The following is a 205,535-nucleotide window of genomic DNA, read 5'->3' on the forward strand; positions in this document are numbered from 1 at the left end:
TCCCACTCCTGGTGCAAAAATGGCTTTGGCTTGGTTTGGTGAGCATACATCTTCCACTTGATTATATTCAAGAGGTTTGCAATTTGGTAAAATTAAAGAAACTCATCATTTTTAAGTGTTTTTTTCTTGAGCTGTGTATATACATATGTTACTTTATTTCAGTAATTCAGTGCAAAATGTGAAACTCATATATTACACACAGAGTGATCTATTTTAAGCATTTATTTATTGTATTGTTGTTTTGTTTTATTTCTTATAAGATTGTGGCTTACCCAAAAATCAGTGTCTCAGATAATTTGGATATTACATAAGACCAATTGGTAGTTTTGGCAGTGTGGGCAGTGTGCCAAGTCCTGCTGGAAAATGAAATCTGCATCTCCATTAAAGTTGTCAGCAGCAGAAGGAAGCATGAAGTGCTGAAAGATTTTGTGGGAAAACAAAACTGCACTGACTTTAGACTTGATAATAAAACACAGTGGATCAACACCAGCAGATGACATGTCTCTCCCAACCATCACTGATTTTGTGTTTCTTCTCCAGACTCTGGTCCCTTGATTTACAAATTAAATGCAAAATTTGCTAATAGTAACTTTTCAATGATATTCTATTTTTTAGATGCACTAGTATATGTTCTTTTTGAATATAGATTAATACTAAACTCAACCAAACTATGGGGGAAAACATATGGGATTTTTTAGTAAACAAAAACCTGTTAAACAAACCAGAAAATGGTATATATTTAGATTCTTGCTTAGATTAGACAGCTTTTCACCTCTTGACTGGATTTTCTCAGTCAGTTTTATGAGGAAGAGTCACCTGGAATTCAGGCTTTCAGTTAACAGCTGTGCTGAACTCGTCAAGAGTTCTTGTCTCTTAATAAAGTGTTTGAGAGCATCAGTTGTAAAGTTGTGAAGTTGGTATACAGTGAATAGCTGAGTAATGTTCTAATCCAGATTATAAAAAGAACTACTCAACTAAATAAATAAATTGAAAAAATGACAGAAGGTCAGTCAATCTGAATTTTTTCAAGAACTGAAGTATCCTCAAATTCAACCGCAAAGACCATCAAAAATGTTGTGATGAAACTGTCTCTCATCTATATATTTATTTATTAATAAAACAGTAGCAACACTATAATAACTACAGACATTTGTTACAGTGTATAATATGTAATTTCAGTATATAAAATAAAATGTTATAGGCCAATGTGTTGGTAAACCAGAAAATGGAATAAATAAAAGGATGAAATAAAAAATAAATGGCAAAAAGGTCAAAAATAAAACAGGGAATAAAATAAATGAAAGGACAAAATAAATGAAATAAATAAATAAGTAAAAGATAAAGTTAGCAAAAATAATTACAGGCTATCTGAAGGAGGTTAGAAAATAAAAGTTTTAAATAATTTAGTTTTATAGTTTGGTGCTCTGTAGCTAAAAGCAGATTTTCCTGGTTTTTAAAAAATTTCGGTAAGTCTGATGTTAGCATACAAAGGTGAATGTTATTCAACCTTAATTATGCTGCACTCCTGTTCTAAAGTTGTTCACCCGAATTGGTTACGTTCATGTGCTTTGTGTAGAATATAAAAAGTTGTTTGTTGATGGCTAAAACTGTGTTAATATTAGAATTAACATACAAAGTAAACATTAATGTTTGCTATTTTACCATTTTTTACATATTCAGGGATGTTGGAAAGCGTTTATGTCACAACACAGTCAGTTTTTGTTAAATTGAAAATTTTGATGTGAATTGAGGATCTCCCCTTCAGAGGATGTTTACGTGGTGCTTCCTGGAGGGAAACTTGTTTTTTCCAATAATACCGACACCACATAAATGCAGCATTAGTTGTTAGCCAGTGATCATTTGTTATGATTGTTAGTGTAGTTAGATGTGCTGAACTCTAGTTAGTAGATATTTGTTGTCAGTCTTGGTATTGGTCAGTACTCTCATTATATTTACAGCATGTTCAAAAGTAAAATCTACTCTGCTTCTGGTCCTTTAGGCTGCACTGTAAACTCAATGAAGGCAGTGTGAGACGTTGAGGCAGTAGGCTTCACTTCTACTGGTCTCAGCAGTGCAGTAGTGGTTTTGACTGTTTTTGACAGTAAGTGCTAAAATCCTGCAGATTTTCTTGTTGACCTTCATCTGTGACGGTATTTGATGAATTTCGGTAAATAAGGCATGTAGCATGGTGAGTTAATTAGCCTCATTACTGAGAACAGGATCATACGGAGAGGTCATGTGCTCCATTAGAGAGTCCGTCAACAGCCCATTAAGAAAACCCACAGAAACACCAGCAGCGGAAGACTTCGTCCTGTTTTAATATTTCAATATTTCGTACCATTAGGGAGTTTGATATACTAAATAATCAAAAATATGTGGACCCTTTTTCTAATGAATGCAATATTCGGTTACTGGTCCATGCTGAGAAAAAAAACACTGCCAATAGGATAGAATAGGACTCTCCATAGCATGTTGATGAGTACATCATCAACCTATTTTGGTCCCGTGTCCAATGTCAGAATTTTGAAGTGATATAAAGCCCCAGTATTGAGCTCTGGAGCTCTGGAATGATGGAGCTCCATTCAATACATTTGCATGGGATGAGTGTGAGAGTTGGCAGTAATGATGTGGATGAGGTGAGGTGGTAATTGTTAAACATACTGAGCACTGGTGGACAAAAGGGTGGGCAGGGGGGGCAGTTGCTTACCTTGGTGCCCCCATGGTTGAACACAACTTCACCATAACCATCGACTCACTCTCAATCTACCTTACAAAGGTTGCTAGGAACCTGGGTGTTATGATTGAGCAGGAGAATCTCTTGCTATCTTTAAGAAACTCCTGAAGACAGAGCTCTTCAAAGAGCACTTACTCTCCTAACACCTCTAACTAACTACCTTCTACTACCAGATCAGGAGAATCTCTCACTATCTTTATTAAACTCCTGAAGACTGAGCTCTTCAAAGAGCACTTACTCTCCTAACACCTCTAACTAACTACCTTCTACTTCCAGATAAGAAGAATCTCTCACTATCTTTAATAAACTCCTGAAGACAGAACTCTTCAAAGAGCACTTACTCTCCTAACACCTCTAACTAACTACCTTCTACTACCAGATAAGGAGAATCTCTCACTATCTTTATTAAACTCCTGAAGACAGAGCTCTTCAAAGAGCTCTTATTCTCCTAACACCTCTAACTAACTACCTTCCACTACCAGATCAGGAGCGTCTTTCACTATCTTTAATAAACTCCTGAAGACTGAGCTCTTCAAAGAGCTCTTACTCTCCTAACACCTCTAACTAACTAACTACTTCTAACCTTATTTCCTTCTCTAACCCACTATTTCCCATTGGCCTCCTTTAGACCCTGTCGAAAAAGTGTTTTTGCCTTGAACTCCTCTATTGCTAAATGTATGTACATCATTATTTGTAAGTCACTTTGGATAAAAGCGTCTGCTTAATGCTATCTCATGGAATGGAATGGAATGGAATTTAATGTTCTCTAGAGTGCCAATATGTAGACCTCTATTTACTGTAAAAAGCTTCTTGTGGGGAGTACTGAGTGATTGCGTGCCAACTAGCATGCCCCTGTTTGCAAGAAATTAGCTAAATTAAAAGATAATGTGTCTCTAGATCAAGAAATATTGATGTCTTAATCTGTGCCCTTCTTCTCTTCCAGTCGAAAAGGGTCCCGAGAAGAATACCCATTGGTCTTCCCACCTGAACCTTACTGAAAAGTTTTGGTGGCTGAATGCATTTAAATCATCACAGCAATGCTATACTCTACATCCAACATCTAATAGAAAGTCTTCTCTGAACTGTAGAGACAGTCACTCCAACAAAAGCTGGATAAACTCTTTTTAATATTCTTGATTTTAGAAGATACAATGATTGAACAGGTGTCCCATCACTTTTGCTGAGCTGTAGCTTCATCCCTCCAGAAACCCTGTGAGTACATGAGTTTAGGGTCATCCCCATGAATGCCTCTTGAATTGGGGCTAAAAACCACGTAATTATCACTATAATCTGATCTGCTATATGGGGAAATTTGGGTTTTGGCTAAAGTATCACTTTAATAAGACTTGAGGAAGGGGTGGGTGGAGGGGTTATCCCAGATATGTGTGGAAATAAAGATAAAAGAGGGGAAATGTGAACTTTAAGTGGGTCGGTGCCAGTTTGAGGTGTTGGTGTGAATCATTATTTGAATATGAATCATTAAGTAATACATTAATGTAAATGACAGAAATGACTCAGTGTTGGTGTCATTGTTTTGTACATATCTATCTATCTATCTATCTATCTATCTATCTATCTATCTATCTATCTATCTATCTATCTATCTATCTATCTACCTACCTACCTATCTACCTACCTGCTTACATATCTATCTATCTATCTATCTATCTATCTATCTATCTATCTATCTATCTATCTATCTATCTATCTATCTATCTATCTATCTATCTACCTACCTACCTGCTTACATATCTATCTATCTATCTATCTATCTATCTATCTATCTATCTATCTATCTATCTATCTATCTATCTATCTATCTATCTACCTACCTACCTACCTGCTTACATATCTATCTATCTATCTATCTATCTATCTATCTATCTATCTATCTATCTATCTATCTATCTATCTATCTATCTATCTATCTATCTACCTACCTACCTACCTGCTTACATATCTATCTATCTATCTATCTATCTATCTATCTATCTATCTATCTATCTATCTATCTATCTATCTATCTATCTATCTATCTATCTATCTATCTATCTACCTACCTGCTTACATATCTATCTATCTATCTATCTATCTATCTATCTATCTATCTATCTATCTATCTATCTATCTATCTATCTATCTACCTACCTGCTTACATATCTATCTATCTATCTATCTATCTATCTATCTATCTATCTATCTATCTATCTATCTATCTATCTATCTATCTATCTATCTACCCATTGCCTATTTTTCATCTGCATCTCTATAAAAGTTATCAGCAGAGGGAAGCATGAAATGCTGTAAGATTTCGTGGGAAAACAAAACTGCACTGACTTGATAATAAAACACAGTGGATCAACACCAGCAGATGACATGTCTCTCCAAACCATCACTGATCATCAGTAAATCTACATTTCATTTGTAAATCAAGGGAGCAGAGTCTGGAGGAAGAGTGGAGAGACACACAGTCCAAACTGCTTGAGGTCTAGTGTGAAGTTTCCACCAATCAGTGATGGTTTGGAGAGACATGTCTGCTATCTGCTGGCGTTGATCCACTGTGTTTTATTATCAAGTCCAATGTCAGTGCAGTGTTTCACATTTTAAACTGAATTACTGAAATTAAGTTACTTTTCAATGATATTCCAAACATTTTAAATGCATCTAAGCAGGGCTGTTGGGTATGAAAGGGTTAATAATCAGCATCATCAGAGCAGCAGATGAGCCGCAGTGTTCCTCTCTGTATATAAAAGCTCTCAGTTTAAAGGCAGTTTCGCGCTGAAGGCCACACTGAGCTCCGCAGTGAACAGCCTGCCTTTATGTGGTCAAAGTCATGTCAGCACTTTCCTCCAAAGGCTGTTAATCTCCACACAATGTCTGACTGCCGGCCAAAACCAACACCAGCCCGGCTTCATGATGTTCTCCTCCATCATAATCAACACTGCACTTTATTACCAATAAACCAGCAGATCTGCTTCTGCTGCAGAGCTCTCTCACAGAGCACGTCCGCCCATTTGAATAAGTTCCCTAAATAATAATAATAATAATGCTGTTTGAAAGTTTGAAGATATAATTTATTTATAATAATTTAGGCAATTCAATTGTTCGTTTAGATTCTAAAACACTTTAAGCACCTTTAAGAAATTAACCTTTGACATCATCCTTGACATCACAAACATTTTCAGCGTTTACTTGATGCTCTTTTCCAGAGCAACTTACAAGGTCATTCCTATTACAGAGGTGTTGTGGGTCAAAAGTAGAGTTAGGAGTCTTGCCCAAGGACACTTATTGGTGTAGCTCAGCATCCAGTCACCCAGAACGGGAATTGAACCTCAGCTTCCCACATGATTTGGTAGCTCACAGGCAGGTAGCGGTGTTATCCACTGTGGCAGAAACTGAAAACACCTGCCGGTGCTTGTTTTAAATAATTAATAATATTAATTTCACCATTTATTTTATAAATATTGTCCTATTTCTGCAATCTGTATGTGAGCAAAGCTTGATTTAGAGTGTGTCTTTGTGTCTTTGCTATCATAACAACGGGAAAAGTACACCTGGTGCGACTCAAAACGCGCAAAAGGCAGGTACCAATTCTCTTAATTGGTCAAATGAATGGGAAAGAGCCAGGTGAGGTTGTGCGCTGAGTTTGGCGGATTGGTATTTTGAAGACACGTTCACACTGTGAAGATGAGCAAGCAGGTCATTTATGAGAACAGCAATGTTATTTTATTGTGTATTCTGTTTATTGTTGATGCCTAAATCTGTGTTGCCAAGATAGCAATGAACATCTGACGGTTGACTGTTGACAGGAAATGGGGGGGTAGAAGAACAGTAAGACTGATTACTTCTAAAATACAAAAATATGTACTGCCTTGAAAATAGATAATCTCACTTGCTTAGATTTAGATTTTTGCAGTAAATAAATACATAATTCCTGATATTTTATCTTTTTTATTAACAAATATACTGTGAAGTATTATAGAGAATTGTCTTATGATATATAAGAGTATCACAGAACCTAGTTTAAGTTTAAAACTGTAGTGATCTGTAGTGGGCATGTTTCTTACTGTCTTCTTTTCTAATTGTTTATTTGTTTGTGTAAACAGGTTGATTGTGAAATCACGAGTCTCTAGGAAAGGCAGTAAAAGAACGTGAGAAGAGAGTAATCTGTTGAAATCATTAACATTTGTTCTGCTCTGACATTTGGTTAAAGAACAATATATCACTCCCATTGCTGAACAATCACACAAAGAGCTCCTTGTCCATTAACCTTTCAATTTCAACTGGCATTTCAGCCAACGCTCAAACGCACTACCTTCTCCAGCGATCACATGACCAGAAAGAGAGAGAGAATGAATATAAACTGAAGAAAGCTTAAATAAAGATTTCATCATCTTACACAAGTGTGGGTGTTCTCTATGTATGTATGTATGTATGTATGTATCTATCTATCTATCTATCTATCTATCTATCTATCTATCTATCTATCTATCTATCTGTGTACCTACCTACCTACCTCAAACCAACTTATACAGTTGGTATAAATTTTCCCTATATCTGGGTTGCCAGATTTGCAATTGCAAATCCCTTAAATTGGGGTATATAGAAAACGCAGTTGTGAGTGGAAATGATTCATTTCTGTTGCGATGAGCTTTTTCTGAGTTTACCCAGTATTTTGAGCATATTTGAGTAAATGTTGGTTCTGGTGTTGAACATCTGGCAACCTAAGAAAAAATTTAAAAATTGATAAAATGCAATCAAATGGAAATCTTCACAGCAATGTTTCAACATCTAACAACTTCAGGGTTGTTAGATTAGCTATTTTTTTAATTTAGACAAAAAACATTCAGGACTAAAAGTTCAGGTTTTTGGGAATGCAGTCAAGTGTGTAAATTATGGATTTATGTGTCTTGTCTCAAAAAGTGTTGAAACTTTGATTTCATAATGAAGAAAAATGATCTCATGAGTAAATATTAATTCTGGTGTTGAATATTAGGCAACCTAAGAATAGAAATGTACAGAGACAGTGAGCACTTGGTCACATGGTTAAAGGGGTTCCACTAAAGTTGAGAATCTGTCTCAAACTCGTCTCAAAAAGATTAGAAACCAATTATTTAAACATAGACTAAATGTGGATTATGTATTATGTATATCTGGCAACCTAAGAATGAAATCTTAATAAATACATTGGTAGTCAGCACCTAACCTTATGGTCACTGTGTTCTTTGAGCATAAATAGTTAAAGTATCATCCAACATCAGCACCTCATAAGGCTGAATACCACCAAAGGCAAATCCTCACAGCAATGTTCCAACATCCTACAACTGCAGGGTTGCCAGATATGGAATTTCCAGTTAGGGAATTTCAGTATGCAGTCATAGGTGAAAATGATGATTTTGTGAAACGTTGATTTGAAAATAATATCATCCAACATCAGCACCTCACCTCACTGATGCTCTCACACTCATCAGGCTGAATGCCATCAAAAGCAAATCCTCACAGCAATGTTCCAACATCTAGTATATAAAGCCTCAGTAGGAGAGTGGAGGCTGTTACTGCAGCTGTAAAGCAGAGCTTCAGCTAGAAGAACCATAACTCCAGTATAATAACAGGCCTGCACAGAACCCTCCCCCACTGCAGTCTGCATTATGTACATTCAAACATCCCCCTCACACACACACACACACACACACATATATATATATATATATATATATATATATATATATATATATATATATATGCACACACCCTTCCCCATTAACATACACACCATCCCCCCATACACTTACATACTCCAAATGATATATGCTGCAAGCACCAGCCCATATCACACACACACACACACACACACACACACACACACAGTCAGACTGTCTGCAGAGCTTCTACACTTACATATAGAACAGTATGCACAGACATACACCAACCAGCCATAACAATAGAACCTTACATTGTGCAAAACATCTCCAACCCAATAAACCAACGACTCCACAAGACCTCTGAACTGTGTTCCAATGCAGCAATTCTCAACTGGTGCGTCGGGACCCAACATTTTGGGCGAGTCATGGACAGCTTGTAAAAAATAAATACGTTAAAAATATATATTATAAATATTTAATGCTTATCTGATTTTTTTTAACTAATCTTTTATATTGGGGAAAAAAGAGAGAGAGAGTTTCTTACTAATGAACTCTGAATGTAGAGATGTGCCGAGAAGTGAAAAATCTTAATTAATTAAAATCATATTTATTTTGTGCAGTTTTGATATTTAATTTTATTGTACTTTTATACATGTAACTGTCATGTTCTTCTTAAATTATTGCTCTTATGTATGTTTAAATGGGTTTTTAACAGCTATTTTTTATTTCAAATAAATTAGTTTGGTTTGTAGTCTATAAAAGTGGGTCGTGTATTAACCTCTTAAGAACTGGAAAAAAAAATATTAAAATAAAAGAAAGACCTCCTTTAGAGAAAAAAGGCCTGAATTTTGCTTGGTGTTTATTTGTAATTCCTCCTAGCCATTTGGGATTAATAGAATCTAAAATACATAAAAACTAAACTTGGTCTTTGTATAGTAAGTAATTTTTGCAAACAAAAAAAAACATGTGCTCCTATGGGGGCAAAAAAAAAAAATGGAATTTTTACCTGGCCCGTGATTCTGTCCGGACTGGCTATAAAAACTTTTGGCTGGGATTCCTGTCATCTGGTTTTAATCAACTGAGTGTAATGTTGTCATGTGACCAGTATATGATAAGGGCAATGTCATTCCTTCAAATATTAAATTTTAATTTTTTTGCATTATTTGAGTTTTTAAAGCTCTGCATCTTTTTCATTATTTTGCATAAATATTAGAAAAAAAACAATGTTCTTTTTCCTGGAGCTATATATATATAGTATGTGTGTGTGTGTGTGTGTGTGTGTGTGTGTGTGTGTGTGTGTGTGTGTGTGTGTGTGTGTGTGTGTGTGTGTGTGTGTGTGTGTGTTGTTCCGTTGAGCAGAGTAATGGGAACAGAATAAAGTGAAGATTCACCAATTTTACACAACATTCATCTTACTGTACCTTCATTATATTCTACTCCTCTCTCTACCTCTCTCTCTATACATCTTTCTGTCTCCATATTTCCCTCTTTCTCTCTCTTCTCTCTCTTTCACTCTACCTCTTACTCTATTCTCTCTACGTCTCTCGCTGTTCTCTCTCTTCATCTTTCTCTCTACCTCTCACTCTGTTCTCTCTTTCCCTCTGTCTACCTCTCGCTCTCTATATTTATATATTCTGTATTGCTCTACTCTCTCTCTCTCTTTCTTTCTCTCTCTCTGTCTCTCTTACTCTATTCTCTCTGTATTTCTCCCTCGGTCTCCCTCTTGCTCTCACTCTCTCACCTTACCTCTCTCTCTTTACCTTTCTCTCTCACTCTATTCTCTCTCTTTTTCTCACTCTTGCTCTCACCCTCTCACCTTACCTCTCTCTCTCTCTTTACCTTTCTCTATCTCTTTCTCTCTATACATCTCTCTACGCTGTTCTCTCTCTACATGTTTCTCTCTACCTCTCACTCTGTTCTCTCTTTCCCTCTGTTTTCCTCTCTCTCTCTATATTTATATATTCTGTATTGCTCTCGTCTCTCTCTCACTCTATTCTCTCTCTATTTCTCCCTCGGTCTCCCTCTTGCTCTTACTCTCTCTTACCTTACCTCTCTCTCTCTTTACCTTTCTCTCTCTTTCTCTCTATACATCTCTCTGTCTCTAGCTGCCTCTCTCGCTCTACCTCTTTCTCTGTATACCTCTCACTCTTTCATTTTACATCTCTCTCTTAATCTCTCTCTATATACACATTCCTCTGTCTTTACCTTTTCCTCTTTTTCTCTCTCTTACACTACCTCTCTCTTTGTCTACCTCTCTCTTGCTCTCTTACTTTAGCTTTCTCACTTTATCTCTTTCTTTCTACATTTCTCTCTCAAAAACCCCTCCACCCACCTACACACACACACACACACACACACTGGTGTATATATGGTGGTGTGTGTGTGTGTGTTTCTGGCTGAATGTTGAGTGGTATACATTGAATGCATTTGCACTTTTATTGCTCGGAGGCTTTGCTGCATTCCCAATCATATTCCCACCCATCCTTTTCCACAGCTCCCACAGCTCCCACAGCTGCTTAAACCTTAACATGCACTGCCCATCTTTTACCATTATATCATATACTGTATATGTGCATCTATAACATATTATAGTACAGTGAAACTAATTGTCAAATCTTAGATAGAAAACCCCTAGAGAACATTATTAGAATTCTTGGCAACGTTTCAAAAAGGTTCCTTCAAGGTTAGCCTGTAACATTACAGAAATGTTGCTCCAGGAATGTTCTGAAAATGTGAGACATAGTCATGGTTTGCATTATAATTCTTGGTCTTCCATTTCTGGGGAGGTCCTGATGAGAGCCAGTTTCATCATTACGGTAATGATGGTCTTTGTGACTGCACTTGAGGATTCTTTCCAAGTTCTTGAAATTAACTGATAAACTGATCTTCATTTCCTTTACTTAGTTGATTAGTTGTTGCTTCTCATAATCTGGATTAGAACATTACTCAAATATTCACTATTCACTGTCTACCTGTAACTCTACCTCTTCACTACTTTACTTTAACTGATGCTCTCAAACCCTTTATTAAGAGGCAAAAAATTCAAGTAATTAACTCTTGATGAGTTCAGCACAGCTGTTAACTGAAAGCCTGAATTCCAGGTGACTCTACTTCATAAAGCTGTGCAAAGCTCTTATCTAAGGAAGAGGTGCTACTTTAAAGAATCTAAAATATAAAACATATTATGGTTTTCATATTCTGGTTCTTTTTTGTTTACAAAATAAGGTACCACTTTAAAATAAGACTACCTTTATAAAGGGTTTATAAATGGTTTACAATTAGTTTATTAATGGTTACTAATTGGGTTATAAATGCCTTAAAAAACATTATCAATCAGTTGTAACACATACATATGTAGAAAGGGCAACAATGACCTGTTGTTTGCCAGATAGTGAATCCACAGCCATCTATACTGTTGCCCTTTCTACGTATGTGTTATAACTGATTATTAATGATTTTTAATGCATTTACAACCTAATTAGTAAAAATAACCATTAATAAACTAATTGTAAACCATTTATAAACCCTTTATAAAGGTAGTCTTATTTTAAAGTGGTACCCAAAATAATTACATATATTTTTCTTTATAGTTTGGATGATTTTAGTATTAATTATGAAAAAAAAAACACTGAACAACTCTTTGACCAATACTTTACATATATATAATGAGTGTAACATAAATGAACTGACAGGCTGGTTTGCTGGCTGGTGTGTGTGTGTGTGTGTGTGTTTGTGGAGCTCTCTGGCTCCTCCTCCTGCTTCTAATTTGTATATCCGTCTCTGTGTAAATAGTGAAATTATTTTGAATCTATCAGATCAGATTGAGTTTTGATAGTGAATCGGGAGCTTGCTGTCGCGTGCTGTTGCGTGCTTTCGCGCTGTGGGTCAGAGACGATGCCCAGAGCTGAACCAATGTGACAGCTCTTCTATTTCACCCTGCTGACCACAGCTCCCACCACTGTATTTATTCTGTTTTTATAAACACCATAATTCACTAAATATAACCCTAAAACAATAAAGGTGCAATGGTTACAAATCCACTCCTGCATCACCATGACCTTTATCACCAACGACAAGCTCTACAATACAGAGTTACTATATTCACTAATACCACTCACAACTTTACTACTGTACACAACACAAGCCTTATGTTCACCATGACCTTTATCACCAACAACAAGCTCTACAATAGAGAGTTACTATATTCACTAATACCACTCACAACTTTACTCTACACAACACAAGCCTTATGTTCACCATGACCTTTATCACCAACAAGCTCTACAATACAGTTACTATATTCACTAATACCACTCACAACTTTACTACTGTACACAACACAAGCCTTATTATGTTCACCATGACCTTTATCACCAACAAGCTCTACAATACAGAGTTACTATATTCACTAATACCACTCACAACTTTACTACTGTACACAACACAAGCCTTATGTTCACCATGACCTTTATCACCAACAACAAGCTCTACAATACAGAGTTACTATATTCACTAATACCACTCACAACTTTACTCTACACAACACAAGCCTTATGTTCACCATGACCTTTATCACCAACAAAATAACACCCAAAACTCTATAGTGCTTGGTAGCCTCAAAACAAGAAATGGCAACATTACAAAGTTGTAAACACTTTACCAACCCAACGTTTTTTGATTTATGGTTTTAATAATGTCTTTATTTTTTTATTATGGAGGGTTATAGAGGAGTCGTACAACATAAAAATAAACTCTTGATGCAGTGTGTGTGTGTGTGTGTGTGTGTGTGTGTGTGTGTGTGTGTGCGTGTGTGCGTTATAGAAAAGTACAATAGGGTCAAATCAGTTTGAGAGTGGAATGAAATCCAAAACAAACTGCTGATGAAGCTCTTTCAAACTCTTCTCACACACACACACACACACACACACACCCACACAGGGTCACCACAACAATGCACACACTACACACAAAGACACAAAATGAGCACACCACACACACACACACACACACACACACAGTGCACGCTCGAGCGCACTAACACAATGACACAATGAGATTGATTCAGCCTTTTAAAGTGGCACATCGTCATTAAATTAAATAACGTCACAGGAACTGATGGAGAAGAGATCCTGTCTGGCATCCCATCACTCCGCCTTATACACCACACACACACACACACACTAACACACACACACACATCCTTCTGCAGCACAACCACAAACTCCTAACAGCATTAATCCTGACCTCACTCACTGTAATCTCACTGAGAATGACTCCAGATACTGCTCTTCTGGGTTACTGTAAAGGAGAAATACACTAAAATAGGCAAAAGAGACACTTCTGAAATCAAGGGTATTAAAAAATGTTTGTCTGACTGGTATCACTGGATCAGTGGATAAGACACAGCAGTGCTGCTGGAGTTCTTAAACAGGTAGGGCCCTATTTTAGCGTTCTAGTCAACCGTGCAATGTGCAGCTTGATTTAGTGAGTCAGTTTAATCAGTGTGTCATAACACATAACGACGGAAAAAGTACACCTTGTGCAGCTCGAAACAAGAAAAAAGCATGTACTAATTCTTTTAATTAATCATGGGTGCATGTTGGGAAAACGTGAAACGTGAAATAAACCTATTTCTGACTTCGGTGGATTGCTATTTTAATGGCGCAGTGCTTCTGAGCTTCTCAGCGGAAGAATTTGACCTGTTTGTTCACACTGTAAAGGTGCAAAAGCAGGTCATTTGCGGAAACTGCACTGTTATTTTTTTTTTCTGTATTCTGTTTAGTATTCTATTTAGATAGATAGATAGATAGATAGATATATAGATAGATAGATAGATAGATAGATAGATAGATAGATAGATAGATAGATAGATAGATAGATAGATAGATAGATAGATAGATAGATAGATAGATAGATAGATAGTGCAAGAGACAGTACAAATGGGCAATAAACAGTTATATGTATAATAATAGTTTATTGTTGATGTAAAAGTTGGGTTTGTGCTCAGCTTCATGCCAAGATAGCAATGAACGTTTGACGGTTGACTGTTGTCAGACTCTAACATCATCAATGCATGAAATAAATCTTGTGATCATTGCAGAAGCTTATCGAAACAACGTCACAGCGAATCAAAGCTGAAGACAGTCGAAATATTGTGTTTGCTTGACCTTTTTTTTGTGGCGACTGTTTTTTTGGCCAGGCAGTGTACAGTATTATAGAACCACAAAGTGTCCTATATGATCAGTGAAGCCTAAAACATGGATAATGAATGTAGAAACAAGGAGGTGGTCATATTGTATGAGTATCCACTTTATGTGTTTACTCCGCTTTAATACTTCCGTCCTAATGAACTGTGTGTGTGTTTTCTTTCTTTCATTAGTGATGAAACTACTAACATTACAGAATCATGTCTCCAAAAAAGTGGGCCATCCAATATTCATCCCCTTATTTATCAATATTTATCTGTTTCATGCGTCTTTGTGAGGGAGGAAGGGCTGTGAATGGCTGGGCTGTTGTTCTTTCCCCTCTAAAGCCTCATCTCTCTCTGACATTTAGATGTGACCTGGATACTAATAGACAGCGGGGGGAAAAAAAACTGTTTACCCAGGATGCAACTGGAAAACAAGCGTGTTTAAGGGAGATGAATGGGCTGATGTTTGTTTTATGCGCGGAGAGCGAGTGTAAACAGAGAACGTGGCGCGTTATTAAACCAGAGAACTCGCTTATTTCCTTCCCAACAACATCTCATAAACTATTCTGACAGACTAATAAACTATATAAAGCTGCGGAGGGGGGTGGGGAGGGGGTGGTGTTGTGGTGCGGGCTGGCGGAGGGGGGAGGGAGATGGGGAAATGGGGTGGGGGGGGGCTCTGGCTTTGAATCTTACAGCCGAACAAAAGAGAAAAACATCAATCACAGGGATTATTATTTCAGTTTCCATGGCAACACCCTTCCGAACTCAATATCTGCACGTCTGCGCTGCTTATTATCATGCTTTTTGATTGTATATCATTGAAACTATGGTGATTACACTCTCAGGATGGGGAGGAATAAAAAAAAATATGCCCGGTTGCCGCGGCAACGCTCTACAACCTTCGTAATCATTTCACCTACTCAATCCGGGCCCTAATGATGTGGTCGGACTGGAGGATGCTCCTGCAAAAGCCGTTACCTCCAAGCGCTCCTTTCTTTCCTTCTCCAGCACCGAGATCTGAGATCTTCTCCTTTCTGCTCGACTCAGGACTTACAGGACTAATCCCAGGCCCTGAATCTACCATATAACCCTGTTCCTCTGTTTTTTATGTTTCTCAAAGTGCTCCTCATTCTCCAGCATTGAGATCAACATAATTCTGCTCAATATACCACTTTAATAACACACCTTCGCTTAATAACACTACTCTGGTTCAGCTTCCCATAGGTCCCATTCACACCTGACATTTACACGCATCCTGGGTGATCTGATCTCAAACGATGCCGAAACTCACAACCGTTTAAACCTGACATCTGACTTGCGGTGAGCACTTTTGATCAGACTTAACCCTTGTGTGTTGTTCATATTTTTGTTACTCGTTTACTTTGTTACTTTGTATTTAATTCAGCAAAATTAAGCAATTTTACATTAAAATGCTTTACACATGCTCGCTTCACCTAAATTGCAAGCAATATAAACAGCTTACATGGTTAATATTTGCACTTTACCTTTCTTATGTTACATTTCTTTCAAAAAGTGCTACTCTTTTTTATTAGTTTTTTAATAAAATGTAAAAGAAAATGAATTAAACTCAAGATATGAGTAGAAAATTTGTTTAGTTTCAAATTTACAAATGAAGCAATGTTTATTAGCCCTTGGCCAAACATACTGTATGTAATATAAATGTGTGTGTGTGGGGGGGTTGTACAGTGTGTGTTTATCGAAAATGTGTTTTGATGTTTTTCACAAAAAATGAGTCAATGCCAATGAGTTTGAGTTAGAAAAAATATATGTCTGTTAGAGGCAGAGCTGGAGGCAGGGCTAGTTACAATAAGGGTGTTTTCACACCAGCACTATTTGGTCCGGTTAAAGCGAACTCTGGTCTGTCTGTAACTTTAGTGCGGTTCAATTGAGCAGGTGTGAAAACAGTAATCGCACTCAGGTTCGGTTAAAAAAAAAAAGGGACAAGACCGGCTATAGGAGGTGGTCTCGGTCCGGTCCCAAACAAACTCTGGAGTGGTTCACTTGTGGTAAAAACCGACACAGCTATTAAATATAGTCCATTTATTTAAGCTAAACTGCTTATATGGAGCAGTTTAAACCGATATATTAGCCAGATAATGCTAATTAACACAGCTATGAACAACAAAAGCTGTGTTCATGCACGCGTGGTCTGTGATGCATTCACTACTCTCAGCCATGTGACTCCATTTACTACACGTACATCTGCGCTGCTGCACGTCTAAACACTGTGTTTGAAAGCGCAGTGTTTTAGCGTTCAGTGTTAAAGCACAGATATTCGTGCTGAAACACAGAATCTTCTCGCTTGATTTACTTTTTTTCATATATTTATATGTACTCCCACGCCAGATAGCTCTGACCAATCAGAGGACACAGGCTGCTCGAATGGTTTATTGCTGCGCATTTTGCTGCGTTTAGGTTTATTCCTGTGTGAAACCAAACCTAAAAAAAGAGAAAAAACACTCCAAATAATGAAACTCATCACCTGATTCGGACCAGAGAAACGAACTACAGGTGTGAAAACGCCCTAAGAGTCTCCGGTTCAATTCCAGATGAAGCAGCTAACTAGCCTTTTATCAGCTTCATCCATTAGCTTGCTACTGTAGCGTGCTCAGCTTCAGTAAACAATTAAGGAATTACGTAGTAAACAGTAAAAAAAAGTGATTAATCTAAATCTGATGAACTGAGATGGTGATTTGAGGTGATTTAATTGGGATGAGCTGGAGCTTCTTTCACAGCGTGAAGGAAAAGCAGCAGCTATTGTTCAGCACCTCCAGGAACTCCTTCCTTTAAGAAGCTGAGAAAACTATTCCAGGTGACTCTCCCTCATTAAGACACTGAGATTAAAATACCAAGAGTGCAAGAGTGTGCAGATCTGTCCTCAAAGATAAACTTGGTGGCAGCTTAGCCCCACCCACTCAGCCTACAGCAGTTAAGCCCCAACCATTTTTCAGCCTACAGCAGTTTAGCCCCGCCCATTATTCAGTCTACAGCAGTTTGGCCACACCTACTAAACAACCTACAGCAGTTTACGTCTGCTCATTTAGTCTACATCAGTTTAGCTCCACCCATTATTCAGCCTACAGCAGTTTAACTTTATCCATTATTCAGCCTACAGCAGTTCGGCTCCACCTATTCAGCCTACAGCAGTTCGGCTCCACCTTTTATTCAGTCTTCAGCAGTTTAGCTCCAATCATTCAGCCTACAGCAGTTTAGCTCCAATCATTCAGCCTACAGCAGTTTAGCTCCACCTATACAGCCTACAGCAGTTTGTCTCCACCCATTATTCAGCTTACAGCAATCTAACTCTACTCATTCAGTTTACAGCAGTTTAGCCTCACCCATTTTTCAGTCTACAGCATTTCGGCCCAATTCATTCAGCCTACAGCAGTTTAGCTCCACCCATTCAGCCTACAGCAGTTTAGCCCCACCCATTTATACTATACCATTTTACCTAGTGTTTCTGTCTTACTAACATGATTTACATGTATAAACTGTATAATGAGATTACCTCCATATTACATCTCATTTAAATAGCAATCTCAGCTGAAACACTCCTTATAACTTTAGTCTGAATGGGCGAGGCTAAACTGCTGTGGTTTGTTTAATGCCCTGGTCTTCATTAAAGTGATAATTATAAAATGGTCTGTTTATGTAGCTTTTTTTCAGATATGGTTTTAAAAATATAACAGTGTTATATACAGTAGCCAGTCCATTCTGAGGGCTAGGGATGGAAAATGATGCTGTCCAGGTGAATTATGGGTGTTTTCAGTAGATAAATTCAGACCATCCTCAGAAAGAAACTTCAGGACCAAACAGAATACAGTAAATATAGTGCACAGGTCCTTCAGGACTGTAAGGACTGTAGATGGTTTTCAGTGCTGCTTACCGACAGCTTCACTCATCACTTTATCATTTTCACAAAGAGACTGTAAGAGCCTCTCTATCTCTCTCTCTCTCTGTCTTTCTCTCTCTCGCCCACTTCATGTTCTAAAGGGCTGATGAAGGAGAGTGTACAGTATGGAGGCTGGAGGTGCTCCACACTTAATTAGGCATACATTCACAACTGTGTGTGTGTCTATACATCAATTATTCACTCTCTCACTCTCTCAAGAAAGAGGAGAAAAAAATAAAGAAATGAGAAGAGAAGCAAAGGAACAAGAAAAAAAGAGAAGAAAAGATGAGAATAAATTAGAAGACAAGAAAGAAAAGGTAAAGACAGGAGAAGAAATGAGAAGCTATGAGAAGTGAAGAGAGTCGAAGAGAAGGGAAATGAAAAATGACACAAGAAGATAAGAGAGAGTAAAAAAAAGTAAAGTGACAAGACGAGATGAGAGGAGAAAATAAGAGACAAGAAATTACAAGATAAGAAGGGTGTAGAAGAGAAGAGAAGAGAAGAGAAGAGAAGACAAAAGTAAAAATTAGAAAAGAAAAAACAAAGAGATGAGAAGTAGAGAGAAGAGAAAAAGAGGAGATATTAGAAGAAAAACGTTTCTAAAAAGTTAGAAATGAGAAATAAAGTTAGAAATGAGAAATAAAGATTAGAAGGGAAGAGAAGAGAAGTGAAGAGAAGAAGAAAAAGAATGGAAAAATAGATACAAAGAAGATAATTGAGGAGAAGAGACGAGAACAAAAGGGAACAGAGAAAAAAACGAAAAAGATTAGATAAGAAAAGAAAAAAATAAAGATGATAAATAGAGAGAAGAGCAAAAATATAGGACAGTAGAATAGAAAAGAAATACAGATAGAAAAGAGAAATAAAGATAAGAAAAGGGAAGAGAAGACAAGAGAAATAAACAGACTAGAAGAGATAAGAAGAGAAAATGGAGAGACAGGTTCTGGAAGCTCTCAGTGTGCTGGATGGAGCAGTGTTTGGACAGGGTGGATAAAGCTGTGGTTTTGAAGGAGACTGAGAGCAGGCTCTGTCAGATCTGATGAGGTTCTGAAACAGAGAAACTGACGTTCTTCTGCACTATTCTGAACCAAAGGGCCAAAATTTGTTCTGACCAAAAGAGGAGGTCTCGGTCAGGAAGATGAGTCAAGCTATCTTTACCCAATTAATTGATAGAAGAAGAAAAAGTAGTGTTGTGTCAAAATCTGACTCCCATTGGAGTGGTGGTGTGTCACCCAGCAGCAGTATGAATACAGTAGATTACATGGGTGATTCTGTATCTACTGTAACTGTAGATTAACACTTATTTACAATCAAAACTGATAGGAATCGGTTACACTCATTCTGCTGCAGGACATTTCTGCACTCAAAGGGAGTGAGATTCTGGCAGGGAGGCAGAATTCAGTACAACACCTAGAAAGTCATCTCTCCACATAGACAGCATCCTACAAACCAATCAGTGTGAAAAATAAGGCGATTGTAAGAAGGACAGGATGTTGTAAAGTTGTATAGTGCTAACCAGACTAAATGAACCAATCACAACTAAATGACTAAATGAACAAAACAACATGCTAATCAAAATGAAACATCCCTTTCAGACAGCTTCCTCTTACAGCGTCCACAGTTAATCCTGTTGGATGTGGTTGGTCCTTCTTGGTGGTATGCTGACATTATCCTGGATACCGTGGTTCTTAATGCATCACAAAGACTTGCTGTCTTGGTCACAGATACTCCAGCAAGACGTGCACCAACAATTTATCCTTTTTGAACTCTGGTATGTCTCCCATAATGTTGTGTGCATTGCAATATTTAGAGCAGAACTGTGCTCTTACCCTGCTAATTGAACCTTCACACTCTGCTCTTACTGGTGCAATAATGTGCAATTAATGAAGATTGACCACCAGGCTGCTCCAATTTAGCCGTGAAACCTCCCACACTAAAATGACAGCTGTTTCAGTTTCATTGTCCAACCCCTGTACATACCTGTCTTCCTGTTACTCTGTTCCTTGTGGGCGGGGCTTTAGGCTGAAATGGGTGGGGCTTGTATGTTATGAGCTCTGCTCCTTTATTATATCACAGCACATTAACCAGCCCTGCATTAGAATGGTATTGTTTAGTGTTGAGTGTACTGCTATAATAAAGAAAGGATGCATGAAATGAATGTATACGGAGAAATAGGAACGAGGGATGACTCCAGTGAGCTGATGTGAGTGTAATATGTTTAGAATGGGACGAGAGCGTGGCCGGTGTAATCGATAACACATGAATGAAGCTTCCCTCAAATCTGAAATGGCAATCTTCCACACGCTCCCTTCAAACGGCACCGCAAAATTGGATTCTGAGATATTCACAAATGGTCGGTTCATTACTCCGACAGGATTTATTCTGGCAACGTATTTCAGCTCTCATTTGATTACACTCTTGATGGGTACGATATGTGTGTGTGTGTGTGTGTGTGTGTAACCATCAAATGGCTTTCCGGTGCCTACATATTTTTTTCTGTAAACAGTAAAAGTTATTTTCAACTTGTGAACTGTCAGAGTTGCCACAGGATGTGTGTGTGTGTGTGTGTGTGTGTGTGTTCAGAGGCCTTGTTAGGGCCTGGCAGTGTTTCTCTTCTTTTATTTGGCTCTGAATCACTTAACGCTTTGATACCATCTGTAGCTTTTTCTCCTCCATCAACACTGACGATTAAATCTGCTGCTACTGAAACCATAACTGACTACTTCCATAAACACAGCTACACCACTACTACATCTACTGATACTGACCACACCCTAATACTACACCTACTGACACCTACTACTGGCCACTTTATTAGAAACACCTACTATAGTACCTTCTTATGGCCACTTTATTAGAAACACCTACTATAGTACCTTATTCTGGCCACTTTATTAGAAACACCTACCACAGTACTTTGTTCTGGATACTTTATTAGAAACACCTTCTATAGTACCTTCTTATGGCCAGTTTATTAGAAACACCTAATACAGTACCTTGTTCTGGCCACTTTATTAGAACCACCCACAACAGTACCTTGTTCTGGCCAGTTTATTAGAAACACCTACTACAGTACATTGTTCTGGCCACGTTATCAAAAACATCTGCTATACTACCTTCTTATGGACACTTTATTGAAACCTATGGTTCCACTCTCTGGCCACTTTAATAGAAACACCTACTACTATACTCTGTGTTTCAGTACCTTCTTCATTCAACGCATTATTAGGAACCCATAATCTATGCTTTTTTCATTTGCCACTTCATTAAGAACACTTAAAAACCATTGTGCTCCTTCATACCTTGTGCTACACAAGCTAGAAGGGGTGTTTCTGATAAACTGGCCTGAATAAAGTTGATGTGCAGTTAATATGTTTTGATGAAACTTTCTGTTTACTGCGTGTGTGATTTTTCTGCATGTTTTTGTGTATAAGGTAAATGACAGATATTAATACATATTCATCAGCGCTGTCAGGCCTTGCAGTCTGTGATTTTGGGCTGTGATTCATCCTCCAGAAACACACTGTAGCTTTTCATTTTCTTTCATTTCTGATTCCCATCACTCAGACTGATAGGCTGAGAAAGCAATCTGCCTCTAATGGTAATAAATGACTATTCTGTCAGTTTGAAACTCGCCAAATCAACTGAGATGGGCTGAAATCAATCACACGCCACGCTGCTAATACAGGTGACCTTTCAGTGTCTCTCTCATTCAGAAACTGCTTATGCTCTAACACAGACATCCAGCACTGCAGCTGAGCTGTCTGAACCCAGTATACCCAGTACAGACAGCTTTCTGTCCCACTAACACCAGCTCTGTCCATATCTGCACCCTGTGTTCCATATGTGCACATTAACCTACCAGCAGCAATGTTACAAACTAATAGACAGATATATAGATAGATAGCGTTTGTCTCAGACTGTCTTCATTGAGTTTACACTACAGTGCAGCTTAAATGACCTGAAGCACAGTAAATTTTCCCCTGGATTCCCAGTTTGTCCAGTTAGTGTAATGTCCCAACAGTAAACATCCAGTTCATGTGTTTTTAATTACCGTTGCATCAAATTACAGCGTAACACTGAGATGAACCACAGTTACTGCGCTCCAGTTTAACCCCTGAGCTGCTGCAAGAGAGTCAACACGCATTAATAACCATTAAAATAATTAAAAAAAACATGTTTTAAAGGTTTTAAAAATTTTGCTAGAAAGCATTTATTATTTGCTGTTTTTATTATAAAATGTTTTTATTTATTTTATTTATTTTAATTTGTTTATTATTACCTTTTCTTTTTTATTTTAATGTTTTATATTTTTATTCTTTTATTCTTAGTTCATTATTATTCATTTTATCACTCACAATCTTTTTCTTTATTTTATATTTTAAAAATTCTTTACTTTTTATGCATCAATTTGTTTTTTATGGTCTTTTAGAATTTTAACATATATATTTTATTCATACATATTAAATGTTGATTTAAAATGAGTATTTCTTTTATTTATTTATTTATTTATTTTTTGCTATTTTATTCCTTTTTATTTTAAATTTCTTATTAAATGGTTTAAATATCTTTGATTCTGTAAATATTCCCAAGTAAAAATAAAGGTTGATTGATTGATTGATTGATTGATTGATTGATTGGCCCTGCCCATCTTGGCTTGAGACCGCCCACTGCCGAGCCATTGAGAGAAAGAGATAAGTGTAAGAGAATGAGAGTTAGTTATGAGATTTAATCCATTAAAAATGTAAATTAATATCAAGAAGTTGGAGCCAAAATTTGGTAAAATAATTAATTTGCGTTTAAAAAAAAGTTCCAGATTGTATTAGTGCATTAACATTGACATTGAATACAAATTTGTGACTAAATAAGTTTGTTTCTATCAATGTTTTATTACTCTATAGCCGTGACCTTCATGTCTGTAATGAGGGTATGTAAATTTCCCTCCACAGCAGTAGATAGATGATTTTTAGCAGATAGATTATTCAGATCTCTCTGCTCTGATGAGTCACCTTCAGCTGTCAGCTTTAATTCGGCCTAAAGCGCACTAAAGCTTATTACAAACACACACTGGCGTTCACAATTACAGCCCAGCATGAGCGTAATGTTTCTGTCCACTGCAATAACATCATCATCATCCACCAAGCTACTGAAAACCAGCACGAGCCGGACGCCCGCTCACCCCTCATCCCCGCAGCGGATACGCATTACACACAGTTTAACCTGCAGACCTGCAGAACATCACCCACACACCCTTTAACACATCATACAAGTGTCATCATTAAAACACACCACCTCCTAGATGTACTTATATATTAAAATTATAAATATGAATCATTTTTATTTCTTATTTTCCAAAATAATATTCAATGTTTCTTACTTTTACTTTGACCTTTATTTGATTGCAGACAGTAATGAAGTACTTTGTTATCTTATTTAACCCTTGTGTGGTGTTCATATTTTTGTTATTCGTTTACTTTGTTACTTGTATTTAATTCAGCAAAATTAAGCAATTTTACATTAAAATGCTTTACACATGCTCGCTTCACCTAAATTGCAAGCAATATAAACAGCTTACATGGTTAATATTTGCCCTTTACCTTTCTTGTGTTACATTTCTTTCAAAAAGTGCTTCTCTTTTTTTATTCGTTTTGTAATAAAATGTAAAAGAAAATGAATTAAACTCAAGATATGAGTAGAAAATTTGTTTAGTTTCAAATTTACAAATGAAGCAATGTTTATTAGCCCTTGGCCAAACATACTGTATGTAATATAAATGTGTAGGGGGGGGGGGGGTGGGGGGTGTACAGTGTGTGTTTATCGAAAATGTGTTTTGATATATGTTTTTCACAAAAAATGAGCCAATGCCAATGAGTTTGAGTTAGAAAAAATATTTTTTTAGTATCATTTGATGAAAAATTAAAACGGGTCCCACAGACCCGAACACCACACAAGGGTTAAGTATAAATGTTGGTTATCTATTCTTTACTGGAGTAATTCTTTTTGACTTTTGACTTCTATTCCTTACATTTTCACACAATTATCTGAACTTTCTACTCCTTAAATTTTAAAAAATAGCCTCGTTACTCCTATTTTCATTAAAAAAAAAAACCTTATCCAGATAAATCTCTCTATCCAGATAGAGTGAATCTGATTGTGATTGGATGGAGAGAACTATAAACATATACAATTCCTACAACCTATTGGTTTAAACTGTGATCCATCACACCTGCACATGTCAGCGCCATCTACCCACCCATAGAGAGAGCCAGGCAAATCGTGCTCTCTCAGGGCTTCGGCAGCCGATGGCAAGCTACATGAACAGGATTCGAACCAGCAATTTCCTGATTATAGTGGCAGCGCTTAGCCTGCTGGACCACTCAGAGCACTGTTAATACAGGTTATATATATATACTCAAAAATGTGTTTTTATTTATTTGCATTTTTCATACTGTCCCAATGTATGATTTGTGTTGTAGATAGATAGAGAGACAGAGAGACAGAGAGAGAGAGAGATAATTGCAAACATGCGCATGTTCATACAAGTGCACCTCCCCCATGAATGTGATTATGTTGAAATGACAAACAAGAGCATTTTTTTTTCATTATGTTTCAAAATAATAAAGAGCAGGAGAAGAGAGAGAAAGAGAGAGAGAGAGAGAGAGAGAGAGAGAGAGAGAGGGACTGTAGAGGGAGGAGATTTCTTTCCCCTTATAAAAGCAGAGTAAACAGAGAGTGAATGATGTCTTTGAGAGAAAAGGAAACCATGCTTTTGGCTCACATCCCAGAATCACAGAGAGAGAGAGAGAGAGAGAGAGAGAGAGAGAGAGAGAGAGGGCGAGAGAGCAGCAGAATGAAGTCATATATTAATCTTCAGTAATTGCAGGATATGGTGAGGTATACGAGACAGCATTTGGACATCATTTGAGCTGAACCCAACACAGTTTATATAGACCACCAATTTTGGTTTGGCGGAAAACTCTGCCATTAGAAATGCAGCAGGAATGTGGAACAGCAGGAGGAGGAGGAGAGCAGGAGGACCAAGAGGACCAAATTGACCGGACCAGATTTGGCCACAGAGTTTGATGCCCCTTTACAGTGTCTGCAGCTGTGTGTTCTTTCCAAAATGATGTTATATAGTTTGCCAAAATCAAGGTAAAATTGCGTTGTTGTGTTCGCTGTGTAATGTACTGTCCCTCCTATCACTACTAGGGGTGACTGACTGTTGTACGCAGTGCCGGAGCTCTGCACGCGCAGATCACATCCTGTATATAGAGCACCAAGAATCAGGCTCTTTAAAAATCACCAGAGCTTAGATCTTAGATCTGGCTCAAAATATCCAGCCCTAACAGGCCCGAGCCCGAGCCGCCCCATACACTGTCATTTTGAGCCCAAGCTCAAATTAACCCTGATATATTTTTTTTCAGTAAGTCAAGCGTTAAAACTGAGCTTTTAAAAAAACATTTCGGGCTGTTTGAATGAGCGAAATATGTTTAGAATGATGTTAATTAACATTGCAACACTGAAGAAGACCTGTTACTTATGATCCACAATCCTAAACATCAGTAAATTAGGCTACAAGAACAAGAATTTTCTCTACTCATTTTCTCCCCAATTTAGCACAGCCTAATTCCCAACCCATTCATTAGGACTCCCCCTAGAACTATCACTAGTGATGCCCCAACACATCAGGAGGGCGAAGACTAACACATGCTTCCTCTGATACATGTGAAGTCAGCTCCGCTTCTTTTCGAGCTGCTGCTGATGCAGCATTGCCGAGCAGCATCACAGCGCGCTCGGGGGAAAGCGCAGCGACTCGGTTCTGATACATCAGCTCACAGACGCCCTGTGCTGTGGACATTACCCTAGGAGTGATGTGGGGAGAGAGCGCCATCTACCCACCTGGAGGGAGCAGGTCCAATTGTGCTTCCTGTGAGCGCCGGCAGCTTGATGGCTTGATGGTAAAGCTGCATGAGCGAGGGTTCGAACCGACGACCTCCCGCTCATAGTGGGAGCGCTTTAGATCGCTGGACCACTCTGCGCCACATTTCTCTACTCTAATATAATTTAACATGGTTTAAGAACAGAAAATAAATTCTAAACAAACACATTTTTTATATTGAGTTTATAGTCTATGTACAAAAACAGACAAAAAAAACAGTAATAAGGCTGCACTGCACTTGTGCAACGTCTATTAAAAGATGGTTTGATTTGTTACTTTGCTATATTGTGATTATCATGCTATAGCTTTATATAAAATTCAAATCTTATTAAGAAACAGACGGCCAGATTAATAATCTCTCATCAAGAGGTACACTACCCAAAAGCATCTTCTATTAGCCTTTTAACAGAGGAGCATGTGAAGAAACTTTACCTCTCTTGTGGAAAAGCTGGTAACACTTTAAAATAAGGCTCCTTTATAAAGGGTTTATAAATAGTGTACAAAGGAGTTTATTAATGTTATTAATTAGGTTATAAACCATTAATAATTAGTATTATAACAATACTTTAATAGAAAGAGCAACAGTGGCCTGCTGTGTACCAAATAGTGATTCCACATTCATTTATACTGTTAAACCTCAGACCTTTTTATATGCTTATCTTACTTTCTCTTTTCCATCAGTCAGCATTAAGATATCTGTTAATAACTTTATTAATTTAACTATAATAATAATAACATATTAAATGATTAAACTGACTTTCTATATTATTGTATTAGATATGTTAAAAATATATATATTTTTTATTTATTTTCACTGTTAAATGTCAAATAAAAAATATAAAGTAAATCTTTAACACGCTACAAATTACAGTACAGTATATTTAAATATATTTTTATACTTAAAGAAGTATACCAGAAGTGTGCTACTTACAAAAGACAGGAACAAGAAGCATATTTGTACTCAAATGTAAATATATTTAAAATCAGTTCTTAGCACATTTCTAATATACCTCGTGTATAATAGTAATACATTTGTAATACTCATTAAATGTATTATCATTTTACTGTAATCATATTTAAAATACAATAAGGTTACATACATGAAGTAGTATGTTTAAATGCTGCTTTAAAATAGAATATTTAAAATAGTTCCATTTTAGTACAGTTAAATACACTTAACACAATTTAAGTAAGACTATTGTACTATTTTTATACAATTAAAGTATATTAAGTACAAAAAAGTTGTTTCATTTTAGCACTCTTTAAATGCACTGATTAATAATGTGGCTACAAGAAAACACTTTAATGCACTGAAGCATAATAATGCTCAGTATACTTTAATCTACTTTTTTCACTAGGGTTTAATAATGTTTTTAAAAATAAACTCCCTTATGAACTATTTATAAACCCTTTATAAAGGAGCCTTATTTTAAAGTGGTAGCGGCAAAACATAGTGCTTAATCCTAGTGCTTACAGACCTGTAATCATTTCCATGATATATCTGAGATATAACTGTATGTTAAGTTTTGCAGCCGTCTTTTCAAGAATCATATACAGACGTTAAAGAGAGAGAGAGAGAGCGAGAGAAAGAGAGAGAAAGAGAGAGAGAGAGAGAGAGAGAGAAAGAGAGAGAGAGAGAGAGAGAGAAAGAGAGAGAGAGAGACTCATTAGCTGTAAGTGTTGTTAATAATAGATGAGTATGATTCTCTTTTCCTTTTCGGAGAGAAGCAGAAATATTCAGAATGTTTCATCACAGCCACGCCCCATTAATAAAACATCCCCCTCTCCACACACACACACACACACACACACACACACACACACACACACACACACACACACGCATTCATTCTTATTCCTTTCCTCCCCCACACTCACACACACCAAAACTCTCTTTACTGCCACAATGTGCTCTAATGAACAGGACTGACAGCTAGAGAGAGAGAGAGAGAGAGAGAGAGAGAGAGAGAGAGAGAGAGAGAGAGAGAAAGAGAGAGAGAGCAAGAATGAGGTGTGAACACACCTGCAGGGTGGAGGGGGAGCTTACACTAGCTGATCAAAGAACTCACCCAGTGCATTATGGGTACAATCACTGTGGCCTATGGAATAGTGTTTCTATTAAAGTGGCAAGTAAGTGAAAGCACAAGTTAGACAGTAGATGTTTCCAATAAAGTGGCCAGTGAGTAAAAGCACAAGGTACTGTAGTAGGTGTTTCTAATAAAGTGGCCAGTGAGTAAAAGCGCAAGGTACTGTAGTAGAAGGTGTTTCTAATAAAGTGGCCAGTAAGTAGAAACACAAGGTACTGTAGTAGATGTTTCTAATAAAGTGGCCAGTGAGTGAAAGCACAAGGTACTGTAGTAGGTGTTTCTAATAAAGTGGCCACAGTGAGTAAAAGCACAAGGTACTGTAGTAGGTGTTTCTAATAAAGTGGCCAGTAAGTAGAAGCACAAGGTACTGTAGTTGGTGTTTCTAATAAAGTGGCCAGTGAGTAAAAGCATAATGTACTGTAGTCGGTGTTTCTAATAAAGTGGCCAGTGAGTAAAAGCATAATGTACTGTAGTCGGTGTTTCTAATAAAGTGGCCAGTGAGTAAAAGCACAAGGTACTGTAGTAAGTGTTCCTAATAAAGTGGCAGTGAGTGGAAGCACAAGGTACTGTAGTAGGTGTTTCTAATAAAGTGGCCAGTCATTTGAAGCAACATTAGTAGGTGTTGTTGGAGTCAGTACCATCTGCAGCCGCTTTATTAGAAACATCAAATTCAAAAGTCAAATAAACTATAATATTGTATTATATGTTTGCATTTATAAACTCAGTTCCATTCTGATGTTCTGGGCTGTAGATGCTGTGCTGAGGGTTTTTTATTGGGTATAAATGATTATTTTGGATGATTTGACCTTTTACTTTGCTTCTTGTGGTAGACTGGATAAATAAATTCAGAAGCGACGGCGTCTTTGATTTATTTGTTCTAAATGTCATTATTCATCTGCAATGCAAAGCACAGCTTTAACTGAGTAATGAGGATTTAAAGTATGACATTTTACTCAACTGGGTCATTATGAATATGAAGAAATTATTTATAGCGAGATTTGGATTTTATTACTTATTTGGATTTTATAGTTGAATGAGGACACTGTTGTTATTTTGTCCAATTAAATATGCCATGCAGGCATCTTTATTTTAATTAATGTGAATAGACAGAATATTGGTGTTTACACTTCAGTCTGATACCATTAACCACTCCCCCTTACTAGCACTAGCACTGTACGTGCATAAGCCCCTCCCCTGCACACTGTGTTTACCCTTAAAGGGGCACTAACCCCCCAACATTTTCATGACTTCACCCTCAGCTCAATATGAAAAAGGCTAAAAAAAATGTGAAGGGGTATTTTGGGAGAGGTACTGGGTGATGTATGGGTTTAGAGGCAGGGCAGGAGGGAGAGAGAGCTGATTGGCTGAGCTGCAGCCGCAGCAGTATAAGTTCATGTCTGATAGCCGTGAGACGCAGATGGTTGGATGTCAGGGATCAGGGGGGTGTTTTTTTTTATTGACTGATCTGCATATTGTGTACCAAAGTACACTGAAACATCATCCTCGTCTATAGCACAGCTGAACCTGAGAGGGCGCTGCAGAGGCAGAAAAAAACAAGCGCTACTGGTATGTTTCATTACTTCAAAGAAACACATTTCAGCTATTAATGGAAAAAATATATATGCTTTAGGGTTTAGTGGCTCTTTAAATACATTTATAAAACTCCCATACATTTACTTTACTTGGACAATATAAACTCCTCCCCCTGCCTACTCCTTTCCACTCACTTTAGTCTGATGTTAGCTCTTCCCTCTGTCCACTCAGTAAACACCTGATCAGTGATGTCAGTAACGCGTTACTCTAATCTGACCCTTTTTTTCAGTAACGAGTAATCTAACGCGTTACTATTTCCAATCCAGTAATCAGATTAAAGTTACTTATTTAAGTCACTGTGCGTTACTCTCTCTCTCTCTCTCCACCTCATCTCCTCCACACACACACACACACACACACCGCTCCCTTACCCATTCCCCCTCCGCTCTTCCCCAATCACAGGCGTCTCGCTTTCTCCCCTCTCTCTCTCTCTCTCTCTCTCTCTCTCGCGCTCGGCGTGTCTTTAGTTTCCGCCCGTTTTCGTTTTTCGCCAGCGGTCTGCCACAAATTTGATTGGCAGAGGAGAGCATTTAAAGATTTTACACCACACGTGATTGGAAGTTCACTGTGGCGCAGAGCGCACATACCGTAAAGACAAGAAAAGTTCCGGTGCTTTAAATGAACACTGTCAGAATTAAATCCTTCTCAGTAGTTGGGTCCGGTATGGGTCCGTATTGGACAATGTCTGGGTCCGGACCCGGACCGCAGTCTGCAAATATGTGATCCCTGGTCTAGACCATATACACGGTTCTGTTTTATAAAACCACTCCTTGCTGCCCTGCAGAGAACAACAGGTTCAATGTTCAGTTTTACTGTGTTAAATATGTCAAAAAAGTGGTGGTGTCAAGAAAGACTTTCTTTATTTTATATATTTTTTTATAAAAACAAGTATTTATGTTTAGTAAAATCAAGAAAGAGCATATTTTATTTTTTATAAAAATATATTTATGTTAAGTTAATTTTTTTATTTTTATAAAAAAAAACTTATTTTTTTAGGAAATAGTTCAACTTAATAGAGATAAATTGTTGCTGTTAAAAATGCATTTTCCAATAAAGGGAATAATGGCAAAACTGGTTATAATGTTTATGTTAAGGCGGCGGGAGGTGGTGTCTGCAGCTGCTGAAAGTAACTAATAAAAAGTAACTTGTAAAGTAACTTAGTTACTTTTAAAATCAAGTAATCCATAAAGTAACTAAGTTACTTTTTAAAGGAGTAAACATTAATCAGTAATCGGATTACTTTTTCAAAGTAACTTTACCATCACTGCACCTGATACACCATGGCAACTTCTTGGCATGGCAACACCTTAGCAACCAACTTCTTTCCATAGCAAGATCTAGCAACAGTTAATTAACAGTCCAAAAGTATCTTAGCAACCAAGACTGTAACATGGCAACTGCACAGATACACACTTTATCGTAAAACATATCGGGGCACAACCGCCCCTATAAACACTCTAAGAGTGAAAACAATCCATGTTTTCTGTGAATCAGCCGAAAGAGATTGGAGTTATATGCTTTTATGAGCTGTTTGGATGCTCATCCCTTATTGTGACGTCACAATAAGTAAGGCTGCATAGAACCACCCTGGCACCACCCTTCTTCCATCAATCCAGATAAGAGCCTCATTTACTAGATCAAATGGGAAAAAAAAACATTTAAATCTGCTGGTTGAGAACCTCAGACAGTACACAGTTGGATTGGCCAGCAGACTTCTTCTGACGGAGGGATCTATATCTACTGTCTGTGGCAAGTCAGCAGATGAGGGACATATATTGGCTTTCAAATAATGAGTTAAGCATGTTAAGCATGAACTAGCTTGTTCATGTTTTGTCATTTAGCACAAGCTAACACTAGCATACGTAACGTAAACATAGGGTGTACAGAAGCATGAATTGGCCTTCAGCAACCAACAGCAGCAATACAACAACACCTTTGCAACCACCTAATAAACAAGTGGAAACTGTTTTGGTTGCTCAACCCCTCCTTCAGGAATTGTGCTTTTCTAGTTTCATATAAAAGTATTTCAACATGTATTTATATGTATTTTTGCTGGTGTATAAAAGCTGAGAGAGGGCTGGAGCTAATTGTGTTCCACTGAACGCTCTGACATTGACTCTGACTTTGGACTTTATTTAATTTATTTGGAAAAAATTCCTCATTACTTTTGTTCTCTGTGTGTTTTGACCTCCGGCTGTGTTTGGTCAGGCATTACTGGACCCACATTATCATTTCAGCTAAAATAACATTTCTCTAATACAGACAGCAAATAAACTCTCTCTCTCTCTCTCTCTCTCTCTCTCTCTGTATGAACTGATTGACTCAGCAGTGAATCGGGTGAGTCAGCACTGCGGAGAGGGTGCAGTTTGGGATGAAGCTTTGTGAATGTCAGTAAAGCTGTAAAGGACTTTATGTTAGAGTGTTTAGCGAAGTCTGTATATTCTGCAAAGTCACATCACTGAGGCAAACAAAGAAATAATTACAAAATAAAAGAAACACTGCATCAGCTAAAAAAAAGTAGAGTTATATATATTACCCAATCAAAAGACTTTAAATAAGCTCTGAACAAGAAAAACTCTGATCACTTATACTGAAGGTCAGAATAAAGTAAATGTAGAATGTGTTTCTAATAAAGTGGCCAGTGAGTAGAAGCACAAGGTACTGTAGTAGGTGTTTCTAATAAAGTGGCCAGTGAGTGGAAGCACAAGGTACTGTAGTAGGTGTTTCTAATAAAGTGGCCAGTGAGTGGAAGCACAAGGTACTGTAGTAGGTGTTTCTAATAAAGTGGCCAGTGAGTGGAAGCACAAGGTACTGTAGTAGGTGTTTCTAATAAAGTGGCCAGTGAGTGGAAGCACAAGGTACTGTAGTAGGTGTTTCTAATAAATTGGCCAGTGAGTGGAAGCACAAGGTACTGTTGTAGGTGTTTCTAATAAAGTGGCCAGTGAGTAAAAGCACAAGGTACTGTAGTAGGTGTTTCTAATAAATTGGCCAGTGAGTGGAAGCACAAGGTACTGTAGTAGGTGTTTCTAATAAAGTGGCCAGTGAGTAAAAACACAAGGTGCTGTAGTAGGTGTTTCTAATAAATTGGCCAGTGAGTGGAAGCACAAGGTACTGTAGTAGGTGTTTCTAATAAATTGGCCAGTGAGTGGAAGCACAAGGTACTGTAGTAGGTGTTTCTAATAAAGTGGCCAGTGAGTAAAAGCACAAGGTGCTGTAGTAGGTGTTTCTAATAAATTGGCCAGTGAGTGGAAGCACAAGGTACTGTAGTAGGTGTTTCTAATAAAGTGGCCAGAGGGTGCAAGCGCAATGTACTGTAATAGATGTTTAGAAGCTGTACTTTAGTTTGGCTAGCTCTCACTTTGAGTTGTAGATGAAACTACCTACTACCTATGTTTAGAAGCTGTACAAATCCCAGCTCACCCCAAATCACCATCTCAGTTGATCAGGTTTAGATCAGGGGATTGTGGAGAACAAACTATTTTTTATTTTGTTATTCTATATATGTCCCTTAATTGTTTTCATACCTTTAATATTAATCTACAATGTAGAAAACACATTAAATAAAAAAATAAAGAAAAAAAATTAAACGAGAAGGAACTGTATCTGTGTGTGTGCTGAGTTCAGGTGTGTGTTTGTGTTGGTGGAGTGACAGCAGGTGGATATTAGTGTGCTGGTTGTGATAAGAGGGAGCGGTGTGATATGATCAGTGTAGGCTTCAATCTCTCCGCCTCTTTATTACCTCCACCTGAGCCCCAACCGTAGCATCCGCACACTCGTCGCCGAGCCAGAAAACATGCTGCATTCACAATCAGCACCAGACTTCACTACACAAACATGTTTTTAGGCTCAAAGAGAGAGTTGCATGATGTGTTCAACCTTCAGAGTCTTTTCCGGCTGCAGCAGAACATCTTCTAGTGTTTTCATAGCACTAGTGTCATCAACTAATGTACCATATTTGAACATATATTTTTCCAATTTTCCATAAAATTGTGTGTTTTTTATTGTAAGCAAATCTGATGACTGAGGGGTTTGATATGAGGATCACATCTTGGTGGTGTAGTAGAGCACAATTTAGATACAAATTAACCAGACTAAAGCACAGCTTCTAAACATGGTGGAGGTAGTTTCATCTAAAATTCACAGTAAGAGCTAGCCAGAATAAAAAAGTACAGCTTCTAAACATGGTGGAGGTAGTTTGTCCACAACTCACAGTGAGAGCTAGTGTTCCCGTAACAATCATCAACATTTTTTACAGAATAGACACTTATTTTTCCACTTTAAAATAAGACTACCTTTATAAAGGGTTTATAACTGTTTTAAAATTGGTTTATTAATGGTTAATAATTAGGTTGTAAATGCCTTCAAAATCATTAATAATCAGTTATAACACATTCGTAGAAAGGGCAACAATGACCTGTTGTTTGCCAAATAGTGAACCCATAGACATCTATATTGTTGCCCATTCTAATTATGTGCTGTAACTGATTATTAATGATTTTTGAGGCATTTACAACCTAATTAGTAACCATTAATAAACTAATTGTAAACCATTAATAAACCCTTAATAAAGGTAGTCTTATTTTAAAGTGGTACCAAATTGTGCTTTTATATTAAATGAGGCTGATGAATGAGGTGTGTGTAGAATTCCCAGAATTCAGTGTTTCTGAAAGCTATTGTTGGATGATGGTTCTTGATGAAGTGCATCTCTGAAATTGGGGATCACACATGTTCAGCTTAGGCTTGTGCTCTTACCATTTACACACTGATGTGAATCGTTAGTAAACGTTTACTCCAGGGGTGTCCAAACTACGGCCCGCGGGCCATTTGCGGCTCGTTTCCTTTTTTGGAGCGGCCCACGAGGTATTTTAGAAATAGAATGAAAGTTGGCCCGCTGTTAAACAGGTTTTTATAATGTGAGATTCAAACTTTGAAAGCTAGGTGTCAGAAACAGGCCAAAGAGTCTAAAAGTGGAGAGAGTGCGCATTTCTAGCGCAAAAAAACGGGGTAAAGAGTCCAAAAGCGGAGAGGGTGTGCATTTCTAGTGCAGAAAAACGGGGTAAAAGAGTCTAAAAGCGGAGAGAGTGCGCATTTCTAGTGCAGAAAAACAGGGTAAAAGAGTCTAAAAGCGGAGAGAGTGCGCATTTCTAGCGCAGAAAAAAGGGGTAAAAGAGTCTAAAAGCGGAGAGAGTGCGCATTTCTAGCGCAGAAAAACGGGGTAAAAGAGTCTAAAAGCGGAGAGAGTGCGCATTTCTAGCGCAGAAAAACGGGGCAAAAGAGTCTAAAAGCGGAGAGAGTGCGCATTTCTAGCCCTGAAAAACCGGGCCAAAGAGTCTAAAAGTAGCAGTAATTAAGGAGTTTAATATTAAGAGACATCATGAAATGAAACATCAATTTGAAAAATCCTAGTTTACACAACACTGTCAAAGATGAAGATAGTAAGTCAAGTAAAATGGTGTGTAAATGAAATAATCAGGAAAAAGTATATATCAAATATATTTCTTCTATATTTACTCCCTCTCATTTTTGAGAGAATAAATTTTGTATAATAAAAATTCAGTGCTGTGCAGATAAAACAGAAGCTTCTGCATGTTCACCATGTTCACCAGTTCTAACTCTGTGTTCTTCTCAAGCGTCTCTCCAAATCTGGGTCACTTAATGCAGAGTTACTGCAATCAGCTTTCATTAGGCCTCATCATCTTCCTGTAAACCGCTCAAGCACTCCAAAAGGAACATCATAGTCCGATTGAGTTCCGCCTGCTAAAAGCCCATAAACACACACTCCACACACACTACACACACACTCCACACACTCTCCACACACACACACACATACAAATGTGTTTTCATGCTCTCTCCGACTCCAATGTGCCAAATCCTATTTCTTTCTCAAATATTTATCTTCGCTGGTGGAATGGAGGAGTTGTGTTGAATGAAAATGACACAGCCGCAGATTTGCGCCAACAGCATCATGTAACCCAACACTGGATTCCTCACACAGGCATTTGTAGAGTAGGAGAGAACGGAGAACACACAGTATTTGGCAGCGTTCCTGATGATCGAGCGCTGTTAGATGTACAGGATTTAAAGATGATTATTTATTATAGAGCACTGAGGCTCAACTACAACTCAGGTGTGACTGATTACTAATCAATACAGTGATGAGAAGCCACCTCAAACATACATACATACCCTACATACAGTTCATACAGGTCCATGAAATCAGACATAACATTATAAATATTGAGAAAAAGTTGAGAAAACTCAACATTTCAAGGCAACTGCACTAGATTTTTGAGTTTTGAGGCCAACTGAAACTTTAAATGTTTAAAGAAAACCATCAACAGTTGTGCCAACTAGAAATCTATGGTTTACAGATAATTAAAGTGCTGCTTGCTATCTTTTAGGTGTAACCTCTCTAGACCCTGCGTCCTCATATGAGGACATTACATTTCTGCTTCTTTGCACCATGATACTTCATTTTTTTTTTGCCACTTACACGTACCACTTAGTGGTCACATGACAACATTAACAAACAAAATTTGTGATCCAATAATTAGTGCTAAAGGTGATGTCACGCCTTCCACGCTACGCTCCACCTGCAATCTCCAGTCTCCAGACTACACCAGGGTTCGAATTACGGGGGGTTTTGTATGGGTCAGATCACCCCAATTAAGACTTCAACCCCCCCTAAAGGGGTAAAAACAATAATTTGGGGGGGTCAAAACATTTAAATATATTTCTTACATATAATGTTAAATACTACAAAAACAATGCAGTATCTTTGCCTGGAAGAATATAGTGATACGATTTCAAGCACCCCTGGATCAAGTGGATCAAACCATTGCATGTTAATAAGCATTTCTCTGGTTTACCTGCCTGCTGGCTCCTTATTGGTCAGGTGTGTCTAAGTTAAGTTACACAAGCTGCTCAAGCTACTTAGACATTACGTGTAAGTAGCGCTATCTACTTAGCTTTCTTAAATATGCACTTTAAACACACATTTCCTTACATAAATTACTCACATGAATTTAATGTCCCACCTTAATGCTGCTAATTTACTAGGGGTGTCACGATTTCGATATTTCATCGGAATCGATCAAAATTATGTCATGGTCTCAAGCATCAAAGTGGTTGTTGTATACAACCCATACATTTGTAGAAAAATCCCTCTGTATGAAACACAGTACTAAACCTCAAGTTTAAATTTCTCCCTGCTATAAAACGTCCAGTCATTAACTGATAGGCTCAGGTCAGGAGGTCTGTGTGAGAAATGTTCTGCAGAGAGCTTCAGGTCCTCCACTCTAAATGCACTTAATGCACGTTCTAGACATAAAGACAATACTGCACACACACCTCTGAGGGTCTGCACAGTGCCCCTTTCTCTGGATAAAGTAAACACTGGCGGACGCTGAGTGTGTTTGCATGTTCTGGCAGTAACACACACCCTCCTCCAGTCTGCAGAATCAGCGAAAGTTTTCGGGACGAGAGCATTGTGTATATTTTGGTTGGTGAGAGCTGTGAGTTCGGGCACTTTCACACCTCCTGTAAGAGCAGCTTCACTCCGGCTCCTCTTTCAGCTGCGTAACGACAGTGGACTGGGCGAGAATGTAAGCACAGCTGCCCTTTATAAAACTAAACCCCTAAACCCCTAAACCTCAGATCACACCACCCTGACCCACAAACACCACAAACACCAAGGTGTGCTAATGCTCACTTCCAACAACAGGCTGTAAAAATGACTAAAACCTATTTACTAAAGGGCTAAAACTGCTGGATTTAAGGGGTGGCAAAGGGGGGCAACTGCTCCCCTAGTGCCCCTATGATAGAAAATGCATTGTAAGGTGCAAAGATGTAAAAAGTATTAAGACATTACTTAGATATGAGTATAGATACTATAGTTTAAAACACTTCTCTAGAAGCTGAAGCAGACATCCCAAGTTGCACACACACCAAAGAATAACTAAACTTTACTTTTATATTAATTCATTTTACTTTTTTTTATTTAAATTTAGAGTATTCAGAGTTTAAATGAGTTTTATCTTTTTTCTCTGCTTTCCTTTTTTTTTTTTTTTTGAAAAAAAGCCTTTATTTGACAAAAATTGACAGTTACAATATCACAAAAAATTGCACAACATCAAAAACATTTTATATCATATTACAATAATTATTAATATTGCCTCCGCCATGATCTGCTTTCTCTCACTCACTGAACAAATCCCATCTGGGAGGGGGGAAAAACACTGCCCACCCACACTAAAAACTGGCTGTCTCACAGACTCTTTGCAGACAAACAGGCCAATCAGAACCCTCTCTGTTTTCTCTCTCTCCTTCCCACACTCGTTCTGAATTCCGGGAGATTATATGTGACTCGCGGGCATCAGGGAGCCGCTACCGAAATGCGGGAGACTCCCACAGCTTCAGGGAGACTTGGTTTGTCTGCTGAAGTATCAACTCAAGCTTTTTACTCTTTAAGTAAAAGTATAAAAGTAATAAAAGGGGAAAAAATAAAGCCATTAAGGATGAAAGCTTAGGATCCTATAGAGCACTACTCCCTTAGCAAAAAACACATTTTTCTAAAAGCTATAATGATGATAATGTTATGTTAAAATGTTAATGTTGTGAATGTATTTTAGTAGAATGTAAATATATGAAAGTTAAAGCTTTATTTGGACTGGAGTTTGTCTGGAGTTCTCTTGAGTCTCTGCACGGATCATCTTCATACTAGACTACATACGTCTGCTATGCTCTTGCTGGAGTGTGTGTGTGTGTGGGGGGGGGGATGTGTGACGTGTGCAGGTGTGATGGATCACAGTATAAACCAATATGGAGTCGGAATGGTATATGATTATACTTCTCTACATCCAATCACAATCAGATTCACTCTATCTGGATGGAGAGATTTATCTGGAGAGTGGTTTTAATGAACGATGAGAAGCCGGAATAAAAACAAGCTGAAATTAAATAAGAGTAACGAGTAACTTTTTTTTAATGTAAGGAGTAAAAAGTTCAGATAATTATGTGAAAATATAAGAAGTAGAAGTAAAAAGTCTAAAGTGAAGTATAATTAACTAGCATTTCTACAACACGCCCTATTGGCTGCCCTTCTCAAAAATGAGGGTCACGAGTAAAGGTAGATTGACTGATTGACTGATTGACTAATAAATTGATTTATCAAATGCTAGGAGTTCTCTGGTTGCATTACTGTAACCCACAGTATGGATGAGGTATAAGGGACACTGAACAGACTGTAACAGATGAATGGATTATTATGAATATCAGAGCTGTGCTGTAGAATGAGTTCGTTTTTCTCCTGTTCTGCATTTCATCATCATCACTCGTTCCACATTCAGCTGCTGAATAGGACATTGTCCCCCTCCTCTCAGTAACTGGCCATTTTCTGCATCCCTGCCCTCGCACAATCACGTATCACCACCAATCAGATCACATAATGCTCTGCTGCCTGCCAGGAATGGTGACCACAGCCTACTGACCACTGATGTATGTATGTATGTATGGATGGATGGATGGATGGATGGATGGATGGATGGATGGATGGATAGATAGATAGATAGATAGATAGATAGATAGATAGATAGATAGATAGATAGATAGATAGATAGATAGATAGATAGATAGATAGATAGATCTGTAAGTTGTAGATGAAACTGCCTCCACCATGTTTAAAAGCTGTCAGGGAAATCCAGGCAGGGAGGAGTGGAGGCGGACGTGATCGCAGGTAAGAAGAAATGAATATTTATTGAATAAATAACAAACATAAACAAACAACAAGGAACAAAGAAACAAACCAAAACAAACGAGAGATAATGAAAAACAAACAGACTGGGAGGCTAACAAAACAAACTAGGAAAACAACAAGGAACTAAACTAGATACACAGATAATAACAAAACAGGACTAGGGAAATAAACAAGGAAATAAACTAGATAAACAAGGAACTAGAAATAAACAAAGAGATAAACAGAGCGCAATAATACTAGGGAAATATACAAGAGAAACGTGGAAAGACTAACGACAGGTGAAGGTGCAAAGACCGACAAGAACAAAGTGACACAATGGGACTATATATACACAACACGGGAAGTGGAAACACCTGGGGCTGGGGGCGGAGCTACAAATTGACACAGGTGGAGAAGTACTAAGACAGAACACAGGGGCACAGGTCACATGGGGAACACACAGGCACGAGGACAGACAGGAAACAGGGCAAGGACATGACAAAAGCTGCACTTTAGCCTAGGTAGCTCTCGCTGTGAGTTGTTAGTGAAACTACCTCCACCATGTTTGGAGGCTGTAGTTTACCCTGACTAGCTCTCAGTGTGAGTTTATATTCTGCTTTAAAACAGAGCTCTGGTACAGAATATATACATATATATATATATATATATATATACATATATATACATGTATATATATATACATATATATATATATGTATATATATATACATGTATATATATATATATATATATATATATATACATGTATATATATATACATATATATATGTATATATATATATATGTATATATATATTAGGTTATATAGGCTTCAGACTAATGTTACACTCATTTTCTTTTTTCTTGTTCTCTCTCTCTCTCTCTCTCTTTCTCTCTTTCTGTCTTTCAAATACTAAAGAGTCTATAAAGAGTAAAAGCTCCAAACCATCAGCATTAAATTCTTTCTTTTTCTTTCTTTCTTTCTTTCTCTCTCTCATCCATACTGCACATATCTCCTCATCGGCATAAAGATATGGCTGTTATAGCAACCCTTAGCTGATTGGCTAGAACAGAAAGCTATTTTTAGACTGGCTTAATGGAACAATAGTCTCTCTCTCTCTCTCTCTCTCTTTCTCTCTCACTCTCATTTCAGTTCCTTTCAAATAAGCTCACATACAAAAATTGTATTAACAGTATAGTTTTAAAGCTGTTCCTTTAACTCCATTTAGCCATAACATTAAAACCTATCTAATGTACCTTATATAATGTGTAGATCTGAGGTATCTGATCTCAATACTTACATTACAACAGATCCTTTAATTGCTGTATATTGTAAGAGGGACGAGACCATTGGACCCTTGTTGCCAGTTGATCACTACATATCGGGAACTTCCCACAAGGCTTCCCTGATGTTCTTAAGATGTTCTGATCCAGTCATTGTCTAGAACATCACAGTTTGGTTCTAGACAAAGTGTTTCAGATTCGTACACTTGTCCTTTTTTCCTGCTTCAACACTGCTTTAACTTTAAGAGCTGACTGTTTACTCGCTGCCTAATGTATATGTATATATCACCCTGTTTCAGGAGCCCCTGGAACCAGATCATCAGTATCATTCAGTGATTTTAATGTTATGGCTACTGCGCTTTGTTGTGCTTACTAAATATATTTAACAGTACCTAAATGTGGTTTTAAACAATTAGTTTTTTACAGTTTTATCTTTTGTTTTCACCAAGTGGTTAAAGTGTATTATTTAAGTGAATATTGTTGAGTGGTTTGGAATTTATATCATTATCATTTATATATATATTTTTTTCTGATCGAGCTTGGATTATTTGAGATATTGGGAAAAAAATAACATACCATTGTTTTTGCACACACCACACTAACACAATATTCCAAAAGTACAATGCTTATCCTCATGCCGCTGTTGATCAATGTGTGCGATGCTATTAGACATTAGATTATCACAGGACGCCATTAGGAACCTCTACAACTCCATGCTGTGACGTCTGGTATGTTGTGTTACATATACGCTTCATACTACTTTTGTATGTGTAGCTCAATAATTATTAGCCATATCAGTCCAATTTTTAATAATTTACTGAATTTGGTAACTTTTATCTTCCTTCTGAATAACATTCAGTGTAACTTTATACAGTGGTATCAAAAAGTTTGTGCACCCCTGATCATTTTCATGATTTTCCTTTATAAATCATTGGTTGTTCAGATCAGACATTTCAGTTAAATATATCATATATAGCAGAAGAGCACAGTGATATTTGAGAAGTGAAATGAAGTTTATATTGACTGTAAGGTTGTGTGATGTTTATAGAAGCACACAAAAGCTCTTGAAATGCTGAAGAAAGGAGATGAGCTGGTCTGTGAGGGAGTCATGTTGCTGTCTTGTGAATATTATACTGTGTGTGTGTAAATCTGGGTCAGAATAATAGAAATGTCAGAATAGATGGAGCTGCTTTACTGATGTTCTCCTCCTGACCACGACAGGCCCACGCGGATCTGTCCATTATCTGGCCTTCAGCCAGCTGAGCTCAGCCTGCAGAGCTCAGCCTGCAGGACTGTCAGTGTGATCAGAGCTCCCCCACCTGGTCATTTACCCTAACTACACAGCCATCCTGTTCTCTCTTTTCATTTACATTCTCTATCTATCTATCTATCTATCTATCTATCTATCTATCTATCTATCTATCTATCTATCTATCTATCTATCTATCTATCTATCTATCTATCTATCTATCTATCTATCTATCTATCTATCTAATATATATATAATCTAATATACAGGTGATCATGTGGGAGCTGACTGTGCCTTGGGAGACCCATGAGAGAAAGCTGTCCTGTAGCTGGGCAAAAGCCTGTAGATGGGCAAAGAAAAAGCCTGTTATCAATTAATTAATCAATCAATCAATCACTCAATCAATCAACCTTTATTTACACTCGGTAGGACATTGAGGGTAACCCTCATTTTCAGAGCATTTACAAAATTAAAGGGACTGAAAAAACAAGTTTAAATTATAAAAACAAGCAAACAATATGAAATCTAATTAAGAAGAAATAAAATAATTCAGAATAAAAGGATATGCAGACAGGCTAAAATGTACAGCAATAAAGCAAAGAGATAAATAATTAGAATAATAAAATATAAACAAAATTAAAGAAATAGAGTACTAAAATATCACCACAGTTATAAATAAGTAAATAGTGGAACTAATAATAATAATAATAATAATAATAATAATAATAATAATAATAATAATAATAATAATAATAATAACAATAATACAGTTAAAAAAGTAAAAAAAGCAGTAATAAAATAAATAAAAAGATGTAAATGGGCAGAAGCCAGTCGCTGGGCATTGGCTGGGAAGAAGCCTGTAAATGGGTAGTGGCTGGGCAAAGGTCTGTGGATGGGCACAGGCCTGAAGCTGGGCAGCGGCTGGGCAGAAGCCTGTAAAGGAGCAAAATCCTGTGGCTGGTCAAACGCCTCTACATAGGCAGAAGTCAGTGAATGGGCAGAAGCCTGTAAATGGGCGGAGGTCTGTGGCTGGGCAGAAGCCTGTACCTGTGGTAAGAAAGAGAGTGAGGGCGATGGACGGGGTTAGTGTTATGCCTTTACATAACAAAAATGAACTAATGGCTCTATAAGGTTAGCAAGAAGGAGGGACGATGTCCTAAAGATCCCAACATTTCTTTCATCCTAGTATTAATACTGACTGCCAGGCCACTCTCAAACTGTGTGTGTGTGTGTGTGTGTGTGTCCAGCATTTGATCTGAACTGGTTTGGGCAGATTTGGGACAGTGTGGTTCTCCTGTCAGAGTGGAGATCTTCAGCAATATCTAATAGTAACACTTTATAATAAGACCACCCTCATACAGATTCCACAACATGTTTAATATTTGTTTATTAAAAGTTGAGAGTATGCTGTGTGTAATTTAATGTTTTATATTAAATGTGTATAGCTTAATTCACTCATTCATATAATTAATACAAACTAATAATATAAGGTATGTACTAATCTTAATAGTGTGAGTTTGGTGGGTTAGTGCAAGTTGTTGCTAAGGTGTGTCTTTGGTATAAGTGATGGTTGCTATGGTGTTGCCTGAAAGTTTCTATGGTGTTACTATAGTGTAGACATTGGCTGAAAAGGGGTTAATGGGCAGTTGCTATGATTGTTGCTAGGAATTTAATTATGTGCTGCTATGGTATCATTGTTGGTTAATAAGCACTTGCTAGATGGTTGCAGAAGTGTTGCTAAGTGTTTGCTATGTGGTTGCTAAGAGGTTGCTGTGTTTTGTGCTTATACTTTTAAATAAATTTTGGTGTTGACATTTGGCTAAATGATGAAGATCAATTATTATTATTATTTTTTTTTCAATAGGAATAATAGTATGTTTGCCTACTTACCTTCAGTTAGTAGTTTACAGTTAGGACGCGCCCTACAATATGGATACTTGTGTGCACTAAAGATGCTAAGATAAAACATATTAGCAACAGTTTACTCTAGGGGTGTGAGTGTGTCTGTGTGTGTTTACTCAGTTTGTGTGTGTTGACTCAGGTTGTGTGTGTGTGTTGACCCAGGTTGTGTGTGCATGTGTGTTAGCGTTAGCATTGCTGTTACTGTATTTTTTATTTCATTCATTTATTTTTTTAGTTCATCTATTTGGATGGGTGAGCGAATACTTTTGGGAATATATTGTATGCAGAGTACAAATACTTTGTTACATTACTTAAGTAGAAATGTTGGTTATCTATAATTTACTGGAATTATTATTTTTAGACACATTTTTATTTCTACTTCTTATATTTTCACACAATAATCTGAACTTTCTACTCCTATTTAATTTCAGCTTGTTTTAATAAAAGAAACCCCCTATCCAGATAAATCTCTCCATCCAGATAGAGTGAATCTGATTGTGATTGGATGTAGAGAAGTATACACATGTACCATTCCGACTCACTATTGGTTTATACTGTGATCCATCGTCCCGCCCCACACTCCAGCAAGAACATATATCTTTAATATATTTACATTGTTCTCTATGTAAAATACATTCATTTTAATCAGCATATATGCAACTGAAACACTAGGGAGGCCTAGTGCATCCCAAATGATAATCTTATCAACATTAACATTTTAATAAAACATTTTAGTCATTATGGCTTTTAGAAAAATGTGTTTTGTGTGTGTGTTTGTGGGGGGGCTTAGAGCACTATAGGACTTTGTTCTTAATGGCTTTATTTTTTCCCCTTATATTACTTTTACTTTTATGTTTTAAGTAGTTTTCAGAACCAGTACTTTTGCACTTTTACTTAAAGAGTAAAAAGCTTGAGTTGATACTTTAACTTTTACAGAAGTATTTTAAACCCTAGTATCAGTACTTCTACCTGCAGAGTAATGTTGTACTTCTGAAACCTTTCCATGATTTGGATGGATGAGTGAATTTTCTTTGTCTATATAGTGTATGTTTTTAGTCAGGTTGTGAGTGTGTGTTAGTGTGTTAGTGTCAGTGTGGTTGTTATTGTTCTCCTTCATTGTGTTTTCATTGTAAGCGATTACTATAATCTGTCCTCTGCTACCCGCGGGAGCGCTATTAGCATATTAACATCTGTAGCTTGTTTATCTGCCGCGCCATAATTTGCCTCTAATCAAGACTTAATAACGATAAGAGGATTTGAGGAATTAGCGGCGACTGATGAGCATTGTGTAAATCTTCCTGCTGATTAGCCGAGTGAAACACTTCATTTAGCACGATGCGCACCAGGAAGCCTGAGCCTGACTAGCCCAATTAGCCATTCGCTGTGATGTCAGAGCGTGACACGCCAGATCTGGAGATGAAAGGCCAAACTCGCTCATCTCAGAGCAACATCTTCTTATCTGCGGGATGAAAAATGCATCTGTTATCATAATTTAGAACCCCCCAGCGCTGCTGAATTATGATTGCAGATCCATTTTTCATCCTAAAGCTTCGAACGGGGCCCCAGCGCTCTGTTATCCATTATTAATGGTCTGACTGGTTTTACTGATTTATTTCTGTATCAGATTCTCCCCCACACTGTCTGATCTGGTGCATCTTTAGTTGCAGGCCTGAAAGACCTTTAGAGTTTAGCATGTTTTCAAAGTGTGATGCAATTAATGCAATTAATAACACATTCAGAGCAGAAATATTGAGTGCCCTTTTTTTGCAGTTTATAGGCGAGCCATCAACCGTGCATCGTGCAGCTGGATTTAGGACATGTCAGTGTGGCTCATAACACGCAAAAGCATGTATTAATTCTCTTAACTAATCATGGGTGTGTTTTGGGCGTACCATAAAATAAAGCAATCAGCGCTTTTTCTTGTCATTCCCTTTAAGAGACAGTACAGTACCTTGTGCTTCCACTCAGTGGCCACTTTATTAGAAACACCTACTACAGTACCTTGTGCTTCCACTCAGTGGCCACTTTATTAGAAACACCTACTACAGTACCTTGTGCTTCTACTTACTGGCCGCTTTATTAGAAACACCTACTACAGTCCCTTGTGCTTCTACTTACTGGCCACTTTATTAGAAACACCTTCTACTAAAGTACCCTGTGCTTCCACTCACTGGCCACTTTATTAGAAACAGTTACTACACTACCTTGTGCTTCCACTCAGTGGCCACTTTACTAGAAACATCTATTACAGTGTCTTGTGCTTTTACTCTCTGGCCGCTTTATTAGAAACACCTACTACAGTATCTTGTGCTTTTACTCTCTGGCCGCTTTATTAGAAACACCTACTACAGTATCTTGTGCTTCCACTCACTGGCCACTTTATTAGAAACACCTACTACAGTACCTTGTGCTTTTACTCACTGGCCACTTTATTAGAAACACCTACTACAGTATCTTGTGCTTTTACTCTCTGGCCGCTTTATTAGAAACACCTACTACAGTATCTTGTGCTTCCACTCACTGGCCACTTTATTAGAAACACCTACTACAGTACCTTGTGCTTCCACTCACTGGCCACTTTATTAGAAACACCTTCTACAGTACCTTGTGCTTACACTCACTGGCCACTTTATTAGAAACACCTTCTACTACAGGACCTTGTGCTTCCACTTACTGTCCACATTATTAGAAACATGGTGTGTATGTGTGTGGTTCTGGTTGGAGTGGATCAGGTCCTGCAGTCTTGCTGAGTTTTACACACACCACTGTCATTAACCATGTGTCCAGCAGAGGACACTATAGATCCTTTTATCCCTTAGATCTCTTTTATATGTGGTCTGACTTCTGTTATACTATAATCTAAATACTTTAAATTGCACCCATTATTGACACAGATGTCCAAATGCACACACACAGCTTTTTTAGTCCCTGTAGTAGAATAGTTCTGCCAATAGAATACGACTCTCTGAAGGAGGAAGATAATTAAACGTGTAACATTTTTATCATGTATAATGCCAGGTGTGGGCTAGCAGAATATAAAACCCCAGTATTGAGCTCTGGAGCAGAGGAACTGTGTTCTCTGTAATGAAGGAGCTCCATCCAATGCTTTTGGAAGTAAAGAGTTGGGTGTTGTGGATGAGGTGGGGTGATGACATCTGTCCAGCATCCTCACTTACGCTGCTCTTGTCACTAAATGCAATCAAATTCTGTAAGCATGGACGTCTACATTTACTGGAGTAATATTTTACCTTCAGTATCTCTACATTAACTCACATAGTTACATATATACTGTATACAACCACACTCATTTTCTCCTCTGAAGCTCTGCCTGTTTGATGTTTGTTGCTGTTTGCTTTACAAGATATTTACTGGATTTAATTGCTTAAATATCATTAAAAAAATGGAAAATTTGATGGTGTACCAAAACGTTTGAACAGTAGTGTACATCTAATAGCAGATGTGTGAACTCAAGTCACAGATTAAATGACCTGCTACTGACCTGGACTTTTAATCAGATTTAGACTTTAAGACCCAAAAATGTTTCATCTTATCTTATTTTTAACATCATTTCTTTTTTAAATGTTAAATAAATACAGATGCTGCAAGTGCTGCCAGTGCTTGGGACTTGACTTGGAACTCGAGTGCCAAAACTTGGGACTTGGAACCTGACATGGGACTTGAGTGCCAAGACTTGAGGCTTAAGTGCCAAGACTTGGGACCTGAATGCCAAGACTTGAGACTTGATTTGGGACTTGAGTGCCAAGACTTGGGACTTGACATGGAACTTGACATGAGAATTGAGGTGGAATTTGATTTGGGACTTGAGTTCCAAGACTTGGGACTTAGCTTGGACTTGAGTGAGAAGACTTGGGACTTGACATGGAACTTGCCTCTCTTGAGTTGGGACCAGAGTGCTAGGACTTGGGACTCGCCTTAGGTTACCTGTTACTTGCATCCTAGTAACTTGTGTCCACCTCTGTCTCATAGTGACTGTACTGTTATACTGCCATGTGCACACGAATAAAAGCACTTTTTTACACCATAGCAGATTAACCTCCCATTTCCTGCACTAATTCCGTTCCACATGCACTGTTACTTGTTTGTTTGTTAAAACTCGTGGCCTACTTCATCTTCACCACTTCCTACCAGCCGCTCTCCGGCCTTGTGGTCAGACAGCAGCAGAACTGCTTGATGGCACTCTCTGATAAATTTCCTCTCTCTGTTAGAGAGAGCAGTTTGTAATGTTGCCATTTCTCCTCACAACATTTCAAAGACTTTTTGGGAAAAAAAGATACCAGGTGCTGAAGGTTTTAAGGATGTTGTTTTATCCTGCAAATAGGTGTTAAGGTGTGTAACACCCATTCAGCCTACTGCAGTTTAGCTCCACCCATTCAGCATACAGCAGCTTAGCTCCACCCATTCAGCCTACAGCAGTTTAGCTCCACCCATTCAGCCTACAGCAGTTTAGCTCCACCCATTCAGCCTACAGCAGTTTAGCTCCACCCATTCAGTCTACTGCAGTTTAGCTCCACCCATTCAGCCTATAGCAGTTTAGCCCCACCCATTCAGCCTATAGCAGTTTAGCTCCACCCATTCAGCATACAGAAGTTTAGCTCCACCCCTTCAGCCTACAGCAGTTAAGCTCCACCCATTCAGCCTACAGCAGTTTCGCTTTACCCCGTTCAGCCTACTGCAGTTTAGCTCCACCCATTCAGCCTACAGCAGTTTAGCTCCACCCTTTCAGCCTACAGCAGTTTAGCTCCACCCATTCAGCATACAGCTGTTTAGCTCCACCCATTCAGCCTACAGCAGTTTAGCTCCACCCATTCAGCCTACAGCAGTTTAGCTCCACCCATTCAGTCTACAGCAATTTAGCTCCACCCATTCATCTTACAGCAGTGTAGTTTCACCCATTCAGCCTACAGCAGTTTAGCTCCACCCATTTAGCAAACGGCAGTTTAGCTCCACCCATTCAGCCTACAGCAGCTTAGCTCCACCAATTCAGCCTACGGCAGTTAAGCTTTACCCGTTCAGCCTAGAGCAGTTTAGCTCCACCCATTCAGCCTACAGCAGTTTAGCTCCACCCATTCAGCCTACAGAAGTTAAGCTCCACCCATTCAGATACACAGAACACATTCCCAAAGATTCTTTAGAGCTATTTTAGTGACACAACAGAGACATACACAGTATTGGCAGTGTTTTTAATGTTATGGCTGATCAATATGAGTAGTATTTGTACTAAAATGTATAAAAGTTTGTCTCTGTGATGGATGTACACTCATTTAATCAGGAGTGAGCAGTAGTTTGAGTTAGAGTGTATGTGCTATTAGAACCAGTTTAACCACACAGACACACGTGTTTATCATTTTATCCCACATTTGATTGTACTGTGTCTGAAATTAAATCTGAAAAAGATGACCACAAGTATGTTCCAGCAGAACCAGTTTAACCACATAGAGAACCAGTCACAAATCTGAACACACCTCTTCTCATTTTATTTTATTTTTTTTTCATAGACTGTATATAAGTATGAACAGGACATCAGCGGCTGAAAAGTGAAGCCACTACGTCTATTGCGCCCTTTGGTGGCTGGCTCCAGTACAACTTTTAACCCCGCCTATTTTTTTATTCATTTTAATCATGGGAGATGACAGAATTTTTCATCTTAAATTACACATCCAGGATCTTTAAGTCATTTCATAATATTTAAAGGGGCGTGGCGATGTGGGGATTGACGTGCTGGCTGTGCGCATCCCCCGATACGAGTGGAGGGGGTCTCAGACATGTGGGCGGGGTTTGGGCCCCACCTCCCACCTCTGCTGCTCCTGTTACGGCTCCACTGAATGAGAGTGAATGGGGACTTCCTGTCCTACTTATATACAGTCTATGTTGTTGTTTTTTTGTTCTGTTTACAAAGTAAATTCATTAAACAGGCCTGGACAAAAATGATGGTACTTATTATTAATAATGTGACCAAAGGGACGCTAAAAAAAGGTGTATCCACTAATTAACATCACAGGTGTCTACAATCTTGTAATCAGTCAATGGGCCTATATACAGCTCTGGACAAAATTAAGAGTTCAGAAATCAATATTTGGTGGAAAAACCCTTGTTTTTATTCACAGTTTTCATGCATCTTGGCATTTTTCTCCACCAGTCTTCCACACTGCTTTTGGATAACTCAAGAAAATCTCACTGTCCCTACTGTGAAACATGGTGGAGGCTCTGTTATGTTCTGGGGCTGCACAGGGTGTCTTAAATCTGTACATTGTACAATGAAATTAACAAGACTATCAAGGGATTCTAGAGAGAAATATGCTGAAGTGTCAGAAAGCGACTGAAGTCTCAGTCGCAGGTAATGGGTCTTGCAACAGGACAATGACCCAAAACACACAGCTAAATACAACCAAGAATGTATAGGGTCATATCATGGGATATGATGGTGGTTTGAGCACTTTATGATTAGAGTTTATGAGAAAATGCTTTGCTAATGCACACATCTGAACAAATCATCATTTCATCTCACAAACTAAAAGTAAAAACTGAGTTTTTATTAATAGCATTATACATTCACCACATTAAACAGATTATCTCTGTGTAATACCTGATAGTTTACAGTATTATGCAGAATTATACACATTATGCTACTGTTACAGCATGAATTTGTTCATTACTTAAAGTATCCTAAGATTAACTTCATGTTCCGGTTTGTTCCTTTCTTTCATTACAGACAGCGGTGGCAAATCCAGGTCCCGACAGTAAAAATCCATCCCAGGATTTTTACACGTGGCACCAAATTTTGGGGTGGATTTTCACAAAGTTGTCCAGGCAGTTGGAACAAAATCCTGGGGTGGATTTTTAAGGAGCTTCCGAGGCAGTTGGCAAAAAATTCTGGTGTGGATTTATAGCAAAAAATCCTGGGGTGGGTTTTTACAGAGCTGCCATGCTAAGCTGCCCAGGTAGCTGACAATAAATCCTGGGATGGAGCTTTACAGAGCTGCCCAGTCAGGAGAACCAATTCCTCTGTTGATTTTTGTAGAGCAGCTTTGCAGTTAGTACACAATTTTTACTTTTTGGGCCTGGATTTGCCATCAATGATTGCAGTGGTAACTTGACCAAAATCTGGAGGTCCACCTTTCTACAGAAAATAGATCTCCAGGAGGAGGGTTGATGACCACTGTTCTAAGACAGTTCTAAAACTGCATATGACCAGACTTACCAAATAATTCATATCAATCACATGAGATAAATGTAAACTAAGCTGATGGATCAGAGAAATCCAGGTGATAAGGATTATAAATGATGATACAGATGTTCTCCGCTGTCCAGAACAGCTTCCTGCACATCCCTATAAATGTGTAACAGTAAGACATTAAGATATGAATGGAGTTCTGTTCCTATGGGCTGCTTCTTCTGATTCAGTCTGACCCAGCACTGCTGAATCTCGTGGTAACATAGAAAATAGGAGCTGTCTGTGATCCATCTGATTGGTTTGATCCTTCTGATCCATGTTGATTTCAGCCAGGCCTCAGTGATGATCCTCTCAAACCTTCATTTTAGCTTTGCTTGTTATACTGAAAAACAAAAAATATATATATTTGTGTTAAAATGCTGGTTTGCAAGTCTTAGGCCCAATCCCATTTCCCTTGGAAAGGGGTTCCATTTAGGACACTGCATTTCTTTAAAAGCTATTTGTTAGCTTCTTGTTCAAATATTCCTGTTCCACCTTAAACTATCCAACAGTATAAGTAGCTGCTGCTGCACATGTTAAGGTGGAACAAGAACTTTCTAGCTCCCAAGATTGTTGGTATTAGTATTAGTATTCATATTTTTTATGCTTGTTATGAGAAAAAGAGCCATATTACATTAAAACTACATGATAATGGAAAATTAATTGGTTGTTGTACATTTTCCATATATTTATTATCCTAACAAGAATCGGTCACCCTACCCCTCTATCCCAACAAAAATCAGACACCCAACTCTCTATCCCAACAAAAATCAAACCCCCAACTCTCTATCCCAACAAAAATCAAACCCCCAACTCTCTATCCCAACAAATATCAGACCCCTAACTCTCTATCCCAACAAAAATCAAACCCCCAACTCTCTAACCCAACAAAAAGCAGACCCCCAACTCTCTACTTCCAACAAAAATCAGACAGCCAACTCTCTATCCCAACAAAAATCAAACCCCCAACTCTCTATCCCAACAAAAATCAAACCCCCAACTCTCTATCCCAACAAAATTCAGACACCCAAATCTCTATCCCAAAAAAAATCAGACACCCAACTCTCTAACCCAACAAAAATCAGACACCCAACTCTCTATCCCAACAAAATTCAGACACCCAACTCTCTATCCCAACAAAAATCAGACCCCCAACTCTCTAACCAAACAAAAATCAGACACCCAACTCTCTATCCCAACAAAAATTAGACACCCAACTCTCTAACCCAACAAAAATCAGACACCCAACTCTCTATCCCAACAAAAATCAGACACCCAACTCTCTAACCCAACAAAAATCAGACACCCAACTCTCTATCCCAACAAAAATCAGACACCCAACTCTCTAACCCAACAAAAATCAGACACCCAACTCTCTATCCCAACAAAAATCAGACACCCAACTCTCTATCCCAACAAAAATCAGACACCCAACTCTCTATCCCAACAAAAATCAGACACCCAACTCTCTATCCCAACAAAAATCAGACACCCAACTCTCTATCCCAACAAAAATCAGACCCCCAACTCTCTAACCCAACAAAAATCAGACACCCAACTCTCTATCCCAACAAAAATTAGACACCCAACTCTCTATCCCAACAAAAATCAGACACCCAACTCTTTATCGCAACAAAAATCAGACACCCAACTCTCTATCCCAACAAAAATCAGACACCCAACCCAAGACCCAACATCTTCATTAAAGGTCACCTTCCGCGAAAATCCGATTTTTCTTGTTTTTTGTGGAATACAGTAGGTCTCTCCGAGTTGAATGTGTACACCTGCACATTAAACTGTTTTGCAGCCCCCATTGTCTGCAGGAGCTAAGCAAAGAAATCCCCCCTCCCCCCCTCCGAAAAACGGGTGAATTTTGAATTATCTTTCTGCCTACGTAGGCAGAAACTCACAGACCAGCCCACCTTGGCTCGAGAAACTCCCAGAGGCGGAGCTGAAGCGACACAACATCACCGCTCATCAGTTAGGAGGTGGGAGGCAGTGAGCGGCAGAGCGGTGGAGGGGCGTCGCAGTGCTCCTAGCCAATCAGAGGAGAGATATTTGCATGCTGTTTGCATGTATGAATATTCATGAGCAAAGCTGGAATCCGGTCATTTTGGACACACCCCTAAAACAGTCCATTAAAAAAGAGCTATACAGAGACACCTGAGCACTTTTTTTTTTACAAAAACGGCTCACATGTCATTCATTCATACTAGAGACCACAACTAGACATTTTAAAATGAAAGAAAAAACGACGGAAGGTGACCTTTAAGTTGTGAGCTCTAAGCCCTGTGTAGCATTAAGAATTCTCTGAATTTCTCTGATGAGTCTAGTAGATCACTCCCTGACAGTAGTCACTCTCTATTCGCTAGAAACTTGGCACAATCTTTCATGGGTGAGGTGTTGACATAAGAAGAATGCCGATTGGATTGTTGGTGAGTTATCTGGAAGCCTAGTGAATGTACGATCAGTTACCTGTATATTCTTGTTTATTGAAGATGTAAAGCCACCATACCTCGCCCTTTCACCTGTGGCCATGTGTGATGTCTGAACCGTGGGATTTTTTTCTCTGTGCAGTAATGAAAGTGATGAGCATGTTTTTGAGCACTGAGCTTTGTTTAGCATTGCCCATACTTTTTTGTTCGCTGCTGATCCACGTGTGATAGGACACTTTGTGCATCTTCATGTTCCATACCAGCAGCTTCCTTCAAAACCTCAGTTTTTCCAAAGCTGATGGTGCTTCCTTTTCAGTCTTCAAGTCTCAGATTCCAAATCTGCTTCTAGATTAGACTTTTCTAGGTCTAATCTGGCTCTGTCCTTTTTTATATCCAACTGTCTGGCACGTCTGAGTTCTTTTCTTGTCTTTTCTGTCTCATTTTCTTGCTTGTTTTTCCTAGTCTGCTTGTTTTCCTCACCATGTGCTTCGAAGCACATGGCTCTGTTTTGTTTCTCTTTTGGCTCCGCCCTGGCCCTGCTTTGTCATTAGCGTTCCCACCTGTGACTCATTTGTAACCCAGCCACCTCGTTATCTTCTCCAGGTGTTTCTTGTCTGTGTCTGTGTATATATAGTCCCTTTGTTTCATTCTTCCTTTGTCTGGTCATGTGCGTTTCACATTTTATTTAATCTTTTTCGTCAGGTTTTTCAAGTCTAGTCCAGTTTCTGAATCATTTGAATTAGTTTTCATTGAAGATTACTTGCACCTACATCTGACCCTTCATCGCCCAGTGCACATGGCCGTTGTACCCGCGTCTCCTGGTCCAGTACCAGTGACACCTGCTGCTCCTGTGGTCCCCATTGCTCCTGTGATAAGACCAAAATTTTCAACTCTGGATCCTGTGCTCATGGCACCTGCCACCTACCACCTACGCTCTAGTGCCAGTGGCACCTGCTGATCCTTCTCCAGTGCTGACTACCAGGATGATAGTGCCTATCTCCATGCCTGCATTAAGGCTGTTGGCACCTTCTCCTGTGACAAGACCAAAGCCTACAGCCTTCTGTGTTCCTGTGGCCGTGACTCCCGTCACCCCTGTTCCTGTTCCTATACCTGCTCCTAGAACTATGCAATCGCTAATAGTTACTAGTGTTTCCACCTGTGTCTCATTTGTAACCCAGCCCCCTTGTTATCTTCCCCAGGTGTTCCTTGTCAGTGTATATATAGCCCCTTATTTTTTATTCTCCATTTGTCTGGTCGTGTGCGTTTCATGTCAGTTCAGAATTGTTTTTAGTTTGTTCTCTGTTCTCTCAATTTATTTGTTTGTTTAATGTTTCTTGTTGGCTTGTTCTAGTCTAGTCGATTTGTTTTTCTTTTAGTTTCATTAAAGATTTTTGCGCCTATGTTTGCCCTCTCAACCTTCAACATCTGTGGCACTGTCTTTTTGTATATGTCACTTTAGTATTTGATTCTTCAGCTAAGGCTCTTTTAGTACTTTTAGAGCAAGGTCTTGATCCTGTCTTGGCAGAAGACTTTGTTGCATTTCTTAAGTTATCTATACTTTACTGGAGTAATTATTTTTCAGACTTCTCCTTCTTACATTTTCACACAATTATCTGAACTTTCTACTCCTTACATTTAAAAAACAGCCTCGTTACTCCTATTTCATTTCAGCTTGATTTCATTTTGGCTTCTCATCGTTCAATAAAACCACTATCAAGATAAACCTCTCCATCCAGATAGAGTGAATCTGATTGTGGTTGGATAAGAAGTAGAAACATATAGCTATGGCATGGCCTAAGATTTTATTCCTAATAGCTTTATTTTCCCCCTTAAATTACTTTTACTTTTATAATTTAAGTAGTTTTGAAACGTTTAAGTACTTTTACACTTTTACTTAAAGAGTGAAAAGCTTGAGTTGATACTTCAACCTCTACCAAAGTATTTAAATCCTAATATCTATACTTCTATCAAGACTTTTTACACCTTCCTTTATAACTACTAATGAAGTTAATTATTTTATTTACTGTGCAAAACCAGGGGCAGAACAGAATGTAAATTGCAAGTATAGACATTCATGTTAAAGTTAAGACAGGCTTATTTTTGGTCTTTACCGCATCCTCACTGTCATTCTCACAATGAAAGTCTGTTAGGCCTTATTATGGTAAGCGCTCAGTGTGGTTTTGGTCACAGTGACCTCATTGAGGTGGTCTAAAAGTAGTGCAGTGTAAAGCGTACAGACTTAACAATGCATCCACCCTGTGCAGCATCCTGCAGTGCACCTTAAAATAATCACCCCCTCTCCTCAGACTGTGTGAAGATAGTCAATATTGGCTAACAGACTTCACTGTGTGGTTGGGTGGTTGAAATGGTATACTAAGTGGTTGCTAGGGTGGTTGGTAGTGTATTTTAGGAGGTTTAGGCTAACAGGGAGGATTTCCCCTTAAAACAGAAGGAAAATACCTACAGCCACTGGGCCGTACTAGCTCACACACACCCCCAGCCTCATACGCACACACACACACACACACACACACACACACACACACATCCTTCTGAACTGACCAAAGCACCATCACATATCCATTACAGCCCAACAATATCCCTCTGTGTCCCTGAGAGTGTGTGTGTGAGTGTGTGTCCCACAGACCCTCTTATTCTCTCTAAGGCTCTCTGAGTGTGGTGGGTAAAGAACTTTTTCATTAAAGCTTCATGCTTCATGTTCTGAAACTAAAAGAGTCAAACTATTTTGATTTCCATGCAAAAAATATATAAAAAATTAGAGCAATCCTGATCATTTTCATGATTTTACTTTATAAATCATTGATGGTTTGGATCAGCAATTTCAGTTAAATATATCATACAGCAGATGAACAGTGATATTTGAGAAGTGAAATTAAGTTTATAGGATTTACAGAAAGTTTGCAAAATCCTTTGCACGTTGTATTTGTTCCTCTGCATGAATTAATGCTTTAGTACTTTAGTAGATTTAGAGCAGTGTTTAGTGTTTAGTGTTTAGTGTTTAGGGTCGTTGTCTTGTTGAAGTATCCAGCCCCAGCGCTTCAAACTTCAACTTTCTCACTGGTTCTTAAACATTGTTCTCAAGAATCTGCTGATATTGACTGGAATCCATGAGACCCTCAACTTTAACAAGATTCCCAGTACCTGCACTGATCACACAGCCCCACAGCAAGATGAACCACCACCAGATTTTACTGTGGGGAGCAGTAAAGTGTTTGTGTTGGAATGCTGTGTTCTAAATAACCACCCTCCAAATAACTCTCCAAATTTTAGCTTCATCAGTCCACAGAACCTTATTCCAAAATAAAGCTGACTTATCTAAATGTGCTTTAGCTTTAGCGTACCTCAAGCGACTGTTTCTGTTTCTATTTATAGGCTTCTATAAAAACTTGCTATTGTGGCCTTAACCCTTTCTCATTATTGGATTCACCTGTGTATGTAGGTCAAGGGTCAGTGGGCTTACCAAACTAATTTTGTGGTCCAATAATTAGTGCTAAAGGTATTCAAATCTATAAAATGACAATGCACCTGCCTAATTTTGTTTAAAGAATTTTTGCAATTTTTCTGTAAATCCTATAAACTTAATGTTACTTCTCAAATATCACTGTGTTCATCTGCTATATGAAATATTTACCTTAAATTGCTGATCTGAACAACCAATGATTTATAAAGGGAAATCATTACATTTTCAGGAATGACAAAACTTTTTCATACCACCGTATGTGACATTAGAATACTAAGCACAAATAAACCTAAAGTTAATGTTCAGTAAAAGTGTCTACCTGTAATTAACTATATATATATATCATTAGAATAAACACACAAAAAACATATTTTTGGAATTAGGGACCTTAGACTGAACTTTATCAGCTATCAGCTGCTGATGTGTATAAACTCAGTGCTAGTTACGGGGTGGTAATGATTTCAGTAATGTCCGATTTGGCTTTGAGTAAAGACTGAGCTCATCTTTCCCACCTTCACTGACCTTCATTTATCTCACTATTTCCCCCACACCAACCTGTATTTATTACCCTGCACTCAAACATTTAATATCAGCTATCTTACACTATCATCTAGTCTGAGTTTGAGTTTGGACACACCTTAAATAGTTTGGAACATATTCCTGACAGTGTGAAATGGTCAGTGTCGTTTTTATCGGTTCAGTTCTCTGACTGAGGCTAAACTGGAAACATTAGAAAATGGGTTTAAAACCTAATAATTTTATTTAGTCTATTTATTATAGTAAAGAATATATGTTTTTTTTCTAGATTATCAGCTTTTTTGTATGTTTGTTGTTAGTTGGATTACAACATCAGATTTTTGTAACTTGAAGCAAAAATGGAAAAATCAGAAAATTGAGTAATTCATTTCCAGAAATGGAAAAAAAAAATGCAAACTGAAAAAATGGATGAAACCTAGTTTCTTTAGGTTTTTTTAACGGCACAGTGGCTTAGTGGTTAGCATGTTCGCCTCCCAGCACTGGGGTTTTGGGTTCAAGTCCCTATCTGGGTGAAGTTTCAATGTTCTCCCTGTGTCTGCGTGGGACACTGGTATCCTCCCACAGTCCAAAAACATGAAGATCAGGTGACCTGGATACTACAAAATGACCCAGTATTCTGAAAAATGTAATACTCTAAATTGATCTGGTGTATATGTGTAAGTGTGTGATATGTATGTAAGTTGTTTGTGTGTAAATGTATGTATGATTGTATGCCTAGATATGGATTGGCACTCTGTCCTGGGTAAAATGCTGTCCTGCAGGTGGGCGGTTGTTTCCGGTTGAGAGTACCGTACGCTTTATGTGATTGGCTGCCGCTTCTCACTGGTGTGTGGATGAGTGCTGAGTATAAATGGTTGTGTGTAAAAAAAAGTGATTGTAAAGCATCCTTGGGTATCTAGAAAGATGTTGTATAAGTGTAACTTCATTCATTCATTTTTCCTTCACTGAAATAAATGAAAAAAGTTTTATATATATTTTTAAATATATCTTAAAAGAGTCAAAGAATTGATAAACATTACACTGACCATGGAACCCTCAGCACTTCAGTAAACAGGAACATGAGTTACACGAGCGGTTTATTATGATGTTCTTTATTTTATTCATTCAAAATTTTAGGGTATTTTCTCTACAATAAGCTTTATTTATTATGTTCTGTGCAATCTACAGTACAAACCTGAAGATTTCCACTATATGGAAATGATGAATAATTGCACTATTTGATGAAGTAATGCCCAATAAACACTTTAATATCATCCTGTTGTGCAAATAATAAGCATGAAATAGACTTATAAGGTGTATGAGATATTTTTAGACAGTTTATTGATTACTGAACATCTGGAGAAACACCTGAGACACCATATCAGCTACTGAACTGCCAGAGCATGCATTTTTGCTTGTCTAATTCAAAGAGTCCTATTCTATTGGCAGAACTTTTCCTGCAGCATCGGATGCAACTTACTGTAGCTGAATGCAGCATTTATTTTAACGTGTGTCCATGATTATTTGGAGATATAGTGTATGATATGGTGAAAAACACCATGACTCATTACATAACTCCCCTCTTGCTTGGCTTGCAGTTACAGCACTGCATCAGCGTGGCCTAAATCCGGCTCTCTCTGAGCCTCGTTTCAAAATGAATAATGAGCAGAACCAGGTACCCCCCTGAGAGAACCGAAATAGATGGTTCTTGACATTTTATCACAGCTATATAACAGCTAGCCCTAGATTATAGAGAACTGGGTTATTCCATTACTTCAGCACTATTGTTTAGACGTGCTGAAGACCACTGGGAGCATGTGGCCCCATTAATAAAATACTATTGATAGATCACTGGAGCACGACACCAATACTCAATCGGACCCATCCTGGGACATGCTGTCAATGGCCACTTTATTGGAAACCTTCTAGCTCCACCTTAATGGTTTTCACTTAGAGATTGTAGATTATATCTGTTCAATGGAAGCCTGGGTAGGTGTTCCTAATCAATTGGCCAGTCATTGGAAGCACAAGACTGACTGGTGTTCCTAATAAAGTGGCAATAAAGTGAGTAAAATTACAAAATTAGAAGTGGCCATTTTATTGAAAACCCTCTAGCTCCACCTTAATGGTTAAATGTAGACTGTTAAATGGAAACCATGGTAGGTGTTCTAAATCAATTGGCCAGTAAGTGAAAACATAAAATTGGCCAGTGTTTCTAATAAAGTGGCCAGTGAGTGGAGGCACAACATTACTTTTTTTGGAAACCTTCTAGCTCCACCTTAATGGTTTACACTTGACTGTAGACTGTTGAATGGAAACAAAGATAGGTGTTCTTAAATCATTTGACAAGTAATTGAAAACATAAAAATTATAAGTGTTTGTAATAAAGTGGCCAGTGAGCTGAAGCACACCCTTTAAAATTGTTCCTAATATAGTGACCAGTGAGTCAAAACATAAGCTTGACTGGTGTTGCTAATAAAGTGGCCAGTGACAAAGCAAAAGATAGGTTGGCAGCTAAGTAGGTGTTTCTAATAAAGTGGCCAGTAAAGAAGAAGCAGTGAGGGGTGTGTGCAGGTGTGATGTGTAATTTACCATTGGAGGATAGTGGTGGGTCCTGGAGTTGAGGATTTACTGGAAAGCTGCTCTGACCACCCGGTCACTCAGAGGCTGGGTGGGGCGGAAGTTGTCCCCAAGCATCCCATCATTACCTTCAAGAAGCTCCGCCCCTTTAACATGTGACCTGAGCCTGCGAAATTCCTCAATCTGCAGCACAAAAATAAAAATCACCTGTTATGTGATGTCATTATTTGATGTCGGAAAAGCAGTTCATTTACATAGACCAATCATAGCATACGGCAGCTTAGATGTAGCCAATCAGAACAGAGATCATTAATAAACATTCACAGTATTACAGTGTCCAAATGTTTTTCAGGATGCATGTGTTCAGGTGATTTTCATTCAACGTTAGTGATGGAGAGTAAGATATTTTATGGGTGTAATTTACCTGATGTTAGTGTGTTTGTGTGTTTAAATCAGGCCAGTAAAGAAGAACCAGTGAGGGGTGCGCTCACATGCCTTAGGAATGGGTGGACCAAAGACCAAAGTTCCCAGCAACATTATTTTTTTCCTGTTAAGGATTACCTGATTTTCCAATATTTATTTCAGTTTCATTCATGGTACCTTTTTATATTATGTGATGTTGTATGTTAATTATATAGTGATGGTGTTACTAATTTTAACGTTAGTGTTTTTGGGTTAATACCCTTGATTTCATTAGAAACCACTGATGAGACAGGCTGAACAGGCTGCAGGGCAAAACTGTAAGTGAAAATCTTTCCAATGAAGTCATCCACGTTGACCAGGCTTGCTTTTATGTGTGTCCTTTGACTGATGGATCAATAATCAGCAGGTCAAAAACCATCAAAAGCCCTTCAGAAGCTTTCTGTCCAAATAGTTTCTACACAGAGAACCTGCTAAACAGGTGATCAAATACTATACAATCCATCAGGATTAAAGCAAGAAAAGCCAGTTTAGTAAAGTCTCCTGAGCTGTAGTACTATAGTCTGTACTTTGTTGTATTTTGCTTTGTCTGAGCCGTACCTACAATATTTTATCTGCGTTTTGTGAACTAAAAACAGTCACGATTAATTTTTATGTGATGTTGGACACTGTTTAGGCCATAGAAATAGTGACAGCTTAGACACTTTCTTATTTATTTTTTAATTTCTTTACTTAATGTATTTTCTACATTGTAGGTTAATACAGTGGTATTAAAAAGTTTGGGCACCGCAGATAAGTTTTATGATTTTACTTTATAAATCATTGGTTGTTCAGATCGGAAAAGTTCAGTTCAACAAGTCTGGACACTTCAACAAGACAACGACCCTAAACTTTCATGCAGAGGAACAAGTACAATGTTCTGGAATCATCATCTCAGATCATCTCAGATCATCTCAGTCCCCAGACCTGAATATTATTGAAAATTTGGTGGTTCCATCATGCTGTGGGGCTGTGTGTTCAGTGCAGGTACTGGGAATCTTGTTAAAGTTGAGGGTCTCATGGATTCCAGTCAATATCAGCAGATTCTTGAGAACAATGTTGAAGAATCAGTCAGAAAGTTGAAGTTGAAGCGCCGGGGCTGGATACTTCAACAAGACAACAACCCCAAACACTAAACACTAAAACACTGATCTAAATCTACTAAAGCATTCATGCAGAGGAACAAGTAAAACATTCTGGAATGATCATCTCAGATCATCTCAGATCATCTCAGATCATCTCAGTCCCCAGACCTGAATATTTTTGAAAATCTGTGGTGTGATTTAAAGCGTAAAGGCTGTTCATGATCAGAAACCATCAAACCTGACTGAACTTAATGTATTTAGAAAAGAAGAATGATCCAAAACACCTTCAACCAGAAGCCAGACTCTCATTGGAAGCTATAGGAAGAGTTTAGAGGCTGTTATTACTGCAAAAGGAGGATCTACTAAATATTGATGTCATTTTTCTGTTGCAGTGCCCAAATTTATGCACCTGTTTAATTTAGTTTAAAGAATTATTGCACACTTTCTGTAAATCCTATAAACTTAATGTTACTTCTCAAATATCACTGTGTTCATCTGCTATATGATATATTTAACTGAAATTGCTGATCCGAACATCCACCACTATATATTACTATATTTGTAGACATGTGAGGGGCGTATTAATTTTTTGTTGAAAACTGTATGACCAAATATTTATGGACACCATTTTAAAAAGGGCTAGAGCATTGAGATATGGAGCAGTGGAACTGTGTTCTCTGAAATGACAATGCTCCATCTGATACTTATGGGATGAGTTGGGCTGCTGAATGCAATCAAATCATCACAGCAATGTTAGTTTTGGAAATATAGGTGGAGTTTTCCAGACATGGTTTATGCCCAGTCTTGGACTACACAGTATGTTGAATGGAGATTTTCCATTGAAAGGAAAATATAAAAAAAATTATAGTTAACCATAGTGTAATTCCTCCATTTAAGCAAATCTGATGTATTGACTGGTTTTATAAAAATCTGGTCTACCTGCATTTGGGAAATGGTCAGTGGGTAGCGGTAGAGGATCCAGGTGACCTTCTCGCTGCAGGGAGGCGTGGTTAACGAGCCTTCATACACCCAGTAATCTCTTAATAACGGATCTGTGTAGATACAGAGGAACAGACAGTCTGAGAAAGTGTGTGGAGCCCTACTGTTCTTCATGTGTTCTTAAAGTTTCAATGCAGAAATTCTCATCATTAATAGAAATCTTACCTGGCAGTAATGTATTGGGATTAAAACACGGGATTATTTTGGACTTTCCCTGCAATAACAGAACAATACTTATTATTAAACATCTAAATCAGTAGGAAGGTTCTACTGAGAACGTACAGTACAGACTTAATATAAATGATACCACAGTTAGTTCCGACCCTGAAATGTGATTGGCTGAGAGGTGTTCTATGAGTGGCGTTATCAGCCGGTAATGCACCGAAGCTCTCCATGTATTACTCCGCCACATACAGGTAACCTAGCAACGATACAAGCCAAACAGTGCAGCTACAAACAGAGCAGCAATGAAACAATTTGAACTCTTTCACTCTTTTAGTGATGAACTCTGAAGCCACATGAAGTTTGGAGGTGTGTAGTGATGAAGTCTGAAGCTACATGAAGTTTGGAGTTGTGTAGTGATGAACTCTGAAGCTACATGAAGTTTGGAGGTGTGTAGTGATGAACTCTGATGCTACATGTAGTTTGGAGGTGTGTAGTGATGATGAACTCTGAAGCTACATGAAGTTTGGAGTTGTGTAGTGATGAACTCTGAAGCTACATGAAGTTTGGAGGTGTGTAGTGATGAACTCTGAAGCTACATGAAGTTTGGAGTTGTGTAGTGATGAACTCTGAAGCTACATGAAGTTTGGAGGTGTGTAGTGATGAACTCTGATGCTACATGTAGTTTGGAGGTGTGTAGTGATGATGAACTCTGAAGCTACATGAAGTTTGGAGGTGTGTAGTGATGAACTCTGAAGCTACATGAAGTTTGGAGGTGTGTAGTGATGAACTCTGCTGAAGCTACATGAAGTTTGGAGGTGTGGAGTGATGAACTCTGAAGCTACAGGAAGTTTGGAGGTGTGTAGTGATGAACTCTGAAGCTACATGAAGTTTAGAGGTGTGTAGTGATGAACTCTGAAGCTACATGAAGTTTGGAGTTGTGTAGTGATGAACTCTGAAGCTACATGTAGTTTGGAGGTGTGTAGTGACGAACTCTGAAGCTACATGAAGTTTGGAGGTGTGTAGTGATGAACTCTGCTGAAGCTACATGAAGTTTGGAGGTGTGGAGTGATGAACTCTGCTGAAGCTACATGAAGTTTGGAGGTGTGGAGTGATGAACTCTGAAGCTACATGAAGTTTGGAGGTGTGTAGTGATGAACTCTGCTGAAGCTACATGAAGTTTGGAGGTGTGTAGTGATGAACTCTGAAGCTACATGAAGTTTGGAGGTGTGTAGTGATGAACTCTGAAGCTACATGAAGTTTGGAGGTGTGTAGTGATGAACTCTGAAGCTACATGAAGTTTGGAGGTGTGTAGTGATGAACTCTGATGCTACATGTAGTTTGGAGGTGTGTAGTGATGATGAACTCTGAAGCTACATGAAGTTTGGAGGTGTGTAGTGATGAACTCTGAAGCTACATGAAGTTTGGAGGTGTGTAGTGATGAACTCTGATGCTACATGTAGTTTGGAGGTGTGTAGTGATGATGAACTCTGAAGCTACATGAAGTTTGGAGGTGTGTAGTGATGAACTCTGAAGCTACATGAAGTTTGGAGGTGTGTAGTGATGAACTCTGAAGCTACATGAAGTTTGGAGGTGTGTAGTGATGAACTCTGAAGCTACATGAAGTTTGGAGGTGTGTAGTGATGAACTCTGAAGCTACATGAAGTTTGGAGTTGTGTAGTGATGAACTCTGAAGCTACATGAAGTTTGGAGGTGTGTAGTGATGAACTCTGCTGAAGCTACATGAAGTTTGGAGGTGTGTAGTGATGAACTCTGCTGAAGCTACATGAAGTTTGGAGGTGTATAGTGATGTAGTGACTCTGCAAAAAAGTTGGTGAACTCCGCTGACCCCACTCTGTTATTTTACACTGACAGAGCACAGAGTCGCTCTTCCACTGTGTTATAATATCACTGACAGTTGGCTGTGGAATATTTAGTAGTAAGTAGTGTAATTTTACGACTGGACTTGTTACACAGGTGCTGCATCCTATCACGGTACCACAGTGCTGGAGTTTACTGAGCTCCTGAGAGTCTGAGACCCATTATTTCACTAATGTTTGTAGAAGCAGTCTGCATCACTGCATGCTGCATGTTTTTATATACATAAAGCCAAGGAAGTGAATGGAACACCTGAGTTCAATGATTTTGACGGGTGAGTATATACTTTTGCAATATAATTTATAGTATTTTATGCAGTGTATTGTTGTATCATGTGCTGTATATGTGTCACCTTGTACTGCAGGTCCTGCAGAACCTCAGTCACAGCCTTCAGCCCCAGATGTTCCTTCCCCACCTGCACACACAGCACAGCAAATCACAATGCCCATTATAATTGCTTTATGGACATATTGTAAATTAATAGGAAGTTAACTGATCTAAAAAAAGAATGTAAATACATTATTATGTTGTTATATTATCATTATATCAGTATATTAGGTATAGAATGGCCTTAAAATGACTATTTCTAGGACTCACCCTGACAGCCTTTCTTAGTACTGCTAATTACTGACACTGTGCTGGTGGTTGATGTGGTATCATTAGGGTTTAGGAGACACAATAATCATACCTGTACAAACAGGGCGATGATGAGGATGCCATTCTTCTTCCCCATGGCGTCCTCAACACTGTTAAAAAGTGTACTGTTCCAGTGGATCAGATGAAGCTACAAAACACAACACACACATTACACATTACACTCACTGGCCACTTTATTAGAAACGCCTACTACAGTACCTTGTGCTTTTACTCCCTGGCCACTTTATTAGAAACACCGGCTATAGCACCTTGTGCTTCTACTCACTGGCCACTTTATTAGAAACACCTACTACAGTACCTTGTGCTTCTACTCACTGGCCACTTTATTAGAAACACCTACTACAGTACCTTGTGCTTTTACTCACTGGCCACTTTATTAGAAACACCTAGTACAGTACCTTGTGCTTCCACTCCCTGGCCACTTTATTAGAAACACCTACTACAGTACCTTGTGCTTTTACTCACTGTGGCCACTTTATTAGAAACATCTACTACAGTACCTTGTGTTTTCAACCAACTGGCCACTTTATTAGAAACACCTACTACAGTACCTTGTGCTTCGACTCACTGGCCACTTTATTAGAAACATCTACTACAGTACTTTGTGTTTTCACTAACTGGCCACTTTATTGGAAACACCGACTACAGTGCTTGGATTCACTGGTGGCTGATGTATAAATTTCCATTGTTTTCCTAGAAACCCAGTGTTTGCCTCTCTTCCAGTGTCATGGCAGCAGGTGATGCTCAACTCTAGGCCCTTATCTTACTGCCAGGCTGCAGGAGACAGTCACAGGTGTGTGTGTGTGTGTGTGTGTGTGTGTGTGAGAGCAGGTGCGGTGGACAGGTGTTTACTCAGGGCTTTGAAACAGAGTCGTGAGCACTGTTTAAAAAGCCCTCACTATTGTGATCAACCACCCCCCCGCACCACAGTGCTCAGTGTCAGGTGTATTTCAGTACTCTGCTGATGTCATCTCTCACAAACATGTGACCTCAGATGGTTAAAATAGCACAGGGACGTGTGAGTTCACAGTAATTAACACACACACACTCTTAAACCAGCACATCCTGCACTATAATACTCTCTAACACTGAACGTTCCTAAAAATTACTCCATAATTAATAAAGGATCCACAGCTTACACTTTCCTAAACCAAACTATACAAGATTTTAACAGCCATTTTTCAAACATTCTTCATTTCCTAGAATTAAATGAAACATTTATTATGATTTCAGTGTGAACCAATGGCGGTAAACTTCAAATTGATTAATATTTACTATGAATTATTTAATATCCACTATAAATCTTTTGTTATCTAATATCTGCTATGGATGAATTCATGGTAATATCCAGCATTATTGATTCAGTAATTACTATTAATTAAGTAATTACTAAGTATCTACTATATACTTTTATAGTATAGTTGATACTTTTTATATAGTAGATACTTAAGTATCTACTATATACTTTTTGGCAACTACTATCCATTACTTAGTATCTATTATGGATTATTTACTATGTCTTATTCATTATTTACTATGGATTATTACTCAGTATCAATACTCACTGTCCAATATGAAATATTCAATCTCAACTATGAATTCATTATCCAGTGTGAATTATACAATATCTGATATGATTTATTTAATATCTACTATGAATTACTCACTTTTCGCTCTTAACTGTTATGTCCACTATTTTAAACGTATTACATATCCAAAAATAATTAGTCAGTAACAATTATGAGTTATTGGATATCTATTTTTAATTATTCAGTAGCCAATATGAATAATTCAACATCTATGATTTTTTTTTCAGTATCAACAATAAAGTTTTCACTCTGGATTAGTCAGTATCCATTGTGAAATATTTAATATACCCTCTAAATGATTTAATATTCATGAACTCTTCTGTAATTACTATGGTTAATTGAATGTATATTTTGAATTATTCATTGCTATTTCAAAACTATTATTTATTATTTAAACTATGGTTTTGTCAGTGTTCACCTGACATCTACTATTACACATTCGGTATATACTATGAATTATAAGTACAGTACCAGTCAAAAGTTTGGACACAATAATTCAATATCATGTAATGGAATCATGTAGTAAATGTAAAAATGATAAACAAACCAAAATACTCTGAAGTATTTAGGTGCTCTTATCTGGGGAGCTGTTTGTTAACTTGTTGTTGAACTTATCCTGCACAACAGAGGAAACTCTTGCTCTTCCTTTCCTGGTCCTGATGAGTGCCAGTTTCATCATTTCATCATTACATTTTTATTGTCTTTTTGACTGCATTTAAGGATACTTTCAAAGTTCTTGAATTTTTTTTTGGATTGACTGAACTTCAATGTAACAACTATACATCTTCACAACTTTATAATCTTACAATGAGCTCTCAAACACGTTAAGAGACAAGAAATCCAAGTAATTAACTCTTGATGAGTTCAGCACAGCTGTTAACTGAAAGCCTGAATTCCAGGTGAATCTACCTCATAAAATATAAAACATATTCCAGTTTGTTTTTTAATTACTACTTTATTCCATATATTTCTTTTTTAATAGTTTTGATGACTTTAGTCATAGAATTTAAGAATAAGTCAGTACCCAGTATTCTGTTGAGTTAAAGGTTAAAAAGAAAAGCTAGCGGTCGTGTGAAAACTCACTTTCAGACGGAGGATGTTTGGATTGCGTTTAGGTTAAAATGGAGCTCGTATTGGGTTTTTTTTTAGCTTCAGGAACTCTAATGTTTACATCTTTCACACAGTCTGACCAGATAGCGTCAGACTGTTCAGATAGCGCTGAGCTCTGAGCTAACTTTACAAAACACTTCCTCAGTTAGCAAGAAAACGCTAGCTCCCCTCTATCCCCTCATATACACACACACATACTGTACATTCAGCCAGGTCATGATCAGTGTTTAAAGTTTAACTTCTTTAGTTACATACTGGAGCTAAAAAGCAAATGTTGCTAAAAAACTAATAAAGTCGTATGTACAGTAGTTAGCATGGTGCTAACTGCAGGCCCTATTTATCACCAGGGTTGGAGGGGTTATTTTAGAAATGTAATCTAATAAAAATTAATAATTAGATTGATAATTACCTGTTCGTAATGTTATCTAATGGATTACTGAATAAGAAAATATGTTAAACTAAAATAAAAATAAAAACAAAAAATAATAAAAAGATAATGTAAAAAGCCTGTTTTTAAATCGATAAAACAATCTATTTGTAATGAAATAATTTAAAATCCATCTGTAACTAACATCTTAAATCAGTATAAATTCCACATTCACCTAAAATGATGTTCATTGGTTTATACTGATCTGGTGTTATCCTGTTTTGCATGTATATGTTGGTACAGCCATGTTTCACAATTACGTAATTATGCTATCTGTCACTACTGGCACCATAAGTGCTTCTATTCCGCCTGCACTAGCTATCTATCAACTCCAGACTCTATTTCCCAGAATGCACCACACACTGACATCACCTATTCACTCCCTTACTTTACTGATCACATGACAACCATGTGGATAGAGACCATGCCTTTACATTGTGTTTACTACTGCTCCCCCTCACACATCTCACGCAGGCAGTAGCAGCCTGTCACTTACACAGACACAGAGACAGCGCTGTGTATCTACTTCTTGTGCCAAGAATCAAGACGTGTTTGATTTGATTGCCTTAAGTGGCATTACACGTCCTGCGATGCAGCCCTAGATGTGAGTGTGTTGTTTCTGAATACTTGATGTGGGACTGACCTCCATGGGGAAGGCCTTGAAGTTGACAGTGTGTTCGGACCCCCGCTGGTTCTCCTTCCCCCAGTGGAAGCGGACCTCGTGCAGCTCGTACTCGTGGTCACTCGGGAGAGGGCCACCGGTCACCACTGGAGTGGAAGGTGCATGAATATTAATGTTTTTCTAGTAAAAACAATATTTTTGTCTAGGAAGGAGGAGCAACTCACATTTGAAAAATAAAAAAGTACAAATGCATTACTTAAGTAGAAATGTTATTTATCTGTACTTTACTGAAGTAATTATTTTTCAGACGACTTTTATTCTACTCCTTACATTTTAAAAATAGCCTTGTTACTCCTATTTCATTTCAGCTTGTTTTCAACGTCTAACTAAGCTTCTTTAATATATTTACATTCTAATAAAATACATTTATTTACAATGGGCATATATGGCACTGAAACCGGGAACAGTCTAGTGCAAATATCCCCCTTACATTAATTTTACTTTTACACTTAAGTGTAAAATCAGCACTTTTACAATTTTACTTGAGAAAAAGCTTGAACTGACCAGTTTATCAATCATCTCATAGCTATAAATCAAACAATTAATCCTAAAAAATAGCGTTTCTTTATTTGACTCTTCTGTTCATTAGTGTAAAATATTATTATATGGCCTATTAATAATAAGTAATAATTGTAATTATAACTCTACAGCTTCTGGGCCTGTAAGGTTGTCAACAAATGCATGTGTACACAGTGTTTCTTAGGATTGGCTCAAAGCATTAATTACACATGCAACTTTAAGGGCCTAACAGTGGCAGCTTTGTGGACATTTGTTGAGTATTAAACCCACAGCCCTGTGATAAATTACCCAGCGTGCTAACCACCGAGATACCACTGTCCCCTGTACTGAGCATCTTCTGATAAATCTAACCTTTTTCACACCCAGCTCACATTCAGGCTTCACACCATGATTTGGCTTTCCCCTCAGCTAACTGACTGCGAGCCGACTGCTCCAGCAACTGTAGTAGTTTCCAGACTGAGAGGGACCTTCCCCCGACTCATAAAAGCCAGCAGATGACTTCACACCATAGGTTGAAGACTTTTTTGTTTGGCCTACTGGGGGAAGTTTGTGTGTGTAAGGCAACTTTTTGTATTGATTGGGTTTTCCTGCTGCTATTGTAGCATCAATTTTAATGAATGCATTCACCTATTACACAATGTACCCAAAGGTGTAGGAGCAGGTTTGACAAGGGGGGGGCACATTTGTTAAAATGAGTCAAAGCACATCCTATAGTGACTTAAAACAACATTTGCGGAATTACAGTTAGTCATAAATAAATAAATAAGGAAAAGAAAAGTGACCTGCAGCCTCTCTTGAGAGTAGAGGCTTTTCCTGGCAGGGGTGCTGAATTTAGCACCATAGTACTACCTAAATCTGCACCCCCACCGTTAAAAGCACCCCCTCTCTGCAGCGTGTGTGCACCATCTTCTTGATAAAAGCGGAAATAATTGCTTAAGCTAACTTTACTCAGAAACGTGCTCAGAGAGGGGGTGCTTTTTTGGCGGGGGTGCAGATTTCCCCACATTATATTGGGTGGGACACGTACAGTACAGCCAATAGAATAGGACTCTCTGTAGCAAATTATGACACACTGCCTCAACTGCTGGTGTGATGATCTGAGGAGCATCACATTTGACAGTAGGTCTCCCCTACTGTGATATGGGCACCCTCTTTCCTCTAAACACATGGGTTTCCTCACACACAGCAATGGTTTTCCAGGAAATTTTCTGCCAGATTGCATAATTTCCTTGGCCTGTCCAGTCACCAGGTTTATAATTTTTGGAAGCAGCTTGGTTTCCAGCTTCAGCAACCTACAAGTGTAGAGCAGGATCTACAGGTACAGCTGCAGCAACATCTGTGGGTAAATGTGCTGCAGGACACCATACAGAACCTGTAGTCCTCCATACCCAACCGTATCTCATCTTGAGATAATTGTTATTGTAATCTTGTAATCATTGTTAGTACCTGATTTGGATTTGAGCATGATCCTCACAGTGTGGCCGTCGTTGACGACCTCACAGTCTCTGCAGACCACGTAGTTGGGGGTCAGGCCGACATCCAGCAGGCCGGGGTCATACCGGGCCTCCCTGGAGTTCAGGTTAATGGGGGATTGGTTATCTCCGTTAGCTTCTGGAAACAGTAGACCCCACTCTGCACCTACAAACCCATAATAATTTAGGAAAATATTATAGATCAAAACTAACACACAGAGAGCACAAAGAGCAGTAGTGTTGATGGTATTTGAACTTATGACTTCCTGTTGTTTTATAAGCAGGCAGTTAGACAGTCACTCCACTCTATATCTGTGAAGGTTCAGAACATTTATACATTTATGAATCTAGGAAAGACAGGAAAGGTACATTTACTCAGAACTGTGTTTTTTTCACGTAGCGTAATTTACCTGCTCTATAACAGCCCTATAACAGCCTATTAAAGAAGAACTTCAATGTGAAATCAATTTAAAGTGTAGTGAAACATGATAACGAGTACAAACTTTTGTCAAAACAGCCCACCTCCGTTTGCCCACAGCATACCAAATTACATCGCTTTTAGCCAATGATCCCAACTGGCTTACAATGCTAGTGATAGAGGCATAGCATTGACCATGCAAAGACACAGCAAAGAACATTTTTTACACCTTAAACAAGCTCAAGTTGGCTCCACACTTCATTGGTAGAACTCTGAGGGCCCTGAATTTTAAAACGAGGCCCTAAGAACTTGTGCACAGATAGAAAGTGCACATACAGTACCTTCAGCTAGGTTTCCGAGCACCGCCTAGAAAAAGTAGAGGCCCACTATCAATGAATGTCTATTTTGTGGTCTATTTTCATACATAAGGTGCACCGGAATATAAGGCGCATTAAGCGACACTAGTAAGGATGCCTACATTGAAGTGAGTAAGGGTGCAGCCATGTTTCTCTTCTAATAGGGAAGCTGCAGGAAGCGCCTAAGTAAACAAAACTCTTATTCTTAAAAAATTTAAATTCTTTCAAATTCAAACGAGCACTGAATGTGAATTTACACAAAGTTCTGTCTGAAAACTGTCTGTCTGTTTATTTGTGTGAATAAAGCACTTCTGTTTATTTACAGTAAGCGTAGATTTTCACTATTTTGTCTAAGGATGAGTTTTCAATGTTTCTATAGCACTAAGGCTGGGTGCAGCAGCATTAGCATTAGCCGCTAACCACAGCGCTAGTGGGACCTAAATTATGCCAGAGAACACTACACTGAGCGCTAGCCTGTGTTAATGTAAGCCAAGGCACTATCAGCTAGCGGTTCGTCCCACGTAGCTTGTTTTAACACAGCAAACACGCAGAATACAGTCCAATATACTCACCTCTAAATGGCGAAAGAGCTAGCACTGTGGTTAGCAGCTAACGCTAATGCTGCTGCACCTAGCCTTAGTGCTGGAGAAACTACACTGAAAACTCACCCTTGTAACACTGTACTTCAGAAGAGTGGCTTTACTGCTTCTTAATACCTGACTGGTAAAATTCATGAATAAGGCGCACCGGATTATAAAATCATAAGGCACACACATCATTTTTGGGAAAATTGAAGGATTTTAAGTGCACCTTATTTTCATGTTTTACTTCACCCCAAGTCCATTTCACACCAGATTGCTCCTTTAAATGTAAATAGATCATAAGTTCAAATCCCAGCAAGGCCTTAGTGATCCACTGTCTGTCAAAAGCCTCTCAGTCTGGGACCTCATGTGACCTGCTCTAGCCTGCAGATGGGGATGAACAGTAAACAGACTAACCACAGGCTGAACATCTTATGTTCACAATATTTAATCAGTTTCAGCTGCAGATTATTTACTGATGTTTTTGAGGATCAGATCAGTAAATACTGCTGATCAAAAGTAGATTTAAAAATTAAAAATGAGGGTTAGAAAAATTTTACATTAAACTTACACTACACAAAAGTTAACTAAGTTACTAACTAAGTTCTGGTCTATAATAATAAAATGTTATAGCATCTCTATCTGGTATGCTCCTTCTCGGCCTTGCTCTGGGTGTGTTGTTGCCTTGTGTTTGATGCTGAATTTAGTTCTCTGAAGGTCAGAGACACAGATTTCTCTTTGTTTGACCCTGAGAGACGCTAAAGCTGGAGCTGCTATGTTCTAATGTAGACTTTAGTCCAGTTCTATGCTCTAATACAGGAACTAAATAAAGGCTGACGGGCCCCAGGGTTCCTCGGTCATTAGAGCTGGGGATCCTGTGGGACTGGGAGACCCCCGGGAGATTCAGGATGTGCTCATTTCCTCATTTTCCTCCTGACCGTACTGCTGACTTTCACTTTTCTCTCATGTTCTTTTCACACTTCAGCACAATGTGTTACTGGCATTATTAGTAATACTAGTAGCAGTAGTAGTAGTAGCAATAATAGTAGCATTTATAGGTGTAGTAGTTGAAAACGTATTAACAATACTATTAAAAACAGTAGTATTTTTATTAATAGTAGTTAAAAGTAGTGGTTAAAGGAGTAACAGTAGTAGTAGTAATATCAATAGTTGTAGAAGTAATAGCAGTATTATTAAATAGTAGTAGTATTGGTATTAGTATTAGTACAAGTAGTATAGTACAGTAGTAAGACGAGGAGAAGAAATAATAGTAATAGCAGCACCAATGGTAGTACAGTAAAATGATGAGTAATAATAGTAAAAGTACACACAGTAGAAGTAGTAGTAGTAGTAGTAATAGTAGCAGTAATGTCAATAATAGAAGTAGTACTACTCTTATAATAGTACATTTACCACTGCCACTATTAGTCTTACTCTTTTACTTGTGCTACTTTTATCTGTGCTTTTATCTACTACTTTATGTTTTGCTACTTTTAAGCTTCCTGCTGTTCCTACGTTTTCTGTAAACTACAACAAAAACTTATTTTTGTGTTACTAAAACTTAAACTTAAATAATTATTTATAATTTCTATACTACCAATACTTTGACACCAAGAAATTATATAAAACAAATTATATTTGGTCTAAAATTGCTTCTACTACAACTAAAACAATTATCACCACCACTACTACTGCCACTACTAGTAGTATTACTATTATTACTGGTACTACTACTATTTCCACCACCACTACCACTGCTACTTGAATAATAAAATATATATAAATATATGTAAAAAATATTATGTAAAATGTAATTCTAGAGAAAAACTCTAACAGTAAAGTACAAAAAAATGTAGTAAATACAGCACTCCATGTGGGAGATTCCTAATTACAGTAACTAACTGTAAATATCAACAGCAAAAAGCTGTAGATATTGGAAGATCAGCTGTGTAGTGGGGGACACTGGTAGTGTGAAGAAGGTAGTCCTACTTCCTGCATATTTTTTTATTTTTGTCCAAAAACAAAAGAAGTTAATCACTGAACAAATTGCTAAAGTTATTTTTCTAATTATTACATAAAAACGTATATAATTCCGAGGCTCCTGTCATTATTTATTTGCATAATGGGCATGACCCCTGCTCAACAGTGTGTAGTCTTTCTCACCATGGCTACCTTCATTTATATTTTATATCATGGTTTTATCAACTGCCCGGCCGCAGTGTTGTAGGTCATAAGAGTTACCATTTGCTTTATGGCAAAGTGTGTCTATTTTTGCTCGCAATATGGCGTAAACTCTACCTAAATAAAGTGCAAAATGTTTTTCAGATTTATCAAGCAGGTTCCATTGGCTGTATAAAGCAGTATACAGAACTGCAGTATATAATACAGTAGAGGCATTGTAAAATAACTTTAACATGCTGGAATTCAGTGTACAATAAAATACCAAAGGTCTGGAGTCTTCTGGAAGACGCAGGAGTCTACCGTATATCAATAACGGCTCACTGATGCCCACAAGTCAGATAAAATCTCTAAAAACCTAGAACGTGCACGCAAGCGACACACTTTTTCCCCCCAATTGCGTGTATGAAAGAGAAGGAGAGAGAGAGAGAGAGAGAGAGAGAGAGAGAGAGAGAGAGAGAGAGACGCTCCCCTCGTGTGCACATTCATAAAGTGCATGCAAAACAGAGAGCGTTCTGATTGGCCTGTTCTCTGCAAAGAGTCTGTGAGTCAGCCAATAGGTTTTTAGTGTGGGCAGGCAGTGTTTTTTTTTTCCCTGCATCATGGCTCACATCAATACTAATTTCCTCTCTCACTACTCTAAAGTATATCCACATCTGGTAAAAGTAAAAAACAATGCATGTCTTGCCCACTGTACAGTTCGTAATAGTGATCTCAGCAATACCCACAGGGGACTAAATGATTGCAAAAGGCATGCTATATATGGGGGGGTAGGTCCAGGTTCGGGGGTACCGGGGGTACCTCCCTGAAATGAATTTATGCAACTTGGGATGTCTGAAATACTGTTCAAATAAATTGTAGCAGGTGCACTGAAAAATAACCATAAACTATTGTAATATTTTACAGTAGGGGTGTGCGATATGGCTCTAAAATAATATCACGATATTTCAGGGTATTTTTGCGATAACGATATACTTGGCGATATAGGAAAACTAAAATAATTCATTCATTTCAGGAATATAGTATAATAGCATAACAGAATAATCATAATGTGGCAACATAAATAATATAGAATAAAATAATATAATGCAGCAAATAATATTGCAGAATATTTAGTGCATGCATATAAACTGCAAACTAAAACAATTATACAATAAATACACCTAAAGCTTCACAGTAAATAATAGACTACTTTTAAGACAGAACAGCCCTATTATCACGATATGGATTTTTAATATCATGATATTTCTGTGTCACGATATATTGTATACGATATAATATTGCCCACCCTTATTTTATAGTGCTCTTTACAATGTCAATGTATTAAAGATGCATCGTATTTCCATGTTCATTCTGAAACTGAAAGCACCCAATGACCCACTGCTTCTTCAGAACCATGCTGTGCGGCCGATAAGAAGCCAATAAGAAGCCATGGAGGAGGAGGAGGAGGAGGAGGAGAAGGGGGGGGGGGGGGTTGTTTGGGTTGTATTATAGAGGAGGTTCTGTGTTTTCATTGTTGGTTTTCCTGTTTTTGACAGAACTCTGCTTGTCTTGGCTCACCTGAAGAGGAGAAGCCTGAGAGCTCGGCTGTGTGTTTAACACTAAATCAGACTGGGGCTGTTATCTGTTATTCTCCTGACCGACATCCGTGACAGACTACACACACTCACACACACACACACACACACACACACTCACACACTGCGGTGGACTGACCCATACAACATACACACACACAGGCTGTAAAGACCACAGATTTGAAATAGCATTACACTCTTTTTAGTGCTCTGCTCAGTAAACACACACACACACACACACACACACACACAGTGCACTGTAAAAATAAAGTGTCCATTGTACTAAAGCGCTATAACAACAGTGTGTATGGACTATTTGCTGTTGGTTTAAGGTTATAATAACTTACAGGTCATCAGTTTTGTTATTGAGCTCATTAGAACCATATACAGTTCTCTCACAAAAAGTATTGTATCAAAAGATCAAAAGATCAGTTGAACATGAGACAAAAGTTCGGAATGTCAGCTTTTATTTCCTGGTACTCACATGCAGATTTAGGGCCCTCTCTGGTGAGAATGGGTAATAGCACCGAACATGCGTAAGAATCATTTTAAACTGGGTGGGTGTGATGCTCCTTTCAGAGCAGATCAATCCAAGTTTCCCCTTCTGAAGTCTCCATTGCTCCACCAGTTGCTCGCGATCAGTAAAAAAACTGAGCCAGATCCTCTTTTAGAGGCTGTACGTGTGATTTAAGTACGTAAAAACATGTGACGTGGCCAGAAGAAGAAGAAGAACTCACACGAAAAGCGACCCAACTAAAAACCCCAGTTTTTAGAATGAATATATTAGACTTAGCAGGGATGGTTGTTTCAGCACACTGGTACCATTAAATGCAATATTTTATCCATATTCTTCTCCACACAGAAATGCATCTGCTTTCAGTTTAGAAACTAAATAATACCGCTTTAAGTAGTAAGTAAATAACATTTAGTACTAGGTGGCAAAGCCCTTGCATGCAGTGACTGCCTCAGGCCTGCGACCCAAAAACATCACCAAGCTATTGCATTTTTCATTTGTGCTGCTGTTCCAGAAGCTGCATTCATCACCAAAGCCATGACATTACCTGCACCATGCTTCACAGATGAGCTTGTGTGCTTTGGATTATAAGCAGTTCCTTTTTTTTTTTTTTGCAAATTTCAATTTGGCATTCCGATTTTTGTTTGTATACCTTCTCATTGTCCACCCTGTCAGTGTCCATTCTGTCACTGTACACCCTCTCTTTGTCCAATTTCTCATTGTCTACCCTGTCACTCTTGGTCCTCTCATTGTCCACCCTGTCATTCTCCATCTTCTCACTGTCCATCCTCTCGTTGTCCTCTCATTGTCTACCCTGTCACAGTTCACCTTGTCACTGTCCACCCCATCATTGTCTACCCTGTCACTATCCATTCTCTCAATGTCCACCCTTATTGTCTGCCCTGTCATTGTCCACCCTGTCACTATCCATTCTCTCAATTTCCACCCTTATTGTCTGCCCTGTCATTGTCCACTGTCACTGTCCACCCTGTCACTTTCCAACCTCTCACTGTCTACCCTGTCACTGTCCACCCTGTCACTCTCCATCTTCTCACTGTCCACCCTCTTGTTGTGCTCTCATTGTCTACCCTGTCACTCATCCTCTCATTGTTCACCCTGTCACTTTCCATCCTCTCAATGTCCAGCCTCATTGTCTGCCCTGTCACTGTCCACCCTGTCACTCTCCATCTTCTCACTGTCCACCCTCTTGTTGTCCTCTCATTGTCTACCCTGTCACTCATCCTCTCATTGTCCACCCTGTCACTGTCTATTCTGTCACTGTTCACCCTGTCACTTTCCATCCTCTCAATGTCCAGCCTCATTGTCTGCCCTGTCACTGTCCACCCTGTCACTCTCCAACTTCTCACTGTCCACCCTCAGGTTGTCCTCTCATTGTCTACCCTGTCACTCTTCATCCTCTCATTGTCCACCCTGTCACTGTCTATTCTGTCACTGTTCATTCTCTCACTGTCCACCCTGTGACTGTCCATTCTGTCACTGTTCACCCTGTCACTTTCCATCCTCTCAATGTCCAGCCTCATTGTCTGCTCTGTCACTGTCCACCCTGTCATTCTCCATCTTCTCACTGTCCACCCTCTCATTGTCCTCTCATTGTCTACCCTGTCACTCTTCATCCTCTCATTGTACACCCTGTCACTGTCTATATTCTGTCACTGTTCACCCTGTCACTGTCCACCCCATCATTGTCTACCCTGTCACTATCAATGTCCACCCTTACTGTCTGCCCTGTCATTGTCCACCCTGTCACTCTTCACCTACTGTGCATCACAGGAAGTAAAAAGTGAAAATATAAAGTGATTAAGCTGTAAAATATGATTACTTTAGTCTAAAGTCTTATAAATATGATCAATGACCTTATGTAATCTTAAAAATGTTTAAAACCCAGGTAGCACTGAATTCTGATAATGATACAGATGCTAAATAGAGCGTAATAGTTATTGAACGATTTATAGTGGATAATAAATACTGATAATTTGATTATTATTTACAGTAAAGTTCAATGAGTCTGTTCTGAAACTGGAAGTGTGTTAATGGGTGGGACAGTGCAGCTCATGTTTCTCCCAGAGAAAAGCCAGTATGTGTGTGTGTGTGTGTGTGTGTGTGTGTGTGTGTGTGTAGCTGAATCACTGAATGAATTCCTTACCTTCCTCATAGCCCCAGTCCAGCTCGTCTTTTCCCGGGATGTAATCGGACTCCTCGATCACACTGTCTGCCATGCTGATGGATCCAGAGCCAGAACTTTCACAACTCTCCCTCTCCTCCCTCTCAGAACTGACCCGGGATCTGCTGCACCACTGCTGCTCACACTGCACCCATACAAAACACTCACATACACACTGCTACAGTCTCCTCACAATACACCACACACACACCTATACACACTCCCACTGTCTGATCAGGACACACTCACACACACCACTGCTCTCTACTGATGTCTCTCTCTCTCTTTTACACACACACACCCTCTCCTGACTCCTCCTGCCTCTCTCTCTCTCTCTTCCTTTCTCCCCACCTCCTTCTGTCTCTCTTCCTTTGCACTCTCTGTCTTTGTACTTTCTCTCTCTCTCTTTCATTGACGCTCAAACACTCTCTATTCTCTCTCCCTATACTGTATTTCTCTCTCTGTCTAAAACATGTTTCTCTTCTCTCTTTCTAAAGTGTGTATCTCTTTTCTCTCTCTCCAAAAAGTGTCTCTCTCTCTCTCTATATATATATATATAAAAAATTGTGTATCTCTCTTCTCTTTCTGTCTCTAAAAATGTGTGTATCTCTCTCTCTTTCTAAAGTATTTATCTCTTTTCTCTCTCTCCAAAGTGTCTCTCTCTCTCTATATATATATATAAAACAATGTGTATCTCTCTTCTCTTTCTGTCGCTAAAAATGTGTGTATCTCTCTCTCTTTCTAAAGTATTTATCTCTTTTCTCTCTCTCCAAAGTGTCTGTCTCTCTCTCTTCCTAAAAAAGTGTGTATCTCTCTTCTCTTTCTGTCTCTAACAAGTGTGTATCTCTCTTCTCTCTCTCTTTCTAAAGTGTTTATCTCTCTCTTCTCTCTCTCTTTAAAGTGTTTTTGATCTTTTCTCTCTTTCTCTCTGAAAAAAGTGTGTATCTCTCTCTTCTCTCTTTCTCTCAAAACTATGTATCTCTCTTTCAAAAGCATGTATCTCTCCTCTATCTCTCTCTAAAAATTATGTATATTTTCTTTCTCTCTCTAAATGTATCTCTTCTCTCTTTCTGTCTAAAAACTATAAATCTCTCTCTCTCTTTCTCTGCAAGTTTTTACACACACACACACACACAAATACTCACAAACAAACAAAAACACACACAGTCAAAGACACACAAAGAAGCTCACATTCTGATTGGCTGAAACCCATAAGTCTCTGATCTCTTAGAAAAGACTCATAGTTTGGCCTTGTTAACAGTCTGACCACACATGCTGGACTCACACACACACTTACACACACAATGGTGTTAGTGTTTAAAGTCAGAGCAAAGTTAACAATTTCCTTGTATAATTCTATATTAACTACTACTACACTGTAAAATGTTTATTGTAAATGTTACAGTAAGTCAACAGCAAAAACATTGCCAATAAATAATTATATTACTGTATATCATCGAGTGTCCAGTGAAAAACACTTATCTACAAAACAGCAACTTAACAGGAGAGAGAAAAAAAACTTGAAAACTTTCAGTGAAAGTCAATTTAAAAAGAGTTATTTCTGTTTTTTTTTTCAAGAGTTTCTATTGGTCTGTTCATCAAGAAATTTTGGCACAGTGTAAGGGACAGTTTGTCTGGTCAAATTATGTAGTAAACTAAAAATCAACAAAAATGGAGATAAGTGTTTTTCATAGGACAGCGATGATATCTACAATAGTAATTTACTGTCAGTGAATTACAGAGGATTACAATTTTTCTATTGTAAGTTTTGGCATAAAATACATTAACATACTGAAATTATTCTTTACAATAAACATTTGTACTTTCAGTGTTTAAAGTTTTTATTTGCCAGTGCATGGAGAGAGAGAAGAGAGATACATAGTTTTAGAGTTAGAGAAAAGAGATACACACTTCTAAGAGAGAGAGAGGAAAGAGATACACACTTTTTTAAAGAGAAAAAGAAGATACATTGTTTTTTGAGAGAGAGAGAGAGAGAGAGAGAGAGAGAGAGAGAGAGAGAGAGAGACAGGGAGAGAGAGAGAGATGAAGAGAAAGGCCTTATACAGTATAAAAAGAGACTGAATAGAGGGAGAGGACCTCTATTTCTCTATTTCTAATTCTCACATGATTATTTGTATTGAAGAAAAACTTCACAATCTAAAGTCAAATACTGTAATGACTGTTAAGGTAATTTACTGTTTAATTAAACTGCGTTTGTAGCTCAGTAAAAATGCATTAAAATATTGATTGTACATGTGTTACAGTGATCTGCCACATGAGCACACACACACTAACAAGATAATACTGCTAATATTGGCATTTAATTTACTGACAAAATGTATTTTATCTCAGAGAGACCTTTTAGTTAATAACAGGATCCTATGATGGAAAGTTGCTATTATAATAGAATTTGTGTGTGTGTGTGTGTGTGTGTGTGTGTGTGTGTTGTCCCATTGTCCCAGGTGAAATTGTAAAGGGCAGTTGAGCTCAATGTGTTCTGTAATCCCTCTGACCCACATTTACTAAAATTAAAAACTCATAATTGTGTAATTTCCCTCTTTCTCTAATGAGCTGTTAATTGGGTCGTTTTCCTCCCTAAAGGTTATAGTTTTACTACAGCACGAGATCACACTCAGATAACTCATACTAATCACAACCACATATCTAACATCTTAATGTGCACTCCTTTCAAATATCAGAAATAATATATGGCTTTTGCGCATGTGTATACCTGTATCTATAGTGCTATATAAAAGTTGAGAACCAGTTTACATTTAATGTTTTCCTTTACTCATTTTCTAAATTGTAGATTAATTAAAAAGACATGGAAACATTTAAGGGACACATATGGATTTATGTGGTAAACAGTAAAATAAGCGTTTATCCTCCACATGAATCCCCTGATCTAAAGCTGATGAACTGAGATGATAATTTGAGGTGATTTAAGTGGGATGAGCTGGAGCTTCACAGCGTGAAGAAAAAGCAGCAGCTATTGTTCAGCACCTCCAGAAACTCCTTCTTTCAAGACGCTGAGAAAAATATTTCAGGTGACTCTCCCTCATGAATACACTGAGATTAAAATCACACCAAGAGTGTGCAGATCTGTCCTTAAATATAAATGTGCTACTTGTAAGAACATATTCTGATTTGTTTAACACTTTTTACAGAAAAATGCTGCATGTGTTCCTGTAGAGCTTTAATATAGACGTCAATATTAAATTTACAATGTAAATTTGTGGTATATATATATATGACAAATATAAATATAATACACACATATATATATATATATATATATAGAGAGAGAGAGAGAGAGAGAGAGAGAGAGAAACAGAGAGAGTACTTCCAATTAATAATCCCATATCAATAATCAAATCATCAAATCAGTTCTCTTTAAAGCCTTCATATATAAAGCATTATAAGTGTATATGAAGACATATAAGTGTATAAATATATTTAAATAAATATAATATAAAATAAACATAACTGTCTAAATTAAAAATAAAAAGTAAGAATAACAAATTTGCAAAAATGTAGAAATGATTCATATATATGCCCATGCTGGTGAAGCAACTTGGTCTCACTGGTACAACATATAATAAGTGTGTATATAACATAAGTACATGTAATTACACTTTTGTATATATTTAAAGGTGAAAGAAGTGAAAGGAATAGGATCTGTCTGAAGGTGCAGCGCTGGCCTCTAGTGGACAATATAAAACACAGCACAGCTTTTAAAGGAGTGATTTTATACATATTAATAAAAACATGCATTAAAAACCTGATCACTATTAATAACACACATTTACTCTCAGAACACTTCACATTCATTATGATGAGTGTCTACACACCCCCATCTATGGACACACTCTCAGTCTTGCTGATACCTATAACACTATTTTGCACTAGTAGTTCATTCACAAGTTCATTCATCTACTGTTTACGTATCTGTCGCACTGCTAAATTTTAATTATTATATAACTGTGTATTTGCACTTTCTGTATGGCTGACATCAGTTATCCTCACTTTATGCACATCAGCTGGTGTTCACTGTATATTGTGTTCAACTGCACTACCTCCATTACACACACACACACACACACAAGACTGTACTTTTATACTTTTCATTTAATTTTTTTATTTCATTGTATTTATATGTATCGTTATATTTTATCTTTTTGTAACTTTGTGTACTATACATACCTGCTGCTGGATGCCTAGAATTTCCCCTTGGGGATCAATAAAGTATCTATCTATCTATCTATCTATGAACTAGTGCTGTCAAGGTTAACAAGTTAACACACAATTAATCTGTAAAATTAAACACATTCATTATTAATACATTAATCACATGACAACAATACATAAAACACATTAACAAAGCCTGGTAATGTATAATCGGTTTCATTCAGCCATGTAAACACAGCGTCAGTACTGTTCCGAGGTCAGTAGGTAGATTACTTTTTATTTAGGATTAAACAGGGCTCATTTCTATAGCAATAATAATTGTGACACAATATTTAAAAAATGTGATATTCATTTTCAACACATTTTCAATATTTGACTTGCATCTTGCATATCATTTGTTTTATTTTAAATCCAGTGTGATGGAATGCAGGCCAAAATCACAAATTGTCATTGTCTCACTGTACAAATATGTATGCGCCTAACTGTACTGTATCGACCAAGTATACTGTGATATAAAATCTTGTGAAATAAAATTTCAATGCTGAAGTATGGGTTAAATCACACACACACACTGCTTTTGAAACAATGAACCACATCATCCTTATCTCTCAGTTAGAGAGGTGTTGGTATTCAAGGCACCCCTTTAGAATGTTTTCTGTCCTATTTGTCTGACAGAAGTTGGTGATATTGTGAAAAACTCCAGCAAAATCGAAATCACCCACCTTAGCTTCTGTAATATATTTGCATTGTACTAAAATACATTAATATTCAATGGACATATACAGTGGTATGAAAAAGTCTGGGCACCCCTGATCATTTTTATGATTTTTCTTTATAAATCATTGGTTGTTTGGATCAGCTATTTCAGTTAAATATATCATACAGCAGATGAACACAGTGATATTTGAGAAGTGAAATGAAGTTTATAGGATTTACAGAAAGTGTGCAATAATTAATTAATTAAACTAAATTAGGCAGGTGCATAAATTTGAGCATCCCAACAGAAAATTTACATCAATATTTAGTATTTACTCTTTCTATAGCTTCCAATCAGATTCTGGCTTCTGGTTAAAGGTAAGCTTTCATCCTACAAAACATGGTCTTTGTTTCTCCTAAGGTTTCTTCCTCCTAATGTAAGGGAGTTTTTCGTTGCCACTGTCACCACAATTATTGGCATTACTGTGGTGCTGCTCATAAGAGGCTTACACCAGTTTTCTCTGTAAAGCTGCTTTGTGACAACTTTTGTTGTTAAAAAAAAGGCTATATAAATAAATTTGAATTGAATTAAACATTGTTTTCAAGAATCTGCTGATATTGACTGGAATCCATGTGATCCTCAACTTTAACAATATTCCCAGTTTCTGCACTGGTCCCACAACCCCACAGCATGATGAACCACCACCAGATTTTACTGTGGGGAGCAGTAAAGTGTTTGTGTTGAAATGCTGTGTTCTTTTTCCTCCATGCATAAATAACTGCCCTCTACATAATTTATTCCAAAATGAAGCTGGCTTGCCTAAATGTGCTTTAGCTTTATCTTTACCTCAAGCGACTCTGTTTGTGGCGCAGAAAAGGCTTCTTCTGCATTTCTCTCCCATACAGCCTCTCCTTGTGTAAAGTGCACTGAATAGTGAATAGTGAACGATGCACAGTGACTCCATCTGCAGCAGGATGATGATGTAGGTGTTTGGAGCTCTGGAGGTCTGTGGGTTGTCTATCTTCTCCTCTGTTTATCTGAGATTTTTCTTGTTCTGTCACTTCAGGTCTTAACTTGAACTGTGTCTGTGGTTCTTCCATTTCCTCACTCTGTTCCTCACAGTGGAAACTGCAGCTGAAATCTCTGAGATTTGAGCTTTTTGTATCCTTACTCTAAACACCATGATGTTAAACAATATTTGAGAGTTGTGTGTTTTGAGGCTCCCATGTTGCTGCTCTTCAGAAAAGATGCAAAGAGGAGGAAAACTTGCAATTGGCTCCTTAACCCTTTCTTATAATTGGATTCACCTGTGTATGTAGGTCAAGGGTCAGTGGGCTTACCAAACACATTTTGTGTTACAATAATTAGTGCTAAAGATATTCAAATCAATAAAATGACATGGGTTTGGTTTAAATTTGGTTTAAATAATTATTGCACACTTTCTGTTAATCCTATAACTTCATTTCACTTCATATCACTGTGTTCATCTGCTATATGATATATTTAACTGAAATTGCTGTTCAGAACAACCAATGATTTATAAAGAAAAATCATGAAAACAATCAGGGGTGCCCAAACTTTTTAATACCACTGTATGCAGCTGAAACAGGGAGCCGAGTGCATCCCAAATTTATAAACTTTAACATTTTATTATAACATTAAAGTCATTATGGCTTTTAGACAAATGTGTTTTGGGGAGGAGGGGGATTAGAGCACTATAGGACTCTAGGAAGCGGCCTAAGCTTTTGTTCTTACTAGCTTTATTTTTTCCTCTTATATTACTTTTACTTTTATACTTTAAGTAGTTTTGAAAACAGTACATTTACACTTTTACTTAAATAGTAAAAAGCTTGAGTTAATACTTCAACTTCTACAGAAGTATTTTAAACCCTAGTGTCTATACTTCTACCTACGGATACTTTTCACACCTTTGTTTATCTTTAAAAATCTGACAAAAAAACAAGGTACAGGTAGTTCGTATGTGCGTGCGCGTGCTCGTGCCTGCGCTCTCCACTGCTCGTGCTCGCGCTCGCTGGTCTGCTCGCTCTCGTGCAGTTCCGGTTGCGTGGCGGAGGCGGTCTGTGTGACGCAGCAGCTGCTGGAGCTCCGGGACGCTCGGCTGTTTTTATTGTTCCTTTAATAAAAGCGACGCGCAGAGAGAAACAACAGAGCCGCAGAGATAGAGAGAATAGAGAGAGAAAAGAGAGAGAGAGAGAGAGAGAGAGAGAGAGAGAGGGATAGAGGGAGAAAAGAGGAGAAACACAGAGAGAGAAAGAGAGAGAGAGAGGAGAGCTCTGTGTTCTGCTGGAGAAAGCTGCTGCTGCTGCTGCTGCTGGGCTGTATTAGCGGAGGGCGATGGCGTACGCGTACCTGTTTAAATACATCATCATCGGGGACACGGGTAAGATCTTAACACTCCCTTACTGCCTCACTCACTCCTCTACTCACCCCTCGGATCACTCCCGGGGTGAGACATGGGCTCACAGTGGAGAAAACGGGGTGATTATTGCTCCTACTTGAGCTGTTTGCTTGTTTTTTTTTAAAACGTGTTACACCGAAAACTGCAGCTGCCGAATTGTGTGACCCTAGAGGGTGCTGTTCTGCTATATCCGAGTTCCTTACGCAGACTACGTAAGTTAGCTATTTAAAAGAGTCGGATATGCTATATTAATAACAACATGATAAAAAATTGTTGTTTAAAGAATTTTGCATCACAAGTACAAGCCAAAAAAAATTGAAAAAAAAGATTGAAAAAAATCAATACAAATAAAAGATTATTACATTAGGATTAGGATGTGATAATAAAAAATTATGCATTTAGATATAATACAAAAACGACAAGAAGACAGACGAACTAGTACAGTACTAGTCAAGCCCAAAAGTAAAATAAATATATGTTTTAAAAATGTTTAAACATATTAACTAAAGATTTTGGTATTCCAGATCTATTATAATGTTGTAAGTCACTCGTAAAGCACTTTTAAAGAATGTGACAGAAGTGCAAATTAAGCAAAAAAAGGTATAGGTTTATTAATGGATTGATTGATTGGATGATTAAATAAAAAATAAAAATATTTTATGTGAAGAATTGAGAGGAAAATCTTTTTATAACATCCACAAGAAGCAGACTATCATACTTTAAATTATATTAACAATAAAAACTAACAAAAAATAAATATTGCATTTGTATCGTTTTATCATTTTATTGGATGTTTTTATTGTTATATTTTAATTGTTGTTTTTCCTCTGTTAAAGTGCAGACAGGCTTAATCATAAGGGGTTACCGATTCTGACAGCGGCCTTTACGTGGACAGAATTCGGCAGATCACAGATTTCGGTGTAACACGTAGGTTAGAAAATTGACGTGTAGAAGGAAAAATAAGCAACCTAAATTTGGGTGGGTTACACATTTTAACAGTAAAACACGCGTTTAAACAAACTGCACGGCTGTCAGAGTGGGACATCAGTGAAAACTGGGTGAAATTAGGTGTTATTTACTGCCTGCTTTATTTCAGACTGGGTGGGGGAAGGAGTTAGCCAGCATGCTAACGTTGACTAGCGCAGTCTGTCAGATTCTGCGCTAACAGAATATAGAGAAATGTAGTATAAAAACATATACACACATCTTTAGACCCGTTTTCCTGGGTTTAAGCAGATATTTATGTGCGTGTCTGTCAGAAACTGCCTGTTTATGGCTTCGTGTGTGATGCTAAGCTAACGTTAGCACCGCTAGCTAATCGCTAGTTTAGGCCACAGTGGCAGTATTTAGCTTTAGCATTAGCTTAGCGTTAGCCTGTCTGTCAGCAGATGTGTGTGAAAATGGCGTTTAGTGAGTCTGGCTTTCAGATGTGCGGCTCAGATCTTCTCAACAGGCTTTATTTATCAGCTCAGATGATGTGGAAGTGTAGGTGAGACTCTGAGGGATGGGGAAACGCTGATTCCCCGGGTCTGACTGTGGGGAGGATCTGTAAGGAGATGCCAGGCAAGGCCCTGCCAACCTGGACTGGCACTGGTTCTCCTCACTAGGGCTGTACGATATGAGCAAAAATTCATATCCCAATACAGTACATTTCATATCCTGATATACACGATATATACTACCACTCAAAAGTGTCTTTTACCACACAAAAGTGGTTATTTTTTCTTTTCATGTTTTTTTACATTGTACATTTTTTAAGACAGTTTGAAGACTGTCAGTAAAGATATATAGGAACACATGCTGAATTAGTAGCACATTTATCTTTGAGGACAGATCTTTAATCTCAGTGTCTTCATGAGGGAGAATCACCTGGAATAGTTTTCACAGCGTCTTGAAGGAGTTCCTGGAGGTCCTGAATCTTAAGCTCAACTCAAATCACCATCTCAGATGATCAGGTTTAGAATAGGGGATTGTGGAGGACTAACACTTTTTTGCTGTTTACCATGTCATTCCGTACATGTTTTCCCTTCTTTTTATGTATTTAATATTAATCTACAATGCAGAAAACCTTGTAGAAAAAACGTAGAATAGGAGGGTGTGTCCAAAAATTTGACTGGTACTGTATATCACGATATATCACATATACTGATATAACACTCAGAAAAAAGTATGTTTTCAGATTTTATTGTATTTTTATAAAATATTTTATTGTATTTTGTATAAAATAGTGATGCACAATGGTATCAGAATTAAATCGATTTCGGATAATAATTACTTCCTCTCTTTTTATAATCGGCATCAGCCGGTTTGGCCGATATTTCAGCCCAGTATTTTTTTGTTTTTAAAAAGGTAAAAAGTTTAAGTTTAAAGCTGTGAACAGACTATGTAAGGACCAGTTAGCTAAATACATTTGAAACCCAGAAAAATGTGAAACCCAAAATATGAAAGCAAATTTTTCATTTTATTGTTTGCATTCAGTTAGATTAAGGCTACAATGCAAAGCAAATGAATGTTACGTTTGTTCCTAGAGGTATACCGGAGTGTTTAGACTGTTAATAATAAATGTGTATATCTGAATTAGTTTTGGAAGATATATACATGTGTAACATCGAATATCTGCATCTGCCCAGAATTCATACATTGTTGCATTCATATTTTCAACTACACTGAAATTGTGCATCTAAATTACAGTCAGCATCATGAGTCAAATCACTTTTATATCATTTCCCTGACCTGCACATATTCCAGAACTCATCTGCTTTAACTCACCCTCCTTCCCTAAAAGCAGGTATTAATGATCTGATTAGTTGATCAAGTGTATTTGGAGCAGGAAAATCTCAAAGTGTGCAGGACAAAAATGATCAGGATAGAGAAACTGTTCTTTGAAGACAGAAGTTCATACTGAAATTCTTTAACTTAATTTAACTTAATTCAAGCCTGCAGAAACATGATGCAGTAGTGGTGTATATGTGATGTAAAGTGTCCCAATTTCGATCTCAACACTATTGCCACCCTATTATTTCCTATATGGCAACATCATTGAAGTGTACATCTCAAAGAAGACGTTAGGGTTTGGTGCAAGAATTAGGACAGAGTACATCGCTAATGCTAACACCGCATATTTAGTGCAGTAAAATGCTACATGGCACCATTCTGTGGTCACCCAAGTAACGTAAAGCCTGCAATAAAGTGTGTATTTTGTGACGTAATACTAAATGATGGATGTTTTTCGATGGTCACACACAATATATCATATCGCACAACCCTAACTGGCTCGTGAGGCTCAAGATGAAGTAAATTACAGGGTGGTTTAAATGGGGATTCTATATATTTTAGGTTAAAGTAAATTTAGATACATCGGAAGTACATAGGAACATCTAAAAATTGCTGGGTGTTTATGGTATGTTCATATGTTCAAATGTAGTGCTAATAGTTTAAGTGTTAGAAGTTGGTCTTGCTGTGTTCCATTCAAAATTGAATGTCAGCACTTCTGATTCAGTTCCAATTGAAAATTTTCTGCTCAAAAAGTCAAGAAAATATGACCAACCCTAAGTTTAGAATCAACGGTGGCTGCCTTGTAGTAGTAAAAGTTGTAGTATTATACAGTTGATCACTTCTGTCTGTTAAAGTACTGCCCTACTACTACTTGGAGATGTTTCAAGGCTGCTTCACACAAGAAACATTAAATATTGTATAATGTGTCGTAGGGGTGGGCAATATTATATCGTATACAATATATCGTGACACAGAAATATTATGATATTAAAAATCCATATTGTGATAATAGGGCTGTTCTGTCTTAAAAGTAGTCTATTATTTACTGTGAAGCTTTAGGTGTGTTTATCGTATAATTGTTTTAGTTTGCAGTTTATATGCATGCACTAAATATTCTGCAATTTTTTTTGCTGCATTATATTATTTTTCCTATATCGCCAAGGATATCGTTATCGCAAAAATACCCTGAAATATCGTGATATTATTTTAGAGCCATATCGCCCACCCCTAATGTGTTGTCATCAACTGGAATCACTAACTAGGCCAACCTGGAACATAAAGCACTATAAGATAACAGCCTTTAATCTTCAGTTAAATGTTATGTGGAAATGTGTTAAAAGTGTACAATTATTAGAATTTTTAACTACTACTTGATATTTCTCAACTCTGGTATGACACCAGCTCCAACAGTTGACAATCGAGATAAATGAAAAGCAGAAATACATCCATAGAGTGAGGAGTTTAATGCCCAGGTTTTGTGTTCCGCCCTTTTGGGCTCTTGAGCAAGACCTTTAACCCCCTGAGGAGTAATAGGTGGTTTAAAGGGGTCCATATTCACATTGAAAACACATAGAATCTGATACGTTTTGTTCCAATTTGGGCCAATCATGTAGTATTGTAAACAGGTACACAGTGCGACTCAGCTGGATCGAAATTCATGCGACTTTTATGTCAGTCCAGCTAAAAATGCGTCATTGATGCACATTAAGGAGAAGGGAAAAATGGATGACAACAGTATAGGAGCTTATAGGAAGTTTTCAGATATCCAATTTCACATCCAGATATTCCTGTCCATGTCAGTGAAGACATGCCCTTATGCTGTCCTGACCCCACAGAGACACTCTGCCCTCTCACCTCCTCACTCTATTATTAGTTTGATTTTGAATTAAGGAAGTTTCTGTTGTTATGATTGACTCCTTTTAATTGGACGAGTTGGTCACTTGGAGAATTGCACTTTTACTGTACGTGTCCACTAGCACTTTTCTTCAGTGCACTCTGCCGTGCCGGATGTTTAGGCTCAACATGACTTTACCCAGAGTTCAAAGCTAAGAAATTAAAATAAATCTATTGCTGTGACATAAAATTAATATGCATTTAAAAAATAAAGCATTTAAATAAAATATGTATACACTTGCCTAAAGCCATTTAGGGGGCATTTGGCTTCTACACTATAGTTCTATAAGTATATATTCTGCCATTTTTAGCTTTTCTTCTGTCCTTTTTAACAGTAAAACATGCATTTAAACAAGCTGTACGTCTGGCAGTGTTATTTACTGCCTGCTTTATTCCTGTGATACATGCATATTTAGACCGTTTTCATCTGTTTAACCCGACATGCAAGTTTATGTTTATCAAAAACTGCCCATTTGTTGCTTTGTGACTGATGCTAAGCTATTATTAGCACTGCTAAGCAGCATCAGTTTAGGAGCGCAAACAGTTCAGACCAACAACATTGGCTATAGACCAGATTGAAAATTTAGTGTAAACAGCTTAAAATAAACATCAGATTTAAGGGGCGAGTTCTGGGTTTAGCAATCGCTACATCAGAATTCTATCATACTGTGCTACAGTTCACATGAAAAACAGAATTTGTAGTAGGACAAGATAGCACATTAAGCTTAATAATCATAATTAAAGATGTTTCTATAAAGGTGCATGTGTATTGGGGCTATAATTTATTTTTTGTTATTGATTAATCTGATGATAAATGTTTTCCTTGTTTAGTCAGATACGAAAACAGCAAATTTAACAATTTCACCAGTTATTTTATTTTATAATTAATATATGTGTGTGTGTGTGTGTGTGAGACAGTAGGTTCATGTTTATTTATCTGCTCCAGAGAGTTCAATTCTATTGACAGTAGTTAAGAAGGAGTGCATACAAAATCTGTGGACATTTTGGATAATGTATAAACGTCATACACATCTCTCTGATACAGCAATATAAATTCCTTAATAACCAATTTTTTGTCTGATTTTCTGGCCTGAAGATCATCTTTAGGCGTTAGCGATGTCAGACCAGACGTCCTCCACATGATTCTACTGGTTAGACACGTTGTACACTGATTAAAAGCCTGTTTATCTACATTACTGCAGTGCTGATGCCTGACTTTCGCCGTCTCCTCAGCCTGCAATTTTACCCCAGTAGCCTATTTAGTCTAATTAGCAGATTTATCCCAGTCCTATAAAGTCTTGATGCATCAATGCATGTTTTCTGTTGTCTGTGGCTGAGGTTAAAGGACTAAAGAAAAGAGTTTATTTATTAATTTACTAAACCTTTTAAATCTTCTGTCAGAAAGCCTGTTATATTTTAACATCAGTACGCTATGATAGTGGTTGTGATGAGTAAACAGAGCTGTAAACTGTTCATATTGCTTAATCTTGTCTCTGCAGTGATGCTGACTGAAACCCAATCTGTTCACATAGTGCAGTGATATTGCTCCATCCAGAGCTGGATTACCGAACCACATGTCCAGACGTTTCCCAGTATAAAAGTTCAGCTGAATGTGTTGCTCAAAGTGTAGAAATAGGCTGCCCTTACCATCTGCTAGTAATATATAATATGCAGTGTATGTAAGTGGAGCTTTGTGGGGAATATGGATGAATTTTTTTATATATATATTTTATTTGAAGTATTGCAATATTTTATTTTGCATTACTGTATAACTTTTCATAAACACAGTATCAATTTTGTTGTGTTGAGTGTTGTGTTTAACCCCCGCCCACTATTTAGCTCCCTCTAGTGGTTGGCAACTGTTTTCTGATAAACCTGGGGAAACAGGATGTGGCCACACTCTCCATAAACCAGCTGTACTCTGTTTTTAGATTTTAGTGTTCTTATTGTGTGGAAAAGTACATTTTTTATTTCCCTTTCTCGATTTTATAAACATGATAGTGGACCCTATCTTACACCCTGTGCAAGGGGTGTTGTAATGCTCATTGCTATCTTACACACCACCAGCAGTCTATTTTCATGCTTTGTGCCTTCATCATTTAAATAGCGGCCAAGCTTACGAATATATCTATGCTAATGGGCGCGGTGGTCTGGAAATGAGGAGTGTTTAGGTAAATTTCTGGTGTGTTGCTATCTTGGCAACAGAAAACACAGGTGCTCTATTGATTAATTAAAACCCTGATAACAGTCAACCGTCAGACGTCACACTTAATGCACATACACCGCTGCTAACGCGCAGAAGCAGGGCGCTGTTAAAATACCAATCTGCCAAAATCAAAGTGCACCTGGCTCTTAAAGGGAACTGACACAACGATGTTTAATTTAGAGAATTAGTACATCTATTTTGCTTATTATGAGACGCACAAGGTGTACTTTTCCCATTTTTATGATAGCAAAGACACACTGACATTTACTGTAACAGAATGGGCACCTTTTGGGACACCATTTAGTAGGGGTGGCATTGATTGGCACTCATTAAGACTTAATACTAATAATATTGTTATTTTTATTAATATTATCAACGGGGCACTTAGTTTCTTAACCCCACCACATATAAGAGGGGCAGCCCATTGACAAATTAGATGGCCCTCTAATGATGCTTTTTCCATGAAGGCACTAAGAGGCACAGTTGCCCCCCCTGCCCTCCACCTACTGAGTCCACCTGTGTTGCTCTAAACCCCTAAATATGATCTAATTGACGCAGGATTGGATAAATTAGAGGAATATCCGTAAAACCATTCAATACTGCTTATTGTTTAACTTAATAATATTAATTACTTTACCCTGATTATAGTGTATCTCATTTTTTGTGTGTGTGTGTGTGTGTAGTCTAATGAGAGCTCCTGTCTGCCATCTGTTACATTGTTATTTTTCTAGATGTGTATTAAATGCAGTGTTTTCAGCTCTACAGCTCAGGACTCGAGATTTAGTGATGTAATGTGATCAGGCCTCACTACAGGCATCGCTGAGTTTAAGTAACACTACCCAAAATCCTTCTCTTCAGATTTTACCCACTGGAGGGGGGGGGGGGGGGTTTATTGTGATATTTTGTACAATACTGTATTGAGTTTTAATTATTAGTTTAAATGTAAATTGTATTGTTGTCAGACAGCGCTTCATTTAATGCACTAGATAGCGTGTTGTACTCTGTTGTTAGAGCCCACTGTTCTGATAGGATAAAAAGTTGCGTTATATAGGGTAGATGGCGCTCTTTCTCCTCATGACTGCTAGGGAGATGTGGATCAGCACAAGGCTGCGTCTGTGGGCTGATGTATCAGAACTGAGTCGCTGCATTTTCCTCTGAGAGCACTGTGATGCTACTTAGCAATGTTGCATCAGCAGCAGTTTAGCAAGAGGCAGAGTCTGACTTCACATGTATCATAGGAGGCGTGTGCTAGTCTTCACCCTCCTGGTGTTGGAGGGACATCTCTAGTGATAGGGGGAGTTCTAATGAGTGGGTTTGATAATTGGCCTTTTAAATTGGAGAGAAAATGGGATAAAAAAGAGGCAGAAGATGGTTGTTGGGTATGTAAATGTAATATTGAGCAAAAAGACATTAATATGTTTGCTCTGTATTGGTTTTTGTAGTTTGTTTTAGTGTGTTACGTGTTATTTATTCACTTCTAATGATTTTGTAATTGTTTTGGTGTGTGTGTCTCAGTGTCATTGATTATGTTTAATCTATACGTCTTCCCTGTGATCCCGTCTTCAGTGTTTGTCCTTCACTTAGCAACCGCGGTTGCTGTTGGAAACACACACTTCTGTGGGCGAACCTGTTTATATATGGGCAGACCTGCACCCCACCCCCCCGGTTAGGAAACAGACACAGATGATTTCATTAGCGCTGTTGGTTACGCTGGATTTGACAATACACACTCCAAGGCTGAATCACACTTATATGAAGTGAATGAGGCCTATAGGACTCCATTTTGTACGTGGCCTTTGTCCTCAGAGTAAAGTACACATAGGCGGAGCCGGGTGGCAGACTGCCCCGAGCACAGCGACCCGTCAGCAGTGGGGGGATAACGTCTGAGACTGATTTTTAGTGAATGGAAGTGAAGAGTGGTAGCTTTCATTGATTAGTTAGAATGATTCACAAGAAATCTGAACACATCTTTATATCATTAAATTAAAATAAAGCACTGAAATACGAGTAATGAATTACACTTCCTCAAAGCAGATTAAACATTCGGAATTCACAACCATGTGAATGCAATAAGGTGTCAAATTTATTTTATATATTTCACACTTTCTCTTAGATTTGTTTCACCAGTACTGTCTGATTCATTTTAGGGTTAGTTTGGTTCATTTCACACGTTCAGGTTTGACTCATTTCACAGGTTTAGTTTGATTCATTTCACAGGTTTAGTTTGGTTAATTTCACAGGTTTAGTTTGGTTAATTTCACAGGTTTAGTTTGGTTAATTTCACAGGTTTAGTTTGATTCATTTCACAGGTTTAGTTTGGTTCTTTTCACAGGTTTAGTTTGGTTCTTTCACAGGTTTAGTTTGGTTCATTTCACAGGTTTAGTTTGATTCATTTCACAGGTTTAGTTTGATTCATTTCACAGGTTTAGTTTGGTTCTTTCACAGGTTTAGTTTGGTTCATTTCACAGGTTTAGTTTGGTTCATTTCACAGGTTTAGTTTGGTTCATTTCACAGGTTTAGTTTGGTTCATTTCACAGGTTTAGTTTGGTTCATTTCACAGGTTTAGTTTGATTCATTTCACAGGTTTAGTTTGATTCATTTCACAGGTTTAGTTTGGTTCATTTCACAGGTTTAGTTTGGTTCATTTCACAGGTTTAGTTTGGTTCATTTCACAGGTTTAGTTTGGTTCATTTCACAGGTTTAGTTTGATTCATATCACAGGTTTAGTTTGATTCATTTCACAGGTTTAGTTTGGTTCTTTCACAGGTTTAGTTTGATTTATTTCACAGGTTTAGTTAGATTTATTTCACAGGTTTAGTTAGATTTATTTCACAGGTTTAGTTAGATTCATTTCACAGATTTAGTTTGCTTCATTTCACAGGTTTAGTTTGACTCATTTCACTGGGTCAGATTTGATTCATTTTACAGGTTTAGTTTGACTCATTTCACAGGTTTAGTTTGACTCATTTCACAGGGTCAGGTTTGACTCATTTCACAGGTTTAGTTTGACTCATTTCACAGGTTTAGTTTGACTCATTTCACTGGGTCAGATTTGACTCATTTCACAGGTTTAGTTTGACTCATTTCACTGGGTCAGATTTGACTCATTTCACAGGTTTAGTTTGACTCATTTCACTGGGTCAGATTTGATTCATTTTACAGGTTTAGTTTGACTCATTTGACAGGTTTAGTTTGATTCATTTGACAGGTTTAGTTTGATTCATTTCACAGGTTTAGTTTGACTCATTTCACAGGGTCAGGTTTGATTAGTTTTACAGGTCTAGTTTGATTCATTCACAGGGTCAGGTTTGATTCGTTTTACAGGTCTAGTTTGATTCATTCACAGGTTCAGGTTTGACTCTGGTTTAAATGAATTTGTTGTACTGGTTTGGTTGGATTTGTTACACCAATTTAGCTTTAAATTGTTTCACTGGTTCAGATCTCATTCATTTTAGTGTTTTAGATTTAGATCCCTGGTCCAGTTTGAGTTGGGTAAAATAATTTAATAATTTTAGGTTTTAGTTGTTTCAATGGTTTAGATTTGAGTGTTTTAAATGTTTCATTTTGTTTATTTGGGTTAAGTATTTTACTGGTATATAGAGTTATTTACAGGTAGACACTCACGCTTACCACTGACTATGTTTATTTAGGTTTAGTATTCTAATGTTATTTAGAGTTAACTACAGGTAGACAGTCTCACTGACTTTATTAATGTTTATTTGGCTTTCGTATTCTAATGTTATATACAGTTAATTACTGGTAGGCATACATTAGTACTTACTCATTTCATGTGTGTCCTTATGAGCTGTATGCATGTATAATGTGGAGGTAATGGGCTATGGATCTAAATGTGTGTTTTTGTGTGTTTGCTTTGCAGGTGTGGGGAAATCATGCCTATTATTACAGTTCACAGACAAACGCTTCCAGCCAGTGCACGATCTCACTATTGGTAAGCTGCTTCCAGCCACACTCATCATATCCTGCTCATTATCACAGAAATTAGAACGTCTGTCACTTCAAGAAACATAGTTAGCAGTTACATAGGCCTACACTACCAAGAGACTCTCAAGAGTGTGATAAAGACAAAGAGTTAGAAAAGAGTGAAAAATTCATTTGTTGACAAACCAAGAAGTTGATAGTTAGAATGGAATGAATATTTATATGTGTTTTTTTTGATGATCCACTAGCCTGGATACAAGGCTTTCATACTTAAACTTGACAGTTGCCAGATCTCAAAAAGATCCCTCATTCATTGCTAAAGATACTGCATTTCCAGTCCGTAGCACCACTGCAAATTTAGGAGATGATTGATAGACAATCTACTAGTGCATCTCAAAAATTGGAATATCATTGAAAAAATTGTTTTTTCTTTAGTAATTGAGTTCAAAATGAAGACATTGCATTTTATATTCTATTTTAAGCATTTATTTCCTTTATTGTTGATTATTATGAAACCCAAAAATCAGTGTCTCAGAAAATTTAAGTATAATATAAAGAACAATTGGTACTTTTGGCAGTGTGGGCAGTGTGCCAAGTCCTGCTGGAAAATGAAATCCGCATCTCCATAAAAGTTGTCAGTAGCCGAGGGAAGCATGAAGTGCTGAAAGATTTTGTGGGAAAACAAAACTGCACTGACTTTAGACTTGATAATAAAACACAGTGGATCAACACCAGCAGATGACAGACATGTCTCTCCAAACCATCACTGATTGGAAACTTCACACTAGACCTCGAGCAGTTTGGACTGTGTGTCTCTCCACTCTTCCTCCAGACTCTGCTCCCTTGATTTACAAATGAAATGTAAAATTTACTGATGATCAGTGATGGTCTGGAGAGCTGTGTCATCTGACAACATTGAATAAGAGAAAGTGTAGTGTGTTGTTTTTTTCTTGTTTGTGAGTCTCAGTTCAGCAAATCAAAAAAAGAGCTCATTTACATATAATTGTTACAAGCATAATGTGTTTAATTCTAAGGAATAAAGAGAGGTTTTCATTTTTTAATGTATAAACACAAACATGTAGTTATCTATACTTTATTCATGACAAGAAGTAAAATACTGGGAAATGCAGGATAGGGAGTGCTGGTGAGTTTGATAGCTCTAATCACACGAGCGGTTTTGGGAGGTTCAATCATCAGCTGTTTATCGTGAGCAGAGAGCTGTAATACTGATCTACTGCAGTGAACCCTGCAGCCACTAAATCTCCAGTATTTCCCCTGAGGATGGTCTGACTGGATGATGTCATCATTAAGCCCACGCTATCATATTTCTCCGTTTAGCAGCCAGTGCTGCTAGCTGGTTAATTATCTCTCTCATCTCGGTCGCTGAGACGAGCCTTCAACCCCACATACGCAGAGCAGTGTTCAATAAAATAAGATCCTGAGGGCATGACTAACTTCCTTTCAGAAAAGCACAAAAAAAACAGAAAAAATACAGTATAGAGAAATGAATGAATGAGAACTGTAAAATTAGTTTATATATATATATATATATATATATATATATATATATATATATATATATATATATATATATATATATAATACTGTTAAAAGTAAAATAACAGCAAAATATATAGTAACAGTAAAATAACAAATAATAACAAAATAACAGTAAAAACAGCAGAAAACTGATGAGCTGGAAATCAGCGGATCTTGTAAATTATGTTTTGGACAATGAAACATCTGATTTCTATTTCTAATATTTGTAAGATCAGGGCTGTCATGACAACTATTTCTTGTAGATAATATCTTGTGATACTGTATTATGTTTGTTATCTTCAGATTTTTTTAATATGGTGAATAGGGTCAAATATCAAAATAGGGTCAAATGTTTTGAGAACCAAAAGTATAATCCATAACCAAGAAATTTAAATTTGAATATTTAATATTGAATAGCGAGTTTAATATTCTGTTTTTTTTAGCTTTCAGTATTTATTTAAATTTTTTTGTTCACATTTAGCTTTGACCCTGTTTTTTACGGGTGGGTGGGGACTAGTCAGTCATTGGCTGCTGGAAATAAACCCCGCCCATTTTGTTCATTCCACTCTCTCTAGTCAGCAAAAGCCTGCGACTTCGCAGACCTATTCGCAGATCTATAGATCACAGGCGAGCTGCGCTGTCTTTCTTATTCTGTTTTGTCTGAAGATGGCTTGCTACTAGATATTGGAGCGTTGCTGTGAGAATTTGATTGCATTCAGCTTCAAGAACAGCATTAGTGAGGTCAGGATGTCCTGGATTGCTGTGTATAAATAGAAATAATAAGACTGGGTCGCTGTTTATTGGCATAATAAACTGTACAGACTGCGTTACTGCGGGACGGTAAACACTAAACGCAGGCAGTGTAAATGTTTGTGGTTCTGTTTGTAAACTCAGAGCCCCTTCCAGCACTTCCTCTCTGGAGGTATTAAAGAAACAGTTTAGCTAAAAATCAAAACTGCAGAGCTAATGTAGCTAATTAACAATTAGCTACAGTAGTTTATACCCCACCAGTTAGCACTGGAGCTAAGAGGGCAGTGGAAGCTTATGTACACCAGTTAGCATAATGCTAACTGCTGAAAGACTGTATGCAGGTGTTCAGTAATCACTAATAGAGTACATTATGTAATTTCTGACACTAACTATAAATATGAATATATGAATATAGTACAAAAATATTGTTCAAGCTTCAATTCTCAGGTCTGCACTGTCAGCACTTGAGAAATTGGATAAAGAATTTCATTTTTTTGAGGGCCAACATACTTTCTAAGTTATAAACAGGTGGACCTGTTTATAGGTGAGGAGAAAAAGGTAGAAACCCCCTGATCTTAAACATGAAGTAAAAGAAAAGAGGCATTTCAGCTTCAGGATGCTGCTCCTTGTTTTAATTGAATCCGGTTTCATATTAAGATTTTGTTTCTACTGTATCTGATTTGTACAGTATGTGGTATTTTTTTTTCTCTGGTTTCTGATTGCACTCTGTCTGTTTCCTGTGGTCTGCAGGTGTAGAATTTGGAGCGAGGATGATCACTATAGACGGTAAACAGATAAAGCTTCAGATCTGGGATACGGTGAGTGCTCTGAGAACCACAGCTCACACAGCTGCAGCATCTTCTGTCTCTACAGATAGAGAGTGTGTAGAGTGTGTGAACAATACAGCCTTTCCTACCAAATATAAATTATTCTCAAGTTTCTCACTCTCACAAACACTCTCTCTTACACAAACTCATTCTCATGCACACTCTCACACTCACTTTTACACTTTATCTCCCTCACTCTCTCTCTCTCTCACACTCTCACACTCTCTTTCACACACACTCTCTCACATTTCTCTCTCACACTCACACATACTCCCTCACATTCTCTCTCACGCAAACTCTCTCATGCACACTCTCACATTCTCTCACACAAACTTTCTCTCAAACTCACACATAAACTCTCTCACACTCGCGCACACTCTCTCACATTCTCTCTCACACAAACTCTCTCACACTCGCACGCTCTCTCACACAAACTCTCTCACACTCACACAAACTCTCTCACACTCGCACACACTCTCACATTCTCTCTCACACAAACTCTCTCACACTCACACGCACTCATATTCTCTCTTACACAAACTCTCTCTCTTACACTCACACACACACCCTCACATTCTCTCTTACACAAACTCTCTTTCTCTTTCACACTCACTCACTCTTACTCATTTTCACACAAACGCACTTCCTAACTTATTTACTCTCATTCATTTTCACACTCGCTTTTACACACACACAAACACTCTCATACTCACCTCCACACACTCACTCACTCACCACTCATACACTCTCTCACACTATCTGCCACTCACACTTACCCACTCTTTCTCTCACACAAACTCACACACTCACTGACTTGATCTTATCAAAAAAAAGAAACATTACATTAGCAATACTTTTGTCTATGGTGTGTTTGTGAATGTGAAGAACAACATTTTTCATTAGTTTTGAAGAGTTTATTAACAAAAATATAGAATATATATATATTTTTGTTAGTTCTATGATGTAAATAACTGAAATGAAAACACTCTCTCTCTCTCTCTTTCTCTCTATGGAAAGAGAAAGTGTGATGTATTAAATATTGAAGAAGTAACAGAAGCGTGGCGGCGCGGCTGCAGGGTGGTAATTGTTGATGTCAGCAGCTGGACTGCCCTGTTAAGGGGAAGTGTAGAATAATAGAAACAGCAGTTACAGGATGGTCAAGAACCTCATGACCAAATCAGCAACATCAAATCAAAAACAGCATGGAAAACTTTCAGTGTTTCTGTGTTAACGCTCAACAGCATTTACCACCAAACCCTCTCTGTTTGAGATATCACATGTCATGATTAGTGCTGTTAACACACTAACACGCACACAATTAAACCTCGGCTTGTTAATGAAAAGTTTTAATGAATGTTTTGCTCTAGCTTCCATATTTTTTTACTTTATTTACAGAGCCTGGTGATGTAATAGAGATTTCCTTTAGCAATGTAAAACCAGCGTTACTACTGCTGAGTTCTTAAGGTAGATTATTATTATTATTTACCCTTTTAATTATGTTAAAATATAACATTTTTCTTTCACCCCCCCCATCTCAAACATACACACATAAAGTAAAGCATAACTTTACCATGTTTGCTGCTCACCTACCTGTTTATTCCTGTGTTTATCTATTAAAGTTACGGTTAACCGTAGAAGTACTTATTAGAAGTAGCTATTTGAGAAGAGCACTGCATGCAACTAAATGCAACTCCCCCTGGCATGCCGGTGCATTCATCAGCAGTATGTGTACAACGTATTACGCTAGTGATTCTGTATCTACTGTAACTGTAGACTAATCCTCATTTTTAAACAAAAATAAAAGGAATCTGTTGCACTCATTCTGCTGCAGGTGAACCTGCGCTTAAAGAGAACATCACCTGGAAAACTAACTCGCCAAACTATCAGCATCCTACAAACTAATCATTGTGAAGTATAAGGAGATCCGCCCACATAAATGACAACAGGACTAAATGTACCTACCAATGACAGTGTAAAAAACACATCCCTGATGTGCACTCTGTTCTAGATTTTTAGCTCGGAAACGCCCTAAAACCTATATATAAAAATAAATAAATAAATAAACACACTCTCAGACTTTGGAAGATTACCATAGTAAACTGTTAAATTGCAGGTGTGCCGGTCACATGACCACGTTTGCATGTGTCAATAGAGACGGGTAACGAAGGAGGGCCGAAACAGCAGGTGAAAGTTTCAGTTCGCTGAAGATCAGGATCAGTGCCAAAGAAAACAACACTAAAAGCTTCACCTGCTGTCTGCAGGCCTCCTTTAAACAGCCTGAATCTCACCCCAGTGTTAATGGCTGCACAGGGCTGACGTTTATTATAGTTCTTAAAGGGCTGTTTGGGAGCACTTCAGGTCTTATGATGAGTAAAGAGTCAATAAGTTATCAATAAATTATCTGTAATTTATCACATTTGTATTTTTTTGTTTTGTTTAATAAAGTCGTACACTCTGAGCTGGAGAGCAGGGGTGTCCAAAGTCAGACCCAAGGCCTAAAGCAGCTTGTGGACATGTTAATTGGGCCTCAGAATAATTTTTAAGAATACATTAACCATACTAGTGACTTTCAAGCACGTTTTTTTTTTTTTTTTTTTTGACTTTGGCAGCAGTACACTTAAATTCAGTTTTTAAATAAATTAGATTCAATTAGATTTTGTAGAGGTTTTCTACATTTTATTTATTTTTTTGTTAATTTTTTTTTTTTTTTTGGATACAAAGTTAAATTAATGATAATAATAATATTGAGGGGGAAGTGCAGAATAATAGAAAAATAGAAAATAGAAAAAACAGATACAAAATGGTCAAGATCCTTGTTACCAAATCAGCATCATAAATGCAAAAAAATCCATAATAAAAAATCAGCATTTTTTTTAACAAAGGTCTTTTCATAATTATGTTTATAATATGCACAAGATCATACACTGCATATATCTGCATATACACTGCATATATATCTTGGACTTGTCTCTTCACTAAGTAAACAGATAATTATATAAATATAGACAAGAGTATATAAGCACATTCATTTGTTAAAAAAAAAAGGTAAAACGTGTATAAATACATAGATAAATGTAAACAATATACATGAATAATATTAAACACTGAAATAGTTTCCAAACTGGATCATTATGAGCATTATGAGTCCATATTGTGTAAATAAGTCAAAACAGGTTGCCAGATATATTTGACATTTTTGACATGTCAGCTATGTTGGCAGATACTTATGTTATCGAAAATATTCTGCCACGACTCTGTGAACATACTAATAAAAAGTTCCTCTTCACATTTTAGCTTTAGTGCATCTAAGAGTTTTATATCAATTTAACTCAATGTTGGATATATAGTTCCAAGTGCATTCGCCTGCAGACTAATATTCAAAACCGTATCAATTAATGACAAAAATAAGGAAGGGAATTGAAAACAGTTTGTGGAAAATATCAGCATTTTTAAACTGTCAGCAGTTCTGACTGGAAAAGTTTTAATCTGGAATCGAGCATTTCACACCAAAACCTACTCTATTTAAGATCACCATATCATGATTAGTGCTGTTAACACATGCTGTTAAACTTTAATCTTTAACTTGTTAATTAATCATTTTACCAGGTTTTGCCCCGGCTACAAAAATTTACTCTATTTACAGAGCCTGATGATGTATTAGTGGTTTTATGAAAGCTCCACTAGGTAGGATTGAGATTTTGTGCTCGTGGGCTCCCCCTACAGTTGTAGAGTGTAATAAATGTTTCAGGCTGATTTTAGTTTCTCTTTCTCGTTTTCTGGCTTTCACAGACATATTCGGTCTCTTTCCAGCTTCTGCCAGAGTGTCTGTATGTTAGTTTGTAAAGAATGAACCAGTAGTCCTTGTAGAACTGTTAGAACTAAAGGTCGGAAAGCAGGTCGCAGTTCTCGCGAGCGTTGGTCGCGGCCGCCTCGGAAAACTTACAGAGTCTGGTTTGAGCTCAGAGGAGCTCCGGCACAGAGACGAGAGCACCGCTATTCCTCCTATTACACCTCAATGCAGCGCTGCAGTGAGTTTCAAGCTGTAATTTTACTTCTTTAAAAAGATCAAAAATCAAGAAAATCCTACCTAGTGCTGCTTTAAGTGATGTAAACTCATCATTGCTGCTGATTTCAGAAGGTAGATTACTTTTTTTATTTGCGCTGAAATATGAATAAAATTTCATAACTAATTCTCTCATACCCCCTCTCTCTCACACACAGTTTATTCCACATTATATTTTAGATCCAAAGTTTTGAATAGTTTATTAAGTATATTTTTACGAAGAAAACCACTTAGGGATTCTTGTTTTTTTTTTTTGTTGGTCTAACCCTGTTTGGACAACCCTGTCCTACATGAATTGAGTTTTTTAGTTTTTGAGTGCAGATTTTTTGAACTTGTGGAGCCGCATTCCAAACAGGATTAGCACGGCTGTGAAGACCAAGAGCAGCCAAACTCATTATTATTGGTACGAATTAGAGGTGGACAATATGACCCTACAAGTATTTTATGATTATGCTGCTGCAACAGAATAAATATTAAAAATGTAACAGTAGAAACACGAGAAATCTGTAAACTTTTTTTCTGTTTTTAACATAGAACAGTTACAGAGATTCTCATTTTATATAAAATAATAATGTAGCAAAAAAAAAAGCAACATAAAAATAATGAGTAAAATATACAATATCACTCAAATACAATAAAAAATAACAGTCCTTCGACAGTAATATACATTGTCAAATAGTTAAGTAACAACAGAATGTCTAATTATCAGTATTATTAGTTAATGTCTAACTAATGACTAAAAGGTATTAAAAATATTACTAAATAATAATGCCTGATAATAAATTAAGACATTAGTTAAGGATTTTTTAATGATTTACTAGTTTTGGATGATGAACAATGAATAATTAGTTGAGATATTCTGTCGTAGGTAATGTAAATTAGCATACCTTATATTGTACATTATATACCAATAGCGTACATTATGTACCGATATTGTAATGTAACAAAACAAGTGTAGAATAGTAAGTACATGGTATAATGTAAACAATAGAAAAACAAATACAATACATTTAAATTATAATGATATTTTTGTGTATGATGCAATATGGCATACCACTATAATTTGCACAGTGTTTCCATTATTTTGTCCTCTTTTTCTCAGTGCATTCCCTTGTTCCAGCTGTAAGGAGTGAGCTGTAGTGTCAGAATTAAAGTACCGACATTAGAGGGAGTGTTTTAGATGAGGTGCAGGTGATTATAGTGTTAGGACAGTCCTGTCCCTGTTCCTGTGTGTTTCTTTGCGCACTGTGTTGGGTGTGGTTTGAGTTTGAGTTTGCTGTATTTCCTGATTTGACACACCCTGATCAGCTCATCAGATAATTACAGAGAACTGGAGATCACTATTAATTAGGCAAAACAGCAGGGAGGACTCTATACTGTATACTGCCCAGTACTTTAGCTTTATGCCACTGCTGGAATGATAACATAATAGCATTATATTAATGCAGATACATTTATTTTATCATATTTTGCAGTAGTCTAGTGGTCATAATGTTTTGCTTTTCATCTGCTTGGTTTTTGACCAGAGCTGTACTGGTGTAGCCGTGTTGAGACAGGCGATGCTGTGGGATTTAAGCTATATTAAACACGCAGTCAGGCATTAAAGCTGCTGTGAGCTGAGCTGAGAGCGCTGTAGAGGCCACTGCAGTGAGGCGCGGCGGCCAGCAGGGGGAGCCAAAGCATTACAATACATACAATAACTGGGTTTAACTTATTTTAATTACAATTAGTTAAATCCTGATTAATTATTCATCTAAAATCGTTCTTTAATGACTCTTAGCATCAGGGAGTGCTTTATGATGCTAGATAGGAAACTTAAGGTTCTTAAAAAAATAAAAAATAAATAACAACCCAACAGGTTTTAACATCACGGACAGGTGTAGGCCTGTCACAATGACTACTTATGTCTGGATGATATGATATAAATTATAGTATTGCTATTTTAAAACCATTTTATACAGCTGTGATGGTTATTATATAATGATAACTATATGATGTAATTTAAAATATTAATGCATCATTTTATAGACCAATGAGTTTTCAATTGTAATATTTGTATTTAAACAATATCCTAAAAAAAAACACAATTTGTAAAATATATATAAAAAATATATATATATACATATATATATATATATATATATATATATATATATATAAATTGAAACACTGCTCTTTTTAAACATAGTTGATATGTTTCTATTCAATGTTATGATTATGATGTATATGATTAATTGATAATGTAATTAATGTGGCAGGCCTACTGAGGGGGCCCCTTAAACAATCAAATTTTGTCTAAAATTTTGTCTAAAGTGTGTGTGTGTGTGTGTGCGTGTGTGTGTGTTTGTTTCTATGAGCGAGTAGGTGTGTAAGAGTAGGCATGTTTTGATACCTTTGTGAGTTGTGTGTGTGTGTGTGGTACTTTTAATTCTAAAAAATAATACAGTATAAGCTTAGGTTTTGGTGTAGTATAAATTAGCTACAGTTATGTGTATGGACAGTACTTATAAGAATAGCAAAACAAACGCGTGTGTTTGTGTGTGTGTTTGTGTGTGTGTGTGTGTGTGTGTGTGTGTGTGTGTGTGATGTAAGGAGAGAAATCAGCATTTCTGGCCTTGCTGTAACCTTTCACTCGGGCAGATGGCAGGCATAAAAGTGCCATTCATCATTTATTCACAATGGGCTCCATTAACTCTAATGTTAACAGCTGCCCCCGGGGGGCGGGGTTATTGAATTCGAATGCGCCCCTGGCTCTACCCGCCTTCTGCCAGAGGGGGCCACTTGACCACACTGCTGCCGGGGAGGCCATTTTACGCCCTGACAAAGATGCTGTTGAATGGTGGCTGTTGAGACCTCGTCCGATTGGTCAGACACCTTTGCTGGGAAGAGGTGCATTGTGGGAAGGGGGACAGAGAGTGGGGCCTTGTGTTTGTGTCAGTGTTTGTGTGTGAATATGTTAAAAGGTGGATGATATAGATTGATAGATATACAGATGGAGGTAGACAGGAAGGCAGAGGGAGGGATAGAATGAATAGGTAGAAAGAGGGGAAGATGGATTGATGAACAGACATAGACTGGATAGATGGAAGACCAGGCACATGGAGGGATTAATAGATAAATGGATGGGTAGATAAATAGACAGATGGATGCATAGATGGTTAATAGATGGACAGATGAATGGATAGATAGATTTTGCAAAAAGATGTATGGATAGGTGGATTGATCAACTGATGGATGGGTAGACTGATAAATGGATGGATGGCTGGACAGACAGACAGATAGATAGAGTGATAAATAATTGGATGGATCGATAGATGAAAAGGATAGAGGGAGAAATGGATGGACGGGTGGATGGAAAACTAATAGATGGGTGAACGCTTGATGGAGTGATGGGTGGATAGAGTGATGATCGGGTGGATGGATAGACTGATGAATAAATGGATGGATTGGTGGATAAATTGAATGGATAGATTGGAGGATGGATAGACTGAAGAATGGATGGATGGACGGGTGGATGGAAAACTGATGGATGGGTGGACACTTGATGGAGTGATGGATGGATAGAGTGATGATCGGGTGGATGGATAGACTGATGATTAAATGGATGGATAAATTGAATGGATAGATGGGTGGAAGGATAGACTTACGAATGGATGGAGTAATAATGGATTGAGTTATTAACTGGTGGATGGATAGACTGATGAATAAATGGGTGTTTAGATGGATGGATGAGTGGATGGGTGGACTAAATGGATGGATGGATTGAATAGATAGACGAGTGGACGGGTGCATGAGTAGACTGATTCAGTGGATCAGGATTGGCGGGGGTAGAACCAGGCATGGTGTAATGGAGTGGTATCGGCTGTTTTCCGTCGGGTCCAGTAATAATCCTGTGTTTTTACCGCTGTGTTTTAGTATAGCGCCCTCTGGTGTTGTGTATGACTGTGGTTCTCACTGCTGCTGTGTTTGTGCTCCTCAGGCTGGCCAGGAGTCCTTCCGCTCCATCACCAGGTCTTACTACAGAGGAGCCGCGGGAGCCCTCCTCGTCTACGACATCACAAGGCAAGACCAACATCCTGTTCTAACACATGAGGACTCTTAAAGTTACTTTATTTACACATAAACCTGTTGACCAATTTATTAGAAACGTCAACGCCAAGGTGGACATTACTCTGTAACTGTACACTGATCTACACAGGAAAGCTAGTTACTCTCCACCATGTTTCATATTATTATGTGTTTTATGTTTTTATTGTGTTTTTATTTTTATTTTGTTTTTATTTAAACAGAAGGGACACCTTTAACCATTTGACAACTTGGTTAGAAGATGCTCGTCAACATTCCAACTCCAATATGGTCATCATGCTCATCGGAAATAAAAGGTACTTCCTCTCCTCTCCTGATTTACACTTACATGCCAAAACGCATAAGGCAACAGTATGAAAACTGATGGTTAGTTCAGATATTCCCACACTTTCTATTTAACACAAATTAGGGTAAGAGGCTCTCGTCTCCTCCTACCGAGGTCTGAGAAAGTTGCTCCGCCTCTCGTCCGTTTTCTGACTTTCCACTGTGATTGGTTTTGTGTTAAACTGACCAATGGACACTCAGGCAGTCTATAAGGACACGCCCATCATTTTAGAAACCTGTCTATCTTAATTAGAGAGAGTCGTGTATAAATAGTTTACAGCTGCTGGAGTTTCTGCACTGCTTTTGGAAAGCAGCAGTGGAGCCAAAAGGCGTTTGATTGATTCGCGGGATGAACAAAATACACACAAATTAAAGGATCCAAAATTACAGAATTATTATTGTGATCAATTATTTTTAAACAATTAGCACTGCTAATATAAATATATAAATACATTTTCTCAATCTAACATAAATGCAGTTATTTACATTTAAATACCCCACTATTAAAATAATCGTTTTTAATCACTTGGCAACACTAGTATTGATAAAACTCTGCCCCTTTTGGAAATATTTTGATTTTTTTTTTTTTTTTATGATATTTTGATAATATTTTGTCATAATCATAAAAATCAAGGCCTTAAATATATTTTTACCAGCAAATACTACTGTTATTTATGTTATTTATGATTGTGTGTGTGTGTAGTGATTTGGAGTCACGGAGAGAGGTGAAGAAGGAGGAGGGCGAGGCTTTTGCCAGGGAACACGGCCTTATCTTCATGGAGACTTCAGCTAAGACCGCGTCCAACGTAGAAGAGGTACAGCCCGCCCCACATGGCTCAGGGGTCTGAAGTGTTTGTGTGGTGATTTGTGGTTGATTTGCAAACACACACACACACTCTCACACACTGTGGTGTATGGAGACTGTACTCAGGGGAAGCTGCAGTAAGTGTGGGGAAAACAGCCTCATTGTGCGCAGTGGGAGGCGGCCGACGCCGAGCCGGGGGAGAGAGACGGCTTTAAAAGCAGCGGAGGCGTTAATTTGCGGACGCCCCTCCCCCCTCATCCGCCCACCCCCAGCTTACCCTGTATGATTAATTTGTCTCATTAGTGTCGTGTGAATTCTCCTGACCCCTCCCCCCGCCCTTTTATGACTTTTCAGTCTCTTATTTAAGGCTCATGCATATTCATAGAACCCTTCCGTGCATGCACACGCATATATATAGATAGATATCTGCACGCAAGTACGCATATGGATGTTTCTGCCATAGGAAAACCCTGTTTTTAGAATAATTTAGTTTTTTGTGTTTCAAATATTTTTTTAATAATAAAATGAGTGGGTTGGATTTTTGCATATTCTTAAATAAGAAGTTTTACTATAGTGGGGAAACATTTTTTTATTTCTTACTCTAGTTTGCTCTTGCATGTATTTTCTTTCTATATGTTTTTATTGTTTGTATTTTTTGTGTATGCATGTCTGTGTATGATCTATTCACACGCATACATTAACTCATTATACACATACACAGTATTGTGCAGATGTTTGGGTATGTAAGCCTATCTTAGCAATGAGAGGGTCTTTTTTAAAGTGTATAAACTACACAATCAAGAAAACAGTTGAACCATTTTTGATTGGATTCAGAGTTTAAGAAATTGAGATATTTAAAAAAAAATTTTATTCACATGCCAGGGGCTCTGTGACGCGCTGTCACTATGATCTGCTTTTCTCCTCAGTTTAGCTATGCTGATTACCCCATCCACTTATTTAGGACTCCTATCACTAGCAATGCCCCAACACCAGCAGAGTGAAGACTAGCACATGCCTCCTCCGATACATGTGAAATCAGACTCCGCCTCTTTTCGAGCTGCTGCTGATGTAGCATTGCTGAGTAGCATCACAGCGCACACGGAGGAAAGCGCAGCGACTCAGCTCCAATATCTCAGCTAACAGTTGCCTGTGCTGTTCGACATTACCTTAGGACTGATGTGTGGTGAGAGCACCATCTACCCACCCAGAGAGAGTCCAAGTCAAGACCGTGAAAAGCCAACACCAGACTAAACATTACAATTATAAATTTGTAATTAATTTTTATAAGAATTGCTATTCAAAAACTCTTCTCATGCATGACAGGATCATTTTAATTCAGTTTATGCTGCATATCATCCAAGTTTAGTTGGACTAATTAAACTCTTTTAAAATTAGTGTATGATGTCGATATTTTAAAGAAGATTTATCACGATACAAACAAAGCCTCATCATATTGCCCACCTCTAGTTACCTAGTGACGCTGCATTGTCGACAACAGGAAAAGAGGCAAAGTCTGAAGTCACATGTTTCGGAGGAGACGTGAATAAACCACTCGCTGCAGTACCAGCAGATTTTACAAGAGAAAAATCAGATTGGTATTGGACTAGAGTGTCTCTCGAGTCTAAGCTCTGAAAGTTCGGCTGAATATCTGGCCTGTTTCATTGTCAGAGCTGGAGCAATAGCTCTCAACTCCAGAGGGGGGCAGCAGTCCTCATCCATAAACCCAGTCGCTGCGTAATACTGGAACATCTGTCAGGATAATCCGTATTATCTGACTAATTTATTAATAGTTGATATCATTGATGCTGTCATTTGTGGATTTGACTGCATGAAATTTATTATGCAGCAACTTGACAACAGAGATATTACAAAATCAGCCGAAGCATATATAGCATCAGATATAATGTCTAGTTTAAAAAATAAAATGGAGGATCCTAAACTGCTCTTGGTTGGAACAAAAGGCCTAATGTTTTTCAGTCCTAATGATAAAAGTTCCTGAATAGTTTTACACTCAGACTACAGTTTCATAAATGGGTTCAGAACATTTTGAACTTTGTTTTATCAGCAGATCAAAAAGTGTTTTTTGGCTCAGACTTGCATTTCTAGAAAAACTCTTTAAGGGGTGTAGAATTAACCTAATGCTGATCTTTTTAATTTAGATATTAATCAGACCTAATGTTACATATAACAAAACATATTGGTTCCTTATTTGTTCCTGCTTAGAATTAAATGTTTTAGAAAAAAAATCACCAGTTATAGAACATTACTCTTAAACTGAGGTTCTCTAATATTAAAACATTTCAGGCCTGATGTCTCACGGTCTAAAATAAATGTTCAGAAACGTGTACAGTTCTAGGGGAACTCATTATTGGCTGTAAAACTTACTAATATTAGGATGAGGTTCTTTAAATCTTAAGCCCAATCAGATCTATTCTCTCTCAATAAAAATATATATTCCTTACCTGTACTTAGTTAGAACCATACGTTTTCTGTATGATATGTGTGGCGTATGGAATCTTTACTTTATAGATAACCACAATAATAATACAGAAACTTCACAATAGACCTCGAGCAGCTTGTACTGTGTGTCTCTCCTCTCTTCCTCCAGACTATTTTTTGGAAAGGCAAATTTCATTTTCCAGCAGGACTTGGCACACTGCCCACACTGTAAGAACAACAGATTGATCTTATATAATATTCTGATTTTCTGAGACACAGATTTTTGTGTTTTAATAGGCTGTAAGCCATAATCATCAACAATAAAAGAAATACACTCTTAAAATATGTGTGTAATACATCTAAATAATATGAGTTTCACATTTTGAACTGAATTACTGAAATAAAGTAACTTTTCAATGATATTCAAATTATTTTAGATGCACTAGTATATAAAAAGAACACGCCACTGGATTATGTATAATATTGTGTATTTGAATAAACCACCCACAGGTAGTTATGATATTACAATATTATAATTTTCTAGGTTTTGTTTAAAATCGTTTCAAATATGTTATAATAAATATATTGATGTGTGTGTAACGTCCAACCTTAGTTTTTTTTTTTATTGCTTTGTTTTTATCCAGAGTATGATCATTTTAAAGATCAATATCGTTCTCAAGGTGATATCAGGTCGCATCAGATCATATCAGATCATTCAAATGAAGATCGATTTAAATTATTATTTTTTTTATTATCACAGGTTCGAGTATTCTCAGGTATTTTGTGAAAGCAGGTGTAGGTGTGAGTATGTGTGTGTGTGTTCTAAACTCCTGAGACCTAAATCCATTGATTAATAGGTCAATGGGTCAATAGGTAAACTGTTTACCTGCTTAATCCAGTGTGAGGATGGCGTATTAATTGGCATGTGCCCGTTTCTGTGTTCCAGGCATTCATCAACACAGCCAAGGAGATTTACGAGAAGATCCAGGAGGGAGTCTTTGATATCAACAACGAGGTAACTGAGAGACTCAGAAGCAGGAAATGCAGCTCATACTGGACTTTATACGGGTTTATACTGGTTTAACTGCAGAATTGGGTCAAGGGAACTTCCTGCAGCAATCAGTTTAAATTTGTACACTGCCTGATTTCCAGAGCAGAGTTTACATCAGCAGCCCCACGGTCCTCTGTTATTATTAGACTTACACACTGCTCTATATAGAATACACAATTATTCATCAATCCAATTTTACATACATATGGACATGTTATATATTCATGTTATATATACAGTATTTGTCCCCTTACAGAGTTGTTTTTGCATTTTTATCATACTTGCGTTTTTCAGATTATCAAACAAACTTTAATATCAGACAAAGATTATCTCAGTAAATATAAAAAGCGCCTTTTAAACGATTGTCATTTATTAATGGAAAAAACTTTCCAAACTATCCTAGCCTTTAGTAAAAACATGTTTGTCCCCCCATCACACTTTTTAATAAGCTGAGTTCAATTGCACTACTAACCACAACCAGGCCTAATTACTGCCAGACCTGTAGAATCAAGAAATCACTTAGAAATCACAATAGAAGCTGTCTGACAACATGAAGCAGATAAAAGATCTCAAAAAATGATCATTATGCCATGATCTTAAGAAATTCAAAAACAGATCGATCAGTAAACAAAGTTATTGATCTTTTATCAGTCTGGAAAAGTTACAAAATCCTTTCTAAGGCTGAGAGCTATTATTCACAAATGGAGAAAACATGGAACACTGGTGAACCTTCCCAGGAGTGGCCGGCTGTATTAATGATGTAATAATTAGAAAAGGGATATTCTCAATGGGAGATAAATAAAAAAATAAAACACTGCTGACCAAAAAAAAAAAACAAAATGGACCATTTTACATTTACTAAAACATCATGATGATCCCCAATACTTTATGCAAATATTCTTCAGATTGCCATCTGTTCGTGACCTCAAGCTCAGGGTACTTGGGTTCTGCAGCAGGACAATGATCCAAAGCACACAAACAATTCTACCTCTGAATAGCTTAAAAAATACAAAATGAAGATTTTGGAGTAGCCTAATTAAAGTCTGATTGAGATGCTGTGGATGATCTTAAACAGGACGTTCATGCTCAAAAACCCTCCAATGTGGCTGAATTAAAATTCTGTAAAGAAGAGTGAAACAAAATACCTTTACAGAGATGAAAAAGGCTCGTTGTCAGTTATTGGTAAAGCTTAATTGCAGTTGTTGCTTCCAAAGGTGACACAACCAAGTTATTAGCTTTAGGGGGCAAATACTTTTTCACACAGGGCTAGATTAGTTTGGATAGTTTTTTTCTTTTTAATAAATAAAATTATCAATAATTTTTTTTTTATTTAGTTAGCTTATATTTGTCTGATATAAAAATTTGTTTGATATTTAGAAAAATATCAGTATGCTAAAAAAAACAATAAAAGAAATCTGTAGGGGCAAATATTTTTTTCACACCACTGTACATTCTATAGTGTTTTTATTAAGTAGTGTATACACCTTATATATTTTATAGTGTGTTTATATTCAGTAGAGTATAAACCTTATGCATTTTATAGTGTTTGTTTTTTATAGTCTATAGTGTGTCAGGCATAGGATCAGGCTTTTCCAGCTGTATTTATAATTTTTTCCCTCTCCTCTTCATCTGAAAATGAGATGCTGGAGTGTGTTAAATGATATTTTACTGGATCTGGTTCTGGTTCTGGTTTGGGATCAGTGGTGGTTTTGTAATCACTGTTAAAAGCTTCAGATTTGAGCGGCGCTCTGCGCTGGATGCCTGTGCGCTGATATAAACACGTCTGAGATTGAGGACTGAAGAGGAAAGCAGCGGAAAACCCGAGCCCGTTTCACTGGAGCTTCCACTGAGGCCTCCAGCCCCTCGCTGGCGGCCCGCCAACGCAGACATTCCTCACATCCCATAAGGTTACAGCCGCTCGGATGGAGCCGGCCCGCCGCAGCGCTCGCTCCCTCTGTTTTATGGGAGTAGTAGGAAAAGTGGAATGAGGGAAAAAAAGGAAAAGTTTAAGTACCCGGTCCAAACCGCATCAGCTGATGGAGATCCTGGCCAGGAAGCCCCCGAGCCGAGCCAGAAGAACCCCCCAGACGCTATAAATCAGATTTAGGGTGATGTGGAGTTTCCTTAAGAACGCCGCAGAGCTGTGACCTCCGCACTCACGGCCAATTTTAAACTTAAAGCTGCAGTTGGGCGAGATCGATGCTCCTGTGTGATGAATGAAAGTGCCACCTGTGCGTGTGTGTGCGCGTGTGCACGTGCGTGCGTGTGTTTGTGTACTGGGCTTCAGTATATCATAGATTGTCAGTGTGTGAGGACATTTTGATGGTTTTCACTATTTTGTAGTCCTTTTTTTTTCAGTTTTTAATTTTATCCCAGTTTCTGTTTTTAAATATTCTAATATTCACTTTTTTACATGTTAATCTATTTCAGATCTCTCGCCTCAGAAATGTTACAACTAGTGGTTTCAAACGATTAAAAATGTAATTAGATTAATCACAACACAGTTCTTTAAATAATCGTGATCTTTTTTTTCCTTCATAAGACTTGAATAAAAATAAAATGATAAATGTAAGATTGCAAAAAGGGAATAATATTAATAAAGTGGCGTCAACGGTCAATTAAACAAAAACAAAATGTTTAAATGATGGTATTTCTCTGTATTTTTTGAGAGGGAAACAATAGAGATAATAGTGTAGTGTGTTACATTGGATTAGAGACTTCTTTAGTGTATTATAAAATCTCTGAGTAGTTTTGATGCTCTTTAATTTAGAATCTTTTAATGTGCTGAATAAACGCTTGATATAGAGCTTTAGCATCAAACAGGTCTAAAGGCTGGTTTATAATTTTGTGTTAAGTCAAACGTTCCCTGTTTATACTTGTGCATTTGTACGACTGTGAATCTGCATCGCACCGAAGTTTATACCACGAAGGTGGGAATGTGTGGGCAGGACAAGAGGCTCGGGGAACCAGTGACAGCTGCTGCTGCTGCTGCTTTTGACGGCACATAGTTACATTTCTGGGGAGGTGTGCATTGGGCTATGCACAGGGTACGCGAAGGGTACACTATAGGTTTAACGCACAAAATTGGTATTGTGTGTGGATGTGTACTATACAGTACTAATATATGCATAAGGTATTGCGCACTACTGAATATAAACACACTAAAAATATACAGTTAAATCTCAGTTTGAGTTGAAATGATGTGCATATGTGGTGCTGATTTTTTTACTTTCAGGCTCTAGAACATCTTTCTTGCTGTCGGATTCTAAACAAATATTTATATTTTCATTTATCAAAGAAATAAATAAATGCAGTTAACCTTTTTTTTTCCAAACACAGAAATGACTGATTTTAACCCAAATTACTAATCTGAATAGCCTTCTATTTAAGTAAGAAGTCTCTCAGTTCAGCCAGCAGCCGCTGTGGACGTTACAAACATCTAATTTACCATAAAAACGTCCTCCAATCAGCTGTCCAGCATGGATTAAAGGCTTAATTCATTTCTTTGAACTCTTCTAACCCAAAACTAGCAATTGTGCAAGTGTGTGTGTGTGTGTGTGTGTTTGAGAGTAATTACAGTGCCGGTACCCTGACTGTGTTTCTGTGTGTTTTTCCAGGCGAATGGGATTAAAATCGGACCCCAGCACGCTGCCACCAACTCCTCGCTGGCTGGCGGACAGGGAGGACAGCAGGCCGGAGGAGGCTGTTGCTGAGCTTTTCTCCTTTTACCCTCCTGTTCCTTCCTCCTCCTCCTCCTCCTCCACCCCCGAGTCCTTATGTTTCTACTGGACTGGTCGCACTCACTAACATTTTCTTAACCCCGCCCCTTCACGGCCCAGCCCTCCAGTCAATCGTGCCCTCAGATAATGTACTACTAGATGGCTGTCCAATAAAAAGATTTAAAAATTTAAAAAAAAAAAAAGAAAAGCTTAAGTCCTGAGAAACTCCTGAGGCCCGACTCTAGGGCTCCAGCAGACGTGATTATTATGGGTATTAGTTATTAGATAAAACAAACAAAAAAAAAAAAAGAAGAAAAATAAATAAATAAATGAAGGGCGCAGCCCGGTCAGTGTATGTTTTCTGACCACTAGAGGCTAAAATCAAATATAGGAAATTAGGTGTAAAACTTAATTATTATTTTTTTTCCTGTTTGGTGTAGTGAAAAAATTGGTTGGATTGTTTTCATTTTTTCATCATTTCTCACAATCTGAATTTCAGGGAAAAGAATTAACCTTGTAACATCTTGTAACAAAAGTAAGTTGCATTATACCATCAGATTTGGGGGAGAAAATCAGAAAATTGAGTCCAAATTCAGTTAAATGTTTTGTGATATTCAGATTGTTAGGGTGACAAAAAAGAAAAAAGAAATGAAAATCAATTTCTTATTCGCTGTAATAATTGGGGGAAAATTTGAATTTTTTTTAGTTTTACATCTTTTTCTATATTTTTAAGTTTAGCCCCTATTAGTCAATAAATTTAACTGTTAAACATAACACTGACCGAACCCGACTTCAGAACCCATATTCGTACATTCGTAAAATATACATGTTTGTATTTACAGTTTTTGTTGTTGTTTTATTTTTTGGTTCTTGTTCTTTTTTTGGTTTTGGTTTTGTTTTCCCAGATTTCTTTCCTTTCTGATTTGTTCTTGTGCCCTTTTGACTTCCGAGCTGAACTGTATTAAACACTACAAAGTCATCTCTAGTATTTTAATCGGTTAATGTGGGCGAGTTCTCTGAGCTATGGAGATCTCCGAAGTCAAAATAACGGAAACGTTAACTAACGTTTGGGCTGTGCTGAAAAAGGAGCAGCCGTTTATCAAAGTGAAGAATTGAAAAAAGAAGCAGGACTGTTTTAAATCTGTATTTATCATCACATTCTGTATATATAGTTATCATTTCTTGCTTTGATTGATGTATGTTGACCGAGCTAGAATTCTGTATTGAATTTGCTGCGATTCTATACTGTACGAATAGAGCTTGAACATGCAACAGTATTGCTGCGTTTTTCCCGAACCTGCTCCGACACCGTTTTAAGGTTAAACTTCTTTTTACTCTGCTCATTTTAGTTTGGTCCTGCCATCTGCCTTCGCCCTCGTCTCCGTAACCCCGCCCACCCCGCCTCGCCCCTCCTCCTCGATCTATTCTCGTGTATAGAAACTTTGGCTCAATATTCTGTATCTGTTTTATTATTAACGCCAAATTTGTGTTTACCTGTGTTTGATCACAACCTGTCCACCAGACTAGATCTGCTGTTTGCCTTAAAACAGATTTGGAACGGCAAAAGAAAACATAATCAGTCACACAGGGTTCAGTTCGGTTAAAGACTTAAAGCTACAGGCAGATTGTAATTGAGACGTGCATACATGCTAATAAAAAAACAGCTAGATCCACTTACAGTAGATGAACATAGCCCTCAAGTGATCATACATGTACACACACACACACATGCACATGCACATATACATACACACTCAGCTAAACGTACATATATACATAAATAAATATATATATTCATAGGGCCACATTATATGTATGCATAACCATGTTTCGGTTCCTCCTCGGATCTCTTTTCTTTTCCAGCGCAGTCCGCTGTGTACCGTCAGTGCAGATCCACTTTCATTAGTTGTCTGAGTGGTTGTGTAAAGGCTTGCTTTCTATGGCAGTACGTTCTGTTCTGATAGATATATGGTGAACATCTTGTCTGTTGTGAAAGGGGTGTGGTTAAAGCCAAACTGAAGTAACTTTGTGACCCTCAACTTTATTTGCTGTGTTCTCCAAATGAAATGCTATCACAATAAAATATAATAAACTCATCAACTCTGGACTGAGATCTGTGTGCTGTGCGTTTGTGTCTGAAAAGTTGACTTTTTATCCAATCAGAACAGTTGTGAAAAAGATGTTCATCTGCATCAGAAGGGTCAAATTATTGGCACGCCTCGGACATCTACAAAGATTGCTGAAAATACTAAATTCAGGTTAAGAACTGAACAACACATTACAAAGTGGAAGGATAGTGGGGGAAACATCTTTAAAGAAGAAATGTGGTCGAAAATATATCTTGAAAAATTGTGAAATCAAATGATAGAAAAACAACACTAGAACTAGGGATATGTTTAACAGAGAAAGTAAGAGCATTTCCACACACACAAAGCAGTGAAAGGAACTCAAGGGATTGGGACTGAACAGCTGTGTAGCTTTAGGAAAAACAAAAAAAGTGAGGCTAACAGCTTCAAGTGCATATCATACAGACCTGTGGGGGCATTGCTACGGTCTGAAGTTGCTGCAGTTGGTCAGGTCTGGATTCAGCAACAGTATGTGCTGAAAGAATGGGGTCAGCTGACTACCTGAATATACTGAATATAGACCAGGTTATTCCATCAATGGATTTTTTTCTTCCCTGATGACAATTGCAGGATTCATGGAGCTGGAATTGTGAAAGAGTGATTCAGGGAGCATATATATTCACTTGTTCACCTTGCAGCAGTTTAGCTCCACCCACTCACACTAGTAATTAATAAGGAGTGCTTTTTTGGAGAGGTACAATACTTGGCACCCAATCAGAACAGAGCACATTTACAACCAGCAGAGGATGATTGGTTTACCCTGGTTCCTCTCAAGGTTTCTGTGGCTCCATTAGCTTGCTCAAAGGTGACTGAGACCAGAGACTCAACCACAAATGTGAAAAAGCAGAAGGTTTTTGTCAAAAACAAACTCACAAGAACAAAGAATCTACTGAGATAAATGATATTACTGTTAACTATAATAATACAAATCACCTTTATAGTTTCACTATTACCACAGTAGGGTATACAAGCAACACAATCGTATCAACTATTGCTGTTGGTATCAAATATTTCACCTTATATATTAAAATTATTATAGATATATATCCCCAATTCATTCCTCAAACTGTTATTATGATAGATTCAGTGCTGTGAAAAGGTATTTCCCCATTACAGATTTCCTTTGATAATTTCATTTATTAAGGGAAAAATCTATTTACACCGTCCTGTCCCTACGTTGTCCCTCAACCCAATAACTGCAGTCAAGAGTTTATGATAGCTGGAAATTAGTCTTTACCATCTCTGTGGAGGACTTTTGATCCACATAATTGTGGATCAAAAGCATGAACCACCTGTTTAGGGTCATCCACAGAATCTCAATCAGACAAACTGATGGCCGGACATTCTCTTTGAGGATTTTTTTTCAGAGAGCAGAATTCATGGTTACATCAATTACAGCAAGTTGTTCAAGCCCTGAAGCAGCAAACCAGCCCCAGACCATCCCACTACCACCACCATGTTTTACGTTCAGTATGATATTTCTTTTTTTTAAATTAGGTGTAACGAGACAAACACCTTTCAAAAAGTTCCACTTTTGTTTTGTCAGCCCACAGAATATTTTTTATCAAGTTTGTTGGCAAATGTGAGATGGGCATTTGTGCTCTTTTTGGTCAGAAGGTTTTTGCCGTGGAACTCTTCCAATGTAAATCATTTTTTTCCAGTCTTTTTCTTAGTATTGAATCATTAACATTAACCTTAACTAAGGCAAGTGAGACCTGCAGTTCTTTAAATATTGTTCTGGGGTCTTTTAGGGCATCCTGGATGAGTTGTCCATGCACTTTTGGAGTAATTGCAGTATGCCAGTCACTGCTGGAAAGGTTCACCAGTGTTCCATGTTTTCTCTGTGAATAATAGCTCTCACTGTGGTCCACTGGCATCCCAAATCTTTAGAAATTACTTTATAACCCTTTCCAGACTAACAGACATCAGTGACTGTTTTCTTATCTATTCTTGCATTTCTTTAGATCTGGGCATAATGTGTTGCTTTTTGAGAATTTTTTAGCTGCTTCATGTTGTCAGATATATTATATTTCAATGATTCATTGATTCTACAGGTCTGACAGTAATCAGGCCTGGTTGTGGCTAGTAGTGAAATTAAACTCAGTTTTTCACAAAATGTGTTTAATGTGTTTGTCAGTTAATTCATGAGATGAATTAACTGTGTTTAAACACGTTTTCTGGAAAGATACAACTATAGAAGAATAAAGACTTTGCATATTGCAAAAAAACGCACTGCCACTTTTAAAAGTATTAAATATTCGTCTAAAATAATAATTATAATATAATATATTATAAGAAATACATTTAACTCAGCAAATTAAAAGTCACTTTAATATAGTGGTAAGTGTGATAAGTGTAAGGCGGGGTAAGGAGGGGGCTACTGCGTCATAGCCCCGGCTCTCTCTCTCTCGCTCACGCGCACGCGTGTTTATTAGCGAGCGGCTGCGCGTGAACGCGCCCCCTGCGGGAGAGAGAGAGAGAGAGAGAGAACGGGAGCGCGCGCGAGAGTGAGTGAGTGAGTGAGCGAGCGTGCGAGAGAGTTAGATAGAGAGAGGGGGGAGAGATAGAGAGAGCGTGCTCTCGTGAACGACGCGAGCGCTTGGATTGATTCGATTCGGATTAAAAAAAATACAAAAACTCGAAACGAGTTGGATTTCTTTAAAAAACAGAGTGCACGAGCACAAGGGGCAGGAACAGCAGCGCCGCGGCGGGAAGAGAAGTTGGAAAAGTCGTCGATTCTCCCCGGTTTACCGGGATTTCTCCCGCAGGACGGAGCACGAGCCGCCCGGAGCTTCACCGAGTGAGCGAGAGATCTCCACGAGCCGAGGTGAGCGAGCGAGAGAGGCGCGAGCGCTTTAACCGCTACCAGCTGTTCGAGGGGAACTTTTTAATTTTTAATTTTAAAATAAAAAGCGTGTTTAACGGTTTTTATACCGCTTGTCGGTTAAATTCGGTTTTTTTACCGTCTCTTGTTCACTTTTCCAGCGTGGAAAACTGCTGAAAGAGTTTGAGGTGGTCTGTAAGTGTGTTTGTTTGAATGAAGTCCACTCCGCTTTTCACTCAAATCGTTGTTAATTCGATTTAACATGTGGCTACTTAAGCGAATTCGTCTTTCTTTTCTTAGAATATATTGGTTAGGCTACAGGTTTAAGCTTTGGAAAGTACTTATAGTTAACCTAGTTAGCTAACTAGCTAGCTAGTTTTTCTTCAGTGCTAATGTGAATTAGCTAGTTCGCTAACCTAGCTTTAGCTTGTTTAGCTCGCCACCCTTTTTTTCTCTCCTCTTCTCTTTCTCTCTTCATTGTAAACGCGTCCCGGTTAGTTAGTTGTAGCTAATGAAAAACTGGGAATTCCGCTTAATTAGTCAGCGGTCGATCAAGTTATAACCAAATAAGACAGGTAGAATGTGAAAAGATTGTTTGTTTAAAAAGTTTTACCTCAGGAAAAATGTTTTATTTTATTTTTAAAGAGGGTATTTAACGTTAGTGTTGAGTGAGACACGAGGCGGTGTGAATGTGGAGGTGAGTCAGTGTGAATGAGGGAGATCCCCGACCCCCACAGCCACAATACACGGTAAAAAGCCATCAAATTTACTATAAATTACAGAGAGCGGATTCAGCAAACTCTTTTATTTAGGTTTTTTCTCCAAATCGCCTGTAAATGACGCCAAATCCTTCTCCAGGAGTGAGAACGCTCGGGATACTCGGTTTGAAAAAGTGCGTCCGTCCGGAGAAGGACAATATAGTTAGCTATAGCTAGATGAGGGGAAGGTTGCTTGAGGCCAGATGGTCAAACGTGTACGATTTCTCGTGTAAATTCGGTTTTAAACGCATTATTTTGTACTTTCCACTTGTGTGAGCGTTTACAATTTTCTATTCTGATGTGTATGTGTAAGAGAAAGATGTGTTTGTTGGATTTTTGAGCACTTTTCACACTAAAGCGGTGCTAATGAGCTGTGGCTTTGCTGTTGGCCTCATTGTCTCCCACAGGCTATAATAGTGCTAGCCTCGACACGTTCATTAACTTTAGCTTGTGGTGTGTTTCAAGCTTTTTACTTTTCTCTTAATTTCAGTCCGTTTTAAAGTACTTTACTTTTATGGTTAATACAACATTATCCGTATAAACAATTATCTATAAACAATATAGTCAAGAATTAGTTTTTTCACCACAAGTTTAGGATTATCTGTGTGCTTTTCCCCCCCCAAGTTACTTTAATTTAATGATTGTTTCGATCTTATTGATGTACACGCTGTTTAAACTGTTTTGAGACTGTTTTTGAAACACCTGCTCAGCTTTTCTCTCCATCTCCACCACGTTTCTCCAATTCTCATAAGTTTCTTCAAACCACCTTTTTTCTTATTAATTGGAACTACAGCTTTTACTTCTTTTAAGCTATTTTAAGCATCTTTTTAACAATCTTTGTAAACTTGCTCCAAACTCCAAATGTAAGTCAACTGAAGTCTGTTCTCATTGTTTTCTGCCCCAACCCCCCTAACCACCCCCTTAGCTTTAACCTAAGATGGCAGCTTTTAACGTGAATGAGCAGATTTGAGGGCAGTGCATGGTGAGAAACAGATGAGGAGCTGCATTGTAGTGGCTTTTTGGCCTCTTTTCTTCTCCTTGTTCTTCCTTTGTGGTCACAGAAGCTTGTTCACTAGTTGCACAGGGCTTGAAGTGTGACCAGACGTGGTGTGGGTTCCTCTTTATTTGTTTCCCTGGAGGAACAACAAAAAAAGTTTGTATGGAACTCTGTACTAGTCCTAGGTCAACACGTGTGAGCTCAGATTGGGATGTGGGTTGCCTCAGCTCTACCGTTTGCGTTTTAAAGGAAGGAAACCAGAACGTGAGTTGGTGTTTAGGTGTCTGGGAAGTGATTCTCTGCACTGGTTGAGGGTAGGAAGAGTTGATCATCTACAACGAGGTCCATGAGGCTCATAGGAAGGGAAGAACATTAACTGTAATAGTAGCCATTCTTTCATCCCTATTGCTTGTTTACCTGCTTAACCTCCAAATGAAGAACAACTCTAAATGCAGCAGCCATTTCGGGAAGGAAGGTGCCGAGCAATGGCTTAATTTTAATCCCAACTCCAAAGACCATCTGCAGGTGTATGATTGTTAGGGCCTCTCAAACCTGGTTATTAGGTCTCGGATAGGTATATACAAAGTAAGGTAGATAGATTTAATTTCTGCTACAGTTATATGCTGTTGAATGTAGTTTTAGGGGGTTTTGTTAAACTCTTACTTTGTCAACATTAGAAATAATGTAATGTTGACTTTGTCAACAAATAAGTACGTTTTTTCCTCAGATTTAATTTGATCTGATCACTTTCATAAGTTTACAAGTGACCTGGATCTGTGTCTAATAAAAATAAATCTATTTGTGAAATGACACGAATGTGCAATTGAGATGTTTATGCACATTTCCTTTTGTTACTAGCTGATGCTGGAAAATGACCTTACTAAACATGTAAAGTTGAATGAAAACTTATCTGATCTAAAAATGTAACATATCCATTGTAGGACTACATATAAGGTGACTCAGATATGGTTTGAAAGTTTCTTTCCTTTCAATGTGGTAATGTGAACATAGCTTTATTGGTGTGCCCGCCAGCTTGGGAAATTGAGCGTAGTCTAATTTGCCACAAGAACCATTTTAGTGGTGATGCAAATGTCTCGAATACCAGCACCCCGGCTGTTTTAGAGAAGACAAAATCCATCTTATAGGCTGACTTATTAAAATTAGCCACTAATTATTCTATTCTAATCAAAATCATTTTTCTACCAGTATGTTTGACTTTACAGTACATTTTAAAGCATTGGCTGCTATTACTTTGGTGTTTTTTCTTAAATAGGAGAACCACCAGGGAAAGTGTGGTATTGGTGTAGTTTCTGATGTCACCAGGTGGCGAGTTGAAGATCTTGGTAAATGTGTTTTGAAAAACCTTGCCGGTTCATAGTCTTCACCTTCTTGCATATCAACAAAAAGTTTTTTTCTTGCTGATTCTAAGGAATGGTTGATGCAATGTCCCTATACCAATTTATGTTTAGTTGTATGGAGTTCACCTCTTCAGAATTAAAAGTCTGTGTTGCTGGCTTTAGTTAGTGCAGTAGGTTTAGCACAACACAGCAATCTTCTGAAACCAGACATTTTTATTTTTTGTAGTTGGCTTTTGAGGGAAATGTTTCATTCGAAAGCAGGTGGGAAATTGCAGTTCTTGTAAAGCTGTTTGACATGTGATACTAACTACAGTGAAATCTTTTTTTGGCCTGTTTTGTGATTGCATTGCGTTCTGTCTTTTTTTTTTTTTTTTGTTAGCTGCAATATCTTTGTTTTAATCATATAAACAGGGGTGCAGTGGTTTAGCTGAACAAAGCTGTCTGTTTTTTTCCCGTCTTTTTTTTTTTTTGATAAATGAACATTTTACGTATTATATCTGGAGATGCTTTTGAGCCACATATTAGTGTAAATGTATCGGCCTTATTTATTTTATTTTTTTGGCCCAAAACAGCTACCAGTGGACCATAAGACCTCAAATGCCCATCAGTTATTGATTAAATATTTTTCCTTAATTTTGAATGAATGGACACAATTCTTTGGTAAAAAAAAATTCCATTTAGCTCAGTGTTTGACTTCTCCACATTGGCACTGGTGGTGGTGAAGTCCTGTGACTACACATAGTATTTTAGTTTTTAAGGAGACAGTTCTTGAACGTCCACAGTAAAAAAAAAAAGTTTTTATATAAACAATTAATGACATGGGCACAGTTAAGTTAGACAATCTGAATCTTGTTTTTGATACATTTTTGATTAATTACCAAGATTTAAGTACGTCCTTTAGTTTGGGACACCAGTTATTAGAATCTTTTTCAGTCTAAAGCAACAATCTTTCAAATATAAAGAGACATTTCCAGAAATGTAGTTCAAGATGACAGATGTTCTCTAAAATGAGACATCATTTTGAGGTTGAGCTAGTTGATTGGTCTGGTACAATCACAAGACAAGCAAAGCTAGATAATAGATAAGCAAGCTAGTTATGATAGTAAGTCTGGGTGAAATGTCTTATGTATAAATGAAATATTCTGCTGTAAGATTAACTTGCACATATTTCTGACACCATATATTTTCCAAACAAAGTGTTTTTAAAAGACCATGGGGTGGGTTATGTGGGCAATGAGTTGCAAAAGTTTGGAACCCCCTGGTCTGAAACGCTTCAACAAAGTAGAATCCTCTGAAGGATGTCAGACTGTGCTTCAGAGCTGCTGTGTCGGGTCTCCGACATACTCTCAGTCTACGTCATTCACGGCGCTGTCGCCCCTCCTCTCCAGCCCAGGGTTAGCAGGAGGGCTGCATTGGCCTGTTGTGCTGCAAAAACAAGCAGCCCTTTTTTCCTCCTCGCTCACCATCCCCCTCTCTCTCTTTTTCTCTCTCTCTTTCCACACAGAAGATGGAGGAACAGTTTTAGATGAACAGATTGGACTGACTGAATCTAATTCTAATGAAAGCCCCTGAGCTTTATGTTTTTGGAGCCATTTAACGTATAAATATCTCCCATTTGCCTCATTTGGTTCAAGTTCACAAAAATGTAACACACAAATAGCTATAAAGTATGTGTGCTCGTTATTGCTGTCTAAACTAAATATTAGGCTTTTGTGACCACATTTGTGACTTTTTGTACTTTATTTATAGTATTGTCAACTTTTTTTATTATATACATTATGAACAATTGACTAACGATTAGCCAACTCAATTGACAATGTTGGTTAAAAAAATTGTCAACACAATTTCATTGTGTCTAATTGTTTATTTGTTAATGGAGTGCACTACACAAAGTGCTGTGGACAGACACTGAGCCAAATGATCCGAGTAAGTGAACAGCCCTTGTCCCACCAGCATTGTGTTCATCACAAAAAGTGCCTAAACACGAACAGATTACATATATATTCTCAAGATCAGTAATTTTCACATTTAAATGGATTCTTTGTATTTAAAGTGTATTAAAATCCCATATTTCACAGTTTCTTAACTGTGCAAGTCGACTACCAATATAATTAGTTGCAGCTCTCTTTTTATGCAGTGTGAAAGGTACCGTAATTTAATCTTTTCAGATTATTTTTAAAACGACAAATCTTGACACCAGGGGTACTTCGACCCTATAGCAGCTGAGTAATAAGCTCAAAAGGAGTGAAAGCTTTTGACGGGTGTTTTCTTCATTCAGAGTTCAGAGATACCTTTTGTGTTTATCCCCATAAATCCACACCCAAAGTTTCAGTAAGCGTGTTTACAGCTCACCAACCGTTTCCTCATTTCCCTTTTTGTTAATGCATGTTCTCTGTAGCCATGCATCATTTGTCATCTGCTTCTTTTCCACACATTTTATTGAATCTGTTAAGTGTTCTTTAGGACTTGTTTCAGACCAGTATGTTTAATCTAAAGTAATAGATTAGTACCAGCACAAGCAGGACTCTTGAGACTTTTTTGCCAAAAAATAAAATCATGCTACAGCAATATATAAATTGCCTATAAAGTTTTGCCACAGAGAATGCCTCGGGAAAGGCAACACCTGTATATGCTGTGAGGTGTTCTCTTGTAATGTTTTGGAGTTGGAGTGAGACATGAGACAGATTTCTCTGGAAATTTCTAAACGTAAGCGGGTATTCCTCAACCCACATTGTGTCGTAGAAACTTGGAAATGCGTCATAGAAAGGTAATGTTACCACCTGTAGTGGATAGCACAGTGGGTGATAATGATCATGACCGGAAGAGTTTGGTTTGAATTGTCCGTGTGAACAGACAAGCAACTCTTGCAGGAATCACATCCACAGTGCAGGTGACTCCTCACACATCCCACAGGTCAGTGCAGTGTTCAGTGCATTTTGCATGTTGTGTAATATCAAGATAAAAAATTCAGGATGGATTAAATTACACAATAATGTTGGATTGATTTCCTGATTTTTAGTTTTCAAAACTCCCAAATTAAACCATATATACACATACGCAAAGAGTTATTTTTTTTAGGGGTCTGCATATATTGAGACTGATTTTATTTTACATCACTGTTTTCCAACACCTGTCAAATTTATAATTGATTTGCTTATTTTTTGTGGCTTACAGGAGCTGGGACTTTTTTTTATATATATATACAAAAGTTTCCCTACGTTTTTTATTAAAATAAATGTAATATATTTAGGTGTAACTTCTATACCTGTTATAATATTTTGTTATAAACTAATCAAACAATTTATGGACGTGACACCATTAACTTAAGTGAGCTATGTTTGTTTAAAAACAGTTATTGAATTTTATGTTTTCTTCATTTAGTAAATATATGCATTTGAATGTGGATTTAAATGTATGAATATTTTTAAAAATTATTATAAATTATAAATTATATTATTATAAATAAATGGAATCTCTTAAAAAGTAATGCTTTGTCATCTGGGACATAAAAATTTCTTAAAGGGACATTATTGTTTATCGCCATTAATTTGACAGTATAATTAATTAATTAATAAGTTATTGAGACAGGTAGAGTAACCCCTGTATTAATATGTTGTGATGGAATTAGCTGGTCTTGACAATATACAGCTCTAATAGGAAATGCAAAAATGCAACAAATAACTGATATTAGAAACCTAATATTTCATAATTTAGTCATAATACGGTATTTATAACCTGTGTTCTGATTTCTTAGTTATAATCTTCGTAAACAGTCATTATAAAATCGTCAGCCTGAGTTCACCTTTTAATTCCTGACGGCAGCTTAGCTCACAATATGAGCGATCTGACCACCCCTGGATAATTTCTCAGCCCCAGGCAACCATGGGCTCACAACAAGCCCCTGGGACGTACGTCCCTAACCACCCTGAGGGAAAGGCTCAAATCTGAAAATAGCCTCCGAGCATGTTTCTGTGCCTGCACTCCCTGGCATTGATCTTGCTGCGTTCTCATCCTCTTTCCTACATGCTTTTCTGATTCGGTTATCGGTAGTTAACCGTAGGTTGTCTCTCTAGACTGGATTGTGCTTCAGGAGAAAAAAATATGTATGTGCTAATGAAGATACTTATATTGGTATAAAAACAATTGTTTTCTTGCTTTCTTTATATTGTTCTTTTACCAAACATTTATTAGTGGGCCCTACACTATTCAATGCTTCAGAACTGCTGTAACTGCTAAAATTGGGCATGCAAAGATTGAAAAAAAAATGTATTGCTTACAGACAGCGTTCTTACTATTTCTGTCCATAGTCATGTTTTTCCTTTTCATTCTGACCAGACAGGACGTGCATCTGGTAAAAACTTCCTCTCTGAATAATTTCAGCTGTATAAGCCTGTGTGTTACACGAGGGCGGGAAGTCTACATGAATGTTCTGCTGCAGGTTCAGGAACATAGCAAAAATATAGCATCAGATACTGTGTCTCAAAATGTTCAGAGTACACTGTCAGTTTACTGGGCATGGATCTGGGGTAGTCCTCACTGCACAGTGTTCTGATAATCCTCAATGAGAGGAATCTCCTGAAATTCATTGCCATAGATTATAGAGTCTTTAGAGTCATAGAATCTTTTTGGAAAGTATAGTTTTCTTTGCATTATTTGAGATCTAAAGTTTTGCATCTTTTTTGTTATTTCAACAATTTTTTAATTTTCAATTTGGGAGAAATGTTGTCCATGGTTTATAAAATAGAACAATGTTAATTTTACTTAAACACATACCTATAAATAGCAAAATCAGAAAAACTGATTCAGAAACTGAAGTGGTCTTATTTTTTTCCCCCAAAGCTGTATATCATATATGAAAACATTTTATACAATAGAAAAATTACCTCATTAAAAAATTGCACCTTCTAAATGATTTAAGTCAAAATAAAAAAAGGTGCATGAGTTGGTACCAGTGTAGTTTGGATTCCAGAGTGAGACAATAAAAGGGAGTGTAGTATTGTGTAAATTGTCACATGTTCTAGTAATTAAAGGAGCAGCATGACTACCATGCCATTAAATTTCCACCAAGAGTTGATTTATTAATTTTCGTATTTTATTTTTATTATATACTTTTGGTCATATTGCATAATTTCTGACACCAGCATATCAAGTAATGGGTTTTTCAGTCATATCACCCAGCCCTTCCAACATTTTCTATCTATTTTCATTTTGATTTTGCCTGATCTGTGGCTCTTGGCTTTACCAAGTGTATTTATTAAATTACATTAGAAATTATTTTTTATTCCTCAGTTTACATATTTATTCTTAATGTTCTGCTTTTAGGATTTTGTTTTTAATATTTTGTTTAGTTATTTATTTTTTATTTTTTGCATCTGTTGATTTGAACATTTTAGTTAATATTTTGGCCTCACTTGGTGCAAATAAAGGCTTGTTGATTGTTTTCACGTCAGGCAGAATTGTGAAACAGGGTAGGAAAGGGTATTTGACTATTTGTACGCTGGTGTAGAAGGGCTGATATTGAATTAGCTTTAGTAGTGGTCGTAAACACTGGTGGAATCTGATCTAAGGTCAACACTGTTACTTCACGCTGCTTTGAGAATATTATTTCCACATAATACCGATCTGGAGGATTCATTTAAACTTTAAAACCCTGCAGAACCAAGCTGCACATAGCAGCTCTGTGTGTGTGGTGTTTTCCCCTCTCTGCCCTCAGTGCTCTGTGCTCTCCCTACTCCGAGAGGAAGAGGGAGCCTTTGTGCCTTCTTGCCCCAGCTGACCCCGGCAGCAGGTCTTCGGCTGGTGCGCAGACGAGTGCCAGAGGCAGGCAGGGTGACATTAGGGCCTGGGAGGAAAGGTCAAAGTTCCTCTTCTCTTCCTTTTCTGTGTTTCCTCTGTCTGACGTATCTTCCGGCTCTCTGCATACCGCCTGTCCCAAAGTCCAGAGCAGCAATGTGTGGATCGTCTTAGGATTTGTCAATTTTTTTGTATAATATAATATAGTATAATCTAAGCTTGCTAGAATGTCACTGTGTTGGTAGTTGTGGAAAATGTTTTTTTTTTACTTTCTTTAATGCTCTGGCAATCAAATATGATCCAATGTTATCTGTGGATAAAAAAACCTGATTGTTTTTGAATATTATGCACTTCATGCAGGGAGCTCAAATCCTTCTTTGTGATGAACCCAGCTGTGATTCTGGCTAGGATAAAACCGAAAACAGCAGTGCTGTTTAGCACTTTCATTACACAGCATGGACCATTCAGACAGATTTTGGCTACTTTCACCTGCTATGTGAATGTAGCCTTAGTGTATGTGTGTAGAAGCTCTACATCAATCAAAGGTTCTGTACACTCACTCATCTCCACTACAGACATGCTTCTTGATTGTTCTTCTGTGAAATTAAGAAACCTTTGTTGCACCTTGTTGATCTTACCTATTAATAACGAAGCCACGCAAGCCACCAGGTCTAGAGCTCATTACATCCCGTGTATCACACTCGCGCCGTCTTTGAGCTTACTGTAGATACACCCCCCTCTTTCCCTCTGTCCAAATATACAATGTGTATGTGTGCTATGTGTGGGTCTTTCGCCCCCTCTCCCTCTCTCTGATATAAATTATGCCCAGCTGCACTCTTCCGGGGGTTGCTGGAGAGCTGAGAGGAATAAAAGGACGCTCTGCTCTGGGTGAACGTTTTGATGGCCCTGTTATGAGTGGGGGGAGGCCCCCGCTTTATTTTCCTCTTTCCACCGCCCTCTATTTTTTTTCTCTTTTTTTTCCCTCCTCTTATGCCACGATGCACCTTCTGTGTGTAGAAATCAAACTGAAGCGAAGGAGAGAGCGGAACCATAGGTGGTCCGAGCCCCCGTGTTCTCAGAACAGGGCTTTAAAGCGCTCGCTGAAATGGGAAAATTGTGGAGGAAAGATTGGTTAATCAGTGACTTACTTGCAGAGTGCATTAAAGAGTTAGGCGGTGTTAATGACGGCAATCACACACACTTGGTGGGCCATTCCTCTTAACTCCCCACTACTACCCCCCTGCTCCCCCACCCCTTTTACCCTTATCCCCTTTACTGCATTCTTTTTTTTATGCATATAAGGTTAACCCTTTAAACCCTGCTGGACTGTACACTGGCCTGTACTTGCTTAATTGTTTGCATTCACACCAATGCAAGTTATGTGTTCGTTTCCTATTAGTTACTGAGCCCTTTGTGCAACATATTGATTGATTTAAAGCAGGTACTGATTTTATTTAAAGTAGATATCAAATTAGTTTTGGTAGGTATTGGAAAGTTTTGTTATAAATACAGAACCATTTATTGTAGTAAGGAAATAATAATTTGTAGTAGGTTAAATAACAACTATTTGTAGTAGTTACTGGAGCATTCTCTAATAAATACTGAATTGTTTGTAGTAGTAAGTCATTTGTAGTAGGTAATAAATAGTTTGTATTAGGAATGCACAATTATATTGGAATTATATCAATATTCAATGATGTGGACCGTATTCCAAACAGATACTGGCTTATTTATTGTATGCCGGAAAAGAACCAAGTGGTGCTGCCTGCTGTACTATAATTGGCCACCACTGACCTTGCTACTTTGAAGCTCATTGATTTAGTTATACCGTTCTAGTCTAGTCTCTATAATTTATAATCATCGGCATTAACAAATATGAACAGATTTAATTTCGCATATTAGCTTTCTCAAAATTCTCACATCAGTGCATTTCTAGTTTGTAATGTTATCATTATCATGGGCAATGTATTGTGATTCATCATATCACGATATTGTGATTGTGCTATACTCTATATATCACAAGGCAATTCTCTACTGTACTTCATGGCATCTGTGTTACTAAAGAAAATAAAATTATTCACTGCAGGTTTACCCTTATTTATTTGATTATTGTTACCTTGTAGAGTAATAAAGCAGTAATTTAAGTTAAATTGCGGGCAAGTCTTAGGAACCTTAGAGTGTCTGTTATAATAATACTGATATTGCGATACCAATATTTTGTCCCATACCTAATCAGCATTAATGTGACACTGATTTGAAGTTGGTCATTTGCACAGAATAATCAGTCATGTGTAGCATGAACAGTCATTTAATTTTTTTCTTCTTCTTTTTTTCGTAAGCCATGTACTAGGAGATAATAAGTCAGTGTTTGAAATAATTCCTATAGTCACGTGTTGTGTAACTGTTATAAAGCAGAGGACTTTTCCAGTTTAACTTCAAACACTGACCCACAGGAATTATCTGAGTCAGGGAAAAAAAATCTAAAACTAGTAAACCGACTGTGCAGTATTCTGTACACAACCTGTCATTGGACATCCTTTAGAGATCTGACTGGCATTTAGAAACAGAAGTGTGCACGTGATGTTGGCTGTAATCTGCTTCTATTCAAAGATCTATTGAAATTTAGTCGTTCTGGTTTCACTGATGTTATCTCTCCGATTGCTGTGGCCAGACCAGCATGACGTGCCTGTAGAAATCAGAGACTGATAAGCGTTGTGTAGTCTGCATGGTGACTTCTGGCTTTCTGGGGTCAGTAGGTCATTATATTATGTTATATTAATGTTTTTTTTTTTTTTTTTTTTTTAGAATTTATGCAATAAAAAGTAAGAGTGCAATACTCAGGATTAGATACTGCATTTCGAATCTGAAGCTTGTTTTCCCAATGTTTGCGTATGATGGCTTACTTTTTAGGGCCTTTTTAAACCTGGAATTAACAACAGTTTCATAGCCCGTATTCTATTTACACTTGTCATTAAAATTGTTCTCTATTGTGACCAGGTACAGAGCAACTACAAAGTTTAAAAGACGCCGAAAACTTTACCATACACTTTGCCATCCACTGGAAATTTTTTAAATACAATAGTCCACAACAAAATATCAGAAAATTATAGTGGAGAAAAAAACGTATGTCTGGTTAATGTTTAACATGCTAGAATGTTCCATTTGTTGTCATTTTAAGAAAAAAAATGTTTGTTTAAACTTCCAGTAGTACTTCCCAGCACTGCTTTAGCGGGTATTTATCTTTTTAGACTGCTATTTAGATCTGTTTGCTGTATAACATGTTGGTGTAAAGTTAGTGATCCAACATGAAGAAAAGATTTTTAAAAAATAAGCAGACATTGCAGGTCTTGTAATGTGACTTTCACGTGTGTGCATTGTGGTGATGTGAAAACAATATTGTGCTTTTAGACCATGTTGGCATGTTCAGTAGTTAGTCCAGGTGTATTTTAGGCCCTGTTCTGCCTCCTCTCTCTGACCTGTTAGAAAGTTGCAGGACGTCTGGGCTGTCACCTGTGGGAGTTTTATTGTGTACCTATCAGACTGTTTAAAGCTCTGGTATTGTTGTGAAAATGAAAGAGGATGGAAAGTGAGATGGCCATTACCAGCTCTATTATGCCCAGAGGAAATGCCGTCTGTTCAGTTTTTAGGACTTCCTGCTCTGCTCCCTGCTGTTAGTCACATGGCTCTCCTTTTTTATGCTTTTAGATGGGTCTTAAATATTTTTCTATTTTTCTAGTGCATGATCTGTTTATCGTGATGTCAGTACTTAAAGATCCGCAAGATGTGTTATGCAGTGTATAAGAAGTCTAATAGTTATGGTGTCCTATTTCAGTGGATGTAAAGATGAATTCACAATCATTATATAACATTAAATAACCTATTGCAATATTGTTGCATTGTCTTGCGGTAAAATGTGATGCATATAGTGTTATGACAATGTAGAAGCCTATCTAGCTTTCTCTCCGTTGCTGTCTAGGTAACTGATAGTGTGTCTGGCAATCTTAACTGTCCATTTGTCTGTCTACTTAGCCAACTGTCAGTCTGTCTAGCTCTAGGTGGCAGTTTAGCTTACTGTTGATCTGATCTGTGCTATGTTGCTGTTTGGCTAACTTTGTCTGTCTAGCTATTGGCTTGGCTAGGTCTCTTGCTTCCAGACTCCTTGCCTGGGATGTAACAGTCTTTCTAGTTATTTGTCTGACTGTTGCTCTGTCTAGCTGGCTGACTCTAGCTGTCTGGCACACTAGCTAGCTGGCTGACCTTTTGGCTGTTTAGCTCACTAGCTAGCTAGGTGGGTGGCTGGTCATCAAACTAGCTGACTGTCTGGCAACCTAACCAACTGCTTTCTGTCTAATTATGTAGCTAACTGTTAATCTGTATACATTTTTAACCCAGCTGGCTATCTAACATTTTTTTTATTTAGCTTATTCTAAATTTGTCACAATCTGACTCTCTAACTGGCTGTTAGTTTAGATAACCAGATTGTTTTCTAGCTAGCTATTTAGTTGTCTTTCTGTCTTGTCTGTCCATCTAATATAATATTGCTCCCACCTAGCATGCCTGTTTCCTGTAAAACACCACCAAATGGGAGCAGTGTTATGAATATAAACATTCTAATTTTTTTTGTAGATCTTCCTGTAGTAAGTAAATGCATTGCTACAAGTTTAATACTGCAAAAAAAAAAAACATTATTTAGCGTTACGTCGGTATTGGTGTAGTAGTGTAGACTTGTGTGTTCATGCTCCTCCCAGCTCAGGGCAGACCAGGCTGCCCACTCCCAGCGGCTGTGTAGTGAGTAAACTGGGTGCGTCATGGCTCTCCTGCTGCGTGTGACACACACCTCCTCGTCTTCCTCCTGTGGGGCGTGGCCTGGGGTGGGGAGCCGCTCTGGCTTTCAGCCAGCTGTCACTCTCTGCGGGGAATTGGGTGAACGGTCAGCACTGTCGGCTTAGACACCAAATCTCATCACAGGGATTCAAATTTGCAGCTTCTGCCCACCAACACCCACACATCCTTCACCCTTGCGTGTGTGTGGCGGGTCATTATAGCTAGAGTAGCACCAGAGCTCTTGTGATGGATCTTCTGAACGGTGTTTGATTTATGGATGTGGTTTTAAGGCCTGGAGAACACTGAAGGAACTCCTCTTCCCGCTCTTACTCAGAGCTGTGGAACCATTAAACCTCCTTCCTCCCACAGTCTGCTTACACTTAGGGCTGGTCATACGCCGGAGTGTCTCTAGGTCTTGGATGACTGTGCTCCACCCACAAATGCGTATCTTCCATGGCTGCAACGATAGTTGACATAATCGACAATGTTAAATGTAAAAATTATAATTCTTTTGTTTTTTATTTAATTAGTCAGCAACTATTTGTGCCATAGTTTTAAAGTCAAAAACAGCTGAATTTGGGATTTCAATTCCTTTTAAACACACAGGAGATGTTTCGATATTTAGTGAGATATTTAGTAATGGAAACAATTTAAAAATAAAATTATGAAATAGTTCTGATACCATTCTTTTGATATACAGCTTTATTTTTTGTTACTTTACTTTTTCATTTAAAATAATACTTAATTCACACTTATTAAAGTGGAGCAAGTGTATGAACCAATCCTTTTTTATTCAGTTAGTGTAACTGAACAACTCCATCTTTTTCCTTTATCTTACTATGTTTAAATACTTTAGAAGGTGTCTATCTCAGGAATAAAAAGACAGTTTTTTTTTTTTTTTTTTTTCCCTTGAGTATCATTCAGAGTTGTCCGATGTCGTAAATGCTACTCAATAACTCATTGGTGTCTAAGGCATGGTCAGTTAGCATGTACCAAATACAGAATCCCAACAGTTTATTACTGTTTTGGTGAATTTCCTTTTTTTTATGTTCATAATAAATATGTACCCCTCTCTGTGGGGCTGTGCATCATGAGAACCCATATTTAAGTGGCATAGCAGTTGGCATACAATGCGGTTGAATCCCTTAAAAACTCCGGGACAGTGATTTCCACCAGTGGTTTCCAGTGGACTGGTTTGACATTGGTTGCGTTGGTCTATAGTTTGGTCGTCAGTAGTTTTCATAATATTGTTCATTGTGTAAGAGTGTGCTCTGTTTCAGCGGGGTGGCTGTGAGCTGTGATATTGCTTTACAGGAAGTTCTGACACCTCCTGTCACGCTATTCTACCAGTGGCTCTTTACAGATGGGAAGTTATCTTGCATTACTCAACCCTCTTTTGTCAGTCTCACTGATCTGCGACAGGAAGAAGGCTCTGTCTAAAGGGGGGGCGGGGGGGAGAGAGTCCTCTGTTATCTGAAAAAAAATAAGATGCTGTGGATGGAGTGATCACCTGGAAGAAGACTGAAGTTGTGTTGCTCGTGAAGGAGCTGTAGATCTGGGTGGTCAGTGTGCAATAGCATTAGCAGCTGCAGGGAGGGAGGAGCACTGGAGAAAACTGGAGAAATGGGGGTTGGGAGAGAGGCCAAATGAGGAGCAGAGGGAGGAGCAGTAAGACATAGGGGTGTGAGGGGTGGGTGAATGGGTGTGTTGAGGGATAGGCTAGAGAGTTTGTGAAGTCGAAGATATGCATTCCTCACCACCCCCACCCACCACCACTGCATGCACACACTCAGTCCTTTATTGGTCTACTACACACACACACACACACCTCACCAATGCCGCCACCATCATGAACCTCTGCCTGGGTTATCTCTCATCTGTTTAACGTCCCTCATCCACCTTCATCTGATTACACCATGCTGGCGCAATCTGGTTAAGACACCCCACATGCAGTGATCTGTTTGATATCTTAGATTTGTTATGGTTAATAGTGGGTATTGATTTGATATTACTTATTTTGAGAACATTGATGGTATATAGTAGGGCTTTTCAACACAGGAGTCTGCTGGCTGATGTTCTGAGCTGGGTCACTGTTCTTTTTTTTAGGGCAAACTGGCTAGGGTCTGGCTACACATGTATCTGAAAAGGCCTGAGTTTGTTTTCAGGAGTGAGGACTAGGACTAATGAGTGGGTTTGGTAATTAACCTTTTAAGTTGTGGAGAACAAATGCTACATTTATTTTCTAATACCTGCAGATTCCCTGTTATAATATGCACACACATACACAGATGTGTGCACACGTGCCGCCTGGCTAAACAAAGAGCATGCCACGGCCCATTTCAGGGCTGTTTTGGTTTCAGCAGGTGGGAGCTTTTCTTGTGTTCCCACATCTGCCTGCCTGGCCTGGCCTGGCAGCTGCTCCAGTTTAACTACTGCCGCTGCTTCTGCTGCTCCTTCACTTCTAGATCCTTTTGTTCTTTCCTGACCAACAATTGTAAAGAATGAATGAATTTAGACTCTGTTTGTGTGTGTGTGTCTGTGCGTGTGTGTGTGTGTTTGTTCTTTTGTTTGGAAGCAAAAGGAGAAGGGTGTTGGGGGTAGGGATTATAGGTTGGCCGAGAGTCAGTTGCAACTGACTTAACTGAAGGGCGGATGGAGGCGGGGGGTTCTGAAGCAAAAAGGCTTGCTGGTTCTCAGCTGCACTTAGATCTCTCAACAGCTGTGCCCCAGTGGCGGAAGATTTAATAAAGCACAGTTTGAAGTGGGTAAAATGGATGTTGCTCACCCAGGGACTGTTATAATTCTCTCTCTCTCTCCTTCCTTTTTGCTAGGTCCCCTGTAACCTGACTTCGCCTGACGCTGCGTTCTCCAAGAGAATTAAGGAAATATGGAGTGACATGCTGCAGATTAGTTAGCGGATTAGCAGCTTTGAGGACATCCACCTCTGTGTGAGCACACATTTCCCTGTCCCGTTGCACTGCCTGTCCGGCGTGACGCCATGGCCGACCCAGGGATGATGAGCCTCTTTGGGGATGAGAACCTATTCCCCGATGGGCTCGATAGTCTGGGGGACTGTGGCTTCCCCCAAGGCCAGGCAAATCCCATGAGCCAGCCGATGACCCATGAACACCAGGGCTATGGGCAACTCCCCTCTTCTCTGCACCTCTCAACACCTGCTGTTGCTGGGCAGCCGAAGCTTGGCCACCACTTTGACCATTTCGGTCAGTATGAGCAACACAAGATGCATTCAATGGAGCAGCAAGGGACGCGGATGATGGGAAACGGCCCAGTTAATGGCATGTCATCCCCGCATTCGCGGTACCACGCTGCCCCTGTTGCCCACAGCGGAGGACCTGGAACTCCTGGAGGGCATCATGTCTACCCAGGTGCACAAGGAGATGGAAGAGGCCAGTCGTTCCCGGACGGTGGAGGTGCCTGGGGCCCTCAGTCCATGCAGGTACCCGAACAGGGTCGACCCCCTTTCCAGCAACAACCAGCGCAGCCACCTTCTCATCAGCATGGCCCTGCAGGACCACAGGGTCACGGACACCAAATGGCACCCTATATGGGGCATAGTGAGTACAACATGCAGGGTCACAACCAGACGCAAACTCCTCCAAGAATGAACCACTTCCCCCAAGGCATGCCTCAGGAGGCAAACCGTTTCATGGGTCATGTGGGAGTTCCGCAGAATCCCAACATGGCAGGACCTGCCATGCGCCACCCCACACAGGCACCCCAGCAGCATCAGCAGCCGGGTCAGCAGTTCCTCCACAGAGCGGCCCAAGGCAATGTGCATCCAGACTCCGTGGCCGGCCACGGCTCGCCGTTTCCTCAGAGTCCATCTAGACCACAGCAACAGCCGCAGCAGCAACAGCAGCAGCAGCCATCTCAGCAAGTCATGGGTGGCCGGCCCCATCAGAACATGGGATTTAATATGAACAACCAGCCAGTCTCCAGCAACACTGTAAACAGCTCAGGGCAGTATCCTCCCTATCCTCCATACGGCAACCTTAATCAGGGATTAGCCAACACTTCAGGGATGAGTCCCAACATGAGCCTTACCACCAGCAGCAACAGCAACCCTAGTGGTCCTGTGGCCCAGGTGCAGCGCTACCCGGGCCCTGGGGGGCCTCAGCGGTACCCCGCACCTGGGGCCCAGCAGGGACCAATGCACCAGCAACCACTTCACGTGAACCAAATGACTGCCCAGCCTATGCATCCAGCACAGAACCAACCCTCGACCCAGCCGAAAATGCAGCAGCAGCACCTCGCCCCTCCGCCTCAGGGATCTTACGGTTCTCCCCCTTCCATGTCGCCCATGAGGAACATGGCCACTCCTGCAGGCACTCCTCCACCCCAACAGGGACGCCCTCCCAGTGCAGGTCTGGGGCCAGAAATGGGTGGATTCCCTGGCGTTTCACACCAACCCCAGGGTGCGATGGGCCACCCACAGAGGGGACCTACCCAGCAGCATTCACACCCCCAGCAACTCCCTCATCCTCAGCAGCACCCGCACCCTCCTCCTACACAAATGTATGCGGCCTTGTCACCCAACCACAGGGGCGCGGGTGCTCAAGGTAGACCAACCAACCACGCAGATGCGCAGGCCCCGCTCTCGCAGCAAGCGCCGCGAGCCGGGCAGCAGCTGCAGACGTCTGCGATGCCTTTCCAGCAGCTTCAGCAGGTGCGAACCTCTCCGAATCTACCCACCCCACCAGCGCACCTTGCAGCGCACCACCAGGGCTCCCCGCCACCTCAGCATGGCAGCTGGGTCCCTACGCACCAGTCACCTCCGCCTAACCACCAAGTGCCTCACATACAGGTCAGTGAAGTGGCTCAGTTTTAGGTTTTTGATGATTTTGTTTTTCTGCTTAATAAATGTTCTTTAGTGTAAATAAAGAGCTGTCAATAGGATAGGACTCTCTGCATCAGCATGAACCTATAGGTATTAGGTCTGTGCAAAATTCTAAATTTAAAAAATATAATTCAGTGAAGCTGGATTTAAATTACAGGAAGTGGAATTGAATTCATTACATTTTTTGTCATTTTGCATTTGTCTTCCAAATTAAAATACAGAGACTAATATTAAACATACATCAACATAATTTTGATGAAGGAACAATATATTAATTTTAAATTAACGAAACTATTAATATATATCAAAGTAATTTTCAGTGTTAAAGTTTGGACAACCATTTTTGGATTTTCCATTCAGGAAAATTAAGTGCTGTTCTAGAATTTTCCACAATTTAAAAGTAAGCACAATTTTAGTGATCTGTTTTATAGAATGTTTTTGTTAATTTTGTAGCCATTCAATACATTCTGAACTTGTGTTCAAATCATATGTAATATATACCTTGATTAAGTTTTATGAGTTTTATAGAATTCTAATTGTACTTTGTGTTTGTGTGTGTTTGTGTGTGTGTGTGTGTGAATACATATATACATACACACAACCCTGGTTGGCACAATGGTGTAGGCTACAGTTGAATAAACCCTCCAGTTTTGAAAAGTGGAACTGTGTTCTCTGTATTATGTAGTCCCATCCAATATTTTATTTAATGTATGCTGTAGTTTTATTCTATTGGCAGTATATCTCGACAGGAACTAGGTGTGTGCACACGTATTTGCATATCTGTGTCACAAATGGTTTCAAATTAAGGTGCCATTATTAGAAGGGATATCTGCAAATATGTGTGCCCATAGTGTGTTTTAAAGCAAATAAATGTATAGGTGTTGTAAGTAGTTTTAGGTGGTGACTGTCTAAGTACTGTTAGCATTATCCTAGCATATCCTGTTGACTTGATTGATGGACTGAATCTAGGGTTATTGATTTAGTTATTTTTGGTCAGTCTTATTATTATTTTTTTTTATTCATTATTTTTACTCATCTCAATTATATACTCTTTCCTTTTGTTTTTATTCTTGTTTTTTTTTTACTGGAGTTGCTCATTTAAGCTCATTAAATTATTGAGGTTTGCACCCCTGTTGGGCTGGTGGGTGTGTAGGCTGATATATCTTCTGTTCTGCAGGTGGGTGGTGGAAGGTGTGTTTGAGGGTTCCACAGTGGAGTGTTAGTGGAGCCCCCGTGGGTTTGTGTGGGGTGGGGTGGGGGGTATAGGGGGAAATGGATTTTTACAGCTGTTTATTTCCTCTTTGCTGCATATCCTGGCCCTCCCCGAGACACAGGCGCCACTGCACTAATCTCCCCCCACCGCCCCAACACACACACACATATATACACACACACACACACACACACACACACACACACACACACAGCTCCCACCACCACCTCTGAAGGGAAAATGCTCCCTTCCTGCTCTCTCTAAGCATCTCTCTCCTCCCCCGTCTGCCCTCCTTCCGCTCTCTCTTGTTCATTCTTTCTTTTTCTCTTCCCCTCTTCTGTTCTCTCTGTGCCTCCTCTACCCATACCCTCTTTTCTCTGTTCATTCTCTCACCCATTCTCTCTTGTATTTCTCTTTTTTTTTTGTATTTTCTCTCATCTGTTTCTTTCTCTATATCCATCTCCCTGTCTACGATACTCTTGATACTTACTCTTTTTCTGTTTTCTTTCTCGATCTGTCTTTCTTCTTCCTCTACTTTCTGGCTCTGTACATTTGTATCTGTCTATACATTTCTGTCTCTCTCTCTCTCTCTCTCACACACACACACACACTTTCTCTTATGTATCTGTCTCTGTGTAGCTCTGGCTTTCACTATCTGTATCTCTCTCTGTTCATTCTGATTCTCTCTTGTGTCTCATTCTCTTGTTTCTCAGTCTTTCTCATGCTGTCTCCATTTGTATGTCTAGCTCTGTCTGTCTCTCATTTCTCTCTCTCCTGTCTCAGAGGACTCATGCGTGAGTTAATGGCGTTCAGCAGGATGTGTCCTGTAGGGCGGGTAGAGGAGGGGGCTGGTGGTGGAGCAGCTCTCGATAGCCCCGGCTCTGTGCAGGTCACGTGATCTCCGGGCCATTAGCTTGTTTTGCACTGAAAGGCTCTTTCTCTGGTGACCCATTCACACACAATGGCACTCTGAGTGTAGCACTCCTGTCCACTGTGGAGCTGCTGCTCCTCTTCCCCTAGTATTTTTTTTTTCTCCCTCTCACTCCAGCATTTACTCCAGTGGGGCCTGGTGGGGTGTTTTTTTTAATGGTGTCCTGATTATAAACTTTGGTGGTTGACATTTAGGATGTCAGTATTAATTTGTCTTACCTCACATGTGACCTAGATGTAAGGCAGTGTACATCGCTTCAGTGCATCTCCGTCTCTGACTGTGGGTTAATAAGCCGCTGTTTCTTTTGTCTGCTTTATGAAAAGTGCCCGAAGGTATGAGATCGTTTTCTTTTTTTTGTATTTTAACCCCGCCTTCTTCCTCCTCCTTTCTTATGTGGTTGGGTTAATAGTCACCTTCAGACCAGCTGTGCCGGTGTTTAATTATTGAGGTTTGGTTGTCTAGTCATGGTGCTTCTCCAGCTTTAGGCAAATATTTGATTAGGGATATGTGCTTCATTTATGTCCTATAAAGGTTGGGCTGTATTCTCAGGAGTGCAGAACACAGCCTATTACAGCTGCCACCACTTTCTGTACATCCATGTTTTTTTTTTTTGTTATATTCAAGAGAAGCTTAAGTGGTCTTCCGTGTCAAATTTTCAACCAGATGTTTAGCAGTAGAACCTGTAGGCAGAGCCAGACTTAAACTCCAACAGGAGACACATCCCTTCTCCCAGAGTGTTTCTCAGACTGCCTTTATTGAGTTTTTACAGTACAAAGAATTTTCAACCTGGATTCCCAGTTTGTCCAGTAAATGTAATATTACAATCTCGGACACGCTATTTACAGGACGTGCATTGTGCTTTTGCCAGATCACCTTTTTATATCTGGTACTTAAATTTTTTTAATTATTTATTTTTATCACTGTACATCCAAACTTTTTATTTTAAGGTCTGTTGGATGACACTGTCCTCATAGAGCCCTGAGACGATGTGATGGGAAATAAATGAGGCTGACTATTCAGTAGACTGGGGTTTCTCTACTGGAACAGACTTCCTATTGTGGCATTTGCAGCAACAGTTAAATGGGTACCAAGCGTAGCTGTTCACAGCCACAAATACAGACGTGCTTGCTGTTCACGCAAAGTAGTGATGGCATGAATCTTTAAGAGAAGAGCCTTCACAGTTTTACCTTTACTTTTCTTGTATCCACATGCCTGATCTCTTGATCCCGACCAGTCCATTTTCAGCCCTAAAAGCTGTTCATCTCCTGAATTTGTGAAATATTGTTCTTTATTTAGTTAAGCTGAATAAAGCTTGTTGCCAGCCTCTGTCTGTAATGGGGACTTTTATTTTCACACATTTTGTGTGGTCGTATTTCTTTTGTCTCTTAGAGCTGCAGTAAAATATACAGTTTAAACGGCTTGTTCACTGGTTGAGGGAATTATTACTATAAAGCCGCTGCATTAAAACTGAACTCCACACTGTTTACACTGGTTACAGTTACTGATGATTTAAGTTATCGATGCTGTATCAGTGCTGATAGAATGCCAAAACAATTTTTTAATACGATATGTCAAGGTCTTTTATACCCCAATGTGAAGCAATAATAATAATAAAGATTTTGGTGTTAAATTCTGAAACTTCTGTGATTGTGGTTCACCTCTGCCCTGAGTGTTTAAAGTAGCCTGTAGAAAACCCAACATAAATAAGAAGCCCGTTAAGATCCTGTCCCTGACAGAAACGGGCTGAAGTTCAGGCTGTGAATCTTTAAGATAGCGTTTAGATGAGGTTTGGCCCAGCGCAAAGCAGCCAAGTTGTCAGATGAATTGGGTGTTAGCTCATCGCTGGCTTTTGCTCTGCGAGAAGGAGGGGCGGCGGGAGCCTCCGATCCTCTCCTTCAGGGAGTATTTAGCTCTCGGCGCGAGCACTTTGCCTGCTAGATTAACTGACACGTCAGTCTCCCCCGTCGGAGAGATGAAACTTTATATCAAGCATATCGCATTCTGGACGGAGGCTGTCAAATTAGAAATTCAGAGAGCGCGTGCGTAGGGCCCATTGTCATTCATGCGATTGATTATTGGGGAGGTCTTGGCAAGAGACGAGACATTTATCCGTTAAGGCAGAGGCAGCATCCTCCCCTCCGGTCCAGCTGGTCTAATGACTGGGCTGGGTGTTGGGTGTTTTCTGTGACCTTGTGATTGTTTTCGCATGCATATCGCACCCTATTCCCCTCTTATAGTTCGTTACAGGAAATTTGCATTTAACCACGGTGGTGTGGTTTTTAGACTCCTATCAAAGCTAGAGCGTGCCATGCAGTTCAAAATAGGAGGAAACTTTACTTTACTGAGCACCTTTTAACAGAACAGTCGACCAGAGTAAAAGGGAATGTGGCTTGAAGAAAATTTAAATAAAAAAAAACTAAGCAAGAAAATGAAACAAACATAACAAAAAGCTCTTTTTGTTTATCCGTGGTAGGTCTACAAGAATTCAGTTTTGCAGGTGTCAAATTAGGGCGACAAAACACAAAAGGTCACACCTAAACATAAAATAGACATTATTCAAGAAGACAGTCACCTTTCAGCTTCAGTCGTGAATAAATAACAAACAATAACAGACTTAAATAACGGACAACAGTACAAAAACAAAGTATTTAGAAATGTTTCCTGTAACAGAATACATAGGACTGTGAAGTGGTGCTGCACAATAAATTGATAGTCATCACAACATTAGTATTTGTCACTAGTATCATCTTGAAATAAAAAAAAAAAAGCTGCTAAATTAAAGTTTAGGAATTTAAATTTATAACAATCGTGTAACTTGTAATGTAACTGTCAAACAGTTAAAGTAATAATCATGTTGGATTATCAACTTCTGTTTAAGATCACAATATTGCAGGGGGAAAATGCAATATTTGTTTTTCCTCAAACCCATACAGTTGCACTCTGTCGGTTCCCAGAATCCTCCCCTTCGTTTTCATGTTTGGATTCTGAAAAAGCTCTGACAGGAGGTGAGGGTGTTTAAGATGCATGAGCCTTGCGAGAGTTGTGGCATATTGCGGTAAATTTCGCTGATGATTCGCTGTCCATAAACGCCTTACACTCCACCCCTCCTTTCCATTTTAAAGTATAGATATAATTTATTAGTGCCATAATGCCTCAGGCCCATCTGCTGCTGGGCCTCTGGGCAGCTGGACGTTCTGCACAGCTGCCACTGTGTTTCCTGTCAGGCTGCCTTTGCTGTAGACTGTAGGAACCAGTGGATCTAAAACTGCTGCAGGGAAGATGCGGAGATAAACAGGTCTGCTAATGTCGAGGCTAAGCATCCAGCTTACCTCTTTTCTTTTCGTAGTCCTTTTCATAAAATTTTGCTTACTTTTTCTGTAAATGTATTGTTGACTTTTGTTTAAGAAGTTCTATTTTAAGTATATCAGCCGTGTTTGCATGTTTCTTCGAAAAATTCTGCCACTGATTTTTGTGGTCTGGATTCAATTTATTTCTTAATGACTTCCATAAAGATCATACACGTGTAGTTGACACTGTACAGTAAAACTGTTCACCACCTCCACTCCAGAATCTTCCTGAATGTTTTTGGCTGGCAGATGTCAATCTGAAAACAGCTTTATAGGTTTTGGATCTGGTTTTCATAAGTTATCTAGAATTTATTCATGGCTGTGCTGTATGAACTGCTTTGTATAGAGATAAATAGACCGGAAAGGAACGGTAAGGGACAGCCTTGGTGTACATTTGGCCCTACAGTAAAGAAAACCGGCCAAATATGTAGTACAGGCTGACGAATGTTGGATAAGAGTCATTGTGTTGATTCATTGCTAGAAGAGACCAGCATCCGATGGGTTAAGACTTAAGGATAGAAAAAGAACGGCAGCGGATCATAGACATCAGGAAATACTGCTGCATCTGGATCCATTCTCTAGCATGTGCTCATGGATGCATTTCAACTGTCTAAAAAGCTAAAGAACGTAACTGACCTTTTTTTGTTAAAGTGAAAAAAATCTCCTGTCCATTTCATAATGCTAACTGGTATTCTCCTTCTCAATGGCAGCATTCCCCATCAGACCCCTCTTCAGAGTTGACCGAATCCAGCAAGACACCTGCCTCAGGCCAGAACCCTCAGCCAGGCAGCTGTGACGCACAACAGATGGAGAGCGAGCAGAAGCCAAAAAAGAAGAAGAAGAAAGCTAAGGTGAGCGAGGACCCAGAAGGGAAACACAAGGTCAATAAACTGGATGGAGGAGGAGGCTTGGGGGAAGATGGAGAAACTGGACTGTGCCCCACTGACAAGTCTCCTGTAGAGAAGAAGAGCAAAAAGAGACCAAAGGAGAAGGAGGCCAAGGAACCGAAGGAGCCCAAGACTCCAAAAACACCGAAAACTCCCAAAACACCCAAAGAACCTAAAGAACCCAAGGAACCTAAGGAGCCTAAAGAGAAGAAGGCCAAGGCTGCCACTCCTAAGCCGAAGAGCGCCAAGAAACCTAGGTATGTCTATTAATATTTGCTGTATTGCAGTAAAAAAAAAAAAACAAGGGGGTGAACCTGTGCTGTATATAGGCAAAATACATGGCTGATGATACGATGCATATAAAATATAGAAATGAAATCTTGAAATATTGAAATCTGAGTAAACGAGAGGTTTACTTTTTAATACGATAATAGCGGTGTTAAAAAATTGCTCATTAGATTTTGCAATGTTATACCATAGCACACTGCATCACTGGCATCAATCCTTTAATGGCATCTAGAGCTGCAGCAAGTTTTTGGCAATTAATTATTCTTTTTAAAATGGCAAAAGAGCATTAATGTTTTGCCAAATAAGTGTTAATGATTGACATTTTAAGTCAGATTGTGCTTTGTTGGTATATCTGATGGGATGTTTTAAATGGTAATATATTAGATTTATCTGTAAAAAGCTAAATGCATTTATAGTGTTCAATTTATTAAAAGTTGCAAAAAACAAATTCAAAAACAGTGTTCCACATTTTGGCCAAAAACTATTTGTTCTGTTGCATCCCAAATGGAAACAGTCAGTTTTAAGGAATTGTTAAACTTTGCTAAACATAACTTTGCAATACCTTGGCTGACATGCTTTAAAGCTGCTTTGAATCAGTTTTTTTATAAAATGAGGAAATGGGAAGAAAATGCATATTAACGCTCAGTTATGTGACCTCAGAGTGAATAAAGTGCCACAAACTGGTCTTAGATTTTTTTTTTTCTTTCAGTGATCTGTTTTCCAGCGTCCAGTTCGATGGAGGCGCTGATGGTCATGTGATCATCCGGTTCACTGAACTGTAGATATGTTTTCTAGGTCGTCTGGTATGGTCTAGTGTCTGGTGGTGGCATGGTTTTCTCCATCCAGACTAAAAGCATGGATAATGCTAAAGGGGTGTTTTTTAAATATATACATTTTTTGCTTCTTTCCCAACTTTGTTCCTAACTTCAGCAATTCTACTCTTATTCTACTGAGTATCCCAGCCTTTTAAATCAGTCAATGCAGCTTTTTTTCTAAACCTACACCTGTAAGAGACTTCATTAGCAGCCAAAGTGCTGTACAGATTAAAATAACATGTATGTAAGAATTGTGCAATAATGCACTGCCCTGTCACATGTCATGGGATAGCAGTACGTAAATTGATCCTGAAATATTAACTTCAAGACACTGCTTGGAAATATCCATACCTGTATAAGTTCAGAAGTGCTGTTTTGTTGTTTAAGTTGAACACTGGTCAGTATGCTTATGCTTAGGTGATTGGAATCATATGAGTTGGAGCAGCAAGGCCTGGTGGTAAATGCAGATGGATGGGATGTTCCATTTCCAAAGTTTTGTAGGCATTTATGAGAAAAATGGCAGACTCTATTTACAGACTCCTGGTCTTTCATCATTGCAGTAAAATATGTGCTTGGGTGTATAACCACTTATAGCCTCTCCCAATTTCCCTAAAAAAGGGAATACATGTTAACAGTTGGCCAAAGTGTCCATTTTTGCCCCTGCGCAGAAGAAGGTGGTAATATGAGCTTGCTGAGGAATGTGTAACCCCCTACTCCATGCCCCTCCCCTCGCAGCCCTGCCACTCCGCCACTCCTTTCATCTAAAGGAAGAGGGTGGGACCAAAGCAAGCAGTCAGCGGTGCCTCTGCAGCACGAAGCCAGAGCAGTAGGTCATCTCAAGGGGGAGGGGTGGTGGAGTGTGGGGGGGGGGGGGATATGGGGGAAGGGTATGTCTCCATTCAAAATGGCACAAAATGGTAGTTAGTCCATCAGGCCGTGTCATTAATCATGCCGGCCTGGATTGGGCCAGATCTCTTCCAGTGCTGGGGGGGGGGGGGGGGGCGGGGGGGGGGGGGTGTGGTCTCTCCCCTCCCCTCCCCTCCTCACCAAAGAAATGGGCTACTAGGTTGAATCCACATAGCACACAGTCACACATGATTAGCCTTGGTCATTTGTTTCACCCCTACTTAACATGTCTCAAACATTAGGAATACCTCTCCAGCCCTCTTATCGGGTCTCTGCTAACCCACATTCAACTCAAAAGTAACCAAATCCCACTATATTTAATCACTTTGGTTTAAACATGGTTAAATGTGGTTCCAAACATATCCACAATAAAACCATGTTTGACTGGATTAAAAGCAGATTTTACCAATATCAAGCCATATTGGTAACTGGTGCTGTATTTAAATATAATTTAACCTCAATTAACCAGATTTATACCAAATTTGACTATATGAATATATTTAAACCAGCATCAGCCATATTGAACCGCAGTTAAACTTAATCTAACCCAATATAAAGCACATTTAACACAAAATTATCCATAGTTAAACCAGGGAGATTCTGGAACAGAAAGGGCAACACAAGATTCTGAGCAGTTTTGTAATTCAAAGGCCGTCTGACCTTGCTTTTGTTGGCTTTCTTATCCAGCGGGAAGGTAAAACTATAAATAGTCATTCTGCCTTGTGTGGGACCACACCCAGGGGTTACATACGAGTGTGCGCACGTTTTGTTTTTGTACATGCAGCCATCAAACACTTCCCAGTCTCCTTCCGCCACTATAAGTGTGTGTGTGTGTGTGTGTGTGTGTGTCCCCTAGTGAGAACACTAAAGTGTTTTGCAATGCAAATACACTTCTCTCATCCTCAATTCATTGGCAGGTTCCCAAGCAACTACAGCAAATCCCCCCTCGTTTTAGTCACTGAGACCTTTTATTTTTTTATTTATTTAATATTTTTATCCGCCCCTTCGTCTGCTAGCAGCACAAGTACCTACCCCGGTGTGCAGCCGCAGTCATTGGCTATGCAGGCCCTCCGATCTGATCTGGCGTTGACGCAGAAGCACAGGTTATCTCATAAGTACATCCTGTACACTCAGATCTGCTAAACCACAACAGTGGTGGTTGCATAGGAAGTGCAGCAACACGTGTGTTTTGTGTGTGAGTAAGAGTGAGTGAGCAAGCAAGAGAGAGAGCGCACGAGAGCAAGTGAGGTGCATTGCACTTTTAGCTCAGTGGACCCACATGCCTGGTTGGGCTCAGGCCTGGCTGATTATTTGTCCTCAAACAAGCACCATTAGCTCCTCCTTTCCACCTCCACCTCCTCCTCCAGCAGGAAAGTTTTTGTGACATTGACAAAGCTCAAAGACAGTGTGTTAGAAAGAGAGAGAACACTTAGCAGCATCTAACTAGCCTACTTCCTCCCACCCCCCTGTTTTGTTGTGTCCTTTCTCGTCTGCCAGGCACATCACACGTTGTCCCACCAGGGGTTGGTTTGGAGATTTAGGGTGTTTTCCAGCTTTGGTGATCAGACGCCCCACTCTCCCTCAAAAGAAACAAAGGACGAGGCAGAGCTGTCAACTCTATAATACATTTGACTTAAGGCCAATTTAAAGCAAATTTTACCATGTTTAAACTACATGTATTTGTGTTACCCATATTTAATCCAAGTGTAATCTAATTTATACCACATTTCACCAGGTTTTAACCAGGCCTGACTAAATTTAAACTCATTCAAAACAGATTTAACCGTATTTAAATCACATTTTGTAAATGATTAAGTCGAGGTTTTCTTAATGTAAATAAAAAAAAGTATAATTTCATCACCTTTAAACATTCATAACAGATTTAACCGCATTTAACCACATTTAACCAATATTTAAACCACATTTAACTATTAAATAACAAACTGTTTGCCACATTTAATCAAATTTATACCACGCTTGACTATATTTGATTATGGTCAATTAGAATAAATTTGAATAGAGGCCTAATGCTGCTCCAGCCAGTGCTATCCCACATTGTGCATTTCATATTTGCCATTAGGGGTTGAGGGTGGAGTGAAGAGGTCACATTGTCACCACTAAACTTCTGAACATCATCAAAGCTTGGTATGTGAACGACCTTGGACAGCTGAGCAGGCATTGTTTAGAATGATGATGAAAGTTGGTTCAGCAGCCGCTGGCACCTCAGATGCTTTCACTGCAGCGCTCACTTTCGTTTTTTGAAGGAGATCACAGATATGCAGCATGCAGAGTTGCAGAGCAGTTTATTGTGGTAATTTTAAAAGTTTGTGGCTTTCCGCTTGTACCTCTTGTTTAAGAAACGAAGCTGTGCTTTAAAATAACCACCTGCTCACTACACAACTTCTAGTAAGAGAAGCATTTTTAGCACTTTTACCTTAAAAAAAAAATAACAGTTGCTAAATCACTGTGGTGCTCCGCTGACCCGTAATGGGTAGAATAGCACTGTTCACTTGGTACTATAGGCTCGGCACTGGGGCTACAACGATTAGGCTTGTCTTTTAGCAATAAGACATTATGCTGTGAGTGGAGGAAGGTTAGCATACTAGTAGGGAAGCTCTGTCCCCATTTTGATGAGATCTTTGCAAACGCGAACAAGCCAAAAATGTTTTTTTGTTGTTGGTCTAGAAACTGTTCAGGATTTTATCATTTAAGGTAAAATATTTTGTTGAAATGATCTGTCCTTCAGTTTAGAGTATTTTGGTTTCTCCATGTTAAAAAAAAAGGGAGGCTGGTTTTGTATGAGTGGATATAACTGCCCTGTGGTACTGCAAAGACGTCTACAGAGTGAACTGATTTGCCTGTAAAGGCTGGCGAGAACTTGTGCAGTTTTATTGTGCAGTAGGTGCAGTCCGGGCCGGAAAAACTACAATACGATAATTACAAATCATAAAATAACAAAACATAAATAAGGAAGCTTTAAGCCACTTAACGTTACTCTGGCTTCTTTCTCCCATGTCCTGCAATACTTTACGGTGATTGTGCTACTCCTTAATATGGGTATGGATCCTTTGGTGTGTGTCCTGATCTCAGTAGAGGCTTGGGTAATAAACCTGCCTTGTCAGTGATGGTGAGTAATTGAGTGATTCCACAGCGCTAGTGACCTTGCTCAGACAGCCCAAGGCGCGATGCCATCACCTCCTTCTGACTCTCCACATGCTCTCGCACACTCACTCTTTCTCTCTGCTTCTCTCACACACACACACACACACACACGCACACTTCTAATTTCTGCTTAACACGTTCACTCACTGACTGTGTATATACCCACACACTCACTGCCCTTTAACTCTCATTATCAGGCCTGTGCTCTCGCTCTCTCTTGCTCGCTTTCTCTTACACTCCCTCTCTCACTCTCTCTGTAGCCCACCCTGTCCCCAGTGTCTTGTATCTCTCCTAGTCTCTCGCGCTGATATCTAGTGAGGCATTTCCCCTTTTAGTTCAGTTACATTTTTCAGTGGTTTTGTTCCCACGCCCTGTTGATTCCCAGTTGTGGGGAATCAATGTGGGTTCACAGTGTCCTTGATCTTTATTTTTATTAGGACAGTTCAGATTGCAGATATTTCACATTTTCTGTCATAATGTGTATAATAATGCAAAATAATTTTATGCTGACTTCCAGCAACCTTAGTGGGGCCCCTGAATATACAGGATGAATCCTTTGGGATTCCTGTGCTATCCTTTTTAAATAGTCTCCGTGCTATCACCCTAGATACCACCTGGGATACCATAAGAACCACTTTAAAACTATTGGGCCCCTTAGTTATACATCATGATTCCTTTGGGCCTCCTGGACTAGCCTTCCTGAATTGTGTTTATGCTTTCACATCCCAAGCTATACCCTTGGGACCACGTGAGATACCGAAGCCTCTTGGCAGCACCCAAGAAGCCACCCAGGATACCATCCACAAAAAACCTTATTATGCCCCCTGGCTGTACAAGGCGAATCCCGGGGGGTTCTTGATTCCCACTTTACAAAGACACAACTTTTTCAATGATCTGCTTCAGTCACATGCTAACGTGAGTGTGTGAGTGTGTGAGTTCAGTGGTCAGGTGTTGAGCGGTCTCTTCCTGTAGACTCATCCCCCACCCCTCTCGCGATTTCCTCGCTAGTGTGTGTTTACGTTTTCACTCGTGCGATGGCGACTGAAAAAGAGCTAAGGGGTGTAAACAGTTCTGTGTGTAAGAGAGCAGCTGCTGCTGTTGGTGTGTGTGTGTGCATGTCTGGGGGAGATGGGGGTGGGTCCAGTTGAGGATGAGTCATCTCACCGGCAACGGCAGGTGTCCCATTAACCCCCTGGCCCTCTCGTGTGTGTCTCTCTCTCTCTTGCTCCTTCTCTCTCTCTTTCTCTCTCTCTCTCTCCTATGGCAGAAGGGCTCATGGAAATCGGCACTGGGCCGTGTGTCTTGCCCCCTACCCCTGCCTGCACTCCCTCCTAATGCCAATTAGACCCTCTAGCTCTCTCTTTTTTACACACACAGCACATCCTGTGCACCCTTGCCTGAAATTATATTAATGTCAGTGTTTTTAATCGTTAAGTGGACAAAACAGAAATAGAATTATTCCATTGGCTTTGAGCTGTGGAGCAATGCAACTGAATAATCTGGAATGATGATGCTCTATCCAATACTTTTGTTTTGGATAAGTTTGGATGACCTCATTAACATTCTTGTTGGTTGCTTGAATGCACTCAAATCCTCATAGAAATGTTTTTACTTGGACAGTGGATATGGATGGTTCATCCATCAAAAGCAGGTTAAACTCTTTCAATACCCTGGATTTCAGAAGAAACAGTTACAAGCAAGTGTCCCAATACCTTTACCCATGCAGTATGTTAGCCTAGCTCTGCAATTACAACAGTTTTTGCATGTTGGGTGAATTACCATATATTACAGGGTTTTACTCTGTCTTTAGAAGTAAGGGAGGGGGAATCGTACTCTAGTGCAAAGTCGCTCACCTTTAAAGCTTTGAACTGCTCCCTGACCGCTGTGATTATTCAGAAAGGTCAGGCCATCGAAAGAAGCGAGTGTGATCTCCCCTCACCCCTCCCTCTCTCCACACACTCTCGCTCCACATGCACTCGCGCTCTTCATGCTCTCTTAGCTCTTGATTTTTTTTTCTATCAGTTTTTTTTTCTTCTTCCTTTTGTGCATCTTTTTTTCTTTCTTTTCTCTTTCTTTCTTTTCTGGCTGTGTTTGCTGAACGGTGACAGTATGAAACCCAAAGCCACAGAGCCAAGCCTCGCTGCTGCAGGTGCTAGCGAGCGAGAACGAGAGAGAGAGAGAGAGAGAGAGACTGACTGAGGCAAGCAGATGGCTTTAGCCAGTGGCGTCCAGCCAGAGGAACAGGTGCGGGTCACGTGACCGCCGGTTACCAGGGCGATTTGATTGCTCTTGGCGTGCGAATGAAAGGAGAAGGGGGGCCCTGAGCGGGCGAGCAAGCGCCGGAGCCTCCAGGGCATCCAGTAATCTGTGGCAGGGAGAGAGCGGCACTCGGAACTGGAAGTGGAGTTTCGGAAAGTGTGCTCCTCTATGCTCTTTACCCTCCCACCCCCGCCCAACGCTTTCTTAGGGTATTTTTCTCTCTTTCCATCTTTTTATTGTAAGGTCTTTTTAAGGCATTAAGGTTCTAGGTGTTTTAGTTTGATGTCAGTATTTGGGAACTGATTTAAGTTATAACTTTGAAATAAACTTTTATTTCTTTAGCGCTTGTTACAACTAATGTCACAAAGAAGCTTTACACAGATAGTCCAAGAGTCCAAGCATTTTATAGGTAAGCACCACAGTGATGGTGCAAAACAGTGGCATGGGAAAACTCCTTCACTAAGAGGAAGAAAATGTGGGAGGGCCAAGGCTCAATAATAGGACCCCATCCTCATCTGGTACACTTGGATAGCAAAAACAGAGAGGCATAGCTAATAACCAAGTTCTTTTATTGAGTGATAACTAGAACTTATTCTGTATGTGTCTGTATCTGCTATATGTGGGTGAACATTGGCTTTATGCAAGTGGTGTAAGTGAATCAGCATCTGCTTAAAGTAATTCAGTAGCAGTAGTGAATGGTTTAGTATTTTAAGCAGTTCAGTTGCCGCCAAAACGACTCAGTAGCTGCCTTGACCGAGTAGCTGGCTGTAAAAAAAAAAAATTAACGTCTACTATAAATAATTTAGTATATAAATGGTTCAGCATCTGCTTGAAGTGGTTTAGTTTCTGCTGTAAATGGGTTGGTATCTTGTGATTCAGTGACTGCGGTAAGTGCTTTAGTATCTGCTATAAAAGATTGAGCATCTACTATAAATGATTCAGTATGTAAATGATTCAGCATCTGCTGTGAAAAGTTTATATTTTCTTCAATTGATTCCCTAGTTGCTGTGAATGATTTAAATATTATAAATGATTCAGGGCATGATGCTAGTGATTCAGTAACAGCTAAGTAATTTACACTGGAAAGCATTACTAAATTTGACCAAACATCATTTTACGTTCTTTTTTTTTATGAATAATTTTGGTTGCTGATAATTCAATGTAGCCTTAGTTAGAATTGATTTAGTAACTGCTGTTAATGATTTAGCATTTAGTGTGAGTGAATCCAAATTTAAATGGTTTGCTGTCTGTTTGAATATCAGTGTTTTAGGATGAGTCAGTATTTTAAATGGTTCAGTAACTGATTCAGTAACCATTACACATGATTGACTACCTGCAGTAAAAATCTATATCTAGCAGAAGTGCTTGAGAATATTAGAAATGGTCCTATATGTACTACCTGTTAGTGAGCTGCCACATAATATGGGAGACTGGGGTTCAATTCTCTCTGGGTGATAATGCTGCAATACACCAATAAGAGTTTTTGGGCAAGACTCCCAACTCTACATTGGCTTATCACTGTAATCTTCGCTCTGGCTCGGAGTGTCCGCTAGATGCTTTAAATGTAAATCTATTAAAGTGAGTTAGCTGGTTTGTCTTTAAGATGCTTTTACTGTAAAACAACCTGTAAGTGATTTTATGTCTCTGCACAGATCAGTAACTGCTGTAAATGATCAGACAGCTGCTATGTGATTCAGTAGCTGATATAAATGATTCTACTCTCTACATCTACTGTGATTGCCTTTTGGTATGAATCAGTAGCAGTTATGCATGATTCAGCAGCTGGTAGAAATGATTCAACAGTTGGTAGATATTATTTGGAATCTGCTATGTGATTCGGTAGCTGCTATAAACGATTCTACTGTGTCCATGTAAGTCATTCTGTCTCTTAGTCTGAGTCACGAGTTGCCATTGAACAGATTTGGCATATGCTGTGTGTCGATCTGCGAGTCGTTGTATATGCCAACAGCCTCAATGTCTCTTTGCAGTGTTAAGAAGACCGACACGGAGAGCTCTACTAAGAAAGATGGCAAGCGCAAGAGAGAGTCCTCGGTCACCTCCGACACAGAGAAAACTCCTCCCCCATCACCGGAGGAAGAGGATGATGATGGTATCCAGGTAACTGATGCTGATGCTACAGATGTTTTCAACTTATTTTAGCCTCTTTATCTCATACAGATATAAAGGTGCTTTAAGGGGTTCTGTGAATTAAGAACTATTTTTGTAAAAGAGCAGTTTGAACAGCAATCACTTGATGATTAGGTTCTTTACCAATGTAAATGTTCTTCGCTCCATAAAAGACTATAAATGAGTTTGAAAAGCAATCACCTTTTTTTTCACCTCTTTTACAACATCGCTCTTTATTTCTTTATTCTACTTCTATGATTTATTTTTTGTTGAAAGAGTGAACAGTGCCTGTAACTGAACTCAGGGCCTCATTCATTTGAGTTTTGTCTCGAAACTCTATATAAATAGATGACCCTGGAATTGTCACAAAAATAGAAATTCAGAATAGATAGATTTTGCATTCCAGTTTTTAGTATAGGAAAGGTTTAGTAAGCATCAGAATTTGTAGATTGTTCATTATTTCCAATAATCTATCTACTACCCCTACTATTATAGATTTTTATTTTTTGTTGATCTTCATTTTGCTTTACCTCACTGGTCCACTGTGATGTCGTTTTTACCTCGTTTTGGAGGCCTGCCCCGGTGCAATTCTGGTTGCGGCCTGCTGTGATCCACCGCCCCGTTAGGCAGCGGCAGGACCAGCCAATTCAGACCATCTGCAGTTTTCTGTTCTGGACCAAATCTTGGGCGAGCTCACCGATTGGCTGCTTTCCTTTGTTTTGTGGATGAGACATTGTCAACATGGCTGCCACACATGGGTGGTGTGGATGTGGCTGTGGTTAGAAAGGGGATTGTTTTTGAGTCCGCCATATTGTGTTGTAGAAAATGTGCTTTGCCAGATTGAGCTGTGGTTGCAAGGTCCACTGAAGAGGACCATGTTAAAACTGGGAAATTGGGCTGGCTTTCATTTTTTTTCTTATTGAACTGGTCAGGATGAAGAAAAACTGCCTAATTTTGCAGAGCTGACATTGTCAGAATAAAATCATCAGTGGAATTTCAACAAAATAGAATTTCATTATGGAATACAGAAGCTCTTTGATTAGGTAAAAAAAAAAATGCTGTGGCATAAAATGATTTAAGCCTTGCTCCCAGAGCCTTAAAATGTAGTGCAGTAACAGTATTTGAATGGCCAATATCCGGCATGCCTGTAGTGATGGTGAAAGAGGCCAGCGGCCTGCTTGCAGACACCTTGGCAGCTATATTGGTAAAGGTCTGTAGCTGGTCTGCTAACACCACAGTAGCAAAATCAAACAAGGCCTGTAGCCGGTATTCTATTGCTTGTAGCAATGGTGGTTAAGGCAAGTAGCTGGGATTCAAAAACCTTGGTAGCTAAATTGGGCAAGGCCTGTTAGCAATCCACTAACATTGTAGTTGATTGATGAGACCTGTGGAGGGAGTGCTAACGTTGCACTAGCAAAGTTGGAGGAGCCGACTTGTTAATTCCATAGTAGCAGTGCATAGACAAGGTCTATAGCCAGCATGCTAATGCATTGGTAGGGATGTGGGACGAGACTCGTAGCTGCCATGCTAACACTACAGTAGCACTGAGTGTTTTTTAATAATTTTGGCCTGGCCATCTTTTTCAGATGCGTCTTTGAAGTAAAGATCTTAAAAAAAATAAACAGCTCTTTTTGAGAGTAATTTGTAAGAAAAGATATTAATATATGTCATTGTTTAAATGCTTTGTACTTGTATTAAAAAAGAAAGTGGGATTGTGCATTTCTATTACACTCTGTGCTGTGTAGATATTAGCAAAATATATTGTTGGACAGTTATCTTAAAAATGAACAGTTCGTCCTTGGTCAGTGTTAGGAATTTTTTTTATAAGCCTCAGTTAAGACATTCCATTTTATAAACCATCTGCAGCGTATGGTACAAATTAGTGGAAGATGGAATAAAAGCGTAACAATGACATAATTGCAGAGATCTCTGCTCATACCATTCCCCAGGACTCTTTGCTGTCAGTTTAATAGTTGTGACCAGACTTTATTAATTATATTTATTAAGTTATTTATGGGTACGGTGAAGAAGCTATTCATTGATTTATTGCTTTGTATTTGTGTTTGCTTGCCCGCAGAAGAGACGCTCTAGCCGGCAGGTAAAGAGAAAGCGTTACACTGAAGACCTGGAGTTCAGGATCTCTGACGAAGACGACGATGGGGATGATTCTCCTGGACCCAAATCACCCTCGACTACTTCAGAACAGACGGTCAGTACTGCAAGCTGTCTCTCTCTCTCACTCTGTGTGTGTGTGTGTGTGTTTGTGTGTTGGAGTCACCACAGCGGAGGTGGAAAATTGCTGACGTAAACAGCTGTTTGTTGCTGTGCTGGAGGCATGTTCCCTCACTGATTTATCACTGTCACTTTGTGTGCATGTGTTTTAGGAGGTGCCTGATGCTGAAGGCCCAGTTGTGGAGAAGATTATGGGCTTGCGTATGGTCAAGAAACAAGTGAGTGTTGAATAATAAAGGGCTATAAAGCAATCAGTGATATATAATATTTCTCATCTTATGTAATAGTATAATAATTAATCACTTATTTCTTGTACTTGTTTTAAATGATTTGTTGTATTTACAGAAGTTTATTTAAGGTAATTAAAGTTTTTTTTTGTGTGTGTGTCAAGAAATGTTGATAAAACAAGTAAAAATGTCTGCCAGTGGAAAAACATACTTTCAGTAGATTAAGTTACTTTAAAAAAAAAAAAGGTTGGGCAGCCATTTTATTTTACTCACCCATTAAACAATAGAAGAAAAAATAGATGCAGTGTCCTTTTGGAGTGCGGACTGTCACGCAGCAGTACGGATGCAACAGATTACCAAGGTGGTGATTCCTGTATCTACTGTAACAGTAGATTAACCCTTATTTATATCCAGAAAAAAAAGGAATCTTGACGGGAATCTGTTACTCATTCTGCCGTAGGACTTGCCTGCGTTCTAACGGAGACTGATTCTGGCAGGGAGGCAGTATTTGGCACAACACTTGGGAAGGCAACTTGCTAAACTTTCTACAAACCAATCAGTGTAAAGAATCCCCATCCCTGTCACCACTCACCACCGTCCATGTAGGTGATGATGACAGGATGTGATAGTTTGTTGGTGCACTTAGTCTATGAACTGCATTGTAAGCTTAAGAATCCTGTAAAAACATTACTGACTAAGTTCTAATCTTAAGTTATTACCAGATAATACTTGATTTATGTATTAGGACCGTCTAATAAACCCAGTTTTCACAGTGTTAACAAGCAAGCAAATAAGTGATGTGCTCTGAAATGTTTCAAGAGCTGAAGAACTCCAGGCTCAGAGTCTAGAATGCTGAGGAGCTCAGAGAGGAAGATTTTATTCCACTCTGAAGGCAAGAACACAAGTCCTGTAATGAATTCCAGTACTGCTGATCCATGGCTGCTGTGCGGTAATAGAATTGTGAGGCGCCTGGTGACAAATACGAAGTGAGGGAACCTCCTCTCGGGGCGATTACTCTCAGCTTTAGAAGAAACCGTGCTGTACGCTCCGCTACTACCTTTCAGAACGGTGCCGCGAGTCCTCCAGCCAAAAATAACACACCCGGCACACGCGGCTCTCAGTAGCGCAGCTGCAAATGGGCTCCCGCCCGAGGAAATGGTAGGTTTTGGCGTCTGGCGTAGCGCTGTGGTTTTGGCAGGAAGCCAGGCCCGGGTCAGCTCCCTGCGAGTGGAGCTGTGTGTGCGGCGGAGGGCTGAAGTGATTCATGACTCATGACTCAGGCACACCGCACTGCTCTTCACTGAGAGACTGGGAACTGTGTTCCGCCGTCTCACTCACTGTCGTTCTGCTATCGTCTCGGGGCACTGCAGACAACAGCAAAATTGCGCGTGCCAAGAAAATAAGAACTCCTCGTTTCGTCACAGGAAGCGTGCTGAAAACATGGAGTGTGAACTTTTTTTTTCTTTTTCTTTCGTGCTTCTCTCCTCCTCTGCAGCAGTGATTTGTAGGCTCTTATGAACTCTTAAATGTGTTAAGTTAAACAAACACTAAACCCTGTCAAAATTAAAACCCAATCAATCCATTATGCTCTAAAATAAGGATTACATACTGAAATTAAAATGCTTTAAATACCTTGCCAAAATGTCCATAAAAGCTTCTATTATTACTGACGTAAATAGAATATATTAATTTGTACTAAACTAAAAGTATTAAGTTAAACACCGAACCTCGCCCATAATAAAACTTAATCGACCCATTCTGCTTTTCTCCTTTTAAAGCTGGAGTCTGGAGACGAAGTGGAGGTTGAGGAATTTTACGTCAAATTTAAGAGTTTGTAAGTATCAGCTGTATAATGTGCCATAATGTTATTTCCACGAGGAATTATTAAATATTTTTAATTGTTTGTGTATTCTAATGTATTGTCTTTTGTTTACCAATAGAAATATACTATCTACTGCATTTTTGCTACAACAATTTACAGATCAATGTACTATAATATGATGTGACTTAATATGTGGTGACCTTGTCAATAAGCTGATTAATAAAATTAGATATTTATATAGCTTATGTTAAAGGAAAAACTTACAACGGTTTAATTGATAATTTGGCAAATAATGAGTTAAGTATTCAGACACAGGATGCTAAGCTGGAACTTTTTCTCACCTGCAAAATATTTATAATATAAAGTATATTAGATCATTTCTCACACTGTCTACCTCTGCCTCACTGTTCAATTATCTAAAGCTTTTGAACAACTATGCTTAGATTATTTCAATTTAAAACAAACTCTCTTTGGGTGCTGTTGTGTTGCGTAGCTCCTACCTGCACTGCCGCTGGGCGGACCTTGAAGAGCTAGAGAAGGACAAGAGGATCCACCAGAAGATCAAAAGGTTCAAAGCCAAACAGGCACTCAACAACTTCCTTAGTGAGGTCAGTACCTGCCCTCCATATCCCAGTATCTCCTCCATTTTGTTTTTCCCTACACGCCCCCCACCCCCTTCTTTTACAGCTTGTGCTGATAATGGTGGCAGTGTGCAGTCATGCACTGTTGCGTATATTTATGATGGCTTTTTGAACAGACCATAAAACGGAGCACTTCACGACTATCTTCTGCTCTCCTCCTGCTGAGGCAAATCAGAAGCCCAAAAAAAATTCACATCCTATGTGAAAGTTCTGTAGTGAAAATGGGGTTTTCCCTCTAGAACCATACAACCCATACATTCTGTACATCTAGGTTTTAGTGTAGGCCTGTGAAAATTACATGATCAACTTACTGTAATTAAATGTGAATGTAATTGAACAAGACCTCATTGACTGACGTAGAAGGTTTATACAAATCCTAAAGGAAACATCTAGGAAATGGGTAAAGAAATGTAGAGAAAGTGCCTAAATTTCTTTGCAGTTGAACCACTGAGCACCAGATATATAATATATATGTTGCTTATATATATTATGGATATATAAAGCCACATTTACAACATAAATATAAATATTTTATACATATATTACATCTAGTAGAATATGGTAATGATGATGATCCAGGTGCATGAAGTATTGAAGTATCTCTACCTATATAGTATCTCAATTTATATACATTCAAAGTGTGCATTGTTTAATACTCGTCTGCTTTCTCTCTCCCAGATGGATGATGAACCTTTTAATCCAGACTATGTGGAAGTGGACAGGGTTCTGGATGTGTCTGAGAGCACTGATGAAAATGGAGAGGTGGGTAACAGTTGTTGTATTTTATTTTAATCTCTTGTATTTTAATGTTTGTAATGAGCTGTGAAACTAATTCAAACGCAGCAGTTGAACCACTAAAACATAGTTTGAAGTTCAGTTTAATGGTCTTCTGCCAGGCTGCAAGTTAACATATGTTAACTTTTATCTATAGCGTTTTAATACTATATTGTTGAATGCAATATAACTTCTGGCATAGATTATTGCAGTATGATAGGGTATGCTCCAACTTTTTTCGTCTCTTTTGTCCTTCAGACGGTCACTCTGTACCTGGTGAAGTGGTGTTCTCTGCCCTACGAGGACAGCACGTGGGAGCTGAAGGCCGACATCGACCAGAGCAAGATAGAGGACTTTGAGCGAGTGATGGCGCGAGAGCCGGAGACGAAGCGTGTGGTGAGGGCTGGCACTCTTCTCCATCTCGCTTTGTTTTCTCTTCTGAGTGCAGAGAGCGCGAGAGCAGGGGCGCAGGGAAAAGGGCCACGTTCTTGCGGTTTGCTGAAAACCACTAACGGGAATTGTTTTATTTGAAACAGGAGCGACCTCCCACCAGCGACTGGCAGAAATCCGAGAGTTCCAGGGAGTATAAAAACGGCAACGCACTCAGGGAATACCAGCTGGAAGGAGTCAACTGGCTGCTCTTCAACTGGTATAACACGTATGTATGCAATTATTACTCCGGCGTCCAGCTGCACTGCCTCTCACCCTTATAAACACAGACTGTAAGGCCACAAGCATTACACCTAGGCCTGTCATGATAACTGTGCTTCTGTGGACTATATATATTAATCCCTTAAATAACTGCAATAAACAATGTTAGTTATTTTAAGACCATTTGATGCAATGGAAATTATTAATATTAGCATAATACATTTACTTTTATCAAAAATTAGCATTTAATTTTTAAGATTTGAAAGACATGTAAATTGAAATAAATGTTTTAAATGAGTACAAAATAAACAAATCCTTAATAAAATTAAGCTTCTATTTTTAAAGTGTTAAGTCGACTTTATTGTCATTGTGCTTTTCTCAATATGAAATATTATACAAAAAAGTTGACATACCAGCTCATTCATATTAATATGTTTTCAATAAGAAAGGTTATGGTTGTTTCTCTTTATTTTATAATAAATAAAAAATGTAGATATTGTGACAGACCTAAGTCATTTTCTCTGTGTAAATAAAGGATTTTAATGAACCTCTTGAATCTTGTCCCAGTGTTCCTTTTGGCAAGCACTAAATTAATCCCCCCACCTTTCATTTTCCCCGCTGCTTTTACATTTTCTGTTTTATTTATTTATTTTTTATTCTATTTCAGACGAAACTGTATATTAGCTGATGAAATGGGTCTGGGAAAAACCATCCAGTCCATCACCTTCCTCTACGAGATCTACCTGAAGGGCATTCACGGCCCGTTCCTGGTTATTGCACCTCTCTCGACCATACCCAACTGGGAACGGGAGTTCCGGACGTGGACTGAGCTCAATGTGGTCGTCTACCACGGCAGCCAGGCCAGCCGAAGGACCATCCAGGCATATGAGATGAACTACAGGGATGCACAGGTAAATACCTTTTATTTAATAATTGATTTAATCAATTTAGTATATCATATTGCTTTGCTTGCAGTATCACGATTTATTAAAGAATATATTATTTTATAACCCCTGTATCTTTTTATATTGCATTACTAGGTTCCTGCAAACGCACATAATTTGTTAGCAATGACTTAACGGATACAAAAATAGATGTTATTTTGCCCTCCTCTCTGTAGGGTCGTGTGATAAAGGGAGCCTACAAATTCCATGCCATCATCACCACGTTCGAGATGATCCTCACAGACTGCCCAGAGCTTCGTAGCGTTCCCTGGCGCTGTGTGATTATTGATGAGGCTCATCGACTGAAAAACAGAAACTGCAAGCTGCTGGAGGGACTCAAAATGATGGACATGGTTAGTTCCTCACTGCTCATTTATTGTTGGGGCGTTTTCATTCTAGCCTTTTTTTTTTTTTTTTTTGGGACGCGAGTGGGCATGCTCCAAGTGTTCAGTACATTTGGTAAAGTATAAAAACTGTCCGTTTTTGTGGATTGTGTTCTGTACAGTGAAAGGCAAAGCATCCCAAAACTCTCTTCCTGGGATATTTATATGCAATTAAAATTATAAAAAGCAACTTGTATGGCATGGAATTTTGCTAATATCCACAGTTCGGATGGAGTTCTAGTGTGAAAATAAACCAGCTATAATAAGCCCTTCCCTCACACCAGCCAAGAATTTCCCCTGGGTGTACCCATTTATTCAAGTGTTGAAAATGCTCTTACTTTCCTACACTTTCAGCTGTGAGTGCCTCTTAAATATGTGCGTTCTGCTAATTTCATTTTTGTGTGCCTCAACACCAAATGCTTCTGACAAGGCCAAGCTGAGAAAAGCCTTTCATGTTTGGAGTGTCATACCAATTAGAGTAGCCAAAATGCCAGCTTTTAGTAATCTTAGTCCTGCAGGGCTGGGGTTGAGGGGGTGCTAGTTGCAGAACCGTTTGGCCATGGAGCTCAGGAGGTGCTGGATTAGGAGCTTTGATTAATGTGCTGCAGATGACCCTTCTATTAAATTTCTTATTCACCTGGGACGGTGGGTCGTGATTTTTAACGAGCCTCTTTATATCCCGCAGGAGCACAAAGTCCTGCTGACAGGAACACCGCTGCAAAACACTGTGGAGGAACTCTTCAGTCTGCTCAACTTCCTGGAGCCAGATCGCTTCCCCTCAGAGTCCACCTTTATGCAGGAGTTTGGAGATCTCAAAACTGAGGAACAGGTACAACGTTCATCATCTCTTTAACCTTTTTAAATTTGACTTGCTGCTCTGCAGCTTATAGAGACAGCATATTGTCCTTTTTAAAACATATTTTGTTACAAATGAGCTTTAATCTGCAATGATGTAGTGTAGAGGTGTAAGAAATGATCAGTTTATTGAAGTATCATATTTTTATACAGTTTTTAAAACATTGATTGATTGGTAACTTTTGTTTTAACTGTAAAGGTTGATGTCAGTGGTTCATTTTGTTATTTAAACCCAGCCTGCAAGATGTGTCCTATGTTCTTGTCAATACATATCCCTATAACAGAGGTGTAAGGAAACACCGCTATATCAGAGTATTGCAATGTTTGCAGTTCTGCATCGATTTAAATCAACCCAATGGCATTGGTTTGGATGTTAAAATTGGTGTCAGAGGTGGTTCATTTAGTATTTAAACCTCAGCCACTAAATAGCAGTGTCTCCTTCATATTCTGAAATTCTGATTGGATAAAAAGTCAGTTTAACTCCGATTTTATACATGTTTTTAAGTACTGTGACATTTTTCCTCAAATTTGATCGTAAAAAACCTGATCGCACACTAATGCTAAAGCTTTGTTAAAGTTTAAAAAGGCTCTTTGTTTACCAGACGCATCACTCTACACTAATTTTCACCACTAGTATAACTATGTTTACGTTTTGGCAGTCCTACATTACTTCTTTTATTTATATTTAAATATCCACTATTAAAAGCTCAAGTCCTAAGAAGAAAAAAATGACTATCACAGTTTTTATTATTTAGATTTTTTTAAAGTAATTGACATCACTAATAAATATAGAAATAAGTCATCGTTTGCATTAGTTTGACCTTTATTTACCCTGCCTTTTTCCCCCGGAGAGATAAAATGTTTGACACGAGTGGTGGGTGTTGCTGTTTCAGGTGCAAAAGCTGCAGGGCATCCTAAAGCCCATGATGCTGCGACGACTTAAAGAGGATGTGGAGAAGAACCTGGCCCCGAAAGAGGAAACCATCATTGAGGTTGAGCTCACCAACGTGCAGAAGAAATACTATCGTGCCATTCTGGAGAAAAACTTCGCCTTCCTGTCTAAGAGCGGCGGCGGCAGCAGCGGAGGGGGCGGAGGGTCTAGTGTCCCCAACCTGCTGAATACCATGATGGAGCTGAGAAAGTGCTGTAATCACCCCTACCTCATCAACGGTGAGAACACTCGACACGTAACTGTGGAAGCTTAAAGTATCTAAATTCAGTATTTGTTAGAGAAGGTGTCCACAGATACATGTACATATAAGGTCAGTTTCCCAGACTGGGATTAATCCTAGTAGTAGACTATATTTTCATTTCAGTGTAAAATCACCAAACAAAATGGTGTTTGGTCAAAGACCAAGATTAATTTTATTTATTTATTTATTTTATTCATTCATTCATTGTTTTGTCCTTTTAAACCGCCCTATAGGTGCTGAGGAGAAGATAATGGAGGAGTTCAGGGAGACCCACCCTCCAGAACACCCAGAATTCCACCTGCAGGCCATGATCCAGGCTGCAGGAAAGCTGGTTTTGATTGACAAGCTCTTGCCCAAGCTGAAAGCTGGCGGCCACCGCGTACTCGTCTTCTCTCAGATGGTGCGCTGTCTGGACATCCTGGAGGACTACCTTATCCAGCGACGGTAAAAATCCCTACAAATCACTGCAACAAACACCAGAACATGACAAAAAAAATATTATGGCTGTTGGAAAAAAATATAAATACATATTAGTCTCACAATTTCAATAATTGATTTTTAAATGTCATTTAAAATGATTAAGATAAAATAATCACTGTGATTATGCTTAAATATGTTTAATTATATATTTTTTTACTTTATACACATTGTCAATTGTGAACTATGTTTAACTACCAGCTGTCTTTCAAAAAAAAAGTAAAAAATGTAAACTATTAAAAATTATGAAGATAAAATAAAAAAAAAATAAGCACAAATGTGTCACCAGGCTCTTTAAAAAGAGCAAAATACATTAAATCACATTCTTTATCTTTATCAGCACCAGAAAATACATAAATTATAAATAACTTTTAGTTTTTATCGTTACAATGCACCTGTTTCTGGATTTGAACTAAATTAACAGTGACATTAAAATCTGCCCTTTTTTAAATTTGTCAGCCATTTACTTTAAGGTGTGTAAATTTATTTTTTTAAAAAAGGTCTGCATTTCCTGTGCTGCAGGTACCCATATGAGCGTATCGATGGCAGAGTGAGGGGTAACCTCCGGCAGGCAGCTATTGACCGCTTCTCTCGGCCTGATTCAGACCGTTTTGTGTTCCTACTGTGCACCCGCGCCGGAGGCCTGGGCATTAACCTGACTGCTGCTGATACGTGCATCATCTTCGATTCTGACTGGAACCCTCAGAACGACCTGCAGGTGAGCACCAGCCTCCTCCTCCTGCTCCAGGGCTGCAGGTCATTAGCAGCGAGCTGCACCGACGGTAGCACCCGTGGGAAACGTTTTTTTATTTAACAAAAGCCCTTTCATAAAAGAACGCTTCCAGCTGAGTGAATGGATGGAATTTGGCTCTTGTATTATGCAACCGGAGCAGTTTGCCGGTCGTCAGCGAGTGTCTGTTCAGTCAGGTTTTGTATGAGTGTGAGTGTCTGACTCCTCCATCTCTCTGCTGCTGCTCTTTCAGGCACAGGCGAGATGCCACAGGATCGGACAGAGCAAGGCGGTAAAGATCTACCGCCTCATCACCAGGAACTCTTACGAGAGGGAGATGTTTGACAAGGCCAGTCTAAAGCTGGGACTCGACAAGGCTGTCCTGCAGTCCATGAGCGGAAGGGAGAATGCAGCCAATGGGGTACGACCTGCTCACTCACTGCACCTCCTTTTTATGGAGCTGTGTTTGAAGCTCTAAACTCTGTTCCAGATGGTTCATTATTACACATGCATACATACTTTCCACCACGTGCTGGCAGCTCCTCAATGGGCCTCTAAGACTACCTTTCTGTATCCTTCAATTCTTCCTTCTTTTCATACTTCAATCAGTTTTTGCCTTTTTAAAACTTTCTTTACTTCTTTCTATCTTTGGTTTACCTCCTGACTGACTGTCTCTTCTTTCTTCTTTCTTCAATCCACCTTGACTTTTCAAGCCTCCTTTTTATTTTCTTTAGTTCTTATTTTGTCTTCAACTTTTTCCTTCGTTTGGACATTCCAACCTTCTTTTTGACCTGCATTTTGTCCTTTTCTGGCTTCCTTCCATTTATTTCACTCCTTCAGCCCTTCTTTACTTTTCTATTCTTCCTTACTTTTTTTCCTTGCTCCTTTACTTCTTTCAATTCTTTATTCTTTCATTAAATCCTTCTTGCAATCCTTTCTTATCCCCTTCCTTAAATCTCTATTGGATATCAGTAACTACATGTTATCTGCAAATACTGACTGCGTTATGAACGTGATGTTTCAGGTTCAGCAGCTCTCAAAGAAGGAGATTGAGGACCTCCTGCGCAAAGGAGCGTATGGAGCCCTAATGGACGAGGAGGACGAGGGCTCTAAATTCTGCGAAGAGGACATTGACCAGATCTTACAGAGACGCACTCAGACAATCACCATTGAGTCTGAGGGAAAAGGCTCTACTTTTGCAAAGGTAATTTAGCAGCATTATTAGCTGAGGTTAATAGATCAATGTATTTACCCTCGTTTCGGCTGACTTGACTTTCATGTTACCCTATAAATAACTCTAATTAAAGGCTGAAATGTTTGTTTGTGTTAATTTATTTTCCTTTTCCCTCACCAGGCGAGTTTCGTTTCCTCAGGGAATAGGACAGATATTTCTCTGGAGGACCCAGATTTCTGGCAGAAATGGGCAAAGAAAGCAGAGCTGGACTTCGACGCCATCAACGGCAGGGTAAGACCTCGCTTTTTGCTTCTTCTTTTTTTTTTATTATTAAGATGGAATGAGGATGCCCGCTTGTGAAGCAATGCCTCGTGCCTCGGGAGATGTAGTTAAAGCCATGCGCTAATCTCCTGCTCTCTCACTTGTGTAGCGATGTGTGAGGGATTTATAGCTGACTGTTAATCATTGTTTCATTAATGCCGGGGTCACGCATTAGCAGCCTTCTGACGGGTATCGCCTCCTTTGCTGCAGCTGAAGATTGATAATTAAAGGCGGGGAAAATCCAGGTCTGAGTGGATTCCCCAGCACTCGATGGTGTCACTCCTCATAAATATGCTATCTGAGCATAATTAATGAGGCTTATTTCCCCAGGCTAACAGTGCGTGGAATGTAGTCGTAATTGGGCAAAGGCGAAATTGTTTAAACTTGGCCATGGGAAGCGTTTTCTGTAATTACCACTGTTCTCTCCACTCAGGAGAATTTCAGGCTCTAAGCAGCTTACGGCTGCTGAATGGAAACGTCACTCGACATCGGAGCGAAAAGTGCTTTATCACAATATTGTATTCTGCTGGTGCCCTTGAGCAGAGCTCTTAATCTAAACATTGTATAGATGGAGCAGACAGATCTCTCCCTCTCTCTTTCTGTCCCCCTCTCACTCTCTCAACGCTGTGCATCAGCAGTGGCAGATTCTTATACTAGTATTGAAACTTTCATGCATAGTACAATGATCTTCATAAAAAAGAAAATCCAATTAATACTTTTTTTTAAAAACACTGTAATGAAGTTGGGTCAGTGTTATTTTGCCACTAATATCCTAGATATGCTTTTTCTATTGCAGTATGATACAAATATCGAAATATCGTCATACTGCCCGCCTCTAAGTATATCTGCAGATTGTTCATATATTGTGCACAGTACTGTAGCCATGTGAAAGTGTAAATTTCTTTAAAACTATTTGTGTGCAGTTAGTTCCATTTTATGTGCAAATTTTTGTTTGCACTATTGATTTGTCATAAAATACCGGAATCCAAAACTTGATGTACAGTTTTTAGTGCTTTAGAGTGTTGTGCTCATTGATATTTTGTTATTTTTTTTAGTCTAATTTTATGTGCCTATACTTTCAGATACCTGTATATGACCATATTTTTTATTTATTATTCTTGGGTATTCTAACAGCAAATTTCGTCTCTTATCAGAATACCCTAGTGATTGACACTCCTCGTGTCAGGAAGCAGACTCGTCACTACAGCTCGATGAAGGAGGATGAGCTGATGGAGTACTCGGAGCTAGAGAGCGATTCTGAGGACAAGCCTGTTCAGAAACCACGGAGGCCCCAGGACAAAGCCGTGGGCTACCCCCGAAGCGAGTGCTTCCGAGTGGAGAAGAATCTATTGGTCTATGGGTGAGTTCAGCTTGGCGGGTTCTCAAATTAAATGTATCTATATAGTGTTTTTTACAACTAGAGACAGACAATGCACCATTTATCAGTAGTGTGAGTAATGTGAGAAAGCAGTCTGCCCTCTGTACATTTGGCCCTCGGTGGAAAAGTGGTTGTAGACACAAGGGCACCCTAAAACTCAGGCATATGCCCCCTCCAGTCAACAGTCTTGAGTGATTGTATGCATCGTGTCCGGTAACAGCACCAGCATCAGTTTACCCATAATGTCCGTAGACCCCTGCCTGGATCTGCAGCTTTTATTTAAGGGGCAACAAAAGCTAAACTAAACGAATAGGGTTTCACTCTAGACTTAAAGCTTGAGTCCTGAAAATTTTTTGGAAGGTTATTTCAGAGTTTGGAGGGTGTTATAAGAGAAGGCTGCTATTGGAGGATGTGTGTGGTGACAAATATGTCAAATCTGCATGGAAGATGCTGCCGTAGACACTTGGAATCTTCAAAAGCACGTCAGGCACACACAGCTTTATCTTCACCAACATGCGCTCTTCCTGTCCCAGTTCCACCACACACATCATACACCAGCCCCCGAGCCCCACCTCCACGCAGGCTGGCTGGCTTTTCCAGGCCACGTCCCCAAGATCCCTCAGTGAAGCTGCGAGCCAAAGCTCTCCATGGAAACTGGCCACAGCAGGAAGGCCATCCCAGTGCCACAAGACTGGATACTCTGCTTCCTGCATCGCTTCTTTCATCGCCGCCCAAACACCCCGTTCCCTTGCCCCGCCTAGTTTTACGGTTGGGTTCTGAATATCTGAATGCTTGCAGTGCTGTGTCCGAGTTTGTCACACTGGCCTGTCCCCGGGCAGTGGCAGACACAGTGCTATCTAATGTACACAGTTAATTAAGCACCCGGCCTCAGCACTCACTCTGAGCGCTAATTATGGCTGGCTGCACGCACCGTGTCTGTCTGACCAGTATTATTTTTAAAATTCCCTCCCTTCACCCCCTCCCTCACTGCTTTTCAGTCAGACGCGTCTAGACCCCTTGGCTACACAGCAAATTAGATCCATCAAGTCTGAGGGCTTTGTCTCATCTGATGTAGTTTTTTTTTTTTTTTTTTTTTACTACAAAAAGCGGTGTAGGACTGTGGAATCTGAGCAGATCTCCATCTATTTTTTTTTCCCTCTCTATGATGCTCGTGCTCATGCTTTCTGGTGCTCAGACACTCTTGCGCGCACTCGCCATCTCTCTAGAAATCCCTCCGGGGCAGAGCTCCATTTTCCTCTGAGAGTTTGAGTGCTTCCATCAAATAACAAGGCCACTGGGTCTCCCCATGGTCACTGACCATGCCAGCCATTCCAGAGCCTGTGCTTTTTCCTGCCTGCTGGAGTCTGCAACAAACAGAGGAGCTAGGGCTGAATGAAATAGCCAAAATATATAATCACAATATTAGGCGTATAAGAAAATATCAGTTATACTAAAGTAATGCAGTATTGATTTTGCAATACTGTGTTGGTTTTAAAAAAAAACATATCAGTTTAAAGTTTGTTTGGTGCTGCGATTGAACTCTGATTGACCACTGATTCTGATTGGGTAAGAATGAACAAATTTTATTCCAATTTTGTAATGGCAGTTTTCTTAAAATTGATTTAAAGAATGAATTACACTGCTTACAGTACCGTAATACATACATATACATGATATATCGTGATGTAGGGTGAGGAACATATGAGTTGTGTTGTGTGACAGTGTAAATTGGAAACACACAATTTTTTTTTTTTATCTTTTACATTTTCATGAGAGACACTAAAATCTGTTACATTGAATAAGAATTATTTACATGAACCAAATTTTTACAGCCTAAAAGATCTCCTTTGATTTGAACATCTGATTTTGTGCAGCCCTAATTTAAGCCTAATTTAAAAATGTTGTTTTCATTTATGTTTAGTTACTTGTTGTGTTCACTCAGTTCAGCATTCATCGTAAAAGTGGCTGGACTATCCAACAACCTGTAATCTTGTGTCCCTGACCTGTGAGACCTCAGAACTAAGAGAACAGAACATGCCGATCCCGGAACTGTAACTTAGGTTCTTCTGGCTGACTGTTTTCTCCCTTCACCTAGCTGGGGCCGCTGGAGGGACATCCTGGCTCACGGGCGCTTCAAGCGTCCTCTGCGAGAGCAGGACGTGGAGATTATCTGCCGAGCACTCCTGGCCTACTGCCTGCTGCATTACCGGGGGGACGAGAACATTAAGAGCTTCATCTGGGACCTCATCACCCCAACGGAGGACGGGCAGAGCCGCACACTCTCCAACCACTCTGGTACGACAGATCAACCCTCAGAATAATAAGCATACCGTTCTGAGAATGCTCATGTATGGTACATATGGTGTACATCTAGCAGTGAACCATGCCTTACATTCCAGTGTTCTAAACCCTAAACTCTATATAGTGCATGTGTAGCATGTAGAATTGATTAGTGTGAATAATGTGCTGTTAAAAACTCATTACACTCTTAGTGAGTGCAAATATCTGTATCTGTAAATGCAATAATAAGAAATTAGAAGAATCTGTGAAATTTAAATACATGGCAAAAACAAGTAGCTGTTTGACAAAAAAATAAAAGCCTGTAGCTGCTTGCATGACTTCAGAAAATAAATGTGAATTAAAATTATGGTTTCATAAATTACATTACTTTTGGCAGACACTTTTGTCCAAAGCGACATACGATAATGATGTACATATCATTATCATGATGTTCTATGAGTAATAGAAGTTTAAGGTAAAATAAAAAATAAAAAAATTGGTCAGACCATAAATACAAAATATTTTCTAAATGAAGCATTTCTGTAAAATTACAAAATAATCAAATAGAGGCATATAATATTTGGTAACGTGTTTTTTTTTTTTTTTTTTTTAGTTTAACTACTGTCTAACTATTTACTAACAAGACTGCCTGGTTATATGATGATCTGGTGCTCTCCATTTATTTAATTTTTTTTTTGGTTCTTCAAATTACAGTCCATGTGTAAGTATCTGCAGATAAAGATTAGATAAGAAGAGTGTTCTCTTACGAAGTCTAAGTCAGTGTGTGTCCTGTGTGTGTAGGCCTGTCTGCTCCCGTGCCCCGAGGACGTAAAGGTAAAAAGGGCAAGCTGCCAGTGTCACAGCCCCACATGCCCCAGGCCGACTGGCTGGCCGACTGCAACCCAGACGTTCTGCTCCAGGAGGACAGTTACAAGAGGCATCTAAAACATCACTGTAACAAGTAAGAGCTAATGCTGCGCAAGGATTAGCTTTGTTAGGCTGATAAAGTCTTAACTCTTCTATTTAAAACAATATTCAGATTAGTTTGTTAATATTATCATAAATCTTTAGTTACCAAACTAATGCAACACTTTGAAATAGCTCAGAAAAAGGCCAATTTATGCTTTTTCAAATGCACACCTCTTCAGAAATGTAACCATGCGTGCAACACAAACAGCAGCAGCTGTGATTGGTCCGCCGAGCCTCCTGTTCCCTCTTACACATCACCGCAGTCATGGTTAAACCACAGTGTGATGTAGACACACCACCACAAAAGTGTACAATCCAACTGCATAGGTCACTCTGCCAGGCTACACCTTAGGATGTAGGTGTTAGATTCAAAACTTGTAGCCAGTCTTTTACCTAAAACGAGCCCAACTCGTCCACACCCACTTCTCTCTGACCAAACCTGTGCACATGGGTGAAGTTTATCATTAAAAGGGGAGTTAGTGAAGGGTTGTAGATGTGAGAAGACAACAGTTGATCTGATAGTTGGGAAATGTGTAGGAAACTCTTATCTCCAAAACTAATTTAAACTAGAAGAAAAATCTATCCTAATGTTTTTGGAGCATTTCCATTAGTAAAATTATTGTAAAAGTCATGTCGATTGAAAAACAGCAAATATTGAGATTTTTCCTGAAGACAGGTCTAATGTATTAATTTTCCTCTTGCTGTAAATAGTTGCACCCATACTTCAGATGCTTTCTGAGGCATGGTTAAAAAAAATCAGCATGGATGATTTTGCCAAATCAACAAAGCCTGAGTCCCCAAACCACACAAGTGTTTGAATAATGAGGGAGAAACTGAGAAACACTTTTTTTTTTTTTTTTTCCCCCTGTTTCACATTTCTGAAATTAAAGATTTTAAGATCTTGTCAATAATTTATCCCTTTTGCTCATCAAGCCAGGCTCAGTTATTTTGTGTCTCGCCCCGCTTGTCCATCGCACGCTGTTGTCTGCCCTCTTTTGTTTTGCGAGGCCTCTCTGGTTTCATTTGATAAATAATTTCTGCTGCCAGGCCGGCATTGTTGGGTCTCGCTTAGGCAAAAGGAGGGAGGTGGGTGGGAGGGGAGGGGGTTACACTGCTTGCTCGCTCTCTTTCTCTTGTTCTGTCTCTTTCTCTCGTTCTCTCTCTCTCTCTCTCTCTCTCTCTCTCTCTCGTTCTGTCTCTCTCTCTCTTTCTCTCTGTGTGAGAGCAGCAGGCTGAGGAAGCGTTGTTCCGAGTCGATAAATTTCGAGGCGCTCGAACCGCCGGCCATCTGCCTGCCCCTCCCTGAACTTCTGCCTCGTCCCATTATTACCTCACAACTTCTCAACAGCACTTGCACAGGAAATTAAGGAAAAGGATGTATTCCTGTGGCTGAAATATGTAGGAAATAGTTTTGGGAGGGAATAAAATCATTGGTCATGCTGATCAATTACCCACCTTTTTTTGGATGATATTGTCCTCTAAATGATTGCATAAAATAACCTTTTTAAACATTTTATGCAATTGATGATATAAATGTATAGTAATGCAAATACACATTTTAATGGGTGACCATTCTCATTTATGGCTCACTTTGCTATGTAAAAGACAATGGCCAATTTTGAGGTGTGCAAAAATTTTTGAGCTCACGTAAATGTATTGTATAAGAGCCCAATAACATATTTAAAGAAATAAAGCATTTAACCTTTTAATATCAGCATGAGCAAGAAATATAAATTTTCACCTAATGCTGCTTTAAATTAAGTTAAATTACCATGATAGTAGGGTAAAGGTGACAAAGTGGTAGAAAACACTTAAAGGGGAGAGTGTACGACTGTAGACAGGGGGCGATATGGAGCACTTCTGAAAGGGGGGGGGAGGGAGGGTCAGGTGGTTTAGGAGTTTGAGAGCGACTGAAAAAGAAAGGGTGAGGAAAGAGAGGGCGAGGGTGGAGGCATAGCATAATGAACAGAGAGGGAGGGGGGACCAGGGCTGGCGGGCATCTCTCCACCACACATCCCCCACTTCCCGAACCCCCCACCCGTACAGCAGCGGCATGGTGCCAGGCCAGGTGCCAGCCAGGCAGACCTGTTGGAAGCGGGTGAAAGGCGGCACACACAGAGGTGATTATGTGCTGCCATCTGTCAGGCGCGGAGGCTGGCGCACAGCGTGGCTAATCAGGCCTGGCAGGATGATGGATGAGCTGTGGCACACGCCAACGAGCGGCGGCTGCTGCTGCTGCCTCTGCCTCCACCGCTGCTGCTGGCATGAAGTGGTGCGGCCAAACTTGCTCAGGCTTTTGTTTTTCCCCTCTGCGCCCGCTCTGCTCCTCCTTTTTTTTTTTTTTTTTTTTCTTTCAGTCTTTTATTCTTGTCGCTCTTATCTCTCTCTCACTCACACTTTTTTTTTTTTTTTGTTTGTTTGTGTTTTTTTTTCTATTTCTCTCCTTGGCAGAGTGTTGCTGCGGGTCCGCATGCTGTACTATCTGCGACAGGAAGTCATTGGAGACCTGGCAGACCGGATCCTGGAAGGAACTGATTCAAGGTTGGCATCTCTCTCTTTCTTTCTCTCTCTCTCTCTCTCTCCGTCCCTCGCTCCAAAGCCTGCCTGCTGTTATCTCCTCTCTCCTTCCATCACCTTCTCCTCCTCCCCCACCCTTTTCCTCTCAACCCCTACCTCTACTGCCCCCACCCCCTCCATCCCACCCCACCCAGATGTGCATGCATGGATAATGTGAGGACGTGCCCGCCATATTGATGATGCTCTCCAGGTCTCGACTGAAGTTCTAAGGAGCCCGTGGCTCATAATTAGGTTGGCCCTGCACGGCCAGGCTGAGAAATGGCCTCTAAATGAGATGCGGCGTGTTAATGGCCACGTTTCCTTCCAGATGTCTGTCTGTGGATGGACCTTGCCGCTGCTGCCACCACGCTCCTCATCAGATTACTCTCGGCCGCGACCATCTCCTGCTTAATCACACTTCCTGTGTTTACTCACGTTCTCTCTCTCTCTCTCTCTTTTTCTTTTTTTCTTCCAGAAACGAACTGGATGTCTGGATCCCGCAGCCCTTCCACGCTGATGTCCCCGTCGATTGGTGGGACCTGGAGGCTGACAAGTCCCTCCTTATCGGAGTCTTTAAGCACGGTAAGCTCCACCCTCTCAGATATTGCTATATTAAAAAAACAAACAATTTTTTTGTTTACCACATTTCACAAGAAGTCAGTAGTGATATTAACATACACTCTGTTTGTTGAAATATATAATGATATTTTTGAGGAATGCACCAAAATGCAAAATTTTCTTTCCTGTATTTACTTTAAGACTGCTCTGACCAATAAGCAGAGAAAATGTGCTCACAAGGTTTGTTGTGATGTATTTTGCTGCACTTGCGAATTTCCTTGTGTGAAACCAAACCAAGGGGAAAAGACTTTCAATCTTGACTGTTTTCTTGAATAAAGTAGCCAATCAGAACAAAGCTCAAAGCTTGTGAGGAAGAGCTCAAATGGTGGATTATTGAAGCTCATAAAGATATTTTTATATTTTTACAACTTACTAGTTTGAAGATGACACCTTTTTTTTTTATACTCACAACATTCGCTGTTGTTTAGAGCTATTGAACACCTAATCTGATTTATTGGAAACTCCAGATTCCATTTAAACAAAATGCAAGTAAACATAAATATAGTATTAAAAAAAAGCGCATAGGCCCTATACATTTTCATATAGGAGCACATTTCCTTAAGTTCTTATCTTATATTATCTTATATTCTCTAGGATAGTAAACATGCAAGAGAGAGAGGGAGAGAAATAGAGCCTGGAGGCTGAATTTGTCAGCATCTTGCTTGTAACGATATCAAATGTGTAGTCAAATGCACTTTTTCTTATTCAATAGCGGCCACTTGCGCTTTCAGCTGCCATTAATCTACGACGAGGGCTTCCTCAAGTGTCTGCGAAGAAACCTTGCGCTCTCTTGCTCTCGCTCGCTTGCTCTTTCGCTCCCTAGAGCCCAGCGCAGCCTCGTTAACTCTGCTGTACACACACGCACACATACATGAATGTTGGTTTTGCTATTTTTGTGAGGACCGTTCACATTCATTCACATAAAAAATATTTGTAACTAATTTATAACTGTAGCTAATTTACTACACCTAAACTTAACCTCAGTGAGCAAATGTGAATCGTGTCATTTTATCCTTTTAGATTTTCTGATTAACCCTTTTAACATCCTCACAATATATATATATATCTCAAAGTTTTTAAAATGCATGCTACTATGGAAAATTTAAGATGATTATAAAATCAGAACACTAACCACAAATACAAAATAATAATAATGATCGGTCATATAAAGTACCCTAAATCCATTCATCAGAGCCTCTTCTATGAATTCTAGAAACTAGAATATGCTGAAAATTACACTAAAGGTAATTCATATTTACTACTGAAAGACACAGTCCCATCTAGTGAATTTTATTAGCCTAACATGTCTGCTAATTGGTAGAGATGTATTATCAGGTTGATTTAAGCTCAACACGTTTTTTTTTTTAACAAGATCAGTTAAATTATAGTGACTCAGATGTGCTGTACCGAACGATTGAGCAGAAGTTCATATGGTACCATTTGTTGTTGAAAGGCCTTTAAATTTGAAGATAACCAAAGTGTCCTCACAAACTGGCAAATTATGACTCATCACCATGCTTGTGAGGATGTCTGGTCCTCACAAAGGTACCAAAACTTACACGCACACACTCTCTCGCACATACAAGCGTGTGTACAACACAGGCAGCCTGTTCTTAATCATAATCCCAATTCAGCGGGGAGGTCTCGGGAGGAAGCGGCAGCGGAGAGGTGGCGGTCCCGCGCTGCAGAGGGAAGAATGATAGCCTATAAAACCCCCTCATGATTACAGTTTGGCTCGGGCCGCGCCGGCAGTTAGGAACAATGTGTCACCGCATAAATCCTAATTGAAATGTGATGTTCTGGCAGGGGAGGGGCGGGGTGAGGGAGGGAGGGAGACTAAGGGAGGAGAAAGGCGGAGGGAGGGAGGGAGGAAGGGAGGAATGGATGAAGGGAAAGGAGGGAGGAAATCAGCAGCTCTCAGCTGAAGTGGGTCCAGCCTGCCAATCATCTCCCCCGCCGTGCACGGCCGGGATCCGCAGCCTCAAATCTGTTCTGCATGGACAGTTTCAACGGGCGTTTTCATCCACAACTGCACTCGTTTCAGCTTTCCTCCCTGTAAAATCCTCCTCATTATTGAGGCTATGATGGAAATCCGGTATTTATGGTTTTAGGGGGTTTTATTTAGAGGTGAGAGTTGTAACACTTCATTCAGAGGACCTCTGTGGTTTCAGGATACTGTACTTTCCAAACAGTTTTTCCATTAGTAGACTGGGCTTGGCTATGAGGTAGCCTGCATGATTCAGGGTGGAGTTTAGGGCTGTAACCTCTTTAGTCAGGGTTTTACTTTCATGTCTTGTAACTTAGTTTATGGTTTATGGTTTTATTTTTAGTGGAAGTGTGAGTTGTAACACTTCATTTAGAAGTCTTTTGAAATGTGTAGTTTTCAGGTTGCTGTACTTTCTTGCAACCATTTTATTGGTCTATACCTTATTCTCGTATTGATGTGAGGCAGGGCTGGAAAGTGTATTGTAAATATCGATATATTCTAAACTCTTTTATTGACCATATTTGTGATATCTCACATGCAAAATAAGTCATAATCAGAGTGATTTTATTTCCCAAGTTGTGTGGAAATGGTTTGGTTTCAGGAGGGAGGAGTTGTGATGCTGTGGTTTCATTCTGTAGGATTCTTACATTTTAATTCTTACACTGACCATCAGAGGCTGTAGACTTAGAGGTTCTGGTTGGGAATTTAGTTAAATTAAAATTAAAGTTATTTAACACTTCGTGTAGAGGGACTGAATTTTAGTTGGCTGCAAACCATTCAGCTAACTGTTCTTAAGTTAACTGCTGATCTTTACTGCATGTTTATCTATGCTGTTTGGTTGCTGTTTTTCAGTCATGTTGACTGATCTTTGAAATGCATGCAGGGTTGAGTTTTATAGTGGAGTTGTGTTGGTAATGTCTTACAAAAAATATCACCGTCTGTTGCTTGCTCACTCACTCACTGAGTAGTCGCATGTGTTTTGGAATTTTGCAGACAGCCTACATACCAGGTGGTTCCTGCGATGTCTTGTTTTGTCCAAGCTTGATTTTTGTTTCCAGTTTTAAAACTTTAATTACATAAACTGTCAAAGTAAAGCATGTTATGTTTCTTACTGCTCTTATGTGCAGTTTAAATGTCCCTTTTTAAAATGATACTTCCTCAACCCTGAGCCCCAAAGCCAAGCCTGTGATCAAGACCGAGTGATACTCGCTGACTGTTCTCTCTCTTTTTTTCTGTCTCTCTCTTTCTTCACCAGGCTATGAGAAGTATAACTCCATGCGAGCGGACCCCTCCCTGTGTTTCCTGGAGAGGGTGGGCATGCCCGATGCCAAAGCCATCGCAGCCGAGCAGAGGGGAGCGGACATGGTGGCAGATGGTGGCGAGGGGTAAATTTGGCCTGAAATCACAGCCCCAGCGAGAGAGACTCCTCTCCCTCTTCACTCTTTCTTTCTGCCCCCTCTCTCTCATTCTGTCTGCTTCTCTTCCTTCAACTCTGCTGCCCTCTCAACTCTTCCCTTTGTTCTTAGTAACATGAAGTTCTTATACACATCATTTAATCTGGAAATAACTATTCACAATGTTTAATACAACTGGGTCAGTGTGTTTAACCAGATAAATAATTTTCTCACAGCTCCTTGAAACAGATTCTTAGAAACATTTTAGAGGTAAATTTAACTCCATGTTGGGCCTAGTATGGCTGCACAATTTCGAAAAAAAATCTGACATTGCAATAAATTGTTATTATGAGATTTACAAAAAAAAATTGCAGGAATTGTACATTGATGGTGTTTATATATATAAAAAAAAAGGAGCCTGAAAAGTCATACACAATATTTAGGCAGTAGCAACAGTTATCGTCGTGCAGAAAAAAGGCTGCTGTTGATACAGTTTTGAATATAGAATTATATTAAATAAGTAAATTAACAAAGTCGCAGTGTATGCAGTTATTTATTTTTGCTAAACACCCCCAGCAGAAAGTCAGAATTGGTCTATGATATTGCTGACTGAGTCTTAAGACCTCTTTCTCTTTACCAACAGTGAGGAGGAAGACCCTGAGTATAAACCCCTCCGGATGCCTTTCAAAGACGACCTGGATGTGAGTTTAATAAAGATCTTATGTTGCATCATATCAGATGTTTGCATTTTCGGGTTTAATTAATATTGTTGATTTTGTTTCTAGGATTTCACCAATTCTCCTCTTGACGATAAAGAAGAGTCCATGGATATTGATGGTGCAGAAGGTATTTGTACTTTTCTGTACTCCGTTTCAATGTTTACACCTCATATTGCATGAGGAGTAAGACCTAATACCTACAGAAAATTCATCAAGCTGGAATTATTCAGTAAATACCAAATTATTTAATAAGTACTAACATTAATTTCATGACTACTAATTTTTCTATCTACTGTGTAAACATTTGGCCATAAGTTGCTCATAATGTTTTCCTCTCTATCCAGTCGTCATCCCAAAGTCTGGTGAAAACGGTAAGCCAGGTAAGCTCTACTGGCCCCCAGCCTCGGCCCTGACCGCTCGCCTGCGCCGCCTCATCACCGCCTACCAGCGCAGTCACAAGAGGGAGCAGATGAGGCAAGAGGCTCTCTCCAAACCTGATGGTCGCAGACGTCGGCGTCACCGCGAAGAGATCCTGTCTATGGTGACTGAAGGAGGACCGTACGGTCAGGACGTGGCAGCTGCAACAGCCTACCTGGCTGAAAGCGGGCCTTTCATGAAGAGCTCACCGTTCCTGCCAGAGAGCGCCGCCCTGCTGGCTGATGGTGCAGCCTACTTTAAGGAGAGACGGCAGAGGTAAGGCCCTGAGCAATGGAGAATAGAGGTGTTCCTTGTTGGCTAGTGATTGTAATTTGCTTCTTTTATGGTTTAAAAGAAATTCATACAGTTCACATTTAAAGTGGCAGTTCATCAGATTAAAAGTCCAAGCTGCTTAACTCCTCATATTCTGCACGTTTTACGAATTACTTCAATCAAAAGCTGTCGCACAACTTATACTTTGGTTAGCCTGGGTTCTTACTACACAATATTTGGTCTAATTTTCCAGTTGTCGACTGGTTTTAGAGATGGCTGACTATGTTCAACAAAGACTAAGTGTCTGAGAACTATCACAAATCTAGCGAGTTTGATATAAAGACATGTCTCACGTGTGTTTTGCCATGCTTGTGGTGGGTTCATCTTGGTTAAAAAGTAATGTGCAATTAGGGACCTTGTGTCGTTAAAAGGCTGTGGAGTGTTCAGACTACTCAAATATATTCCTCAATACTCAACAGTAAGAAGCGATTTGTTAAGAGCACAACCATCTGACGACTTGACGTGTAAACAATAAATATTTAGTGTAGTTTCTTTTGGGCGTACCTTATCTTACCATATGTTTTTGTTTTTTGCTTCTGTGCAAAACAAAGCACACTTGTGTATGTAGTGTAAGCATGTAACATTCTGTTGACTGTAGCTGTAAGAGGTGTATCTGTGCTTTGTTGGGATCAAACCATTCCTTTTAAATTAAGTTGGACTTTCCTCTGAAGTTCTGAACTTCATCTTTCCACTCATATTTCAACCGCGAGCACTTGCGTAACCTCCCCCTCTCCTCTCTTCTACTACTGTCTGCTCTCCAGATGGACCAGGCGGGAGGAGGCCGATTTCTATCGTGTGGTGTCTACGTTTGGAGTGGTGTACGACGTTCACCGCCAGTGCTTCGACTGGTCCCAGTTCCGGGCCTTCGCTCGCCTGGATAAGAAATCTGACGAGAGTCTGGAGAAATACTACTATGCCTTTGTGGCCATGTGTAAACGCGTGTGCCGTATGCAGATCAAAGGAGACGCAGGTATTGCACAAAAAAAATAATGTATTTTGTCATACAAACACCTTGTATTTCCAGCTTCATCTTTTAGTAGAAGGAAAAATGTTCTAGGGCTGCAGAGTATATTGTTTTTGCATAATTGCAATATATATATATATGAGCTATATGAGAATTTCCACTAAACTCATTTTCCAAATTATTCAGAGTTTTTGGTTCTAAGAAGTGAAAATTAATTATATGATTTGTTGGACTTTTTGTCTTTTGTACAAAAATAGTGAGAACTGTTGAAAATTCGAGTATATATTGCAGAACAACAAAATATCTAATTCCTTTCCAGTAGCATGAAACTCTAGTTTCAAATCGGTTTGGGCCAAACTTAATTTATCAGTGCTGGATATTTTTTGTATTTTAAAGTATTTATTACTGTTCTGTTGTCCATGCTAACCTTAGTTCAGACTCACTGCTTCCCCTCATGCTGTTCTGCTTCTCTCTTTAATAGCAGATCTAGCGGACCCCACCCTGATAATCGATCCAATCACAGAAGAGAGAGCATCACGCACTCTGTATCGCATCGAACTTCTCCGGCGAATCAGAGAGCAGGTCCTGCCCCATCCACAGCTGGAGGAGCGCCTACGTCTCTGCCAGCCCAGCCAGGACCTCCCAGCGTGGTGGGAACCAGGCCGACACGACCGCGACCTTCTCTGCGGAGCCGCCAAGCACGGAGTCAGTCGCACGGACTATCACATCCTCAATGACCCTGAGCTAGGCTTCCTGGAGGCCCACCGCAAATTCACCCAGGGCAAGGGAGCCGAAGCTGCACCAGCTTCAAATCCTCTTACTCCACTGGCTCTGGTTAAAGAGGAGGAGATGAAGGAGGAGCAGGGAGATTGCATAGAGGTAAAACCTGTAATTGAAACTGGTGATGACCGGAAAGAGGAAGTTAAGGAGGAGAAGCCTGTGGAGAACACTGAGGTGAAGCCTGAATGTGAGCTCAAGCAGGAGGAACCCAAAGAAGAGCAAAAGATAGAGGCTCTAGAAGAGGTGGAAGATAAAGAAAAGGACGGCGAGATGAAGACTGAAACTTCTGAAATGTCTAACGGAGAGAAAGCTACTGAACCTGAGCTTACAGATGCAGTACCTGAATCGGCTCCTGTGGAGACACCTCCTGAACAGCTGAACGCCGCCTCTGGAGCTCCAGAGAGTGACAGCAAAGCAAACACTGACAAAACCCTCGAAGAAGAGGAAGAGGAGAAGATGGACGAGGATGACAAATCTGAGAAGTCATCTCAGGCTGAAGGTGAGAGACAATTTTATACAATATACCTATTAAGCATACCATGGCCACCTGCTTGTTACTACACTTACTGTCCATCCTCTCAGCAACACTGATAATACAGGACACTTTATAGTTCTGTAATTAGTGACTGTAGTCCTGTATCTGTTTTTCTGTTTACTTTATTATCCTCCTTTGATCTTGTTTAATGGTCATACAAGCTCTACAGCAGACGACCTTACACGCTAGGTAGGAGTGTGTAATAGAGTGGAGGACAGTGAGTGAACAGTGTTTAAAAACTCCAGCAGCACTGCTGTCATCCACTCATACTGGCAAAACACACACACTGCCTCCACCATCTTCCTGTCTGGTCTACAGCAGTTAAGGCACAATGAAGGATCTGAGAATAGGTTTAAAAGTTCTTCATATTACTGGCTACTTTCAAATTGATGTATTTGATGAGCAGAGAGGGATCAAACATGGTGAAATGCATCAAAGAAAAGTGCAAGTGAACAGGTTTTAGACATGTTTATAGAATATAATGTAGGTATTTTTTCTGTTCTAGCTGGAGGGTCCTCTGAGAGGAAGAACTTTGATGAGGAGAGTAACGCCTCCTTGAGCACAGCACGGGACGAAACGCGCGACTACTTTTTGGTGGATGATGTCGAACCGTCTCCTTCTCAAGTGTTTGGAGACCGAACCATGTTTTCCTTCTGGCCTAAGGTTGGTACAGGATCAAAAAGGGGTATCTTATCAGTTTTCACCCTTTAGATCTCAATATATCCAATGAACTCTTCAGTTTGTGGGCTTGTGAACTCATCTAAGCTAAAGTACTGTTTGTTGAAGGACGACCTGACAGATGTGCAGATGTTCTCCGATTTCCTTTGTGTACCCACTGGCGCCCGTACACGTGCTCACACTTTGTGTGCCGCTCTGCTGTGTTTGTATTGCAGGACAGGGTAATGATCAATCGTATGGACAACATCTGTGAGGCGGTCATGAAGGGCAAGTGGCCGTCCAACAGGAGGCAGTTCTTTGACTTCCCAGGCCTGTTGCCTGGATACGGTGCTATGACGACGGACAGCCCCCTGCCGAGGAGGGGTCTGGGTGATCTCTCCATGATGAGCCAGACCAGCTATAGTGGCAGCGAGGACCTCACCATGTCACCACAGGTCAACAAGGCAAGTCACCCACCCTTCCCCCAGCAGATCAGTTACTGAGCTCTTTATTCCACTAGCTGCTTGTTCTACCTGTAGATCTGTTCTCAGGTACATCTCAGATCTGGTGACTGTGGTCACTTTCAGGGTGCAGTGTGAGCCTAGATTATTCAAGCAGGGATAGATGAGAGACTTCAGGTGTTAGAAATTTTAAAAAATGTTTTGTCAATTACTTTTAATTTTTTTTTTTTATTTTAAATTTACTTTTTAATCCTGAAAGCCTAAAAAAATGTTAGCCCTCTGACATTTAAATAAACACTTTATTAAACAGTATTAAACATTAAACATTGTTTTTTTTTTTATGATAATTTCCTCAATCAGTTGAAATTAATGTCTGCATGGTAGAACAGCTAGGTGGAAGTGTCTAATAAAGTGGACAGTTTTCTGCTCTGTCTGATCCACGCATACCTGCACAACACACACACTATCTACAATCAGTATATGACTGCCTACATTTGGGGAAATTTAATTTTATTACATTTTTCTTCTTCTTTTCTCTTCACAGGATGAGGCTCTGAGTCTGTCTGTCCCACGGCAGCGGAGACGCCGGAGGAGAAAAATAGAGATTGAGGCAGAGCGGGCCGCCAAGCGCCGTAACTTGATGGAGATGGTCGCTCAGCTGAGGGAATCGCATGCTGCTGAAGGTCAGGCTCAGGCCATGGACCTGACCAAGACCCTGCACGGCCTGGCGCCCGCAGCCTCGTCCTCCTCCTCAGTTTTCCCTGGAGCTGGAGCCATGGCTTCCTCGGCAGCCCTCAAGGCACAGATGGAGCTGCTGCAGGCGGGCGGAGCGTCCAGGGCCAACGGCTCCCTGCTGGAGGTGGAGCTGCCCACCCGTAGGAGGAGGGGCCGGAGGAAAAACGTGGAGGGCTTGGAGCTGCTCTTCATGGGCAACAAGAGAGGACAGCTTAGTGTGGTATGGAAACCTTCGGTTGATAAGGCCGTGTATTAGCAAGATACGATACGATAGATATTGCAATAAAAGAGTAACGATTCTGTGTTTTGCTATTTACTAAGCAATAAGCTTAAATATATAAAATATATGTTAAATATTACATTTCATCATTTATCTTGTATATTTCTGTGTAGTCTTCATTTAGGGTTTCAGTATAATATAGGGAAAAAAAAGTTAGTGAATAATACCTCAAATAAATGATTAACAAGTAAATGTAATTATATATTTATTTACTAATGTTATAACAATTTGAGTCCATGTTAGTAAACCCTTATTAAACCCATTATTTTATTAAAGTAAAGGAGAATTTTTTTCCTAACTAGAACAGTAGAATCTAATGACACGAGGTTGTTGATTTATGATGTACCTTAAATTTTTACTTGCATTTGTAGTCATTGTAAATGTTGATTTACATAAAGTAAGAAATGCCGACCTGCATGATCTCAGCATCTGATGCATGTGCTTCCTCTTCACAGGAGGATTCAGATGGGACCAAAGCTTTTGCAGACGGGGCACACGTGCCAGACCGAGCACAGAGACACATTCCAGCTCCTGCACCCCAGGCCTCCAGCGCCGCCCTGGAGGAGAGCAGCCTGCAGGGAGAAGATGGGACGAGCACTAAGGACCTACGGGAGTGGCTGAGGCAGCACCCCACTTACACTATGGACATGCCTGGATATATACCAGTGAGTGGCCTTTACCCTGCTTACACTTAGTTTGTGGCAGCAGTGTAACAGCATAATGATGCATTTTTCACCCATTTAGAAAGAAACTTGATTGTAATTATAAATATTCAGATCTTGTGATTGGAGTATGGTTTATTTAAAAACCTTTAATAAATCTAAATCAAATGGTTTTATACAAAGGCGACATAACAGTGGATTCACATTTTATGTGCACTCCTTGCTAAGAAAAATATACTGGACAATATTAAGGTCAGCAGAAATTGAGGTTATGTAAATATATTGAACAATAAGTTGGTAAATAGTCTCTTCTTTTAGATTTGTTGGTATAAATAAATATGGTTTGTTTTTATTGGGTACAGCAGTAGCTTACAATAGTTACCAAGTACCAAGTAAATTGAAATACTGTTTAAAAAAAACAGCAAATATAAACCAATTTTGTTATAATTAAATTATTCTACATCATTATTGCTCTTTTTGTGAATATTTAAAGCATTTTGTGTGTCTGATTGATAAATGATTTATAATGTGGGGCTCTCGCTGGTCATTTTGATCAGAGAATCGCTGATCACCATCAGCAGCCGAAGTCAGAGAGAGCGCAACTGGCTGGCTGTAATTTTGAAGAATTAATAAAGTTAAATTGTTCGTTTGCAGAAGAATGAGGAGCTGCTCCTCTCACAGTTGGGCAAACCAAAGCAGAAGAGGCACCGCTGTCGTAACCCCAACAAGATAGACATAAACACCCTGACCGGAGAGGAGAGGGTCCCTGTGGTCAATAAGAGAAACGGGAGAAAGGCCAGTATTACTGCATGTTTTTTCAGGGTTTAGTTTGTGGTTTCTTTGTTTAAACTATATTATTTTTGTGTTATTGATGGTCTAATGTTTTCTCTCTTGTGGCTACAGATGGGTGGTGCTATGGCTCCTCCTATGAAGGATTTGCCACGTTGGCTGGTTGAAAATCCAGAATTTGCCATCTCTCCTGATTGGACAGATATTGTCAAACAATCGGTGAGTTCTTGAGAATTCTTGTTTTTGAATAAGGTGTAAAAACTGGTGTATAGTGCCTCATCGTAGTAAATCCACAGTATACACAAAGTGTACATTCATAATACTACATTTTATTATTGCAATGCAATACTGGATGTATGGATTTAAAATTATTATTTTAGCACTTTCTTAAAACACAAAAAATAAAGTATGTATTCTCTACATTTAATTTTTTATCATTTTTCCATATAAAGGTATGTCCAGTTTTAAAGAGATCTGTGCCAAGTTTAAAATATGAAATATATAAATGCATGTATGTTAACTAATAAATTTCCCCATTCATTTTCAACCAATCCTGTCTCCTGTTCTGTCCCGCAGGGTTTCCTCCCGGAGTCCATGTTCGACCGTCTCCTGACAGGACCGGTAGTCAGAGAAGAGGGCGTACGGCGCCGGGGCAGACGACCCAAATCAGAGATCGCTAAAGCGGCGGCGGCAGCTCAGGCAGCTGCAGCGGCAGCCTCCACGTCCGGCGTGAACCCCTTACTGATGAACGGTCTGTTTGGAGGCATGGACCTGACCAGCCTCCAGAGTTTACAGAGCCTGCAGAGCCTCCAGCTGGCCGCCGGCCTCATGGGTTTCCCTCCGGCTCTGGCCGGTGGGGCAGCGGACAGTAAGCACGCTGCGGCCATGCTGCCCTTAATGCTGCCTGGCATGGGCGGCCTGCCCAACATGTTCAGCCTCGGGGGTCTGTTCGGTGGCAATCTAGCGGCTGCCACTGCAACAACTGCAAACGCAGCAGCAGTAGCGGCGGCAGCAGCAGCAGCGGCAGCAGCTCCTGAGCAGGCAGAATCTGAGGAGAAAGCCCAGACTAAGAAAAATGAGGAAAGCAATGATGCTGTGGAGGACCGTGATGACCAGACGACTAAAGAGGAAGACGAGAAGGAAGTCTCAAAGGATAAGGTAGATAAACCTGCCGAGGCGGAGTCAGCTGAAACCAATGGTGATGCTACTTTAGGTGCTGCAGCGGCTGCTGCCGCTGCGGCTGCTGCTGCTGCCGCCGGTATGTCCACCAATGCTCTGGCCTTTAACCCCTTCCTGCTGTCCACCATGGCTCCAGGCCTGTTCTACCCATCCATGTTTCTGCCCACTGGACTCGCGGGCTTGGGCATACCGGGCTTTTCTCCAGCTGCTCTCGCTGACCTCCAGAACGCCATGTCTGGATCTTTAGGAGCCGCCACTGAGGAAAGCAAAGAATCCAAGAAAGAGGCCCAGAATCCAGGACGGGACCAGAACGCCTTAATGACCAGCGCCGGCCAAGTTGAACACGTTCTTGACGACAGCGACTCTGAGGAGAGCCAGAACAAGACGGCTGACTCGTCCGTGATGGATGAGGACCTGGCGGGACCTGCTGAGGAACTGGACTCTTTGGAAGGTGGAGATGAGGATGACGACGATGATCTGGATGAACCTGGAGAGGAAGATGAGGATAAAAGTGACTGACTGGTTTAAGAGGAACCAACCAACAACTCAATCGACTGACCAACTGACTGACTAAATTGCAAATTAAGTAAAACTCTTCCTGCTCCTTTTTCACACGAGGGCTTGTGAAAATGCCGTTTTTTAAAACTCTACGACAGTGTGGTTTAGTCCAGTTGTTTACAATGCCAACTTAAAATCCATGAATCCCAAAACCATGAAATTTCAAATTTAAAATTTGGTTTTGTTTCGTTGACCGTAACCAAGGGGAACACGACAAGGGGAACACAACGAACAACGCTGTCTCTGCGAACGCTAGTGTAGGCAGGCAGGGAACACGGGCAGTAGTAGAGTTGTGGATGTCTAAAGGGTTTTTTTTTTTTTTCCGTTTTGTTTTTTCAACTTTTATTTTATGATGTCTTTGAGCACTGGGTGGTGCTTTTTTTTCTAGAAGAGGTGGAAACATCCCGAAATCTTATAGGAATTACTTGTTCCAATAGTGCTGTGCTGCTTCTTCTGTTGAGGTTTTTTGTTTATTATTATTATTTTTTCTCTCTACTGTTGATGATAACGTAACTATGAGTAGCATCTCGTAACATTCAGTGGAGTACAACTATAACGGCATTAAGTGACTCTCTCTGCTGCTGAGAAAGCAAACAAAAACAAAAGGAAGTGTTGTAGTTTTCGTTGTACTGTTCTGCTGAGAGGAGAGGGATGAAGTTCTCACATATCATAGCCTACACTCTGACTGTTCAAAAGTCTCTCACACTGACAATCTATACGGGTGAGGGGACATCTCGGCCTGTGGAGACAGCAATAACGAAGGCAGCTTTTGAATGTTCGATTTTACTCTTTGACTTAGACACCGGGAAGTGTGGAGAATAAGAAAAAAAAAAGTCGGTGACATGACATGAATTACTGCAGTCGAATTGTCTCATTTATATCCACGTTAATGCACTGGTGTAAGAATTAAATCAGGTACCTTTATCTATTTGAATGGACTTTTTGTTACTTTAGCCACAAAGCTGAACAGCATTACCTCAATTCTAACTAGCCTTGAAGTTTACAGACATAATAAACGTTGTAAATGTTTTTTTTCCTCCTTTTTTGTCTTTTTTTTTTTCTTGTTTTGTTTTTTTTTTTTTTTTTTTTTGTTTGAACCATCATGTATGATGAACTGTAAATTGCTGCCAACTGTAGTAATGATGCTTTTAATAAAAGTGACTCATGATATTCGCCTAGGAAACCAAAACTGTGTTTGTTTTAATGTGCGATATTCTGAAGTTGTTACCATTAAAGTTTCATTTCAATGACTCAAGTATGCAACTTAATTACAACTTTTTTTGGGGAAAAAAAATTGGGCAGCTCATGAAAAGCCTGATCTTTTTGGAACATATTTAAACTTCTGCACATTTTATCTAAATGTTACATAGCAAAGGGCATGGAATAGAAACTATTGCCCTGTAGGGTGGAAATCACAGGGCATGTCTCGATACATTGCCCACGGTAATATCACAATATTGCGATTCTGTGAAAATCATTATATCATAAGATGGTTCTCTCTGAAACTTCACAGCATCTGTTTTACTGAAGAGGATGAACTACTCCTAAATAAGCACATACCAGGATTTATGGATTTATTAATGTCAGTTTTACATAAATTACATAAATAAAGCAGTAACTTTTAAGTTAAAGGCAAAGTCTTTAGAAGTTTAAAGCACCTTTGTTTCAATAAAAACATACAAATTTCACGCTACATATCCATAATGTATTGCAAATGAAAATGATACAATATATTGCAATATCACTATTTTTTCCCCACCCCCTTCTGACATTCATGATATTAGTTTGGGGTATCCTATTACTATTCACTGTTTACATGGACAATTTAGCCAGATGATGGTGGTCACAATATTTACCACTTACAGCACTACTCTGTCCTCTGTAGGTGGTAATTATATAATCTATATATATTTATAATCTATTCCCAGTACGTTGTGGATTGCAGAATGGTAAATAATTGCACTTGCTTGTTCTGGGAGTATGTTAACCATCTGGCACCCACTATTGGACCTCACGCCATCTTCCATAATTTACCTGGCCTTGCTTTGAGCATGCTGGCCAGTGTTTGTATAATATCACTCAGAAGTGAACACACAGGCAGTATATAAAGGCATTGCTTTTTTTCTATGCCAAGCCGTCCCCTAGGGATCACATTCTGATCAATTTACATACTACTGTACCATGACTATTGGCATATCAGTGTAACCTGACAGTCTAGTGCATCTAAAAAAAAAAAATTATATCAATGAAAAGTTAGTTTATTTAAGTAGTTTAGTTTAATGTGATGTATAGATGTATTACACAGAGTGATCTATTTTAGGTGTTTATTTCTTTATTGGCGAATATGGCTTACAGCCACTAAAAACCCAAAAGTCAGTGTCTCAGACAATTTTAATATTATATAAGACCAATTGGTACTTTTGGCAGTGTGGGCAGTGTGCCAAGTCCTGCTGGAAAATGAAATCCTCATCTGAAATGCATTGTCACTAGAATAGCAGTGTTATTAGGACTGTAGAGATGGTTACTCATAAAATCTTATATATATTTTCATATAATTCCTAGGTCACAATAATTTCGTTGTACGTTGTAATTACAGTAGTACCCTCTGAAGTACTGGCACTGTGAGGCCTATACCTTTATTTCTGCTGTAGACCGCAAACCTTTGGGTTTGACATTAAAAGAAGAATATGAGATAAAAGATTAACATTTCAGCTCTTATTTCCAGCCATTTTCAGCTGGGTCTGATACACAGTTCAGAAGACAGAACCTTTTGTTTAAATAAAAGCTGAAAGGTTGATCTTTTGTCTCATTTTTCATTTAATGTCAAAGCCAGATGTTTTTAGTCTACAGCAGAAACAAAGGGATTGGCTTCACTGTTCCAATACTTTTGGAGGGCACTGTATATGACCATTACTGCAATACATTTTAGTTATATATAGTTTTTTTCTTTTAATAAAGGTTTAAATTGTTGGTGTCAGTTAATTTAAAAAAGGTATTCTGGTTAATTAAGTAATTAATCACCTTTAATCACACTTTTTCTCCTTAAGACTATTATTATTATTAAAAGGAACTTTTCCATCAGAGGGTTGGGTGTGAGCATACATTTCAGCATATATAAATAAGTAATATACCGTATGATCTTGGCAGAACAATACAGTTATATCACTAAATAAATTTTCCAATACGTCACAAGGTTGTTATTTATTCAAGTTAAACTACAAACGTATTTTTTTTTTAGATTCCAGAAAAATATACAATAATATTGTTAATTGCAATTATATTTAGAACAATATAGCATGCAAAAAGATAATGGATATTGTATGGCAGGTGTATTAATATTCTTGATTCCAGATAAAATAATCATTGAGTGTTTTTCCCAATACTTTATTATTATTAATTATTTTTTATAATCAAACCCTCCTCAGATGACTGCAGGAAATCAGGTCTGTATGCTTCTGAAGTGAATAATTTAGCCTTATTAACCTGCTGTCTGTCTGATGGAGCAGCCCTGCCTCAGCCTAGTTCCGGGAGGGGCTGGAGGATGGAGGTGGGTGGAGGAGTGGAGGGGTTACAGACAGGCCTGTTTATCCTGACCATCATAAACACCATCAGTCCTGTGGAGCGGCTGATGTAACGCGGTCGGACAGGCCGGGGGGACGAGGCGGGGGCGCTCTGTCCGCTCCACTGACCAGCCATTATCAGCCTAACGCCTGAAACACAGACCGCAGCTTCTCTTCCTCCCTTATTCTTTCCCTCTTTCCCTTCCCTCTCTCTTGCTGTCTCATTTCCCTCTCTCTCTCTCACTCATTTTTCATTTTTACCTCTCATTTTTTCCTTACATATCTCTCTCTTTGTCTCCTCCCCCTTTCTCTATCATTCCTATTCTGTCTTTTTCTCTCTCTTCTCTATCCATCTATCCATCCCTCTGATCTGCTATCTCTATCTAACCTGCTATCAATTTTCCTCTTGCGCTCTTTTCTCTCTCTCTCTTAATTCTTTCTTCAATTTTATTGGCATGACCGTAGTAAATTACACTGCTGCCAAAGCATTAATTAATTCATTGATTAATTGAAAAAAAAGAAACTATAGATCAGTTAACAGCAATGCATAAATAAACAGTTCACCTCTACATAAACAATTCATTTAGGACATTAATTACCATTGTAATTGTAATTGTAACAGTTGTTTGCATATCTGTGTAGATTATATTAAAGTTATTAAAGTTATACGATCTATAATATAGATTCTATATGATTATCACAGTATTAGAACCTTTTTGTTTCTGATATCTCTCTCTCTTTTTCCCTTTTTTCCCTCACTATCATTTCCTTCTCACTCACTTTCTGTCTAGTCGCTTTCTCTCTCATTCTAGTATAGCTCTATCTTTCTCTCTCTGGTCTATCTCTCTCTCTCACTCTTTCTCTCTGGTATCTCTCTCTCTCTCTGGTCTATCTCTCCCTTACTCTCTTTCTCTCTGATCTCTCTCTCTGGTCTACCTCTCTCTCACTCTCTTTCTCTCTGGTCTATCTTTCTCTCACCCTTTCTCTCTGGTATATCTCTCTCTCACTCTCTCTCTCTCTCTCTCTGGTCTACCTCTCTCTCACTCTCTTTCTCTCTGGCCTATCTCTCAATCTCTTTCTCTCTGGTCTATCTCTCCCTCACTCTTTCTCTGTAGTCTATCTTTCTCTCACTCTCTTTCTCTCTGGTCTATCTCTCTCTTACTCTCTCTGGTCTATCTCTCTTTTCTCTCTGTCTCGTCTCTCTAGCCCAGACGTCGCTCATAATTGCACTGTGTGGATGAAGTGGCTCGTGAAATCTATAGGTCTGGTGTGCAGTCGGCCTGCTGGGCTCGTGTTTGGCGGTGAGGACGGAGTTTCAGAACAGTTTGGACTGTTCAGAACAGTGGGGGTGGGGTAATGTTTAAGGACTTTCCTATAATGTAGAATATAAAAATAGCAGGATCATTAAATCCATTCATTATGACCGACAACATGACCACATGACCTCCCTTAATGTTTTGAGTAATACCATATCAACTACATAAGAACACCACAGAAACCACCTGTAATGCTTTAGAAAGCAACTAAAAATCACCTAGCAACACCTCAGCCATCTAGTTAGTTCATTGTTCATCCAGTATGAATTCATGTTTAATCTAAACAGTTTTTAACTCAAATAGATCCGTAAAGTGTCCTCACCTGAATAAAGTTGCTGAAGTCCTTACCTGGGCAACTTGGCGCGAAAGTCTCAGTAATCTCCACCCACTTGATAACAGGACCTAAAGGGTCCGCTTTTTAATTTTTATTTCTATTTTTTCGTCATTTTCTCTATAATTTTGCTCAGCCAATTACCCAACCCACTTATTAAAACTCCCCCTATCACTAGTGATGCCCCAACACACCAGAAGGGTGAAGACCAGCACATGCCTCCTCCGACACATGTGGAGTCAGACTCCGCCTCTTTTGAACTGCTGCTGATGTAGCATCACAGCGTGCTCGGAGGAAAGCACAGCAGCATGCAGACACAAAAAAAGCTGCATGAGTGGGGGTTCGAACCTGCGACTTCCCGCTTATAGTGGAAGTGCTTTAGACTGCTGAACCACTCGGTGCCCAAGGATCTGCTTTTTAATGTTAGTTTTGTCACTGAACACCTTCAGAGCTCTTGTGGAGTCCAGGCCTCAACGGGTCAGAACCTTTTGGGTGGCTTAAGGAGGATCAATAAAATTTTAAAGCTGTTGCTTTATTTCTCAGCTTTTATTCAGCAGTCCAAGGCTGTTTATCTGTGTGTGTGTGTGTGTGTGTGTGTGTGTTTCTGGTTGCTGTAGGATGCTGAGCAGGACAGAGTGGTGAGGGGTTCTGGACTCGGTGGGGTTCAGGCCCGGCGGCGATTCCCTGGAGAGGCGGCCTTTTCTCCAAGAGTCACTCTCAGCATGTCCGTCTGCAGCTGCTCTGAGACCGGGTACTCTCTCTCTCTCTCTTTTTCTCTCTCTCTCTCTCTCAGAAAAAAAACATAGAAAGCACACCTTTAGCCTTGCACACTACGTGATTATGATTTTAAAGCGATAATTTGGCCAAAAAACGGTATTTTCTCTGCTCATAGACGTTCGATCAGGTCAGTCGCGGTGCTTCTTGAGTTCTGAACAGGATCTACGAGACGAAAGTAAATAACAGTTAGTGTATGTTTATGTACACCAATAATTAGCATTATGCTAACTGCGCAGAAAACGGTATCACAGTATCTATCTGAATTGTAGATAAGGAGTAGGATAATGTGGAAAAAGGGGCTTAGCAAGGACTGGGCGGGGCAGAATGAACCCAACCAAAAATGTTCTGTTTCGAACGCTACCATGGCAATTAGTTGGAGCATCACCTACCACTACGTTATGAAGGAAAATGATACTTACGTAGATATGCCAGAAGTGATGGGACCAATGTGACACCAACGTGAGTTAAAAAGATGTGAATTATGGGAGTTGGAGTGAGTTCTTCTGAAAGTGAAAGAATATTAATGAGGGGTGGCATATCTGAAGTTAAAGTGCGGGTATTTAATATTCTTTCACCCACAGTGTCACGTGTGTGTTGGGAATACATAATGAAAGGCTAATATTACCACCCAGAGTGGACAGCACAGTGCAGTGGGTAGTAATGATACACATAACCGCTGATGTCTGGCTAGAAAATGTCATGTATCTGAGTGTGCGTCTGCATGTCTGTGTAAAATATGATGGAGGAGAACCTGAAGTGTAATTGAATTTATTACATAATCAAACATAATTGAGTGACTGTAAAAACTTCTCTAATGAACCACATTCATTAACCAGTATAGCAGGGTCTAAGAGCCTGGGGCCATGTGTTTATGTGTGTGTGTGTGTGTGTGTGTGTGTGGATGCAGTGCTAAGTCTATGTTGTATGTTCCTTACGCAATCCTTTAGGAGGTAAAGAAAGGTAAACATTGCCTGGCCAAAAGGTCACGCACTGTAATATTTTGTTGGGCACCTTTAGATTAGCTGAACTTAGACCTGAACAACTGCAGCAACTCCAGATCATAGCCCCGCCCCCACAGGCTTGTATGGTAAGCATTATGCATGATGGGTAAATCACTCCACCTGCCTTTCTCCTCACCCTAATGCTCCACTCTAGAACAGGGTAAATCTAGACTCAAAATCAGATATTGCAACTCTGGTTGCAAATTTGAAACATGGTAAATATTTCAGGCTTAATTAGTATGGAATAGAAGGAAACAGCACCACATCATCTATTCTTATATACAGTCATTAATCTAAAACTCATGGACAAAGAAGAAAAAAACCTTTTATAGTAATGTTTACAGGACAAAGGTCAAAGTGAGGCATTTAATGTCAAGTAAACTGTAGCAACTGTTAAGCATGGTGGTGGGAGCATCATGCCCTGGGACTGGTGCATTGTATAAAGCAATAGAACAATGAAGATGCAGTGCTACATCAGTATTCTTTACCATCAGCTAGAGAGTTAAAATTGACTTAAACAATTTAGTGTTTTCCACAAGTTGCTAAAATTGATATTTGGATGGATGGATATTTGCTACTTATGTATTTACTTACTTATTTATTGATCCCAAAGGAAATTAAGGATGCTGCTTTTTCAGCAGCACCCGGAGTCCGAGAGAGCACAATTGGCCATGCTCTATCTGGGTAGAAGGCACTCTCTCCCATTGTGGTGCTGGTTGGCACAGGCGTCTGCTGGCTGATGTATCAGAGCTGGGGATCCGGAGCTTTCCTCCAAGTTCTAATTTGAATGCTGCAGTTGATTGGCGGAAGGTAAAAATGAGGCTGAGTCTGACTTCACATGTATCAGAGAAGGCATGCACTTGTAGGAAGTGGGTAGGTTGAGTGGCTCAGCTAATTTGGGAAGAAAATTGGGAACAATGAAATAAGTTATATATAAAAATCCTCTTTTTTTAAACCGTGAATCACAACACAAGTTGTATTTGTAATGTTTCTGTGCAGCTGATTTTCATTCCGAGCCTGCAGGGCTATAGACATGCTATTCCCGGCGTGCCGGTCAGTCCGGCTCTCGCTGCCACTCTCCGATAAAGAGCGATTTGCGGTCACGGTGACGACGACCCCCAGCCTCTCCATCTCTCGCTGGTGATTGATCACGGTAACTTGTGCTGGTGACACAGGTGGGGGGGTGGGTTGAGTAGGGGGTAAGGGGGGGGGGGGGGGCATCTGCAACCCACATGTCCTTCTGCACGGCAGAGAGGATTTAGACCTGTCACACACACACACACACACACACACACACACTCGCACACACTCACACCTCCCGTTTCCCCCGGAGACGGATGTGTCGCTGGTGACATTGAGGGCGAGAGGCAGAGCATCAATCGCAGACTGCATGATGAGTGTCTCACACACACACACACACACATATATATACTGATTCATCCCCCACACAAATGCACACACGCTGACACACACACATACATACACACACACACACACACACACACATCCAGAAGAAGGTTAACACTCAAGCTCCTGTGCCCTGCTGAAGAATCCTGCAAAAAGAACAACACAAAGCTAAGAGCACAGAGCTAAATTGCACCAAGTAGTTGATAGTTGCAATATAATTAACTTTTTTATATGTGTGGATACAATGTTAATATTAATCAATTAATAGGTAATTACAATATTAAGAATGAATGGATACATTTATTGGGGACAATAGGTGTCTCTATCCTGGATGCAAGCTGAGATACGGTTGCGCGATCTTGCAGAACATTTGCCCACAGATGCAGCTGGGCCTGTAGATCCTGCTCTACCCTCGTAGGTTGTAGAAGCTGGCGTCCCAGCTGCTCCTATAAACGCTTGATTTGTGTTAAATCTAGCAATAAATCCAGGCAGGTCAAGGAACTGTAGCAATCTGGCTGAGACATTCCTGGTAAACCCTTGCTGTATGTGGAAGAGCATTATCCTGCTGAAAGATGACAGTTGGAAGTGCTTCCATGAGAGGCAGCATGTGTAGCTGCAGGATGTCCTGTACATATAATGCAAAATCTGCAGGGACTGTGTGAGAAAATTGGAGCTGTATGAGATGAAATTTCACAGAACTCCATTAGGAACCTCTACAACTCCATGGAGTTGAGAGCCTGGCACCTGCATTATGCATGTTTTACACTCTACTTCTAAATGTGTAGCTCAAGAAATATTGTCCATATCATCATGTCTAAATTACTAATCATCCTTTGTTACTAATAACTTGTTTCTTCCTTTGCCATCAGCTGCCGGAGCCCTGAGAGAGCACAACTGGCCTTGCTCTCTCTAGGTGGGTACAGAAGATGGCGCTCTTTCCCCTCATCACTCCTAGGGTGATGTCGATCAGCTTAAAGCATCTGTGAGCTGATGTATCTGAAGCAAGTTGCTGCACTTTCCTCCGAGAGCAACTTGACAATCTACATCAGCTGCCGTTTAAAAAGAGGCGGAGTCTGACTTCCCATGTGTTGGAGAAGGCATGTGCTAGTCTTCACCCTCCTGGTGTTGAAGCATAGAATCACTAGTAATAGGTGGAGTCCTAATGAGTGTGTTGGGTAATTGGCCAGGTAGATTAGGGAGAAAATGGGGAAAATGTAAAATAAAATTATATGAAAAAAAAAAATCTTTTATCTTCCTATTCAATAGCCTTACCTTCTGGGTCCCGCTATTTTTGACAATGAGTGTTTTATCGCCTTCTAACTGTCTGCAGTCAAACACAGTGTAGAGCAGCACCTGGACGTAAAGGAATAGAGAGATAACTGGATTAAGGATGAGTCTCTGAGGTGACAGCAGTGATATTCAGGTGAAATGAGAGATTAAAGCCCCCCCAGCTGGAGCTCTGTCCACTCGGCTGTCAGCGCTCTCTGATGAAGACAGAGAGATTTCCCCGTGGGGGTGACTCACCATCGCCGTGTTACCCAGAAGGCAGTGTGGGTGAGCGGTGGGACCCCAGAGAGGGGCTGTACATCACTGTGGAAATTAAAACGCCTGCCCACCGCTCACGCCCTCATTACGCCCCGCTTACACTGGAAGATTTGCTGTGGTCGTTTCTCTGAACTTCTGCTGAAGCCGGGGGTGTAGGGGTGTGGGTGGGGGTGGGGGGGTGTTGTGTGAGGGGTTTCGGAGAACCCTGTCAGAACCGTCCCTCCAATAATGACTCAGGTGAGGAATGACCGCATCTCAGAGATCATATCTCAGGCCGTCAGCACAAGCTTCCTGTGAAGTGGTCTTCTAAAAAAAAAAGAAACCACTTCAGCAGCGACACACTTTCACTTTTTACTCCACTTCCTGTGATATAGTGTGTCTGTGTGTGTGTCTTTGTTTTCAGACAGTATGAAGACACTTTCATCTCTCGTTCCCTTTTTTAAAGTACGCAGGCCCGTTGCAACAAGGCAAGCAAACCCAAGCTGGCCTGGGGCCCCCAGACAACGACTAGTTATGAGTTAAATATAATAAAACCTGTATAAAAGGGCCCTTTAAATTCCTGAAGGTCAATGGAGGAAAGTACAACACAGTTTTTTGGAATCGCCCTCAAGTTGCTGACAGTAGGCAGCCAGGCAGGTTTGTTATTTCTGCAGCCAGCAAAATATGAAACTTCAGCAATCAAAAAGTGGAGTTATCCATCAGGAAGAAAGAAAAAAATGGAGAGAAAGAAAAATAAAACAACTGTTACTGATCATTTACACTGGATAAATTAGGCCTACATGTACAAATGGTGTCATTTATCAGCAGGTAGGCTAAGAACAATATATACAGTATGGTTAATGTTTATGTTAGCTACCAGCCTGGCAAGCAATGCTAGTAACCAACTAGAACAGTTACTAGAACTCTACACTAGAACAGGACACAGGAGTGTAATATGTTATATTAAAAGTATAGGAAAATGTAGATTTGTTCAAGATTTAGTCTTTCTCGAATTATCACATAGCTCATTTTGCTTGGGGCCCCCAAATGCCTTTAATGCCTGAATGTACAGTGGTATAAAAAAGTTTGGGCACCCCTGATAATTTTTTTTTTTTCTTTTATAAATTATAAATCATTGGTTGTTGGGATCAGCAATTTCAGTTAAATATATCATATAGCAGATGAACACAGTGATATTTGAGAAGTGAAATTAAGTTTATAGGATTTACAGAAAGTGTGCAAAAATTCTATAAACTAAATTAAGCAGGTGCATAAATTTGGGCACCGCAACAGAAAAACTACATCAATATTTAGTAGATCCTCCTTTTGCAGAAATAACAGCCTCTAAACTCTTCCTATAGCTTCCAATGAGAGTCTGGCTTCTGGTTGAAGGTATTTTGGATCATTCTTCTTTACTAATCATCTCCACTTCAGACAGGTTTTGATGGTTTCTAATCATGAACAGCTGCTTTAAATCACACCACAGATTTTCAATAATATTCAGGGGACTGAGATGATCTGAGATGATCATTCCAGAATGTTGTACTTGTTCCTCTGCATGAATGATTTAGTGCTTTAGTAGATTTTGAGCAGTGTTTAGTGTTTAGGGTCGTTGTCTTGTTGGAGTATCCAGCCCCGGCGCTTTAACTTCAACTTTCTCACTGATTCTTAAACATTGTTCTAAAGAATCTGCTGATATTGACTGGAATCCATGCGACACTCAACTTTAACAAGATTCCCAGTACCTGCACTGATCCCACAGCCCCACAGCATGATGAACCACCACCAGATTTTACTGTGGTGTAGACTAGACTAGTTTACAAAATTGACAATATGGCAGACATTTTTGCTTTATTCCTATTAAAATAAAGGCCTCTACAAAAGTTCTACCAGGAAACTCTAATGCTGCGTCAACTTCTCTCCCAACCAATCACAAACTTCCACCTGCCTTTAGAGGAAAATATTTTCTTACATCTCTGATGTACATCACAGCAGTATCTGCACAGCTCCAGATGCAACTAGCCCTGGGCTGCAACAGGGCCTTCACTAAGATTTTAATTTATAAATGTTTTCATGCAGCTTTGCCATCAAGCTGCCGGTGCTCAGAGGGAGCAAAATTGGCCCTGCTCCCTCCGGGTGGGTAGATGGCGCTCTTTCCCCACATCACTCCTAGGGTGATGTCCGCAGCACAGGGTGTCTGTGAGCTGATGTACCGAAACCGAGGTTCCTTCAAGCGTGCTGGCTGCTTGGCAATGCTGCATCAGCAGCAGCTTGAAAAGAAGCGGTGGCTGGCTTCACATGTTTCGGAGGAAGCATGTGTTAGTCTTCACCCTCCTGGTGTGTTGGGGCATCACTAGTGATAGGGGGAGTCCTAATGAGTGGGTTGGGTAATTGGCTGTGCTAAATAGGGGAGAAAATGGGAAAAATTGATGAGTGTTTTAATTTCTAATTGTTAAATTTGATTTAGATTTTAATATTTCTTCTTACATTCTTTGTCTTGTCCAGAGTCAACAGGAATAGAATTATTAAATCCAAGTAAATATAAAGACAGTTATTGAAAAGCATCACTAGAAATGGTCCAAATTACTTTGGAATGAATCCTTTTTACTCTGACTTCCATTGAAAAGTAAGAGTTTTGGAGATACATGACAATAGAGCTGTAAGCATCAGATTTACAGCAACAAAGGTACTATTGAGGCTATTGAAAACAGATAAACAATCTTTTAAAATCTGATTTCTGTTTTTTGACAGTGTCCTTGTTGTTTTCTGGGTCGATCTTGATACCTGAACCCGACACTTTTCTGCAGCTAATGCCCTGGTTTAAAGTGGAGGATGCTGAAGTGCGGCTGTTTTTCCTCCTGAGTGACTGCGCTCCACAGGAAGCGTCAGTAATGTCCTTTTGGGCGTCTCTGCGTGCGGCGAGTGACAGTCTTGCTGCTCTTCCAGGGATGAACAGCAGGTGTCTGTTGCTGCGCCGCCACGCTGAGAGGAACTAACACATTTAAAGGTCATTTTTTGATGGGGCTGAGGACGAAAATATTACATTTGCACTCTTCACACAGCCGTCTTCCTTCTGTCTGCCTCCGTTTCTCACAAACAGAAATAGAATATACACTGGCAGGGAGACGAACTAAAGCATACTGCAGTCTTTCTCAGCTTTAGCTCAGCTCAGCTCAGTCTGTCACATCTGTAGCATAGACTCCATTACCAACAACAGCCATTTTAATATGATGACTAGAACTGAATAGAACTGAAAACAGAAGAATCCACCGACTCTAAACTCACTTACAATAGAGACTCAAATTACAAACAAATTACAAACACCACTGTATAACCCAATGTATACCCACTTTCAATATCAGTACAACATAAAAGGTCGCAGTAGCCGCATGCACAGCAGAGCATGGGAAGAAGCTGCTTGCAATTCATTCTTTTGTATTAAAGTTTTTAGTTTCAAGTATTTTACTGTAGCAATTTTGAGTAGTCAAACTGAAAAAATGTCTATTTGGTTTGCATAAACCAGAGTTTGGAGTCCTATAAAACCAGCATATCAATCTGTTATCAAATGACACCATATAATCCACAAAGAACAGATTCAATATTATTGATCATTAAAGTTATAAGTGGTATTACTGTAGCATTTTTGAGAAATAGAATGTCAAACTAATGGAAAATGCCCATTTAATTTTAATCGAACTGTTCACCATATGACTTGAAGAACACTTTTATAACTATTAACAATATACGTATCAATTGATATTATATAACTGTAGCATTTTTTAATAATGGGAGGTCAAACCTAGTGAAAAAAGGAGAGTTTGGGAAGGGGGGGCTAGTGCCGGTGTTGTGCCAAATTCAGAACCCCCGCTAGGAAAAGCACCACCACTCTGGAGCCCACATGCTTCCTTGATTTTTTTTTAGGTGCACCGTCTTCTTGATAAAAGCTAAGATAGTCCAGTTTAACTTCACTTAGAAATACGTTTTCGAGAGGGGGTGCTTTTCTTGGCGGGTGTGCTGAATTTGGCACAACATCGGCACTGTTTAAGTTAACGATGACAAAAATGCAGCACATGGTGGTAGGGTTTTAAAAGTTAATAAAAGAAAACCCCATTTTAAAAGCACTAAAGGTAAGTGTCTCCCCTAAAATAACCCCCTCTCTACCGTCCCAAACAGAGACACGGGGGGGACGCTCCGTCATTTACACACCCTACATATCTTTACCTGCCCTTACAGCCTGGTTTAGCATTACAAACCCTGCAGGCCCCTCCCCCTGAAGGAGATCAGAAACTAGTCTCTGGTGGATCCTCCTCCGGTCGTTTCGGCCTGAGAGTGAGGACAATGCTGGAGGTGGTCAGGGCTGTAATGTGCACTAGTGTGTCCTGCTGTTCTCACTGACTAATGACCTTCCTCCCTCCCCCAGCCCTCTTCTCATCTCTCTCCCCCTCTCTTCCCCTCTCCTCCTCCCCTCGACGGCCTCTCACGTTGTCCCCCATCCCCCCGGCTCGAGGGGTGGGGTCCGGCGGCCTGTGCTGCTGCTGCCAGAGAGAGGAGTCCATCGCTCGCTGGTCTTTTAGATTAGCTGCATCACCGGTTAGGACAAAAGATCCTCATCCCCCACACCCCGGCCACCTCCCATTCCAACCCCCCTAACACCCCCCCACATTCTCTCCGGGCGGGGGGAGGAAGGGGTGGACAGCGTCCATGGATAGCGTCATGCAGAGAAAAGTGCAGGCTTGTGGATCTGCACTGATCACCTCTGACGGCATGGCTGAACAGCGGTGTGCCAGTAGGCCTCGTTTTTAACAACAGCAGTGAGTCCTAGTATTGAGCCTTGGTGCATCCCACCTATTAACTGTCTTTATCAAGTCTACAGATGTTCCAGATAGGAGCTAGTAACATATAAGTAAAAACAAAAACAAAAGAATTTAAGTAGGCCTAGTTTTTTTAACAGCAGCATTGGGCCCCAATACTGAGCCCTGGTGCTCTCTCTCCTCTTTTTTGTTTTCTTTGCACGGTACAAAGAATCCTTACACTGACAGACAATTACAAAATGTATTAATTATTTGATTCCTAGCTCTTTAAACATTAAATAGAAGAGCTTAATTTGCCAGATCCTGGCATAGAAAACTGCAGGATTGTGGATCTACATTTCTGAGCTTAATTTAAAAAAGGTTGTTACATAGAAGTAAAAAAAAAAAAAAAACTAGCAAATGAAAGTAGGCCTTATTTTTTAACAGCAGCAGTGGGCCTCAGTATTTTGTTTTGCTTTTTTTGATTACTAGCACTTTAAACATTACATTATATTTAGAGCCTAAATTTAAAAACAACTACATAGAAGTAAAAAAGCTAGAGATATAAAACAGTATAAAGATAGTATTATACATAGAAAACTTCAGGCTTGTTTGATGGCATGGATGAACGAGTGCCACTAGGCCTCATTTTTAAAAACAGCAGTGGGTGCTAGTATTTAGCCCTGGTGCATCCCACCTATTAATTGTCTTTATATTTAAACATTTATAAATCTTCAGATCCCAATATGGAGCCCTGGGGCACCCCATTCTGTTTGTTTTGGTATTTTGTTTGCTGTGCACATCTAATACAAAAAACTGCACAATTAACCTCTTAAACCTAGTACAGATTGGGGCTAATTGTTCAGCAATTACATGGAATTATATGGAAAAAAGCACAAAGTGAACTAATTGGTAGGACTGAGTACTAGACAATTAGTCCCATCAGTAGTACTTGGGTGTGCAACTCCTATAACTGTACACTTACTTCTTTCTTAGTTATAATTTTATAAGATATTATTCTAGGATAGAAATAGACTATAATACTGTAAATATCTGTTTTAGGACCTATTTGTAAGATATTAATGCTAATAAATACCTATAATCCACTTACACTGCAAGATTATAGACCATTCCCTAAGTCCCACTTCCACACTCAGGGTTGCCAGGTAAAGACAACAGCACGCAAACAGTGGGGGGAGATTATCAATGGTCTTATATGTCCTCAATTTTCTTTCAATTGCTCCCACACTTTTTTTAACGATTTATTCTTAGCAACCTGCTTGCCTATTGTAATTCCTTTTCTTCGATGGCTCTTTGGTCTTGGTCATGATTGAGTTTGGAGTCTGAGGGTTTGAGCTTGTGGACAGGTGTATTTCATTCAGATAATGAGGTCAAACAGGTGCCATTAATAAAGGTAAAGGGGTGGAGGAAAAAAGAGCTTTTTAAAAAAAAGTTACAGGTCTGTGAGAGTCCGAAATCTTGCTTGTTTGTTGGTGACCAAATACTTATTTTCCACCATATTTTTTTTAAATAAATTCTTTAAAAATCCAACAGTGTGATTTAGACTCTTAACGTTAAAGTGTATCTATGATGAAACTAGC

The 205,535-nt window shown here is 39.1% G+C and overlaps 3 protein-coding genes and 3 long non-coding RNA genes across 7 annotated transcripts; 3 read left to right on the forward strand and 3 right to left on the reverse strand.

The window, feature by feature from the left end:
• Positions 1–50,802: 50,802 nt before the first annotated feature.
• Positions 50,803–79,888, reverse strand: ca8 (carbonic anhydrase VIII). Its single transcript, XM_022667705.2, has 9 exons — positions 79,343–79,888; positions 71,529–71,720; positions 69,525–69,649; positions 65,787–65,882; positions 65,451–65,513; positions 63,224–63,272; positions 62,999–63,111; positions 60,528–60,698; positions 50,803–51,846 (listed from the first exon to the last, which is right to left on the reverse strand). Exons 1-8 carry the CDS (start codon positions 79,413–79,415, stop codon positions 60,564–60,566), a joined length of 846 nt encoding a protein of 281 aa, XP_022523426.1. The 5' UTR covers positions 79,416–79,888; the 3' UTR covers positions 50,803–51,846; positions 60,528–60,563.
• Positions 63,929–65,311, forward strand: LOC125782692 (uncharacterized). Of its 2 annotated transcripts, none has more exons than XR_007425427.1 (3): positions 63,929–63,995; positions 64,325–65,188; positions 65,225–65,311. It is a non-coding gene; the product is annotated as an uncharacterized LOC125782692 (long non-coding RNA). The 2 variants fall into 2 exon arrangements; XR_007425428.1 differs by lacking the exon at positions 63,929–63,995 and adding an exon at positions 64,212–64,281.
• A 6,410-nt stretch (positions 79,889–86,298) lies between the features above and the next one.
• On the forward strand, positions 86,299–119,191 carry rab2a (RAB2A, member RAS oncogene family). The gene is made up of 8 exons (XM_007245091.4): positions 86,299–86,646; positions 97,416–97,487; positions 100,517–100,584; positions 108,636–108,718; positions 108,946–109,038; positions 109,770–109,881; positions 113,257–113,325; positions 116,979–119,191. Exons 1-8 carry the CDS (start codon positions 86,601–86,603, stop codon positions 117,072–117,074), a joined length of 639 nt encoding a protein of 212 aa, XP_007245153.1. The 5' UTR covers positions 86,299–86,600; the 3' UTR covers positions 117,075–119,191.
• A 2,545-nt stretch (positions 119,192–121,736) lies between these two features.
• chd7 (chromodomain helicase DNA binding protein 7) lies at positions 121,737–190,478 on the forward strand. The gene is made up of 38 exons (XM_007245094.4): positions 121,737–122,033; positions 138,592–140,585; positions 146,820–147,253; positions 156,415–156,544; positions 158,631–158,762; positions 158,938–159,003; positions 160,791–160,846; positions 161,328–161,442; positions 162,154–162,237; positions 162,508–162,645; positions 162,786–162,907; positions 163,568–163,811; positions 164,021–164,197; positions 164,913–165,056; positions 165,976–166,252; positions 166,509–166,719; positions 167,275–167,470; positions 167,736–167,903; positions 168,507–168,686; positions 168,837–168,947; positions 170,132–170,337; positions 172,451–172,650; positions 173,437–173,596; positions 176,056–176,145; positions 176,636–176,742; positions 180,021–180,150; positions 180,803–180,860; positions 180,945–181,005; positions 181,223–181,571; positions 182,390–182,598; positions 183,074–183,871; positions 184,413–184,570; positions 184,801–185,028; positions 185,570–185,980; positions 186,496–186,705; positions 187,357–187,497; positions 187,606–187,710; positions 188,068–190,478. Exons 2-38 carry the CDS (start codon positions 138,759–138,761, stop codon positions 189,187–189,189), a joined length of 9,555 nt encoding a protein of 3,184 aa, XP_007245156.3. The 5' UTR covers positions 121,737–122,033; positions 138,592–138,758; the 3' UTR covers positions 189,190–190,478.
• A 3,234-nt stretch (positions 190,479–193,712) lies between these two features.
• LOC111191783 (uncharacterized) lies at positions 193,713–196,996 on the reverse strand. The gene is made up of 3 exons (XR_002649662.2): positions 196,808–196,996; positions 195,632–195,715; positions 193,713–195,374 (listed from the first exon to the last, which is right to left on the reverse strand). It is a non-coding gene; the product is annotated as an uncharacterized LOC111191783 (long non-coding RNA).
• A 432-nt stretch (positions 196,997–197,428) lies between these two features.
• Positions 197,429–199,474, reverse strand: LOC111191784 (uncharacterized). Its single transcript, XR_002649663.2, has 3 exons — positions 199,145–199,474; positions 198,893–198,973; positions 197,429–197,766 (listed from the first exon to the last, which is right to left on the reverse strand). It is a non-coding gene; the product is annotated as an uncharacterized LOC111191784 (long non-coding RNA).
• Positions 199,475–205,535: the final 6,061 nt, after the last annotated feature.

The sequence above is a fragment of the Astyanax mexicanus genome, chromosome 18 (genome assembly GCF_023375975.1).
Source record: "Astyanax mexicanus isolate ESR-SI-001 chromosome 18, AstMex3_surface, whole genome shotgun sequence".
Taxonomy (NCBI): Eukaryota; Metazoa; Chordata; class Actinopteri; order Characiformes; family Acestrorhamphidae; genus Astyanax; species Astyanax mexicanus.

Bases quoted from the DNA above. Each gene is read 5' to 3' on its own strand.
- ca8 (XM_022667705.2), bottom strand. From the start codon at position 79,415: ATGGCAGACAGTGTGATCGAGGAGTCCGATTACATCCCGGGAAAAGAC. The intron at 65,514-65,786 runs GTATGATTATTG...CTGTGTGTGCAG, and splicing joins TCATCGCCCTGTTTGTACAG to GTGGGGAAGGAACATCTGGG. The intron at 63,273-65,450 runs GTGACACATATA...CTGTTATTGCAG, and splicing joins TGCAGGACCTGCAGTACAAG to GGAAAGTCCAAAATAATCCC.
- rab2a (XM_007245091.4), top strand. From the start codon at position 86,601: ATGGCGTACGCGTACCTGTTTAAATACATCATCATCGGGGACACGG. The intron at 97,488-100,516 runs GTAAGCTGCTTC...TGTGGTCTGCAG, and splicing joins AGTGCACGATCTCACTATTG to GTGTAGAATTTGGAGCGAGG. The intron at 100,585-108,635 runs GTGAGTGCTCTG...TGTGCTCCTCAG, and splicing joins AGCTTCAGATCTGGGATACG to GCTGGCCAGGAGTCCTTCCG.
- chd7 (XM_007245094.4), top strand. From the start codon at position 138,759: ATGGCCGACCCAGGGATGATGAGCCTCTTTGGGGATGAGAACCTATTC. The intron at 165,057-165,975 runs GTACAACGTTCA...TTGCTGTTTCAG, and splicing joins ATCTCAAAACTGAGGAACAG to GTGCAAAAGCTGCAGGGCAT. The intron at 173,597-176,055 runs GTAAGAGCTAAT...TCTCCTTGGCAG, and splicing joins CTAAAACATCACTGTAACAA to AGTGTTGCTGCGGGTCCGCA.